The sequence below is a fragment of the Geotrypetes seraphini genome, chromosome 2 (genome assembly GCF_902459505.1).
Source record: "Geotrypetes seraphini chromosome 2, aGeoSer1.1, whole genome shotgun sequence".
Taxonomy (NCBI): Eukaryota; Metazoa; Chordata; class Amphibia; order Gymnophiona; family Dermophiidae; genus Geotrypetes; species Geotrypetes seraphini.
The window spans coordinates 21447934-21719903 of NC_047085.1; the positions used below are offsets into that span (position 1 = coordinate 21447934).

At 44.1% G+C, this 271970-nt stretch overlaps 1 protein-coding gene across 2 annotated transcripts; it reads right to left on the minus strand.

Annotated features, from left to right (window-relative positions):
* Positions 1–64684: 64684 nt before the first annotated feature.
* DENND3 (DENN domain containing 3) lies at positions 64685–243168 on the minus strand. Of its 2 annotated transcripts, XM_033934187.1 has the most exons (23): positions 242777–243168; positions 204150–204432; positions 201965–202080; positions 187145–187287; positions 174244–174355; positions 166726–166845; positions 163379–163597; positions 156044–156174; positions 147644–147799; positions 139218–139314; positions 132026–132129; positions 131556–131737; positions 127973–128494; positions 119649–119908; positions 113460–113630; positions 108137–108266; positions 94321–94428; positions 91673–91812; positions 90851–91011; positions 83840–83973; positions 81106–81224; positions 78688–78825; positions 64685–67898 (listed from the first exon to the last, which is right to left on the minus strand). In XM_033934187.1, exons 1-23 carry the CDS (start codon positions 242858–242860, stop codon positions 67701–67703), a joined length of 3828 nt encoding a protein of 1275 aa, XP_033790078.1. In that variant the 5' UTR covers positions 242861–243168; the 3' UTR covers positions 64685–67700. The 2 variants fall into 2 exon arrangements, with proteins under 2 accessions (XP_033790078.1, XP_033790079.1); XM_033934188.1 differs by lacking the exons at positions 64685–67898; positions 78688–78825 and having other exon boundaries at positions 83840–83968.
* Between the last annotated feature and the right edge of the window lie 28802 nt (positions 243169–271970).

Sequence of the window (271970 nt, forward strand, 5' to 3'; positions counted from 1 at the left end):
ATTTTGGATTTTATAAATGGTTATCTATATATACTGTCATTTTGGATTTTATAAATGGTTATCTATATATACTGCCTTTCCTCTGCAGATATCAAGATGGTTTACAATCAGTGTTCCCGCTAAGGTGCGTTGGCCTGCGCGCGCGCACAAAATATTACATCGCAGCGCAAAGTTTCTCTTCACAGCGCACACACGCGTCGCAAAGGTAAGGGGAGGTAAGGTAAGGGGACGCATTGGGGGGATTGCACTTCCCCACAATTGCCATGCTTCGGTTCCTCTTCTTCCTTCCTTCCTCCCCCCCCCCCCCCCGCGGGACCCTGCGGCACCATCAACTCTTACTCCCTCTAATGTCGGCCCTGCAGCTCCAGACTTCCTCGCACCTTCTCCCCTCCCCCTTTGGATCGCTATTATTTTAAATGTTATAGCCGCGGAGCTGTATCCATCAGTGGAGATGTCTAACCTCGGCCTGCCCCGGAACTCTTACTGCAACAGTGACTTCCTGTTCCTGCCTAGACGGGCGGCTGCTGCAGTAAGAGTTCCGGGGCAGGCCGAGGTTAGACATCTCCACTGATGGATACAGCTCCGCGGCTATAACATTTAAAATAATAGCGATCCAAAGGGGGAGGGGAGAAGGTGCGAGGAAGTCTGGAGCTGCAGGGCCGACATTAGAGGGAGTAAGAGGTGATGGTGCCGCAGGGTCCCGCGGGGGGGGGGGGGGGGGAGGAAGGAAGGAAGAAGAGGAACCGAAGCATGGCAATTGTGGGGAAGTGCAGAGCTGCAGGGAAGAGTGTTGCGGTACCCAGCTGGAGGGAGAAGGAAGATGAGGGAGGGAATTAAAGGAGATGCCAGGGCTTGGAGCGTAGGAGGAAGGTATGCCAGTCTAAGGGAAAAGGAAGGGGGAGATGTGAGAGCATGGAGGGGGAGCGAAAGATGGAAGAAAAGGAAAGGAGAGAGATGCCAGAGAATCAGGGAAGGGGAGATACCAGACTATGAGGAGAGGTGTGGGAGAGGGAAGGCGAGGAGAGAGATGCCAGACCAATGGGGTGAAAGGAGAGATGGAAGGGGGAGGCATACAGTTTCTGGAAGGGGCATAGAAGGAGAGAAGATGCCATATAGGGGAAGAGAGACGGCAGACAGTGAATGGAAGGAAGAGAGTTACAAGAAGATGAGGAAAGGAGAAACCACAGAAGACAAAGGTAGAAAAAAATTTCTATTTATTTATTGCTTTAGGAGACATGTGTCACTGTTTCTGTGAAGCATTGTATGCAGAGTCCAGCTTCTTGCTGGTTCAATTTAACCTTTGTCTATGTATTTTTATTTTATCCCCCCTTTTACAAAACTGTGAAGCGTTTTTAGCACCAGCCTTGGTGGTAGCAGCTCTGATGCTCAGAATTTTATGAGCATCAGAGCTGTTACCTCCGTAGCTAAAATCCACACTACAGTTTTGTAAAAGAGGGAGGGGTTAGTTTGTGATTACATATTCCTTACTAGGCGAAGGTGTTTTCTGTGTTCTGTGTGTTCGAAAGACATGGTTTTCTGTTAGGATTGACGGTGTAGGATTGATCTGTGCTGGTCTGGCTTGTTTAGTTTTACAATGGGTGTATTGATGTACTGCTCACTGCAATATGTAAGATGCTGCCTTTTCCTAGGTACTCATGTGTGACGTGTGGTTTGTTACTAAAAATCATGTTTTTCTTACAGATGGGGGGGGGTGCCAAAAAATGATGGGCCCCGGATGTTACATATGCTAGGTACGCCACTGTATGTAAAGATACCAGAAAGCTGGCGTAGCAAAAACTTCTAAGTTTTGAGTATTTAACCCTCCCACAATCTCACGGGCACTCGTTTCAAGTTTATTGAGATTTTGATTTAAACGCAATATCAAATATTTTCAATGCGTATAACAAAAATAAATTTGGGGAAATAAATAAAACCATTTGAACCAGTGTTCCCGCTAAGCTGCGCTGGCGTGCGCTGGCGCACAAAATATTACATCGCAGCGCACACGTTTCTCGTCACAGCGCACGATCGGAAGAGGCGTACGGCAGATGGCAGGGCGGCGAGAGGAGAATCGGGCGAGTTGGCTCATAACTTGCTGGCGCCCGATATTTTTGGCTCACGGTGAAAAAAGTTTGCTCACAACACCCGCCCGCTTAGAGGGAACACTGTTTACAATACATAGGGTTGCTGGATTTCCTCCCCCAACCCTGCCCCATTCCACCTCGGGCTCCGCCCCATTCTTCTTCTTCCTGCCTCGAGCTTGAAGGCCACATTTGGAAGCTTTCGCGCATGTTGACATAATGACATCACACCCATGCGCGCGTGCGTATGACATCATCATGGTGCCGGCTGCGCATTTGCAGAGGCTTCCAGATGCAGCCTCCGAGATCAGGATTTCCGAAACCCGGACAAACTGCCGGGTTTTGGAAATCCCTCTGGTAGCCCGGACAGTCCTCTAAAAAGAGGGCATGTCCGGGTTTTCCTGGATGTATGGTAACCCTAAGAATACATTGAAGAGTAAGCAGGTACTCTACGTAATTTCCCTCTCTGTCCTGGCAGGCTCACCATCTAACTTTGGTACCTGAGGCCCTGGAGGGTTAAGTGACTTGCTCAGGGTCACAGGGAGCAGTGCTGGGTCCTCAGGGTCCTAAGGCAGCAGCTCCAACCTCTAGGCCCTCTTAACTCCCACTCTCTGCTGTCAGATAATTTTTTAACTTATTTTGTATACCGCCATACCCAGGGAGTTCTAGGCGGTTCACAACAGTCAGATGAAAATACATACAATGCGGTTGGAATTGGAGAACATAGCAACGCAATCAAAGAGGCAAATTAGTCTTACGTTTGCAATTTAGGTGAGGGAAGGGCTATATACAGTGCATGCAGTAAGAGTATACATTGAATAAGAGAGGGGAATAAATGCATAAAAAGTTAAATGGAGGGAGCAACCATCTTAGAGGAGTGGGAAGGGAAGAGGGGAATACGTTACGGAAGAGGCGGGAACCGTTAAGGAGGGGTCTGGGCAGGGGTGGGTAACTCCGGTCCTCGAGGGCCAGAATCCAGTCGGGTTTTCAGGATTTCCCCAACGCATATGCCTGAGATCTATTTGCATGCACCGCTTTCAATGCGTATACACTGGGGAAATCCTGAAAACCCGACTGGATTCCGGCCCTTGAGGACCGGAATTGCCTACCCCTGCTCTAGGGTTACCAGATGTCTGGTTTTCCCCGGACATGTCCGGGGGTCCAGATGGCTTTACAAAACCCGGCACTTTGTCCGGGTTTTGAAAAGCCGTGTCGGGCAGGGAGGAAGTCGGCGCGTGTCATCATGTAGCATCCGCGCATGCGCGGACTTCCCTCCTGCCTGACAAGAGCAGGCAGCGGGGGAAGGGGGCGGGCCTGGGGTGAGGATGGGCGGAGCTAGGCAGGCCTGGAGGCGGGGATAGGGGGTACAGATTTTCCATAAGGAAAATCTGGCCACCCTGAGATGTCCTCTCTGTCAAATTAGATTGTTAGCTCTTCTGAGCAGGGACTCTCTATTGTATGTTAAATGTACAGTGCTGCGTACGCCTGTCAGTATGGTCTTTTTCTGGAGGTCATGTGGTCTGGGAGTCAGAGGGGGCCCTTCTCGCCTAGGGTTACCATTCTGCCCCCGGCCCCACGCCAACCTCGTCTCTTCGGGCCGAGTCTTGATGGCATCTGCGCATGCACAGACGTGACGTGGTGACGCCGCATGCACGCATGTATGCATGTGATGTCGCATCCTCGCACACGCAGATGCACTCCAGACTCGGCCCCGGTATCAACAGCGTTTCAAAACCCGGACAAAGTGCCGGGCTTTGAAAAGTTGTCCGTACACCTGGCAGTCCTCTAAAAAGAGGACATGCCCGGTTAAGTCTGGATCTGGATCTGGTAACCCTATTTTCACCGAAACGAAGAGCAGGTGTGACTCCCTGTCAAGTTCTTGACTCCACTGTCTTTGTGAAGGGGCTCTAGAGGCCTAGGATTCCGTGTAGAGAGTTGCACGGGGACAGAAATCCCACCAATCCCCGTCCGTCCCCGTCAGGATCCTCTCCATCCCCACCCGTCCCGTCAGGATCCTCTCCATCCCCATCAGGATCCTCTCCGTCCCCACCCATCCCCGTCAGGATCCTCTCCATCCCCATCCATCCCCGTCAGGATCCTCTCCGTCCCCACCCGTCCCCGCCAGGATCCTCTCCGTCCCCATCCATCCCTGTCAGGATCCTCTCCGTCCCCGCCAGGATCCTCTCCGTCCCCATCCATCCCCGTCAGGATCCTCTCCGTCCCCACCTGTCCCCGTCAGGATCCTCTCCGTCCCCGTCAGGATCCTCTCCGTCCCCATCCATCCCCGTCAGGATCCTCTCCGTCCCCGCCAGGATCCTCTCCGTCCCCATCCATCCCCGTCAGGATCCTCTCCGTCCCCACCTGTCCCCGTCAGGATCCTCTCCGTCCCCGTCAGGATCCTCTCCGTCCCCACACATCCCCGCAAGGAATACCTTCATCCCCGCCCATCCCCATAAAAAGCAGCAATTACTTCTGACAGGATCATCAATTCCACGGTTTCTTTTGCTGTTTTCCTTGTGGAATCTCTTTGGTGGAACCCTTTTTTTGTTTTCTGTTCAGGTAATTAACTTATAAACCCCCTTTTTTACTAAGGCTGACGTGTCCATTATATTATATGGACGAACCCTGCTTCCAAAGCCTTCCATCCCCGTGGGAGTCCCGTGGGTTAGCGGGGATTCCCGCGATCCCCGTTCCCATGCAGACCTCTAATTCCGTGCAGCATTGACTAACCACCCGACGGCAGCCTTCTTGGGCACCTAAAATTAGATAAACTGTTATAAATTGCCGTCGTGCTGCCTTGACAGCTACCAGATCCTTTCTTGTTCAGGAGTGAGGCCTAACCTCCTTGCCATCGCTGCTTTCTGTTCCTGCTCCCAGATGACTTCTGTCTCTCTATGCAAATGTTTTGTGAGCATGTACAAACAAACAGCAGGGCCAACTTAACCTATGAATCAGGTGAGGCTCTAGCCTAGGGCACTGTCACTAAAGGGTGCCAAACACCTGGGGCTGTGATGTAGGGTTACCAGAAGGGGGGTTCGGACGGCTTTTCAAAAACCGAGCACTTTGTCCGGGTTTTGAAAAGCCTCTAGCAATAGAAACATGATGGCAGATAAAAGCCAAATGGCCCATCTAGTTTATGAAAATCTGTGATGTCACCAGCCCATAATTTAAGCTACCCTAAGACTTCAACACTTCCCCCCGCACCCTCCCTCTTCTGAGGCTGCTGCCCTGTCCTGGCCAGCTGCTACAAAGAGGGAGAGCAAGCATCAGCCTCAGAGGAGGGAAGAACAGCCCTTCCCTCCGCCCATGCTACTGATTACACAGACGCTGGCCTATGAAGCCACATCCTGCAGGGGTTGGGCAGAATCCATCAGAGGAGGGAACTAGTCAGGGGCGGGGCATGAACTAGGAAAGAGCAGGGAATGGATTGAGGGGTGGGGCAAGTGTTGGGGCACTGTAATCTCCTAATGGATAGTCAGATAGACAGAGCGGGTGGTGCAGTGGTTAGAGCTACAGCCTTGGTACCCTGAGGTTGTGGGTTCAAATCCCACACTGCTCCTTGTGACACTGGGCAAGTCACTTAATCCCCATTGCCCCAGGTACATTAGATAGAGTTGGAGCCTGCCGGGACAGTTAGGGAATCATGCTTGATTACCTGAATAATTTGTAATCTGCATAGAATTGTAAGATATGCAAAAGAGGACTATCTGGCCAGGTCCAAAGCTGTCAAAACGGCAGTCAGAGAGGCCAAGCTTCGAATAGAAGAGAATCTTCTATTGCTAACCTCCAACACTGCCTCTCTGACATGAAAACCTGGATGACAAACAACAAACTACAAATGAACGCCTCTAAGACCGAACTCTTATGGATCAGGAACAAAAACACCAAATACACACGCTCAACACTATCATGGGACTTCACTTTACTAACGGTAACAGATCAAATACGCAGCCTAGGAGTAACCTTAGACGGACACCTATCCCTAGCCACCCACATATCCCAAGTAGTCTCTACCTCCTTCTACTACCTCCACCAACTGAGGAGGATCAAACCCTACATCTCCACACCTGACCTAGCCCAACTCCTCTACGCATATGTCCTCTCCAGAATGGATTACTGCAACTCCCTATTTAATGGAATAACCAAAAAAGATCTCAAGCGCCTCCAACGGGTCCAAAATGCAGCTATCCGCCTCCTACACAGCCTCAACTACCATGATCCCATCTCCCCAGCACTCCGCGCTGAACACTGGCTCCCAATTAGCCAACGCTGTGCATTCAAGGCCCTGGCAATAGCACACAAAATAATTTATGCCACCACCCCCTCCTACATAAAATCCAAGCTACCCATCTACATCCCCACCCGCACCCTCCGCTCAGAAACGGAGATACGCCTTTGCATTCCCCCCGGAAGGTCCCTCCTCTCAGAAACTGCCCGCAAACGCTCCTACAGCCACTTCATTCCCCAACTCTGGAACCAACTCCCCCCTCAACTCAGACTACAGAACTCACTAATGACATTCCAGAAAATGGTAAAGACCTTCCTCTTCAACTAAAGGTCACCCTCAGTCTACACCCAACCCCTTAAACCCCACCTCTACCCTTCTTTCTCCATTCTAATCTTCTGCCTAAATTTCTGTAAAGTCCACTCTCAGCCTATACTTAAATAACTTGTATCTAAACTAAACTACTTATATTTAAACTACTGTTCTTTTTTTTTTTTTTTAATAATTCTTTATTCATTTTTTCATCTTACAACAAAAAAACTACTGTTCTTAATTTGCTGTTTAGTCCCTATATTTACACTGCTGCACAGTCTCATATGTCCAAGTATTTAATCTACTGTATAATCTTGTATGTACAATTCACTCCATTGTGAATGTTTACTTGTAACCGTTCTGAGCTACCGGGAGGACGGGATAAAAATCTAAATAAAAATCTAGCAAAGGACATTAAGAAAGGGGATAAATCCTTCTTCAGGTACATCAGTGATAGGAAAAGAAACACAGATGGGATAGTACGCCTTAGGAAAGCAGACGGGACTTATGCAGAATCAGATTCCGATAAAGCCGAACTACTAAATGAATACTTCTGCTCAGTCTTTACCTGCGAGGCACCGGGGTCCGGTCCACAGTTGCAAGCAAGGCAAAGCTCAGAAGACCCGTTCTGGAATTTCGAGTTTACACCCAGCAGCGTCTACTGCGAACTATCAAGACTCAAAGTGAACAAAGCCATGGGACCGGACAATCTACACCCCAGGGTGTTTAGAGAGCTGTGTGATGTCCTGGCAGAGCCGTTATCCGTACTCTTCAATCTTTCCTTCAGTACAGGAAGAGTCCCCTTGGACTGGAAAACAGCTAATGTCATCCCACTCCACAAAAAGGGCTGCAGGACAGAGGCTGAGAATTACAGACCGGTGAGTCTCACATCCACTGTGAGTAAAATCATGGAAACACTAATTAAGCATAAATTAGATACAATCCTAGACGAGAAGAATCTACGGGATCCCTGCCAACATGGATATACCAAGGGAAGGTCCTGCCAATCCAATCTAATTAGCTTCTTTGACTGGATAACAAGGAAGCTGGATGTGGGGGAGTCCCTAGACGTCATGTACTTGGACTTCAGTAAAGCTTTTGATAGCGTCCCACACCGCAGACTATTGAGCAAGATGAAATCAATGGGACTGGGAGAAACATTAACTGCACAGGTCAATGATTGGCTAAACGGTAGACTTCAGAGAGTGGTGGTGAACGGTGCCCCTTCAAAAACGTCGGAGGTGACCAATGGAGTGCAGCAGGGATCGGTCTTGGGCCCGATCCTTTTCAACATATTCGTAGGAGATCTGACTCAGGGGCTTCAGAGTAAAATCGCATTATTCGCTGATGACGCTAAACTATGCATATAGTAAGTGAGAGCTCTTTGCCAGATAGTATGACGCAGGACCTACTTCTATTGGAACATTGGTCCTCGACTTGGCAGCTAAATTTCAATGCTAAAAAATGTAAGGTCATGTACCTTGGCAGCAGGAATCCATGCAGAACTTGCACACTAAATGGTGAGACCTTAGCTAGGACTAAGACAGAATGTGATTTGGGGGTGATCATTAGCGAAGACATGAAGACTGCCAATCAAGTGGAGAAGGCTTCATCGAAGGCAAGACAAATGATGGGTTGTATCTGTAGAAGTTTTGTCAGCCGGAAGCCCGAAGTCATCATGCCGTTGTACAGATAGCACAGTTACTTACCGTAACAGGTGTTATCCAGGGACAGCAGGCAGATATTCTTGACTGATGGGTGACGGCACCGACGGAGCCCCGGTACGGACAATTTTAGAGTGATTGCACTCTAAGAACTTTTTAGAAAGTTCTAGCTCGGCCGCACCGCGCACGCGCGAGTGCCTTCCCGCCCGACAGAGGCGCGCGGTCCCTCAGTTAGTATAAGCCAGCTAAGAAGCCAACCCGGGGAGGTGGGTGGGACGCAAGAATATCTGCCTGCTGTCCCTGGATAACACCTGTTACGGTAAGTAACTGTGCTTTATCCCAGGACAAGCAGGCAGCATATTCTTGACTGATGGGTGACCTCCAAGCTAACAAAAAGAGGGATGGAGGGAAGGTTGGCCATTAAGAAAACAAATTTTGTAAAACAGATTGGCCGAAGTGACCATCCCTTCTGGAGAATGTATCCAGACAATAATGAGATGTAAAAGTGTGAACTGAGGACCAAGTAGCAGCTTTGCAGATTTCCTCAATAGGAGTGGAACGGAGGAAAGCTACAGATGCTGCCATTGCTCTGACTCTATGGCCCGTGACAGAACCTTCCAGTGTCAGTCCGGTCTGAGCATAACAGAATGAAATGCACGCTGCTAGCCAATTAGACAATGTACGTTTCGAAACAGGACGTCCCAATTTATTCGGATCAAAGGACAGAAAAAGCTGGGGAACTGATCTGTGGGGTTTCGTACGCTCCAGATAGTAAGCAAGAGCCCTTTTACAATCCAAAGTATGCAAAGCTTGTTCCCCAGAATGAGAATGAGGTTTTGGAAAGAAAACAGGTAGAACAATGGATTGGTTGAGATGAAATTCAGAAACAACCTTGGGGAGAAACTTTGGATGTGTACGCAGAACCACCTTGTCATGGTGAAAAACCGTAAAAGGTGGATCTGCAACCAGTGCATGAAGCTCACTGACTCTCCTGGCAGAGGTAAGAGCAATAAGGAAAAGAACCTTCCAAGTGAGAAATTTGAAAGGAGACGTAGCTAAAGGCTCAAATGGAGGTTTCATTAAAGCTGAAAGAACCACATTGAGATCCCAGATAACCGGAGGAGCTTTAAGAGGTGGTTTCACATTGAAAAGCCCACGCATGAACCTGGACACCAGGGGATGAGCTGAAAGAAGTTTTCCATGGACTGGCTCATGAAAAGCTGAAATGGCACTGAGGTGGACCCTGATGGAAGAGGACTTCAGGCCGGAGTCAGACAAAGAAAGAAGATAATCCAACAACGTCTCCACTGCTAGGGAAGTGGGATTAAGATGATGAAGAAGACACCAGGAAGAAAATCTCGTCCACTTTTGATGGTAACATTGTAGAGTGGCTGGTTTCCTGGAGGCATCCAGAATGGAACGAACGGGTTGAGACAAAAGAGTATCAGTCGAGTTCAGCCCGAGAGATACCAAGCCATCAGGTGTAGAGACTGGAGGTTGGGATGCAGAAGGGTTCCCTGCTGTTGCGTAAGCAGAGAAGGAAACAGAGGAAGAAGAAAAGGTTCCCTGGAACTGAGTTGAAGTAGAAGGGAGAACCAATGTTGCCTGGGCCACCTCGGAGCAATCAGAATCATGGTGGCTCGTTCCCTCTTGAGCTTGAACAAGGTTCTCAACATGAGAGGCAGAGGAGGGAAGGCGTACAGGAACAGATTCGACCAGTCGAGGAGAAAAGCATCTGCTGTTAGACGGTGTGGAGAGTAAAGTCTGGAGCAGAAAAGGGGCAGCTGATGATTGTGAGGAGCTGCAAAGAGGTCTATCTGAGGAGTGCCCCATTGATTGAAGATAGACTGCAGAGTTACTGGATCGAGTGTCCACTCGTGAGGTTGGAGAATTCTGCTGAGTTTGTCCGCTAAGGAATTCTGTTTTCCCTGAATGTATATAGCTTTCAGGAAGAGATGGTGATCTATGGCCCAAGTCCAGATCTTCTGGGCTTCCTGGCATAAAAGGCGAGAGCCTGTCCCACCCTGTTTGTTGATGTAGTACATCGCAACCTGATTGTCTGTGCACAACAGAAGGACCTGAGGAAAAAGAAGGTGTTGGAAGGCCTTGAGGGCGTAAAACATCGCTCTGAGTTCCAGGAAATTGATTTGATGCTTCCTTTCCTGGGCTGACCAAAGACCTTGAGTCTGGAACTCGTTCAAGTGAGCTCCCCATGCGTACAGAGAGGCGTCGGTGGTGATGACTAGTTGATGAGGAGGCTGATGGAACAGAAGACCTCTGGATAGATTTGAGGATACCAACCACCATTGAAGAGACTGACGAAGAGATGATGTCACAGATATGTGTCGTGAGCAAGGATCCGACGCTTGGGACCACTGGGTAGCAAGGGTCCATTGAGGAGTGCGCAGGTGAAGACGGGCATGAGGTGTGACATGAACTGTGGATGCCATGTGCCCCAAGAGTACCATCATTTGTCTTGCTGAGATGGACGGCAGAGGAAGCACCTGGTGACATAGAGACTGAAGAGTCTGGAGACGATTGGATGGTAGGAAAGCTCTCATGAGGAGTGTATCCAGGATCGCTCCAATGAATTGAAGCCTCTGAGTGGGAATGATATGAGATTTGGGTAGATTGATCTCGAATCCCAGAAGTTGTAGAAACTGGATGGTTTGGTTGGTGGCCAGAAGGACTGCTTGAGCGGAAGTGTCTTTGATCAACCAATCGTCCAGGTAAGGAAATACATGCAGGTGGTGAGAGCGTAGAAATGCCGCTACCACAATGAGACATTTGGTGAATACCCTTGGAGAAGAGGCAAGACCGAAGGGCAGTACCTTGTACTGGTAATGACAATGATTGATCATGAATCGGAGATATGGTCTTGAGGTTACATTGATCGGTATGTGAGTGTAAGCCTCTTTGAGATCGAGGGAGCATAGCCAGTCGTTTTGATTTAGGAGGGGATAAAGGATGGCTAAAGAAAGCATCTTGAATTTTTCTTTTACTAGATGAATGTTGAGATCGCGAAGATCCAGGATGGGTCTGAGATCTCCTGTCTTTTTGGGAACTAGAAAGTAACGGGAGTAGAATCCCTGCCCCTTTTGATCTAGAGGAACTTCCTCTATAGCGTTCAGAAAGAGGAGGGATTGGACCTCCTGAATAAGGAGGGCCGATTGAGGACTGTTCAAAGCAGACTCTTTTGGCAGGCTTTGAGGTGGAAGAGTCTGAAAGTTGAGAGAGTAGCCGTGGCGGATGATGTTGAGGACCCATTGGTCCGATGTGATTACTTCCCACCGGCTGAGGAACAGAGAAAGTCGACCTCCTATAGGCTGAGGCAGGAGAGCAGGAATAGGGATACTGGCTATACTGTGGAGAATGAAGTCAAAAGGGCTGTGACTTCTGCTGAGGAGGTTGTTTTACAGCTTGTTGCTGCTGCTGTTGTCTGGGAGGCTGACGTTGTTGTTGCCTCTGACGCCTAGGTTGCTGAGCAGTGGTAGTCAATGGACGAGCTGTGAAGCGGCGTTGATAGGCCGATTGCTGCCTGTATGGTCTTGGCGGAGGAGGCTTCTTTTTATTCTTGAGCAGGGTATCCCAGCGCGTCTCATGAGCAGAGAGCTTTTGTGTGGTTGAGTCCATGGAATCCCCAAAGAGCTCATCCCCTAGGCATGGGGCATTGGCTAACCGATCTTGATGGTTAACATCAAGCTCGGATACCCGAAGCCAGGCCAAACGACGCATAGCTACTGACATTGCTGTCGCTCTGGATGTTAGTTCAAAGGTGTCATATATGGATCTCACCATAAACTTACGTAATTGTAGAAGAGACGACAAGCATGTGTGAAAAGCGGGATGCTTTCGTGAAGGAAGGTATTTTTCGAAAGAAGCCATGGTGGTAAGGAGATGCTTTAAATAAAAAGAAAAATGAAAAGCATAATTACTAGCCCTATTTGCTAACATAGCATTTTGGTAGAGCCTCTTACCAAATTTATCCATGGCCCTTCCTTCTCTGCCAGGAGGGACAGATGCATATACACTGGCTCCTGAAGTCTTTTTAAGGGTGGATTCGACAAATAAGGATTCATGTGGAAGTTGAGGTTTGTCGAACCCAGGAATGGGAATTACTTTATAAAGAGAATCCAGTTTACGTGGGGCCCCTGGGACAGTTAAAGGAGTCTCTAAATTCTTATAGAAAGTTTCCCTCAAGATGTCATGAAGGGGAAGTTTCAAAAATTCCTTTGGAGGCTGATCAAAATCAAGGGCATCCAAAAAAGCTTTAGACTTTTTGGATTCGGCCTCCAAAGGAATGGACAAGGACTCACACATCTCTTTCAAAAAACTAGAGAAAGATGAAGTGGTCTGTTTGGAGGATGGGTCAGGGACAGCCGAATCCTCCTCCTCTGAGGAACATTCGCCTTCAGAAAGAAAGGGTTCCTCTGAGTCTCCCCACAGATCAGGGTCCCTGACATGGGAAGAATGGTCCCGAGACTCAGGTGTCGACGTTTGCATGTGTCGGGTTTTGCGCACCGACTTACCCGACCTCATCGATACCGAGTCAGGAGAAGTCATCGGTCGCACCGGTGCCGAAGTCTGCACCGATTGATGGTGAGCTCTCGGCTCCGGTGCCAGGACTGGCATCGATACCGATGAGGTTAGGTGAAGCGGTACCGAGACAGTGGAAGCGGGTAACACGGGTTCCACAATCGGTATCGATATGGGTTGATCCACAACCGGTACCGGTGGCTCGGTGCGGACTGGCACCGGAAGGTTCGGTGTCATGATAGCAGGAAGGAGTCGTTCTAATTGCTCCTTAAGCTGCACCTGAAGGATGGCCGTAATGCGGTCATCGAGGGATGGCACCGGTACCGCTTTTTTCTTCTGCGGTACCTGCGGTGCCGCTCGACGCCCCGGAGATGAGGAGCCCGATGTCGAGGGACTCACCTCTATAGGGGCGGAGCGCTTCCGCTGGCGTCTTACAGGCGGCAGGATTGGACTCACTGCACTCGAGGCCGGAAGACGTTCCAGCGGGGAAGGCTTCTTAGCCGGCTTACCTGACTGTTGAGACGCCGGTGTGGAATCACGCGGCGTCGAAGACGAGGGTGCCGACTGAATCGGTGCCGAAGCCGGAGTCGAAGGAACGGGGTCGGACATCTCGGCACCGAATAACAATCGCTGCTGAATTTGGCGATTTTTCAATGTCCGTTTTTTTAAAGTAGCACAGCGGGTGCAAGAAGAGGCCTGATGCTCAGGACCCAAACACTGTAAACACCAGTTGTGTGGGTCCGTGAGAGATATAGGCCTAGCACACCGCTGGCACTTTTTAAAACCCGGTTGAGGGGGCATGAAAGTAAAAACGGCTTCCGCCAAATCGAAGGCCGAGGCTTCGATGGTGGCAGAAGGCCCCGCCGGGGAAAACCGAAAAATAAAGAATAAAAATGAAAGTTTGTTTTTTTTTTTTTTTTACAATTGAGATAGAAAGAAAAAAGGCAATTTAAGCCAAAACGTTTACGCGAGCGGGAAGGCAAGTTAGGAGAAAATTTCAACAGCCGTTGAAAACGCGTCTTCTTAGCTCCGCGGAAACTAAGAAACTGAGGGACCGCGCGCCTCTGTCGGGCGGGAAGGCACTCGCGCGTGCGCGGTGCGGCCGAGCTAGAACTTTCTAAAAAGTTCTTAGAGTGCAATCACTCTAAAATTGTCCGTACCGGGGCTCCGTCGGTGCCGTCACCCATCAGTCAAGAATATGCTGCCTGCTTGTCCTGGGATAACCATGGTTAGGCCTCATCTGGAATATTGTGTACAATTCTGGAGGCCACATTACCAAAAAGATGTGCTGAGAGTTGAGTCGGTTCAACGAATGACCACCAGGATGGTCTCAGGACTCAAAGATCTCCCGTATGAGGAAAGGCTGAATACATTGCAGCTATACTCACTCGAGGAACGTAGAGAGAGAGGAGACATGATAGAGACGTTTAAATATATCACGGGCCGTATTGAGGTGGAGGATGATATTTTCTTTCTTAAAGGTCCCTCGGCCACAAGAGGGCATCCGCTGAAAATCAGGGGTGGGAAATTTCATGGCGACACCAGGAAGTATTTCTTCACCGAACGGGTGGTTGATCGTTGGAATGATCTTCCGCGTCAGGTGGTTGAGGCCAGCAACGTGCCGGATTTTAAGAGGAAATGGGATACACATGTGGGATCTCTAGGGGGGTTAAAATCAAGGGGGGTAGGTCATTGGAGTGGGCAGACTTGGTGGGCTATGGCCCTTTTCTGCCGTCACCTTCTATGTTTCTAATATAAATTTTTTTTTTTTTTTTAAAGAACCCAAAAGTTCCACAGTAAAATGGTAAAAACAAAAAAGATCTGTGGAAAACTCGCCAGTACGGCTGAGGATCTTTTGCTGTGTTGCTATTGAATCAGTTGGTTTTATCTATTAAGGCAATATTCACATTTGTTCACCTCCTTGGACCCCTGAAGAAGGCGGCTTAGTTGAAACACGGACCGTGTTGGGTCCGCACCACCTTATACATATGTGGAATTCGCTCTGTGAATATATTATTACAACATTTGATAGACTCGATAAAGGACTGGCTCAGGAACATTTTTTTCCAGTTCTTTGTTGGGTTTTGGTTTTATTTTTTAGTCAGACAGACAGAAGGACCAACTCTCCACAACAAGCACTTTTTGCTTTTTGCGAAATGTGCCCCCCAAAATCCAATGCTGCATATCCTTGGGAAGAAAAGACTGTATTTTTGTTTTAAGAGCAATAGATTTTAAATTGTAGTTCTCCCCACTTTCCTAGTGTTTCACGTGTGTGATGTATTGTTTAGTTGGTTTTCATTTCTCCCCATCCTCTATAATAAAGCCCTAAGCGCGCATGCGCGCTTACAGCGGCGTAATCCCTGCCTCCGTGATCTGCAGCTCTGTGGCAGTGTTCGACGTGTTCAGCTGGAGCCTGCGGCGGTTTGTGTGCGGCGGACCCTTTTCCCTTTGCTTTAGTTGTGGTGAGCGGCAGTGGCGGCGGACCGGGGGAGTAGGGATGTTTGAAGCAGTGGTAGGCCAGACGGTAAGTTGCAGCAGCGGGGGCCATATGGGGGGGGCAGGCTTCGGCTTCGGTGCTGGAGGGAGGTAGGCTGGCAAGCTTCGGGGGAGGGGGACAAAGGCTGGAAGGCAGTGAGGGGGGACATAGGAAGGAGCACTGGGGGCACTAAGGACATGAGAAGGGGCACTAAGGACATGGGAAGGAGGCACTGGGGGGCACTAAGGACATAGGAAGGAAGGAAGGAGGGAATAGAAAGGGACAATTGTTGGGCCTGAATGTAGAAAGCGGCCAAGGAGAGAGAGACTGAAAGAAAGACAGACAGACAGTGGAAAAGGAGAGAGAGAGAAATAAAGACAGACAGACACAACTACTCAAGCACCCGTTAATGTAACAGGCTTAAACGCTTAGAAATCTTGTTTTGCGCTTCATCAAAAATGTTAATAAACTTGAATCTTTACGTCGCTCTGTGTAACTCTCTGCCATTTTATTTCTGTTACGAAGCTTCTGTTTTTCAGCACTGGGCAGGGGGTTGGAATACTGCAAGGAGGGAATAAATGTTCTCTGGGACATAAGTAAAGCCTTCAGATTAAAAAAAAAAAAAAAATACAGAGGGGTGGGGGGAGCATTAGGTTGATCACTTTTTTGCCCCCTCATTGGGCTTCCAGCTGATTTAAATGCAGTTGGCTGCCCTCACCCAAACAGAAAAGTGGCAACGCACCAGCCCGTTGTTTAAAAAAGGATGAAAAGAAGATACCAAGCCTTGGGGTAAAACTAGAAGAACCACAAAAGAGGTACAGGAGATGTCTGAACCAACTTGTACTTTTTATTAGCAGGTTTTCAAAAGTCCAACAGCAAGCCCTCGATATATAAAATGGATTTGGTCCCGACTAGGATCCAAGTTTCGGCGACGTCGTGGCCTTCCTCAGGGGACAATAAAGGACTTACACTTTCCTGCAAATAAAACGCTGTGGCGCATCGGCGTCTCTGCTCAAGGAAGAAGCGCCAAAAGCCACTTTTATGTCGAGGACTTGCTGTTGGACTTTTGAAAACCTGCTAATAAAAAGTACAAGTTGGTTCAGATATCTCCAGTGCCTCTTTTTTTGTTGTTGTTCCAGCCCATTGTTTGCCATCAAATGTGTGAAAACGTGACCATCTAGTCTAATCTTGTATAGATTAGTGTTGTTTCAAAGCTTATAATTAAGAATGAAGGCACAGTCAGGCATGTTTTGGCTGAAAGGCAATTACGATATCAAGGCAGAGTTGAAAAGACTTCTCTTTTTCTTACTACTGCTAAAAGAAACATGATCACGTTCACAGTTTTGTTCCTCCGTTCCCAAGGAACAGAACCATACTATGAACTACAGCAGAGCTTGGCAAATCCCAAGGTGCCTACGGTTACTTAGGGGCCCCTTTTACAGAGCCACGGTAAACGCGCCAAAGCCCGTTCAATTCCTGGGTTTCAGTACATTTATCACGGCAGTATCGCTACCACAGCTTCGTAACAGAGGCCCTAAACATATGCACAGGTGTCCAAAATTTTCATGCCCCATTTCTTTCTTTCTTTTTTTTTTTTTTTTTTTTAATCTACTCCCTGAACAGAAACTTCCCCCTCTCTCTCTGTTTCACAGAGCTCTATGAGCCCAAGTCGGCCCACGCTGGTTCCGAGAGAGCCACCTAGTATAGAAAAGAAGACATTTTTATTTTGGTGGCAGACACAGCTGGGTGATGAGGACTAACTAACTGTGGAAGATACAGCTGAGTCTGTGGAACGGGTTTTGGGCCAGAGGAGGAGGACTGACTTCCTTCTTGGACAGTGAACCAATTCAGATAGGAGGACTAATGGGAAAGAGAGGGATAAAGAGAAAAGAGCGTGTGATAAAAGGGTGGGTAATGAGAGATAGAGAGGGAGACTGAGTGGGGAATTGGATAGGGTTACCAGATGGCTGAGAAAACCCAGATATGTCCTCTTATTAGAGGACTGTCCAGGTTCCCAGACAGACGTTCCAAAACCCGGCAGTGTGTCCGGGTTTTGGAAAGCCCCGGTCACCAGCTGTGCATGCTGGAGGCCCTCCAAACCGAGCCTGGAGATCAGCAAAAAAAAAAAAAAGAGATGAGGCTTTTGGGGGCAGGGCTGGAGGCAGAAAGGGGTGGGTTGAAGGCGGAACAAGGCAGGACTAGGGCAGGCCCAGGGGTGGAACAGGGCGGGGTCATGCATCTGGATTTTTCCATAGTTAATTATGGTAACCCTAGAATTGGACCACTGGATGCATATTTTTGCCAGTGGCCTGCAGTGCTGCATTAAGGGCCTGGGTTACCAAGCTAGCTTTTCCCTCAAATAGAGAATAGAGAAACAGCCTTAGTAAATTAGGCACTGGGACGGGACGGAGATATTACAATCCTGCGGGGACGGGAACATTCGCTACAGTGTCTGGGATTGGCTTAGTGACTCTGAGTTTCTCTGTGAGGTCACAGGCTCCCCATGCTACTGAGGAGACATTTAAGTGAACAAATGGTCCTAGGCAGCATTGCCGCTGCGGCTGACTTTCCTCCGTCGACCTCCGCTTTCTTAGCCTGTGATGCCACCTTATGCCCCAAGAACATCCCTGCGTAGTTCCATCCAGTCTACAACAGGACATTCTGAGAAAAAAAACATCTCTAGCCTTGGAAGGTGCCAAGGAAAGGCAGGGTGAATTAATTAATTAGCATTTTTATTACAAGTTAACAAAAACTACCCCTTGTCCCAGCCCCCAGACCTCCAAAAATAATAAACAATTTAGACCTACCCCCCTCCCTTTTTTTACAATTAGTGTAGGGTTATCAGATGTTCCATCTGGTAAAAGAGGATGCGTGACCCCGCCCCACTCTTACCCCCCTGCACTGCCCCCCCCCAAACCCCACCCCACACAAACCACACAGATGCTACTCCAGCCCCAATCTCACCAGCTTTTCAAAACCCGGACAAAGTGTTGGATTTTGAAAAGCCGTCTAGACGCCCAGACACATCCTCTAAAAGAGGACCTGCCTGGGGAAATCCAGATGTCTGGTAACCCTAAATCAGCGTAAAAAAACCAAAATTAGCATCATAAGAACATAAGGGGGAGAGTGTGGTGCAGTGGTTAAAGCTACAGCCTCAGCACCCTGAGTTTGTGGGCTCAAACCCATGCTGCTCCCTGTGACCCTAGGCAAGACACTTAATCTTCCCACTGCCCCAGGTACACTAGATAGATGGTGAGCCCCCCAGGACAGACAGGGAGAAATGCTTGAGTACCTGAATAAGCTCTTCTGAGCTCCCCTGGGAGAACAGTATAGAAAATTGACTAAATAAGAATAGCCATAGTGGGTCAGACCAGTGGGCCAACTAGCCCGGTTCTTAGACAACGGCGCGAAAGACAAAAGCGTGCGCCAACAATTGAGCGCAGCGCGTGCCGCCGTACCACTCTAAATTACAGTTTTTAGGGGCTCCGACGGGGGGTTTTGTTGGGGAACCCCCCAGTTTACTTAATAGACATCGCGCCGGCGTTATGGGGGGTTTGGGGGGTTGTAACCCTCCACATTTTACTGTAAACTGAACTTTTTCCCTAAACACAGGGAAAAAGTGAAGTTTTCAGTAAAATGTGGGGGGTTACAACCCCCCACACCCCCCACAACGCCCCCACAACGCATCGCGATGTCTATTAAGTAAAGTGGGGGGGTTCCCCCCCATGCCCCCCCGTTGGAGCACTAAAAATAGTAATTTAGAGCGGCGCGGCGGCGCGCGCCTTTGTCCCGGCACGCTTTTTACCTGACACCGTTTCCATAGTGGCCAATCCAGGTCACAGGTGCATGGCAAAAACCCAAAGCCCTGGCACTAACAAAATTATCAATACCTGAACTATCCTCCAAAGGTAATAACGCATGGAACAGTTTACTATAAAGGTATATCCCCTGTGTTGAACGAGAAATAAAGAAACAGAGGTGTCTACAGAGACGTAAGAAAGATTTTGCTTGGCGCTGTGTGTTCTACTGGCAAGAATACCTGATAAAAGTTACGACGCAAGCACATTACAGCTAATACTTAACAGGGTTATTGAGGGAAGAAGCCGAGAACTGGGCAGCGAGCCCGAGGAGATTCTGCAAAGCTTCAGTGGTATTTACTATGGTGTGAAGCAGCCAAGACCTGGACAAAGGGCCTGAGAAGAATCCCGAGAGCTTCAGTAATTCTGTTATTGTTGAAGATAAAAGGCTGGGAAAGCATCTCAAGTTGCCTCCGATACTAGGAAGTCCGATACCGCCTGCAAGTGAGGAATGATAACCTACTATGATGAATCATGTACAGTATAAGGAGTTGTGAAAGTCTTGACCCCTGTTGACCTGCTCTGCCATGGATTTTGTTCCTAAATCAGTCATATTGGAAACGCAGCTGTTCGCTCTATATTTCTAGAAGGGAGTAAGAGGGTAGCATAGAGCAATGTCTCTCAAACTTGTTTTGCTCTGGCACACTAAACGGAGCAAATGTTTTTTGTGGCACATTATAATTGAAATCATAAAATTGCGAAACCAACAAAAAAAATTAAATTTGAGAGTTATTTATTTAAAGTTCTTTAAACTATGTATGAGTAATTGTAACAATGGTGAAACTAAAGTAGATAGAATAGAATTACTAATCAATGCGATGGATGGGCTTGTTGTTTGAGTGCAAATTAACTCAAAATGTGGCTCGATAGTCGACAAGCAAACATACATTTCATCCTTCTCCATCTGCAGTCATTCGCTTTTTTCAATTTAATTTCTGTCAGAGCTGAAAATCCAAGTTAGATAAGAAGATCCAGACGGTAACAAAGCCTTGATTGCTTTTTTGCCCAAGTTAGGATAACTACTGCATAAGAAATGAAAATAAAATTACTTGCCGTTAGTTTTCAAGGACCGATCACATCAAAGAATCATGCTTATCTGGGCGGTTGTATTCATACGCACACAAACATTCATAACATTGACAGACTTTTGCTTGCTTGATGTACATGTCTTCTATTCTAGTGTATACTTATGAAGGGAGTTTTTAAAAATAAAGAAAAATTCTGAAATCTCTCTCATGGCACACCCAGAATCTCTTCGGGGCACACCGCTGTGCTGGGGCACACAGTTGGTGAGAAACTGGCATGAAGCCTTTGCCTTGAGGATCTTGTAATATCTTCTTTGCCAACTCTGATCCACTGAAGCAGTTGCTTGACCAGATGGACTCTGAGGCAATGCAGCCATTTCAGGGACTCTGGAACACAAAGACAAGAGGGATTCCAGTCAAGGTCATATGTCCCAGAAAATGATGAATACACATTATTTAAAATAGTTTATTTAGTTATAAACTTCTATCTATGTGGGTGTAATCTACAGACCTCCGACTCAATCGCAGCAATTTGATAAGGATCTGTTTCCTCAGAGGTGGGTCCTCAGTAAAGAGGAGACACTGGTGCCGGTGGCAGGGCAGCGTATGCAATTGGCTGTCACCAGCGATGTCCTGTGGGCCACAAATGAAGATAGATCATGGAATAGGGGTAGAGATAAGCCAGGGCAGTGAGAGCATGCAAGGAGGGAGAGATGGACTGGGGTCTGGAAGGAGGGAGAAATATCATACTCGATGGATGGGGGCAAGGAGAGAGTAAGCATGCAGGAGGCAGAAAGTGTTGGACTCATGAAGATAGGGAGAGAGAGAGGAAGAGATGGATGGGGAGGGCAGAAAGGAGGGAAGCAGAAATGTCACACTCAGGGGAAGGAGGAGAGGGCAGAGAGTGAAAGGTTGTACTCAAGAAGGGAGAGGGAGAGATGTTGGTTGGAGAGGGAATGAGGACTGGAGGAGAGGAAGTAATGGATTGGTGGAGGGAAAGGAAGGATAATATCGGACTGGGAGGGGGCCAGAAAGGGAAGGGAGAAATGTTATGTTGGGGAGAGGAGAGTTGACTCAAGGAAAGGAGATATCTCAGATTTCAGAGAAGAGTGTTGAAAGGAGAGAGAGAGAGATATGGAGAGATGCCAGACCAAGGAATGGCAGGGAAAGAGGGGAGAGAGATATGATAGACTGGAGGAAGGAGGGAAGAAGAGAGATGCTGGACCATAGGGAGAGGGGAGGAAGGGAAGGAAAGAAGGAAGAGAGAGATGCAAGACTAAGGAAGGAAAAGAGACTGGGGAAGGGGTGGAAGGACAGAGAGATGCCAGACCAGAGTAGGAGGGGAAGAGGGAAGGAGAAGAGATAGAGGGAAAGAGATGTTGTACCAAACCATGGGAAAGGATACCAAACCATGGGAGAGGAGAGAGATGCCAGACTGTGGGAAGGAGAGAAGAGGGATACCAGAAATGGGAAAGGGGTAAGGGAAGAATAGAGATGTTGGACCATTGGGGAGGGAGGGAAGGAAAGAGGAAAGTGAGATGTGAGACCAAGGAAAGAGGAGAGTGAGATGTGAGACCAAGGAAGGAGGAGAGTGAGTTGCGAGACCAAGGAAGGAGGAGAAAGAGATGCAAGACCAGGGAAGGAGGAGAGAGAGATTCCAGACTAGTGGGAGGGGGGGCAGGAAGGACAGAAAGATGCAAGACTAAAGTAGAAAGAGATGCCAGACTATAGGAATTGTAGGAAGGGGAAAAGGGAAGGAGAGAGATGTTGGCCATGGGAAAGGAAGGAGGAGAGAGATACCAGATTATGGGGAGGGAGAAGGGAAGGAGAGAGATGCGAGACCAGGGAAGGAGGAAAGAGATTCCAGACTGGTGGAGGGGAGGATAGAGAGATGCTAGATAAAAGTAGGGGGACAGAGGAAAGGGAAGGAGAAAAGAGAGATGGCAGTAAATGGATAAGGCCCTGGAAACACAGTTAAGAGCACAGCTATTTGCTTATCCGAAGATTTTAGGCTGCAAACTTAGGTCTTATTTGGACAGGATGCTTGCTTTTCAAGCAAGCAAACAGTCCTGGTTGGGTAATTATATCAGCGGAGCCATGCTGTCCTATGGCACTTTTAGAAAAGAAATTAAGATAGTATTATTTGACAAATTTATCTCTTAATCTGTGCTTTTATCTTTAACATAATTAATTTTACTCCATTAATTTTAAATTTTTAATGTCTTTTTAATATAACATGCGGTATTCCTTTTCTTATTATTTTGTATTTCATTGATTGTCCAGTTTTTCTCTTTTGTGGAAACCGCCTAGAATTCTTTTGATTAAGGCGGTATAGAAAAATAAAGTTATGTTATATGTTATGACAGAAGGAAGTGCAACCAGAGACTGGGAAAAGATAATTAGAAAAATAAAATCACCAAACAAAGATAGGGAAAATGATTTTATTTTCAATTTAGTGATTGAAAGTCATCAGTTTTGAGAATTTATATCTGCTGCTGCACTATATTTGCCTATTTTTCTGTAGTTGTTACTGAGGTGACATTTCATATTTTAAAGTCATCTGCCTTGACCTTGAAAAAAACCCCCAGAATATAAATGATAATTAACATTTTCTCTGCATACGGAGTGCTTTGTGTAGTTTAATTTTGTGGTTACCATTATGCATTGTTAATAAGATTATATCCTGTGTATATGAAAAATGAATGGAAAAAATGGCATTTACAATTAGTACTATTATTATGGGGGTGGGGTCTAGGGCCCCACCAAACCAAAAAGCGTTCTGCTGCCTATGCCTGTAGGTACATCGATCCTGGCTTATGGTAGAACAGTATCAAGGCACCAAGATCCCATCACAGAATAGATTCTTACCACATGGCATTGGAGCACCTAAATAATAATAATAATAATTTTATTCTTGTATACCGCCATACCCAAAAAGTTCTAAGCGATTCACATCCGTTAATTAAGGTCCGCGATGACACACGGATTTACAAAATTTTGACAAAGTTACAGGCAAAGAAGAGGGGGGCGTGGGAACTCTAACTGAGATTTAGCAGAGGTAACGGTAATACAGAAGGTACGGTTGGAAGGTATGAGATAACGAGAGAGAGATCAAGTGGGGGGAGGGGGGAAGTGGGGGGAGCAGAAGATACGGGGTGAGTGTGGGAAAGGGGAGAAACAGGGGGCAAGGGGGATTAAAAGACCTGTTCGCGGAAGAGGTGCGTTTTGAGAAGTTTTCTAAAACTAAGGTAAGAGGGGGCCTCGAGTATCATTTGGGCAAGCCAAGAGTTCAGTTTAGCCGCCTGGTAAGCAAAGGTTTTGTCGAGAAATCTTTTGAAATGACATAATTTTAGGGATGGGAAGATGAACAGCTGGATTCTGCGGGATTTCTTGTTGGTGAGATTCAGAGTGAAATGGTGATTAAGGTATCTAGGTAATAGGCCAAAAACTGTTTTGTAGCAGAAGCAGACGAATTTGAATAGGACTCTGGATTCAAAAGGGAGCCAATGCAGTTGATGGTAGAAAGGCGTGATGTGGTCCCATTTGTTCAGGCCGAATATGAGGCGGACGGCAGTGTTCTGGATCAATTTTAGTCTCCTAATGGTTTTCTTCGTGGAGCTCAAATAAATGACATTGCAATAGTCTAGTACGCTGAGAACGGAGGACTGTACCAGAAGGCGGAAAGAGGAGTCGTCAAAGTATTTTTTTATGGTGCGCAGTTTCCAGAGCACCGAGAAGCATTTCTTGACAGTAAGATCGGAATGCCCAATTTTTAAGGGTTACCAGACTTTCCCAAAGGAAAATCCAGATCCATGGCTACGCCCCCAGGACCGTCCAGCTCCGTCCTACTCTGCCCCCAGCCCCGCTCCACCCCCAGACGGCATCTACACATGCACGGACATGATGCAATGACATCACACACATGCACGTGTGCACATGACATGCACGGATGCCCCTTTCCCATTGCAATTTTGTCGGTTTTTAAAAGCTGTCCGGACCCCCGGACATGTCCTCAAAAGGAGGACATGTCCCAGGAAATCCAGATGACTGGTAAACCCTACACCCGTAGAAATGCCCCTTTACTTAACCTTAACTGGCTTGTCCCCGATATATCTGTCTCACCACTTTGTGTTCCCTGGAACCACTCACACGCGTAACGCCTATCTGTTCACCTACCCTTCCCCAAAGGGATGCACCTACAAAAGATTCCTCAATAGAACTCTCTCGTACCAAGCTGGCAGATGGACAAACTGCCTGACCACCCTCATCTCATCTGCCCCATCTTACTCTTCCTTCAGGAAATCTCTCAAATCTTTCCTCTACGACAAATTTCTCAAACCCCCCCATCACCAAATAACCAAATTCTACCCCTCAATCAAATACTTCCATCCTGTAATTGATACTGGTTGCTTTTCTTGTCATTCACCACTCTGCATCCTCGCCATATATGTAACAATCATTGCATAGTAAACCGCTTCACCGCATTATTCTGTCCCTTGCATTGCATTTTGCTCTATAAGTCTCTCGCACTGCTTTTTTCCACTATATAAATATCTCTGCTGTATATGTACAGTCTCCTGCATGGTAAATCTGCGTTGTTCTTCGCTGTATAAACACCTTTACTGAATATGTACAGTCCTCATTGTATCTTCGCTGTAAATGTACAGTCTCTTACACTGTAAACCGCTCTGAACTGTTTGTGGTACTGCGGTATACAAAATAAAGTTATTATTATTATTAAAACCAAACAGAAAGCTACTGCAGTAACTCGAAAGCAGAAAATTTCAAGATTCGAAGCTGCGTGTTTTCACAGAAGGAGGATTCTGTCAGAGAAGCTTAAATTATGCTCTTTAAAGAAGTGTCATAAGATGCGGATCAGAAGGGTGTAGAGATGTTGTTTATCTGGATTTCTGCCAGGCTTTTGACAGCATTCCACATAAAAGACTTCTAAGAAGCTTAACCACATGGGTTGCATGAAAGTAGGACGTAGTTTTGCAAACTGATGGGCACATGCTCAAAAGATTCTTGGTAAAACATTGCTATGCCCCCAATATATCAGCATTCATCTTTTCGGTTCATAGACAACGGCGCGAAAGACAAAGACGCGCCCGGACAATTGAGCGCAGCGTGGAGGCGCACACCGCTCAAAATTACTGTTTTTAGAGGCTCTGACGGGGGGGTTTGTTGGGGAACCCCCCCCCACTTTACTTACTAGACATCACGCTGGCGTTATGGGGGGTTTGGGGGTTGTAACCCTCCACATTTTACTGTAAACTTAACTTTTTAGCTAAAAACAGGGAAAAAGTGAAGTTTTCAGTAAAATGTGGGGGGTTACAACCCCCCAAACCCCCCCACAATGCCCCCACAATGCGGCGCGATGTCTATTAAGTAAAGTGGGGGGGTTCCCCCCCCACGCCCCTCCCCATCAGAGCCCTAAAAACAGTAATTTTGAGTGGCGCGCACCTCCGCGCTGCGCTCAATTATATGGGCGCGCCTTTGTCCCGGCGCGCTTTTGACCTGACACCCATCTTTTCATATTTGCAACCTAAACATAAAGTAGCCCACCAAAAAGGAAAGTTAAGGCGGTCGCAACTTTTCCAATTGCGGGTCCCCATCATAATTAGGAAAAGCCTGCATTTGTAGCGATCCATGGGAGGCTTAATATACAGCAATGTTCCATATATAACTGTAAGCAATATAAGTACCACCAGTCAACCCAAAAAATGAGTCTACTATCAAAAAGGCCTCAGAGTTGGAGCCTACGCACAGTTGTACAGTCACAAACTGGGGAAATCAGCGTAGTACTGCTCCTATTTGCTCCAATCATTGGCCCCAAGACCTGGTGCTAACACTTATTTTATCCCTTACTAGCTGATGCCCCGGCGTTGCACGGGTATTTAATTATAGCAATAACACTGTAAATGGATTCAAATAAAGATACTTTATAGTGGTGAATGAAATTATTTTTTTACAGCTTAATAAAAAGTACAATATTCAAATTATAATGTGAAATATTTGACAAAATGAATACAATACAACTAACGGAAAACGTGATTATAAACAACAATTTTAGTTTCACCTCCAGGAGCAAGAACATATAAATTCTTGGGTGAACCCACCCTTGAGCAAGCAACATAGAGTTGTGGGCCGAGAGACCCCCAGAACATATCACCCCAGGTTGTGAGGGATCAGCATACCAAGTTTCATTCAAATCGTGCAAGCCGTTTTTGCGTTGGCAGCTTTTTACATTTTTTCCATTGACATGAATGGGTGAAATCTGATGTTCTGTTTGTAGCTCCACCCACGTGTGCAGGTGGGCCGCGAGACCCCCAGAACATATCACCCCAGGTAGTGAGGGATCAGCATACCAAGTTTCGTTCAAATCGGGCAAGCCGTTTTTGCGTTGGCAGCTTTTTACATTTTTTCCATTGACATGAATGGGTGAAATCTAATTTTCTGTTTGTAGCTCCGCCCACATGTGGAGGTGGGCCGCGAGACCCCCAGAACATATCACCCCAGGTAGTGAGGGATCTGCATACCAAGTTTCGTTCAAATCGGGCAAGCCGTTTTTGCGTTGGCAGCTTTTTACATTTTTTCCATTGACATGAATGGGTGAAATCTGATGTTCTGTTTGTAGCTCCGCCCACGTGTGCAGGTGGGCCGCGAGACCCCCAGAACATATCACCCCAGGTAGTGAGGGATCAGCATACCAAGTTTCGTTCAAATCGGGCAAGCCGTTTTTGCGTTGGCAGCTTTTTACATTTTTTCCATTGACATGAATGGGTGAAATCTGATTTTCTGTTTGTAGCTCCGCCCACGTGTGGAGGTAGGCCGCGAGACCCCCAGAACATATCACCCCAGGTAGTGAAGGATCTGCATACCAAGTTTCGTTCAAATCGGGCAAGCCGTTTTTGCGTTGGCAGCTTTTTACATTTTTTCCATTGACATGAATGGGTGAAATCTGATTTTCTGTTTGTAGCTCCGCCCACGTGTGCAGGTGGGCCGCGAGACCCCCAGAACATATCACCCCAGGTAGTGAGGGATCAGCATACCAAGTTTCGTTCAAATAGGGCAAGCCGTTTTTGCGTTGGCAGCTTTTTACATTTTTTCCATTGACATGAATGGGTGAAATCTGATTTTCTGTTTGTAGCTCCGCCCACGTGTGCAGGTGGGCCGCGAGACCCCCAGAACATATCACCCCAGGTAGTGAGGGATCAGCATACCAAGTTTCGTTCAAATCGGGCAAGCCGTTTTTGCGTTGGCAGCTTTTTACATTTTTTCCATTGACATGAATGGGTGAAATCTGATTATCTGTTTGTAGCTCCGCCCACGTGTGGAGGTGGGCCGCGAGACCCCCAGAACATATCACCCCAGGTAGTGAGGGATCTGCATACCAAGTTTCGTTCAAATCGGGCAAGCCGTTTTTGCGTTGGCAGCTTTTTACATTTTTTCCATTGACATGAATGGGTGAAATCTGATTTTCTGTTTGTAGCTCCGCCCACGTGTGGAGGTAGGCCGCGAGACCCCCAGAACATATCACCCCAGGTAGTGAGGGATCTGCATACCAAGTTTCGTTCAAATCGGGCAAGCCGTTTTTGCGTTGGCAGCTTTTTACATTTTTTCCATTGACATGAATGGGTGAAATCTGATGTTCTGTTTGTAGCTCCGCCCACGTGTGCAGTTGGGCAGCGAGACCCCCAGAACATATCACCCCAGGTAGTGAGGGATCTGCATAACAAGTTTCGTTCAAATCGGGCAAGCCGTTTTTGTGTTGGCAGCTTTTTACATTTTTTCCATTGACATGAATGGGTGAAATCTGATGTTCTGTTTGTAGCTCCGCCCACGTGTGCAGTTGGGCCGCGAGACCCCCAGAACATATCACCCCAGGTAGTGAGGGATCAGCATACCAAGTTTCGTTCAAATTGGGCAAGCCGTTTTTGCGTTGGCAGCTTTTTACATTTTTTCTATTGACATGAATGGGTGAAATCTGATTTTCTGTTTGTAGCTCCGCCCACGTGTGGAGGTGGGCCGCGAGACCCCCAGAACATATCACCCCAGGTAGTGAGGGATCTGCATACCAAGTTTCGTTCAAATCGGGCAAGCCGTTTTTGTGTTGGCAGCTTTTTACATTTTTTCCATTGACATGAATGGGTGAAATCTGATGTTCTGTTTGTAGCTCCGCCCACGTGTGCAGTTGGGCCGCGAGACCCCCAGAACATATCACCCCAGGTAGTTGGAATTACTGTGAGAATGGCAGTTTTTTACATTTTTTCCATTGACATGAATGGGTGAAATCTGATGTTCTGTTTGTAGCTCCGCCCACGTGTGCAGGTGGGCCGCGAGACCCCCAGAACATATCACCCCAGGTAGTGAGGGATCTGCATACCAAGTTTCGTTCAAATCGGGCAAGCCGTTTTTGTGTTGGCAGCTTTTTACATTTTTTCCATTGACATGAATGGGTGAAATCTGATGTTCTGTTTGTAGCTCCGCCCACGTGTGCAGTTGGGCCGCGAGACCCCCAGAACATATCACCCCAGGTAGTTGGAATTACAGTGAGAATGGCAGTTTTTTACATTTTTTCCATTGACATGATTGGGTGAAATCTGATTTTCTGTTTGTAGCTCCGCCCACGTGTGGAGGTGGGCCGCGAGACCCCCAGAACATATCACCCCAGGTAGTGAGGGATCTGCATACCAAGTTTCGTTCAAATCGGGCAAGCCGTTTTTGCGTTGGCAGCTTTTTACATTTTTTCCATTGACATGAATGGGTGAAATCTGATGTTCTGTTTGTAGCTCCGCCCACGTGTGCAGGTGGGCCGCGAGACCCCCAGAACATATCACCCCAGGTAGTGAGGGATCAGCATACCAAGTTTCGTTCAAATCGGGCAAGCCGTTTTTGCGTTGGCAGCTTTTTACATTTTTTCCATTGACATGAATGGGTGAAATCTGATTTTCTGTTTGTAGCTCCGCCCACATGTGGAGGTGGGCCGCGAGACCCCCAGAACATATCACCCCAGGTAGTGAGGGATCTGCATACCAAGTTTCGTTCAAATCGGGCAAGCCGTTTTTGCGTTGGCAGCTTTTTACATTTTTTCCATTGACATGAATGGGTGAAATCTGATGTTCTGTTTGTAGCTCCGCCCACGTGTGCAGGTGGGCCGCGAGACCCCCAGAACATATCACCCAGGTAGTGAGGGATCAGCATACCAAGTTTCGTTCAAATCGGGCAAGCCGTTTTTGCGTTGGCAGCTTTTTACATTTTTTCCATTGACATGAATGGGTGAAATCTGATTTTCTGTTTGTAGCTCCGCCCACATGTGCAGGTGGGCCGCGAGACCCCCAGAACATATCACCCCAGGTAGTGAGGGATCTGCATACCAAGTTTCGTTCAAATCGGGCAAGCCGTTTTTGTGTTGGCAGCTTTTTACATTTTTTCCATTGACATGAATGGGTGAAATCTGATGTTCTGTTTGTAGCTCCGCCCACGTGTGCAGTTGGGCCGCGAGACCACCAGAACATATCACCCCAGGTAGTTGGAATTACTGTGAGAATGGCAGTTTTTTACATTTTTTCCATTGACATGATTGGGTGAAATCTGATTTTCTGTTTGTAGCTCCGCCCATGTGTGCAGGTGGGCCGCGAGACCCCTAGAACATATCACCCCAGGTAGTGAGGGATCAGCATACCAAGTTTAGTTCAAATCGGGCAAGCCGTTTTTGCGTTGGCAGCTTTTTACATTTTTTCCATTGACATGAATGGGTGAAATCTGATGTTCTGTTTGTAGCTCCGCCCACGTGTGCAGGTGGGCCGCGAGACCCCCAGAATATATCACCCCAGGTAGTGAGGGATCAGCATACCAAGTTTCGTTCAAATTGGGCAAGCCGTTTTTGCGTTGGCAGCTTTTTACATTTTTTCTATTGACATGAATGGGTGAAATCTGATTTTCTGTTTGTAGCTCCGCCCACGTGTGGAGGTGGGCCGCGAGACCCCCAGAACATATCACCCCAGGTAGTGAGGGATCTGCATACCAAGTTTCGTTCAAATCGGGCAAGCCGTTTTTGCGTTGGCAGCTTTTTACATTTTTTCTATTGACATGAATGGGTGAAATCTGATTTTCTGTTTGTAGCTCCGCCCACGTGTGGAGGTGGGCCGCGAGACCCCCAGAACATATCACCCCAGGTAGTGAGGGATCTGCATACCAAGTTTCGTTCAAATCGGGCAAGCCGTTTTTGTGTTGGCAGCTTTTTACATTTTTTCCATTGACATGAATGGGTGAAATCTGATGTTCTGTTTGTAGCTCCGCCCACGTGTGCAGTTGGGCCGCGAGACCCCCAGAACATATCACCCCAGGTAGTTGGAATTACTGTGAGAATGGCAGTTTTTTACATTTTTTCCATTGACATGAATGGGTGAAATCTGATGTTCTGTTTGTAGCTCCGCCCACGTGTGCAGGTGGGCCGCGAGACCCCCAGAACATATCACCCCAGGTAGTGAGGGATCTGCATACCAAGTTTCGTTCAAATCGGGCAAGCCGTTTTTGTGTTGGCAGCTTTTTACATTTTTTCCATTGACATGAATGGGTGAAATCTGATGTTCTGTTTGTAGCTCCGCCCACGTGTGCAGTTGGGCCGCGAGACCCCCAGAACATATCACCCCAGGTAGTTGGAATTACTGTGAGAATGGCAGTTTTTTACATTTTTTCCATTGACATGATTGGGTGAAATCTGATTTTCTGTTTGTAGCTCCGCCCACGTGTGGAGGTGGGCCGCGAGACCCCCAGAACATATCACCCCAGGTAGTGAGGGATCTGCATACCAAGTTTCGTTCAAATCGGGCAAGCCGTTTTTTGCGTTGGCAGCTTTTTACATTTTTTCCATTGACATGAATGGGTGAAATCTGATGTTCTGTTTGTAGCTCCGCCCACGTGTGGAGGTGGGCCGCGAGACCCCCAGAACATATCACCCCAGGTAGTGAGGGATCAGCATACCAAGTTTCGTTCAAATCGGGCAAGCCTATTTTGCGTTGGCAGCTTTTTACATTTTTTCCATTGACATGAATGGGTGAAATCTGATTTTCTGTTTGTAGCTCCGCCCACATGTGGAGGTGGGCCGCGAGACCCCCAGAACATATCACCCCAGGTAGTGAGGGATCTGCATACCAAGTTTCGTTCAAATCGGGCAAGCCGTTTTTGCGTTGGCAGCTTTTTACATTTTTTCCATTGACATGAATGGGTGAAATCTGATGTTCTGTTTGTAGATCCGCCCACGTGTGCAGGTGGGCCGCGAGACCCCCAGAACATATCACCCAGGTAGTGAGGGATCAGCATACCAAGTTTCGTTCAAATCGGGCAAGCCGTTTTTGCGTTGGCAGCTTTTTACATTTTTTCCATTGACATGAATGGGTGAAATCTGATTTTCTGTTTGTAGCTCCGCCCACATGTGCAGGTGGGCCGCGAGACCCCCAGAACATATCACCCCAGGTAGTGAGGGATCTGCATACCAAGTTTCGTTCAAATCGGGCAAGCCGTTTTTGTGTTGGCAGCTTTTTACATTTTTTCCATTGACATGAATGGGTGAAATCTGATGTTCTGTTTGTAGCTCCGCCCACGTGTGCAGTTGGGCCACGAGACCCCCAGAACATATCACCCCAGGTAGTTGGAATTACTGTGAGAATGGCAGTTTTTTACATTTTTTCCATTGACATGATTGGGTGAAATCTGATTTTCTGTTTGTAGCTCCGCCCATGTGTGCAGGTGGGCCGCGAGACCCCTAGAACATATCACCCCAGGTAGTGAGGGATCAGCATACCAAGTTTAGTTCAAATCGGTCCCACAGCTTTTTACATTTTTCCCATTGACTTGAATGGGTGAAATCTGAAGTTCTGTTTGTAGCTCCGCCCACGTGTGCAGTTGGGCCGCGAGACCCCCAGAACATATCACCCCAGGTAGTGAGGGATCAGCATACCAAGTTTCGTTCAAATCGGGCAAGCCATTTTTGCGTTGGCAGCTTTTTACATTTTTTCCATTGACATGAATGGGTGAAATCTGATGTTCTGTTTGTAGATCCGCCCACGTGTGGAGGTGGGCCGCGAGACCCCCAGAACATATCACCCCAGGTAGTGAGGGATCTGCATACCAAGTTTCGTTCAAATCGGGCAAGCCGTTTTTGTGTTGGCAGCTTTTTACATTTTTTCCATTGACATGAATGGGTGAAATCTGATGTTCTGTTTGTAGCTCCGCCCACGTGTGCAGTTGGGCCGCGAGACCCCCAGAACATATCACCCCAGGTAGTTGGAATTACTGTGAGAATGGCAGTTTTTTACATTTTTTCCATTGACATGAATGGGTGAAATCTGATGTTCTGTTTGTAGCTCCGCCCACGTGTGCAGGTGGGCCGCGAGACCCCCAGAACATATCACCCCAGGTAGTGAGGGATCTGCATACCAAGTTTCGTTCAAATCGGGCAAGCCGTTTTTGTGTTGGCAGCTTTTTACATTTTTTCCATTGACATGAATGGGTGAAATATGATGTTCTGTTTGTAGCTCCGCCCACGTGTGCAGTTGGGCCGCGAGACCCCCAGAACATATCACCCCAGGTAGTTGGAATTACTGTGAGAATGGCAGTTTTTTACATTTTTTCCATTGACATGATTGGGTGAAATCTGATTTTCTGTTTGTAGCTCCGCCCACGTGTGGAGGTGGGCCGCGAGACCCCCAGAACATATCACCCCAGGTAGTGAGGGATCTGCATACCAAGTTTCGTTCAAATCGGGCAAGCCGTTTTTGCGTTGGCAGCTTTTTACATTTTTTCCATTGACATGAATGGGTGAAATCTGATGTTCTGTTTGTAGCTCCGCCCACGTGTGGAGGTGGGCCGCGAGACCCCCAGAACATATCACCCCAGGTAGTGAGGGATCAGCATACCAAGTTTCGTTCAAATCGGGGAAGCCTATTTTGCATTGGCAGGTTTTTACATTTTTTCCATTGACATGAATGGGTGAAATCTGATTTTCTGTTTGTAGCTCCGCCCACATGTGGAGGTGGGCCGCGAGACCCCCAGAACATATCACCCCAGGTAGTGAGGGATCTGCATACCAAGTTTCGTTCAAATCGGGCAAGCCGTTTTTGCGTTGGCAGCTTTTTACATTTTTTCCATTGACATGAATGGGTGAAATCTGATGTTCTGTTTGTAGATCCGCCCACGTGTGCAGGTGGGCCGCGAGACCCCCAGAACATATCACCCAGGTAGTGAGGGATCAGCATACCAAGTTTCGTTCAAATCGGGCAAGCCGTTTTTGCGTTGGCAGCTTTTTACATTTTTTCCATTGACATGAATGGGTGAAATCTGATTTTCTGTTTGTAGCTCCGCCCACATGTGCAGGTGGGCCGCGAGACCCCCAGAACATATCACCCCAGGTAGTGAGGGATCTGCATACCAAGTTTCGTTCAAATCGGGCAAGCCGTTTTTGTGTTGGCAGCTTTTTACATTTTTTCCATTGACATGAATGGGTGAAATCTGATGTTCTGTTTGTAGCTCCGCCCACGTGTGCAGTTGGGCCGCGAGACCCCCAGAACATATCACCCCAGGTAGTTGGAATTACTGTGAGAATGGCAGTTTTTTACATTTTTTCCATTGACATGATTGGGTGAAATCTGATTTTCTGTTTGTAGCTCCGCCCATGTGTGCAGGTGGGCCGCGAGACCCCTAGAACATATCACCCCAGGTAGTGAGGGATCAGCATACCAAGTTTAGTTCAAATCGGTCCCACAGCTTTTTACATTTTTCCCATTGACTTGAATGGGTGAAATCTGAAGTTCTGTTTGTAGCTCCGCCCACGTGTGCAGTTGGGCCGCGAGACCCCCAGAACATATCACCCCAGGTAGTGAGGGATCAGCATACCAAGTTTCGTTCAAATCGGGCAAGCCATTTTTGCGTTGGCAGCTTTTTACATTTTTTCCATTGACATGAATGGGTGAAATCTGATTTTCTGTTTGTAGCTCCGCCCACGTGTGGAGGTGGGCCGCGAGACCCCCAAAACATATCACCCCAGGTAGTGAGGGATCTGCATACCAAGTTTCGTTCAAATCGGGCAAGCCGTTTTTGTGTTGGCAGCTTTTTACATTTTTTCCATTGACATGAATGGGTGAAATCTGATGTTCTGTTTGTAGCTCCGCCCACGTGTGCAGTTGGGCCGCGAGACCCCCAGAACATATCACCCCAGGTAGTTGGAATTACTGTGAGAATGGCAGTTTTTTACATTTTTTCCATTGACATGATTGGGTGAAATCTGATTTTCTGTTTGTAGCTCCGCCCATGTGTGCAGGTGGGCCGCGAGACCCCCAGAACATATCACCCCAGGTAGTGAGGGATCTGCATACCAAGTTTCGTTCAAATCGGGCAAGCCGTTTTTGTGTTGGCAGCTTTTTACATTTTTTCCATTGACATGAATGGGTGAAATCTGATGTTCTGTTTATAGCTCCGCCAACGTGTGCAGTTGGGCCGCGAGACCCCCAGAACATATCACCCCAGGTAGTTGGAATTACTGTGAGAATGGCAGTTTTTTACATTTTTTCCATTGACATGATTGGGTGAAATCTGATTTTCTGTTTGTAGCTCCGCCCATGTGTGCAGGTGGGCCGCGAGACCCCCAGAACATATCACCCCAGGTAGTGAGGGATCTGCATACCAAGTTTCGTTCAAATCGGGCAAGCCGTTTTTGTGTTGGCAGCTTTTTACATTTTTTCCATTGACATGAATGGGTGAAATCTGATGTTCTGTTTGTAGCTCCGCCCACGTGTGCAGGTGGGCCGCGAGACCCCCAGAACATATCACCCCAGGTAGTGAGGGATCTGCATACCAAGTTTCGTTCAAATCGGGCAAGCCGTTTTTGTGTTGGCAGCTTTTTACATTTTTTCCATTGACATGAATGGGTGAAATCTGATGTTCTGTTTGTAGCTCCGCCCACGTGTGCAGTTGGGCCGCGAGACCCCCAGAACATATCACCCCAGGTAGTTGGAATTACTGTGAGAATGGCAGTTTTTTACATTTTTTCCATTGACATGAATGGGTGAAATCTGATATTCTGTTTGTAGCTCCGCCCACGTGTGCAGGTGGGCCGCGAGACCCCCAGAACATATCACCCCAGGTAGTGAGGGATCTGCATACCAAGTTTCGTTCAAATCGGGCAAGCCGTTTTTGTGTTGGCAGCTTTTTACATTTTTTCCATTGACATGAATGGGTGAAATCTGATGTTCTGTTTGTAGCTCCGCCCACGTGTGCAGTTGGGCCGCGAGACCCCCAGAACATATCACCCCAGGTAGTTGGAATTACTGTGAGAATGGCAGTTTTTTACATTTTTTCCATTGACATGAATGGGTGAAATCTGATGTTCTGTTTGTAGCTCCGCCCACGTGTGCAGGTGGGCCGCGAGACCCCCAGAACATATCACCCCAGGTAGTGAGGGATCTGCATACCAAGTTTCGTTCAAATCGGGCAAGCCGTTTTTGTGTTGGCAGCTTTTTACATTTTTTCCATTGACATGAATGGGTGAAATCTGATGTTCTGTTTGTAGCTCCGCCCACATGTGCAGGTGGGCCGCGAGACCCCCAGAACATATCACCCCAGGTAGTGAGGGATCTGCATACCAAGTTTCGTTCAAATCGGGCAAGCCGTTTTTGCGTGATCGCGGCACATACACACACACACACATACATACCTCCGATTTTATATATATATAGATTCCACTATCCTTTATCCCTTATCACTGTTTTTTGTCATTTTTTTAAATAATATTTTATAATAAATGTTTAAATACTAGCTTGTACAAATAACACCAGTGTCTTCAACTTTATCATTTCATTATCCCTCCATTTTCTTAAAAATAAATCCACTTATCCAGTATGTAGAAAAAAATGACAAAAAAAGCCACTTATCTTAGGCAATACTTGTCTCTAGAAATGCCTCTTTTAAACAGTGCTTGTCTCAAGATATGCCAAGCACTGTTTAAAAGAGGCATTTCGCTATCATCGCCAGGTGATTCTCCAAATGAACGCCGGGCTGTAACGACCTGAAATCACCGACTGGTCCAGGGGTGCCGGTACTGTGCAAAGGACATCTCAGGCGCGTGGCTCATGATAAAAATGAAAAGAAAACACACTATTAACATAAATCATAGTAAGGGGCATAAAATTTTAAAAGCAGGCATGAATTAGAGGCATGTGTTTGGTGCGGTGGTTCAAATCCCGCCCTTAACCCCCATTGCCTCAGGTACGTTAGATAGACCAGAACAGTTAAGGAAAAATGCTTAAGTGCCTGAATAATTTCTAATCCACACAGAATTGTAGGATATGCGGAAGATAAATTACTAATAAACAAATTATTAATAAACACACATCTTATGCATGTGTTTGGTGAAAGCTGACGACTGACCTTCCCTTCCATCCAATAGCACTGGAATATGACAGGGTAGCAAAGCATCCAGCTTTACATCCTTAACAGATGGAGTCTGCAAAAGATTCTCATGTGGCAATTGCAAGGCTCTAATAGGTAAATATGTAGACAGACATGTGAGCTCCTGTGATTCATGATCATTCAACATCTTAAAGGAAATAAGAAGCAGTTTTAACTGGGATCTATGATGAACATCAATCAAAATTAAGTCATGAGATCTCCGAAGTGGCAGTTAGCAACAAGGCAGATGTCCGAGCTCTGATTCTGTCTTGTCATCTGCTGTGTTACTCTAGAAGCCTGGATTGCCATCTAGTGGTGTACAGTGCAAACTACCCTATAAATTACATCGCAACGCTTAATTTTGACTGCCATCTAGTGGTGAATGGCAATACTGTTTGCACTGTAAAAAAGCAAATGTATTTATTTAATTCATTTTCTATCTCATTTTCCCCAAAGTGCTCAGAACAGGTTGCAGGTTAAACATAGATAATATGCAGTAAACAGGTTACGATTTGCACGGGATTTGCCATAATTTCATTTTTGCAATTTGCATTTTTGCTATTTCTCCACCAAACTTGGTGGAGAAAGGACCACAAACAAGTTAGCTATCCACTCAAAAAATGGCACCATCCAACCATCCCTATTTTTCTACTGTTAACTCAGGTGATCGTTAAAACTTTGTCTTACATCATGGCTCCAAAAATGGCTGCAGATTAAAAAAAAAAAAAAACCTGCCAGGCCCTTCCAAATTCCAAAGCAGCAGCTGTGAACCCCTGCAAGAGTCTCATGAGGTTGCTATGGGAAGTCGCGGTCGCCATTTTGAATATGGAGACACCGTGATCAGGAGCACTGACTTTACATTTAAGAGGAGAAAAAAATACTTGACCGATTTAAAGGCAAACTGAAATGTCACTTAGTTAAGGATGTTTATTCATCTTAACCTCTATTTAACTTTTAATTTTTTTTCCTTTTTTAAGACAACCTTTCTTTCTCTAACGTTTCCTAATTGTTTTATCCTTACTTGTCTCTCTGTCCTATAAGAACATAAGAATTGCTGCTGCTTGGTCAGACCAGTGGTCCATCGTGCCTAGTAGTCCGCTCCTGCGGCAGCCCTTAGGTCAAAGACCAGTGCCCTAACTGAGTCTAGCCTCACCTGCTGCATACATTCCAGTTTAGCAGGAACTTGTCCATCTTTGTCTTGAATCCCTGGAGGGTGTTTTCCCCTATAACAGCCTCAGGAAGAGCGTTCCAGCTTTCCACCACTCTCTGGGTGAAGAAGAACTTCCCTAGGTTTGTTCGGAATCTAACCCCTTTTAACTTTAGCGAGTGCCCTCTCGTTTTCTCTACCTTGGAGAGGGTGAACAACCTGTCTTTAATGTTTCGATCATGGCCCCTCTCAGTCTCCTCTTTTCAAGGAAGAAGAGGCCCAGTTTCTCTAATCTCTCACTGTACAGCAACTCCTCCAGCCCCTTAACTATTTTAGTCGCTCTTCTCTGGACCCTTTCAAGTAGTACTATGTCCTTATTCATGTACAGCGACCAGTGCTGGGTGCAGTATTCCATGTGGGGGCATACCATGGCCCGGTACAGCAGCATGATAACCTTCTCTGATTTGTGTGTGATCCCCTTCTTAATCATTCCTAGCATACCTTTCGCCCTTTTCACGGCCGCCACGCATTGCGCGGACAACTTTATTAACTTGTCTACCAGTACTCCCAAGTCTCTTTCCTGGGGGCACTCTCCGAGTACTGCACCGGACATCCTGTATATGTGTATAAGATTTTTGTTACCGACATGCATCACCTTACACTTATCTACGTTAAACCTCATTTGCCATGTCGTGGCCCATTTCTCGAACATGTTTTTGCAATTCTTCTGTGTCTTCAAATTTAATCACCTCGCTTGTCGTACCAATTTCCAGGTCATTTATAAATATGTTGAAGAGCACGGGTCCAAGCACTGAACCCTGCGGCACTCCACTCGTGACGCTTTTCCAGTCCAAGTGCTGTCCATTTACCTCCACTCTCTGTTTCCTATCTGCCAACCAGTTTTTAAAACACCTGAGTATTTCACCCTCGATTCTATGGCTCACAATTTTTCAAAGTAGTCGTTTATGCAGGAATTTGTCGAACGCCTTCTGAAAATCCAGATATATAATGTCGACCAGGTCTATCTGCCTGTTTACTCCCTCGAAGAAGTGAGGTAAGTTCATCAAGCAAGATCTTCCTTTGTTGAAGCCATGCTGGCTGGTCCTCATCAGATTGTGTCCGTCAAGGTGGTCAACGATACGGTCCTTTATCAGCGCCACTACCATCTTTCCCGGTACCGAGGTCAGACTCACCAGTCTGTAATTTCCCGGATTTCCCCTCAAACCTTTCTTGAAGACTGACGTAACATTTGCCACTTTCCAGTCTTCTGGAATCCTTCCTGATTTGATCGACAGATTGGTTATTAGTTGAAGCAGTTCAGTTATAACCCCTTTCAGTTCCTTGATTACCCTCAGATAGATGCTATCCGGTCCAGATTTATCGTTTTTAAACCTATCAATCTGCCTGCATACCTCTTCTAGACTGACCATTAACCCTGTCAGTTTCCCGTCTTCATTTCCTGCGTATAGCCTATCGGCTTCCGGTATATTGTGTATATCCTCTTTAGTAAATACAGATGCAAAAAATGTGTTCAGTTTGTCGGCGATGGCTTTGTCCTCCTTTAGTACTCTCTTTAGTCCATGGTCATTCAACGGCTCCACTGCTTCCTTCACAGGTTGTTTCCTCTTGATATATCAAAAGAACGGCTTGAAGTTTTTTGCGTCCTTGGCTATTTGTTCCTTGTAGTCTCTTCTGGCCCCTCTTACCGCCTTACGGCACCTGCTTTGACATTGTTTGTGCTTTTTCCAGTTTTCATCCGTTTTTGACCTTTTCCATTCCTTAAACAAAGTCTTCTTGTCTCTGCTCACTTCCTTCACCACTACAGTGAGCCACGCCTGTTCCTTGTTCTTTTCCTCATGGATCCCTTGTTGATATGCGGTAAATATAGATTTTGTGCCTCGGTGACTGTGTCTTTAAAAAGGGACCATGCTTGCTCTAGTGTTTTTACAGTGTTTATCTTCTTAATCTTCTTCCCCACCTCATCCCTTCGTAATTCCCTTTTTGGAAGTTCAGTATCGTGGCCGTCATTCTGGATCGATGTTTTGCCCCTGTGTCCGGGTTGAATGATTGTATTTTTTTCCCCATTTTCCCTTCTTGTTCCAGTATGCTTGCTATCCCGTATTCGAGGTTTATTTATTATGTTGTCTTAATCGATATTATTTTTTTTCTATATACCTGTACCTTGTCTAGAAATTTATTGATAGGCGATTATATCAAATTTTAATAAAACTTGAAACTCCAAAGAAGCCACTAGACCACCAAGGTCTTCAAAACGTGGGCCCGGGAAGGGAGAAGATGGCTCCAGTGATGAGTTTGTGCTGCAGTGATGAATGTGGGAAGGGGACAGGTACAAAAAAATAGTAAAAAGAGCTGAACCCCCTCCCCCCCTTTAACAAAACCGCGATAGCAGTTTTTAGCGCAGGTCGGCACGTGGAATGCTCTGCACTGCTCCCGACGCTCATAGAGTGTCTATGAGCATCGGGAGTAGCACAGAGCATTCAGCACGCCAGCCTGCGCTTAAAACCGCCATCGCGGTTTTGTAAAAGGGTCGGTGAAGTTTTGCTCTCTGCTATGCTTGCAGACGCGCCAGACGCTTCTTCTTCTTTTTTTTTTTTTCAATGCCAGATCTTTGCTCAAGCTGACCAAAGCCAAGTTTGCAATCAAGAGAGACGATGACCCAGTCACGAATTAGCAAAATGCTCCATAAAAGAGAACAGTTCACATGATAACTTGATCCAAATTTCAAGGACGGAGTTTAAAGTGTTTCCAGAAACTCAAAGCTGCGCTGTTCTTATTTTAATCTTGGCTTACTCTGCTGATTCTTGGGGACTCTCATGCTTCCAGCCTTTTGTCTGTGTCTCTGGTGTTGCCAGCCTTTGACAGACCCCAGCGTCCCGCCTCCCTCAGTCTCTGCCATGTTGGCTGTTATAGGAGAAAGGTTGGATAAGTTCCTGCTGGAACAGAACCTACGCAGGTAAGGCTGGACTCAAATAGAGCACTGGTCTTTGACCTAAGGGCAGCCGCATGAGCGGAATGCGGGGCACGATGGACCACTGGTCTGACCCAGCAGCGGAAATTCTTATGTTCAGTTTGCAGCACAGAGGGTGATACCCCTGGAAGGAGGTGTCCTGAGAACCCCTTGCTAAGAAAACAAGAGTGTTTTGGTGACATCAGACAGAGCTGATGAAAGCCCTATATTGTTTCAGAGATCTCAAACAAGCTCCGACAAAGGATGGTTGAGTGACTGCTGAAATCATTGGCACCTTTTCTGTTCTTTAAACTGTAGCCCAGGGTCAGAGCCGAAAAATGTACTGCCTGAAGATCCAAACTCCACCGGCTAACATAAACGATGGCAGATAAAGACCCATGAGCAGTGACGTTGTGCGGGAGGGGCGGTCCATCCCGGGCATGGCACCCCTCCTCCTCTCAACCCCTACCCCACTCCTCTCCTTGCCACACGCGGGCGCCCCCCTGCCTTCCCTGTACCTTTTTCACTTCCCCGGCGCGAGGCTGCTGCCCGCATCAGCATTGGCGCTCTGACGTCACTTCCGGGACCCGCGCATGCTGGGCATGCTGCTCGCGCTGAAGACGTTAAAAAGGTATAGGGAAGGGGCGGCCAGGCAGGGCCGCCACAGCCCCGGGCGCCTCTCTCCCTCACTATACGCCGCTGCCCACAAGGTCCATCCAGTCTGTCCAACACAGTAGTCAGAGTCACTCTTGTCACTTTGAATGAGCCCTGGCCACCCATGCTTAAACACTACTACTACTAATTATTTCTATAGAGCTACTGGCAGTGGCGTAGCGAGGGTGAGTGGTTCCCGGGGCAGCAGCACCCCTCTCCCGCCCTCTTCTCTCCCCCCTTCCCCCTGTACCTCTTTAATTTTCCCAGTGCAAGCAGAATTACAAACTTGCTGCCCGCATTGGAGCAGCTCTCCCTCTGACATCACTTCCTAGGTGCGGGACCTGGAAGTGATGTCAGAGAGGGCTGACGCCTACACAAGCAGCAAGTTCATGATAAAACTAAAGAGGTATGAGGGAAGGGATAAGAACATAAGAATTGCTGCTGCTTGGTCAGACTAGTGGTTCATCGCGCCCAGGAGTCCGCTCACACGGCAGCCCCCAGGTCAAAGACCAGTGCCCTAACTGAGACCAGCTTTACTTGCGTTCGTTCTGATTCAGCAGGAACTTATCTTTGTCTTGAATCCCTGGAGGGTGTTTTCCCCTATTTGAATACCTGGAGGGAGTTTTCCCCTATAACAGCCTCCGGAAGAGCGTTCCAGTTCTCCACCACTCTCTGGGTGAAGAAGAACTTCCTTATGTTCGTACAGAATCTATCCCCTTTTAACTTTAGAGAGTGCCCTCTCGTTCTCCCTACCTTGGAGAGTGTGAATAGTCTGTCTTTATCTACTTTGTCTTGAGTCCCTGGAGGGTGTTTTCCCCTTCGACAGACTCCGGAAGAGCGTTCCAGTTCTCCACCATTCTCTGGGTGAAGAAGAACTTCCTTACGTTTGTACGGAATCTATCCCCTTTCAACTTCAGAGAGTGCCCTCTCGTTCTCTCTACCTTGGAGAGGGTGAACAACCTGTCTTTATCTACTAAGTCTATTCCCTTCATTATCTTGAATGTTTCGATCATGTCCCCTCTCAGACTCCTGGCAGGGAGGGTCGGGAAGGAGCTGGGGGCGGAGAGGAGGATGGGTGCCTGTGCCCCCATCAAGACGGCACCCGGGGCGGACCGCCCTCCGCCCCTTACTACGCCACTGGCTACTAGACATACACAGCGCTGCTGTACATTAAAACATAGAAGACACAGTCCCTTCTCAAAAGAGCTTACGACCTAGTCAAGACAGACAAACTGGATATGAAGGTGCTCAGGTGGTGGTGGGGGGTAACCATATACAGCTGCATCATGATGTCATCGAGAATTCTGAGAATGGCCCAGATGCATTGTGATGTCACTGAGCGTTCAGACAGCTTCTGCTACTACTAATCATTTCTTTAGCGCTACTAGAGCTTACAATCTAGTCGAGAGCGACAAACTGCATCAATACACAGTGCTCAGTGGGGGAATTACAGAGGGAATGATAAGACAGATATTGGTGCTTAGCAAGTAGGTTGGAGTTTGGAATTGAAAGCATCTTCAAAGAAGTGGGCTTTGAGTTTGGATTTGCATACTACCAGACGTATTGAGTCAGGCAGTTTGTTCCAGGCATATGGTGCAGCAAGGCAGAAGGGATGGAGTCTGGAGCTGGCTGTAGAGGAAAGGGGTACAGATAAGAGAGACTTATCCGATGAGCGGAGTGTCCAATGGGAGTGTAAAGAGAGAGGAGAGATACTGAGGAGCTGCAGAGTGAATACGCTTGTATGTCAGTAAGAGGAGTTTGAACTGTATGTGGAAACGGATAGAAAGCCAATGAAGTGAGTTGAGGAGAGGGGTATTGTCGGCATAGTGACATTGGCGGAATTTGAGGCGTGCAGGAGAGCGCTGAACAGATTGAAGGGGGGAGAGATGGTTTAACACTGGTTGTGAAGTCTCCACCATGGCAACCATACAAACAGCCAAACAAGAAGTCTTGGTTACAGTCTAATCTCGTTATAACGGACTCGCTTATAATGGAATATCGTCTATAGCAAATGAGGTCCACTGATCCCGGCCGTGAGCCTTTACGAACATGCAGAAAAGCACTGCATATAGTGGACTCGCATATAATGGAATTTTGCATATAACGGACAAACAATTTGGTCCCCAGAGCTGCTTTTAGCTGTAGTTTTGTTCAGCTATAACGGACATACAGGCTCCGCCTACAAAGCGCATGGCGTGTCAGCGATACAGTATCAAAATGCAGCCCAGAAGAAAATGACAGATTATTTTTCTTCCCAGTACAGTACGACATAATGCTTTAGAATATCTTTTAGTGTTCTGGTTTTACAATCGTTTCGTGCCATACCAATGTTTTGTTGAGTTTTGTTATTGATGTTGCTGATATGCTTGTGCAGTGACTGTTGTTCATTGATTGTAGGTTGTTTCAAGTTGACCTAAATAAAGTTTTTAAAAAAATGCAACTCTGGATATAACGGACTGTTTTGCCAGGTCCCTTGAAGTCCGTTATAACGAGATTATACTGTATAACCATATACAGTACTCCCCTGATATTCGCGAGGGTTCTATTCCAGGAACCCCCGTGAATATCAAAAAACCGCAAATATGGGCAGCTGGAGCGCCAGCGAGTGAAAGCAATCACTCGCGGTATGCTCCAACCGCCTCTTCCTGTACTAAAGCCGAGCTTCACCAATCAGGAGCTGCTTTGACACGCAGCTCCTGATTGGTGAAGCCTGACTTTAGTACAGGAAGAAGTGGTCGGAGAATACCGCGAATGACCGGGTCCGCAAACCGTATTATCCTTAAGTATTGCTGACAGTATTCAATTTACCAGTCTAAATGTTTCCCCCCTCCCCCTTGGGTTGTATGGCACCCTCACTTGCAGCACATGGCAAAAGTGATCGACAACTGTAACAGTTCTTATTGCAACCCTGGTTGGCCATGTTCAATCCTCGAGGACCACAAACAGGCCAGATTTTCAGGGCATCCCTTGTACTGGAATACCACTAGAGCCGGGATGTCAAAGTCCCTTCTCGAGGGCCGCAATCCAGTCGGGTTTTCAGGATTTCCCCAATGAATATGCATGAGCTCTATTAGCATACAATGAAAGCAGTGCATGCAAACAGATCTCATGCATATTCATTGGGAAAATCATAAAAACCCGACTGGATTGCGGCCCTCAAGAAGGAACTTTCACACCCCTGTCTTAGAGGCTCCTCTATTTGAAGTGTCATATTAATAGTATATTTTATCTTTTTAGTTTTCTCTTAAGTTTATATTTTATTATATATCCTGATCTAAACTATATGTAAACCAAGTCGAGCTCCTCCGAGAGATGACCCGGTATATAAACCGAAGATTAGATTAGATTATGGAGTGGCCATCAGGGCCGGTTTTAGAAATGCTGGGGCCCAGGGCAGAAATTTAGATGGGGCCCCCAATCCCTTTCCTCCTTGCCCCTTCCCTTATTTCCTGACTTGCCACTACTACATAAGAACATAAGAAATGCCTCTGCTGGGTCAGACCTGAGGTCCATCGTGCCCAGCAGTCTGCTCACGCGGTGGCCCAACAGGTCCAGGACCTGTGCAGTAAACCTCTATCTATACCCCTCTATCCCCTTTTCCAGTAGGAATTTGTCTAATCCTTTCTTGAACCCCAGTACCGTACTCTGCCCAATTACGTCCTCTGGAAGCGCATTCCAGGTGTCCACCACACGTTGGGTAAAAAAGAACTTCCTAGTATTTGTTTTGAATCTGTCTCCTATCAACAAACAAAACAAACGGCTTCTTCACACTCAAAACACAGAGCGATCTTCACCAAATTCAGAACAAAGTATCACAAATTAGAAATATGGTCCCAACTAGGATCCCAGTTTCAGTAAGTGCCTTCCTCAGGGGACTAGTAAGGTGCTGATAGAGCGTGAACGCAGGTAAGAGTAGCCGTCTTGGCGCTGGAGCTGTTACCGCCACGGCTGGTGCTAAAAACCACGTTATGGTTTTATAAAAAGGGGCGGGAGGGATGTTAGGTGCCTAGGTTGGCAAGGTGCGCCAATCTAAGCACCGAATATTAGGCATCTTTTATAAAATCAGTTGAATAAGGTATATGGAATTTGTCTTAGATACAGGCCTCCCACAAGACAGTTCACATGCAGCGTGAGTGGATAGACAGTCGGCGCCATTATTAAAGGTTTGGGAAGAATCAATCTTTCATCTGCTTCCTGCAGTGCAGGCACTCTTTGAGTCAGGCGCAAGGTTACCAAATGGCTCCAGAGAAAAGAGGACAGGATTGAGACATCCGGGTTTTATTTACACTGAAAGAAATGGAAGTAAAACCCGGATGTCTCAATCCGTCCTCCTTTTTCTGGAGCCATATAGTAACCCTCTGGGGGTGATAGCAAGAGCATTGAGGCTACTCCTGAGAAGGGTCACCAGCGAGTGTCACATTTCATGGTTTTCTTTAATGAGGGTACAGCTAAGGATGCTCATTGAGAGGACCAGAGAGGTCTTAAAGGTGTGTGTGTGGGGGGGTGACTAACAATCTTTATGTACTCTGGCCCGTTTTGCCTGAGGATCTTGAGTTCACAGTCTTTAAAATGTTTGTTTACTTAACCCTGGCATGACATGCATTTGCAACAAATGTCGGGAAATCCTGAAAAGTGAAGTTCATATTATTCCAGCCCCATTCCCTTGATGGATCACTTCTTATTGAGACAGGAAGGAAATGTCTTATGAAGAAAAACATATCCACAATGGAGGAAAGCTTCAGCTGTCAGAATCAGGCTAAAGAGAATAGGATATGATTGATAGCTGCAGCCAGTATTGGCAAGAAATATAAAAATTATATAAATATCAACAATGTTTATTGTCATGAAACAATTTCCAGATTTCTGAAGACATTGTAGTCCCCTTTTTTCACTCTTTCCCTCTCTTAGTTGTGTATAGAAAGGGTCAATGTGGTGTTTAGGCTATTTAGATAATGTATTATATATTATCAGTGCTTTTTAATATAGAGAAAGGAATGGGGACTTGTATACCACCTTTTTGTGGCTTTGGCATTTCAAAGCTGATAATAGAGAATGACATGGTGACAGAATTCATCACCGTTCCCATGGATAACCTTTGGAAACCATCCCCATATCATTTTTTAAGGAGACCCTTAAGCCTTGCATTGAAGAATGCTGGTGTAGAAGGACTGAGGTTGAGATAGACAGCAAAGATTTACAGTCTCTGGTATCCAGAGCAGATATTGTGATGTCATAATGCCTCATTCCACCAATGCCTAAGAGCCAACCTCATCAGTGATGTCACAATGGGTTCATTATCCTATACTTGGCTCACATAAGAATCAGAGTAAGATTGGCCACAGCCACTGACCCTCAAGCCTTGCATTGAAGAATGCTGGTGTGGAAGGACTGAGGTTGAGCTAGACACATAAGAATGACAGTCTCTGGTATCCAGCTGGCTTATGGTGAGAATGGGAACAAGGCCTTCTGCCCTACAGGAGTGGTAAACAACCTTGTCCCCTTGGCAACATCCCTTCTTCCCACGGCTCAGCATCTACTCCCCAGCTCTCCTTGCGCCTACTTTACTCCAAAGTATCGAAAGTGATCAGTGGAGTTCCGCGGTCTTGGGTCCTATCCTATTTAATATCTTTGTACGGGACCTGCCTCAGGGACTTCGAGGTAAAATAGCATTATTTGCCGATGACGCTAAACTGTGCAACATAGTGGGCAAAAGCACAGTGCCCGACAGTATGACGCAGGACCTACTCTTACTGGAACAATGGTCCGCAACTTGGCAACTGAGTTTTAATGCCAAAAAATGTAAGGTTATGCACTTTGGCAGCAGAAATCCATGCAGTACTTACACTCTGAATGGTGAGATCTTAGCAAAAACTGCTGCAGAACAGGACCTAGGAGTAATCATTAGTGAAGATATGAAGACTGCCAATCAAGTAGAGAAAGCTTCATCCAAGGCTAGGCAAATGCTGGGTTGCATTCGAAGAAGTTTTGTCAGCCAAAAGTCCATAGTCTGTTATTAAGACATGGGGGAAGCCTCTGCTTGCCCTAGATCGATAGCATGGAATGTTGCTACTCTTTGGGATTCCGGATTCTTGCTACTCTTTGGGATTCTTTATGAAATGTTGCTGCTCTTTGGTTTTGGCAAGGTACTAGTGATCTGGATTGGCCACCGTGAGAATGGGCTACTGGGCTTGAAGGACCATTGGTCTGACCCAGTAAGGCTATTCTTATGTTCTTATATATTCTTATGTCAATTCTTTTTCCTGAGAATATCTACTTTTCTGTATAAGTTATATGCTTGGTTAAATATTAAAATGCAATACAGAAAAAGAAAAACCTGGCATAAATAGGGTGTGTCTAAGTCCTCTGTAGGCACCACTGGCCACGATTCTATTAACGGTGTCTAACCTGTGATTGACATGCGCTAAGTAATAGCTGAGAAGGTAAGGAATAAGAGGTTAGCTTTCATAAACTACAAAAGATCGCAGAAAGAGGAAGACAGGCAAAACTATCTTGAAAGTTAAGAGAGGCTGGTCGTGTAGTTAGGAAAGCAAAGATGCAAATAGAAGAAAAAATAGCCGACACGGTAAAACGAGGAGACAAGACATTTTTTAGATATATTAGTGATAGGAAGAAGTGCAAAAGTGGCATTGTGAGACTCAAAGGTGAAGGGGAGAAATATGTAGAAGCAGATAAAAAAAAAAAGGCGAATTGCTTAACAAATATTTCTGTTCTGTGTTCACGGCTGAAGCGCCGGGAGCGGGACAGCAGAAGATAAATGTGAATAAGGATGGAGGAGTGGTAGACTCTGATCGATTTTCACATGTTTGTGTTCGTGAGGAGCTAACTTACATAAAGGTAGACAAAGCGATGGGGCCGGAGGGTGCTGAAGCATCCGAGGGTGCTGAAGGAACTTAGGGAAGTTCCGGTGGCTCCACTGACTGACCTTTTCAATGAGTCTCTAGAGTCAGGAGTGGTACCGGAGGACTGGAGAATGGCGGATGTGGTCCCTCTCCACAAAAGTGGAAGTAAGGAAGAAGTTGGGAATTACAGGCTGGTAGGTCTGACTTCTGTGGTAAGTAAATCAATGGAAACGCTTTTAAAACAGAGAATGGTGAAGTTTCTGGAATCTGGTGGATTACAGGACAGGAGACAACATGGATTCACTAGAGGTAGGTCTTGTCAGACAAATATGATAAATTTCTTTGACTGGGTGACCAAATAATTGGATAAAGAGAGTGAGCTAGATATGGTGTTCCACACAGACATCTAATATATACACTGAGTGCCCTCGGGATAGGTCCCAAAGTGACAGGCTAGGTCAATAACTGGTTGAGTGGAAGGTGACAGAAGGTAGTGATCAATGGAGATCATGCTGAGGAAAGGGTGGTTACCAGTGGTGCGCCTCAAAGTTCTGTTTTTGGGCCTGTTCTTTTTAACATTTATATAAAAGATATTGCTGCAGGGCTGTCAGATAAGATATGCCTCTTTGCAGATGATACCAAAATCTGCAATAGACACCCAGGATTGTGTGAATAACATGCAGAAGGATCTGACGAAACTTGAAGAATGGTCTGAAATTTGGTAGCATGCATTTGGGCTGCAAAAACCCGAGGGAACGGTACAGTTTAGGGTGTGAAGAACTTATGTGCACAACAGAAGAGCGGAACTTGGATGTGATCTTAAGGTGGCCAAACAGGTTGAAATGGTGCCGAAGAAAGCTAGAAGGATGGTAGGGTGCTTAGGAAGAGGTATGGCCAGTAGGAAAAAGGCGGTATTGATGCCCCTGTATAAGACTCTGGTGAGACCTCATTTAGAATATTGTGTACAATTCTGGAGACAGCATCTACAAAAAGATATAAAGAGGATGGAGTTGATCTAGAGAAAGGCTACTAAAATGGTGCATGGTCTTCATCAATATGTATACTTTAGAGGAAAGGTGGAAGAAGGGAGATATGATAGAGATGCTTAAATACCCATGTGGCATAAATGTGAATGAGTTGTGTCTCTTTCAATTGAAAGGAAGCTCTGGAATGAGAGGGCATAGAATGAAGTTAAGAGATGATAGGCTCCAGAGTAATCTAAGGAAATACTTTTTGTACAGAAAGGGTGGTAGATGCGTGGAACAATCTCCCGGAAGAAGTGGTGGAGACAGAGATTGTATCTGAATTCAAGAATGTGTGGGATCCCTTAGAGAGAGAAAGCAATAATGGTTACTGCGGATGGGCAGACTAGATGGGCCATTTGGCCTTTATCTGCCATCTTGTTGCTATGAATATTCCATCATAAGCTTAAGGTCTCTTTTTTTTCTAGTAAAATAGGAATTATCTTACAAAATGTGTCTTTTAATTCTCAGAAGCTATTAGCATAATTATGAGAAATGTAGCAGCATGAAATCAGTTTATTCTTGCTATTGAGGGTCATGAAAGTTGCTCCTTTCCTTTGAAATTCAGGGTATTTATTCTGTAAATACTTAAAAAAAAAAAAAAAGTGTTAACTTGCCTGATGTTTTGTGACTCTGAACCTTAGATCACAAGAATATATGAATCACCATCTGTCAGGAATTCAGGATCCCCCCTAAAATCCAACCAGATTTCATCTTACTTGCCCACAGAAACTTAGACAAAGGAGGGTAAATAAAGACCATATGGAGGGGATGGCCTAGTGGTTAGAGCTGCTGCTGCAGCACCCTGAGGCTGTGGACTCAATCCCAGCCTGTCCTTGTGACTCTGGGCAAGTCACTTAATCCCTTTATTGCCCCAGATACCACAGTTAGATTTTGAGCTTGCAGGGGCAGATAGGGAAATGCTTGAGTTTTGTAAATAGCTTTGGGTGAATCTCTTCATGAAAAAGGCAGTTAATAAATCTAAAATAATATCCCGTATGCCCATCCATGCCCTCTACCATCCTCCCCCTACCCCAGGGATAAGCAGTGGCTTCTCCCTTTGCTCAGTTTAGGATGCTAGCATTTAATCATGAAGTGGAGCCTATGCAAAGCGCCAGATACAACTCTAGCCACCTTGTTGGGCAGACTGGATGGACCATGCAGGTCTCTTTATCTGCCAACATTTATTGTCACTTTAATAACAATATACAATACTGACTTTTTTCTTCTGGCATGCAGCAGGGCAGCTTCTTACCGCTCTCCTCTGGATGCCCTTACTCTTAATGCTTCCCCTGGTACATACTATACTTAAATCAGTTTCCTCTGCTATGTGAGACCAGTCTCCTGGCAAAAGTCATGGGGTTTTGGGTTTCCATACTGCGTATCATGAAATCGGCCACACAGAGTAGAAGAAACCGTGCTAGTGCTTCTACCTGTTGGCACTAGGGACCGAGCTGCTGGAAGGAATGCTAGAATAGAGCCTCTAGGGCAGGGGTGTCAAAGTCCCTCCTCGAGGGCCGCAATCCAGTCGGGTTTTCAGGATTTCCCCAATGAATATGCGTGAGATCTATTTACATGCACTGCTTTCATTGTATGCTAATAGATCTCATGCATATTCACTGGGGAAGTCCTGAAAACCCGACTGGATTGCATCCCTCGAGGAGGGACTTTGAAATCCCTGGGCTAGAGGTTTATCTAAATCTCATTGCTAATTTCTTTTCTTTTTCCTTTCAGATCCCGATTCTACTTTTCTTTCTGACTGCTCTTCTAGTTCAGCAATTTTGCCTTGTGCATTACTGAATTCATTTTTTCATCCCTATACCTAGTTTGGATTACACTTTTTAAAATATCTTTTTCTAACCATCATTTTTCTTTTTACAATGGGCTGCTATGATTGGATCTTTTCTCTACTAACTTATCCTTTGACAGCATCTATGCTCCTTATCGTTAGAGATGCTGTTCTTCTGTTAAGAGACCAAGCATTTTTTCCAGCACTTAAAACCTATAGGTGCTGCTGACTACACAATGGATACTCGAGACCATAAAATCTATGCACTGCTGCATGAACTGTAATTATTTAATGAATAGAATTGATTCTGGACTCTGAAAGCTTTTCCATTTTTGTTCAACTTGCTTGATACATAATTTTTTTTATAGTTCAAAGTCTTAATTTTTTTTAACTGAAAGTTGTCTGCATTTTCTTTGATAGTTGGGTGCTTCTACTCTCTATGGCATCCACAGGCAGCTCCAGAAGCCACACCTAAAAAGCATGAATGCTCCAGAACAAGGGTGCAGTATTCTGCTCAAGAGGACATCCATGGCCTCCAAGGAGGATGTTTTCTGTTGCAGAAGAGGTGGGCCCACATTCTAGGGCACATGTGCCTTTTTGGTTTGTCTGCTAGGGTGCTCTAACAAGGAAAATCTGAAAGCAATATGGTCCAGACATAAATACCCTGCTTGGGAGGGCTCATACGATGATTTGAAGGTAGCTTCCAGGGACAGTGTGATGTGGTCACATATTGCTTAGCGCTGTGGTGAAGCAAGAACACAGCAGACAACTTGGCCCAGCTTCATGGGCTGTTGGGGTACTATGAGCTACTTGACTTGTGGTATCACATACTTTCTATATGCTTCCTGCTAGTCATAAGCCTGCTAGGAACTGACATTCTTATGGCCTCTTATAACCTCTGCATTAAAATTTTTATTTCACCTCCAAGGGCAAAGTAAAAAGATTCAATGCTTACCTAAAACTAAAAACCTATGCTAAAATTTGCTACTAAAGAATTCTATTCTATTCTACAGCATTTATAGCCTGCTTTAATCTCAAATTAGATTCTAGATGGATAACAACACTTAAAAATACACATTACATTAAAATTTTCATCAATTCTTACATTAAATCAGTTAAAATGAATTTTTAAAACTGTTTGAAAAATATAATAAGAAGAGATTTTCCTTAAATCTGTTGGAAGACCATACCAAAGCTTAGCACCTATATACTCAAAGAATTTACTAATTTAAGACTTCAAGCAAATATGCTTCATTGTTGGATAACTAAGCTTCAAAGACTTGAAAAAGAGAAGCAATCCAATTTGCTGGAAATGATAGATACCTCTGTAAACCCACTGGTCCCATACCATGTAATAATTTGTATATGAATAAAACCATCTTAAAATTAGCTCTCTTCTCAATCATCCACCAGTGCAATTGACTTGATCATATTTTTTTGCTTTACAAATTGGGCGGGCCACTGTATTTTGAAGTAGTTGCAGCCAGTAACATCACAATATAATGAATTATAATAACTGAGGTAAAACAATTGTTCTCACAACTATTTGAAAACTATTTGTAGATAAAGCAGAACGAATTGCACGCACTTAACGTAATAAAAAAACCATCCTCTTGACCAATTTGTTAACTTGATTCTCAAGTCAGTCCATAGTCTAATATAATACCCCAAACCCTATCCCAAATCTTCTATTATAATACCCCAAACCCTACCCCAAATCTTCTATTATGAGTGACTCTCCTGTATGCAGTATGATTCTTTTATTTAATGAACCCTACTAGATTGCCAAAGCAGACCAATTTGGTTTTTTGCCTATTCAATTTCTAAAAAATTATTAGATGTCCAATAAACTAATTTTATTTTATTCTGAGAAAAATCATATGCTTCCTCAAAGTTCTCAAAAGAGAAGATTAGGTACTTACCTGAATAATCTTTCTGTTAACACAGCATATGAGTCCTGACAAGTGGGCTGAACCCCCAAATTGCAAGCTGTTGCAGAAGGAATCAATACTTTTTCATTGGCTCCACTTCCTTCTTTAGTGGTTATACTACCTCTCTTCAGTTTGTATCAAACCATTCAATAACTACAATAGGTAACATAAGAAGGAGTATGGAGAACTTCCCTAAGACAGTTCTGTTCTGCTCTGTAACAAACATAATGAACAATGTTAATCAAAATACAGAATATCATATAAAACAAAGTGGAACAAGCAAGCCAAGAAGTGCAGAGTGATGCATTTGGAAAGTGGTGGAGAGGAAAATAGTGATGGAATTTAAAAAAGCGTGGGATAAACATAAAAGATCTCTAATTAGAAAACGAAGGATGTAGTTGTAAATTAAAGAACTAAGGCCAGAACTGGACAGACTTGCACGTTCTTTGTTCCATATGTGGTGATTTGGTGTAGAATGGGTCTGGGACATCAATTATTTTCTAATGAGACTTGCCTCATACACATTTATGCTATGTAGGTATTTAAAGATCTCTATCGTATCTCCCCTCTCCCACCTTTCCTCCAACATACATATTGAGATCCTTAAGTCTGTCCCCATATGCCTTATGATGAAGATCACCAACCATTTTAGTAGCTTTCCTCTGAACTGACTCCATCCTGTTTATATCTTTTTGAAGGTGCGATCTCCAAAATTGAATACAATATTCTAAATGAGGTCTCACCAGAGTCTTATACAGGGGCATCAATACCTCCATTTTCCTACAAGCTATACCTCTCCCTACGCACCTTAGTATCCTTCTAACTTTCACCGTCGACTTTTCAACCTATTTGGTCACCTTAGCATCCTTCTAACGTTCGCTGTCAACTTTTCAACCTGTTTAAGATCATCATATACTATCACACACAAGTCCCACTTCTCTTTCATGCACAAAAATTCTTCATCCTCTAAACTGCACTGTTCCCTCAGTTTTTTGCAGCCTAAATGCATTTCTTGGCATTAAATCTTAGCTAATATAATCAAAATAAAGAATCCCCTATAGAAACGTTTGCATGGCGTTTGCAAGTCAAGCGTTGCTTCTGGTATATACGGCTTTGACTCTCTGCCTGCTTAGTTCTACCTCTTGACAAAGATATTATCGAAACACAGCCTGTGTCGAGGAAGGGTGAGAAGATTGGTTGCCTTTCTGGTTTTTATCCTGTGCTTGGAAGGTATTGTGGACTCTTTGTTGGGCCTGTTTTCGCACTTTATTGAGATACTGTTGTTTGTTCATCGCACTTGCACTTCAGCACTTTATCTTGTTTTGGACTTGGACTTGATTTGGATTTGCTTCACCTGATTCTTGGACGGCCTGGGTGTTCACCCGTTGCCCTGGCTCTACTGTTTTCAAGCTAAGTGACTTTTTGAATATCTATCTTATGAATAGTGTGAACACTTTTAGCTGTCTTGGGATTTGCACCTATTTATGTTTTTAGCTTATTGTTTGTCTAGTTTTCTATATGTATGTGCTTTGATGAAACTTTGATGATAAGAATGAAATCAATAAAATGTTTAAATTATTTATAAATTAGATTTTATTGCAGTATACCAATTTTGTATGTGATTATAATAAAAATGTTTTTTCTATAGGGGATTCTTTATTTTGATTATATTTGTTATTGTTGAATCCTTTTTTGTTTTTGAAATTTCTTTCTCTCAGTTTTGTTTGGATTAAATCTTAGTTGCCAAATTTCAGATCATTCTTCAAGTTTTACTAGGTCCTTTCTCATGTTATTTACACAATCAAGGGTGTCTACTCTATTGCAGATTTTGGTATCATCTGCAAAGTTGCAAATCTTATATGATAGCCCTTCAACAATATCGCTTACAAAAATGTTAAAAAGCTCAAGAACCGAATCTTGAGGCAAACCACTGGCAACATCTCTTTCCTCAGAGAGATCACCATTGATCATTACCCTGTCGACTTCCACTCAACCAGTTCCTGACCCAGTCCATCACTTTGGGGCCCATACCAAGGGCACACAGTTTATTTTATGCCTGTGTGGAACACCGTCAAAGGCTTTGCTAAATACACATCTAGCACACTCCAGCTATCTTATTCTCTGGTCACCCAGTCAAAGAAATTGATCTGATTTGTCTGACAAGACCTGCCTCTAGTGAATCCATGTTGCCTTTGGCTTTCTCTGTATTTGAAGCTGGAAGCTGTGGAGAATGTAAGTGTTAAACAATGAAGATTGCATATTATACATTTGAAAGACGCTCCAAAGACTGAGAAGCCTAAGAAAATAGGGGAATCTCAATTGGATTGTCTACTATCTGGGAAAATGAATTTGGTAGGAGAGATGGAGTCTATCATTTCAGTTGATTGGATTTGACAGACTTTTTAGATTTTTCTCATGATAGCAGGTACAACCACCCCTATTTGTTACCCTGAAATTAGAAGTGATGCCTATATTATTTAAAAGTTACTTTAAATTTAGAGAAATTTCTTTTTGTAATCAGAGGATGGTTATGTTCCCTGATGTAGCTAAGGACAAGGATGCACAACCACGGTCATCAAAGCTGCAATCAGTCAGGGTTTTCAGAATTTCCCCAATGAAAATGCACGAGATCTATTTGATGCACTGCCTCCTTTGTATGCAAATAGATGTCATGCATATTCATTGGGAGGATAGCCTTAAAACTTGACTGGATTGTGGTTAACTACCACTGGGCTAGGAGGAAGATGTTTCTTCAGCTTATGCTTATGATGATTGCTATAGGAGTAACCTTATATATGGGTCCCCTGCAAATGCTTGATCGTATATCAGGGTCATAGCTATGCCCTTTTTTGACCCCATGGAATTGGAATCTTTTTTTCAGGGTAAGAATACATATTAAAATTTATATCAATTATATTTGGCTTGTGGAGCAAGAGAGTGGTGACTTATGGAATAGCAGTGATTATATAATCATGTTAATTATAAATCCCTGGAGATGGGAATGGTTCTAAGGGATTGGAGAAGAGTGGATGTGGTTCCTATTCACAAAAGTAGTCACAAAGATAAAGTGGAAAACTAAAGGCCTGTAAGCCTCACTTCAGTTATTGGAAAAATAATGGAAGCGTTGCTGAAGATAGTGAAATTCCTAGAATCTAATGAGTTAAAAGATCCAAGACAACATGGCTGTACTAAAGGTAAATCTTGCCAAACGAATCTGATTGAATTCTTTGACTATGTGACTAGAGAATTAGAGCAAGGAAGTACGCTAGATATAACTTACTTAGGAGCTCTTGAACAAACATGATCGCCTGAAGTTAGGACCAAAAGTGGTGAACTAGATTAGAACCTGGTTGACAGCCAGATGTCAGAGGATAGTGGTTAATAGAACTTGCTCAGAGAAAGGAAAGGTGAGTAGTGGAGTGCCTCAAGGATTGGTGCTGGGACTGATTCTGTTCATTATGTTTGTGAGCGATATTGCCAAAGGGTTAGAAGGAAATGTTTGCCTTTTCGCAGATGATACCAAGGTTGGTAACAGAGTGGACACCCTAGAGGGGTGCAAAAGTTGGAAGAATGGAGCAAAGTCTGGCAACTAAAATTCATAGCAAAGTGCAGAGTGATGCATTTGGGAAGTAGAAATCCGAGGGAGATGTATGTGCTGGGAAAATAGAGGCTGATATGAACGGATGGGAAGAGGGACCTTGGAATGATAGTGTCTGAGGATCTGAAGGAGACAAAGCAATGTGACAAGGCCATGGCTGTAGCCAGGATGATGCTGGGCTGTATAGAGAGAAGTGTAACCAGCAGGAAAAAGGAGGCGTTGATGCCGCTATACAAGTCATTGGTGAGGCTTCCCTTGGAATATTGTGTTCCGTTATGAAGGCCATATCTGGTCAAGGGTATAAAAAGACTTGAAGTGGTCCAGAGGAAAGCTACAAAAAAGGTAGGGATTTGTGGCAAAAGAAGTACAAGAAGAGACTAGACATGTATACTCTGGAGGAGAGGAAGGAAAGGGATGATATGATATAGACATTTAAATATTTGAAAGGTATTAATATAGGGCCATATCTTTTCCAGAGAAGGGAAATTGGTAAAATTAGAGGGTATTAATTGAGGTTGAGGGGTGGTAGACTTAAGAGTAATGTTAGGAAATTCTTTTTCACAGAGAGGGTGTTGGGATGCCTGGAATGTCCTCCAAAGGGAGGTGGTGTAGAGGAAAACAGAGATGGAACTCAAAAAAAGTGGGATGAACAGAGGATCGCTAATTGAGGGGCGTGTATGGCACAGTAGTTAGAGCTACATCCTCAGCACCCTGAGGTTGTGGGTTCAAATCCCTTGCTGCTTGTTGTAAACCTGGGCAAGTCACTTAATCCCCTATTGCCCCAGGTACATTAGATAAGAGTGTGAGCCCACCGGGACAGACTGGGAAAAATGCTTGAGTACCTGAATGTAAACCATTTAGGCTATAAGTGAAATATACTGTACATACTAAAAATAAATAAATAATAAATAATTAGAACATGAATAGGCTTTCACAGTCTGAATCCACAAATGAGATGGTTTGGATAGGCTGGAGTGAGCTTCAATGGCAACTCCAGTAGCTGGAAACTAAGATCAGTACCGGGTAGACTTCTAAGGTCTATGGCCTAGAAATAACAAAGAAAAAAAGACATTTTCATTTAATCATGAAAATGTGATTACAGGGCAGGTCTTTATCTGCCATCATTTACTATGTTACTTTTTAATTTATATTTCCTTAGTTTGACTTATTTCCTTTTTTGGCTTCATACTCCTATTTGTAGACTAGTTCTTTATTTTCTCTTTTCCTTATGGACTGTATAATTGAAAATGGCAATACCTAAATAAAAATACCACAAACAAATAAGAAAACTCTAGACAAGCTATATGCAAATCATATAAAATTTTAATCACCACAGAATATTTTGTACATATTTTACAAAAGTGTTTTCAGTTCTCAAAAATACAATACCTATGTACAAAGTTTCTTTGATAGAAAATAAGCAATACATATAGCTGTATTAGTGCTATATCTTTTTACATTGTCTCGTTTCCATACTGTAACAATTCATTTTTTTGAATGTGAGAAAATTATAATAAATCCGTCCCATTTCAATTTGTCATCTGAAGAGAGGGAAAAGCAGGGACCGTCTATTGTATGTTAAATGTACAGCGATGTGTACACCTTTCAGTGCTATAGAAATTATAAATAGTAGCAGTAAAAGACAAGAAAAATATATAAAGGTATCCATACCAAGCATCTTTTAATTATGGCTTTTAAAGAATAGTGCATAACTTCTATAACATTAATATAAAATGGAATCATATCTACTGTTTTCAGGAAAGCTCATAAGAAAAAATAAAACCTATTTAAACAGGTTATCTAAATCAGTATTATGCAATCAGAGACCCCGAACTAACCCTTAGGTACCATCTTTAAGCAATGACGGCAACCTCCTACCCACCTCTGGAGACTGTGATTACGGGTAAGATCCTTTATCTGAAATCCTTGGGACCAGGCATATTTTGGTTTTTGGGATGGATCTTGTACCTGCACTGTATATAGTCCCTCACTTCCCCCCTGAAGAGTGACCTGCCTACTTCCCAGACCAAGCAGCAGGATCCTCAGGCCTACTATACTTCCATGGTGGTCTAGCAGGACGTTGGGGCAGTAGCGATTCTCATTCACTCCTACCTATACTCTCTTGGTGCTGAGACTGCTGCTGGGAGTCTTGGCAGCCATTTTCAGCACAAAGAGAGCATGGGCAGGAGCAAGTGAGAATTAGAGAGTTGCGCGGGGACAGAAATCCCACCCGTCCCCACCCGTCCCCGCCAAAATCCCACCCATCCCCACCCGTCCCCGTGAGGAATCCCTCCGTCCCCACCCGTCCCCGTGAGGAATCCCTCCGTCCCCACCCGTCCCCGCGAGGAATCCCCTCCGTCCCCACCCGTCCCCGCGAGGAATCCCCTCCGTCCCCACCCGTCCCCGCGAGGAATCCCCTCCGTCACCATCCTTCCCTATAAACTTCAGAAATAGTTATTTTATTTAATTATGCTACTGAATTAAAGGCTCTGGTAGAGACCCATTTACAAATAAGCAAAGAGACTATTAATTTGGAAATATTAATTGGGAAGAATACATACTTTGTAAATGGGTTTCTACCAGAACCTCTAATGTAAATATAAAATATAAATACTCAGCTGATGAGAACCCACAAACTGTCAGCTGAGGACTTCCTTTGCAGTTGGCCTGGGGTCCCTTTTGCCAAGCTTGGCAGGCAGCAGTAGCGTCCCTGAGTCACAGATGCTGGCACCTCAGTGGCTCATGGATGCTGCCAGCAACTGCTGCGCTTGGTGGAGGGGAGTTCTGACCATCTCTAGAGGAGGTCCTCTGCTGGCGGTGCTTGGGGATCCCCACCAGTCACAGCAAGGGCCAACAAGTACTTCAACACTGTAGAAATAAAACCAGAAATGCATTTCCTTTTCTTTTGAACACAAAACAAAGATATCTGCCATATACATTTCCCAAGGCAGATGACTCTATGCAATGTCACCTCGGTAACAAAATACAAAAATAGACAAATACACCCCCTCCCTTTTTACTAAACCACAATAGTAGGTTTTAGCACAGGGAGTTACGCTGAATGCCTCGCGCTGCTCTCAATGCTCATAGGCTCCCTGCGCTAAAAAACAATATTGCGGTTTAGTAAAAGGGAGCCATAGTGCAAAATATAGACAGCAGATATAAATTCTCAAAACAGACACATTTTGATCACTAAATTGAAAATAAAATCATTTTTCCTATCTTTGCTGTTTGGTGATTTCATGAGTCTCTGGTTGCACTTTCTTCTTCTGACTGTGCATCCAATCTTTCTTCCTTTCTTTCAGCCTCCTGTATGTTTCTTCTCCTCCAGACCTCATTCTCTCCCCCAACTTTTTCTTTCTGTCTCCCTGTTCCCCCTTCTTTCTGTCTCTCTGTCTGCCCCCTTTCTTTCTTTCTCCGTGCCCTCCCCCAAGCCACTCGGTTTGCTGCCACCGCCATCGGGGAATAGTCCCCAAGCCACCGCTGTCCCAAGCTTTCCCTGCAGAAGCGTCGCGCTGACCAGCATTCCGCTCCCTGACGTCAATTCTGACGTAGGAGAGGAAGTTCCGGGCCAACAAGGCATTTCTCCTCATTCCATCCAGCCTGAGCCCCATCTCTCCTTGATCCAGCATTTCCCTTCTGTGTCTGTCAGAATTACCATTCCACCTATTTTCCAGCATCACCCTTCTTTGTGTCCATCTCACCTATATCCGTATCTCACCACTTTTTCAGAATCTTCATTTGTCTCTGTCCTTGTCTTTACCCCATATTCACCATTTGCCCTTTCAATGTCTTTATCTCCCCCCCCCCCACACACACTTTTTCAGCATTACTTCTATGTCTCTATTTCACCTCCTCTTCATGTCCCCTCTGTATCTCTATCCTTATTCAGAAGGTCCTGCTTACCCTTTCTCTTCTTTGTGTCACTATCTCCATTTTCAGCTTTCCCCCCTTTTCCATTGTTAATGCACCCTGTAGCCAGAATCTTTCCACCCTCCCTCCACTCCGGCCCAGCCCAGTATGAAATATTTCCTTTTGTTTCTCTCCCCTCTCTCTTCTCCTCCCTCACCCACGAGTCCTGCATCTGGCCCTCTCCCTTCTACCTGCACCTGGCAACACCCCCCTGCTCCGCGGCTCTCTTAAGCAACTCGTCAGCAGCGGTGATCAAGACAAGCTGCCGACATCGAGGCCTTCCCTCTACGAGTCCCACCTTTGTGGAAAAAGGAAGTTGAAACAAGCGGGACTCGCAGAGGGTAGGCCCCGACGCCAGAAGCTTGTGTCGATCGTTGTTGCCGAAGAGAGCCGCAGGTAGAAGGGAGAGGGAGATAGGAAGGCTGTAGAAGCTCCGGAGCATGACACCGAACCCGGCCAGGATGATTTCTTTTTCAGGCTGCTGCTGCCGCTGCCGCTGCCATCCCCCACCCGAAATGACAAAAAACAGCCTAATGCCCGCGTCGGGAAATAGCCATGTTGAGCAGTGAGCTCAGCACGTACACAGATGAAAGCCTTGCTTGCTGATTGGTCCGGCGGCACGGTGGGGCGGGGCCGCCGGACCAATCAGCAAGCAAGGCTTTCATCTGTGTACGTGCTGAGCTCACTGCTCAACATGGCTATTTCCCGACCCGACGCCAGACTTGCATCGCCAGACTTGCATCGCCAGAATTTAGGTAGGTTGTTTTCATCCCCGTGGGAGTCCCGTGGGCAAGGGGGCGTCCCCGTGGGAGTCCCGTGGGTCAGGGGGGCATCCCCGTGGGAGTCCCGTGGGCCAGGGGGCGTCCCCGTGGGAGTCCCGTGGGCCAGGGGGGGAACCCGCGGGATCCCCGCGGGACCCGCGGGATCCCCGCGATCCCCGTTCCCGTGCAGACCTCTAGTGAGAATCGTTCCTACCATATACAAACAAGATACCTAGATACTGTTAATCACCACTATCTCAAAAATTATCTAGGAATAAAGAGCAAAAACTTCACACATATACACCTGCACTCCCCTGTTCCTTCTACTCCTCCCCACCTTCATGATCGGCAGGAGGGATGTTCACGCCCTCCTGCCTAACTCCTCTGACACATCCCCCCCATATCCAATGGAAAGGAGTGAGGTCCACTCCTTCCTGCTGCCGACCCCAACAATCCCCTGAACCCTGACACCCAGCATCAGCCCCCTTTCTTTCCCTCCAACCCAATTCCATCCAGTATCCTTCTCTTTCCCTGCACACAATTCCATCAGCATCTGCCCCCTTTCTCTCCCTCCACCACCCTTCCATACCATGCTGCCCCACCATCCTTCCCACCACCCTTCCTTACCACCCTGCCCCCTTTCTCTTCCTCCACCACTCTTCCATACCATCCTTCTCATAACCCTTCCATACCACCCTGCCCCCTTTCTCTTCCTCCACCATCCTTCCATACCACCCTGCCCCCTTTCTCTTCCTCCACCACCCTTCCATGCTCCTTTCTCCCCCTCCAAACATTGCTGCTGGCTCTGCCCTCTGAGCTTCTTTGCCCGAAAGCAGCTTTATAACAGCTGATGGCAACACCTCCCCCCCCTCCCCGCAAGAGCAACGGCAGCAACCGCAATGGGCCCCCCTCCCAGCAGCAACCGTAATGGGCCCCCCTCCTGGCAGCAACCGCAATACAGCCAGATCTGTTACTGGAAGGTCCCACGATGACTGCTTCTCACGGTCCATCCCCCTCTGATGTCACTTCTTCCGGAGCAAGTAAGTGACATCGTAGGGGGATGGACCGGCAGAAGCAGTTATTGCGGGACCTTCCAGTAACAGATCCGGCTGTATTGCGGTTGCTGCCGGGAGTAGGGCCCATTGCGGTTGCTGCTGGGAGGGGGGCCCATTGCGGTTGCTGCCGGGAGGGGGGCCAACTGCGGTTGCTGCCGGGAGGGGGGCCCGTTGCGGTTACTGCCGGGAGGGGCGGGCCGTTGCCAGCAAGGTGAGTCATCCTCTTTCAACGGGCCCCCCTCATCGTTTCGGGCCCTAGGCACGTGTCCAGTGTGCCTATTGATTAATCCGGCCCTGCATATTGCTTGGCATTGATGTCCAAAAGCTGAAACACTGTACTTATATCTGCTAAGACATTCGACTTCTTTGTGCCTATTTTGTGGCACCAATACTACACATCTGTGTCATAAGAACATAAGAAGTTGCCTCCGCTGGGTCAGACCAAAGGTCCATCGCGCCCAGCAGCCCGCTCAAGCGGCGGCCCATCAGGTCCATGACCTGTAAAGTGATCCTTTGTCTGAAACCCTTCATTCCCCTTTTTCCATGCTTTGCTGCTGATGCTCACTAATAGAAAATTCCTCCTAAATTGCTGAGTATACTGGGAGATCACAAAAGATATAATGATCCACCAAATAAATTTAAACATTAATATAAATTTAAATTTGTAATAGGTCCTCAGTTTACACAACTCAATTGTCAGGACAAGTCTGTAATGTCGAGTTGAGAGCTGTATAAACCCAAATGGGTTATTCAAGCGTGTAACATCCCGGACCCACAGTGAATAGTGCAAATAATGTGCAAAATCACACAATAAATAATAAATCAAATATAATCTCTCCAGTATACTATAGTGCAATATATTATTGCTACAATGTTCCAAATTCAATTTGAGGTTCAACTTTCTGAGAATGTCCTCCTCTGGCATCAAAAACATGCAAAATTATGAAAAACAGCCTCATCTTTTCACTGTCATTCTGCATCTAGATTCTTGTGTCAATACACTATTTCTTAGTCTTGGTGTTAATATTCTGCATTTGATTCTTAGTGCTGATGTTCTGTGCCTATTTATTAGCAAAATACGATCAAACCTTTTTCATGATGCTTTTAGTCAACACCATCATCTGCTGTATGGCACTACTGTATTTGTAGATCTGCAGTTTGAGGGTACAGGGCATTTTTTTAGTATTTTATTTAATGGCATTCCCTTGTACAGATAATTGAACTTTGGAAGCTACTGGGTCCAGGGGATCTGTCTCTCCCACTAGGGATAGATGTTTTAAGAACATAAGAATTGCCGCTGCTAGGTCAGACCAGTGGTCCATTGTGCCCAGCAGTCCACTCACACGGCGGCCCTTAGATCAAAGACCAGCGCCCTGAGACTAGCCCTACCTGCTTATGTTCCGGTTCTGCAGGAACTTGTCTAACTTAGTCTTGAATCCCTGGAGAGTGCATTCCCCTATGACAAACTCCGGAAGAGCGTTCCAGTTCTCTATCACTCTCTGGGTGAAGAAGAACTTCCTAATGTTGGTAAGGAATCTATCCCCTTTCAATTTTAAAGAGTGCCCTCTCGTTCTCCCTACCTAGGAGAGGGTGAACAACCGGTCCTTATCTACTAAGTCTATTCCCTTCAGTACTTTGAATGTTTCAATCATGTCTCCTCTCAATCTCCTCTGTTTGAGGGAGAAGAGACCCAGGTTTTCTAATCTTTCACTGTACGACAACTCCTCCAGCCCCTTAACCATCTTAGTCGCTCTTCTCTGGACCCTTTCGAGTAGTACCGTGTCTTTCTTCATGTATGGCGACCATTGCTGGACACAGTACTCCAGGTGGGGGCGCACCATGGCCCGGTACAACGGCATGATAACCTTCTCCGATCTGTTCGTGATACCCTTTATCATTCCTAGCATTCTGTTCACCCTTTTTGCCGCCACAGCACATTGCGCGGACAGCTTCATCGACTTGTCAATCAGAACTCCCGAGTCTCTTTCCTGGGAGGTCTCTCCAAGTACCGCCCCGGACATCCTGTATTCGTGCATGAGATTTTTGTTACCGACATGCATCACTTTACACTTATCCACATTGAACCTCATCTGCCATGTCGATGCCCATTCCTCGAGCCTGATTATGTCACGTTGCAGATCTTCGCAATCCCCCTGTGTCTTCACTACTCTGAATAACTTTGTATCGTCCACAAATTTAATCACTTGTCGTACCTATGTCCAGTTTGTTTATAAAGATGTTGAAGAGCACAGGTCCAAGCCCTGCGGTACCCCACTGGTGATGCTCTTCTAGTCCGAGTATTGTCCATTCACCCCACTTTCTGTTTCCTATGCTTCAGCCAGTTTTTAATCCACGTGAGTATTTCACCCTCGATTCCATGGCTCACAATTTTCCGAAGTAGTCGTTCATGTGGAACCTTGTCGAACATCTTCTGAAAATCCAGATATACAATATCAACCTAGTCACCCTTGTCTATCTGTCTATTTACTCCTTTCTTTTCAACTAGTGGCCCCTATGGAGTGGGGGGGGAGGGGTCATCATCCTTCCCTTCACAGTAGCTGTTACTAATAACTCTGCCAATATGTGTCTTTAGCTCCTTTAAGCCATTGGAGACGCCCTACTATAGTTGTAGCAGTTTCTTTCATCGTACATGTGGCCCTCACAGAGACGGCACATTTATGCCCACAGGAGAAACTCTTATCAATATTTTTCTGCACTCATTAGGTTATACATTGGAAAAATCTAAATTTATTTCTTTTACATATGAAGACAATATCATGGTTCTTATCCTCTTCTCTTGTTCCCTAGATCATATCAAATCTAAAGTAAGCAATTGTATGAATTTGATAAAGAACTGGATGACGGTCTATCAATTAAAATTAAATAAAGATAAAATGAATTTATGCTTAATAAATCATCCAACGATGGGAATTGAAGTCAAAGTGTTATCAATAAATAATATTATACTCTGGTCTCATTAATCAGAATTCTGGGATTACACTTTGATACCAATCTCTCTTTGTTACCACATGTCAACATATTAATCAAAAAATCTTTTGGTCTTTTTGAAAACTCAGAAGGTTAAGAAAGTAATTTGATCATCAGTTCCGTTTACTGGTGCAATTATTATTCATGTCCTTAGTGGACTATTGCAATGTTACATTTTTAGACTTTCCTAAATCAATAATTAAAAAAATTCAAACCCTTCAAAATACGGTTATAAAACTAATTTTCAATCCGAAAAAGAGTGATAGGATCACACCTTATCTACTAGAGCTGCACTGGCTACCAGTGGAAGCTAGGATCCATTATAAATTATTTTGTATATTATTCAATACTCGGTTTGGGGACACTCCAGATTACATACCTCAACTTTTTAATTCTCCAAAAAGTAAACTTTGAATTTAAGGCAAAACCATACCTTTCTTTTTCCTGATATTAAAAATATAAAATACACCAGGATTTGCAAGTAGCCAAACTGTGGAAAACTCTATCTAGTAGAATTAATCACCAAATTAACTTTAAGAGTTCCCAAAAAAATCTAAAGATCTATCTGTTTGAAGAATTTGTACTTAAAAAAGATATAACTTTAAGATAACCTGTTCATAATGTTGTATTAGATAATTAATTTTTTTGTAAACTGCTGTGAACTTCCATGAGGTATTGGCGGTATATAAATAAAGATTGTATTGTATAATATTATCACAGGCTAGGTAAATTCTGAATCCTGGCTTTGTCACAAACCTAATGAAGACAAAAGAAGCTAAATCAAATATTTTGTTTGTGAAAAGAAAAAATGTTATGACAAAGTTGTGAAAAAATTAGGTGAAATGTATAGTATGGAGGAGACAGAACTATTTTTACACTTGGTCAGCTGAGCAGAAAAAAAAACAGGTATATGTACAGCAGGGATCTCAAAGTCCCTCCTTGAGGGCGCAATCCAGTCAGGTTTTCAGGATTTCCCCAATGAATATGCACTGAAAGCAGTGCATGCACATAGATTTCATGCATATTCATTGGGGAAATCATGAAAACTCGACCGGATTGCGGCCCTCAAGGAGGGACTGAGACCCTTGATGTACAGGGATGGCACATGAGGGATTGTCTGCACATGCTCAAAAAATATAGGAGCTCTAAAAAGCTACTAAGGGGTCCTTTTACTAAGCTGCACTAGCGGTTTTACCGCGCGCTACACGCTAATGCCTCCAATGAGCTGGCGTTAGTTTTTCCGCGTAGTGTGGGGGTTAGTGCGTGCTAATCTGAAGCGCATGCTAAAAACACTACCACAACTTAGTAAAAGGAGCCCTAAGTAGCTGTTGGATGAGGTTACTACCTGTGTGGCTGATTCATTCTGCTTGTCAAGAGGAAAACTTGAATTTTTGTATGGGTATGAAATAATCAAAGCTCTGTCCATACAGAAACAGTTTGAACTGCAGAAATGGACTTTTGACTATTGTCCATCCTGTATATAGGTAAAAGAAGGTGCACCGTTTCACAACTGAGATGTAGGCGCTTACATTTATATGCATCAATCTTCAGAATACTGGCATATATGCCAATAGTATCTCTCCCAATATTCATAGGCTGTTACAAAATCAAAAAGAAAAATCTTATAAAATTATAACAAAAAAACTCCTTAGAAAAGTTTGTTAGAAATTTAACTAATAGACAATTGGACCGATGATAGTCTGTAATATGCTAATTCACTGAGATTAGTTTTGAAGGTGATACTAGCAGACACTTGAATTCCATAGTATATATTTTTCAATTTGGCAACAGCCTATGAATATTGGGAGAGATAGTGTGGTACACTGAATAATTGAAGGTATTTAATATATGCCAATAGGCTATTCTGGAACTATATACATATCTATGAAAGTGCATACTTTATAGGTGGGCATACACAAAGGCAGTGTCTGGGTCAAACTTATGTACACATAACTGTATTCTATATTATATCACCAGAACAGAAGTGTCTACACCTACCCCTCAGCTCTATGGCTGGTGTATGTGCTTGTAACTAAGCACCTATACTTGGTTACACTAGTAGGTATCTACTTTCCTTTATAGAATATTACTCCTAATATGTTCATTTTTACATGAGAAAATGAGACATTCCCACTTAGGCTGAGTCAGGGAAGGTAGTATGAATGTAGTTTTACCTTAAAAAGCTTGAGTACTTTTTTCTTAGGCAGTAATCAACGAAAACATACAAGCATACTTTTTACTTTATCATGGTAAACAAAGTAGTTTCATTACCTTTTCTTTAACCCATATAATTATTTTAATGATGGTGGCATATGTGAGCTTTTCAAAAACTCACAGGTCTCTTCTTCATACATAGAAACAATGGAAAATTAAAATGACAACAATTAGGCCTATTACACTTTCCAAATAGCAATCTTTCCATCTTCTCTTCCAGATCCACTAAGAACATATCTGTCCTCTGCAGAACACAATGACTTCACAATGTCTGCATGAGCTACCAACTCTTTTTCTACACTCTTTTTCTCAGCATGTACCACATAGATTTTCCCTTTCAATTTGCCTTGTGATATTCCTCTGCTGCCAATCCACACCTGAAAAAGAAGAATGACCAGATCATCTGCATATAAATGATATATCAAAATATAAGTAAACTGTAAATAACAGCTATTTTTTTTCCAAGTCATTTTGTTCTAGTCCTGGGGCTAAGGATCTATCCAGCATTTTATTAAAAAAATAAGTACATTATGTTTTTTTATCTGTGATCTGTTCTGGCTGAGAGAACAAGGCAAGAATAGATGTAAATCAATATAAAACTCATTTTTTTTTAGACTTAGCAAAACCAAGAGACAATTTTTCACTTAATCTTTCTCAAATACCACCCCTCCCCTTGAACTGTAAAGGGAAATCTGGCACCTGCTCTAGATTTTACTTTGAAAAGTGTGAGAGGGTGGTCTCTGGATGCAGTTACCAAGTTAGTGCTCCAGATTGCTCTAAATTTTATGTGGGGACCATAAGGCTCTGCTTTTTAAGGACCTGCACAGACCTCTAGTGGTTCTACCAGGATCAGAGTTGGTGCCACTTTCTCACCCTTTTTATCAGTAGAAAAAGAAAGACGTGCTGAAAGATCAAGCCTGAAGGAATATGAGTGGACCAGAAGTGAGTACATAGAAACATGCTGACAGATAAAGGCCAAATGGCCCATCCAGTCTGCCCATACACAGTAACCATCATCTCTACTTCTCTCTAAGACAGTGTTTCTAAACTTCTTCAAGCCAAATACCCCCTAAGCCTAACAAATACCAACGGAGTACCCCTGCCCAAGCTCCGCCTCAGACCCACACAAGTTCCACCCGGCCTCACCCCCATAATAATAGTACTAACTGTAACGCAATTTCTTCCATCCATTTTTCATATACACCCAATATAATCTTATTAATACATAATGGTAACTACAAAATTAAAAAAACCAAAAGCACTCTGCACCACAGAAAATGTTAATTATCATTTATAATCTGGTGGGTTTTCAAAGAGGTCAAGGCAGATGACTTTAAAATATGCAATCAGTAACAACTATAGAAAATAGACAAATATAGATCAAAATATAGACAGCAGATATTAATCCACAAAACTGACACATTTTGATCACTAAATTGAAAATAAAATTATTTTTCCTACCTTTGTTGTCTGGTGATTTCACGAGTCTCTGGTTGCATTTCCAATATTTCTTTCTTTCTGCTTTCTGCACGCTTCCTCTCCTCCAGACCCTATTCCCTTCCCAAACCAACATCTCTCTCTCTCTGTGTCCCTCCATGAGTCCAACTTTTCTTCCTCTCTCCTCCACTCCTATTGGCAATATGTCTCCCTCTCTCTCACTGTCCATCTGACTTGAGAGATCCAGGCATCTCTCCCACCCCCTCTACTGCCACATCCAACATTTCTTCTCTCTCATCTCCTGGATCATGTGCAGCATTTTTCACCACTGCCCACCAGCCTCATGCCCATTTCTCTTTCTCTCCAGCACAATGCCACATCTCTCCCTCCATCACTATTGAGGAAGGGATGAAAAGTCCTGTAAGATCAGGTGAAGACCCCTGGGAATTTCCCCAATATAGCAGAAACAGGCCAATATAGCTAAGACCTAAAATGGTTGCTAAAAGAGCAAAATGGACACTCTGACTAAAAACTGTCAGCTCTGAAAGACACTTGTGCCTTCTTGAAAGCAAGATCAAACAGAAGGCACAGCTGGAGAGAAAAACAATTCTAGTGAAAAAGAGATTTTAGCCCTATAGAGGCAGGAAAAGCTTATGGAAGTTTCACAAGAAGGACGAATGCTGTGCAGGAAACAAGGGATATGAGAATGCAAGAGAGTTGACCACAGAGCTGAAAATCCATTAGGCCCAGGTGCTCGAGGGAGGTTCTTGATATACTAATAGGACATTTACGAGGAAGTAAGGGAGAAGTAGATGAAAAAAGGCGTGACACAGTATCACTCAATTATGTTAACCAATCCATAGATTAATAAATGAGATATGGAATATGATTAACCAATGAAAGTGTGAAATGTAACATGCACCAACATGGGCCACAGCTGTCAGAATCATATAAAAGAAAGCTCCTTAAACCAAGGTGGCAGAACTCATCAGAAGTTCTCCATCAGTCTGGCCAGCCTGGTGTATGCTCTATTACTCTGTATGCTGTGAGATTTGTTCCTGTGAACTATTGCTATTTGATTATTAAACTCATATTATTTGTATCAGCATAAAGAGAGTTGAGTGGTCTGTCAGTGGAGGCCGTAATAGCCGGCTCTTCACTATGTCCAACATTCCTCCCCCTTGCATCCTCTTCAATCTGTCCCTCTATTCCTTCTCCACCACCATATCCAACATTTCTCCCTCTCATCCTTCTATTCCCCATGCATCTCTACCTCACTCCTAAGTTTACAAGTTTATTAAAATTTTGATATACAGTGGTACCTCGGTTTACGAGTGCACCGGTTTACGAGTGTTTTGCAAGACGAGCAAAACATTTGCAAAATCGGTGCCTCAGAAACCGAGCATGGCTCGATTTACGAGCATCCCCCCCCCCCCCCGCAATCCGGCACCCCCTCTGCGATCCGGCACCCCCTCCTGCCTCGAACCGGCACCCCCCCGCCACGATCCGACCCCCCCGCCACGATTGGGCACCCCCGCCACGATCCGACCCCCCCTGACAAATTGGGCACCCCCCGCTGCTTCTTACACTCATCTGGGCACTCTTGAAAATCGGCCTTCTCCTCTGCTGGGCCTTGAGCATCTGAGCATGCTCAAGGCCTGTGAGTTCACGTTCTGAATGTGAACTCGCAGGCCTTGAGCATGCTCAGATGCTCAAGGCCCAGCAGAGGAGGAAGCCGATTTTCAAGAGTGCCCAGATGAGGGTAAGAAGCGGCGGGGGGTGCCCAATTGTGTCGGGGGAATGTCGGATCGTGTCGGGGGTGCCCAATCGTGTCGGGGAGGGGTTCGGATCGTGTCGGGGGGTGCCCAATCGTGTCGGGGGGGTCGGATTGTGGCGGGGGGGGTGCCGGTTCGAGGCAGGGGGGGTGCCGGATTGCAGAGGGGGTGCCTGATCGTGGGGGGGGGGCCTTTGAGGGGAGCAATGCCGGTTCTCGGGGGGGGGAACGCATCAAAGTGAGTTTCCATTATTTCCTATGGGGAAACTCGCTTTGATAAACGAGCATTTTGGATTACGAGCATGCTCCTGGAACGGATTATGCTCGTAATCCAAGGTACTACTGTACTGCTTAAAAATTGTCAAAGCTGTGTACATTACATTTAAAAAATATAAAAGTAGGGAAAACAATTAATACTTAAGACAAAAACAAGACATCTGCCATCATGTTTCTAAGACGAACTGAAACGCATAGGAAAGGGTGGTAGAACTACAATCATGTATAGGAAAGAGAAAGGGATAAAAAAATAGGGAGGGAAGCTATATTCTTCCTTGTTTATTTATTGATTTATTGATTTATATGAGAGTAATCAATAGTCTAGGATGAGAAAGAGTTTTAAAGTTTGTTTTAAATTTCCCTCTATGCCCAATTTTCCTTTCTTCCTTTTTCCACGTGCACCATCTCTCACTCACATGCCCATCAATTCTCCTTTTCTATTCCCTCCCTCCTATGTCCCATGTTATTTATTTATTTAATTCGATTTCTAGCCCGTCCTCCCCGAAGCTCAGAACGGGTTACATAAGGACATTCACAGTGCAGACATTTTACAAAAGCGAAGGTCATGACTCAGGGTAGTGGGAACATAGGGTAGGGAAAAATGTTGAAATTTCACAGAGACTAAGGGGCTCAAAGGAGGGATACAGAAAGGGGGGGGCAGTCTGTCGGAGTCTGTTTAGCTGAAAAGGAGGGTCATGCCCCTTCCCTCCCTTCTGTGTTTAGTTCGTGCGCCCTCCCCCCCTGAAGCCGACCCGTCCACAGAAGCCGCAGGCACCGCCTATCTCTCGAAGGACTTCTGCTGAGGGTTGAAAGAAGATTCTCTTGGAGGATGATCTGGAGGGATAGTGATGAAGTGAAGAGAGAATCCCTCTTAAATGACTTTTAGAACCCCGAGATCTGTGGTTATTAATTTCCAACGTTGATAATACAATTGGAGCCGACCTCCGTTTGGTTGGGAAAGAGGACGGGGAAGAGGAACAACGGCTATGCTCTCTAGAAGCTCATCAAAACAACTGAGCAGGCTTTGAAGGAGCTGCTGATTGAGCTTATAAAATTCTACTGTACTGTTTACATTTAAAACTAAAATCACACCCCCCCCATCTTTCATTGATAGACTTCTCATCCCATACTGTTCACCCAGAATCCTTCACTCCAGTAAGCAACATCTTCTAAATATCCCTTCACTACGACATACATTCTATGACTCCATCAGGAAAAAAATATTCTGTTACAACACCAACTCTCTGGAACTCATTACCCTTGCATTTACGTGAAGAGACCCACACAGACAGATTTAAAACAAATTTTAAAACATTTTTATATAAAGACGCCTATAATATGTAACGCCCTCCCATGGAATAATACGAATGAAGGAAGAGCATCTTTCCCTCCCCCACGTGTACTAACCTTTTATGTACTTCTTTTCTAGTATATATTTCACTTCTCCCCCCCTTCCCTGTTCATTCCTATGAGTCCTGTTAGTGTTCAGTCTTAATTATATTCTCTATTTTGTAATATGATTGATGTTAATCACTTAAATAATAGTTTTAGGCAGTATATCAAATTTTAATAAAACTTGGAAACTTGGCAAAGTAAAACATCAGTAAAAATTCAAATTATCGAAGTTAATGAAAAAGAAAATAAAAGGAAATAATGAAAAAAACCTGAGATATCAAAATGAACAGGAAGGCACTACAAAAAGTAGTTTGATGCTAGAAAAAACAGTTTCACAGCTCCACGGAAAACTGAGATTGGATGATCCCATGAGCCAACTTCGAGCAGGAAGGCATCAGCGCATGCTCAGTATGGGAAGTCTAGAGACTCTTCAGTCTTTCAAAGTGACAGTACACTTTTACACTGTCCAAATTGGGTACCGCGGATGACATCACCCACATGTGAGAATATGCTGCCTGCTTATCCTAGAATAAAATCAGTCTTACTCTTTTAGGATCTTGCCAGGTAGTTGTGAACTGAATTGGCCACTTTTGGAAACAAGACACTGGGCTTGATGGATCTTCCGTCTTTCCCAGTATTGCAATTCTTATGAGTTCCCATCATGAAGGAACCAGAGAGAGAGAGAGAGAGGACACAAAGCAGACACAGAGGGCACTTACATACGTAACATAAACTGTTAACTGTTATCTTAAAGTAGGAACGACAATGGAAGCAGAGGGAAACCAGAAGATGAGCTTTCCAGTGTTCTGCACAGACTGTAATATGTATGACTACCTCCCCTCGGGGAGACAGTCATATGTATGCGGTCGGTGTCAGGAGCTGAAAAGCTTGAAGAAGGAAGTTAAGCGACTAGAGGACAAGATAAAGGAGCTAGAAGGACTTTACACTACAGAGGACCCAATCAGCACAGCTGGAGACTTCATGAATGAGAGACACATTGAGGAGGAGGTCAGGGAACTCGAGAAATTCATTGAGGAAGCCTACAGGAGGAGGGTAGAAGAGAACGAACTCCAGATGGAAGATGAAATTACACCAACACCAACATGGAAGGGAGAACAAGAAGCAGATGACCTCAAAGAAGACGCCCACAGAGGAACACCGCATGAGGGGGAGAAAATGGCAAGTCGATGCCAAGAAGAAGAAGCAGCAAAGCACCCCAAGGACATTGACCTGAGACCGAAGCGAAAATTAAAGAAAGGAAAGTCAGCGATCCTAGTGGGAGACTCAATCCTGAGGCATGTGGACAGCCACATAGCGGGAGGGAGAGAGGATCGACTAGTGACCTGCCTCCCATGAGCAAGAACCAAGGACATCGTGGACAAAATTGGAAAGATCCTGGAAGGAGCGGAGACGGAGGAGACCACAGTAATGATCCACATCGGGACGAATGATGTCAGCAGGAGAGACTACAGAAGAAGCACGCTGATAGAACAGTTCAAGATTCTGGGAAGGAAGCTGAAGATGAGGACTCAGAAGATAGCGTTCTCAGAGATCCTACCGGTACCGAGGGCAGATGTGAAAAGGCAGGAGGAACTACAATCAATAAATGCGTGGATGAGGAGATGGTGTGAGGAAAAAGGATTCCACTTCGTGAGGAACTGGACAACGTTCTGGGGCAAGAGCAAGCTCTACAGGAGAGATAGACTGCATCTGAGCGTGGTGGGAACTAGACTTCTAGCAAACAACATCAGGAGAGGAATAGAACAGGCTTTAAACTAAGAAGAAGGGGAAAGCCGACCAAGTGTCGACGATTCGGAAGAAGGTATCCCGTGAAGATACTAAGGGGAAAAAAGGCTGGGAAGAAACAATGGGCAAATTACAGGAGTTGACTAACCCAGAAGAGGAGGTTAGTAGGATTGTAGAACAAGAGAAGAAGCTAAAGACCGAAGCGCAGGGAAAGAAAATGAAAACAAGAAAACACCAGGATCTAAATTGCATATATACTAATGCAAGGAACCTAAGAAACAAAATGGGGGAATTAGAAGCCATGGCCAATGCAGAGGACATAGACATCATTGGAGTCTCTGAAACATGGTGGAATGAAGACAACAAATGGGATACAGCACTGCCGGGGTACAGGCTCTATCGCCAGGACAGAAAGGAGATGGAATAGCCCTATACATAAAAGAAAGCATACAATCGACAAGAATGGACACAGCAGAGATGACCAACAAGCTGGAATCGCTATGGGTTAAAATACCAGGAAGGAAAGGGCCTGAAATAAAGATGGGCCTATATTATTGTCCACCCGGGCAAACCGGAGATATCAATGAAGAAATGGAAGCCGAGATGAAGCGAGAATGTAAAAGCGGTAACACGGTTATTATGGGAGACTTCAATATTCCGGGATAGACTGGAGTCTTGGAAGCTCAAAATGTGCTAGGGAGATAGAATTCCTGGAGGCTACACAAGATTGCTTTATGGAACAGCTTGTTAGAGAACCAACGAGAGGAAAAGCCATTCTGAATCTAATCCTAAATGGATTAAGGGGACCTGCAAAGGAAGTGGAAGTAGTGGGACCGTTGGGAAACATCGATCATAATATGATCAAGTTCAAGGTTGAAGTAGGAATATCGAAAGGAAAGAGAACCATAGCGACAACTTTCAACTTCAGGAAAGGAAACTACGAAGCAATGAGGGAAATGGTAAGGAAGAAACTTAGGAACACTTCCAAGAAATGGCAAACAGTAGAACATGCCTGGTCTTTTTTCAAGGCGCAAAATCTGTATATCCCCAGATTCAGAAAGGGGTGCAAAAAGAGTCGAACAAAAGACCCGGCGTGGATAACTAAAATAGTGAAGGAAGCGATAGGAAATAAGAAAATTAATTCAAGAAATGGAAAAAGGATAAAACTGAGGGGAACTGGAAAGAGCACAGGAAGTATCAAAAAGAATGTCACCGTGTGGTTCAAAAAGCCAAAAGAGAGTATGAAGAGAGGCTAGCCAGGGAAGCATGAAATTTCATACCGTTCTTTAGATATGTTAAAGGGAAGCAGCCAGCTAGGGAGGAGGTGGGACCGCTGGACGACGGAGACAGGAAGGGAGTGGTGAAGGAGGAGAAAGAAGTAGCAGAAAGACTTAACGTGTTCTTTTCGTCTGTATTTACAAATGAAGACACATCCAACATACTGGAACCCGAGCAAATCTTCAATGGAGATCAAGCAGAAAAATTAACATCCATGGAAGTAAGTCTTGAAGACGTACGCAGGCAGCAAGAAAAATTAAAAACTGACGGAATCCATCCAAGGGTTCTGAAGGAACTAAAGGAGGAGATAGCGGAACTACTGCAGCAAATTTGCAATCTATCACTGAAAACAGGTGTGATCCCGGAGGATTGGAAGATAGCCAACGTTACGCCCATCTTTAAAAAGGGATCAAGAGGTGACCCGGGAAACTACAGACCAGTGAATCTGACCCTTTGTTCCAGGGAAAATGGTGGAAGCACTAATAAAAGACAACATTGATGAACATTTTGAAAGAAACAAACTTCTGATAACCAGCCAACATGGTTTCTGCAAGGAGAGATCGTGCCTAACGAACTTATTGCACTTCTTTGAAGGAATTAACAAATGGATGGACAGAGGAGACCCCATAGACATCAAATATCTAGATTTCCAAAAAGCCTTTGACAAGGTGCCCCATGAAAGCCTACTCCGGAAACTGATGAATCATGGGGTGGAAGGAGACGTACATAGATGGATCGGAAACTGGTTGGTGGGTAGGAAACAGAGGGTAGGAGTGAAGGGCCACTACTCGGTCTGGAGGAGGGTCACGAGTGGTGTCCCGCAGGGCTTGGTGCTTGGGCCACTGCTATTTAATATATTTATAAATGATCTAGAAACAGGGATGAAGTGTGAGATAATAAAATTTGCGGACGACACAAAACTATTTAGTGGAGCTCGGACTAAAGAGGACTGTGAAGAATTGCAAAGGGACTTGAATAAACTAGGGGAATGGGCGACGAGATGGCAGATGAAGTTCAACGTTGAGAAATGTAAAGTACTACATGTGGGAATCAGAAACCCGAGGTACAGCTATACGATGGGAGGGATGTTATTGAAGGAGAGTACCCAAGAAAGGGACTTGGGGGTAATGGTGGACATGACAATGAAGCCGACGGCACAGTGCGCAGCGGCCGCAAAGAGAGCGAATAGAATGCTAGGTATAATCAAGAAAGGTATTACTACCAGAAGGAAAGAAGTTATCCTGCCGTTGTATCGGGTGATGGTGCGTCCGCATCTGGAGTACTGCGTCTAATATTGGTCGCCGTACCTTAAAAAGGACATGGCATTACTCGAGAGGGTTCAGAAGAGAGCGACACGTCTGATAAATGGTATGGAAAACCTTTCATATGCTGAGAGACTGGAGAAACTGGGACTCTTTTCCCTGGAGAAGAGGAGACTTAGAGGGGATATGATAGAGACTTACAAGATCATGAAGGGCATAGAGAGAGTAGAGAGGGACAGATTCTTCAAACTTTTGAAAAATAAGAGAACAAGAGGGCATTCGGAAAAGTTGAAAGGGGACAGATTCAAAACGAATGCTAGGAAGTTTTTCTTTACCCAACGTGTGGTGGACACCTGGAATGGACTTCCAGAGGGCATAATAGGGCAGAGTACGGTACTGGGGTTCAAGAAAGGATTGGACAATTTCTTGCTGGAAAAAGGGATACAGGGGTATAGTTAGAGGATTACTGCACAGGTCCTGGACCTGTTGGGCCACCGCGTGAGCGGACTGCTGGGCACGATGGACCTCAGGTCTGACCCAGTGGAGGCATTGCTTATGTTCTTATGTCCATCTATGCATTAAGGAGTTTATACCACAAGGCTCAGAGATTCTACTTAAAACAAATAAAGAACTTATAAAAAGATTTCCATCTGGGGAGAGGAGCTTCTAGAGAATAATAGTGTAAAGGACTTTCACAAGCTACCTCTACCAGAAAGAGAGTCAAAACCTAATAGAGACTACAAATGACTGAAACTACTTTTCCTCTTCACCTCTGCCTGTATATAGTTTGTGCTGGAAGTTGTCCCATATTTCTGCCTGTAAATATCAAATTTGAAGTAAATCCTATAATTCAAACATAAATTCTGACCTAGATTGACTTATGGGATTCAAGGAACATGCTGAGCGAGTAAATTACTGTTCTATCGGCTTCTCAGCTCAACCTGGTTCAGGCCCTGACCTTCCTACAAACTATTAACAAATGTAACCCACCTGATGCTCACTGGTAAAAAGGGGTTATATTTAGATCATATGGTGCAAGGGAAAGGAACTCACCAGAAGTTACTCAAGGGTTATGGTGGCAGCTTTTGTTTTTGCCTTAATCTGGCTGCAAGAATTGCAACAATTTTTTTAAACTTCTGCTACTGCTTCCTGTGCACTGCTTTCAGATTTGCTCTAGTAGTGGCTTGTTTTTAGTCTCATTTCTATCTGTATGCCTCCTGGATCTCAGTGTGTTCCCCTGTTCCTCTTCCTAGTTGGCTGGGCTCTTCTTTGGAAGAAATTCTATAGGAAAAGCAACATGGAAGTTGTACACCACTGGAACAATGGAGACAGAGTTGATAGTGGCAGCAAGGGCATAGGATGAACTCAAGCACACTTCACCCCCCCCAATTAAAGGCATGCAAAGCAAAAACATATATGACAGTCTACTAGCCACCAGAGTAGCAAAAATAGACCACCATCTCTCAAATCTGCCTACCACGATGCCCAACTACAAAATATTCAGAAAAGAACTGAAAACCATATTATTCAAGAAATTTGTCAAATGATCTAACCAAACCGTATCGACCCTTCCCAGATCCCGATGCATACTATGGCTATCAACCTTGTAATCTCCCTGGGAATGCCCAGGCTAATTTCTTGTTGTAAACTGCCTAAAACTGAAAAGTATTGGCGGGATAGAAGACATCAATGTAATGTAATGTAATAATCTTAGGAGTAATCTAAAATTTACTTTTTTTTAAAGAAAGGGTGGTAGATGCATGGAATAGGCTCCCGGTAGAAGTGGTAGAGACAAAGACTGTGTCTGAATTCTAGAACAGGCACATGGGATCTCATAGGGAGAGGAGGAGATAGTTGATGCTGTGGATGGGCAGACTAGATGGGCCATTTGGCCTATTTCTATGTTTCTAAATTTAAACAAGAGATAAGATGGCTGCCCTGTAATATTCTAAGCTATATGTTACAATAAACACACATTTCTTTAAATATTTGTTTTACCTCATTTTTTACTTTCATCATACAGCTGATCTCAGTACAGTCCTGAAGCTGAATCTTTTGTGGACATTTTGCAAGATTTTTTGAATCCCAAATATATACAACACTGGTCCCTGTACATGTTGCCCATAGCTGATCCATCTGAAATATATGCACAAAACAATAGTCATTAGAGGTAGGTCAAACAATATGACAAAAACTGGATTAAGGAGACATATACAAAATGGAATATATGTATAAGTAGCAATTTTAGAAAAGGAGCTATTTCTATGTATAGGTGGCAGCACACAGGTTTCAAAATATACAGAAAGGGTATAGTTTCAGTAATTCTTCAAAATATAGATGGTTTCTATATGTTAGAATGAGATCACATTTGTACTTCAGATTCAGAACATATCTGTATTAGCATTCCCATCTGCTTAAAATTACAATATAACCCTAACTAACTAGAGTTGCTACTCAGATGGCAACACTCAGTGTTTTGCTGAGCACTGCCAGTGCTACACCTGGAAATTCAATGCCAGGCTATGTCCGGGCTCCAGGCACTGAATTTCCAGGTTTCTGGAGCTGGCTACACCACAGCTGGATAAGTGTGAAATTTGGCACTTAACATAAGAATGGCTATACCGGTACTGGGATAGACCGAAGGTCCATCATACCCAGTATCCTGTTTCCAACAGTGGCACTTAACTGGCTATGAGGTACTGTATAAAGAAACATAGAAACATAGAAATAGACGGCAGATAAGGGCCTTGGCCCATCTAGTCTGCCCACCCCAATGACCCCCCTTACCTATCTCTGTGAATAGATCCCACGTGTCTATCCCATTTGGCCTTAAAATCAGGCACGCTGCTGGCCTCAATAACCTGAAATGGAAGACTATTCCAGCGATCAACCACCCTTTCAGTGAAAAAGAATTTCCTGGTGTTGCCTCGCAGTTTCCCGCCCCTGATTTTCCACGGATGCCCTCTTGTTGCCGCTGGACCCTTGAAAAAGAAGATATCTTCTTCCACCTCGATGCGGCCCATGAGATACTTGAATGTCTCGATCATGTCTCCCCTCTCTCTGCGTTCCTCGAGTGAGTAGAGCTGTAACTTCCCTAGCCGCTCCTCGTATGGGAGTTCCTTGAGTCCTGAGACCATCCAGGTGGCCATTCTCTGGAAAGGCTGATTTTTATGTGGTCCCATTTATGGGGTGAATTTGGCCACCTAAATGCTGCATATTGGTTCTTAAGTGACCAAGTGTTGACTCTGCTCCCCAAATCCCCCCCCCCCAATAGCCAGTTTTGCTTTAGGTGCTAGTCAATCATTTTTCAGCTGCATTAAGTGCCACTGAAAACAAATAGCACTGAGCAGATCACTTTGAATATTGCTCCCCCCCCCCTTGTCTTTTGGATTCCAAGCTTATTGGAGAATTTGATGGTGGAGATCTGCACACTTCTCGGAATACCAAATCCAACTCCTCATGGCCAAAGTATGCCTTTCTGAGTAATGCTTCATAATCACCAGCCACTACAAGCGGAAGTTTAGACAAAGTGCCACACTGACATATGTTTCAAGAGATTCTTGACATACCACCTTTCTTTGATACGACCAAAGCAGTTTATATATTGCATACAGATACAGTAGATATTTTTTCTATCTCTAGTGGGCTTGCAACCTTTTCTTTTTTGTACATTGGGCAAAGGAGGGTTAAGTGGCTGCCCTCAAACCCGAAAGCTATCATAGTGATGATGGGCTGAAGGACTGTTTATAATACTGTGGCATATACTTATAGACTCCCCCCGTGACACTGCTCATTTTAGTACAATGGTACTTTGGAATCCGTTCCAGAACCCCGTTCGAGTTCCAAGTTCCAAGACAAGTTTTCCCATTGAAAACAATAGAAACTGGATTAATCCGTTCCTTGGTCCCACAAACTCTGCAAGATCGAGCCTACCTGACAGAAACAGCAAGATCGGGACCCCCAGCAGCAGAGGCAACAAGATTGTGATCCCCAGCAGCAGAGGCAGCATGATCGGGATCCCCAGCGGCAAGACAGCAAGATCGGCAACAGCAGCTGCAAGTGGTGTTCAGCCCAAAGCTTCTCTCCCAGGTGGAAACAGGAAGCTGTGTCAGAGGGGAAGCTTTGGGATGAGCACTGCTTGCAGTTCGGATTCCAAAGCAGTGTTCGGATTCCGGGGCAAAAATGAAGGAAAAAAAAAAGTTTGGATTCCAAATCGTTCGAGTTCTGGGGTGTTCAGATTCTAAGGTACCACTGTACACTTAAATTTAGCAGTGGTACACATATTCTATGCTCAATGCTCACTAAGCCATTTTGGAATATTAGACAGAATAAGACATCTGTTTCACCACATAAACTAAAATTCTCATCTATGCTATATCTATCAAGTAGTGCTATAGAAATGATAAACAGTAGTACCTCAAGAAGTAGCTGAAAGCAGTTAAAAGAGGAACCAACATCCTTTAAGTGTTTTGGAATTGTCACTTCTTGCACAGTTGATCCATTCTTTTTTACAACAAGTATTTTGTCACCTGTACCTGCAATATTTAAAATATTGAAACAATGACTACAATAAGGTATCTAATTCAGACTATAATATAATAAAAATAGGTACATAGAGGAAAACATCTGAACCAGCTATAAAAATGAAAACTATATGGCTACATTTCTTTAAGTAACTATTTGATATCCAATATTTTAGATTTCCAATACAAATAGAATTATTATTCAATATCATTTTAAAATTTTTTACAAATATAAAAGAGTACTTATATTTCGCCAATGCCTTACAAATTCTAGGCACATTAACTCCACGTAAAGTTATGTAAAGTTATGTACGAAAAGTTATGTAAAGTTAGGTATGCAAAGTTTGTAAAGTTATACAAATAATTGTATTGTCATCGCCTGGAAATGACCAGCCATCTTCTAATGTAATCCGCTTAGAACCGCAAGGCACAAGCGGAATAGAAATCACTAATGTAATGTAATGTAATGTAATATACATGTGGAGGGGCATTTTCGACAGGGCATCTAAACCCCTCTTCTATTAAACTGTGCTAGCAGATTTTAGTGCAGAGAGCAGCGCTGAATGGCTCGCACTGCTCCTGACGCTCATAGGATTTCCTTCGCCACAGGTCAGCCTCTTCACTCAGATCCTTTATTCCTTTCTCTAGCTCTAAATGTATTTTATTTTTCCCATTCTGCTTTAATCTGCTATAATAAAACCCTTAGCGCGCATGCGCACTTCAAACTCCATGGTGCCATGCCTCTGTGGTGCCGTGCTTCTACATGCGCAGTAGGACCCTGTGGCAGTTTCTCTATCAGCCTCGGCTCTCATGCGCATACGTGGCAATGGCTTCCCCCCTCCCCAGCCAGCCTGCACCTCGATGAACGGCAAATGTCCAGGCCTCTAGGGGTCAAAGCACCCTGCCAGGACAGGGGGAGCACGTAAGGGAGAAAGGGTATGCTGAACAGGGAAGGGGTGCTGCTGGACATGGGGGAGGTAAAAGTAAGGGAGAAGGGCTACTGCTGGACAGCGCATGCCCTTGATCCAGTTCTCTGCCACTTAGCCAAGAAAATAAATCAGAATTGTTTGGTAAAATCACATCATTCAGATATTGCAACCCATTTGTTCTAGAAAGTTCAGTATGCTTTCCTGTCTCTATGACTTTTTCCATCACTGAGGTCCAACAACTTCACTCTTGCAACAAGTTCGCTGTCCTTCTTCAATTTGACCTTTCTGCAGCTTTCGACATTGTCCATCATGACATACTAATCCTCCAACTTTCTGAAATTGGCATAAACTCCACAGTCTTAGATTGGTTCTCAAAATTCTTACGTTCCCGCTCCTACTTCGTTAACATGAATGGCACCTCATCCTCCCCTTGGAAACCGATTTGCGGAGTTCCTCAGGGTTCACCTCTATCCCCGATTCTTTTCAATGTTTATATGTCCTCCCTGAAACTCCTCCAACTATCCCCCTTGGAGACACTTTACACCTATGCTGACAACATCCTCGTCCTCCTCGAGACTGACTCTAACCTCACCAACCTCTCTGATAACATCTCTTCTTGTATAACAAATCTCCAATCCTGGGCTCTCATCGTTCAAATGAAACTAAATGAGACCAAAACAAAACTACTTTGGCTCGGCCCAAAATTAGATCAGCTGCCCACCCTCATCCCACTATCCTCTGGCACTAAACTGCAGCTTGAGCACTCAAGCAAAGTTCTGGGAATCATCATTGACTCTACACTGTCCTTCAACTATCACCTCAACTCCTTAGTAAAAAAATGCTTTTTCAGCCTTCACATGTTAAGGAAAGTTAGATCCTGCTTCCACCAACAACACTTTGCTGTCCTCGTCCAATCCATTATTCTATCCAGACTGGATTACTGCAACTCCATCTACTTAAGCCTAACAAAGAAAAGTCTTCTCAGACTGCAGCGGATTCAGAATACCGCGGCTAAACTAATCTTCGCAAAAAGCAAATTCGACCACATCTCCCTGCTTCTGTCTAAGCTTCACTGGCTCCCAGTTATCCTCAGGGTTAACTACAAATGCGCCTGTCTAGCCTTCAAGTCTCTTCACGGCATCCTTCCTCCCCTTTTTCCACTTTCTTGGCTCTCTTCGAATCCTAACTCCACCAGATCCACTCAAAAATTCAAACTATCCTTCCCCTCTTTAAAAGGCATATCCCATACAGGCAAACTTGGAACATCCCTCCTCTTCAGGATCACCGAGCTGTGGAACAGCTTTACTGCCCCTCTTCAGAGTTCGACCTCCCTCCAACGCTTCAGAAAACATTTGAAAACTTGGCTTTTCTCTAAAATGTAACTACTCCCTCCCTCTCCACTATACTAAGTCCCCTCTTTCTTTCCTTTTTACTAAGCCCTTCTTCTTTCCATTGGAGTTCCTTTCTTTATTAATTCCTGTAAACTGTGTCGAGCTCCACTTCTGTGGAGATGATGCGGTATACAAACTTAAGGTTTAGTTTAGTTTAGTTTAGGTATGGCTTACTAGCCTATAGTTTTTCACTTCTTCTCTGTTGTCAATTTTAATAAAAAAAACACAAAAAATAATTACAAAACTTATCTTTAATATTATTATAACATATAAAAGGCTTTTTATATCTTAAATTTGCACCACTTACAACACCAAAGCAGGCCATTATGGCATTTGATCGATGTTAGATAGTGACATTGTAGATGAAATCTTCTGTTTATTTTCAAAGTACTGACATCCCAGGAAATAATTGTTCCATCCACACTGCATGAATATGCTATACTTTGGAAGCAAAAACAATAAATATGAGAGTAGTACCCAAGAACAAAGTATGTTCAAAACTAGAATCTAATTTTTTGAATTTTAGGAGGTAAATTTTCAAAGACCTATGGGGCTCATAATCGAAAGAGAAAAACGTTCAAAAACCAGCCTAAGTCGGCACTTGGATGATCATAAACGAAAGACGTCCAAGTGCCGATAATCAAAATGGGTTTTGGACGTGTTTACATAGTGCCACTGAACAACCTTCATAGTGCCATTAACAACCATAGCTAAATGGAGGGTGTCAGGAGGAGTGTCGAGGGCGGGATTTGGGCGGGACGTGGGCAGGCTTAGACTTAGTTGTACTGCATGTATAACCGAAAGTTATACAGCACAGGATCGACGGAACTTGGATGTTGTGACTTAGACCATTTAAAACATGGTCTAAGTCACAAAAACCCACCTAAAGTCACCAGATAAGCACTGCAAACACATAATACAGACACTATCCCAGTGATCACCGACCCCATAAAAATATTAATCACACCTTTAAAATTCAGTCTCCAGACCATTATCACCTGGCAGCCTGGCATAGGAAAGCCTAGTCATCCTGCACAGAGGCAGCTTAAGCCGTCTTGGGGGTGGGTCAGGGACGTCTTGGGGGTGGGTCAGGGACCCATGCCCATAAGCTCCTGTAATCACTGCATTATTGAAACATGTACACTTCCCTATATACCCCCCAAACCCTTTTGTACTAGCATATAAGTGGCTCCTGCAGCCATAAGGGCTATTAGGGTGGTAGATAAGTGGGTCTAGGGGATTCTGGAGGTGGTTTGGGGGGCTAACCATGACCTATAAGGGAGCTGTAGTGAGATGATGACATGGCACCCTTTTTGTGAAGTTCACATCAGTGCCCTGTAAGGTACCCCACTATTTAGGTGCCATGTCTGGGTGTTCAGTCCATCACTTTGCAGACCCCTCCCACATCCAACAGGGCTTGTTCTAGGTGTTTTGGACTTGGACGTAAATTTGGTATAAAGATAGACGATTTAGCGACTTGGAAGATCAGAGCGGCAGGACGTATACTTAGACGATTTTCGAAACAAAAAAAAAATTTGGATGTATTTTTCAAAAGTGTGTCCTAGGCTGTTTTTTACTTTGGACGACTTGCGACTTAGACGAAAACGGACTTAGACGTTCCTTTTGATTATGCCCCTCCATGCCACTAAAGGTCTCTTTTGGGAGTGACTGGAAGCATCAAATATTTTTGAGCTAAATTCTTGGACTAGTTTTCATCCTGCTCCCTCAATGGAAAGAGAAAAAGTCTTTTCTTTTACCTTTTTTGGGGGGAAAAGAGCAGAATAAAAGAATAAAATGCAGTGTAATGCAAGTAATTTCCCTTTACTCCCTCAAAAGGAAGGAAAGATGTGATATGGAACAACTTAAAGAGCAGAAAGAGAGAAACCATGATCTAGCAATACTGCAATCCATGGGACACCCAAGTTGGAACCAGTAGGTTACAATTTCCCAGAAATCAATTGTGTTGATACTGGCAGGTTTTAGGCAATAGTCTCATTAGTTTTGGTGGTGGTTCAGATTGTTAGTAAGCTTGGTGTGAAGAAGGGAGAAGATTAACAGAAGATTTTAAATGTTTATATTATTGAAGCTTGATATACCTGCTTTAGCTAACCAGTAGGACAAAGTGGTTCACATATAAGTCATAAAAAAAGAAAAGGAACGCTATAAAATATAAGGAAATTACTACTAATTCATAAAAGAAACAGAAAGAAATGGGGGAAGACATAATAGAAAACCTAGATGAAATGCGGATACTCACAACTACATAAGTGCCATATGACTGGCATAGCTAGATGTGGGTCTGGGTGGGTACAGGCTCACCCATTCTTGACTCAGATCCATCCTGTCTGGCCCACCCAAAAAAGTTCAGTGGCAGCTACCTCATTTTCCTTCCCCCAGATCCTGCATTCTCCCCCCCCCCAAATGGCCAGGCAGCTCCCCCCACTCTCTGATTTACCCAACACCTCTGAGGCTTCTCTCTGTAGCATCTTGCCGTTGCTGATGTCACTTCTGTTTCCTCTCTGGCGAGATGTGGCAGAAGGATGCCTGTGAAATTGGTGCAAGAATTGAAGGGGCATTGCTGTTTGCTGGCAAAGATGCTGAGGTAGACTGGGGAAGGTTTATCAGGCTACAGATGGGCACATTCTGGATTCAGGGGTGAAGGAGAAGGTAAAAGATGCAGGACATAAAATGTGTGGGGGAGGGAAGGGGGGAAGAATTCTGAAAGGCCCACCCATCTTAACTGTGGGCCCTGCCAAACTATTAGGTCTGGCTATGCCACAACTCTCTGTTATGATACAAAGGGAAATTAGGAGGCTGGATAGTCATACAAAAAGTATGTTCTTGCATTTATTTATCCCCCCCCCCTTTACAAAGCCATGGTAGTGGCTGCTGCGTGGAAAACACTCCAATGCCCATTAAATCCCTATGGGCATCAGAGCGATTACCAGAGCAGCAACCGCTACTGCAGTTTTGTAAAAATAGCCCTTAATTTTTTTATATATTAGGATTTATTTAGCACTTACAAATTCACCCAAAGTGATGTACAGCAGGAAAAGGTTGAGCACAGGCAACAGATAATTATAGCAGTAAAAATATTCAAACAGTACACAGTATGGCATAGTATGCTACTATGGGTATTGATAAAAGGTGGATGAGGTGTGGCAATATGCCATAGGCAAATGGTCAAAGGTTAACGGAAGCATCAGGGGTTGTGCATGCCATGTGTATGTGGAAAAATGGCGTGGGTTCATAAGCATGCTGCAAAAATTACATATTTCAACTTTTTTTTTTCATATAAACGGATGGGGTGTGGACTGTTAGATTACAATTGCTTGCTTTAACATAATTCATTAAAACCTAATTTTTTTGTTTCTGTGACTTTAGTTACCTTTTCCCAGAGGTGATCACAAATGGCTGGAAAATAGTTTGCACATTGCAAAACATTTTTATAAGCTTGAGATAAATACGTTCATACATAAGAACAGCCATGATTGGTCAGACCAATAGAAACATGATGGCAGATAAAGGCCAAATGGCCCATCCAGTCTGCCCATCCGCAGTAATCATTATCTCTTTCTCTCTCCGAGAGATCCCACGTGCCTATCCCAGGCCCTTTTGAATTCAGACACAGTCTCTGTCTCCACCACCTCTTCCGGAGGACTGTTCCACGCATCTACCACCCTTTCTGTAAAAAAGTATTTCCTTAGATTACTCCGGAACCTCTTAACTTCATCCTATGCCCTTTCATTGCAGAGTTTCCTTTCAAATTAAAGAGACTCGACTCATGCGCATTTACATTACAAACATCTCTATCATATCTCCCCTCTCCCACCTTTCCTCCAAAGTATACAGATTGAGATCTTTAAGTCTGTCCCCATATGCCTTATGATGAAGACCACACACCATTTTAGTAGCCTTCCTCTGGACTGACTCCATCCTTTTTATATCTTTTTGAAGGTGTGGCCTCCAGAATTGTATACAATATTCCAAACGAGGGCTCACCAAAGTCTTATACAGGGGCATCAATACCTCCTTTTTCCCACTGGCCATACCTCTCCCTATACAACCTAGCATCCTTCCAGCTTTCGCCATCACCTTTTCAACTTGTTTAGCCGCCTTAAGAACATCACTTACAATCACACCCAAGTTCCGCTCTCGTGCACATAAGCTCTTCAGTCCCTAATCTGTACCATTCCCTTGGGTTTTTGCAACCCAAATGCATGACTTTGCATTTCTTAGCATTAAATTTTGGCTGCCAAATTTCAGACCATTCTTCAAGCTTCGCCAGGTCTTTCTTCATGTTATTCACACCATCCGGCATGTCTACTCTATTGCAGATTTTCGTATCATCTGCAAAGAGACAACCCTTCAGCAATATTGTTTATGAAAATGTTAAAAAGAACAAGAACAGAACCTTGAGGCACACCACTGGTAACATCCCTTTCCTCAGAGCGATCTCCATTGATCACTATCCTCTGTTGCCTTCCACCCAAACAGATCTTGACCCAGCCCGTCACTTTGGGATCCATCCCGAGGGCACTCAGTTTATTTATTAGACGTCTGTGTGGAACACTGTCAAAGGTTTTGCTAAAATCTAAATACACCACATCTAGCGTACATCCTCTTTCCAATTCTCTGGTTACCCAGTCAAAGAAATTAATCAGATTTGTCTGACAAGACCTACCTCCAGTGAATCCATGTTGCCTCTGGTCCTGTAATCCACAGGTTTCCAGAAACTTGACCATTCTCTGTTTTAAAAGTGTTTCCATTAATTTGCTTACCACAGAAGTCTAGCCCAGTATCCTGTTTCTAACTGTGGCCAATCCAGATCACAAGTACCTAGCAGAAACCCAAATACAAGCAACATTCCATGCTACTAATCCCAGGGCAAGCTCAATAACAGACTATAGACTTTTCCTTTACATTAACAGCTGTTACCACATCCTCTGGCAACGAGTTCCAGAGCTTAACTATTCTTTGAGTATTAATCATTAATGTACTCAGAATTAACATTCTATTTAATAGATTATCATCCTGGAATTTTCTGACTAGTTCTTAAATCAAGAACAATTTATTTTACCAGGGGGCAAAATGACAATATTAACAGAGTATTTTTGCTTCTCTCGTAATTAACCTAGTTAAATATGGGCAATTATACTGAATTTGATGAACTGTTTTCTTATTTTAAGCAAACAATATAACCATATTCTCATATGCTTTACGTTTATTTTTTATCAGCTACAAACAACTGATAAAAGATAAATGTAAAGCATTCTACTCCATCAAAATCAACTTATTTTGCAATGGTTCACAAGGAATCAATACAAAAGAGCTGTTCAACTTGACCACGAATTTATTTGACACCACTCGCTACACTCTACCCGTACACAACATTAAGTTACCCTCTGTGAATGATTTAGCACTACATTTCGATTCAAAAATTAAAAACCTAAGAAACAACTGTTCAACAAATGACCCCAGTGATCATCAAATAGCTAACATACAAGGAAATGAAATACCAGCAGATATGATCCGGAGTTCCTTTCTAGACTTAGAATGGAATGATTATACCAAACTATATAACAAATACTCTAAATCATATTGCGTTCTGGACTCATGTCTCCCGGAAATTATGAAAGCGGCGCCATTAGCATTTAAACTATCGTTGCTACACTACTTAGCCCATAACCTAAAAAACGGGAAATTCCTCACTAACAACGGTCACATAATAATAACCCCAATCCTAAAAAATAGTAAAGAATCATCAGCTCTAGTAACCAACTACAGACCAGTAGCATCCATTCCATTTTTTGTAAAAATCATGAAGGGATTGGTACACACCCAATTGATGGAATATCTCAATCTCTCCTACATGAAACTCAATCCGGGTTCAGACCTTTATTCAGTATGGAGACAGTAATTGTGGCTATCCTAGATAATCTGCGTCTATTGTTTAGCAAGAGCCTCAACACCCTGATCATGCAATTTGATATGAGCTCTGCCTTTGATCTAGTAGACCATGGGAAAATGCTACTATGCCTAGACGCTATTGGTATCAGGGTTGAGGTGTTGAACTGGTTTCATGGCTTCTTTATGTCCCGTACTTATCAGGTACGTTTCAATTATGATCTCTCCAATACCTGGAGCAATCCATCCGGTGTGCCACAAGGGTCACCGCTAGCCCCACTGCTTTTCATTGTCTACATGTCCTCACTGGATGCACAATTAACCCAGCTGGGGATAAAATTATTCAGTTACGCAGACGACTTTACGATTATCATCCCATTTGCTAACTCTATCTCGGAAACTATTCCCAAAGCATCAGAAGCTATAAATTTGATGGAGCAATGGATGACTGTCTTCAAGCTCAAACTTAATTCAGAAAACGAAATTTTTTGTTGCTTCACCACACCCGCTTGACACCAAAACACCACTACGCATCAATAAACTTAGTTACCCTATTCAGTCTACCATGAAGATACTGGGTATAACTCTGGATCAATGCCTAACCATGAAAGACCAGGTGGACTCCTTAATCAGAAAGGGTTTTTTCACTCTCTGGAAACTTAGATCCATCAAATCATATTTTGATACGCCAGCATTCAGAATCCTGGTACAATCCCTCGTACTAAGTCAACTTGATTACAGTAACATCGCCTATTTAGGAATTTCTCAAAAGAATATGCGACGTTTACAATTAATGTAAAATGCAGCGGTCAGACTAATCTTCGGACTAAAGAAATTTGATCACGTGACACCTTATTACCGGCAGTTGCACTGGCTGCCGATGGAGGCACGCGTAAAGTTTAAGTTCGTTTGCCTCTGCTTTAAAGTACTATATGGACTAGCCCCTAAATACATAACTGATCTTTTCTCCTTCTCAGCCAACAGACACAAGAGAAGCTCACACTCGAATTTCGTTTCCCCCCCTAGTTAGAGGATGTAAACTGAAAAAACACCATGAACACCTTCTCTCACATCAGGCAGCATTATGGGGTAAAGATCTAGAACAATTGCTATCGCCCACTACTTATGAGGAATTCAGGAAACACCTAAAAACATATCTGTTCCTGAAATATCTAGACAGCTGACCCGTACATCTCTTTCTCCTCAATACGGTTCTCCTGACCTATTAACCACTTTCCTTCACCTCTTAAGTTCATTCAATTTGTAACGTTTTTTAATCTTTTGTAAACCGCATAGAACTTCACGGTACTGCGGTATATAAACTGTTATTATTATTATTATTATTATATGACCAATAAAAAATACTTTTCAAATTCATAGAAAACATCATAATAGTAAAAATCCATTTTACCTGCATGCATTATTCTTTTCCTCCAAAATTATATCCATGACATCATGACGATGATCAGTTAGTTGCTTGTTACATGACATGCTGTGTGTATTTATGATATAGATGACAGAATCTTGAGAGCCAATCCATACTTGGTTGTGCTCTACACCTAGCATGCAGGTCTATCAAAACAACAAAATGCAAAGAAATTAATCAAACAGTTTATTTGTAACTAGGGCTACAGATCATCAAGCTAAACCAGTCTTTGGTTTTATCTCATTGTATACTGAAGAATTGACAGAATCTCGGAGAGAGCGAGACCAGAAGGTTTTGAGCATGCGCAAATGCTCAAAGCCCAGACCAGCCCAGCATAGGGAAGAGGGAGGATCTCCCTCGCACCGCCCAGCCCAGCCCAGGCGAGGGAGGATCTTCGGGCACTGGCACTGGCATGTCCTGTGCATTGGTGCTGGTGCCGGTGCCCAATCGGGTAAGCGATGTCTTTGCGATGCGGGGGGGATGTAGGATCGCGGGGGAGGGGGGTGACGCAAGCGGGGGGGAGAATGCCGGTTTGCAGGGAGGATGCCGGATCGCAATGAGAAAAAAAAAATTGTATAACGCGCATGGTTATACTCGGTTTGTAAAATCGTGTATAACGCGCGCGTTATATGCATGAAAATACGGTAATTTTACCATATACAATAGGCTGCTCTAAACCTAGAGCAGCTTATTAAATCAGCTTCTTAACTCCTGAGAAATGTTTTAAGGGTATGACACCTGGCTCTGCATAGCTTTAATATGACTTATTTTGCTCACAGGAAAGACTTCTAAAAAGAAAAAACCTACCAGTTTTGCACTGCCCACTTTAAAACAATGTTCTTGAATAGACCAAGTAGACGCATTAAACACAACCACCTTTCCTTCACTTAAAGCACACCACAGTTTTGGATAGGTCTCTCCACCTTTTCCTGTTGGATCAAGTTGTCCTAGAATGAAACAGAAATTTTATAGCAGCTTGAGGGGTTTTGTTTTTGTTAAAATGGGATTTAGAAGTCCTCTTTTACTAGTTACTAGTAATAGTAAATCACATCACACCCTTCCTGCAAAAACTACACTGGCTACCACCTTACAGGGCTAAATTAAAAACTCTATGTTTGATTTTCAAGGTCCTCAGATAAGATAGGCCAGAATGCTTTATTTTTTTTTTTTTAATTCTTTATTCATTTTTAAACTTTCATCAAGTGTACAAAAATTCATAATAAACACTATTAATTAGACCACTTGAACATCTTATCATTATATCCTATAAATATAAATGCAACTCTCCCCCCACCCTCCCTCAAAGCCCATTATTCATTATAAGATCATAAACCCTACACTTGAAACCCTCCCCCCTCCCAACATTAAGTGGTGTATAATTAATAGAAAAATGGCATTTAATCATGACAAAAAGATGTTAATGGCTCCTGTATTTTAATCTTATCATATGATCACAGCTATGCTCCAATTAAAAAGTTAACTGATTACGTTTATACAACATACATTGTTGAAAATATATCAGTGAAGTGCTCAGACCAAGAAACCCATATAATAGTGATGTCACTATTATATGGGTCACTGGGGGGACGGGAATTCACTCAGAAAAGAAAAAAAGAAAAAACTTTCAGGACTTTATTGAAGCACTTGCACTTTAATTTTAACAAGTCACCAATGAGAGTCAACAGCACTAATTGCTCCCCAATACAGATAAGTACCACAAGCTGAATAGACCTAACAGTTAGGTTATAGGTTTTATAATATATATAGGGAGGGCAGGGGACTCGTGAAGGCGATGATGGTCCCCATGCAAACCTCATTGTAGTGACATCACTATTATATGGGTTTCTTGGTCTGAGCACTTCACTGATATATTTTCAACAATGTATGTTGTATAAACGTAATCGGTTAACTTTTTAATTGGAGTATAGCTGTGATCATATGATAAGATAGTAATTATTGTCACAGAATACAAAGAAATTTATCTCTCTAATTTGTAGTCAATCCTGTATTTTAATAAAAGTTTTATACTTTCCATTCTGTACCGCCAATGATCTTTCCATTCTATATATGTGACATAACGAATTCCACCAGAAATTAAAATTAAGGCCAGAATACTTAAAAAATAAGTTAGCCCTTTATACACCTCTGAGACTTCTAAGGTCCCTCTCAAGGAGCATCTCAACAAAATAAATTGCATGCTCTGGTATTTACTCCCAGAGTGGCTAAATCTAACTCAAGACTACCTCTACTTCAGGAAGCAGGTGAAAGCCTGGTTTTTCTCCCAAGCCTTTAATACACAGGGTGACCGACTATATACTCATTTTGCACCTGGACTAGGTTGCCACACATTGTAACTTAAACAAGAAATAAGGAACTGATCTAACTGTACAAAGAACTTGCCATGAGTTTAACCATCCATCTTGTTCCTATATGCATTTGGCCCCTATTGCAGAAAAGCATTAACATCATATCAATGCTATTTGAATTCCAGTGCTGTTAAATGTGGATATTTCTGGATACTGTCTCATGATATTATTAAGTTTCAATTTGCTGATTTCACATTTACCTCATATATTATATTTATGTTTATATTTGGTTATTTTACTATTGCTATCCTGTTAACAAAATTGTAAGTTTTATGTTAAACTGTAACTGCTGTACACCACCTTGGGTGAATTTCTTTATGGTTAATAAATCCCAATAAATTAATAGCATGCAACAATTTATTTAAGAACATAAGAATAGTCTTCCTGGGTCAGATCAAGGGTCCATCTAGCCTAGTACCCTGTCTTCACAAAGGCCAATTCAAATCACAAGTACCTGGTAAAAGCCCAAATAGTAGCAGAAGTCCATGTCATCGATCCAGGGCAAGCAGTGGCCTCTCCCATGTCTGTCTCAACAGCATATGGACTTTTCCTCCAGGAACGTGTCCATACCTTTCTTAAAACCAGCTACATTAACTGTTCTTACCACATCCTTTACCAAAAATATTTCCTCCTATTGGTTTTAAAAGTATTACTCTGTAACTTCATCGTGTCCCCTAGTTTTTGTAAATCTTGATGCAGTAAAAAAAAAAAAAAGAATCGATCCACTTGTACCCATTCTACATCACTCAGGATTTTGTAGGCTTCAATCATGTTTCCCCTCAACTATCTCTTTTCCAAGCAGAAGAGCCCTAATCTCTAATCTTTCTTCATACGAGAGGAGTTCAATCTCTTTTATTATATTGGTCACTCTTCTTATAAAATCTTATTTGCCTCTAAACCACTTTAGATTATATTTGCATTTTAAGATAGATGTGGTAGACATATCTGCATAGCAGGAAATTGGCTATATCATTTTTATAAGCATCGACATAAAACATTTTATGTTTCTAATTTTTACATCTATTCAAAAATTCCCTTTGAACAATAAAAACATATTTCAGAATTTTAAGTGAGAAACCATTGCTTTACCTGGTGTATACAGTAAAACATCAACTGCCTGTGAAACAGTCTCTCCAGCTGAAGGATTAATCCTGTGCTTTAATGTTTCTGCTGTAGTTTTCGGAACCATCATGGGCACTACAATAAAATGCATTGTATTATAAAATGGTATAAATACAAAATAGCCACATTATAGGCAAATCTTAGCACTATAAAATATTCTGTTTTTACTAATTAACCATGTTAGTCATTTTCCTCTGACCAACTCCAGTCTTTTTGGGGCTGATTCTATAAACAGCGCCTAAATAAATGGTGCTAGCTCCTCACAAACACAGTCTTCTGAAATTTAATTCTGGCCTCTCCTACACTGCCCAGATAGGCATGGTCATCCAACACACTCTGTATAAACTATGACGCATTCGTTCCATTTGTAACTTTCTTGATCAGTCTGCATTAAATGTCTTAGTGCATTCCCTAGTAATTAGTTGTCTAGAGCACAGTTCTTCAACCGCCGGTCCGCGTACCAGTGCCGGTCTGCAGAAAATTCCTGCCGGTCCACGCAAGACCGGCGAGACCAACATCTTCAATTTCCTGCCGGTCCGCGCAGGACTGGCAAGATCGAGGAGCTGTAGTTCACGCAGGGCCGGAGAGATAATGGGGAGCCTCAGACTATGCTTTCTTCCCTCCCAGCGGCTCTCCTTACAAGCGCAGCAATTCAGGAAGGAAGCCTTGGAGCTTTTGCTGAGTCGGGCCGCCTCTGATGATACAACTTCCGCTTTCCTCAGAGGCGGTGCGACCCAACAAAGGACCCGAGGCTGCCTTACTGAATCGCAGCACTGGCAAGTAAGGAGAGTTGCTGGGAGGGGAGAAAGCTGCTGAGCATGGTGAAAAAAAAAAAAAAAAGAGAGACAGCTGTTACTGGACCTGGAGAGGGAGAAGGAGAGATGCTGCTGGGAGGGGATGAGGGAAAGGAGTCTGGGAAGCTGCTGGGCAAGGGGAAAAAAGGGACAGCTGCTACTGGACCTGGAGGGAGGGAGAAGGAGAGATGCTGCTGAGAGGGGAGGAGGGAAAGGAAAGGGAAGAGAGTTACTGCTGGACAGGGGGAGGAGGGAAGGGAGAAGAAAAAAGGAGGGAAACAGCTTGCAGGGAGATTAGAGGAGGGGAAGGGGAGAGAAAGGAATGAGATGGGAAGGGGGGTTAGCAGAGAAATTGAGAGGGACAAAGATGTTAGATCTGGTGTAGGAGAGATAAAAATGAAGAGAGCAGTGAAGCTGGAATGAATCGTGTAAAAAGGAGAGAGAGGCATAGGCTGGATGGAAAGGGGAGAGGGGCATAGAAAGAAGACAAATACGGAAGGGGGAGAGGTCAGACAGTAGATGGAAGGGGCAGATGCTGGATTGAAGAGACAGAGAGGGCAGACGCAGGAAGGAAGAGAGTGAAAAGAAGATAAAAGCAGAAACCAGAGACAACAAAAGGTAGAAACAAATAATTTTATTTCTATTTTGTGATTAGAATATATCAGATTTTAAATATATATCCTGCTAGAGCTGGTGTTAGACATAACTGGGGACTGCAAAGTCCAGGAAGTGGCTTAGGGCTCTCTCTGACCAGGGGGGCAGTTGCCCTAGTTGCACTCCGCTAACCCTATTCCTGCTATGTGTGACTGCGGTATTCTGTTAGCATGATATTTCTGTGTAGCATTCTGTAATAATTTGTCTTATTCAGTTTTCTTGATAGTAGAGGGGATATATGTGAAGGGGAGGGGAGACAGGGGTTTTGTTGATCCTTGCTCTGTATTATTTGTATTTATAAAATGACAATTGTACAGAATATTGTTTCTTTTTATACTTTAATAAAATAAAATACATTCAGTATACAATCATAACTGAGGCTTGTGCGGATGGGATCAGATGGTTTGCGAGGACGGAGACGGGGCGGAAACTGAGTTTTTAAATTTCAGTCCTAGTAGTTTGCTGGTCCACAAAATAATTTTTTTTTTTTCCCGCCGGTCCATAGGTGTAAAAAGGTTGAAGAACACTGGTCTAGAGCATTGTAATTCACTTTATAGAGGGATCAAAATGAAGGAAAGAAAATGACTCCAGCTTGTTCAAAACAATGCTATAAAACTGGGTTAACTGGGCATCCACTCCCTCAGACATCGGGAGCTTGGGAGAAGTTTCCACAATCACAAGCATCTGGCTGGGCATCCCACTCATCTGTGGCATTGGAGAAAGGTCTTTGGAGACCAGGTTAACTGAGTGTCCACTCCACGGAATGCGGCCATGGGACGTGACCAAAAGGGAGCACTCTTTTGGAGCCTCTTTGGAGCCACTTAGGAGCATGAAGTGTGGGACTCTGCTCCGCTCAGTGTAGATGGGGAAGAGAAAGGGAGGATCAAATGGAAAGATGACCCCGATGCTAATAAAGGACCAATAGATAAACATTTAATTTCTACTAATGTTCCATTGATGTCTGGGTCTCCCCCTCCTCCCGAAACCTCCTTATCATCAGGGAGACTGGATCTTTCTATTATGAGTGTCAAAATGTAATTTCTATACAGGAACAAATCAAAAGATCAAGATTCTTCTGGTTTACCTCAGTAGTTGGAGACTTCAATGGTCGGAATGGTTAAGGTACCAGCACCGGTTTCTTTATTTATTATCCTTTAAATGAATTTTCAGGTGAACAAGATGTATCTTTAAAAGACATAATGCTTGCTATAACTAACCACCCCTTTTTCAAGAACTAGCAAGAGGTTTTTAGCGCCAACCAGCATCCTGAATGCTCTGTGCTGCTCTGGTGGTCATAGAGTTCCTAATAGAATCAGAGCAGAGCATTCAGAACACTGGCTGGGGCTAAAAACCTCTCACACAGTTTTGTAAAAGGGGTGGTTAGTTAGATAAGACATTATAAGAGAATTTGTCTTGGTACAGTAAATTTAGAGGAAGCTTCAATTAAATTCACTGAACAGGACACAAGAATAACTAAGTTGGAGAAGAACCTTAGGAAAATAGAATCTCAAGTTAAATCTTGTCAATTGGCACAGGCATCTTCTATGAAGGGCAATTTAATGATTTATTTACAGATGGAGACACGAGAACACCTCTAGGGCAATTAATTTGAGATTATTAAATTTTCCTGTGATTTATTTTCTCTCTCCTAGGGAATTCTTCAAAATAAATGTAAAGGATGTGCTACAGTTGGTACCAGAAGTTAATACTTATTATATTCCACGTGACACTAGAGAAGTTAGCCCAGGAAGGTGGGATAGATAATATAAATTCTCCAGATAGTCTTGATCTTACAAAATTCTTAGAAACATCTCAAGACTCTGTAATTAGGAGATCAATTTTACTGGTCTCTATGGGCTCCTTTTACTAAGGTGTGCTAGCGTTTTTAGCACATACACAAGATTAGTGCGTGCTATAGCGTGCGCTAGCCGAAAATTGCCACCTGCTTAAAAGGAGGTGGTAGCGGCTAGCGCGTGCGGAATTTTAGCACATGCTAAAACTGCTAATGCGCCTTTGTAAAAGGAGCCCTATGTCTTCAGTGGATAAAAATGATAATTATGAAGTCTTATTTTCACAAAAAGTCTGTGCTATTTTATGGACAAGAATTTTCAATGTTCCCAGATGTATCCAGACAAACTCAAATTTGGCATAAAGCTTTTCTCCTACTTAGACATTGGGTTTTAGCAGGGGAAAGCACTTTTTTTCTTAAAATTTCCTTGTAACTGATTCTTATGTATTTTGGACCCAGTTCACTTCGAAATGTTTCTTTTAAATAAGACTGAGAATGTTGTAAAATAATTATTTTTCTTTTACAGGTTTATTGGAGTTACAGTATATTTTGCCTACTTAAGTAAATATTTAATTTTTCTTCTTTAATATTCTCCTTTGCTCCTCATGATGTGGGCTCGTAGGAAAATTGTATTTTTATTTCTATGGGTATTTTTTGTCATTTGCCTATTGCCTTTATGCGATTTGTAACATTTGCTAAAATTTAAAAAAAAAAAGAAAATGTGTGGACTTGAGAAGGGGAAAATCTCTTACTCAAGGCTTTTACATACACATTAAACAAGGAGAGAGATAGTGGAAAGTAGTGCTGCCCGATTCAGGAAAAAAAAATTGATTCAATTTAGCCTATTGAATCGATTTTTCAATTCGATTTTCCTGCCCAAGTGGATGTTTTTATCAAATATCCTGGTGGGTTTATTTTATAGCCTCTTCACCCATTTTATAGCCTCTTCACCCACTTTGCCCTCTCCTGGCGCTGTGGTGTAAACAAAATAAACAAACAAAAAAACACTTTTCCTCTCACTCTTAAATCCTAACTCACATTCTTGGTCTAACACCATAAAATAGAAAATAAAATTATTTTTTCTACTTTTTGTTGTCTGATCATTATTCAGATCTTATCGGTCCCAGGCTCCGGTTGTCTTCTGATAACTTGCTTGCCAGGGTCTCCTTCTTTCTTCTTTCTCTGTGCTAACCATCCATCTTCTATCTCTGTCCTCCCCTTCCGTTTCCCTTCCCTCCCCCGGAGGTCTGGTATCTTTCCTTTTTTCATCTCCATCCACAGATCCACCTTTTCTGAATTACCCTTTCATCCTTTATCTCTCTCTCCTTCCCCACCACCCCAGGGTCCACCATCTCTCCTTTTCTCTTCCCAACTACCCTCCTATCCAGTATCTCTATCCCCCCTCCCCACCATCCCTTGTGTCCAACTTCTCTCCCTTTCTGATCCTTCCCTCCCTAAATCCCATTGTCCACCATCTCTCTCCCTCTCCTGTTTTTAGATCCTTATTTCTTCTATCCTTCCCCCTATCTCCCCTCTCCATGATCTCTCCCAAGTCCATCTCCCCCCTCCACCAAGTTCATTTCTCCCATCTATCTTCTCCCTACCTCTCCTCCAGTCCACCAACTCCCCATCTCACCTCTCCCTCCATCTACCTTTTTTATTTTTTTAATGGCACTCCTAAGCCCCCACCACCACAACCACACCCCCGCACCTTTCCCAAAGAGAGTCCGGAAGAGGTCTGCCGGTGGTGGTAGCGATCCATTCCTGCCACTACTCCTAGCGTCTTCTCTCCACTGCGGCCTGCCCTCAGTGAAAACTTCCTGTTTCCGCTTGGGCGGCCGAATGGAGAGAAGACGCCCAGAGTAGCAGCAGGATAGTGAATTGAATCGCTACTGCCGCTTTTGCCTGGCCAGGGAGGAGAGAAGAAAGCCTTGCTTGCGTGAAGGAGAGAGCCTTGCTGCCCCGATCTGCACCATTGATCCGTTCGGGCTTCCCCTCTGCCACCAGAGTTCTTGCTTCGATGTAACTTCTGGTTTTGCAAAACCAGAAGTTACATCAGAAGCAAGGACTCCGGTGGAAGAGGGGAAGCCCGAACGAATCAATGGTGCAGATCGGGGCAGCAAGGCTCTCTCCTTCACGCAAGCAAGGCTCTCTCTTCTCCTCCCTGGCCAGGCAAAAACGGCGGTAGCAAGGGGGCCAACGAATCAGTAAGTCCGATTTTCTTTAATAGTAAACCGATTCGAATCAATTCACCAAAAGTGAATCGGAGAATCGATTCGAATCGCGAATCGGGCAGCACTAGTGGAAAGCTTTGTGGCATGCCACAGAAAGCATTACAATTTTGGGACCTCTTATTGCCCTTTCTTACTTCATATGTTCTGTTTCCTAAGAATTCTACAAACCAATTTAATACCATGCCATGTAGGCCTAAGTCACTCAACTTTAGAAGTAACAGGGAGTGGTCTACTGCATCAAATGTAGCTAAGATGTCAAAATACAACAAAACAGTCTGCTTATTTTTACTTAGGTAAGATTTTGCTTTTGATGTTAATTCTAACAATAAGGATTCTGTACTATGCATAGGTCTGAAACCGTGTTGTGAACTATGAAATCCATCTGCCAGATATAGGAAATATGATAGCAGTATATTCACACAGAATTCTAAGAGTTTTGCAGACCATGGTATTCTATCTACCAATCTAAAGTTTTTGATTTTAGTGAGATCTGATCCTTAGGCCTTAGGTATAGGAGTCAAAGCAATGGCTGATATCGTTTTTGGATATATACCCCTTTCTAAGCATACTTTAGCAAAATCTGTCAACTATAACAAAAAAACGGAAGGAATATTCTCCAGCATATTAGCTGAGCAAATATCTAGTTTTCTCAGCAATCCAGAGACTTCCTCTGACGTAACAGCAGATAATTCTTTCTAGCATCTGTCCGTTGGTATCCCCTTTTTTTTTTTTTTTTTGTTATTTGTTACAATTACATAACAAACAAGACAGGTATATCAAATTTCAAGCAATAGCATAAAAAGTTCAGCAAAACAAATCTCAAGAAAAACATATATCACGATCTAGCTCACATTTAATGGCCGAAAATGCGGCTAGTAAGAATCAAATCATAAGAAAAATATTAACTTCTTGGCAGGCAAAACATGTGGCACATCCTTTAAATGTCGTCAATTATCCTCCTTAGCTAAGCAAATGCAAAATTTAAGAAACTATCTGCAAAGAAGGTATCCCGAGAGGATACTGAGTGGGAAAAATGCTGGGAACACACAACGGGCAAAAAACAAGAGTTGACAGTTCAAGAAGAGGATGATAAGAAGAACGTAGCACAGGAAAAGAAAATTGAGAAAAAATACCAGGACTTAAATTGCATGTATACTAATGCAAGGAGCCTAAGGAACAAAATGGGAGAATTAGAAGTCATGGCCAAAAAAGAGAACCTAGACATCATTGGGGTCTCTGAAACATGGTGGAATGAAGAAAACAAATGGGACATAGCACTGCCGGGGTACAAACTCTATCGCGAAGACAGGTCAGGTCAGAAAGGAGGAGGAATAGCCCTATACATAAAGGATAACATACACTCGACCAGAGTGGACACAGCAGCGATGACCAACAAATTGGAATCACTATGGGTTAAAATACCAGGAAGTAATGGGCCCGAGATAAAAATGGGCTTATACTATCGTCCACCTGGGCAAACCGAAGCAAACGATGAAGAAATGAAAGCCGAGTTGAGGCGAAAATGCAAAAGCGGTAACACGATTGTTATGGGAGACTTCAACTATCCCAGGATAGACTGCAGTCTTGGAAACTCAAAATGCGCTAGGGAGACCGGATTCCTGGAGGCTATACAGGACTGCTTCATGGTGCAGCTTGTCAGGGAACCGACGAGAGGGAATGCCACTCTGGATCTAATCCTCAATGGGCTAAGAGGACCTGCAAAGGAAGTGGAAGTAGTAGGGCCGTTGGGAAACAGCGATCACAATATGATCAAGTTCAAAGTTGAAGTAGAAATATTGAAGAGGAAGAGAACCACAGCGACAACTTTTTACTTCAAGAAAGGAAACTACGAAGCGATGAGAGTAATGGTAAGAAAGAAACTTAAGAACAGCTCAAAGAAGTTGCAGACTGTAGAGCAAGCCTGGTCTTTATTCAAGGACACGGTGAACGAAGCACAAAATCTGTATATCCCCAGATTTAGGAAAGGATGCAAAAAGAGCCGAACAAAAGACCCGGTGTGGATAACTAAAGAAGTGAAGAAAGCGATAGAAGACAAGAAACATTCATTCCGGAAATGGAAAAAGGACAAAAATGGGGAGAACTGGAAAGAGCACAGGAAGAATCAAAAAGAATGTCACCTCGTGGTAAGAAGAGCAAAAAGAGAATATGAAGAGAAGCTAGCCAGGGAAGCACAAAATTTCAAACCGTTCTTCAGATATGTTAAAGGGAAGCAGCCAGCAAGGGAGGAAGTGGGACCGCTGGATGACGGAGATAGGAAAGGAGTGGTGAAGGAGGAAAAAGAAGTGGCGGATAGACTAAACATGTTCTTTTCGTCAGTATTTACAAAAGAGGAAACATCCAACGTGCCGGAAGCTGAAAAAATCTTCAAAGGAGATCAAGCAGAAAAATTAACATCCATGGAGGTAAGCCTTGAAGACGTACACAAGCAGATAGATTAAAAACTGACAAATGTCCGGGCCCGGACGGAATCCACCCTAGGGTATTGAAAGAACTAAAGGAGGAAATAGTGGAACTACTACAGCAGGTTTGTAATCTATCCATGAAAACAGGTGTGATCCCGGAGGATTGGAAGATAGCTAATGTTACGCCCATCTTTTAAAAAAGGATCGAGAGGTGACCCGGGGAACTACAGACCTGTAAGTTTGACTTCGGTTCCAGGGAAGAAGGCGGAAGCACTGATAAAAAACAGCATCGATGAGCATCTAGAAAGAAATAAACTGATAAAAACAAGCCAACATGGCTTCTGCAAGGGAAGATTGTGCCTAACGAACTTATTGCACTTCTTTGAAGGTATTAACAAACGGATGGACAAAGGAGACCCCATAGTCATCATATACTTAGATTTCCAAAAAGCTTTTGACAAGGTACCCCATGAATGTCTACTACAGAAACTGAAGAACCATGGGGTGGAAGGAGACGTACATAGATGGATCAAAAATTGGTTGGTGGGTAGAAAGCAAAGGGTAGGAGTGAATGGCCACTACTCGAACTGGAGGAGGGTCACGAATGGTGTTCCGCAGGGGTCGGTACTCGGACCGCTGCTGTTCAATGTATTTATAAATGATCTAGAAACAGGGACAAAGTGCGAAGTAATAAAATAAATAAATAAAATTTGCAGACGACACCAAACTATTTAGTGGAGTTAGGACTAAAGAAGACTGCGAAGATTTACAAAGGGACCTGAATAAACTAGGAGAGTGGGCGACGAGATGGCAGATGAAGTTTAATGTAGAGAAATGTATAGTCTTGCATGTAGAAAACAGAAACCCGAGGTACAGCTATATGATGGGAGGGCTGGTAATGGGTGAAAGTACCCAAGAAAATGACTTGGAGTTAATAGTGGACAAGACAATGAAGCCGTCGGCACAGTGTTCAGCAGCCTCTAAGAAGGCGAATAGAATGCTGGTACTATCAAGAAAGGTATTACAACCAGAACGAAAGAAGTTATCCTGCCGTTATATCGGGCGATGTTGCGCCTGCATCTGGAGTACTGTGTCCAATATTGGTCGCTGTACCTTAAGAAGGATATGGCGATACTCGAGAGGGTTCAGAAAAGAGCGACACGATTGATAAAAGGTATGGAAAACCTTTCATATGCTGAAAGATTGGAGAAATTGGGACTCTTTTCCCTAGAAAAACGGAGACTTAGAAGGGACATGATAGAGACCTACAAGATCATGAAGGGCATGGAGAAAGTGGAGAGGGACAGATTCTTCAAACATTCGAAAACTACATGAACGAGAGGGCATTCGGAAAAATTAAGAGGGGACAGATTCAGAACCAATGCTAGGAAGTTCTTCTTCACCCAAAGCATGGAAGACACCTGGAATACGCTTCCAGAGGGACAGAGTACGGTTTTGGGGTTCAAGAAGGGCTTAGATAATTTCCTGAAGGAAAAGGGGATAGAAGGTGATAGATAGAGGATTACTATACAAGTCCTGGACCTGATGGGCCGCCACGTGAGCGGACTGCTGGGCATGATGGACCTCTGGTCTGACCCAGCAGAGGCACTGCTTATGTTCTTATGTCTCTAAGAAAATCTTCTAACTTAACTGGTTCCAGAAACACATATTTATCACTTGCATATGAGATAAGGCACTTATAGGGGAATTTTAAAAAGAAGGTCGCTCCCACTGCTAAAGCCTTAGGGGCTCTTTTACAAAGCCGTGCGGCAACAGCCCCGAAACCCTTGAAATCTCTATGGGCTTCGGGGCTGTTACCGCAGCAGCCCATGCTAAATGGCTTTGTAAAAGAGGCCCTTGGGCTTAAGAAGCAGAAACTGCTTCCTTTTAAACTGTATCTGCTTTGACACATCCAGAAACATTAACACTCGGCCACAAAACAGAGCTTGTTTATTAGTGAAATATAACTTCAAAATAGCTTGTTTCTCTAGCACTGTTTTAAAAGTTACCAAGAGCGTAACTCATTTTGTAATTGTGTCCTTAGATGACTCAAGGAACCGAGACAGATCCAAATTATCTGGTGAGACTAGTTTATCAATTTCACCCTCATCTACCACCTCCTTAGAAGCCCTCGGAATGTAATATAGGTTATCAGGCTCAAAAGTATCCACATTAGCATATTGTAAAATTTCCCTCATATTCATTCTTACTAGCTCCAATGGAAATAGGTAGTGTGTAATGGGGAAATTTAGAAAACGTAGGTTCTTAACACTCATAGTTCTCCATTTTTTCCATCTTAGCATGAAACAGCATACTATCTTTAATGTTAGACGTAGCAGTATTCTGTAAATTACCCACAGTTTTATCCAATTTATTTCCTACCTCTGTTATTTTGTTTTCATGCTCATTCATTTTAACTGTAATATCAGAGAAGAACTGACACAATTTCAAAACTGTATTTTGCAATGAAGAGTCAATTCTATTGACAGTTAGCCATACATTCTTTAAATGATAACTTCATCTTTGGGGAGTACATTACGATTTCTCTCCACAACCATTTGTACGGAAGTCAAACTTTTTGTTTCCACCACACCAGTTTGATCTGAAATATTAAGTCCAGTTATATCAAAAGATTGTAAGGAAGATGTTACATCCTCAACCTTGAAGAGTGTCTTTACTCTTCCAACAAAAGTTGATGGCTGGGAAGGTGGTGACGGTTCACCAGAGGAGAGGGAAGCAGACTGTATACCTAGAGTTACCTGCTCTTCCATCTGTGGTAAAGAAGGAACCATAAGGTGCCGGTCCATTGGACCCATACCTGAAGCTGGTACATGAACTTTCGCCTTTCTGTTACCCATGGTGGTAGGAATAGATACTGGCCCACACCAGACTCCTCATGGACTCAAAATGGGCATGTACTGCCCCTTTGTCCATGCCCCTTCAGACTCACGACCATGGGCCGCGTACCGCGGCTCCCTTAAATCTTCTAGAGGCCCGGAAGGATCTCTCTCGTGAGCGCTGGACACCGGGATTGCTGCGGGGACTGCCTATCCTAAGATGAAATTGTTAGTGCTGCTGGCGGAACTGGCAGCTTGGTATCCCTTTTTTCATATTATCATTTGCTGAATCCATTTCAATACTGTTTTCTAAAATGTACATAGACCTAATCTTTTCCTGAAAATAACTTGCCAAGCTATTTTCACCTGGTTGCTGCGAAGTAGAATCGACAGTTATATTTCTGGTAGATATTAATGAATTAATAACCTTAAAAGACTCTTGGAAGAAGTTCTTGATTGATTAATCAAGTTATCATAATGTAATTTCTTAGCTTCGGTTACTGCTAACTTGTTTTATTTCTCTTCTCCAACTAACATAATGCTCTTGTTTCTGGTGTTTCCTGCAAATTCTCTCCAGCTTTCTTCTTTGTTCTTAAGGCTAATAGTGGTTTTGAAAACCATGGATTATTTTTCTGTTTCAATTTTATGATTCTGGTCAGGGCAATCCTGTCTAACACTGATATTGTGAGATCCTGCCAGGAATTTAAAGTCCTATCTATATCTTTACTCATTGATTGTAACTGGTCCATAATCCCATTCCAAAATTCTTCCATTGATATCTTCCTATGCCTTATCATAGACTTCTTTCGTTGCTGATATGTTTGTTTTAGGCCGTTTCAAGTAAAAGTTTAAAAGGTAATGATCAGACCAGATAACTGATTCCCATTTAACATGGTCAATCAATGGAAAGTTCAGATATACCAGAAATGAAGTCTAAACAGTGTCCGCCTTTATGATTTGGATCATATAGAAAGGTAAAAATGTTTGATTCAATAAATGTTTAAAGGTGCAGACTTTGGGATCTTTGTGCATTTCTAGATGTAAATTTAGGTCCCCAAGAATGATCAGAGTAGCAAAGATTGTAGTGTAGTGAGAAATCAGATTAAATAGTTTATCCTCAATCATGTTCCAACTACTGATGGTCTGTAAATCAAGAGCATACCTAAATCTTTCCCACCTTCTGGGTTCCTCATGCTGCAAATCATACTGTATATTCTAATCCTTGTCCAGTGCAACCTAAAGGAAATAAATCTATATATATATATAAAATCGGAGGTATGTATGTGTGTATGTATGTGTGTATGTGCCGCGATCACGCAAAAACGGCTTGACCGATTTGAACGAAACTTGGTATGCAGATCCCTCACTACCTGGGGTGATATGTTCTGGGGGTCTCGCGGCCCACCTGCACACATGGGCGGAGCTACAAACAGAAAATCAGATTTCACCCATTCATGTCAATGGAAAAAATGTAAAAAGCTGCCATTCTCACAGTAATTCCACCTACCTGGGGTGATATGTTCTGGGGGTCTCGCGGCCCACCTGCACACGTGGGCGGAGCTACAAACAGAAAATCAGATTTCACCCATTCATGTCAATGGAAAAAATGTAAAAAGCTGCCATTCTCACTGTAATTCAAAAACGGCTTGACCGATTTGAACGAAACTTGGTATGCAGATCCCTCACTACCTGGGGTGATATGTTCTGGGGGTCTTGCGGCCCACCTGCACACGTGGGCGGAGCTACAAACAGAAAATCAGATTTCACCCATTCATGTCAATGGAAAAAATGTAAAAAGCTGCCATTCTCACAGTAATTCAAAAACGGCTTGACCGATTTGAACGAAACTTGGTATGCAGATCCCTCACTACCTGGGGTGATATGTTCTGGGGGTCTCGTGGCGGAGCTACAAACAGAAAATCTTATTTCACCCATTCATGTCAATGGAACGGATGTAAAAAGCTGCCATTCTCACAGTAATTCCAACTATAAAACACTTTATATGACACTATAACCACTAGGGACATCTTTTCTATTCTACCACGGACACCATACATATAAAGTTTGTATGTTCTAACTGTGTTTGTAACTGTTTCCTTCATGCACCCCAGTTCATAATGTTATTACATTACATGAGTACTCCCATATGCTGAACTAGGCACACAGGTTCCATTCTGAACCGGGAAAAAACTGCATGGAGTTTCTTTTCAACTTGAGTTTCCACATACTGAGTTGTTTAAATCAATACTGAAACTTTTGGATGCCACTTATTCCAACAGATCTTCCTTTTCAGTTTAAGAGATTGCTAATTCCAGTGAGACTTGAATTCATTCACCACTATAAAGTATCTTTATTTGAATCCATTTACAGTGTTATTGCTATAATTAAATACCCGTGCAACGCCGGGGCATCAGCTAGTGATCTATATACCAAAAGCAGTCCCCTACCCTTTTTACTTTTTATTTTCTAGGACAATGAATCAGCTTGTATGCTAGTGGGCAGAGATCAACTAAAATTGGAGAGTTATTCATGATTCTGTTAAACATGCTATTCCTGCCAGGCAGTCACATCAGATCTTTTAAAAGCAAGGTCTTATTACAAACTGAGCATGTGTTCAGATACAGGCATTCCCTCATCTGCGGGTAGTTCTGCATTACACATGATCTGTTCTAAATTCTTACAGTCCCTTCTTCTGTATTGATAAAATGAAGAGGATTCTGTTCTTCTATTATCCATGACCACTTCTGGCATTTCTGATGGTATGACATTATGTTCAGACAAGATTTCCTGACTATACCTGAAACCAATTCAACTCTTAAGCCGAAGTACTCTTATCTTTAGGTCACTGAAAAACTTGTTCTACTGTGGAAAATGAAACAAAGAGGAGAAATGAGAAACCTCTTAATACTAAAGAATGCTATGAGATTCATTTCTTAGGTCCAGTATCTCTTACCTTTCCTTGGCAGAAACACATAGAACATGTAAACGGGATAAGCAATATGCCTGAGCAAAATCTTAGAAATAATGAAGAGGAAATAAATACACAACTTACCCTCACTCTTCATCTTGTCAAAATATGAAAGTTTGGAGGCAGCATAAATAGCTTTTGCAGACTGTAGGGAGCCAACAACAGCGTCCATTAAGAGGGCATTAATCAGGGCCTCCTGAATATATTGAGGGTCCTACAATGCAAAGGAACATTTATTTATATTCATAGAAGACTTTCTAACACCCATCTACTGCCTTAAAGTAAAGAAAGAGTCAATATGAATACTTTCCTGGATAACCTTTTTGCTTCCAGAATATAGGATTATAATAGAGATTGCTTTTGATGAAGTAAATTTTACTTAAAAACTAAAGCAATTCAACCTTTTGAATCTGAAGTATTGCTTGACAGTGCAATACAATGCATTTATTAACATTTAAAACAGAGAATAAAATATGTAACAGGTTACGAACCTAGGAATAGCCTTACAGGGTAAGACCAAAGGTCCATTTAGCCCAGTATCCCGTCTTCGGAGGTCAATCTAAGTCACAAATACCTGGCAAAAACCCAAACAATAGTAGCATTCCATGCTACTGTCCCATGTCTGTCTCAACAGCTTAAATTGATTTAATCCAGTTGCTTAAAATGATTTCACTCTTTAATTGGAAGATGGTGAAAACAGCTGCTTTATGTAACTTGACGTTGAATGAGAGCAACAGTGCCAAGTAACAGGCAGATCTCCCATAAGAGCCATAAAAACACATGTTGCTTCTGAGCAACAATGCCAAATAAAGGGTTAAAGTGAGTTCTATACCAAAAGCTTTAGAAACTTGAAATGAATCAAACAGATGCTATTAAAATCATAGGCTGGAAAGGAGTACCATCAGGCTCTCTGCTCTTGGAATATCTAGCATAAATGTCTGAAGGAAGGGGGAAGGGAAAGTGTTACAAAAAGAGGAAATAAATAGATTTACCAAAAACTACAACATAGTACAAGGAATTTTATACTGTTTAATTTGAACCACAAAAAATTGCCATTAATAATACTATGCTCTCTGGTGCTTACCAAATGATATAGACATTCTATTCCTATTTCATACTGAGTCACTGGAATCAACTGCCCCCACAGATCAGATCCCTTAGAGCAGTGTTCTTCAACCACCAATCCATGGACCAGTGCCGGTCCACAGAAATTTCCTGCCGGTCCACAGGGCCAGCACGTGCATCAGGCAAAACTGGCAAAACTGGGTCGCCCTCTCCGAGTCCACCTTCCATTCCCTCGCCCCTCTCTCCACTAAAATCATCTCCTATTCCCGCAAGGCCCCTTGGTACCTCCCATACCACAGAGAACTGAAACAGAAATGATGAGCTCTGGAACAAAAATGGAAAAAATCTAAATCCCCTACAGACAGACACTCCTGGAGGGTCAATATTAAATTCTACAATACTGTTCTAAAAAAAGCAAGGAAAAACTTCTACGGTGACAAAATCTCCAAATCCAACAACCAGAGTAGCACATTATTTAACATCTGGCGTTCCTTAACCTCCAAAAATGCCTCCATCTTCCCCTCCTCCCCCTCAGCCGAGTCTCTGGCAAAATTCTTCAGCGATAAGGTCTCCACCTTGAGGTGCTCCTTCCCTCCTGCAATCTCCTACAAATCTCTGATTCCAATCGACCCCAACCCTATCCTTACAGACTCCTACCCTATCCCAGCTGACAGATCCTGGTCTTCCTTCGAACTTGTCTCTGAATCCCTGGTCCATAATCTCTGCCTCAAACTGAAATCCTGCAATTGTACCTTAGATCCATTCCCCGCCTACCTTTATGAGAACACTTCCCCTCAGGCCATCTCATCTCTTACCATTCTCATAAACTCCGCCCTCCATTCGGGCCTATTCTCCCCAGAAATGGGCCATATCTCCTTAACCCCACTACTGAAAAAACCTGATCTAGACCACTCTACACCATCCAGCTACCGTCCAATAGCAAACATTCCTCTCCTTACCAAGATGCTAGAATCCATCATATCCACTCAACTATCTTCCTACCTTGAAAAATTCACCATTCTGCTACCCTACCAATACAGCTTCCGTCCTAACTTCAGCACCGAATCCCTTCTGACCTCCTTAATCTCAAAAGTTCAACATCTCCATTCTTGCAACAAGTTCGCCGTCCTTCTTCAATTCGACCTCTCTGCAACTTTTGATGTTGTCCATCATGATATCCTACTTTACCAACTCACCGAGATAGGCATTAACTCCACAGTCCTTGACTGGTTCTCGAAGTTCTTACGCTCCTTCTCCTACACATTCAACATGAAGGGCATTTCTTCCTCCCCCTGGAACCCGATCTGTGGAGTCCCACAAGGCTCACCTCTCTCTCCTATCCTTTTCAACATTTATATGTCCTCCCTCAAACTCCTCCATCTCTCCCCCCTTGAAACACTTTACACTTACGCAGTAACATCTTTGTCCTCCTTGAGACCGACCGGAACCTCACCAACCTCTCTGCAAACATATCCTCGTGTATTTCGAACCATCAATCCTGGGCCCACACTGTGCAGATGAAACTGAACGAATCCAAAACAAAACTTCTCTGGCTCGGCCCAAAACTGGACCAACTGCCTCCATCCCTCTGTCCTCTGGCCCCACTCTGCATCTTGAATACTCAAGTGAAATTCTGGAGTCATCATTGACTCTACACTTTCCTTCAATGATCACCTCAACTCCCTAATAAAAAAATGTTTCTTCAGCCTTCACATGCTGAGGAAATTGAGAACCTGTTTCCATCAAAAACACTTTGCCGTCCTTGTCCAATTCACCATCCTTTCCAGACTGACTATTCCAACTCTATCTACCTAAGCCTAACAAAGAAAAACCTTCAAAGACTCCAGCGGATTCAGAATGTCACTGCTAAGGTTATCTTCGCAAAAAGCAAATTTGACCACGTCTCACTGCTTTTGTCCAAGCTCCACTGGCTTCCGATAATCTCCAGAGTCCACTTCAAATGTGCCTGCCTTACTTTCAAGATCCTACATGGCATCCTCCCCCCCCCCCCTTTATTCCTCTTTCTTGGAACTCCTCTCACCCCAATTCCACCAGATCCACCCAAAAACTGAAACTTTCCTTTCCCTCTCTAAAAGGCGTCTCCCTTGTAGGAAAACTAGATTCCTCCCTCCCTTTTAGAATCACTGAGCTCTGGAATAACCTTACCTCCCCACTTAGGAATCTGAGCTCCCTCCAACTCTTCCGTAAACATCTGAAAACCTGGTTATTCTCAAAATGTAACTCTTCCTTCCTCTCTGTTTACTCTAGTCCTCTAAATTTTCTCTTCATCTTTCCCTCCACTGGAGTTCCTTTCCACCCTAATTCTTGTTAATGTAATGTAATGTAATGTAATGTAATTTATTTCTTATATACCGCTACATCCGTTAGGTTCTAAGCGGTTTGAAGAACCGTGTCAAGCTCTGCGAATGTTGAGATGATGCGGTATACAAACCTAAGGTTTAGTTTAGTTTAGTCCCAAAACAGTGTTCTTCCACCGCCGGTCCACGGTGCGATCGGTGTGGCGTTATCTTTCAGCTAGCTCTCTCTTCCTTACTGATTCAGTGCACAAAGCCACGGGCAGTGGCTCCTACGGGCATCCTGCACCTGAACCGGAAGCCTTCTCTCTGACATTGCAATGTCAGAGGGAAGGCTTTCAGATGAGGCACAGAACGTGCAAGGTGCAATAAGTACTATTAAGGGGGCGGGGTCTGGGGTGGAGATTGGGTAGAGATGGGCGGGGTCTGGCCCACAACTTAGCCCCATGTTCTTCAACTGCCGGATCACGGACCGATGCCGGTCCACAGAATAATTCTTTTATTTCTGCCGGTCCATAGGTGTAAAAAGATTGAAAAACACTGCCTTAGAGGACTCCTCAACTTTAGGAAAGCAATAAAAACATACCTTTTCACTTAATTCCCCCACCCATGACAGATGGATTACAAAGAAATGTATATTGGTACTAGATCCTCGGTATGTGTCATGTTAGGTTAAAAACATATTGTTACATATACCCTAGATTTGTTTTATTAATCTGGTTGTAAGTAAATGATTATAGATATGGACTTTTTCTATACCATTGTGTCTTATTCAGATTTTGTGTGTTTGAACTGCTTTCTGTAAATTTCTTATAATATTCAATAAAAACTATTGAACTAAAGAAAAATCTTGAAATATAACTGTGGCAAATTGTATCTGTAAACTGTATCTTAGTTAAAAAAGTGAGTGCTAAGAAATAAAGAAGGATGTTATATAATAGCACATATTATAGTAACAGCAGTCATTAATTGAAAAGGTAAATCTTGAAAAATATTGTTATTGATGGCTTCTTATAAGGAAAAAAGAAGGAAATATTTGCTTCAGTCCTACAAACATAAGAACAGCCTTACTGGGTCAGACCAATGGTCCATCTAGCCCAGTATCCTATCTTTACAGAGGCCAAATCTAGTCACAAATACCTGGCAAAAACCCAAATAGTAGCAGCATTCCATGCTACCGATCCAGGGCAAGCACTTCCCCTCTGTCTGTCTCAACAACAGACTATGGACTTTTCCACCAGGAACTTGTCCAAACCTTTTTAAAACCAGCTACATTAAGCGCCCTCGCCACATCCTTTGGCAATGTATTCCAGAGATTAACTATAAATTATTTGAAAGTAAGCAAGATGTTTAGGAAAATAGATGAGGTAGGGGAAATTAAAATGCTTCAATAAGGTTATATAGTAAAATTAAAATTAGCTAGGGAACTAGCTAGCTAATTATCAAAAGCGTCTCTAAAAAGAAAGCTCTTTAATTTACTCTTAAATTTCTCCAAGTTACGTTCTTCCCTCAAATAAATGGGAAGCAAATTCCATGTTTGGGGGGCTGTAATAGAAAAGATAAATTGCCGTCTTGTACTAATAATTTTAAGTGAAGGGATCGTCAGCAAGTGTTGTTCATTAGAAGTATATGGAATTAGTAATTTATAGATGAAAGCAAGAGTTTTATGAAGTAGGGATTTGAATGTAAGCAGACATAATTTATATGTTATCCGGTGAGCTACCGGAAGCCAGTGTGCTTTCTTAAGAGGTGTCACGTGATCAAATTTCTTGGCTTTTTATATAAGTTTAATAGAAGCAATCTGGATAATCTGCAGTTGTTTAATTTCGTTTTGGGCAATTCCTTTAAATGCCACTTATCTTAATTTTTAGCGGCTCAATCTGCAACTTCGGGACTGCCTGCATTAAATCATCATCAACGGGTCCCGTTTCGCCGCTTTATAATCGTCTTCTTTACAATCGTCAGGAACCCATTTATTACACTAATATTCTTAATTTATGAAAATATGTAAGTGTTTAAATGAATACCTTATGATCATCAGCTAACTTCCTTCCAGCCCACATCTCTTTCACCATCAAGTGCCAAAGATCACACTCAGTTTTAAGATTTGCTTCAAACATTTCCTTTCGTGATGAAGTTTTAATTCGCAGAGTTGGTATTCTCAGAACTAGGAAAGCAACAGTAGTAATTTTAATATCCTAAGAAAAGAAAGAGATAAAATATTTAAAAAAGATAATGCATTTCTTTCCAAATCTTAGAAAAAATATTATCTCTGGATCTCCACTATCTTATCTAACAAAAACATTCTGCCTACAGCTAAAGTACTGAACCAATGACGCCAATAAAAACACATCAATACCACCAGCTGCACATACTGTATGTAGCAGGACTTGCTTATCTACTCCTACCTTAGCTGGCTTCATGTACAACTTTAAATTAGTTCCCTTATTTTCTAACTTCTGTCACTTTGTTTTATCTGTTTATATGTTTCACCTCTATTTACACTCTATGTTGTCAGGGCAGGATTAACGGTTAGGCCAAGTAGGCATGTGCCTTGGGCCTGAAGAGTTCAGGGGGGCCCAGAATACTGCCTGCTTCGATGACATCAATGTACCTGTTTCCGGGCCCAGTTCCAGACATACGAACGTTGCCTTCTTCATTATTCAGTGCAGCTGAATTTGCAGTCTTCAAAAGGCCATGGGCAGCGGTTCCTAAACTGCTCATGGCTGTCTCTGAAGCCTTTCCTATGACACTGGGATTTTGTCCGAGGGAAGGCTTGTGAGTCAGCCATGGGCAGTGTGTAGCTACCTTTACCCACGATCTTTTGAAGACTGCAAGTTAAGCTGCACTGAATAATGAAGAAGAATGGAGACAGTGCTGCTTGGACTTCTGGAGCTGGGCCCATAGGTGCACTGTTACAGGAGGGGGGATATGGGCGGCCCAGTGTACTTGGATGCCTAGGGCCTACCAATGAATTAATCCTGCCCTGTATGCTGTCAACAAGGATGTTTTATTGTGCATAATGTTGATATTGTAAGTAACATATTTTGCCATAATGTATTATATGAATTTCTTAGGTTTAAGCGGGGTACAAGTTTTTAAATAAATAAAATATATACTGTTATTTGGACGTTTCTTCTGCTGAAATTGTATACTATGGGCTAGATTCACTAAGCAAACTGATCTTGTACCGATCGGTTTGTGACCCGATTGTTCCCTGATCCGATCAGCGCATGCAAATTAGGGAAATGGCATGCAAATTTTGGAAGGCAGCGATTCACTAAACAATTTATACAAAACCGATTGGCCTTGCCGATCAGAAAAGAAATGACTGTTGAAGACCAGTCACTTCTATCCTGGATGACTCTCCTGCCCTTTAAAAACATGGGCTCGCAATGCTTTTAGCAGAATATATAAAAAAGGAATTTTTCCTTTTTTATATATTCAGCAATGTGCATTGCACGCCCGTGGTTTTAACCCAACAGTGTCCCCCCTCCCTGAACCAAAAAAATCTACCCCGCCACACTGAAATGACACCCCCCCGCACTGATGCCTGTCGCCACTGCCGCTGCCCACCCACCCCCTCCCCTTGCATGAAGGAATTTGACAGGAGGGATGCCAACTCCCTCCTGCCATCACAAACTCGTATGGGTCCACCCCCCTCCCTGTACCTTTCTAAACATTGGGAGCAGGAGGGGTGCCCAGTTCCTCCTGCTCCTTAGGCCTCCCATTATCTTCAGGAGAAGGAGGAAGCGCAAAGTCCTCCTGCTCCTGCTGCTCTGCCAGCCGCAATGCAGGACCTGATTAAAGGATAGGCCCAGTAGGCACATGCCTAGGGCCCAAAATGGTCAGGAGAGCCCGATGAAGGAGGGTATCAACAATGGACAATTTTTTTTTTTTTTCCAAATGGCGATGGGCCCCCCCCATCGATGGACCGATCGGCAACGGACACCCCCCCCCCATCGACGGAAAGTAAGATAAGCAAGAAACGCGGGTAAGAAAGGCAACTGTAATTTTGCAAGTGGTGCTGCTTGCCCAAAGCTTCCCTCTGACAAAGCTTCCTGTTTCCGCTGGGCACATCAGAGGGGAATCTTTGGACAAGCAACACCGCTTACAAAATTACAGTTGCTGTTGCCTTTCTTACCCGTGTTCCTTGCTTATCTTACTTTCCGTCGATGGGGGGGGGGGGGAGTCCTGTTGCCGATCGGTCCGTTGATGGGAGGGGGGGGCGTCTCCGTTTAAAAAAAAAAAAATTGGAGTGAAAGGTGAGTGGTGAGATGGGCCTGGTGTGGAGGGAGAACTAGAAGGGGGCAGGGCAGATGATGGAAGTGGGGATAAGGGAGACAGAAGGGACCAGGGCAGGGCAGATGATGGAAGTGGGGAGTACCCAGTCCTCACATCCTCCCACTGCTGCTTTCCCACATGCTGGATGGGGGAGGAAGATAGTTAGTGAGATAGTGGAGGGGGGAAGGAAAAGGATGGCAAGCTGTGAGTGGACACAGTGAAAACAGGAAAACTGAGGGCTGAATAGTAAGAAAGAATTTAATTTAGACAGAGGCAGAAAATAGAGAAGGAAGACCAGAGAAGAAAAGGAAAGGGAAGAGAGAGGAGAGAGATTCCAAAGAACAGGGAAGGAGAGAGATATCAGATCTGAGTGGAGGAAATGAGAAGACAGAGAGATGCTAAAAACCACGGGGGGGGGGGGGGAGGGGAGGGAAGGCGATATGGAAGGAGAGAGATGCCAGACCATGAGGGGAACAGAGGGAAGATGATGGATGCCAGAGAAAGGGGGGGGGGGGGAAGCAGGAGCACCAGCTATAGCTACACTAAGGAACGCTATTTTAAATTGTTTTTATTGTTTTTAAAAAAGTCTTATTTACTTGCTGTTTTATTTTGTAGCTTCTTTGCTTTCCCTCCTCTGCCGCCGCGCGCGCCGGACTCCGCCCCCAACCAGCTTCTTTGCTTTCCCTCCTCCTCTGCCGCTATATGGCGGCGCGCCAGACTCCGCCCCCAACCAGGTCAGCCCATGCTCTACTTATTCGGGCTCTCTGCGGCACACGCCACGCCTCACAAGCACCCCTGCACCAGCTCTCTGTGAGAGCCACGCCCCAGCCTGTGAGGGAAGGGCTTTCTCCTGCTCTTCAATTAATCTCAGCAGGTGTGTGCCTAAAGGGCTTAGAGCCTGTTTTCTAAGCTGAGCCTTACCAGAGCCTGGTCTAGGTTTAAAGGAGTGTTTGTCCTCATTCTGTTCCAACTCCTCCCAGGGCTCCTGCTCTTGGGAAACCTCCCCATAATCAGAGTGCTGCTCCATGCTAGTTGGAGAGCTGCCACACTGATCAGCTCTCTTAAGCTTCAGGGCTAAGTTCCTCTGCTTTCTAACTGTTCCAAGGCTAGCTGTAGTGCTGGGCTTGTGACAGTATCGGCTGGGAAGCAGCTTACAAAATACATTTGTATGGAAAAGAAAGTACTCACATGACTGGAAATGACATGAGATTTTTAAAATTAATATAAAAAATCATCAAGTTAGCTTAGATAGTCCATCAAACGTGACATTGGGTCTCCAATTGTATAGTTAATTCAAAGCGCTTCAAAATATCTGGAAAATCGTTTTCCTGTTGCTTACTCCCATATCCTGTTACCTGCTTAACAAATGTTATATCCCACATTCAGATTGGTAACCAAACCTCAGGATTGTAACCACCACATTTAAAGTCACTCAGAGTTGTGAAAGTCTTCAAGGGGGGAGCCGCGCCCCCCTAGTGGTGAACCAAGGTTTACTTTCCAGTCATTGCAACTCTGTTGGTGCTGGTTACGCTCCAAGGTTGATTACAAAAAAATAAATAAATAAATATCGTTACAGTCTTTCAAACACTTTGTTTCTTTTATCTTTTCAAACGAACATCGCTCTGTAAATAAGAAAAGAGTAGCTTGATAACTTAGCTTGTGACAGGTTCGGGGTCTCTACGTGGCCCCGTTTCGGTTTCTTCTTCAGGAGACCCTATCATAAGTATGCTGAAAATCCTTTTCAATGCTGGTGGAATGTTTTAAGTTCGCGATGTAGCAACATCTAAAATACAAAGTGTATATAAACAGCCGGGTTTGAGAGGAGAGATTACACTATCCTCACTACGGCAAAATTTATAAATAAGTTATAAGGCTAATACAGAAAGAGAGGCACAGCAAAGTTACATCCCGTCAAAAGAACGCTGCCGGTGCAAGAGATTTCAACTGCCAGAGGAACCACAGCGGCAGTTCTCCGGTTTAAATGTATACAGGGGGAGGAGTTTGCTACACGTCAGAATTATGGCTGACGTCATTCCTAGATGTGATTCAATGTTGGTCTTCCAAAAGGTCCATGAAAAAAACTAGTTACTGTTTTACACCCAAAAGCTGAAAGGTAAAACTACAGTTGTCACTGTGAAAACAGCGAAATATGAGTGGGGATGGTGTCACCAAAGAATCATATTCATAAAAAAGCCATCCATTCCATTTCGCTATTTAGGCCGTGGGGCTGCAGCGTATTCAGAGTTAATGCTATTAACCTAACTAGAGGAGGAGATGTGGCCCATGCACTTTGGAGACAAGAACAGAAGTGGATTTTCACTCTGAATACGCTGCAGCCCCACGGCCTAAATAGCGAAATGGAATGGATGGCTTTTTTATGAATATGATTCTTTGGTGACACCATCCCCACTCATATTTCGCTGTTTTCACAGTGACAACTGTAGTTTTACCTTTCAGCTTTTGGGTGTAAAACAGTAACTAGTTTTTTTCATGGACCTTTTGGAAGACCAACATTGAATCACATCTAGGAATGACGTCAGCCATAATTCTGACGTGTAGCAAACTCCTCCCCCTGTATACATTTAAACCGGAGAACTGCCGCTGTGGTTCCTCTGGCAGTTGAAATCTCTTGCACCGGCAGCGTTCTTTTGACGGGATGTAACTTTGCTGTGCCTCTCTTTCTGTATTAGCCTTATAACTTATTTATAAATTTTGCCGTAGTGAGGATAGTGTAATCTCTCCTCTCAAACTCGTAGATGTTGCTACATCGCGAACTTAAAACATTCCACCAGCATTGAAAAGGATTTTCAGCATACTTATGATAGGGTCTCCTGAAGAAGAAACCGAAACGGGGCCACGTAGAAACCCCGAACCTGTCACAAGCTAAGTTATCAAGCTACTCTTTACTTATTTACAGAGCGATGTTCGTTTGAAAAGATAAAAGAAACAAAGAATCTTCATACGAGTGTTTGAAAGACTGTAACGATATTTATTTATTTATTTTTTTGTAATCAACCTTGGAGCGTAACCAGCACCAACAGAGTTGCAATGACTGGAAAGTAAACCTTGGTTCACCACTAGGGGGGCGCGGCTCCCCCCTTGAAGACTTTCACACCTCTGAGTGACTTTAAATGTGGTGGTTACAATCCTGAGGTTTGGTTACCAATCTGAACGTGAGGTCAGTTTATTCGTATGGACTTTAGATTTTTCTGACTTCCTCTAGTTTCTAACTAGTATTACCCCAGTGATATCATAAGGAAATTAATGTAATGTAATTAACAAATGCTATAGGCTTATTCTCAGTATTTAACCTCAGTATGCTATTAATTTTTGACTATATCCTCTGCTGTTTGTATGATGATGTATTTGCTATGGTCTTAGTCTGCTGGCTGGGTTGGAGGGCAGAGGGGAGTACAGGATAATCAAGCCATTGTGACATCACTGATGAGGTTGGCTCTAATTGGTACAGGGTAGGAAGGTGGGACATGGTGCAGAGTCTGGCAGGGAAGGGGACCGAGTGCAGAGCCTTGCAGGACAGGGAGGAAAGGGGGCTGAGTGCAGAACCTGGCAGGGGAGTGTGTGAGGGAGGGGTCACTAGGTGCAGATCCTGGCAGGGCATGGCAATTGAATATTAACTCCCATCTTAGATTCGAGTCAACCATTTTTCCTCCTTTTTGGGGGGGAAAATGGGGATCTCAAATTATATTCAGATCTACTTATATTCGAGTATATACGGTACATGTGTGCTATCACTTATGCCCCACAAGTGTTAATAGCTACTTCATACCCTGGCCCCTACCTTGGTATGATATTACATAATAATTCAACTTTTGTTATGTTAGATAACTTAATGAGAACAGAAAGACATCCATTAAAAATTATAAAACTTAACACAGTTGCTGAATTTAACCACAACCATGCATTCTTACTACCTCTATATCTCTGAATGTTGCAATTTCAACATAGCCTGGTCTTCCTTCCATCAAAAGAAACAGACGCTTCTGGGTCATTGCTATTTTTCCTACTCCATAGTTGGTTTTGACTGAGCTCGATAATTTGTACACACATTCGTTTTTATCCAGTTGCTCTATTACTGAAGGAGGTAGGTTGACATCTTCTGCCTCTGCTTCTGTTTCCATCCAATAGTTGTAGAACTCTTTGAACGTTTCAGGGTCTATTTGTTTCTGGTGTCCTTAAATAAAACAATTTTTTTTTTCTTAACACTGCAACCAATTAAACATTTTTACCAAAATTAATGACAGCTATTAAATGTGCAGGACTACGGTAACTCCCTCGTCTAAAGCTGCGGTAACGGCCCCAAAGCTCATAGATATTTAAAGGGCTTCGGGGCTGTTGTCGTGCGGCTTTGTAGAAGAGGGGGGGTAAGAGAAATTATGAATTAGCTAAGAAATAAACTTTAATTGTAGGGCATTAATTTAACTCAGTAGTTCAGTTCTGGGGTTGAATGACTGCCAGTCCAAATATTCACACATCCAGGGATAAAAAAAATCTTAATGATCAAAACAGAAATCAGAACTGCTGAAGATACTAATTCATAATACTATCTTATTTCAAATGCACATAAAACTAGAATAGACATGAAGGAATTTTTTCAGGTCACAGGAACTGTCTGCATGATCCATAGGATACGAGTTACTTCGAAGGAAGAAAAATAATCTATCACCATCGAGAGATGACAAAGCGCGACACAGGAAGTTAAATGTCTCAACTGGTCTATATGCCTTATTAACCATTCCTATTGTTAATTTCTTTTGTTATCTGCACTGAATCCTTGTCATAAATTGCGGGATATAAGACTAGTATAGTATAGTAATTTTATCAAACTATTTCAGTTAAAAGTAGGTAAAGCACATTCTAAAATTGAATCTATAGAGAACATGAATAGAGCGAAAAATCTCCACCTGGTCAATTTCCCAGTAACTCATTTATTGTCACCTGAGATTTTATTGAGGAAGTTTTTCAAAGAAGTACTGGGAATGGCCAATGCAGAGAACTTTCCAATAAATAATTATTACTATATTCCTCCTAAAAAAGCTGAATCTGCCCAGGATGTGGGCCATCTGATCACACCAGAGGTAAATTTGACTGAATTTTTGGAAGACACACAGGATGTGATTCAGAGTCGGTCCACCCTGGTAATAACATGCATGAGTGAGATGGACAAGATGCTGATTATGAAACTTTACTTTAAAAATAGGTTAATGAAATTTTGTGGGGATTTGGTTAGGATTTTTCCGGATTTATCTAGAACCACTCAGTTGAGGAGGAAAGAATTTTTGAAATTGAAAGATAGAGTGTTGGCACTGGATGCATCCTTTTACCTGAAATTTCCCTGTAAATGTTTGATTAAGTTACAAGATATTGAGTATTCATTTTGGGACCCCATACAATTACAACAATTCTTAGTTGCAAGAGAATAAAAATAAAAATATAAATGAGATTTGTTTCATCTAGCTGAGATTATGAGGAGAATTAATATAAAATATCCCTATTTTTAAGGAATGATTCAAGGTTCTTTAGTGTGAACCAATAATTTAATGTTCTTTATTTTCTTGAATTTCAGTTAATTAGAAATAGCAAGGTACTCCCCATTAATGTGGGCTTAAAAGGAATTATGTATGTATATTTGATTATATATTGATTTATGTGATTTTCCTTTTTTCTTTTGAAGTATTGGATATTGTAATGTATTCAAAATTATAAATAAATAAATAAAAAAGTAGGTAAAGCACAAGATTGCAGCTATTTTTATGTGATCTATGTGAAGGTGCTCTCAGGGTATAGTTTGGCAGAACTGAAACATACACCTGCATTTTATAAAACATATGTGTACACACAGGACCAGATTCTCAAAAAAGCCACAAAAAGTTAGGCGCAGACAGGTGCTTAACTTAAGTGTTTTACACTTCTTCCTCCGGACCGTGAATGGTGAAATACCGCGAATATCTTCTGGTCCAGTTCTCTCGAGACTACGGCGGGAGCTCACGGCAGCCATTTCCTACTGGCGATCTGCACAGGGCAGGAGCGTAGGAAGATCGCTCCTGCCCCGAAAGCCTGCTAGACCACCAGGTGAGCCCGGGATGCCAGGGGGAAGGCTAAACTATGGGAGTTTTTTCTTTTTTTCCCCCTCCCCAAACAATCGTGAATATGTGAAATCGCGATTGCCGAAACCGTGAATGGGGAGGGGGAAGTGTAATTGGTTTTACATGGCATGATAATTGATCACATCATTAAAAACCAATTAAAAATGGATTTTTAAAATACATTTGGCGCTGCTAGGAACCTCTGGGACTGGCGCCCGAGTCCATAGCACCTAGCGGTGCCTAGGAAGCCAAAAGCCTGGAAGTAGATGTGTTTAGGGGTGGCGCTGGACTTTGGCATCACTAGGTGCCACTGGCCGCAATTCTACAAGGACACTAGACACTGGAAAAGTAGGCCTGTAAAACCTTGGCCTACATTTCCAGTGCATAAAGTCCTTGCTAGCTATGATTCTGTAAGTGGAGCTTGTTCATGATTGACACATGACAGGTGACACTTTTCTAGGTGTGTCAGGCACTACTTACAGAATCAGCCCCACAGAGTACACACACATCTTTACACCTACAAAACTAGGGTTACCAGATGTCCGGGAAAACCCAGACATGTCCTCTTTTTAGGGGCTGTCCAGGTGCCAGGGGGGGTTTTCCAAAACCTGGCAGTTTGTTCGGGTTTTGGAAGACTCCGAGCTCAGAGCTGCGACTGGAGTGCCGATGAACATGCGCAGATGCAACATGATGACATCACACGCATGCACCATGCATATGTCATCATGTCGCATCCACACATGGCTCTGAGCTCGAGGAAGAAGAGATGAAGTTTGTGTGGGGGTGGAACGGGGCTGGGCCATGTGTCCTCTTTTTTTTTTTAACAGATGAAATATGGTAGCCCTGTTCACAAATTGGTCCACAAGAATGTGTGCAATACTGGGTGATCACTGAAAAAAACTATTTTATAAAGGCAAAATGATGCCTATGTTGCCTTTTAAACACTGCCCAGCCTAAAAATCCCTTATATACCAAGATAAGATATTGAACTTAGAACAAAAAATGTTTCAGTTTCTCTTATTAATGGTATTAATGGTTTATAAGGGGACATTGGAAAACCATCCACAGCAATGTTAGCATATTAAAAAGATGCTGTTTTTTAAGGCTTGCTTTTCTGAAATCACCAGTCCTTTAGAACACACAAGGAGACCTTGAAAAACAATAGCATTTTGATATGCTGTTTTAAGTTTTTTATTCATTTTTCATATAACAAGTGTATCACATAAATTTATACAATTTCATTGAGTACACACTTTATATTCCTTCATGTATCACTGTAAATACAACGTATCATTATATAATCCTTTACTATAATATTGAAAAAGTAACTGTGCTTTTTGGTCATGGGGAAGATGGAGCTCTCCACTCGTCACTCAAAAACTATGCGAATACAGCTGGGAGGTGTTACCTCATGCTCCCTACAGTCCAGACATGAGACCACCAGACTTTGACCTTTTTCCAAAGTTGAAATAACCTATGTGTGGACATCATTTTGCACCTCTGGAAGATCTTTCTTCCGCCGGTACCTGAGCCATTCGGCAACTGAACAAAAACGGTGTCTTGGATGGAATAATGAATCTTCCCGGATGTTGGGACTCGGTCATTGCAAAGCAGGGAGACTATATTGAAGGATTGTAAAGAAATACTTGAGCATTTTGATATGCTGATTTCATTATGGACAATTTTTATTATGAGAATGTGTCACGAATATGATGTCATATTTGGCTATAAGCTAATCAGTGTAGGTCAGTTCTGATATTCCTTAATATATCCACTGAATTGATACATAAATTTGAGCACCTATGTTACAGAACTGCCAATTACATGTCTCTGTACAATACTGAATACAGTGGTCTCTGTACAGTACTTTGTACACTTGATGGGCTCAATACAAGGAATAATGAAACTGAAACAGAATACAGTACTGTACTTTGAATTAAATATCGGGTCAAACTAACAGTGCCATCTAGTGGGCATCAAGTAAATAGCACACAAGTAGCATTCTGCTTTGAGCTACAGAAGGTAGATCTACTACTACTATTTATCATTTATATAGCGCTAAAAGACATATTCAGCACTGTACATTTAATAGAAGACCCCTGCTCACAAGATATTATAATCTAACTTGGACAGACAAACATGACATATAGGGTCAAGAATGCAGAACCCAAGATGAGAGGAGATAGGAGTTGAAAGTAGTCTCGAAGAGGTGGGCTTTTAACTGGGCCTTCAACACTGCCAGAGATGGAGCCCGCCATAGAGATTCGGGGAGCTTGTTCCAAGCATATGGCACAGCAAGGTAAAAGGTGGAGGAAGAGAAGGGCACAGAGACGAGGAACTTACCGGCTGAGCAGAGCTTGCGGGGGGAGGGTATGAACATAGGGGGAGATAAGTGAAGAGTGATAGTAAGATCTCTACTTTGGAGGCAACTTAAGAAAAAGATGAAGCACATGCATAAGTCTTTTATATGAGAAGAAAGGTCTGACAAGTAAAAGAAAGCATATAGTAGCAGAGGTTGATTCTTACAGTTATTCAAATTTAGAAATAATGCTATTATTCTTTCCATTTTATAAATATGACACAATGAATTCCACCAAAAACTATAATTGAGTCTGCTCCAATTTTTCCAATTACTTGTGATTTGTTGTATGGCGACCCCTGTCATAATCAATAGAAATCTGTTGTTTTTAGGTGAAATTTGGCTCTTTGCTCTCATTGACATTCCAAATAAAACCGTATCATGCGATAATGCCACAGGATTTTCCAATAAACAAAGAATAATAGTAATACAAAAGGGAAATTATAATAAATTCAAAGAGGTTTGGGGGCCATTAACTAGTTATTGTAATGAATAGATACCATTTCTCCTTTATTAATATAACTGAAAAAGAGGGGGAGGGGGTGGGCATGGGGGGAATTCTGATTTTTTATTAATGTTTAGATTAATCGAAAAGAATATTTTGTATGATATAATATGGCTGGATATGATATAGTGGGGGTGGGAGGGAGGGGGTTGAATTTGATAACTTTATGTGCATTATGATAGAAAAATCAAGTGATGTTTTCAAGTTCAAATGTTACTTTGTGCTACACTTGCTGTAAGTTGTAAAATAAATAAACTAATAAATAATCCGGTTGGCCCAGGAGCCTAAAGTCCCTCCAATGGGAGGAGCCTTAGGTATCTGGGCCAATCAAGGCCTTAGGCCCCTCCCTGACTGGGCATCCCTCCTGCTAGGAATGTTAGCGGGGAGTGGGGGAGGGGTGCTGGCAGGAAAGATTGGGCATTCTGCCTGCCAGAAATGTTGTGCAGGGTGATGGCAGGAGGGAGTGGGCATCCCTTCTGCCAGCCGACTTGCGGCAGGATTCGCAGGTTCTCTGCCGCAGCCACTCAGTTGATTACTGCAGGGGAATCCCCCCTAATTAGCTGAGTGGCAGTGACTCCCCAAAGCCGCAATTCTGTAACTGGCACCCTAGAATGATTGACAGGCAATCCAACTTGGGTGCCGGTTACAGAATCGCAGCTTTAGGGAGTCCCTGCTGCTTAGCTGATGGGGGAGGGGGGAATTCCCCTGCCACGATTGGCTGCTGCAATCTTGCAGCAAAGATAGGCAGCTGAAATGTAGGCCAGGGTTTTCAGCCATTTATCTTAGCATAAATCTCAGCTGGGTAGGCGCTTTAGCCCGCCTAACGCCACTTCTGGCGTTGACCATGCCTGCTTTGGCATTCTGCAGCCTAAAGCAGCTACCTAGCCGTGATTCCAGCAGCCATTATAGCCGCCTTTTATTTAGGCATCAGTAGGCGCTTCAACACTGCTGTTTCTGACTGCATTTTTCAATCACTTAGGCATCGACAGGGTGCCTACATTTAGGCTCTGGTTATAGAATTTCCCCCCTTAGTTTTTAACAAAAATCCAAATATAATGCAGGGAGACCTGTGTTAGACATCTTTTGAGGAAATTAAGTAGGATAATTAAACTATATGACAGATCTATAAACACTTTGTGTTATTTAGATGCTTGCCCAACTTATATTTTAAAGAAGGCATTACATTACAGTACATTTATAGACTGCAAAACCTACTAGATCGATGCGATTTACATAAGCAAGAGACTGTACAAATTATTGAATTATAAAATTTGAGACTTAATCATTAATTTCCCAAAAATCTTACAACCAAAAATGTTTTCAATAATTTTTGGAAGTGCAGATAGGAGCCCGAGGTAGCCTGAGGTAGCATTTAAAATAATCCTGTTTGACTGGGTTAATGACATGCTAAAGAGTGGTCTTTTCCCAAACTATCCAAAACACGTGGAGGGGCATAATAAAAAAAAACGTCTAAGTCCCCTTTTGGCCTAAGGCCTTGAACGTTGAAAGTAGAAGCAGGGAAGATGTCCATTATTAAAAAAAACATCCAAAAGGAGTTTTTTTTTTATAATGGCCTGCCTTTACGTTCAGCTGTTTAAACGCCCAGACCACCACTACATCTACACTAACACCATATAATCAACCTAAAAAAGCCTAACTCCCAAACACCCAAATCAAGAGCTTTTAGGCGAAGGAGACCATCGTTGAATGGTTGGCCTTAGGGCCTGATTGGCCCAGGCGGCTCAAATCCCGCCCACAGGTGGGACCTGAGATGCCTGGGCCAACCAGAATAGGCCCAGTAGGCTTAGGCCCCTCCTGTGGGCGGGGCCTTAGGCACATGGACCAGACATGGACATGTTAACATTTTTACTAAAAGACACCAATGGATATATCAGCCAGGTATCCAATTATAGACCTGTAACGTCAATACTATTTTTAGTTAAGACCCAGTTAAGGCCCAGTTAACACCCAACTAAATTCCTATTTAAAAAAATGTAACATTCTTCATTCTACTCAATCAGGTTTCTGTAAGGGTCACAGTATAGAAAATATTCTAGGAGCCATGTGACATCATTAGAACTAATCTCTCAAAGGGTTACAGAGTTTTGATACTACAATTTGACCTATCTAGTGCCTAAGATTTAGCAAATCATGTTCTGTTGCTAAGAATATTGTATGAAATTGGTATATCAGAGAACATTTTAAGTTGGTTTAAAACGTTTTTAAAGTGATTCTACAAAGCAAAAATGTCTTCTAAGATATCCAAAGAATGACAACTCCCTTACCGAGTGCCCCAAGGTTCTCCACTATCTCCAACCCTTTTCGATATTTTTTCTGCACTCATTAGGTTATACATTGGAAAAATCTAAACTTATTTATTTTATACATGCAGACGATATCACGGTTCTTATCCTCTTCTCTTGTTCCTAGATCACATCAAATCTAAAGTAAGCAATTATATGAATTTGATCAGAGAATTGGATGACGGTCTGTCAATTAAAATTAAATAAAGAAAACAAATCTATCTTAATAAATCATCCAACGATGGGAACTGAAGTCAAAGTGTTATCAATAAATAATATTATACTCTGGTCTCATTAATCAGAATTCTGAGATTACATTTTGATAACAATCTCTCTTTGTTACCACATGTCAACATATTAATCAAAAAGTCTTTTTGTCTTTTTTTGGAAACTCAGAAGGTTAAGAAAATAATTTGATCATCGGCAGTTTCTTTTACTGGTGCAATCATTATTCATGTCCTTAGTTGACTATTGCAATGCTACATTTTTAGACTGCCCTAAATCAATAATAAAAAAAAACCCCTTCAAAATACCCAAAATACTTCAAAAATAGTTATAAGACTAATTTTCAATCTGAAAAAGAGTGATAGGATCACACCTTATCTACTAGAGCTGCACTGGCTACCAGTGGAAGCTAGGATCCATTATAAATTATTTTGTATATTATTCAGTACTCGGTTTGGGGACACTCCAGATTACATACCTCAACTTTTTAATTCTCCAAAAAGTAAACTTTGAATTTAAGGCAAAACCATACCTTTCTTTTTCCTGATATTAAAAATATAAAATACACCAGGATTTTCAAGCAGCCAAACTGTGGAAAACTCTACCTAGTAGAATTAATCAACAAATTAACTTTAAGAGTTTAAAAAAAGATCTAAAGATCTATCTGTTTGAAGAATCTGCTGTATTAGATCATTTATTTTTTGTAAACTGCTGTGAACTTCCATGAGGTATTGGCGGTATGCCTACTATTTACACTTACCTACTGTCAGTGCATCAAAAAGTCGATGTATAATGTCAATATCTTTGATAATTCCAGATTCTTGGACTCGCTTCACAAAATCTTCAAGCTGCATATGCTTTTTGGGCAATTCAAACTTTTTCACATGGTCATCTGTTTTTGCCACATCTCCTGCTTTTTCCATTACTTGGTGAATAAGTCTTTTCAGTTCAGGCCTGCGATCTGCCTGAGAACGTTCATTAGAAGGCATGGCTTCTACCACTTTCCTTACCAGGTCACTGGGGAAAATTCGCACATCAGTTTTGTACAGATTCTGAAAGTCTGAAAGGGCAAGCAGCAGTTTTCCTTGCATCAAATAGGTAAGCCCACGAAGATAAAAGTATCGTGCCAACAGTGCTGAGTCTTCAGGTGACAGACTACTGATAGCTTTGCTGAGGTGGCTGCTGAAATCCATGTAATAAGACTGAACACAGCGATTTATTAGTGGAAAATGGACTTCAGGTAATTTGAAAGTATAAAGTGGTATTGATGGTATCTTTATTACTAAAATGAAACCAACACATACAGTTCCAATTAATAGTCTGTTTTAAAAACTTGTACAATATGATAGACTGCATCTTAAACAACATGAGTGTTCAGACTACAACCTAAAATTATTTCATTATTTACAGTTGCTAGTTCTTAAAACAGCAATCAATAACAGTTACTGCTATCATTAATTTGGGCTTGATTAAAAATAAGAATGTTTAGTGATCTAATTTTCAATTTGGATCTGAAATAAAAGTATCAGATATTGCTAGTATGGTCTGGGGAAGGAGAGAGAAAGACTAAATTGTCATTTTTTAGTGAATCTTGCTATGTATGGTCTGGGGAAGGAGAGAGAAAGACTAAATTGTCATTTTTTAGTGAATCTTGCTAGTATACTAGAGCAAAGTAGTGCTAGTAGCCAATCAGCTAGCAGCTCTGCATGGACAGGAACAACCTTCCATCACTCCTGCCTGAGCAGAGCCACTAGCTGATTGGCTGCCAAGAGTTCTAATGATTCTGAAAGAACTTATGGCAGCTAATCAGCTAGCAGCTCTGCGTGGGCAGGAGGTGAAGAAAGGACACTCCTGCTGCGATTCACCACTGGACCACCAGGGACACTAAGGGTATGCAGGGGAGGCGGGAGGGAGATAGAAATTCTTAGATCAGTTTCCCAATCGGGCAGGATAACAAAAATTAAATAAATTTGGAGTTTTAGATAAATAGTAAATGAAATGACGGTAGATAAAGACCTGAACGGTCCATCCAGTATGTACATTAGTTATATACATTATAAATTCATGATTAGTGTTCCTATACTCAATTTACAAGACCAACACAAATCATCAGGATGTTCTTTCTGTATTTTTGCTAATTTGTGAGGGGTCCAGTAAGCCCTGTACATCAAAAAGAAGAAGGACTTTCGATGTGGTTTATAATTGGTAGGGGGAGGGTTTAGGTGGTGTTGAAGAGGCGGGTCTTCAGAGATTTTCTGAAGTCCACGTATGATGTGGCTTCAAGTATTAGTTTTGCTAACCATGTGTTCAGTTGAGCTGCCTGGAAGGAAAGCATTCTGTAGTCCAAAGCACCTTAATACCAAACTTTGGCTACTGTAATGTCCTACTGATAAGTGTTCCAAAAAAATATCTAAAGGTAATAGTAATAGTGGACATGACAATGAAGCCGTCGGCACAGTGCGCAGCAGCTAAGAAAGCGAATAGAATGCTAGGAATAATCAAGAAGGGTATTACAAGCAGAACAAAAGAAGTTATCCTGCCGTTGTATCAGGCGATGGTGCGCCCGCATCTGGAGTACTGCGTCCAATATTGGTCGCCGTACCTAAAAATGGATATGGCGATACTCGAGAGGGTTTAGAAGAGAGCGACACATTTGGTAAAAGGTATGGAAAACCTTTCATACGCTGAAAGATTAGAGAGACTGGGGCTTTTTTCGCTGGAGAAGCGGAGACTTAGAGGGGATATGATCACGAAGATCACGAAGGGCATAAAGAAAGTGGAGAGGGACAGATTCTTCAAACTTTCAAAAACTACAAGAACGAGAGGGCATTCGGAAAATTAAAAGGGGACAGATTCAGAACCAATGCTAGGAAGTTCTTCTTCACCCAACGGGTGGTGGACACCTGGAATGCGCTTCCAGAGGGTACGGTATTGGAGTTCAAGAAGGAAAAGGGGATAGAAGGGTATAGATAGAGGACAATGGACAATACTCAGACTGGAATTGCGTCACCAGTGGGGTGCTGCAGGGCTTGGTGCTTGGACCGGTGCTCTTCAACATCTTTATAAACGATCTGGACATAGGAACGACGAGTGAGGTGATTAAATTTGCGGACGATATGAAGTTATTCAGAGTAGTGAAGATGCAGGAGGCCTGCGAAGATCTGCAACGTGACATAATCAGGCTCGAGGAATGGGCATCGACATGGCAAATGAGGTTTAACGTGGATAAGTGTAAGGTGATGCATGTCGGTAACAAAAATTTCATGCACGAATACAGGATGTCCGGGACAGTACTTGGAGAGACCTCCCAGGAAAGGGACTTGGGAGTTCTGATTGACAAATCGATGAAGCCATCCACACATTGTGCGGCAGTGGCGGCGAAAAGGGTGAACAGAATGCTAGGAATGATAAAGAAGAGAATCGCAAACAGATCGGAGAAGGTTATCATGCCGCTGTACTGGGCCATGGTGTGCCCTCACCTGGAGTACTGCGTCCAGCACTGGTCGCCGTACATGAAAAAGGACACGGTACTACTCGAAACGGTCCAGAGAACAGCGACTAGGATGGTTAAGGGGTTGGAGGAACTGCCGTACAGCGAAAGATTAGAGAAACTGGGCCTCTTCTCCCTCGAACAGAGGAGATTGAGAGGGGACATGATCGAAACATTCAAGGTACTGAAAGGAATAGACTTGGTAGATAAGGACAGGTTGTTCACCCTCTCCAAGGTAGGGAGAACGAGAAAACACTCTCTAAAGTTGAAAGGGGATAGATTCCGTACAAACGCAAGGAAGTTCTTCTTCACCCAGAGAGTGGTAGAAAACTGGAACAATCTTCCGAAGTCTGTCATAGGAGAAAACACCCTCCAGGGATTCAAGACAAAGTTAGACAAGTTCCTGCTGAACAAGGACATATGCTGATAAGGCTAGTTTCGGCTATGGAGCTGGTCTTAGACCAGAGGGACGCTGCGTGAGCGGACTGCTGGGCATAATGGACTACTGGTCTGACCCAACAGCGGCAATTCTTATGTTCTTATGTTCAACACTTTCAAAATCTCACTAAAAACACTTATTTAGAAATGCATACCCCTCAAACTGAACAAAAACTGGGGTAAATCACACAGGAAAATAAAAAGAAAATAACTACATTTTGAAGTACTGATTTATGGACATAAAACTGCTTTTTTATAATAGGAAAAGCGATATAGTAAACAAAATATACCATATACCAAAGCCCAGACAACCTGCCCACAGTGACATATAATCATTTTATTAATCAAATCTGTATGACTTGATGATCTCAGACTATGCTCTGAAAAACACATTGCAATCATTATTTTTCCATACCATGCTCTGGATCAATTTTCCTCAGCGAGAGCTGTCTAGCAGGAGGATCTGAAGGTCTGATGTCTTGAAGATTAGGCATGCTTATTACTAAACGTTTACTAAACATATGCTCCTGGCGAAATCGTTTCAAAAACATTTTCTCTGTGGTTCGCCTTCTGGGGCTGTCAAGCATCACATTTACTCTAAGAAAATTAAAGATGTAGAAAATAATGATTCTATTGTACTTTATAAATTAATTGTTTCCAAAAATAAAGATAATTAGAGTGCTGAGAGTACATTTCTAAGAAATTCTTTCCATTATTCAGAAATGCACATACAAAACTTTGCCATACTTTTTTGTAGCATTAATCTTATTTCTATAAGTTACTTGTGACCCAAGTTTTAAATCTTATCAGATAAAGATTTTAAGAGATATTTACTGTGGGATAATTATTCAGTTATAGAGAAAGGCATCAGTAAAAACACATTACCTATCTGCTTCAAACTGAGTGCTCAGATCCAGTCTTGTAAATGCATCCATCTTTTTGTTAAGACGAGCTTTGAGAAAAGAGTGAAACATATAGGTTTCCAACACCTGCAAGCCAATATATTATTGTGAATAATTTTCAGGTATGCATTCTTATTACTAAACCATTATTGCAACATTGTCTATTTGGGAGCTCCAAAGAAAGTATTGAGAAAATTGAGAATAATACAGACTAATATTTGGATTGAAGAAACATGACCATATCAGTCCTTACTATCGTTTGCTGCATTGGCTTCCGGTGGAGGCGCGAGTACTATTCAAATTTTCTTGTATCTGTTTTAAGCTGATTTGGGGATTGGCCCCAACTTATCTTTTATCTCATTTCATGTTGTATAGTCCTATAAGGAAAACTAGGAATTCACATTTATTTGCTTATCCAAAAATTACTGGTTGCAGAAACAAGACTTTTTTGGATAAGACTCTCGCATTCCAAGCAGGTAAACAGCAATTTTGACTGGGTAAATACACTGGTGAAGCTATGTTGTCTTATGGTGCACTTTGTAAAGAAATTAAGTTAGAGCTGTTTGACAAATTTATTTCTTAAACGTGGGTACTATTGTTAGCAAAACTCTACTTTGAGTATATCTAAGTAATTGTTGCATTTTTAACTATTTGTATTTTGCTGATTGTCCAGCCTTCTTCTGTGTAAACTGCCTAGAAATCATTTGGTATAGAAGTATAAAGTTATGTTATGTTATTACAATACTAGTTTTTTAGGTCGTTACATTAACGGGTGCTAGAATAAATGTGTATACTTAGGCATTTCTTTCTTTATGTCTGTCTTTCTTTCTTTCTGTCTTCCGCTCTGTCTCCCTCCCTGGCCCCCTGACTGTCTGTCTTTCTTTCTCTCTCCCTAGCCCCCTGTCTGTCCGTCTTTCTTTCTGTCTCTCCTCCCTGTCCAGATGCATCTCTTCCCTGCTCCCCCTGTCCAGCAGTAGCCCTTCTCCCTTCCTTTTACCACCCCTGTCCAGCAGCACCCCTTCCCTGCTCCCCCTGTCCAGTAGTAGCCCTTCTTCCTTACTTTTACCTCCCCCCTGTCCAGTAGTACCCCTTCTCCCTGTCCAGCATCCACTAGGCAGGGCAGCCTCAGGGCTTTTGCTAGGCCGGCCCGCCCGCCTCACATTATCGAAGTGGACCGACCTAGCAAATGCTTGATGAAACCGCGGCTGCTGCCACTGCTGGTCCAGGGGTGAGAAGAAGAGGCATCCCAGCAGTGGCAGCATAATCAGAAGGCAGGAAGTCAGCCAGCATAGGAAATCTGTGCAGGAAATCAGCTGAGGCAGACACCGCGCATGTGCAGCATGGAACCACGGATCACGGTCGCACGGAGTTTGAAGTGCACATGTGCGCTAAGGATTTTATTATAGCAGATTTAACTTCTTTTGTCTTGTTGATATCCATAATGCTCTCCTTGATAACTGGTATATCTTTAAATTTGTGTTTGACACTTACCCCTTTTCCTAGAAAGTAAATGCAGCTTTTTGTGGCCCAAATGTCACATGTAAGTGCCTAAATGCATGTTGCGCACTAAGCAGTATTCTATAAAGTCATACCATTCATGCACCAGAAAAGAAAGTTACATCACTGTGCTCTGCTTTAATTGCTAACATTGCCAGTGACTATGAAATATAGAAATGGAAGGAGGAGAGAGTCAACCATGGGGGGGGGGGGTAGAGAGTCCTGACACAACAGATCAGCACAGGACCATGAGGGACAGGAGGGAGGAAGGAAGGAGAGAAAAAAAATGCCCGACCACGTGGAAGGGAGAGAGATATCTGGACATGAAGGGGAAGGAGGGGTAAAGAAAGAGAGATCCAATCACGGGGGGGGAGAGAGAGAGAGATTAGACCACAGGGAAGGGGGAAGTAGGGAGAGGAGCACAGGAAGATTTGCTGGGAGAAAGATGCAGACGAGGGTAGTAAGATGATGTTTGAGGGGGTCAGATTCTGGAAATAAAGATGGAAAAAACAAGGGATATGGTGACAGAGGAGAGAAATGAGAGGCAAGAAATGGTGGGAAGAGGGAGGGGAGGGAAGAGAGGGTACCCATGGAAGGGAACAGAGAGCAAGAAGAGGGAGAAGATGGTGCCCATGAATGGCATTATTCTCTGAAACATGGACTAACATGTCCCTGGATTTCACTTCCACTCTTGCCAAGTTTAACAAGAAATGTAATGTGTGTTTGTTGCTCTAATTCAAGCTCTGACATTCTCATGATGGCACACAAAAACACACAACAGCAATAATGAACGCACTCAGCAAGAAACCGCCACACGTCAACACAAACACAGATGAGACACTGATATATCAAGTTGTTTATACAATGCTGCCAACATAAGTGCATGGAGGCAAGTTTGTAAACTTAATTGACAGACCTCGCATTTATTAAAGATGCTATGTTCTGAACCAGGCACTTTTGGAACAACTGTTGGCCTTCACCCAGTTTCTACTTTAACAGCTTCTCCATCTCCTTTTTAATGCTGATGCCAGCAGCCTGGTTCCACCCTGGTTAAGTTGTAGACTATATTTCCAGAATAGGTTCTTCCTTCTCCAAAGCATTGCCCAGTGCCTAACAAATCTAAAACCCACTTCCCTGCACCTCATCCACGCATTGAGATTCCGGAGCTCTGCTTGTCTCTTGGATCCTGTATGTGGAATAGGGAGCACTTCTGAAAATGCTACCCTGGAGGAACTGGGATTTCAGCTACTACTACTTATTTCTATAGCATTACTAGATACATACAGTGCTGTACGCTAACTTGGAAGAGCCTAAATTTGGTTTCCAGAGCCTCACTCCCATATTTTCCTAGGTCAATAGTACCTACCTGTACCATGACAACAGGCTCCTACCCAGCAATGTCTAAAACCTTATCAAGATAACATGTGAGGTTTGTCCCTTTTGTACCAGGTAGGCAAGTAACCAAGTGATTCTCACATCCACCAGCTACCCAGCTTGCCTAATGATTACATCTCCAACTACAATGGTCATCCTTCCACTTCCCTCCTGAGTAGAAGTTCCTGGAGGTAGAGAGATGTGACCCAAGGCTGCTGCTGAGGTGGCTGGGTAGCTGATGAGAAGCTTTACGCTGCGGCTGCTGGGAGCAGGTAGACGAGCAATGAGGAGAGGTTAAAATCTGTACTTCCTGGGGGCAGATGGGCAATGAAGAGAGGCTGCAGCTTCTGGCGATAAGTGAGTGGGCCTCTCTCGCATTGCCTCAGCAACTGCAGCCTAAAGCCTCTCTCCACTATTAGATACATTGGGGGGGGGGGGGGCAGTGGAGAAGATCAGTATCCACTACTTCCTTGCCACTGTAATTAGCGTTATCACATTGAAAGAATTATGAATGTATGATTTATAGGATATAAGTGGTATATAAATAATTAAAAAAATAGATGTGCATAAATATTTCCAGTTGTTCCAAGTCTAGCTCCAAGATCCTAAGAAAAATTGTGAAGGCCTGATCTATATATGCTGTCCACCACAACTGTCAAAGCAACTCCATCTCAGACCCTCTTTAAAATCTACCTGTCCTATATCACATTTAAAAAAAAATTTATTGGGATTTATTAATCACCTTTTTTCATGAAGAGACTCGCCCAAAGTGGTTTACAATATACTGAATAGTAATCAGTTACTTTTAAGTATTTCCCCTATCTGTCCCGGCAGGCTCACAATCTAATTGTAGTATCTGGGGCAATGGAGGGATTAAGGCCCAAATTCTCTATAGTGTGCTGTAAGTTAGGCGGCAGTAGGCACCCTGCCACAAACTAACTTAATTGTTTTAGTTGGTGATAAGCAGCACAGTAACTGACCATGCCATTTAAAACCAATTAAATTTTTTTAAAATGTAGGCACTTGCAAGCCTATATGGAGCACCATTGCCAAACAGAAGATTTATGCCGGAAGTCGACGTAGGCGCTAGCATGTGCCTCTCTCTCTCTCTCCTTGGCCGCTGTCTGTGTATGTTTCTGTCTCTTTCTCTCTCTTTCTCCTTGGCCACTGTTTATGTGCCTGTCTCTTTCTCTCTCTCTCATTGGCCACTGTGTGTCTGTCTGTCTTTCTGTCTCTTTCTCTCTCGTTGGCCGCTGTCTGTCTCTCTATCTCCTTGGCCGCTGTCTGTGTGTTTGTCTGTCTTTCTATCTCTTTCTCTCCTTGGCTACTGTCTGTGTATGTTTCTGTCTTTTTCTCTCTCTCATTTCTTGGCCGCTGTTTATGTGCCTTTTTGTCTCTTTCTCTCTCTCTCTTTCCTTGGCCGCTGCCTGTGTGTCTTTCTATCTCTCTCTCTCTTTGGCCGCTGTCTGTCTTTCTATCTCTTTCTCTCTCTCCTTGGCCGCTGTCTTGTCTGTCTCTTTCCTTCCCTCTCTCCCGTTCCCTGCCTGTGCCCCGCTCCCCTTCCTTTGACCGCCCCCTCAGCCCATCCCACCCCCTCTGCGGCAGCTTCACCAGCCTCCAACAAATCCTCATCCTCGACCCGGAAAGTCACCCAGAGGGGAGAGTGAAGGCAGAGGAGAAGGCTGTGCGACCACGGAGCGGCAGTAGTTGTGGCCTTCCCTCCCCTAGCTCCGTAGCTCGGTCGCCGCCGCCGCCTCCTTCTCTACCTGATGTTGGCTTCCAATGTGCGCACGTGTTGCGCACGTGCCGCATTCTGCCGACCACAGAGCGACGGACGCACGGAGCCACAAAAATTGAAGTGCGCATGTGTGCTAAGGGTATTATTATCTTAGATTTTAGTCTAAAGTGGACATACCCATTACAACTGAACACCCCTTTTCCAAACTGGAAACAGGAGACAAAACTGAAAATAGACAAGCCTTCACACATTCACCATTTCTTTTATCCAATGCAAAATCTCTTCCAAGAGAAACTAAAGTAGAGTATAAGACCAGATCTGCAGCGGTCAAAACAGCGGTTAGGGAGGCCAAACTTTGAGTGGAAGAAACTCTGGCAAAAAACATTAAAAAGGGGACAAATCCTTCTTTAGGTATATCAGTGATAGGAAAAGGAACACAGACGGTATAGTACGCCTTAGAAGATCGGACGGAAATTACGCGGTGGCGGATTCCGAAAAGCTGAACTACTAAATAAATATTTCTGCTCAGTCTTCACCTGCGAGGCACCGGTACACGGACCACAGTTGAAGGCAAAACAAAACGTGGAAGACCCGTTTCAGAATTTTGAGTTCACATCTGGGGACGTCTACAGTGAACTGACAAGGCTCAAGATAAACAAGGCCAAGGGACCGGACAATTTACACCCAAGAGTGCTCAGAGAATTGAGAGATGTTCTGGCAGAACCGTTGGCAGTGCTCTTCAATCTCTCACTAAGTACGGGGAAAGTTCCGTTGGACTGGAAAACAGCCAACATCGTTCCTCTGCATAAAAAAGGCTACAAGGCTGAGGCTGCGAACTATAGACCGGTAAGTCTCACCTCAATATACTCCATGAGTGTAAACTCATGGAAACACTAATTAAGCATAAATTAGATACGATCTTGAATGAGGGAAATCTCCGGGATCCCAATCAACATGGATTCACCAAGGGTAGGTCATGCCAGTCCAATCTTATCAGCTTTTTTGACTGGGTAACAAGAAGGCTGGACTCAGGAGAGTCCTTGGACGTTGTATACCTGGACTTCAGCAAGGCTTTTGACAGCGTCCCACACCGCTGGCTGCTGAACAAGATTAATTTGATGGGGTTAGGAAAAACTCTAACTGCATGGGCTAAAGATTGGCTTAGTGGTAGTACCCTCTCTAGAATGTCGGAGGTGACAAGCGGAGTGCCGCAGGGTTCAGTCCTGGGCCCACTCCTCTTCAACATATTCATTGGGGATCTGACTCAAGGGCTTCATGGTAAGGTAACCTTATTCGCTGACGACGCCAAACTATGCAATATAGTAAACGACTACAATCTACAGGACACTATGGAGCATGACCTGCGTACTTTTAGAAAGTTGGTCCTCGATCTGGCAGCTGGGCTTCAATGCCAAGAAATGTAAGGTCATGCATCTCGGTAACGGAAATCCGTGCAGAACTTACACCCTGAATGGAGAAACTTTAACCAGGACTAGGCAGAACGAGACTTAGGAGTAATCATCAGTGCTGACATGAAGGCTGCCACTCAAGTGGAGAAGGCTTCATCTAAAGCACGGCAGATGATAGGTTGTATCAAGAGAAGCTTCGTCAACAGGAAGCCTGAAGTCATGATGCCATTGTACAGAGCCATGGTGAGACCTCATCTGGAATACTGTGTGCAATTCTGGAAGCCACATTACCGTAAAGATGTGCTCAGAATTGAATCGGTTCAGCGTATGGCCACCAGGATGGTCTCCGGGATAAAGGGTCTCCCGTACGAAGAAAGACTGAGCAAATTGCAGCTCTACACTCTCGAAGAGCGTAGGGAGAGGGGAGACATGATTGAGACATTTAAGTACATCACAGGACGGGTCGAGGTGGAAGATGATATCTTTCTTCTCAAGGGACCCTCGACCACAAGAGGACATCCGCTCAAACTCAGGGGAGGGAAGTTTTGTGGAGACGCCAGGAAGTACTTCTTCACGGAGAGAGTGATTGAGCATTGGAACAAGCTTCCAGTGCAGGTGGTCGAGGCATGCAGCATCCCAGACTTCAAGAACAAATGGGATACCTATGTGGGATCCCTACGAGGGTCATGCCAAGGGATAGGGTCACTAGGGTATAGACTTGAATGAGCGGGTCAGTAGAGTGGCAGTATAATTACAATTATACTTAAGGGGGTCAGTAGACTTAAGAGGGGGTCAATAGTGTGGGCAGACTTGATGGGTATAGCCCTTATCTGCCGTCATCTTTCTATGTTTCTATGTTTCATTGCATGATGACACTAGATCCACAAGAGAACAAGAAAGATGAAAAGATATAATTCATTGCTGCCATATAAATGTGTAAACATTTTGATCTTAGTTATTAAGATGCCATATACTGTAAATCTAAATAAATGCAAATAAAAATATGGCAAATGTGTGCGATTATAAAGATATCTACATGAAGGAACTGCTATGAGCTGATCAAAAGTCAGTTTCACCCTTTTTAGATTTCAAGTAATCTCTTTACATTAAAAATAAATTTTACATTGCACATAAAGTCAAAATATCAAGATTGTTACCTTTCTATAAAATGCTTGATCCTCCAGTGGTCTTGTCTTAATAAATTCTTCACTATTAAAAACTCTGTGCTCATAATTAAGATGATCCTTTACGCCCCTGCATTATAAAGCATATACACATCTGAGAATGTAGAAACATTTTCACAATAATAGATAAAACTGCAAAAAAAAACTGCCATACAGGCAAAATCTAGACTAGCAGTGTCCTCCCCAGGACCTTCTGAGCAGGCAAACCGCCTGACAGATTTTATTGACTACCTGACTAACATAACTTAACTTTATAATACTGTACATTTACTTCCCCACTCTCACCCAGCTACTCTTTCATGCCACCCAACTGGCAAAAATTTTTTTGGGGGGTGAAATACCGACTAGTGTTTCACAAAATTTATAACCCAAAGCATATCTGCATTAACCAAAATGCTATATGGTACACCAGTTAACCTCAGTGGAGCAGGCACCGCAAACATGAAAAGAATTCTTATGGCCAAAAAGATATAGTTAAGCATTAAAACCTTATCAGTCAGTTTTCCAAAGTTTAAAATACAGGCATCAGAGGCACAAATTAATCTATCATATCGATCCAGCAACTTCTATATAAAAAAAGCAGAAGACAAGAGAAGTTAGTATAATCTGAACAGCTAATCTAGTTCCCCAGAAGTTTGTGCTGTAACTGCGGCTTTTTAACATATTTATAAATGATCTAGAGATGGGATTAACTAGTGAGATAATTAAATTTGCTGATGACAAATGGTTCAAAGTTGTACAATCACATATATATAAAATGGAAAGAATAATTGTTATACAAAAAGGGAATTATAATAACTTTAAGAAGATTTGGGGGCCATTGACTACTTATTGTAATGATTAGACACCTTTTTACATTGAAAGTATAATTATAAATATGGGAGGGGGGTTTATAGTTATAATATAGGTTTAATCAATAATTATGAAGATAGCATATATATGTTAACTTTTTATTATAATATTTGTGAATAGGGTGGGTGGAGGAGGGGGATAATTTATGTACTTCAGATGATAATAGAAAGAATTTCAAGTGATGTGTATGAATAATTGATGTAATATTGTACACTTGATGGAAGATAAAAAAAAAATTGAATAAAGAATTGGGGGGAAAAAAAAGAGGATTGTGATAAATTGCAAGAAGCCCTTGAGAGACTGGGCATCAAAATGGCAGATGACATTTAAATGTGAGTAAGTACAAAGGATGCATGTGGGAAAGAGGAACCCAAACTATGCAGGGTTCATATTAGGAGTCCAGATGTCATTGTTGAGGATACATTGAAACTCTCAGCTCAATGTGCAGCAGCAGCGGCTAAGAAAGTAAATAGAATTTTAGGAATTATCCGGAAAGGAATGGAAAACAAAGATGAAAATATTATAATGCCCTTGTATCACTCTATGGTATGGTTGCACCTCAAATACTGTGTGCAATTCTGGTCGCTGTATCTCAAAAAAGATATAGAGTAATTAGAAAAAGTACAGAGAAGAATGACAAAAATGTTAAAAGGGATGGGACAACTTCATTATGAGGAAAGGATAAAGAAGCTAGGGCTCTTCAGATTGGCTCAAGGGTGATATAATAAAGGTCTATAAAATACTAAGTGGAGTGGAAAGGGTAGATGTGGATCGCTTGTTTACTCTTTCCAAAAGTACTAGGACTAGGGGGTATGCGATGAAGCTACTAAGTAGTAGATTTTAAACAAACTGGAAAAATATTTCTTCACATAATGTGTAATTAAACTATGGAATTAATTGCCAGAGAATGGGTTAAAATCAGTTAGCTTAGCAGAGTTTAAAAAAGGTTTGGATAATTTCCTAAAAGAGATGCCCATAGGCCATTATTTAGATGGCTTTGGGAAATCAACTGCTTATTCCTAGGATAAGCAGCATAAAATCTGTTTTACTACTTGGGATCTAGGTTGGCCATTGTTGGAAACAGGACACTGGGCTTGCTGGACCTTTGATCTGTCTCAGTATGGCAATTCTTATTCTGAAAAAGTTGGATGTGTGAAGAGCGCTTCTCCGATATCTTGTCATGGTTTCACTTTCTACCTAATGATTGAAAAGCTTACTATTTTAAACTTGTGTTGCTGACAAAAATTGTTCAGACTAAAAACTACTTTGTCTTGTAGGAGATTCTGCACAGGAAAGGGGGAATTCTGCTAGGAGTAAGTTACATCCAATGCTCAATGAATGTTTTTACCACTTACCCAGCTTTGAGATAAGACAGAAGCTGGAAGGATTGAAAGGAGTCAGCTTAGGAGGAGAAACAAGAGGAGGTGCTGTATGCAATAAGTGTTCTTCATAAAATAGATCCCAACTATCCATGTCCTCCATACTGCCAATTAATTCCTATACTCTAGTGCTCATGTCAGATAAGAAAGATGTACAACTACACGTAGTTAGTTAGTTATTTATTCAATTTTCTATACCGTACTCCCAAGGGAGCTCCGAAGGGTTTATATGAATTTTGTTCAGGTACTCAAGCAATTTTCCCATCTGTCTCAGCAGGCTCACAATCTATCTAATGTACCTGGGGCAATGGAGGAATTAAGGGCTAGAATCACTAACTCACCTTTCCGATCCAATCCGTGGGTGATCTGTAGCCCAGTCTTGTCGGGCGACTGATTCACTAAACAGTCCTCATGCAAATTATTTGATCGGAGGCACACCCCACACCGACCGCCCGGATCGCTGCAGAATGATCCAGACGCATGCGCAGACCATCTTGCACAAGCTAATGCTGGAGGCTTTTTGGCTTCAGAAGACACATCCCAAGCAGGCTGCAGGATCAGGCACACCAGGGGTTTGTCTTTAAACTTCATAAAATCAGGCACTCCTCTGCACACAACCCACCAGCCCCTATACAGCATATCAATATCACAGCCGAGGCAAGAAGCAGCAGTCATCACAAGTTTCCTGCCCGCTCTCCCCCTCCAGATTCACATCTCTGCTACAGAAGCTCATTTTAATTACTGATGCTTCACTTTTTTAAACACGCTTTTTAGCCAGATATGACAGAACACATAGGAACATAACATAAGAATAGCCTTACTAGGTCAGACCAATGGTCCATCAAGCCCAGTAGCCCATTCTCACGGTGGCCAATCCAGGTCACCAGTACCTGGCTAAAACCCAAGGTGTAGCAATATTCCATGCTACCAATACAGGGCAAGCACTGTCTTCCCCCATGTCTTTCTCAATAACAGACTACGGACTTTTCTTCCAGGAACTTGTTCAAACCTTTCTTAAAACCAGCTACACTATCCGCTCTTACCACATCTTCTGGCAACACGTTCCAGAGCTTAACTATTCTCTGAGTGAAAAAAAATTTCCTCCTATTGGTTTTAAGAGTATTTCCCTGTAACTTCATCAAGTGTCCCCTAGTCTTTGAAATTTTTGACGGAGTGAAAAATCAATACACTTGTACCCGTTCTACTCCACTCAGGATTTTGTAGACTTCAATCGTATCTCCCCTCAACCATCTCTTTTCCAAGATGAAGAGCCCAAACCGTTTTAGTCTTTCCTCATACGAGAGGAGTTCCATCCCCTTTACCATCTTGGTCGCTCTTCTTTGAACCTTTTCTAGCGCCACTATATCTTTCTTGAGATAAAGAGACCAGAATTGAACGCAACACTCCAAATGAAGTCACACCATGGAGCGATACAGGGGCATTATGACATTTTTAGTTTTGTTAACCATCCCTTTTTTAACAATTCCCAGCATCCTGTTTGCTTTTTTGGCTACCGCTGCACATTGGGCAGAAGGTTTCATCGTATTGTCTGCAATGACACCCAAATCCTTTTCTTGGGCATTAACCAGCGGATTAAAATTGCAGGTTAAAATCACGAGCTCGCACTGCAGGGACAGGGCGGCAAAGAGCAGGAGAGTCAGCAGGAAAGAAGAGACTGGTCCTCAGCAGTCGATTCTTTTTGAATCGGCCAGCCCAATCGGTGTTCTTTCATTGGTTTAGTGACTCACTGCCTTCCTACTTTGCATGCCATTTCCCCTCATTTGCATGCGCAGATCGGATCGGGTGGGAGGTTACTGAATCGGGACAGGGTTGGAGAAGGCCCGCAAAGCTTAGTGAATCTAGCCTTAAGTGACTTGCCCAAAGTCACAAGGAGCAGCATGGGTTTGAAAACACAACCTCAGGGTACTGAGGCTGTAGCTTTAACCACTGCGCCACACTCTCCATAAAGGTGCTCCTGCACATTTATATTTAAATGTGTTTATTAGAACAAAGTGGTTCGAAAACTAAACAAATATGAGGAACAACACTGCAATTACTTGTGTTAAAATGCGCAATTCCAAAAAATCTCTCCACAAGTGTAATTCTTCATATGTATATCAAAAAAGGGTCTAAAACATCAAAGGACTGAAGAAAACATTCAATACGAATGTCACTACTGAAATGTGCTGAAAAAGTGCTAAATCATATATAGTGCTCAGTCACCAACCAAATAGTGTCATAAAAATGCCAGCAATGGTTGTAACGAGGGACCATCATAGCACGTATAAAGTCCCTCTTACTGCCCTCCAAATAACATAGAATTAAATTCTTAGATGTTTCATAGAATAAATGTTATATATAGAACAAAGTGCACAAAAGAACAGCAACAGCAAAATACAACCATTTTCTTAGTATAAAGCACCAGAAACAAACCCCCTACCTCACCTTGTGCTCCTACACATTTAAGACGCACTGCTTTTGTTTCTTGTTACAATGTGCTGAGAGCAGAGCCTAGGTGATGGTCTGGATATGAGCATCAAGTAGCGGTGATATTTCTGTGGCACAACTGATCATGTCTGAAGGCACACTAATTGAGAAACATGAATCTAAATTCTTATCTTTCTGGAATTATTAGAGCATAGCAGAGCTGTGCTGATCTGACTCCCATCTCAAAGCATCTAAAATTTTTTCACATTAGTTTCTATTATACAGCTAGCTAACAGGATATAGTGTAAAATGATCTGATCAGTACTTCTAGCTCCTCAGTCATACGCAAAATGGGGAACATTAGATTATATATTTTGAATCTTCTTACCACCACAAATTAACCCATAGCACAAGATTTTCTTGAAACTCATGCACATACAGATGACATTTGTAAGAGTCTATAATAAGCAGATCAAGATAGATCTAGCAGGTTTGGTAAACTGCCTTGTTTGCTGAGCCATGATATCAAGTCAGTAAACATATAAGCATGGTAACACAGGTATTATGTGTGCAAATAAGTAGAATTCAGTATGAACATAGTACATAATACTAGTATTATATGTGTATATATGTAAGATGATTGATTGGTATAAATGTGTACATATACGTAGGATGATTAATTATAAATGTGTCTGTATTGAAAACCATCTCAAACAACGCTAATTCTGTATTGTAACACCTTTACAGAAGTCATGTAAACCGTTCTGAATTGACTCCCCGGTCATTAGTAGTGGTATCTCCACCCATGTTCCCCAAAAGGCAATAACCTCCCACCAATATGTGGAAGTTTGGCTGATGGCTTGGCCTCATAACTGCTTCTTGTGAGTTGTGGCAGAGCAGGATTCTAAAGATTTGGGGTGCCATATCACGGCTGCGCTTCGCTGGGGATGAACTTGCACTGATCCCTGGTTCAAATCTAGACTTTTTCCTGACCCCCAGACCAACAGGGCACCAACACCCCCGAGGGAACAGAGGAGGCTAAGCCAGTGGTTCCCGCCCCACCCCCTCACATGCCACGAGGCATGTGGAACACAGACAATTCTCAGATGGCCATCCATTGCAAACTTAGGATGAATCCAAGGAATGCTAGCCTGAGAAGTCCATCACAACTGTTTTTAAGCAAAATTGAGGTGTTTTGAGGCAGAGAGAGGCTTTTTATTTTCAAATTGAGAAATTCAAGATGGCTACTGTAGCAGCAATTTTAGCACCAAAAATGGCCCAGGGGAGCTACACTGGGGTGCAAAAACTAGTAATTTGGGGATTTTAGAGGTTGGGGAACCTGAATCTAACCCCAGAACTCCCCCCAAAACACTTTTTAAGACAACCCCCCCCCCCCTCGATTTTGTTGTTCAGACTGTCAGTCTGTTACTCACTGTGCCATGATGTGTGCTGGAAGCTGCAAGTGCTGAAGCTGCAAACAGCAGCAGCTTATAGGGAGAACCTCTGCCTCAACAAGCTTGGAATCCAGACTGCTTTTGTCTTCAGACTGCCTCAGACAAACTGGCCACTGACCTCAATTCTCACCTCAAATGGGATAGGGTGGAGGAAACAGTTAGCCCCGATCCTGGAAAAATCGCAACAAAGCCACTCAGCCTGCGTTCAAGCCCACTGCGGATGAACCTGGAGCCTCCAAACTTGTAGTGCAGGCTGTTCAAGTGGGTGCACTGCAAAGCAGTCTTCCCCTTGGAATCAGACCTTCAACCTCAGAGTCTGTGCTCTCCTGTAGCCAGAGATGTCCCAAAATTGGAATCCTCAGCAGCACCGAAAAGTCTCGCAAATGGTCCAAAAACCCCAAATATAATTGAAAATCAAACATGAGCAGAAAAGGCCGGCTCCTGCCATCTCACTTGCAGAGAAAGAATTGGGGAATTGGAGGACAGCCCAGAGGGATGGGAGGCAGAGCAAAAGAACACTAATGAGGCTCTCTACAAGAGTTCTTGCAAGAAAGGATGGCCTACCCACAGGTCCAGGAATAGAGTATCTGTCGCACTAGAAGCTTATCTTACGAGGGTGTACTTAATAGTGAATAGCAGATGGAGAGATGGCCTTTTTAGATAGATCTCTCTACAGTGGAGATCTTATAGGTCTTCCAGTCTATGCGACCAGGAAAGTCCCCAGGATTGGATGGCTTTACTGTCACTTTTTATAAAACATTTCAGCATCTCCTGATTGCACTTGCTTAATTCACTGGAGGGGGACACTAAGCCACCATATTTCATGAGACTTGCTCGGATCACCATTATACCTAAGGAGGGTAAGAACCCAGACCAATATAGCCACACAAGCAACAAAACTAGACTACCAACCTTCCAATTTACTGATAACGACTCCAGACTACAAATTGTTTAGAAAATAAATAAAAACCATCCTATTCAAGACTTCCTTGAAGACAAACTAACACCGCAAGACTCATCCCAATTCTCTACTCTTCAATTCCTCTGGAAATGGCCTGATAACTTCTTTTGTAATCCGCCTTGAACCGCAAGGTATTGGCGGAATAGAAATCACTAATGTAATGTAATGTGTCTTTCCACCCTATATCCTTGATATACACAGTATGAGATGTTAGTTGTTGAAAACCTGAGTTGTATTAGGTTGCTTGAGATTGATTTTTGGTATAGGAGAAGTGATTGGTGCTGCTATTTTTGTCAGGCTGGTATTTTATCTTGATTTTATGTTGAATATAATGTACAGTATATTTTTTTTTTTTTGTAAGATGTCTGAAATGTTTCTAAAGTACTATTATGTGTGTGTTGTACTTCGCTTTGTAAAAGGCGGATTATAAATAAACAAACCATAAACCATATGGATTGACACCAAGATCCTAAGATACTGGTAGATAGACTTATGAGTTGGATATCTCAACTAGTCCATCCTGACCAGTCTGGGATTTTGGTGGGGAAGCAGATTAGAAGGGTCTTAAATCTGAAGGACAGGGTAAAAAGGACAGAGTAGTCTTCATTAGCACTTAATATACCACCCATCAAAAATATATCTAAGTGGTATATAATAATAAAATTAATAGAGGAGATGCAGAAAAGATCTTTGACCAGGTTTTCTGGGCCTTTCTTTATGTTTGCAACCCATGTAAACTCTCCATTGGTGCATATTCAGGTTAATTGGGGGTATTTGGATGTGTTTGAATTGTTTTGGAATTCCAGGCAGAGATGCCTTCTTCTCTCATCCTATTTGCACTAGTTATTAAGCCTCTGGCACAGCAGGTGTGGGATCAGGGGCAGATCACTGGAGTGTGGGCTCACAGCACAGATCATAACATTAGTTTGCTTGCTGATGACCTGTTTATGCTGACTATTCCTCAGGACTCACTGGCAAGAGTAATAGGGGAGCTAGATTCTTACAGAAAGGTTTCTGGGTTCCAGGTTAATATGGCTACATCTGACGTTCTGAATGTGACAAGTTTCACCTGACCAGGAAAGGGATATAAAGCCTACTTTCCTCTTAGATGAGTTAAGAGAGTGATCTGTTATTTGGGAATACATATTTTAAGAAAATATAACATATGAGTTCCTAAAACCACAAAGTTTCTAATTTTTCAAATGTCAACAATAAGAATAAATAACTACAGGAAAAAAACTGGTAGAAACAAAAAAACAACAAACAAACCCAACAATGGCAAAAGGTCTACAAATCTTTAGATAGATCTTGTTTGCTGTTGCCTACCTGAAGATGGCAACAATTAAATGCAGAGCAATCTGCTGCAATTCAGAGTTCAGGTTTTGCTGCCAAATCTTCTTTCGCATTCGTAATTCAGCAAGATCTGTACACGAGCTCAGATGGCAGAGTTCTAAGTCATAATGCAACTGCAAGGTTTTCACACTAAGGAAGTAAAACAATAAAAAGAGTATTACAGCAGGATGAAAATCTTTACAAAAATATTTTTTTATAGACTTCTCAATAATGTAGCAAGAAATCTAACATATTGTTGAGAGATTCAAGTCAAAGAAATTTATCACTATTGAAGTCCTATGAACTAACAGACAGTAAGGTTGACAGACAAGATTGATTGTATCTATATGAAATAATACTACAGAAGGAGTACAATTTAAAAAGAAACACCAATATAATTGTTTACCCATAGACAACAGTTACAAGCACCTAGGAATTTTAGCACAAGTTAAAGATAAAACAAAATCAGACTACCTAAAGATGGTCTGGAAATTTATAAACTAAATGGTAGAAAGGCCATAAATACCTGGGCCATTCCAGTAACAGATACACAGCTGGAATTGTAAACTGGACCAACTAGAATTAAATAATCTGGACCAGAAAACTTGAAAGCTGAAGACAATACACCATGGTTTGCACCCCATGACACTGACCAACTATATTTATCATGAAACACTGGTAGTTAAAGTCTATTTCAAGTTAAGACTGTCAAGGAGGAAAAACAGAAAACGAATGATTACATCAAGACCAGCTTCAGGAAGATCACTGAGGATAACAGAAGAAAAATAAATACAGATCTGAACTGAAAATCTATTTGGCTAACTGGAAAACAAGGCCTTACATGAACAGCTTATGGCAGAACTTCTCAAACTGTAGGTTGGGACCTCAAATGGACTTGCAACCTGAGTGGACTCTACATAGGTAGGTATATCATTATTTTACATCTTCAGAGATCAAACAATTTTATTTCCTTGTAATCATGGTGCCATGGCCACAAAAAATGGTAAACACTATTACAGTCTTTTCTGAATACTGCAGCTGGATGTGAAGGAACAGATGCTTTGTGGCAGAGCTGAGAAAATATACAGTGAAGTATTCCAAGTTACAGAGATGAAATGTTGAATTGTTCATGCATGTGATCAGATAGCTTCAGGTGAAAAGATTGCTACTTTGTTCAGAAACTAAAGCCACATGAATTTCAGATGGAAGCAGAAGCGTGACTGACTCTTGAGACAAAGGGTATTTAGGGAAAACCCATAAGGCTAGGGGAGAGAACAGAAGAGACCACTAGGCACAGAGCTTGGCAACAGGTAGCAGAGAGAGATCATACCACTGCAGACCTATCAGAGCAAAGGTTGTAGAGATGACCAGGAAGTACAGCAGTGAGACAAAGGATCCAAGTTCAGCTGAGAGAAAGGGAGGGGGTCTTAGAAGAAAAGACCACTGGCAGCGAAGCTTATACTGTACAAGTAAGCAAGAATGGCTGCAGCATGCACAAGACTACATTGCACACAATGCTTTGCTCACACACCATAGCAGGAAATGACTGCAGTATTAAAGTTTTATGAGGTTTTCCATAGGAAGTCAGACAGTATTTTATCAATTCGAGCATAGGTCTGGGACTTCAAATATATGGGTAGCATGCTCAAAATATAGTTCACCACAGGAGAGATCATCATCTTGATGGTTTCCAGACGTCCCCACCATGTGAGCTTAAGGGGGGACCATTTGATAGTTAGAGATTTAATAGTATCAAGAAGGTATGTGGTGTTGTAATCCAAGGTATCATCAATGGAGGGCCCAAAGTATAATCCCAAATATTTCAGTTTGTCCTACTGTTAACCATTTGTGGACACAAATATGGAAAACGATCAGTGACATTCTACACATCTCTGAGCCCCTTACTCTAGCCACGGTGGTTTATGGTGGCTATGGCCTAAATACCACCATGACAGAAGCTTTGGCTCATCTGCTTAAAGCACTGATCTCCATTGTCATCAAATTAATACTGACACATTGGAAAAACTCATCTGCTCTGTCACACAGCTTGGTGGAATATGGTCTGTCTGACAGCTAAATACGAACTCTATGCTGCAGATAAGAAAGGTATACTTTCAAAAACCCAGTCCATCTGGCAATCCCTAACTGATTTCTGTGCTGATATATAATTTCATGATGTATCTATGATATTGCCCTATTTCTGAACTACTGTGATAAGAATTCTGATTGATGTCTCTGGTTTTTGTAGCTGAACGGTCATTTATTATTTATTATTATTTTTGTTTACGGTATGATTTCTCATCTTTTTCTTTTTGTATATTTTCTTGAGTTTTCAGTAATGCGCTGGCTGTATTTGGCTATCCTGATAGATAATAATTTATTATTCCATTACTATTGTTCTGCTTGAACTTACCTTGTTGGTTGCGTTCCTTGTTTATTGTACTACTTAAATGCCAAAAAGTTCTATGAGGTTTTAACATCAATACTCAGTGTTCGCGCAGGCCTGGGAGAAGTGGCAGTAAGTCTTTCCTTTGACATGGGCTGAGGATACATTGAAGTATTTGGGTATTTGGGAGTAAGGATCCCTGCAAGATCACTCAGGGTAATAGAAGAAAAATGAATACAGATCTGAACTGAAAACCCATTTGGCTAACTGGAAAACAAGGCCTTACATCAGGGGTAGGGAACTCCGGTCCTCGAGAGCCGTATTCCAGTCGGGTTTTCAGGATTTACCCAATGAATATGCATGAGATCTATTTGCATGCACTGCTTTCAATCCATATTAATTGGGGAAATCCTGAAAACCCAACTGGAATACGGCTCTCGAGGATCGGAGTTCCTTATCCCTGCCTTACATGAACATCTTATGGGAGCTTTACATGTTGAATGTGGTCCCTCTGTTATAGGATGCTCAGCATAAACTAGAGTTGTGGCAATCCTCCCATTGTCTCTGTTGGGGTGGGTTTATTTATATAATATGATGATAATACCTGGATGGTTGTACAAATTTCTAATGTTGCCTTTGTATCTCACGCATAAAGAAGAGAAACATTTGCCCAGGTTAATCCAGAAATGTTTGTGGCATGGGAAAAAATCCTAGGTTAACAATTATTAAAATGATGCAACCTAGAAATAAAGGGGGACTTGGATTGTGAATGTAAAATATATGCTGGTAGCTAACAATATGAGACATCTGAATGACTGATGTGGAAACTCAACTTTATCCATTGGTTCATTTCAGTGCACTCTTGCATATTTCCCCAGATAAGTTACTAGCGTTTCTGAAGGACTTTGTATTACTACGGCCCTTGCAAACCACCTGTAAATTGACTTGTAACAACTTGAAGGTATCGTCCTCTATATCCCCTTATCTCTCCATTCGGAATAATCCCAGTTCCTGCCTGGAGTGGACAATAAGGTTTTTGTGGAACAGGAGAAAAAAGGCATTTGTTATTTGTGTCATGTTTTGACTGCAAATGGCATTATGAAGTCTTTTGCGGACCTAATGTGGGAATTTCGAATCTAGCAAAGGAACCTCTTTGCATATCTGCAGTTGTGCCATTACTTGAAGTCCCTGTCTAGGAAGTACTTGTCGGAAGAGGTTCAGAATGCCTCTCTACCTTATATTCTCTTGGATCCCTACATAACGTATCACTTAGTTGCCATCATGCAGTAATCTAGAAGCCCCTCTGACATCTTATAAGATGTTGGCAGGAAGCTGGTCTGAGGATAAGCGGACTATTATATCTGAGGACTTACAACACACTTGTGTGAAATGTTATTTCTAGATTCCAGATGGGGTGACCTTGTGGGACATCCAATATAAATTCTTACTGAGACTTTATATATCATCACGTCGGGCATATCTTACCTCCTATCGGTCTCAACATGTATGCCCAAAATGTTAGGCTTCCTGGGCAACGTTGGGACATATATTTTGACATTACCCCAAAGTAAAAGGTTTTTGGACTGAACTGATTACTTTTGTTTGATGCCAATGGAACCGTTGGCTACCGATTTCTCCTACTTTTTTATTTGGGGATTATGGTACCTCGAAGCCCATGTCTAAAGGACTGCAATGTTTTCTTCACAAAGAGACAACTATTGGCAAGATAGTAATCCTTTTAACTTGGGTAACACCTGACGTTCCTTCATGGGATATCTGGCGTACCAATATAATAGCAAACCTGGGAGCCATTTTGGCTCACACTCATGCATGCTGCACATAATAGGATACTGAATTATCCTTGACCAGTTTGGAGTGTCATATGTGTTTATCCTGTGGAGTGTACAGAGGAGGGATGGGGTTGTGGAGAGGTGGGTTCTTGGGGTTGTGAAGGGTTTATGAAACAGCCGAGAGTGATGATATTGTTCTAGGGGTTTCTTTTTTGGCAGCAGCAGTTATTTTACATTTCTGTATGCTATGAGTTTGTCGTGGTTAACTGTATATGTTGCTCCAGCTGTTTATATTCATTAAAAATGATTACAACATAAAGTTCTTTGAGATGAGAATAACATTAAACATCATCTTAGAATCGTTTCTATCTATGCTGGAAAATTAGGGAAATCTCTTTTCTTCAAAATCACTGAGCTTTGGAATAACCTTCCTGCCCTGCTGCAGAATCTGGGCTCCTTCCAGTTATTCCGAAAGCATCTGAAAACTTGGCTATTCTCAAAAATGTAAATCTCGCTACCCTCTTTATAATCACTAATTCTTATTATGTTTTTCCTTCCTTACATTAATCCTGTAAACTGTGCCGAGCTAATGTAATGCCCCTGGACTGAGCTATATGGGAGAGCGAGCCGGGGCTGAGAGAAAGTCCAAGACACCAAGTTTGTTTGTTTTTCCTCCTTTTTATTTGGGGCACTAGATTTTCAGTTCAGATCTGTTGCTGTTTTCCTTCACCTCACCACATAAAAGGCGCTACAAAATTCTTACTTGTGGTCCAAGCCGGGGTTTCCCACATACTTGGAAACTGGCCCGGCCACAATATATATATATATTTTTTTTTTTTTTTTTAATTATGTGAAAGTGCTGTCTCTGTACCTAGTGGACCCACAATCTAATTTTTTTTGTTCTCTTATTTTATCGCAGCTGGCGTCATGATTGTTGCAGTTGTCTGGGTCTCACCGCATCTGGGTAGGTAGAACAGATATTTCAGCTATCATGCTGTGGCTTTCTTCAGGGTACGCTGTGAGGTCTACAGTGAAGACAGGATACTGGGCTAGATGGACCATTGGTCTGACCCAGTAAGGCTATTCTATGTTCTTATGTAAAGTTTTAAAAAGCAAAGATACCTATAACAAGTGTTCTCTGAGGATAGCAGGTATATATTCTCACATGTGCGTGATGTCATCCATGGAACCCGGTATGGACACTGCCAAGTGCACAGTCACTTTAAATCTTTAGGCACATTCCTGCCCAATGTCAGCTCGCAGGACCATCAGTTCGGTAACAAAGCTAAGAAGTCAACTAGGGGAAGTGGGCGGGTTGTGAGAATATATGCCTGCTGTCCTCGGATAACACCTGCTACAGGTATATTTGCTTTCTCTGAGGACAAACAGGCATAACATTCTTACATGCAAGACTCCCAAATTGTCAAGATCATGACCCTGCAGAAAGAAAATGTTTATATAAACATGATAGTGGGGAAAACAAAGAGGGTTGGAGAAAAGTTTGCAAAACTGCTTGTCCAAACTTGACTGTCTCTTCTAGAATTTTGTTCCAAACAATAGTGAGAAGTAAAGGTACGGATCGAGGATCAAGTAGCCACTTTGCAGACATCCTCAACAGATGCAGAGCAAACATGGGCCACTGAAGTAGCCATAGCTCAGACACTATGGGCTGTTAAACAGCCACGAACTTGCTGCCCACGTCGGCTTCAGCACTCTCTCTGACATAGGCAGGGAGGAGGAGGGGTGCCAGCGCCCCAAGGAAGACCGCACCAGGGTGGACCACACCCCCGTTACTTCGCCACTGTATGGATGGCAGTGGACAGGTGATGGGTTCTAGAGAATGCAAAGTAGAGCTCTGAATGAAAGATTGTCTGGATGTTTCAATGACCACAGATACTCCAGCTGAAAGGGAGGAAGTATTTACTTGCTTGGTGAAAGAAACCACGCTGTTAGTGATAAGGAGTGAGGGTTGGGCTGAAGGAGGGATCCTTTGTTCTGCATTAGTAGTGCTGGAACAACTGCAACTTGCATAATTTCTTAATTGAGAGCTCTGAGAGAAGCAGGAACCAAACCTAGAGTTATCAGTACAGTGCTATGAGTATTACAGTCCCTCAATCTTTACAAAAATTGGAGGAGATTTTTCCCAATAAGAGGTATAGGAGGAAATACATAGAAGAATCTGTCCCCCCAATGAATGAGGAAGGCATCCAACATGTGACTGGGGGTGTAGAGTTTGGAGCAAAAATCTTTGAATTTGTTGTTGGGAGGGAAAGTGAAGAGATCTATATCCAGTGTTGCCCATTTGGAGAAAATCTGACATAAAAGACAGATATCTGTCCTGAGAGACCATTCATGAGGCTGAAGGAGTCTGTTGAATTTGTTTACCAAGACATTCTGCTTCCCTGCTAAGTAAACTGATCTGAGAAGTATTCCGTGAACAGTTGCTCAGTTCCAGATCTCTATTGCTTTCATGCAGTGGGGGTGAGATCCTGTACCCCCTTGTTTGTTCAGATATAGAACATGGCAACTTGATTGTCCATTCGGACAAGCACTACCTGTTAGAGGAGATGATCCAAGAATGTTTTGAAAGTACTGCCTATTGCCCACAGTTCAAGAAGATTGATATGGAGAGTTTATTTATGGTAAGACCATCCTCCTTAAGTGTGGAGGCAGTCCAGATGAGCACTTCCATCCTATTATTGATGCATCTGTGATTAGAAATCTGCGATGGTGAGAGGCTGGAAGGAATCCACCACCATTGGAGAGAGTGATAGAGGACCAAGGTAACTTGGATTGGAGCAGACATATGTCCCATGGCTTGAGACCATTGGGTCAACAAGGTCCATTATGGAACTCGGAGGTGAAAACATGCCATGTGACCAAGAAGGCATAACATCTGACATGTGGAAGTGTGAAGGGAGGAGACTGACACAGGTGAATTAGATTGTCTGCTCTCTGCTTAGGTAGAAAAGCTCAACCCTGAGTAATATCCAGGACAGCCCCTATGAACTGTAGCACCTGACAAGGGTTCAGATGCAACTTTTGGTAGTTGACAGCAAACCTAAGCAGCCCCTGGAGACAAATTGTTGAATTGAATTATCTGCTTGCGATGATGAAGTAGGAAAATACATGAAACCCCCATGTGTAAAGGGCTGCCACCACTACCACTACGCATTTCATAAAGACATGAGGGGCCAAAGACAGTCTGAAGGGCAAGACTTTGCACTGGAACTGTTAAGCTCCAAAGTGAATGCAAATATACTTTCTATGAGCAGAAAGAATGGATATGTGAATGTAGGCTTCTTTGAGATCTAGAGAACAAAGCCAATCACCTTTTTAAACAATTTCAGATTGGTTCTGCTGTCCCCTACTCAGGCACAATGGGAAAGTACAAGGTCTTCTGTCTTTTATTTCCTAGCCCCCTGGCTTTGAATATAAGAATAGCCTTAGTGGGTCAGACCAATGGTCCATCTAGCCCAGTATCCTGCCTTTATGGTGGCCAATCCAGGTCACAAGTACCTGGCAAAAACCCAAATAGTAGCAACATTCCATGCTACTGATCCAGGGCAAGCAGTGGCTTCCTCCATGTCCGTCTCAATAACAGACTATGGACTTTTCCTCCAGGAACTTGTCCAAACCTTTCTTAAAACCAGCTACATTAACTGCTGCTACTACTACAATTTTTTCTAGTGCGCTACTAGCATTTGGGTTGTTGAATTATATTTTAAATTTTGGTAACTTTATTCTGTGTAGGTTAGAATCCAGTAGAGGTAAAAGGGTTCCCAGAGAAACCATGTGAAACTTCTCCTTCAACAAGTATTTGTTGAGGCCCCAGAGGTCTATAACTCTCCGGTCTTTTTGGTATCAGGAAATACATCAAGTAGAACCCTTAGCCCCTCGTCTGCAGAGGAACAGGTTCCATTGCGTTTAGCTGGACAAGGGCTGAGAGTTCTTGGTGAAAGAGGGTCTTCTGCAAGATTTGGAAGGTTTTTGATGTGCTGAAGAGAAAACTGAAGATACAGCTTCACAGGACTGCAGAAAACAAAGAAATGATGGTTCTACAAAGCACTAACACACATGCAGTGCAGTTGGTAGTGTCTGTAATGGATTTGGTAGATGACATCACCCATATATGAGAATATTATGTCTGTTCTCAGAGAATATACATTATAAACAGATTGAGTCAAATGGATTTTATAATATATCAAATTTTTTTACCTTTTTATGAACATTTCAGCTGCTTCTGAAGGGATATCTGGGATGTCAATGTCAAGATTATCTTCCGCACTTGATTTTGAGTGTGTAATATTTCCATGATCAATATCTATTAAAATTAAGTCTTCACCTTCCTTGGAAAACATTTTAAAGGAAAATATTTATGCAAATATATACCCAAGAACTAATTTTATATTTCACTACAATATTGTTACAGAATGAAAAAGTTGTTTAATTACTGAAAACAAATGACAGATTAAAGAACAAAGATATATTGGTCCAAGGTCAGTAGAAGGCCACATTTATGCTATAGAATCAAACACTTGTACATCATGAAACTTCAGATTATTTTAATGACTGCCCTCTCTCTCTCAAACCTTTCAAAGCTATGGGTATAATCTTAATAGCTTAAATTTGATGGAGGCTTTTAAAGTTACTGTATACCTGTTACAAAACACAACATCTACACATTTCACCCCCCCCCCCAATTTTTTTCTTTTATCACTCATTTTCCCTCTTTTGACAGCTCCCAACTTAGATGTCCAGCCGAAACAACTCTGTCAGGAAGAGCTGGATTAAGTTCTTTTGACAACCACTCTCAGTTCTACTTTATTGGTCAAGAAGGGTAGTCACAGTAGTAGCCATATGTAGGAACTAAGATGCATAGCCATCCACTGCTGACTCCATCTGCAGAGCCTGAGCCACAGAGTCCATGTCTTGATTAATTGTGCTGAAGTTCTTTCATTTGTTTAGCTCTTTAGACAATCTTATACTCCTACCACGAAGGAGTTACATTCTGGAAAATACCAAGCCTATCAATGTAAATGCTGCCTTGTTTAAACCATTTCAAGCAGGGCATACTTTAAAAGAATTAAGTTGATATTCAAAAGGACTTATACAAACTAAATTAAGCCTTTTTCCCACAACTTTTGCCCTGACAAAACAGCTAACTTTTGGCTATTTCATTATATGGCCAAAGTTGGCTGTTTTCAAACTGAGCAAAATCTGGGCAAGACAGGTGCTGAGGAGAAACCTTTTTGGATTTCAGCAATATTCAGCCACTATCCAAATAAATTATCTGTTTATCAACATGTATACAGCAGGTATATAATCCCATTTTAGATGAAATAAAGAAATCAGAACCGAGACAACCAGATTAGAAAATGAGAAATTCCAGCAGTATTTTAGAAAAGGGTCTGCAATGAAGAGCTTCTTCTAAAATATATGCAGGAAATAAGGAAAAATCAGGAGTAAGACCTTCATGAAAATGTAGGTGAAGACCTCTATGAGACCCCAAAAGTTATATTTTGAAGAGAGACATTGTGCTATTGAATTCTAGTTTCTGGACAATCATATTTCTCTGTCAGCAAGAAAAAACAATATGCTCTATATGAGATTCATCTTTGCCCCCAAAAGCTGGCAAGCATCTCCTGACTATTACAACATTGGTTATCTGCTGATGGTTCAGCCTTGGCTACTTTAGGACTTTCCAGAAGATGACGAACCCAAAACAAGAATAAGAAGATAAGTCCAGGCACCATTACCTACCAAAAGTTATCTAAACTACTAATGAAGGACAATGAAGCTCAGGAGAGGAGGGGGCCTACTCACAGAAATTATTGAACTTAGTATTAAGAATGTATTGTCAGGGAAATAGAAAGGTCAGTTTTGGCACTAGGTTACATCATGCTTCAATATGGCTCTGAGATAAAAATTCAGACTATTCAGACATTACATTACATTAGAGATTTCTACTCCGCCATTGCCTTGCGGTTCAAGGCAGATTACAAAAGAATTACAAAAACGTATTACAAGAAGAAGATACAGTGGAACCTCGGTTTGCGAGTAACCCGGTTTGCGAGTGTTTTTTGCAAGACGAGCAAAACAATTAGCAAACTTTTGTCTCGTAAACCGAGCATGTTCCGATACATGAGCACCTCCCCCCGCTCTAACCGGCATCGCACCCCACGAACCAGCATTGCAAACCCCTCCTCCCCCCCCCCCCGCGAGAAACGCATCACACCCCCGTGCTGAAAGCGGCATCTGCCCGCCCTCCCTCCCAAACCTGCTCCTTACCCATCTGCTGCTTGTGTGAGTGAAAGAAAGCTCCCACCTCTTCCCTGGGCTGGGCCTTGAGCATGCGCAGAAGCTTTCTTTCACTCGCACAAGCAGCAGATGGGGGTAAGGATAATGTTTAGGAGGGAGGGCGGTCGGGCGGGAAGATGCCACTTCCAGTATGGGGGTACGATGCGGTTCTCGCAGGGGGGGGTGTTCGCGGGGAGGGGGTTGCAATGCCGGTTAGAGCAGGGGGAGGGGGTGATGGAGCTGCGCCGGTAGCCGAGGGGGAGGAGGAGGTAGAACGAATCAAAGTGAGTTTCCATTCATTCCTATGGGGAAACTCGCTTTGATATACGAGTAACTTGGTTTACGAGCATGCTTCTGGAACGAATTATGCTCGTAAACCAAGGTTCCACTGTATCTGGTAATTTCTAGAGGAGATAAAGAGTGGATGAGGTTGCTTTGGGGAACTGGGAAGGTATTAGGAAGTGGTACTGGGAGTGGGAAGGAGCTAGCAGTATTAAGTCGTTTGTAGGGTCTTTATTTCTTTTCTGAATGTTTTGTAGTCTGGGGTCATAATCAGTAGATTGGAGATTTGGTTGTCGAGTTTTGTTGTTTTTTTTTTTTTTTATATAATTCTTTATTCATTTTAAAACTTTCATCAAGTGTACAAAAATTGCAACACAATAACATAGATTTAACCACTTGTACATCTTATCATTATAACTTATAGTTGTAAATATAACCCTTCCTCTCCCATCCTGAAATCCCTCTAGTAATTTTTATTTTTCATATAATAGAAACCCTCCCCCCACCCCACCCTTATCTTACATATTAAATATAGAAATATTAGGAAAATGGCATCAATCATGACAAAAGGACGTTAATGGTTCCCAAATTTTAATGAAGTTTTTATAATTTCCATTTTGCACCGCTATTGATCTTTCCATTCTGTATATGTGGCAAACTGAATTCCACCAAAATTTAAAATTGAGCCTACTATGGTTTTTCCAGTTATTAGTAATATGTTGAATGGCTACTCCGGTCAAAATCAATAAAAGTTTGTTATTACACATTGATATCTGACTCTTTTTTCTCATAGACATACCAAAAAGTACAGTATCATAAGTTAATGCTACGTGATTTTCCAATAAACAATTTACTTGATCCCAGATTGAGTTCCAAAAGGCTAAGATATGGGGACAATAGAACAAAAGATGATTTAAAGTCCCTATATCCAGATTACAATGCCAGCATCTATTAGACAAAGAACTATTTAACTTTTGCAATCTAACTGGGGTCCAAAAAGCTCTATGTAACAAAAAAAAACCAAGTTTGTTTCATAGACGCTGACATTGTACATCTCATTCTCCAAGACCAAATTTGTGGCCATTGAGATGCTGAAATATCATGCTTAATCTCAATGCTCCAAATATCCCTAAGAGTATTTTTAGGCTTTTTTTTAACCAATTCACTAATAGTTTTATACCAGTATGCGGCCTGATGTCCCAGAAAGTCCACCTGAAAACATAAAAATTCTATGCTAGGTTGATTATTCAAATTTTTTCCATTCAGGGAACCCTGCCTGAATGGCCTGCTTCAATTGCAACCAACGAAAAAATTGCGATTTGTGAAGCCCAAATTTATGTTGCAATTGTGTAAAATCCAGCAGCTTACCATTAGTAATTACATCATTTAAAGTTCTGATACCTGCAATTATCCAATGTTTCCAGACGATCTTAAAACCGCCAATTTGAATCTTGGAGTTTAGCCATATGGATTGATTCGTTGAATTATTAATAGTAATTGCTGTTAAATTACTGACAAACCGTAATGTTTTCCAAGTATCCATTAGAATTCTATTTTCTTTGTACAATCTGGGCATCTTGATACTGAGCACATGAGAAAGATGTAAAGGAAACATGAGTTGCCATTCCAAATATAACCAATCAGGAGTATACTCAATGAGATCCGGGAGGACCCAATACATACCTTGACGTAAAATATAGGCTTGATGGTACCTATAAAAGTTTGGAAAATTTACCCCGCCCTCCTTAATTGGTCTTTGCAAAGATGCTATAGCAATTCTAGGAGTTTTACCAAGCCAAATAAATTTTATAATAATCGAGTTCAATTTTTTATAAAAAGATCCATGAAAAAATACTGGTGGTATACCCATTTGATAGCAAACTACAGGTAGAATCATCATTTTTTTGTTTGTTGTTTTGTTGTTTGTGTGGCTTGGAGGCCATCATATAGGGCTCCTTTTAAAAAGGCGCGCTAGGGCCTTAATACGCGGAATAGCGCGCGCTAAAATGCCACATGCGCTGGCCGCTACTGCCTCCTTTTGAGCAGGCGGTAGATTTTTGGCTAGCGCGCGCTATAGCATGCGCTAATCCGGTACATGCGGTAAAACCCGTAGTGCACCTTCGTAAAAGGAGCCTATAGTTTTTTCCCGTTTGACTTCTTTGATAGAAGGGTGCGTGAATGGCGTGTGGGTTTTCCCATGTCTAATTGATGTAGTTTGGACGAGGCGGTTATTCAGTTAGGTTGGGCTGTCACCATTTATGGTTTTAAATAGTAGGCACTATACAACCAAAAACGTCAAACGAAAAAAAACTGTATGACAACTTCCTAGCCCAGGGGTGTCAAAGTCCCTCCTCGAGGGCTGCAATCCAGTCGGGTTTTCAGGATTTCCCCAATGAATTTACATGAGATCTATTTGCATGCACTGCTTTCATTGTATGCTAATAAATATCATGCAGATTCATTGGGAAAATCCTAAAAACCCGAATGGACTGTGGCCCTCAAGGAGGGCCTTTGACATCCCTGTCCTAGCCACTCAAGCAGCAAAACTAGACCACCAACTCTCCAATTTACTGACCTCAACCACAGACTACAAAACCTTCAACAAAGAAACAAAAACCCTACTATTCAAAAAAATACATAAAACCAAACTAAGACAGCCAGATCCATCCCAAGCATCTCCTGCAACACTCTCTAATCCTTAGCAACTTAGAAAATGTCCAGACTACTCCTTATGTACTTCTAAATGTCCTGACATTGGTTGCCTTTTGAGGCCAGAGTGTTTTTTTAAGTTTGGGTGTATTTGTTATAAGGCTCTCTTTGGTTTATTACCCTCTTATTTGGTATTTTACCTGAAATTGTTTAATTAAAAAAAAAAAAAATGCACCAGAAATTCGGGTATGTTCCTCTTCCCTACCCCAAGGGCCTGTCGTTACAAAACTTTTTTGGACAGGACATTAGAATATTAGGCGAGGAAGATGAATTCCTGGATGAGTCGCCCAAGCTTATACTTATCTTACATTTAGGAAATTACTGAAAACTTACCTATTTGATAAACAAGAATGTTGATTCTTTATTGCATATTTACGATGGTTTTTATTAGGATATGTTTTTTTATTGTACCTTTTAAGTGATGTTGTATTTATAGTAGCACTGTGTTTTTGAAATTGTATTGTTACTGAAATGTTTCAGTTCCTTTGTTGTGAACCGCCTAGAACTGTTGGTGGGGCGGTATACAAAAAAATAAATTATTATTATTATTATGTAATCCGCCTTGAACCGCAAGGTAATGGCGGAATAGAAATCACTAATGTAATGTAATGTAATAAATGTATCAACCTAATAGAAAGTGAGTATGTAATCTGTAACTAGGCTAGGCTGCTGAACTAAAAGTATATAAGTAGAATACCGGTTGCCTTAGACTTTAGGATGGATACATATCAGAGCAGGCCACTCTGTATTTTATCCATTGGCTCAATGTGCTGTATTATTGTTCCATGTAAGCTGACTTTTGTCTATTGCCAATAAACATATATATTTACAGCAATTGGGTTGTTGCGAGGTCAGTATTATGAGAAGGTTAGCAGCCCCCTTCCCATCTTACTGACCTCGCAACAACCCAATTGCTGTAAATATATATGTTTATGGGCAATAGGCAAAAGTCAGCTTACATGGAACAATAAATAGTACAGCACATTGAGCCAATGGATGTATGTATAGTGCTTCCTTTCCCTCCTTCACTGTAGAGATGCCCAATAGGGGAGATGAGGACCAACCTACCCTCTTGTTGGCAGTAGCCCTATGCCAGCCATATCACCAAGCTAAGGCCCTTTGGCTATAACATGGGGTTGCCCAGGACAAAATTCCTCCTCACTCAACTGGGATAAAGGCTGCAATTCTAACCCCAGGAGTTGCACAATCTCAAAGACATAGGCCATGTATTGAGTTCTTTAACAGGTAAGACCTATACCGTCTCCTGAAGGGAACGAAATACTGGAGAATTCCAGGCTGCACCAACTCTCATCATTCTGGTAATTCAGTATCTCCATCTCCACCTGCTGGCAGGACTTAATCCACAGGTATGGACTAGACCAGTGGTCTAAAACACGTGGCCCGGGGGCCACATGCGGCCCACCAGGTACTATTTTGAGGCCCTCGGTATGTTTATCATAATCACAAAAGTAAAATAAAACAGTTTCTTAATCATATGTCTTTTTAACCATAAATGACAATATTATTATTAAGACTTAGCCAAAAGGAAAGATTTATAAACTATAAAGAGTTTTACCTCATGCAAAATTGTCATTTCTGTAACAAGACATTAACTATTTTTTTCTGAGGCCTTCCAAGTACCTACAAATCCAAAATGTGGCCCTGCAAAGGGTTTGAGTTTGAGACCACTGGATTAGACTAACTAGAGATAATAAATTAACTATTCATATAGTTATGTGGTACCCATTCTAATGAATATTAAATGAGGCGCACTGTTTTTGTACATTTGTTATTTTACTCCTCTATACCATTTTGGAAAGATTATTTTTCAGTTTGGGAGGACATTATATATTTAAAATGCATACGTAGTTATTTCTGTGATCCAACACTAAGGGCCTCTTTCACAAAGCCTTGCTAGCGGCTGCCGCGCGGCAACAGCCCCGAAGCCCTTTAAATCTCTATGGGCTTCGGGGCCATTACCACAGCGGCCCGCACTAAATGGCTTCGTAAAAGAGGCCCTAACTTTCCCAGGCCCACTATTTTTCATGTCACTGTAATATCTATTAAAACCAAACAGATATGACAAAGGCTTCTACAAAATGATCATTAATATAAAAATGGGCAAAAGAAAAATTATACTAAGTTTAAATAATGTCCATTTAAAATCTTCCTGTCAATCATGAAAAAGGCACAATGCAAGCAATGACAACAGCAGTGCAAGCAATTTCTCGCAAACTACATACAAAAATATTTACAACTGACCTTACTAACTTCTTCAAAATGATCCAGGTGACACCCCATAAGAAATGATGTTGGGGCCATTATAAAGTCCAGCATCTGACTAGACAAAATAGGCACAAAGGTATGCTGCCACTGAATAGGATGAAGATACAACATAAAGCATTCCGCAATGAGCGTCAATAAGGCCCAATCAGAAGAGAAGAACACAATCCGTTGCTCAGTTAAAATGAAAGATAAAATCTGTTAAAAAAAACACACAAAACAAAAATGATCTTTCTTCAATATTTACATTTAATATAGCTACCGAAAAGAAAAATGAATATGTCAAATAGCAACTTAGAAGTTATCAATGTGGGCTACTACAAATCATGCAGTTTTAGCACAGGTCCTATTTTATGCATGGAGACCTAGTTACAATAATCTGGGTTAACAGTAAAATAGCATGGATAACTTTTCTTAATATATCATTAAAGAGTCAAGCAGTTGCTGGCAAGAAGTCAAATGTCCAGCCAAACAAGGAGAGACGGAAGAACATCCCATGTAAAAAGTCAAACAGAATCAAATAGTAGGGACAGATGAGAGGCCTTTCCAGCACAAATGAAGACAACTCCAGAGGTGAAAACCAAGGATCCAAAAGATTTTTTAGAGCATAAAAAAGATCAGAGAAACTGAAACACTTGATATAGAGCTCTGCAAAAAGTGGTCTAGAAGAGAACTTTACAGCAGAAAGTTTCCCTGACTTATATTTTAAAAAATGAAGTTATAACTTAGAGGAAAAGTCATCAATGTGTGCTACAGTTAAGTTACTTTACCACAAGTTGTGCTATTTTAGCACAAGGTGTCATTAGATAAAATGGAACCCTGTGCTAAATTACCGTGTTTCCCCGAAAATAAGACCTACCCTGAAAATAAGCCCTAGCATAATTTTCGGGGTAGGTCCTAATATAAGCCCTACCCCCAAAATAATCCCTAGTTAAGATCTCTCCCTCCCATCCCTTTGTGCATCAAAACACCACTGACCGCCTTACATACCTCTGAAGCCTCAAAACCAGTGGCAGCTCTCTGAACGGGCTTCATCGCGGCTTTCCCCACTGGGGCCTTCCCTCTGCCACATCACTAATGTCATCAGTGATGCGGCAGAGGAAAGGCCCTGGCGGGGAAGGCCACAAAGCAGTCCGTTCAGAGTGCTGCCACCGGTTTTGAGGCTTCAGAGGTATGTAAGGCGGTCGGTGGTGTTTTGATGCACAAAGGGATGGGAGGGAGGGATCTTAACTAGGGCTTATTTTCAGGGTAGGTCTTATTTTCAGGGAAACATGGTAATTTAGCACAGGGTTCCATTTTATCTAATGACACCTTGTGCTAAAATAGCACAACTTGTGGTAAAGTAACTTAACTGTAGCACACATTGATGACTTTTCCTCTAAGTTATAATTTCATTTTTTCAAATATAAGTCAGGGAAACTTTCTGCTGTAAAGTTCTCTTCTAGACCACTTTTTGCAGAGCTCTATATCAAGTGTTTCAGTTTCTCTAATCTTTTTTATGCTCTAAAAAATCTTTTGGATCGGTGGTATTCCGGTGCACAAAGGGATGGGGAGGGAGGGATAGGTATAGCATGGCAAGTGTCAAGGGTAGATACCGTGTTTCCCCAAAAATAAGACATTCCCTGAAAATAATCCCTAGTGCGATTTTTGGGGCTGGGCTTTTTCAGGAGCTCAACATGCTACAGCCATCTTAATGCAGCAGGAAGACATGGGGCCATGAAAATTCTTCTGAAGGTTAACATTGGGTATGAATTTTTTGATACAGGCACTTCTACATACGTTTTTCTTTCATAAAGGGATGATTGCAAACTGATGTAGCTATTATGGGAAAACACTGATCAAAGTCGGTGCTTCATGATCCACAGATATGAGTATTCTATGTCTATATCCCTGTAGTGCTTGATAAACACACGATATTAAGTTTTCCAGATGCATTTCTTGCATTGCACAAGGCTAAAAAATATATATTTCATTATCATAAGACAGGAGGTTTTTTATGCCAATGATGTTTTACTGACCCTAAATGCACACTATTTAATCTCTAGAGGGAAATGGTGGGGCTCCGAGGCTTTTTCCTCCTGCTCTTATATGGACTATATGAGCCATGCAATTGTTTAGAAATGTTTATTCATTTGTCAACATCATAAGACTATGGGCTCCTTTTACAAAGCTGCGATAGCATTTTTAGCACAAGCAGAATTTTAGCGCAAGCTACACGGATAGAACTAACGCCAACTCAATGCTGGCGTTAGCGTCTAGCGTGCGTGGCAATTTAGCGCGCAGCTTTGTAAAAGGAGCCCTATGTTTGTCTGAACATTCTTTAGGTGAGATTCAAGGAGTGTTACAGGGCTCCACATTCAGTGCTCTATAGCAATGTTTTTTGATGGTACTTTTGCCTTACCTATAGACCAAAATTGGTAGCCAAAAATCATCTGAAAATTATTATTTTTTTTTAAATTCTTTATTCATTTTTAAACTTTCAACAAGTGTACAATATAAGTAATACATAGATTTACTAACATCACTTGATAAATCTATCAAGATAATAACAAATGTATATATATCTAAACCCCTTCTCCCCTCCCTCCCTTTCCATACAATTATTTAATTAAATCAATCTTTGTCATATTTCTTTTTACATTTTCCTTCATTTATAAAACAACATTTAGAAAGTGTGGATTTTTCCTGATGTTTCAAACTAAAAAAGAAGAAAAAAAACCCAGTTCTTGTTGCAACATCTGGGGTTTTATAACTAATATGCTTCTCTTTTCTTGTGAATGTATTGTTAGATTAAATTCTCAAAAGTATGTAATTTTTGCACTCTCAAATGTCTGCTTTTTAGGCTACCAAGAGATTGGCTATTGGAGATTCTAAGGGTAGCTTAGTTAATGCTACTGTTTAATTATGCTCTCTTTTGTATTTGCTATAAGCTCAGATGGAAGTCATAAATCTTATTTTTCTTTTGTAAAGTTTTTCTTCAGTCTCCTTTAGATTTTTTGGAATTCTTATTTGTGAATTTATGAACTTTAGGAAGTCATGAGGATTTGTTTTGGTTTGTTTGTTTTTCACTTTTCATTGCATTTTGATAATCATGATTTTTTTCCACAACTTTATTTCTTTATGTGTTTGTATTTGCATGATTTGTTAAATTTCAAAATGCGCAAAGATAAAAATTTAAAATAATTATCCATTTCAAGAACACCTTTGATCAATGTACTGTACTAAAATATGATTATTTTGAAGATCTGAAATGTTATATTTCAACACATACACAAAGAATTAAAATGCATCTGTAGAAGAAAAATTCAACAGAGATTCTTCTTTACCTGTAGCACCTGTTTAGGTGTAAAGCATAATAATGGAAGGTGAAGATCCAAGTCAATGACTGGACTATCAGCATCCTCTCCTGATGGAAATACTATCTGAAGTGGTTTCATATTAAATACCTAGGATGACAGATTGTAAAGTTACTTTAATTACACCCAAAAGTAGTCTGTATGCAAACTCAATGACACTACAAATCTATTAAAGAAAAAAAATAAGCTCATTTTTAAAATCACAAAATGCAACATAAAGACTTTTGTATTGTTCTGTTATTTAAAAAAGAAAGTACGCATATCTCAAATCTTTAATCCCATGGAGTATAGGATGCCTATGGGACAAACAGTAAGGGAGCTTTTGGAAGTAAACACAATAGGTTTAGCGATGATCGCTGCTAACCACCCCACAAAACGGCCCACCGCGTGTTTTCACCCTTGACCATCCTATCCAGCCATGCAAATTAGTAAAACCCCATGCAAAATAGCCAAGCGATTCATTCACTTGCATTGCTTGACCTATTTTCCATCGGGTTTTACGATCCTAAAAACCCAACTGCTTAGGGGTTTTTTTTTTCATTTTTTTAAAAATATGGCATTGATATTTTGCGTGTATTACACACGCAAAATATCTGCCCAATAAAAAAAAAAAAAAAGAAAAGCCCTCCCCAAATACCCACGACAAAGCCCCCTCCCTCCCTCCTGAACACAAAATAAAGGCAGGAAGGATGTCCACTCCCTCCTGCCACCAGACACCCACCGCCAATGCCAACAAATGGCAAGAGGGATGCCCACACCTTCCTGACACCAGATGCCCCCTCCTGCCACCAGACGCTAAGGCTCCTCCCCTTTGTATCTAGGATACAGAGGGAACCTAAGGAGTCCCCGATTGGCTCAGATACCTAAGACCCCACCCAAGGGGAGGGTCTTGAGGCATCTGACCTAATTAGGGCCTTAAGCCCCTCCACATGCATCAGATAATGCATGGGGAGGTGCCTAAGGCCCGCACTGCAGACAGCGGCGACTGGCAGAGGAGCAGGAGGAACTCCTCCTGCTCCCAACGAAAGGTAACAGGGCCAAGGGGGGAGGGGAGGCACTCTGCTGACAGGAGGGAGTAGGCATCCCTCCTGCCATTCATTGGCATTGGGTGTCTGGTGGCAGGAGGGAGTGGGCATCCTTCCTGCCATATTTAATACCGATAGTTTGACAGCAGCAGGCAGATGGAGCATCTGGTGGCAGGAGGGTGTGGGCATCCCTCCTACCATATTTAATAGTTTGACGGCAACAGCGAGCGGGGGGGCATCTAGTGGCAGGAGGTTGTGGGCATCTCTCCTTCCATTCATTTACAGCGGCAGTGGCAAGCGTCTGGTGGCAGGAGGTAGTGGGCATCCCTCCTGCCTTTTTGGGGGGGGTTCAGGAGGAAGGGAGGGAGGGGGGCTTTGTCATGGGTAGTTGGGGAGGGCTTTCATTTTTTTTTTTATTGGGCAGATATTTTGTGTGTGTTATACATGCAAAGTATCTGTGCCATTATAAAAGAAAAAAAAAGCCTCTGGACAAAAGCCCTGACAGCAGTGATAGGAGGCTGCTTCTCCTGTCACTACTGACAGGGCTCTGCACCGACTCAATCGCTCACTGAGCGATTGAGTCAGTGAGTTTGCATGCAAATGATTTGTACCTCCATGCAAATCATTTGCATGCAAACTTGATAGTGAATCAATCGCTGTTTAAAAATCAGCCATAGTCGCTATCTTTAGTGAATCTGGACCTTGATAATATCTTTTCCAGTAGATTGGTGAGACATTCTAGACAAGTGGGTTATCTCCCAATGGCCGCAGACATATGCAGAAAGAATCCACTCCGGATTTTTTTCTGTGACTCTCCTCTACTTCACTTGGAGCTCTAGCACCACCAGCACTTAGCACCCAAGCACAAAGAGCTCCAAGGAAAGTCTAGGAAATAGGGACTCCAATGAGAACATTCCCAAGAATTAACTGTTCTGCTCAATAAAGGAACATGAGAACATCAACTCCAAAACAGCTAACAAAGGTATCATAGGAGCTCAGGAAAGACCCCTGTATGCTCATGAACACATATACAGAATTCTTCAAAACCCCGAAGGGCTGACTGGCATCCAAGAAACAACTTGGAGAAGCATAAACAAAATGAGACAGTAGGCAGGCCCAGGAAGGTCAGGGTGGAACTACAGAATGTCTTGCCTATTTACCAGAAAATATATTATCAAAGTAAGAACAATCTCTTTTTCCAGTGCAGTTAAGTCAGACATTCTAGACATGTGGGATCTACAAAAGCAATCCCAAAGAGCTAAGGCGAACTGATGCACCGGTTCTCAAGATCGAGGACATGAAGGCAGAGTCCTATCTTGCCCCACATCCACTCGGTAAAATTTAGTAAACATGTGCAAAGTGGACTACATCACTGCCTGCAAATCTCCTCTGGGGAAACAACTCTAGCTTTAGCCCTTAAAGAAGCCACACTTCTGTAGAATGCGTCTTTACAGAAATAGGAGGGACTGTTTCCCAGAAAGAATGTAGGCTGATGAAATGGCCTTACGAATCCATCTGGAAATAGTGGCCTTGGAAGTGGGAGCACTCCACTTGGAAGAATGAGTCAGCACAAACAGACGGTCAGAGAGATGAAACTCAATAGTGACCTCCAGATAGCGCATACGAATTCTGCGCATGTCTAATTTTCTCGGATAACCAAACAATACAAGCCAGGGCTGTAACCTACTAAAATGGCTTCTGCTTATGTTACAATAGAATATCAATAAGAAGCCTTTTGGGCAATTTCTAATAAATTTATTGTCAAACAATACATTTTTAAAACTTTTTAAATTACATACATTTATAAATAACATTTATATAACCACACCATGCACATAAATAAATTCACCTATTCCCTATAAAACTCAAAGGAGAAATTCAAAAAAATCCCCAATGAGATATAAAACCCAGAGTGGATTTAAGTTCGTTCAACCACTGCTCTTTTCACTTTACCACTACCAGTTCCCTAATGTCTCAACATTGTATGCTATATGCTGCCTCAATGATAAAATTTCCAATGATCTTAGCTGCAACTGATGTCCTGGTTCTCCACCACTCCAATCCTTAATGAAAATTTTTCTTCAGCCAGCACAACACCGCACTATGGTGACACCACACTGTGTTTCACTGAATCAGCGTCTTCAGGAGCTGCAACTGCTTCGGGTTTTCATTGCACTATTCCATCTACATAATAAATATCAATTTACAAGTGTGGACTCATCATATTTAATACTTCCTTAAATCATATAAATCAACTGGGGAGGGCTTCGATGGCTTGGATGGTTAAGATGGGGTGGAGCGAGTCTTGACGGAGACTCCAGTAGATGGAACCTAAGCACACTATCAGGCAGGGCTCTGGGTTTCTGGCCCAGAAATATCTAAGAAAAAGGGCCATTTAAATTAAATGATTAATTTATGGAGTACGTATTGTTAGGCAGACTGGATGGACCATTCAGGTCAGATTAAAGAATTTTCTTATGGATCTAAGTTTCCTAAGAGTGCTGATGCTTTGTGTATGACTTGGTCCACTTGGGTCGTTATGGATAGCTGTTTTTCCAAGATGGACTCCCAAGATTCTAATCAATGGGGTGATGGGAAAGACAGTTCCTTTCAGAGTTATGGAGTTCAGGGAGATTACATTGAGAACGTTTCTTAAAGCCACTTAGTACTCTCTTTGACATGGAAGGGAAAACAGCCGAAGCTAAGTCAAATAGCTCAATGGCCCGGGGAGCTCGAGTAACTAGGATGCCAAAAATGGTTGACGCTCCCAGGAGGAAAAAAGGGCTTAGAGTAGCTCAAAGGCCAAAAAACAAAAAGCTGATAAAAATTAACCAAACTCAGGTACAGAAATAGGATTAAAAAAATGAATTATGAGGAAAACAATGAAAAATAGGTATAGCAAGGCACAAAAAAAAGTTTGATGTGCTGAAAAAACTGAAGACACAACTTCTCAGCTTCACGGAAACCAAAGAACTGATGGTCCCATGAGCCGATGTTGGGCAGGAAGGCACCAGCACATGCACAGTATGGGCACCGCCTAAAGATTTAAAGTGACACAGCACTTGGTAGTGTCCATATCAGGTTCCATGGATGACATCACACACATGTGAGAATATTATACCTGCTTGTACTTGGAGAAATATAGTACCGTATTTTCACGCATATAACGCGCGCGTTATACGCGTTTTTACCTACCGCGCATACCCCTCGCGCGTTATATGCGTGAGCGCGGTATACAAAAGTTTTAAAACATAGTTCCCACCCCGCCCGACGCCCGATTCACCCTCCCAGCAGGACCACTCGCACCCCCACCCCGAACGACCACTCGCACGCGCTCCCACCCGCACCCGCATCCACGATCGGAGCAAGAGGGAGCCCAAGCCCTCTTGCCCGGCCGACTCCCCGACGTCCGATACATCCCCCCCCCCGGCAGGACCACTCGCACCCCCACCCCGAACGACCGCTCGCACGCGCTCCCACCCGCACCCGCATCCACGATCGGAGCAAGAGGGAGCCCAAGCCCTCTTGCCCGGCCGACTCCCCGACGTCCGATACATCCCCCCCCCCGGCAGGACCACTCGCACCCCCACCCCGAAGGACCGCCGACTTCCCGACAATATCGGGCCAGAAGGGAGCCCAAACCCTCCTGGCCACGGCGACCCCCTAACCCCACCCCGCACTACATTACGGGCAGGAGGGATCCCAGGCCCTCCTGCCCTCGACGCAAACCCCCCTCCCCCCCAACGACCGTCCCCCCCCAAGAACCTCCGACCGCCCCCCAGCCGACCCGCGATCCCCCTGGCGACCCCCACGACCCCCCCACCCCCCTTCCCCGTACCTTTGGTAGTTGGCCGGACAGACGGGAGCCAAACCCGCCTGTCCGGCAGGCAGCCAACGAAGGAATGAGGCCGGATTGGCCCATCCATCCTAAAGCTCCGCCTACTGGTGGGGCCTAAGGCGCGTGGGCCAATCAGAATAGGCCCTGGAGCCTTAGGTCCCACCTGGGGGCGCGGCCTGAGGCACATGGGCCCAACCCGACCATGTGCCTCAGGCCGCGCCCCCAGGTGGGACCTAAGGCTCCAGGGCCTATTCTGATTGGCCCACGCGCCTTAGGCCCCACCAGTAGGCGGAGCTTTAGGATGGATGGGCTAATCCGGCCTCATTCCTTCGTTGGCTGCCTGCCGGACAGGCGGGTTTGGCTCCCGTCTGTCCGGCCAACTACCAAAGGTACGGGGCAGGGGGGTGGGGGGGTCGGGGGGGTCGCCAGGGGGGTCGCGGGTCGGCTGGGGGGGCGGTCGGAGGTTCTTGGGGGGGGGCGGTCGTTGGGGGGGAGGGGGGGGTGCGTCGAGGGCAGGAGGGCCTGGGATCCCTCCTGCCCGTAATGTAGTGCGGGGTGGGGTTAGGGGGTCGCCGTGGCCAGGAGGGTTTGGGCTCCCTTCTGGCCCAACTACCAAAGGTACGGGGAAGGGGGGTGGGGGGGTCGTGGGGGTCGCCAGGGGGGTCGCGGGTCGGCTGGGGGGGCGGTCGTTGGGGGGAGGGGGGTTTGCGTCGAGGGCAGGAGGGCCTGGGATCCCTCCTGCCCGTAATGTAGTGCGGGGTGGGGTTAGGGGGTCGCCGTGGCCAGGAGGATTTGGGCTCCCTCCTGGCCCGATATTGTTGGGGAATCGGCGGTCCTTCGGGGGGAGGGATGTATCGGACGTCGGGGGGGGGGGCATCAGGCTTTCAGGATGGGGACAGACCTTCAAGGGGGGACAGTGCACGGAAGTCAGGGGGGGTGAACGGAGAGTCGGGACAGCGCACGGAAAGTCGGGGCAGTGCACGGAAGTCAGGGGGGGGTGAACGGAGAGTCGGGACAGCGCACGGAGAGGCGGGGCAGTGCACGGAAGTCAGGGGGGTGAACGGAGAGTCGGGCAGCATGCGCGGTATAATCGTGAGCGCGTTATACCAAAGTTTTTGTGCTTATCATAGTGATTTCTGCGCGCTATACACGTGTGCGCGTTTTATACGGGTGCGTGTTATTTGCGTGAAAATACGGTAATCCACACAGGTCTATCTTTTATAATGCAAACAGATATGAACTAATGTGCACACAGGTGATTATAACACACACTTTCTAACACTTCTCAATGCTCAGAGAACCGATTTTAGCTTATGAGACCGCTGGGTAAGCAAAATTTTTTAGCCCACTACTGATACGGCTCAATTCTCAATCATAGCACTGGTCCCTGTAGTATCTATAAGTATAATACTCTCTCACTTTTTTGATCTTTTTAAATTACTTTTTGTCTTTTTAAATGCTTAACTTCAAAACAGACTTAGCTTTTAATGCAGGGGTTCAACGGGTTCTGAAGCGTTTCGCCATGCTGCCTCAGAGAACCCGCATCAACACGAACTTAATTCTGCCCCCACCATGTCGGTTTTTACTTCAACCGCTCTTGCTAAGACGGTTGAAGTAAAAACACACATTAGTTCATATCTGTTTGCAGTTTAGTACACATGGGGCAATTAATTATTCCTGAATATATATTTGGCTATCTTTTATAATGACAGGTAGACTTAGTAAAATGGTATACACCTCCTAATATGCTGTGATAATGAAGGTGCTGAAAGGTCCTCACAAAATGGAAAAAAAGGATGGATGGATGGATTCTATCAAAGCCTTAACAATGATTATGATGGAGATCTTTGCTTCTTTTTGAAAGCCTAACAGAAATAATACTATTCTGTAGTCTCTTCCATTTCTTTGATCTACAACTCCCCTACAAAGAATCACTTTAAGTTGTAAATATCTTTGTTATCCTGAAAACCAAAATAGTTTTCAGCTTTCAGATCAGATTTTCAGATGCATACCTAGGTTATCAGACCAATTTGTCATCCCCACATATCATGAAGTAGCTCACAAACATGTTCATCATTCTCTTCTCTGTATGAGGCCCCAAACTTTGGAATTTCCTCCCGGCATTATTAAGGCTTCAAACCGCTGGAATGGTTTAAATCGGATTTTAAAACTTTTCTGTTTACAGGTGATTAGTCATAACTCTCCCATATTCCTCTCTTAGGGCCTTTTATTTAATTTTTTGGAGAAGTGTGATGGACATGATGGCTCTCCCAAATGTGTTTCCTCCCCACACTATACTATCAGATTTATTGAGTTCTACCCCTTCCCCTCACTATTATGTCTTTGTCAAATTTTTACTCACTCAGGTTTCACACTGCCTCTCACTTTTTTTTAAATTGTAAGCTGCCCAGAAGATATTGTCCAATGGGTGGATTAGCAAATTCTAATAAAAGTTGAAAATTTGAGATGAAAAATAACATTCAACTTATATATATCTTGAAAAACACATTTGTCAGGATTCCCCAAGAACAAGGTTTGAGAACCGACTGTATAGCAAATGATCTGCAATACTGTAGCTTCCAGGTACATTATGTAAAGTCAATTTGAGAAAGTCAGAGTAGTTACCAAATGTAGTGGTCCTGGTGGAGGACTAGGTATCAAAGATAATTTTGCTGCAAATTCTTTTATACGGTCATCCACATCAAGGTCTTTACACGATTTCAAATTCACCAACAAGCTGAAAAATTACAAAAAAAAAAAAAGAATCAACCCCAATATTGATTATTTTGTATGTTGTTTCAACCAGAACATAAAAATGTGTATACCCTGCAACTTAAACCACAATTCTTCAGTGTGAATGGTTTAGGATTATGAAAAGAAAAAAAAAATTCTGATAATAGTTAAAAACAATACTACTACTACTACTACTACTTAACATTTCTAAAATGCTACTAGACATACAAAGCGCTGTACATTAAACATAGAAGAGACAGTCCCTTCTCAAAAGAGCTTACAATCTAGTCAAGACAGACAAACTGGACAAGGAGGTGCATCAGGTGCACTGTGCTCAGGTGGGAAAGATAGATATTGGTGCTTAGAAGATAAGCTGGAGTTTGGAATTGAAAGCATCATCAAAACGTGGGCTTTGAGCCTGGATTGGAATACTGCCAGAGACGGAGCCTGATGTATCGAGTCAGGCAGTTGATTCCAGGCATACGGTGCAGCAAGGTAGAATCATTAATAAGGCACCCTTTTTTGTTTCAGACCTAAAGAAACATTTTTCAAAATGCCTCTTTACATCACAATTTCCATCTTAAAGGAAGTAAATCAGTAAAATATGAGAAGTATTTAAGGAAGGAGATTTTTTAAACCAGTATGTGGTCATTAAAACAGTATTGATTTTGTCCATTTTCAAAAAATACATATAGAATTTTTTTATTTTTTTTTTAAATCATCTTATCTGGATGCCATGGCCAACGAGTCGCCCAGACTACCACTATGTCTATCTTTATACCACATTTTCGACCAAAATTTTGGCCAAGTCCCAAACGTCCAGAAGAAGACCATTTAAATGTGGGAGGGGCCAATTTTGTAATGGACTGGCCATCCAGACATGGCAACAGTGCAGTGGGGCACCTTACAGGTGAACTTCACATAAAGGGTGTCACAAACATCTCACCAGAACTCCCTTACAGGTTATGGTGAGCCCCCCTTAAAACCCACCTGTCTATAACCACAATAACCCTTATAGCTGCAGGTGGCACTTATATGGCAGTAGAGTAGGGTTTTGGTGGGCTCACATTTTCTGTCATAAATGTAGTGATTAGAGTGGCTTAAGGGACTTGCTACTCCTCTTTATGGTTCATTAGACCGCCCCCCCCCCCCCCCCCGGCAATTTAAGACACCTGTGTGCAGCTCTACTAGGCTTTCCTATACTAGGTGCTGATGTTCTGGAGACAGGTATGTACTTTTTTATTCTGATCTTTGTGGATGTGTGAGGGGGGGGTCAATTTAGGCATATGACTTTGTAATCTTAACACTAGAATTTTTGTGAAAATTTTATAAGCAGTGTTGTGCAGGGAGATAGGGCAATAGGCAGTACAGCTCTCCCTTATTTATGAATTAAAGTCACTGCTGCTAGTTTCCAAGTTTGTGGAAGTGGATTATTCTTATCAAACCTATTATAAACTGGTACTAGTAAAGGAATCAATATCTGTTGGAATACTTTATAAAATTTATTGGTAAACCCACCTAGAGCTGGTGAAGTGTGCAATGGCAAGGAATGAATAACCTCTGCTACTTCAGTAGCCGTGATCAGCCTGGAGAGATGAGTCACCTCCCCCACAGAGATGGCCTCCAATGGAACTGTTGTTAAATATGTATCTATCTCCGTGTCCCTCACTGTCTTATCTGCCAGGTAAAGCTCCTCATAATAGGACTTAAAAAACTACCCTATAGTCAGTGTAGTGCATCACGCTCCCTGCGTGTCCAGTATACTTACAATATTGTTTCTTGTGGTCTGTATTTTTAATTTTTGGGCCAAGAGCCTACTTGTCCTATTATTAAACTCAAAGTATTCCTGACATGTTTTACACAGAGCCTTTTCTATATTAGCCAATTCCAGGTCTTTTAATTCTGCTCTAAGTTTAGTAATATGTGCTTTCTCTTGCCCAGATCTAGTTCACCCTCTTACCTTGCCCTATAGGCCGATCAGTTCCCTCCACAGGGCGCTCAGGGAGAATAAGGCCATAGCAGAAAAACTTCTTTGCTTCGGTCTTTACGGAAGAAAATGTAAGAGATCTACCTGAACTGGAAACGGTTTTCAAGAGTGTTAATGTAGAGCAGGGATGTCAAAGTCCCTCCTCAAGGGCCACAATCCAGTCGGGTTTTCAGGATTTCCCCAATGAATATGCATGATATCTATTAGCATATAAAAGCATATGAAAGCATATAAAAGCATATTAGCATCTATTAGCATATGAAAGCAGTGCATGCAAATAGATCTCATGTATATTCATTGGAAACATCCTGAAAACCCGACTGGAATGCGGCCCTCGAGGAGGGACTTTGACGCCCCTGATGTAGAGGAACAGAAAGAAATCTCGGTGAATCTGGAAGATGTACTAAGTCAAATTGACAAGTTAAAAAGTGATAAATCACCAGGACCGGGTGGTATACATCCCAGGATACTAAAAGAACTCGAACATGAAATTGCTGACCTGCTGTTAGTGATCTGTAACCTGTCGCTAAAATCGTCTGTAGTATCTGAAGATTGGAGGGTGGCCAATGTTACATCAATTTTTTTAAATGGCTCCAGGGGAGATCTGGGAAATTACAGACCAGTAAGCCTCACTTCAGTGCCAGCCAAAATAGTAGAAACAACTATAAAAAATAAAATTGTAGAACATGTAGACAAACATAATTTAATGAGACAGAGTCAGCATGGGTCAGCCGAGGGAGATCTTGCCTCACAAATTTGCTTGACTTCTTTGAAGGTGTGAATAAACATGTGGATAAAGATGAGCCGGTTGATATAGTGTATCTAGACTTTAAGAAAGCTTTTGATAGAGTTCCTCACAAGAGGTTCCTGAGAAAATTAAAGTGTCATGGGATAGGTGGCAAAGTTCAGTTGTGGATTAGGAATTGGTTATCGGATAGAAAACAGAGGGTAGGGTTAAATGGTCATTTTTCTCAATGGAGGCGAGTAAACAGTGGAGTGCCGCAGGGGTCTATACTAGAGAATGACACGGGTAAAAATTTGTCCCCATCACCATCCCGTCCCCGCGAGCTTAGTCCCCATCACCGACCCGTCCCCACAAGCTCGGTGCCTGCCCCGTGCCCACAAACCATCTAATCCCATCCACACAAGCCTCGAATAGTTTTATACTGAACTTATTTTATTAAAGTATAAAAAGAAACAATATTCTGTATAATTGTCATTTTATAAATCAAAGTTCTGGCTGCTGAACTAGAGAAAGAGATGTTGAGCTGGCAGGGCTTTGTTTCTAAATGTTTATCAACATAACTAATATACTACTTTATCCTAAAGCAAAAAAAATAAAATAAAATATATAGAATTTTTTTTCTGCCTTTGTTGTCTGATTTCTGCTTTCCTCATCTCCTCATTCAATTCATACCATCCATTGTATGCCTTCTCTCTCCCTTCCATCTCTCCCTCCACCACCCATTGTTCTGGCACCCATATTCATCCCTCCGCTCCCCCCATAGTCTGGCATCTCTCTATTCCCCATTTCCCTTCAGCGCCTTCCCTTCTCTCTCTCTTGCCCATTTCCCTTCAGTGTCTTCTCCCCACTCTCCACTTCTCTTCCCAATTTCCCTTCAGCATCTTTAGCCAACTCTTTTACCCATTTCCCTTCAGTGTCGTCTCCCCACTCTCTCTTGCCCATTTCCCTTCAGTGTCTTCTTCCCACTCTCTTTTGCCCATTTCCCTTCAATGTCTTTAGCCCACTCTCTCTTCCCAATTTCCCTTCAGCGTATGTTCCTCTCCCCCCTCCACTTCCCTTCCGCGCACGTTGTCCAGCAGGGCCCCTCCCTCCCCGATCACCAGAGATCCTCCCTCCAAATCACCAGAGATCCTCCCTCCCAATCGCCGAAGTCATCTCCGAGTCATCCTAGGGAATCTCCCTCCCTTCCTTCCCCTCGCTTTACCAATTTTCTGGGCTTTTTTCATTTCCCAGCTGCCTGAGCCAGCTTTCATCAAGTCACGTGTGGCTGCCAAAACTTCTCCTCTGATGGAACTTCCTGTTTCTAGTTGCGTCAGAGGAGAAGTTTCGGCAGCCACATATGATTTGATGAAAGGCGACTTGGGCAGCTGGGAAATGAAAAAAGCCCCCTGATGCAAAACACACCAGTTTGCTTGTAAGAAGGAATGCTTCCGCGGCCTGAAGAGAGCGAGTGCAGCTGAACCCAGAGGAAGCCTCAAACTAACTACTCACATCCCTCCGGAATCCACATGGGCTCCACAAGATTCCTGTTGCCCCCGCTCCCATAGAACATAGAAACATAGAAGATGACGGCAGAAAAGGGCTACAGCCCATCAAGTCTGCCCACTCTGCTTACCCACCCCCTGTCTATGCCCTAATGACCCAATTTCCTTATCTTGACCCTCGTAGGGATCCCACATGGGTATCCCATTTATTCTTAAAGTCTGGCATGCTGTCTGCCTCGATCACCTGCACTGGAAGCTTGTTCCAATGATCAACCACTCTCTCTGTGAAGAAATACTTTCTGGTGTCGCCATGAAATTTTCCGCCCCTGAGTTTGAGCGGGTGCCCTCTTGTGGCCGAGGGTCCCTTGAGAAAGAAAATATCATCTTCCACTTCGACACGTCCCGTGAGGTACTTAAATGTTTCGATCATGTCTCCCCTCTTCCTACGTTCCTCAAGAGTGTAGAGCTGCAATTTGTTCAGTCTCTCTTCGTACGAGACCCTTGAGCCCCGAGATCATCCTGGTGGCCGTCCGTTGAACCGATTCAATTCTGCGCACATCTTTACTGTAATGTGGCCTCCAGAATTGCACACAGTACTCCAGATGAGGTCTCACCATGGCCCTGTACAACGGCATTATGACTTCAGGCTTTCGGCTGACGAAACTTCTATTGATACAACCCAATATCTGCCTTGCCTTAGATGAAGCCTTCTCCACTTGATTGGCAGTTTTCATGTCTGCACTGATGATTACTCCTAAATCTCGTTCTGCTGAAGTCCTAGTTAAAGTTTCTCCGTTCAAGAAGTACGTCCTGCATGGATTTCCGCTTCCGAGGTGCATGACCTTACATTTCTTAGCATTGAAGCCTAGCTGCCAGGTTGAGGACCAACTTTCCAATGTAAGCAGGTCCTGCGCCATATAATTCTGTAAACTGCATTCACTTACTATATTACATAGTTTGGCGTCATCGGCGAATAGTGTTATTTTACCTTGAAGCCCTTGAGTCAGATCCCCTATGAATATGTTGAAAAGGAGTGGACCCAGGACCGAGCCCTGCGGCACTCCACTGGTCACCTCCGATGTTTTAGAGAGGGTACCATTAACCACCATCCTCTGAAGTCTGCCACTCAGCCAATCATTGACCCATGCAGTTAGTGTCTCTCCTAACCCCATCGATTCCATCTTGCTTAGCAGCCTGCGGTGTGGGACACTGTCAAAAGCTTTCCTGAAGTCCAGGTAAACGACATCCAAATCCTCTCCCAAGTCCAACTTTCTTGTCACCCAGTCAAAGAAGCTGATGAGATTGGATTGGCAGGACCTACCCTTGGTGAATCCATGCTGACTGGGATCCCGAAGATTCCCTTCATTCAAGATCGTGTCCAATTTGCTTTTAATTAGTGTTTCCATGAGTTTGCACACTATTGATGTGAGACTCACCGGTCTATAATTCGCAGCCTCTGCCCTGCAACCCTTTTTATGCAGAGGAACGACATTAGCTAATTTCCAGTCCAGGGGAACTTTCCCCTTACTTAGGGAGAGATTGAATAGCTCAGCCAACGGTTTCGCCAGGACATCGCTCAATTCTCTGAGCATTCTTGGGTGCAAATTGTCTGGTCCCATGGCTTTGTTCACCTTGAGTCTTGCCAGTTCACTGTAAACTTCACCTGGTGTGAACTCAAAATTCTGAAACGGGTCTTCTGTGCTTTGTGTTGCCTTCAACTGGGGACCGTGTCCCGGTGCCTCACAGGTGAAGACTGAGCAGAAGTATTCATTCAGTAGTTCGGCTTTATCGGAATCTGCTTCCACGTAACTTCCGTCCGGTCTTCTAAGGCGTACTATCCCGCCTGTGTTCCTTTTTCTGTCACTAATATACCTGAAGAAGGATTTGTCCCCCTTTTTAATGTTTTTTGCCAGAATTTCTTCCACTCGAAGTTTTGCCTCCCTAACTGCCATTTTGACCGCTGTAGACCTGGTCCTATATTCTACTTTTGCCTCTCTTTTCTCCGTGCGCTTGTAGGAGAGAAACGCTTTTTTCTTCTCCTTAATGAGGTGCGAGATCTCCGCGGTGAACCATTGGGGTTTATTGTTTCTTTGTCGTTTATTTACTGATTTTATGAAGCGGCTAGTTGCTTCATGTATGGTTGATTTCAGTGTTAACCACTTAGCTTCTACATCATCGGTCTCCGCTTGGTCCTGCAGCGTCTGATGGACGAAATCTCCCATGCATGCGAAGTCTGTGCCCCGGAAATTGAGTACCTTTGTTTTCGTGTTTGATCTAGGGAAGCCTTTCCTAAGGTTGAACCATACTATATTGTGGTCGCTGGAGGCTAGCGTATCTCCTACTGAGACCTCTGAAACGCTTTCCCCGTTGGTGAGTACCAGGTCGAGGATCGCCTGGGCCCTAGTGGGCTCCGTTACCATTTGTTTGAGACGTGCTCCCTTTATGGAGGTTAAGAGCCTCCTGCTACCGCTGGTTGACGCTGAAAATGAGTTCCAGTCTGCATCAGGCATATTGAAGTCCCCTAGCAGTACAGCTTCTCCTCGTAGAGTGATATTCTCTATGTCTTCAATTAATTCTGCGTCCATGTCTTCCAGTTGTCTTGGGGGTCTGTAAACCACACCTAGATACAGGCATTTTTCTCTGCCTCTTGCCAGGTTTACCCAGAGGGACTCCCCGGTGTATTTGACATCTGTGATCCTGGTGGTTTTGATGTCCTCTTTAATGTACAGAGCTACCCCCCCTCCTAACCTGCCCTCTCTGTCCTGATGAAGTAGATTGTAGCCCGGTATAGCCATATCCCACCCATGTGAGTCCGTGAACCAAGTTTCAGATATTGCCACCACATCTAGGTCGGCATTCCTTATTTCAGCCTCCAATTCTAGAATTTTGTTACCTAAACTGTGTGCATTGACATACATGGCCCTCCATATCTTGTGTTTGCTAAGTCCCTGTGAGGCGTATCCTACCCGAGTCGGTATGACTCCCAAAGAACTGTTTGCAATGTGGGTACTTACCTTGGACATGGAAGCGGAGTTTCGACTCACCTCATCAGGATAATTCCTTTCTGCACTAATATGTGAATGGGTACCCTCCCCCGACTTACCTAGTTTAAAGCCCTGTGAAGCAGGCGGGCTAGTCGGTGTCCGAAGACGTTCTTACCCCTACTGGTCAGATGGAGTCCGTCTGGTCCCTGAAGTCCTTGTAGCGCTTCCCCATGGTTTAGGAATCCGAAGTTCATATCCCGGCACCATCCCTGTAGCCACTCGTTCGTCCTCAGGATACGTTCATCTCTGGCTCTTCCCTTGCCTCTAACTGGGAGGATCGATGAGAAAACCACCTGCGCTCCTGTCTGCTTCAGCCTCTCACCCAGTGCTCCAAAGTCTCTGGTGATGGTCTCCGGTGTGTTCCTGGCAGTGTCGTTGGTTCCTATGTGGACAAGAAGCATAGGAAAGTGGTCTCGGGGCGTGAGTAGTCTATCCAGACTGGCGGTGACATCTCGTATCCTGGCTCCAGGCAGACAGCAGACCTCCCTGGATTGCATATCCAGTCTGCAAATTGGTCCCTCGGTGCCCCTCAGCATGGAATCCCCGATGACTATTACTCTGTGCTTCTTTGGGGGGAGCCGGTCAGTTGTCCCTGGAGATGGAGCTGGGTGTTGGGCCTGCTCCTGTTCCTGCTCCTGTTCCTCATCGGCAGTTCCTTCCTGAAGAATCTGGAATCTGTGCCGCAGGACGAGTTGAGGGGTTGATGTATAGCTGCCCTGTTTGTAAGAAGAAGAAGATGAAGAGATTGAAAAAGGGGGGGGGGGGTCTCCTATGTTTGCCCGTGGAGGAGGTCACCAGCTGCCAGGAGTCAGTGCCGCTAGCCATTTCCTGTATCCCAATTGTTGGTTTCAAAGCTGATGATTTGGGTGTCTCGAGGACAGCTCTCTATTTCACATCCTTATATTTTGAATGGGAGGAAAAAACTGTAGTGGACAAAAAACAGAAACTAAGTTTATATTCTGGGAGCCACTGAGTTTTCGATTCCTCCAACTCCTTTACAGGTTAGTAAGAACCATCTGCCCTTAAACGAGTGCTTAACTATAATTTAGATGCAACATCTGCAGACCAGCACTGAAACCACAGCTAACAATGCACAGTTACCAAGAGAGCCATACATCAACAGTGACCTAGAGACCTCTAGGTATGACCCTGACTCAGGTAAAGACCCCTTTAACCCAACTGGGAATCAGGTGACCAATTGGACCAGAAGAACCTCAGACAATACCAGGAGCCAAATACCATGTCCACCTGCTGCAGATGGAAAAATACTGAATTATAAGAGCTACATACATCTAACGGAACATGGTCCAGATCATCTGGTCAGACCACTACACCTACACTTTCAACATCAACTGGACCAAAAACAACAAAAACTATACCAAAACTCAATAAAGTAACATACACCTCACGCAAACACATCGAACCCTCCATATTCTAGTCTAAAATAGATGAAACTATTCTAGAAAACAACCCCGAGGACTTCATCTTACATTGGGAAAGACTTTGCTCCAACACCCTTGATGATTTAGCCCAGGGATCTCAAAGTCCCTCCTCGAGGGCCGCAATCCAGTCGGGTTTTCAGGATTTCCCCAATGAATATGCATTGAAAGCAGTGCATGCACATAGATCTCGTGCATATTCATTGGGGAAATCCTGAAAACCCGACTGGATTGCGGCCCTCGAGGAGGGACTTTGAGATCCCTGGGCTAAATCATCAAGGGTGTTGGAGCAAAGTCTTTCCCAATGTAAGATGAAGTCCTCGGGGTTGTTTTCTAGAATAGTTTCATCTATTTTAGACTAGAATATGGAGGGTTCGATGTGTTTGCGTGAGGTGTATGTTACTTTATTGAGTTTTGGTATAGTTTTTGTTGTTTTTGGTCCAGTTGATGTTGAAAGTGTAGGTGTAGTGGTCTGACCAGATGATCTGGACCATGTTCCGTTAGATGTATGTAGCTCTTATAATTCAGTATTTTTCCATCTGCAGCAGGTGGACATGGTATTTGGCTCCTGGTATTGTCTGAGGTTCTTCTGGTCCAATTGGTCACCTGATTCCCAGTTGGGTTAAAGGGGTCTTTACCTGAGTCAGGGTCATACCTAGAGGTCTCTAGGTCACTGTTGATGTATGGCTCTCTTGGTAACTGTGCATTGTTAGCTGTGGTTTCAGTGCTGGTCTGCAGATGTTGCATCTAAATTATAGTTAAGCACTCGTTTAAGGGCAGATGGTTCTTACTAACCTGTAAAGGAGTTGGAGGAATCGAAAACTCAGTGGCTCCCAGAATATAAACTTAGTTTCTGTTTTTTGTCCACTACAGTTTTTTCCTCCCATTCAAAATATAAGGATGTGAAATAGAGAGCTGTCCTCGAGACACCCAAATCATCAGCTTTGAAACCAACAATTGGGATACAGGAAATGGCTAGCGGCACTGACTCCTGGCAGCTGGTGACCTCCTCCACGGGCAAACATAGGAGCCCCCCCCCCCCCTTTTTCAATCTCTTCATCTTCTTCTTCTTACAAACAGGGCAGCTATACATCAACCCCTCAACTCGTCCTGCGGCACAGATTCCAGATTCTTCAGGAAGGAACTGCCGATGAGGAACAGGAGCAGGAACAGGAGCAGGCCCAACACCCAGCTCCATCTCCAGGGACAACTGACCGGCTCCCCCCAAAGAAGCACAGAGTAATAGTCATCGGGGATTCCATGCTGAGGGGCACCGAGGGACCAATTTGCAGACCGGATATGCAATCCAGGGAGGTCTGCTGTCTGCCTGGAGCCAGGATACGAGATGTCACCGCCAGTCTGGATAGACTACTCACGCCCCGAGACCACTTTCCTATGCTTCTTGTCCACATAGGAACCAACGACACTGCCAGGAACACACCGGAGACCATCACCAGAGACTTTGGAGCACTGGGTGAGAGGCTGAAGCAGACAGGAGCGCAGGTGGTTTTCTCATCGATCCTCCCAGTTAGAGGCAAGGGAAGAGCCAGAGATGAACGTATCCTGAGGAGGGACTTTGAGACCCCTGATTTAGCCCCACTGCAAACCAAATCCAGACCCAGCAGGAGATCAGATAAATGGTTCAACTCCGAACTGCTACAACTCAACAGACAATGTAGACGACTAGAGAGAAAATCAAACTCGGATCATACAAAATCCGCCTGGAAAAAAATCAACAAAAACATTACAAATCACAATTAAAGGACAAGAGAAAAGCACACTACACCAACCTAATAGGCACTGAAACCCAAGACACAAAAAACTATTCCAAATTCTAAAAACCCTAACCGACACCAAACCCTACCTGACCACTAACAATACTACCCCCCCTCAGCCACTCTATTAGCAGAACACTTCCAAAATAAAATTATCAATGCAAGAGCTACCCTCAATGACATCTCTACCCATCCTGACAAATTCACAATTCTCCCCATAGATAGAGATTCTACTGCAGCAGATAGAATATGGTCTCAATTCCCCAACATACAATGGCCCGAATTCAACAAATACTACAAAAAAATACAGCCATGCATCCTGTGACCTCAACAACTGTCCACCATATCACCTAGAAACATCCAGCACAAAATTCCGCGCTCTTCTTCTAAACTGGATACAAATCTCGCTAATAAACGGCCACTACCCTACCAACCTCAGCGAAATCATCATCACCCCGATTCTCAAAGACCCCAAAGGACCGATAGACCAAACAGCCAACTACAGACCCATTGCCTCTATTCCACTCTACGTCAAAATAATAGAAGGTCTAGTTGCCAAATTCCTCTCCAATTACCTAGAAAACCATAACATACTCCATCCCACACAATCTGGCTTCAGAAACAACTTCAGCACGGAAACACTACTAGGATCTCAGCACAAGAAAAAAAAATGATGCTCATACAACTAGACCTTACCGCTGCATTCGACTTGGTGGACCATAACATTCTACTACAAATCCTGGATACAATAGGTATCACAGATAAAGTATACACATGGTTTGAAGGATTCCTTAAATCAAGAACCTATAGAGTAAAATCAGACAAACAAAAATCTGAACCTTGGTCAAACCCCTGTTGAGTTCCCCAAGGATACCCCCAATCCCCGACTCTCTTCAATCTCTATACAGCCTCCCTCAGCTCTCACCTGGACAAACAAGGCATAACCTCCTACAGCTATGCCGATGACATTACCATTCTCATACCCTTCGATCAACCTGAACTCTCCATGACGAACACAATATACCAAACACTAAAATCAATAGCACCCTGGATGAAAGATCACCAACTGAAATTGAACCCAGATAAAATGAAATTCATCCTCCTAGAAAACAACAAAATACCAACCATAACCAACATTGAAATCAACGCAATCAACTACCCCATACAAACCACCCTAAAACTGCTAGGAATAACTATCGACAGATGCTGCACCATGCAACCGCAAATCAATAAAACAATACAAAAGTCATTCTTAGTCATGAGAAACTTAAGATAAGTTCGGAAATTCTTCGATAAAACTCAATTCCAGCTCATAGTTCAGTCCTTAATACTAGGCCTACTTGACTACTGTAATATCCTCTACCTCCATGCCCTACAACCATAACAAAACAACTACAAACTATCCAAAGCACAGCACTAAGACTCATCTACTCATTAAAGAAACATGATCAGATTACAGAAGCATATCTCCAATCGCACTGGCTTCCGATCCCAGCAAGAATACAATTTAAATTCTACTGCCTACTATTTAAGACTTTATACGGAGACAGTCCAAACTACCTGAATAACCGCCTCATCCACAACACCGCAACCAGACATAGGAAAACTCACACCCCATTCTCATACCCCCCAATTAAGGAGGTCAAACAGAAAAAACTATATGATGGCCTCCTGGCCACTCAAGCAGCCAAACTAGACAACCAAATCGCCATTCTACTGACGGCATCCCTCGACTGAAAGACTTTTAGAAAAGAAATAAAGACCATACTCTTCAAGAAAACTCTGAAAAAAGAAATAATACCGCAAGTCTCAAACTCCACCTCTCACTAAAGCCAACTACCCCAAACAAATAACCTTACCCATTTCTCACTCTTTTTGAAAATGACCGATTTTTTTTTTTTTTAAGTTCTTGTTGTAATACGTCTTGGATAATTCTTTTGTAATCCACCTTGAACTGCAAGGTAATGGCGGAATAGAAATCCCTAATGTAATGTAATATGATAGTTATACAGCAATTCTGCATTTTAAGAACATAAGCAATGCCTCTGCTGGGTCAGACCTGCGGTCCATCATGCCCAGCAGTCCGCTCACGCAGCGGCCCAACAGGTCCAGGACCTGTGCAGTAATTCTCTATTCATACCCTTCAATACCCTTTTCCAGCAGGAAATTGTCCAATCCTTTCTTAAACCTTTTTATTCTCCACTTGTTAGCCAATGGTTATAACACCTGCTTTTCTAGAATAGACTAAGGATGCTATGAAAAGTTACTTGTTATAGAAATAGTGGAAACAGTCAAAACAATACTATGAGTACTTCTTACCAAGAGAGACAATCCTTGAGAGCATTATAGTAGGGATATCTGGATATGACACATACAGCAAAGGGAATAAAGGAGCCAAAAGTCTTTGAAGGTTGTATAGAAGATTCCCAATGAACTTGTCCATTTGATAAACTACATCCATCCTGAAAGTTAATCAGAATCACATTAGTAGTACAAACCATGAATTTATATTTTTACAAAAAATAACACAAATATAATGTGATAAAACCATCAGAGGTCAGTACTACAAAACACTCAAACTGCATTTCAAAATCCTCCTATATATTTCTGTATTTCAAAGGTTAAACAAACAAAACCATATCAGATTAAACAAACATTTATTTTACTACTTGTTTGTGTGATTTATTAACTACGAAGCTTTTGAAGGAAGCGATATTACAGGATAAATAAAGATGATGACATCTTAAAGAAAAGGAAAAGTAATCTGTAAAGAGGAAACGTATAATTTATTTATTTAAATATTTATATCCCATATCCAAAAATTCTAAGCAGGTAACAACATCTAATATAATAAAGCCCTACACGCACATGCGCACTCCCACCTGCGTGCTCCCGTTTTTCGTGCGCTGTAGGGCACCGCAGGTAGGAGTGCACATGCGTGTGAATCCCCCAATGCAGATGTCGGCCGCCGCCACGGCTGTTGGCGGCTGCAGGCTGGGCGGCAGGTTGGAGAGAGCGCCGATCCTCAGGTCCCCCTCCCCCCCAGCCGACATTCGTACCCGGAGCCAGAAACGAAACGCCGAGGTCATATCGCTGTGGGAGGGGTGGATGGGAGGGTCAAGGGGGTCAGCAGCACGGTGGGGGGGGAGGGGAAGATGGAAACAGGCTGATCACCGGTTCTACTGCACAGGGGGGATGGGAGGGAGGGAGGGAAATAAAAATGCCGGGTTCTACTGTACAGGGGGAATGGAAGGGGGGTAGAAATTTAAAGATGCTGCTCATTGGGTCTACTACACAGGGAGATGGGAGGGAGGCAGGCTGGCTTCGGGGGTGGGGTTGGGTCAAAGTCTGGAAGGCAGTGAGGGGGACATAGGAAGGAGGCACTGGGGGGCACTAAGGACATAGGAAGGGGCACTGAGGGCACTAAGGACACAGGACAGAGGCACTGGGGGCACTAAGGACACGGGAAGGAGGCACTGGGGGCACTAAGGACACGGGAAGGAGGCACTGGGGGCACTAAGGACACGGGAAGGAGGCACTGGGTGCACTAAGGACGTAGGAAGGGGTACTAAGGACATGGGAAGGAAGAACTTGGGTATTAAGGACATAGAATGGAACATAGGAAGGGGGCCACTGAGAGACAGGCAGGCATGGCACAACAGAGAAATACAGGGGGCCAGGGAAACAAAGACAGAAAGAAAGATAGACAGGGGGCCAGGGAGAGACACAGACAGAAAGAATGACAGCAGACAGACAGCGTCCAAGGAGAAAGAGACAACAGAAAAATAGACATCTACTCTAACACCCGTTAATGTAACAGGCTAAAATACTAGTTACATACATAATAAAATAGAAATAAAACATTACAAAAGCATACAAACATACTACCAAGCACATAAAACAAACAGCACACCATCAGCTTAGAACCAGAACTAAACCCACAACCCTATAACATTAAAAACATACATAACAACCTCACATAAATCTCCATTAAAAAGTTATCATAAACCTCTGCTCAGCAGCTTGCCTTACTTGACAAAATAAGGTTCAAATAAGGCTGTTTTCAAACTTTTTCTAAACTGCAACAAAGTAGCCACTTGTCTTAGTTGTCTTGTCTTAGTTCCAAAGGAAGAAAACTTTTGCCTGCTAATTTAACAGAGACATCGAAACATGATGGCAGACAAAGGCCAAATGGCCCATCTAGTCTGCCCATCCGCAGTAACCATTATCTCTTCCAATTTCTTCCTTGAGTTCTACTAGACCAGTCACAATGAGTGGGTTATGTTCTCCAAACAGCTGATGGAAGCAGAGAACACTGAGAGGGGCATAATCGAAAGGGACGTCTAAGTCCGTTTACGTCCAACTCACAAGTCATCCAAAGTAAAAAAACAGCGTAAGACACATTTTCGAAAAATACGTCCAAATTTTTTTCATTTCAAAAATCATCTAATTTATACGTCCTGCCGATCTGCGTCCAAGTCGCTAAATCGTCCATCTTTATACCACATTTTCGTCCAACTTTTTGTCCAAGTCCAAAACACCTAGAACAAGCCCTGTCGGACATGGGAGAGGTCTGCAAAGTGATGCACTGCATACCCAGACATGCCACCTAAATAGAGGGGTACCTTACAGGGCACTGCTGTGAACTTCACAAAAAGGGTGCTATGTCTTCTCCTCACTACAGATCCCTTATAGGTCACGGTGAGCCCCCCAAATCACCTCCAGAATCCCCTAGACCCACTTATCTACCACCCCAATAGCCCTTATGGCTGCAGGAGCCACTTATATGCCAGTAAAAAAGGGTTTTGGGGTGTATAGGGGAGTGCACATGTTTAAGTATCAATGCAGTGATTACAGGAGCTTATGGGCATGTGTCCTCCTCTCTATGGGTCCCTAACTAGAGAATGACACGGGGAAAAAATCTGTCCCCACCACCGCCCCGCCCTCGGCCCACCATCCTCTGCACCGCCCCGTCACCACCGTTCCCTTCACTGCCCCGTCACCGCCACTGCCATCCCATACACCGCCCCGTCACCGTCCCCGCTACATCCATATAAGCCTTAGTACTGTAATATTTAGCTTATTCCTTTCTTATAAATCAAAGTTCCTGCTGCTGAACTAGAGAAAGAGATGTTCAGCTGGCAGGGCTTTGTTTATAAATTTTTATCAACACAACTAATATACTACTTTATCCTAAAGCAAAAAATAAATAAATAGAATTTTTTTTCTACCTTTGTTGTCTGGTTTCTGCTTTCCACATCTTCTCATTCAATTCTTTCCATCCACTGTGTGTCTTCTCTCTGCATCTTCCATTTGCTGTTACTGTGCCTCTCCCTTCACCCCCCCCCCCCCCAATTGGTCTAGCACCCATCTTCTTCCCTCTGCTCCCCCATAGTCTGGCATCTGTCTTCTTCCCATTTTGTCTTCCACATTTCCCTTCAGGGTCTGTTCCTCTCCACCCTCCTTCAATGTCTGTCTTATTCCTTTCCACCACCACCCTTCCCTCCCTCCTTTACCATCTGTTCCTTTCTACCACCCTTCAGCTCCTCTCGCGTGGCCTATCTATCTACCTTCCTCCGTCTTATTTTCATGGCACGTTACAATGTAATTTGTGCAAGCCACTGGAGCCTGCGAGCTCGGTCCCTGTCCCATCCCCACAAACCATCTCGCTTCTGTGCTCCTATTTTCCCCATTTCTAATATCTCCCCTATGTAACTGCCATTGCCCCCCCCCCCGTGTCCATATACCATCCCCATGGCATGTCCCCTTTATGTCTCTGTCCCTATGCCCCATGCACATAATTTCCCCTCTTTCTGTTACCTTCCTGTGTCCAGATTTCCCCTATCTTCCTCTTCCATACCAGTGTGTCTCTTCTTTTCAACCCCATCTAGCTTTTTTCCCTCTTTCTTCCCCCCCCCCCTGCTTCTAGCATCTGGCTCACCTGCCTGTCCTTCCCTTTCTTTCCTGCTGTGGGTTTTTCTTTCCCTTTTTATCCCCTTGGCCCAGAATCCTTTTCCCTTTCACTCCCTCCTTCCAGTTTGAGCCGGGAACACGGGCGATCGCACGGTCCTCGCAGCCCCCACCCGCCTGCCCAGCTCTCTCCCTTCTCCTCACCTTAGTTTGCAGACTTTCTTTTTCGGCGACCTGCGCACGCGCGGCTGCTCAGTGTTCAATCTTCTGCTTTGCTGCAACTTCCTGCTTCCGGTTACATAGAAGATGACGGCAGAAAAGGGCTACAACCCATCAAGTCTGCCCACTCTGCTTACCCACCCCCTGTCTATGCCCTAATGACCCAATTTCCTTATCTTGACCCTCGTAGGGATCCCACATGGGTATCCCATTTATTCTTAAAGTCTGGCACGCTGTCTGCCTCGATCACCTGCACTGGAAGCTTGTTCCAATGATCAACCACTCTCTCTGTGAAGAAATACTTTCTGGTGTCGCCATGAAATTTTCCGTCCCTGAGTTTGAGCGGGTGCCCTCTTGTGGCCGAGGGTCCCTTGAGAAAGAAAATATCATCTTCCACTTCGACACGTCCCGTGAGGTACTTAAATGTTTCGATCATGTCTCCCCTCTTCCTACGTTCCTCAAGAGTGTAGAGCTGCAATTTGTTCAGTCTCTCTTCGTACGAGAGACCCTTGAGCCCCGAGATCATCCTGGTGGCCGTCCGTTGAACCGATTCAATTCTGCGCACATCTTTACTGTAATGTGGCCTCCAGAATTGCACACAGTACTCCAGATGAGGTCTCACCATGGCCCTGTACAACGGCATTATGACTTCAGGCTTTCGGCTGACGAAACTTCTATTGATACAACCCAATATCTGCCTTGCCTTAGATGAAGCCTTCTCCACTTGATTGGCAGTTTTCATGTCTGCACTGATGATTACTCCTAAATCTCGTTCTGCTGAAGTCCTAGTTAAAGTTTCTCCGTTCAAGAAGTACGTCCTGCATGGATTTCCGCTTCCGAGGTGCATGACCTTACATTTCTTAGCATTGAAGCCTAGCTGCCAGGTTGAGGACCAACTTTCCAATGTAAGCAGGTCCTGCGCCATATAATTCTGTAAACTGCATTCACTTACTATATTACATAGTTTGGCGTCATCGGCGAATAGTGTTATTTTACCTTGAAGCCCTTGAGTCAGATCCCCTATGAATGGAGTGGACCCAGGACCGAGCCCTGCGGCACTCCACTGGTCACCTCCGATGTTTTAGAGAGGGTACCATTAACCACCACCCTCTGAAGTCTGCCACTCAGAGCAGTTGTGTCAGAGCAGAAGATCGAAACTGAGCAGCAGCGGGTGCGCGGCTCTTTGATAGCATGCGGGTCGCCGAAAAAGAAAACCTACAAACTAGGGTGAGGAGAAGGGAGAGAGCTGGCTAATCACTAGGATCGATTGGGCAGGCGGGTGTGGGCTGTGGGGACCGCGCGATCCTTCATGCCTCACTGCGGGGACAAGACCATTCACTGCTCCACGGGGCGGTGAATGGCCTTGTCCCCGTCCCAGCAGCGACTGCTAGTTTTCGTTCCCCGTTTTGGCGGGTTACCTGCGGCTAAATGCGGTGGCCGCGGGTAAACCGCCACCGTGTCATTCTCTATCCCTAACCCACCCCCAAGATGACTTAAGCTGCCTCTGTGCTGGTCGACTACGCTTTCCTATGCCAGGCGGCCAGGTGATGATGGTCCAGAGGCTGAATGTTAAAGTTGTGATTAATATTTTTATGGGGGTGGGGGAGGGGTTGGTGATCACTGGGGTAGTGTGTGGGAGTCTGTTTTATGTGTTTGCAGTGCTTATCTGGTGAGTTTAGGTGGGTTTTTTCTTTTTAAAAAAACCCTTTTGGATTACTGTAAAACTGTAACTTCATTTCCTTGAGTCTTGCTGGACCAGTCCAGTTACAGTTTCGCAGTAATCCAAAAGGGTTTTTTCTTTAATCAAGGCATGTAATGAAGTCATCTAAAAGTGTGTATCCAGATAGCAACATACTGTGCTGAATTTCAAAGTATTTCTTTTTTAATTAGGGCAGATATCTGTGCTACTAATGACAGAATACCTACATATTTTAATAATGTAACTAAGGTGACAGGGAATCACCTAATATAGCGGCTGTCAGAGAACAAATCAGTCTGTCCAAAACCAGGTGATAACCGATTTGGAAGGGTTTAATATCAATCTATTTTACATCAGTCAAGTATCCATAGCATCAAGACAATTCAAAAGTTGGTTAAAATCAACCCGAGACAATTCATAATGGGTAAACAGTAGCTAACCATTAGTGTAATAGAAAGCACCAATATTGTGATACTGTCTTAGTTGAAAATGGATTAAGAAAATTATTAAATAGCAAGAGTACAAGGACAGAATCCTATAAAACCCTTGAGCCTGTATAAGTATGTGCGATTCACAAATGGAAGATTAGATTAGATAGATCAAAGGGGCCATCATGAACAAGAAAAAATATTTGTGAAACTATAAATGATCTTTTTTGTCAAAAATGATTGGATCCATCATTAAAAAGTTATTTACCCAAAGTGGCTAAAGAATTACTATACCAAATTAATATATCAATACCACTTTTCATAGAGAGTGCATCCAGAATGTTCTATGATGTAACTCTATTCACAATTCAGAATTAGAGCCTACGCACAGTCCTATCACAGACTGAACCATCAGCGTAGTGTTTTCTGCTCCTTGATCCAGTCATCGGCCAGAAAAACCTGAGACTATATTTTAATAATTTTTTAAATAATTTTTAGTATTATTTTAAATAGTTTTAAATAGTTTAAATAGTTTTAAATAGTAAACTTTTTAAGACTTAAACTCATATCTATGGATGCATCTCTCACTTGGTTTAGAAAAATAATTGACAGCTATGCACTTATCTCAATATTGTCATTGCCATTGTTAGATTCTAACTTACCATATTCTAAGATTAAATATACTAAGCGACCTGGTGACGATTGGGTGCATAAAGCCAAGTGTCATGAAAGTGTATTGAACACTTGGTGGCATCTCTGAGGGCCGTAAGGAAAAGAAGGAAAAATTATGTTCTTACCTGTTAATTTTCTTTCCCTTAGACGCAGCAGATGAATCCAGAGACCAATGGGATAGCTGACATCTACCAGCAGGCGGAGATAGAGAAACTGATTAACAGGTGATCCTATTGGCTGGCACTCCTCCTGTTTATCCAGTATAGCTCCTTGCCAAAGCATCCGTAACCATCAATAGGCATAGTATGGAAAAAACTTATTTCCCATAACAAATCTCAAAATGCAATAATACAGAAAACAACCTGCCATAATAACAAACTGCAAAAGTTGCAAAAGAAAAAAACCGAGAGACAATATCCAGGAAAGGTGGGGCTCTGGATTCATCTGCTACATCTAAGGGAAAGAAAATTAACAGGAAAGAACATAATTTTCCTTCCCTAGCAACAGCAGCAGATGAATCCAGAGACCAATGGGATGTAGCAAAGCAATCCTCAATCTGGGTGGGAAGCAAACGCCGCCTCCGCAACAACCGAAGCACAAAACGCCCCTACCGCTTGCGCCCCCACATCCAAGCAGAAATGCGGAGAGAAAGCACTCTCGGAAGACCAATTAGCCGCGAGACAAATCGCCTCCAAGGAAAAAAACCTCTGGGCCGAGCCCAAGAAGTAGCCATCGCTCCAGCAGAATGGTCATGAAGTTCTTTCGCCAACTGCTTCCCTGCCAGCAAGCAAGCATAAAGAATGTCCTCCTGGACCCATTGAGCGATTGAGGCTTCGGAAGCCGCCAAACGTTTGAGGTGTCCCTTGAAGAATACAAAAAGGAGATATAAACAACTAAAAGTCGTTAGAAACCGAGCTCACGGAGAACGCTACGTACGTATCAAAAAATGAAGTGAATAAAAGCACTGCTCTCAATTTCTCCTCCCAGGAAGAAGGAAAAGCGAGCATGATATAAAAGAAAGGATGACACCCCCCTAGAAAGAAATAATGGTACCATCCGAACTGATACAATACCCCATATTTCGGAAATCAGAAATAGGAATCCCCGTTGAACAAGGCCTGCAACATAGAAAACTGCAGAGCTGAAGCCATGGCCACAAGAAACCCCATGTTCAACGGCACAGCCCTTTAGAGTCCCAAAAGACAAGGATGAAATGAAGCCTTCAGTAAACTGAGAAGAAGTACGTGAAGATTGTACTCCAAACCGGGCTTTCTAAGAGGCACATGAATATACCGCACTCTGTTTAGGACCTGAACTACATGAAGCTGAGAAGTAAGCGACGAGCAATATACCTAGCCCTTGTAACAAGCCAAGAATGGCACTAGAAGCTGAAGGGAATTGAACGCTAAGCCCTCGGCAATACACCTGTGCCAAAAAGGAACTCTGGAGTGGTTCAAACGTTAAGAAGCACCCAAGAAAGGAAAAACCTCCAAAAGGTAGCAGAAGCCACAGGAGAAGACGTCCGTAGCACCTGGATAAGAGAAGAAACAACCTGCTTCGCATAACTTTTACACGTCAGCCAAGATTTTTCAAAAAACTAGGTCGTAATACTAAAGTAGTACAAATATCCATGTTGAACGGACCCTAGGCGAGCAAAGCCGGAGATACCAGGAAACTTCTTAGACCGGCTGTCGAAAGACTCATCAAATCCGCAAAGTAAGGATGGCGCCGCCAATCCAGAGATTCTACAAATACTGTGCCCGGAAAGCGAGCTCGAGGTGGCAAATCCAAGCCATCATCAGCCAGCGGAAAACACTGAAAAAGAGAAGGCAGAAGCGAGAAAGGAGCCATGCAGCTACCCCCTCTAACTCCCACTCCCTGGGCCCGCCGAAGAAGCTAGGAAGCTTAGAATTGAGAGACGAGGCCATGAGGTCTAGGTCAAGCAGATCTCACGTCCATAAAAAGTGCTAGAACGCTTTGAGCCACAAATCTCAATATCCAGGATGCAGAAGATTACACTATTACTAACATGCACACTTTCCAGAGCGTACACATCGCTGTACACTGTAACATATATGAAATGGGCCATGCTCAGATTCCGCGGAGAGAAAGTCTATCCAAACTCTTATCCTGATCCATAAAAGGATCTGCCAACAGAAGACGAAGATGAGAGTCCACCCATTGAAGCAGACCAATTTCACTTGCCAACTGAGTACAACACCTACTGCCCAAGCTGTAGAGAAATACCTCCATCATAATACTGACCAAAAGGACCCTCAGCGGCAATCCGGAAGAATAATCTGAAGCTCCAGAAAGGTAGCCTGACCCTGCTCAAGAGCAGAAGAATGAACAAGTACTGAGTCGCCTCTGAAGACCAGACTCCAGGAGCTGAGGATGGAAGCCACGGAGCCCCCCAACCCGACAGCCCGGGATGGTCAGTGGTCATGAGATAGTCCAGCAAAGACCGAGGCATTCCTTGAAAAGAGAAATCGCGCTGAGCCATCAAATCATACAGAGTGATGCAGGAGGAGCATACCAAATAATTGGTGCCCTGAGATACCGGGAACCACCGGAACAAAAGTGACTGCTGTAGCGTAAGAAGGGGAAAGTAAGCTGAAGTCCCCAGTGGAGTCAACAATATGGATCCCAGAAACTGTACAGAATCCCATACTCTTGGTCATGGTAAGCGAAGAAGAATACCAATCTGAGACCGAGACCCCATGTCCAAGTCTCCGGAAAGAAACACATGTCTCTCCTATATGAATAAAAACATCACCCCGATATACCTATAAATAGTACAGGAGAAAAGAGCGCTGTGCAAATTCAAAGATGCACGTGTAAAGAACTGAGGAAAAGATATCACCCTTTTCGTGTCAGTCAAATGGCCCGACTGGAAGTCGTCCGAATCAAGCAGGCAATCAAGAAGAAATTAGATGAATCGCCTGGTAGCGCCAAAACGGTACCACCGCCTACATCAACTAAAACGTTCGTGAAGCCTTGGGTAGGCGAAATGGCATGTGCCAAAACTGAAAGCGCCGCTCCAAGAGAGGCAGGCAAACCAAGTGCCGATTCGGAGTCCATAGAGAAAATGTAAATATACTCCCAGGTTGTCTGCAGAAATGTGTAACCCCGAGAAACTAATTCAGCAGAATGGGATCCAGCCTGCCCAATGGCCCCATCTCGGGCACCATGCAGTAAGTGGAACAACATCCCTTAGTTCCTGAAGAACTACAAGAACTGTCCTGAGGACTAGCAACACTGAAAAGGGAAACGCAAAACATAGAGACTCCAAGAACGAACTGGAAACCTGAGGAGGATGCAAAGATGCAAGCATCCTGAAAAATCTTCACAGCCCCCTGACCTGACATTATAGCGTCTTCTCCCTCATGAGAAAGCCTGAAGAGTCATTGGAAGAAGTCAAGATCCCCTCAGAATGAAGTGCAGAAGGTCAGGGAATGGCAGGATGAGACTGTAGGATCTGCAAGAAGAGTCTCCTAGGAAAAATCAAGTTTCACAATGTAAAGAGGAATATACTGGAACCATGAAAACAGTACTAACCCCATGCAACATGAGGGAAATACGTATGTCCTTTAAGTGAATACGTACTAGACTCAATCAAGGTGTTGTATCTACCGCCCTGTGGAAAACAACAGCATCCTTACAGGTAGCAGACAAAGCTCACATCGCTAATGAGAGCTTCAGGGATGAGGCTAACAGCCACATAGCGCGTGATCCTCCGCGGGTTTGATAGAATAGGTAACTGGCTCCTGGTTAAAAGGAGCTGTACAGCCCTTCCTGTCTGGTCGGGGGGCCCATCTAGCATGTGCCATGAGAAAATGGTGACAGGAGAAACCAGCGTGATAAGCATGGAAATCTGAAGTCCAGGCCCCCTCAGAAATAGAGAAAGAGAATCCTGGCCGCAGGAAGATGCGCAGTGTCATTATGCCCACAGAGACAACCCGAACTTGGAAACTGTTTGTACTACCTTTAGGCATATATATCCTGTGCCACTACTAGACACATGCAGCTCAGCACAGAGGCCCAAATAAGGACAGTTACCAACAGACAAAGGCTCAATCTGCAGGGACCCCAGGTGGATAAAGGGGAATCCATAGATATCATTTACCTTGACTTCCAAAAAGCCTTCGACAAGGTGCCACACGAAAGACTACTAAGGAAGCTATGGAACCATGGGGTGCAAGGGGAGGTCCACCGATGGATCAAAAACTGGCTGGCGGACAGGAAACAGAGGGTTGGAGTAAAGGGACATTACTCAGACTGGCAATGGGTCACGAGCGGAGTTCCACAGGGGTCGGTGCTGGGACCGCTCCTATTCAATATATTCATTAACGACCTGGAAGCAGGAACAAAATGTGAGGTTATTAAATTTGCAAATGACACCAAACTATATCGCAAGGTCAATAACATGGAGGACTGCGAAGATCTCCAAAAAGATCTGACAACACTGGAAAAATGGCCCAAAAAGTGGCAAATGAGTTTCAACATAGGGAAATGCAAGGCCATGCATATAGGGAAAAAAAACCCAATGTTCACTTACAAAATGGGGGGATCAGCGCTAGGGGTGAGCGACCTTGAAAGAGACCTGGGAGTGATGGTAGACACAACATTGAAGGCGTCGGCGCAGTGTGCCACGGCCTCAAGGAAAGCAAACAGAATGTTGGGTATCATTAAGAAGGGTATCACGACCAGGACAAAGGAAGTCATCCTGCCACTGTATCGTGCTATGGTGCGCCTGCACCTGGAGTATTGTGTTCAGTTCAGCACACAGTTCTTTTTACTTAACTCTTAAGGCTGGTAAGTATTTCTTCATACCTTGTAACACTAGTCAGGATTTCTCACAGCCTTAAGGAAAAAAAAAAAAACTTGGCAAAATAAACAGGCAGGAAAATCAAACAGTCCACAGTAAAGTCCAAACTTCCTTTTACTGCTCCTTCAGTCCTAATTACTCTTGAGTCCACAACTCAAAATAAAGTTCAGCATTTTTGTTTCCTTTAATTCCCAGCCATTAGAGAAAAATAAAGGAAAGCCTCTGGCAACTGTATATGTCTGCCAGGAACAGGAGAGTGCAACAGGTTTTGCCAAAATAAAGGCCTAGAGTTAGGCTTTCCAAAAATCCCTCCCAAGGTGGAAGCAAAACCTCTCCCCACACTCTCTCACAGCTTCCTCAAAATCAACATTCCAGAAAACAGCACACAAACAGTCCAAAACACATCACACTCACTGTTTGTGGCTTGAAGCCAGGTCCACCTGCATTAATTCAGGATAATTAGATTCACAGCCAGTACAAGCTTCTTGGAAGTCCATAAGCTCCTCGCTCAGGAATGGTAAGTCTTCTGCTTGTTCAGCCTCAGTCCATTCCATCGGTATAGGCCTGTTGTCCCTGTTAGGCCCAGGTGAATCCTTAGGGAGGCAAGACCTAAACTTCCTCCCTAACTGGCTTGCTGGCTTGAATGCCACTGCTGGCTTATGTACTCTAGGGGCGTGCCTTATTCTGAGAGTGTCAGCAGAAGTCCAGGGGCCTCTAGAGCTCCCCTGGTGGTGGCTAGGATAAAACTCACTCCCTTCTTCCTCAGATAAATCTGACTCCTCCTGGTGGTCACTGGCATTATCTCTCCCAATATACTTCTGGGAAATCCTGGGTTTTTCCTTCCGGGATTTTGCTTTTACTTTTTCCCCCAGCTTATCTGGGACCAGGGCAGGCCTTGTGTCTGCTTGGTCACAATAGGTACTTGGAAGACAAAGAGATTGAGGGGTACAGATAAGAGTAAAGGTAGATTATAGGGATGGGATTAGAGGTAAGTTACAAAATTAATCAGGGACCACTGTTCAGGCACTAGACCTGATGGGCCGCCACGGGAGCAGACCGCTGAGCAAGATGGACCTCCGGTCTGACTCAGCGAGGGCAACTTCTTATGAGAGACAATGAGATACCTGTGTGAAATACAGGGCACTATCTTACTGCTGATCTCACCGTGCCGTGAGTTGCTGTATGTCGCCCCAGTCCGGAGACAAACCGAGACTGGGTGACCTAGCACAGGTCTCTCTGGTAAACCCCTTGAGTGCTAACCCCAGAGTCCGATTAAACAAGCAGCTTCCTTCAAGGGAGTACAGCAGGAACACAGACATAGACATATAAAGCTACCCAAGCTTGTCCCAAAGCTGGTGAAACACATACAACTTGTCTGAACCGGAAAGGAGAGAAGCCTCGGCATACCCTGACCAAAGTCAGCTGGAAATAAACTACTGGAACGCTGCAGCTCTCCCGCCATCGCCGAAAACCCAAGCGCACGCCTGATTCTGACACGTGGCCGCTGCATCAACGCTCCTAGAAACATAGTCGGATTCAAGCCCCGCAAAATTTACCCTGCCGCGGCTTGCATAGAAATAAAATCAGACTCAGGGAATAACCAGAAGAACGGCCCACAGCGCCGGAAAAAACATGTCCCATCTTATGCTGCTATAAACTGGCACCTGCACAATCAGCTGCACATGGCCGTGACAAACACCGATGAAAGAGAGCCTCAGAATAAAGAGGACTACTATTGCTGCACTGAAACTCAACAATGAGAACAAGTGTGAGCATGAAATTGCACCACTACTGCCGCGCTGTAACCAACAAGGAAACCAAGCGCGTGCATGCAAAGGGCGGAAAGTCCTGGCTCCCTCCACGGATTTCTAGTCATAAAACTTAGCCTCAATAAAATATCCATGCCTTAAACGTACGTTGACGAACCCACATTACTAAGACTCCCAAACAGAACTTGAAGTTCAACAGACATACTCACAAACTTGTTGTTAGGGCAGGTTGAAGCCAGTTAAATCTGGTTGATCAGCAGTAACCAGGCAGAATTGAGGAACTGTGGTCTCTTTTTTTTTTTTTTTTTACAGAGAAGGGAAAGAAGAAAAATATTGAGACCCAGTCAGACCCTCTATCACTGGAGGGAGGGTGAGGCAGGGACCTGGAGGGGCCCAGATGTAACCCCTAAAGCCGGCACCATTCAGCCAGACACCCCTGTCTCACTGAAGAGAAAATCTCAACAGGAGAAATAGCATTGCCAGCTCACTGAAGAGAAACCTCAACAGGAGAAACAGAATGGCAGTCTCACTGAAGAGAAACCTCAACAGGAGAAACAGAATGGCAGTCTCACTGAAGAGAAACCTCAACAGGAGAAAATAAAGTTCCAGCCACAGCCAGAATTCAGGAGCTAGTTGAATAGCGACCTTTTCCTGCTGGGAGATAGAGATTACTGATGAGACAGGAGGAGTGCCAGCCAATAGGACCACCTGTTAATCAGTTTCTCTATCTCCACCTGCTGGTAGATGTGGGCTATCCCATTGGTCTCTGGATTCATCTGCTGCTGTTGCTAGGGAAATAGAAGGTATTTAAGGGAGGTTTAGTGCACCGACCCCTTCTTTGTGGTTCTAGCCAATCCTTCTATTATAAAAGCATAGAAACATAGGAACATGAAGGCAGATAAAGGCCAAATGGCCCATCCACAGTAACCATTATCTCTTCCTCTTTCTAAGAGATCCCACATGCCTATCCCAGGTACCTGCATTGCACTTATGGAGGCGCTTTATAACACCTAACGCCACTGTAGGCATGGCTAACACCTGAAGTGGCATTAGGGGTCATAAAGCACCTTTGTAAGCACAATTCACATGAAAGATAGGTACTGAAACTATAGACCTTGAAAACCCTGACCTACATTTCCAGCGACTACCTTTCCCAAAGCCATAATTCTATAAATAGTGCAGTCACACGATAGACACATGATTAGCGGCCATTTTTACGGCGGAAGACAACAACAACAGTGTTGTTTACAGAATCCAAGCCCTAGTCACCACGTTGACATTTTTGTAGGTATATATACACACACATACAGAAGTGCTAGTATTTTATACATTTACGCATGCAAGGAGCACATAAACGCAGGCACCTAGATTATAGACTTGCCCCCATTGGGTCCAGGGAATCCTTACCTACTAATCATTGTTTTATTTCAGAAAACATTTTATAAGCTTTTGTCACTAAGTAGGTAGTGACAATGCAAATTTGATGACATATCACAAATGCAGATAAACAAATTACAAAAAGTTTCAAGCTAGAAAAAGATATTAGGCATGTTAACGAACACCTTACAAATAAATACAAAATTGATTAACATCAGGCCACATAAAGTAAATTACCTGAATGGATTTGTAATATTGTGCTACAACCCCGTATGTTCTGTTGCCACAGACATCTGTGAAGACTAGGAAATGAAAGTGAGCTTCTCTTGGTCGTGATGACAAGTCAAGTCCTCCTAGAAATTAGAAAAACCTATATTATTTTATCTCTCTCTCTTTTATAACAGAGGATGCAAATAAGTGAAAACATAACTACCTTGGTTTTCGGTCCATAAGACGCACTTTTTCCACCCCCAACAAGGGGGTGTGTCTTATGAAGTGAAGATGATACCTCTCCAGTATGTTTTTAAAACACCGCCTGCCCTTCCTTTTAAAACACCCCTGCCCGCCCTTTTAAAACACTCCCCGCAGTACCTTTTTAAGTGCCCCTTAAGTCTGGTGGTCCAGCGGTGTATGGGCTGGCAGGAGTGTGCTGTCTACGCTGTTGCCTGGGCCCGTCCCGCTTTCAGAATGACTGCGTCAGTTCTCGCAGGACTCACGAGAACTGACTGCAGCAATGGTCAGGCCCTAGACACTGAAGACACCAGCGGTGTGGGTCAGTGAGGGAGATCGCACGCTGACAGTGGCTACACTTCTTGAAGCCCGTGACCGGCCGGGACGTAGAAGGAAAGATAGCCACCGCAAAGTCGAAGCCCGCAGGCTGAGGACGCGCGACAGGCCCCACCAGTCATTCGACGAAAAATTAACCTTTTTTTTTTTTTAAACAAAGGAAAACAAAAGCACAGTGACACGGTAAGAAGTAAAATAAAACACGAGCCGCGGTGAGAGAAGGTACGAAGCGAACTAAGTTCAGCGCAGAGCATCAAAGATGGACTTCGCGGCTCCGCAGAAAACTGAGAACTGAGGAGACGCACCCTGTGCTGGGCGGGAAGGCACTTGTACATGCGCGGTGCAGCAGACTCAAAACTGAGTTTTCTACAGCAAGTCTGCTTGCGAGGCTGTCCGCATCTGGGCTCCGTGGATGACGTCACCCACATGTGAGAATAGGCTGCTTGCTTGTCCTGGGATAAAAGTAGATATGAATTGCTTGTTTATTCTTTCCAAAAATACTAGGACTAGGGGGCATGCAATGAATCTACTAAGTAGTAGATTTAAAACAAACTGGAAAATATATTTCTTCATTCAATATTTCTTTATGTATGTCTAAAATTTCTTAACCGCCTATAACTTCCCTTCTGCCCACCCCTTTCCAAAATCCACCGTCACCTTTTAAAATGCAAAGGGGTCACCAGTGCGGAAGCAATTTTCTAGCGCTACTCGTGGCTTCCCCAGCACTGTTCTTCTGCCATGGTCTGCCCCTCTCTGACGCAACTTCCTGTTTCTGATTTGCCTAATAGCTGTGTTGCTGTGGCAGAACTCCATAAACTGTAACCCCCCACCCTCCCAGGAGATGCAAGAATGATGGAAAGCTAGAAAAAAAAGGAGTTAATAGGGTGAGAATGTTTGTGCAAGATGCAAGTTAGAAGTTGTAAGTGGGGCAGGACTGGGGAGTAATTGAAGGGTGACTGGACAGGGTTGCATAGTGAAGATGAGAGGATTGGCTTAAATGCAATGTAAGTGAAAGGAATAGTTTTTACAAAATAAGTCAAAACAAGAATGGGATAAAAAGCTGGAAACTTGGAAAGAATTACTACTGTAAAAGAGACTTAGCTAATTGTTAAAACCTTGTAACTGTTACTTTCTAAAAGCATATTGGCCCGGATTCTCTATAGTACACCAATATTGGTGATTGACTAAAGAGCGTCCACCGATCGTATGTCAATCACGTGATGGTGCCCTATAGAGAATTGCACCTCAATGAAAGATAGGCACTGGATATGTAGGCCACAGTTTTCTGGGCCTACATTTCTGGCACCTATCTTTGTCATGAATTGCACCTACGTAGGCGCTTTAGGCAGCATAATGCTAATTCCAGCATTAGCCATGAACAATAGTGGCGTTCAGCAGCCTAAAGCACCTATGTAGGTGCAATTCCAGCACGTATTATTTAGGTACCAGTAGGCACTTTAATGGTGCTGTTTTTTGCCATTTTAAATGGCGTTTGTTACTTAATTTAGGCACCCCTCTGTGTGTCACACATATTTGAATGTTAATTGCCTTTACTCGTTTCTTGTTAAAAATTAAAATTTTAAAAATGAGGACGCATAAAAAAAAATATTGAGAAGTACTGTACTCGATATAATACCTGGAAAGCAAAGCTGTGGTAAGCCACGAAGATCCACATCCTTTGGAATACTAACATCTTCAATAACCAGTTCTTTTTGGGTCCCATTCAGACTGTCCACATTTTCAGATTTAGGTTTCTCTTTCTTTTTTCGAAAAGAACGCCTTTTTACTGTCCTGTTAAAGCTGTTATGATTTGTTTGAGATGTCTGTGTTTCATCTTTTACAACAAACGGAGGCACAAACACGGAGAGAACTTCTGGATCAAAAGAGTAGACTTTCATGCTCCCTCCTTTCTGAACAATCTAGAAAGTAAAACAAATTTTGTTGGTATTAAAAGTGACCTATTATAACAAAGGGTCAGGTGATAAAAGAACAATAAATATTTATAATATAAACAAAACAGCAAATAAGCATCTGCACATAAAAAATTAAAAAAAGCCCTGATATTCAAAAATAAATATCCAGATAACAGCAGATGGGTTCATAGACAACGGCGCGAAAGACAAAAGCGTGCGCTGACAATTGAGCACAGCGCGCACCGCTCTAAATTATAGTTTTTAGGGGCTCCGACGGGGGGTTTTGTTGGGGAACCCCCCAGTTTACTTAATAGACATCGCGCCGGCGTTATGGGGGGTTTGGGGGGTTGTAACCCTCCACATTTTACTGTAAACTGAACTTTTTCCCTAAAAACAGGGAAAAAGTGAAGTTTTCAGTAAAATGTGGAGGGTTAAAACCCCCCACACCCCCCACAACGCCCCCACAACGCAGCGCAATGTCTATTAAGTAAAGTGGGGGGTTCCCTCCCACGCCCCCCCGTCGGAGCACTAAAAACAGTAATTTAGAGCAGAGCAGCGGCGCACGCTGCGCTCAATTGTCTGGGCACGCCTTTGTCCCGGCGCGTTCCCCCCCCACGCCCCCCCGTCGGAGCACTAAAAACAGTAATTTAGAGCAGCGCGGAGGCGCGCGCTGCGCTTAATTGTCTGGGCGCGCCTTTGTCCCGGCGCGCTTTTGACCTGACACCCAGCAGATGTTATCCTGATACTGATGTCAGCTGGTATTACAGTACAGTCTCAATTATCCAACCTTCAGTAATCCAACCATCCAGCATATCTGACAGACTCCCAATGATGTCATAGTGTTGCCATTAGGTTCTCTTCCTGTTTTCTGGTTTCACATGCACAAGAAAGCCATGTTTTCGAGCCAAAACCATGCTTTTCCAAAATGTGCAGCAACTTCTAGACTTGGGTCTCTGCCTCTGAAAATGCCTAACGTATGTTTTCCATGCATTTTTTAAGAAATTAGCATTCATTTTCCATATTATCTGACTTTTCTCTTATCCAAGAATGGGTTTGCCCCATTTACATTAGATAATTGAGACTGTACTGTATAAGGCTAGTGCTGCAGAAAAGTCTTCAAGACTGTCTCTGAACTATCCATATAATGCCAAGGAAGCGTGCAGAGAGAGAACAGATGTTCCTAGAAATTAAATGCACTATATTTAAGCACTGGATATCCACAATTAGTTTAAATGGAGTGTTTACATAATGGAGTAAGAAAACAAGAAGGCAGCCAGTCTACTGGATCCACAATGAGAAATAACAGAGAAGCTGACCAAACAAAATAAGAAAACACACTCTTTATTAGACATACTCTTTATTAGACAGGGAAAAAGGGAAGTTTTCAGTAAAATGTGGGGGGTTACAACCCCCCACACCCCCCACAACGCCCCCACAACGCGGCGCGATGTCTATTAAGTAAAGTGGGGGGGTTCCCCCCACGCCCCCCCGTCGGAGCCCTAAAAACATTAATTTTGAGCGGTGCGCACCTCCGCGCTGTGCTCAATTGTCTGGGCGCGCCTTTGTCCCGGCGCGCTTTTGACCTGACACCATCAGACACAGTTCGGATTCAGACAACACAGCACTGAACTCCTCGTCTTAATATTGCTAACCAGAATTAAACAACTACCGTATTTTTCGCTCCATAAGATGCACTTTTTTCCACCCCAAAGTGGGTGAAAATGTGAGTGTGCCTTATGCAGCGAAGATACAAATTTTTACCCCCCCCCATACCTTTTAAAAACAACCCCCCCCCCCCCCCCCCGCTTCTTTGAAAACCCAGGGCTCCCAAAAACTAATTGGTGGGCAAAGCATTACTCCATGCAAATTTATTTTATGCAGCCGGCGCTCAGTGGTGAGCTGTAGGTGATTGACAGTGGCCTAGCGTGGAAGTGGCGGCCAGTTGGAGGTGGGAGGTGACTGGCGCTTTGAGGGACACTTGCACCATCCATTCCTAGTGCCAGGAGAGAACGCGCGCGAGTGAGGACCGGCTTCCGCTGTGGCTAATGAGTGAGTGGCTGTGGCAGCAGGCATCAGGCATCCAGGTCCTGAAAATGGCAGAGAGAAGCTGTTTCGCTTGAGTTCCCGCCTAGACCGCATTCTCATAGGAATGGAGCAAAGGACAGCAGGCAAAAGCCTGCAAGGTCCACCCGCTCATCCTCAAGGCAAGTCGGACCAACCAGCCAGCTGCTCCTGCACGTTCTTCCATTGTACTTGCTGAGCCCCACCAGCAGAGGGCTGCCCCCACCCTGGGCTAGGCCTGAGAGCAACATGCTAGAAGGTCCGCATATTTGCTCCTGTTCCATCCTGCCACGGACGGAAGCAACCAGAGCAGGAAGTAAGGAGGGGCCTCTCACCTCCCCCAGCGCTGATGACCTCTTCACCCACAAAACACAGGCAGGCCTTAAGGGACCCCCAAATACTCACGGTAGATAAAACCTCTAAAATTCTAGGCTGCATCCTGGACTCCATATTAACCGTGGAACCTCAAGTATCCGATCTTCGAAAGAAAACCCACTTCACCATGAAACAATTAAGACTCATTAGGCCATACTTCCATCAGCATCATTTTGTCCTCATTGTCCAGATAATTATCATGTACCAACTGTATTATTGTAACGCCGCCTACTTGGCAATCAACACCACCCTTACCCACAAAATGCAGCTTATTCAAAACACAGCAGTAAGACTTATTTTCGATCTGAAAAAAATATGACTTATCTCAACATATCTCAAACAACTCCACTGGCTACCCATCTGTAATGCCAAGTTTGTTATTTATTTATTTATTTCAATTTCTATCCCATTCTCCCAGAAGCTCAGGTAGTCAGCACTTCATGGCATACAAAGAGACATAAACAAGGTAATTCTTATTATACTAATTTAATCGTTACATAAATTGCATAGGAGTAATATACAAAACATAAATGATTTAGAACAATTTCACCATGATCGTAGCAACTCCGTTTCTCACAGCCAGGAAATCCCCCTTTTCAGGCTGCCGATGGACCGGGTCAATCATGGGACTTTCCCTTTACAACGCACCGATGGATTCCAAGTAAAGTCCCTCGCTTGCTCCTTTTATAATCTTTTGCTACGTGACTAACTATCATGCCTCACTCTGTGCTTCTGCAGCAAACAGCAGGCTTGGACATTCATCAAGCCAAGATAAGATTCCAGCCTACACTCTAAACCAAGATAAGATTCCAGCCTCCACTAACCTCCCCCTAATTAAGTATCCTGAGATTCACTGTTCATTCTGTTCCTCAAGTACACCAAATTCCATAAGCCAGCTTCTGGAAAATGGCTGCACACCATCTCATCCCGAATAAAAGTCAAAACATCCTGCATCATACATCATATAATCTACGGAAACTCAGCTGCCCCTCTCATCAAACTCCTATCTGATGCATGGTCCGCCTCTCACAGACTACTTAATAGGATTCAACTGAACCTCCCCTCAACAAAAATTCTCAAGTACAGAAGAATTTTCTAATTCATGTTCACCTTCCTAGGAGTCAAAATCTGGAATGATCTCGCAGAGACAATAAGAACAGAAGTATTTGCGGTTCTGTTAATCCCCTATCACAGCGAATACTGAGGGAGAAGTGTACATTACATTAGAGATTTCTATTCTGCCATTACCTTGCGGTTCAAGGCGGATTACAAATGGATTGTCCGGAGATTAGAAGTATTTAGGGAGTAGTTTGTACATTTCTTTGAGTTGCTAAGGATTACATTTGAGTTGTCATGATACTGAAAGTACATATGTTGTCATGGTATTGGAAGTACATATGTAATAGTTGCAGGTGATGCTTGGGACATTTCTGATTGTGTTAGTTCAGTTTTATGTGTTTTTTGAATAGAAGGGTTTTTATTTCTTTTTTGAAGGTTTTGTAGTCTGTGGTCGTGGTCAATAGGATGTAGAGTTGTGGGTCGGGTGTTGCAGCTCGAGTGGTTAGGAGGTTGTCGTAGTTTTTTCTTTTGACGTTTTTGATTGGAGGGTGTGTGAAAGGTGTGTGGGTTCTCCTATGTTTGGTGAGGTGGATTGAACTAGTCAATTGTTCCAATAGGCTGGGATGTCTCCGCTTATTGCTTTAAATAGTAGGCAGTAAAATTTGAAGTGTATTCTCACTTGTATTGGGAACCAATGTGAGTCGTGGTATGCCTCTGTGTTGTGGTCGAATTTCTTCAGTGAGTAGATCAGTCTTAGGGCTGTGTTTTGTATTGTTTGTAGTTGTTCTATCATGGGTGCTGTGCATAGCAGATATAGTATGTTGCAGTAGTCTATTAGACCTAGTACTGTATTAGGGATTGTACCAAGAGTTGAAATTGTTTTCTGTTGCAGAATTTTCTGACTTGCCTCAGGTTTCTCATGACTGCGAATGATTTTTTTATTGTTTTGTTAATTTGTGGCTGCATTGTACAGCCTCTGTCTATTAGCACTCCCAGGAGTTTTAAAGTGGGTTGGAAGTCGTATGTTGTAGAGTTTATGACAAGGTTTGTTACGGTTGGGGTTTTGTTATTTTCGAGTAGGATGAAGTTTGTTTTGTCCGGATTTAGTTTTAATTTGTGGTCTTTCATCTATGTTGTTATTATTTCAAGTGTTCTGTGTATTGTGTGCTGGTTGATCGAACGGAAGGAGAATGGTGATGTCATCTGCATAACTGTAGGAGGTTAGACCTTGTTTGTCTAGGTAGGAGCCAAGGGAGGCAATGTATAGGTTGAAGAGTGTGGGGGGGAAGAGGTGATCCTTGGGGTACTCCGCAGGAGTTAGACCATGGCTCGGATTTTTCTTTGTTTTAACTCTGTATGTTCTGGATTGTAGGAATCCTTTAAACCATGATAGTACCATACCACTGATTCCTATTGAGTCCAGTATTTGTAGAAGGATGTTATGGTCTACCACGTCAAAGGCTGCGGAGAGATCTAGTTGGATAATTAGCATTTTTTTTGCCTGTGCTGAGGTATTGTCTGGTGGTGTCCATGAGTGAGCCTAGTAGGGTCTTGGTGCTGTGGTTGGTACTGAAGCCTGATTGTGCTGAGTGGAGTAGTTTGTGATTTTCTAGGTATGAGTTTAGGACTTTGGCTACCAGGCCTTCCATTAGCTTGACATAAAGTGGTATTGAGGCTATGTGGCTGTAGTTGGATGGTTGGTTTATTTCTCCTTTGGGGTCTTTCAGGATTGGAGTGATGATTTCGCTGAGGTTTTGTGGGAAAAGGCCATCAGTTAGTAGGGACTGTATCCATTGCAAGAGTAGGGTGCGAAATAGTGTACTGGAGGCTTTTAATAGATATGGGGGGCAGTGGTTAAGGTCGCAAGTTGAGTGGCTATATTTGTTGTAGAGTTTGTTGAAGACTGACCATAGTATTGGTGAGAATTGGGACCATGTTCTGTCTGCCGCAGGTGCTTCTTCTTCTGTGATCTCTTCTAAGTGCATAGGTGTTCAATTGAAGGTGGATCTTATGGTTGCGATTTTGTCTTTGAAGAATGTTGCTAAGAGGGTGGCTGTGGGTGTGGGGGCATTGTTGCTTGTCAGGTAGGGTTTGGTGTCTGTGAGTTCTTTTAGTAGTTGGAATAGTTTTTTGTGTCTTGGGATTCTTCTCCTATTTGCTTTGTGTAGTATGTTTTTCTTTTAATTTTTGTTTGTATTTTTGGTTCAGTTTTCTCCATGTTGTTTTTGTGGAGTCTTGATAGTTTTTCCTCCATTGTCTTTCTAGTTGTCTGCATTGTCTTTTTAGTAGGAGTAGTTCATTGTCGAACCATTTGTCAGATTTTCTATGGATTTTGGTTTTGGTCTGTTCTGGAGCTAGCTCATCTAGGGTTGCTGACCTTAGCTTGCTCCATTGTATGATGAAGTTTTGGGGGTTATAGTTTTGGATTATGGCGTCTGTTTTTATCCAGAATTTGGTGGGGGTCGATGTGCTTACGTGAGATGTAGGTTATTTTTTGTGAGTTTGGTTTGTTTTTGTTGTTGGTCCAGTTGATATTGAAGGAGTATTTATAGTGGTCTGACCAGAGGGAGAGATGCCATTTCCATTTGATGTGTGAATTTCTGGTTGTGAGGGTTGTTGAGTCATGTAGGCTGCAATGTTGAGTTGGTGGCCTTTTTCATGAGTTATTTGAGGGTCTAATAACTTGTATGTTAAGGCCTCAAGGTAAGACAGTTTGGAGGCTTGGTTTTCGAGATGGAGGTTTAGGTCTCCTAGGATTAAATTGTAAGTTGTCGTTAATGAGTTTCGGTAGATAAAGTCTTCAAATTTTGGTTTTGCTGTGTTCCAGTTTTCTGGTGTTATGTAGCAAAGCATGCAGTTTAGGGTGCCTTTGAGTGAGGAGCCTGAGAGTTGACAGGCTAGTAAGTCCATGTATGGGGTAGTAATTTTGTCTTATATTTTTAGGACTATGGTGTTTTTGGCTATGGTGGCAATTCCTCCTCCTCTTTTGTTTTCTCTGCAGACCACAACCATTTTGTATCCTTTAGGGCAAACCTCTATTATTCTGGGGTCTGTTTCAGAGGTAAGCCAGGTTTCAGTGAGAAAGAGGCAGTCCAGTTTTTCTCTTTCTATCCAGTTTTTTATGTGTTCTGTTTTTGGGCCTATGGCTCTTATGTTTAAGTATGCACATGTGAGATTGGTGTAGTTTGTTGGTTCGCTGTGAGTTGTTTTCGGGTAGATGAGCGATCTTTGGAGAGAGTGTTTTGGTCTTGTAGGGGTTAGTCGGTCTTCTTCTTGTTATTTGTGTGTTGCGGTGGTAGGTGTAGGTCTGGTAGTTTGTGTATCTGTCTGTTGTGATTCATCTGGATGGATGGAGAATTCCACTGGAATTTGATATAGTTAGTATTGGGAAGATGTTGTTTGCTGTTGTCTTCCGGTTGGCTAGGATCAGGGCAATCAGTAAGATAGCTTATGTGTGTTTTTGTAGTGTAGTTAACATTTTGAGAGTAAGCGTGTCTGGTAGAGTGATTGTATGAAACTAAATTGTAGGTTGTAGATTGGTTAGTTAGGGTTGAGGTTGTGGTAGCTCGGTCGTTTCTCGGTTGCTTCGCTAAGGTGCTCGTTAGTGTGTCTTTGATGTGTGTATTAGTCGGGGCATCAGACAGATGTGCTCCGTTAGGGTTGTGTCTTTTAAGTGGTTTGGAGGGTTGTAGCATCAGGGAGGGGCAGAGTGTGCTCCCACGCTCGATGAAGACTTCCCGACTGCTACCGGAGAAAGGCAGGCAGAAGTTCAATCTGTCCCGCTGAGCCTTCCAACTGGTTCAGCGGGTTGTAGTGTTGGGGAAGTGCAGAGTGTGCTCCCATGTCCAGTTAGGTCCTCCTGACTCTACCGGAGGAAGGCAGGCTGAAATTCTAACTGTCCCGTTGAGCCTTTCAACTGGCTCAGCGGGTTGTAGCATCGGGAGGGGGGGGGGGCACGGAGTGTGCTCCCACGCCCGGTGAAGTCCTCCTGACTGCTACCAGAGAAAAGGCAGGTAGAAATTCAAACTGTCCCGCTGAGCCTTCCAACTGACTCAGCAGGTTGTAGCGTCAGTGAGTGGCAGAGTGCTTTCCCACACCCGAGGGTTCCTCAGACTCACCGGTGGCAGGCAGAAAAGAATGGTGTTACTGTATCCCAAGGAGAGTGGAAGATTTTTTAAAGATTGGAAGATTTTTTAAGAGTTGAAGATTTTTTAAAGATTGGAGAGTTTTCTGTTGTGCTATCCAGATTTGTTAAATCCCAAGCAGGTAGACCGTCTGGCATTTGTGTGGTGTTTCTGCCATCGGACCGTGAGGGGATGTACGATGCTGAAAATTTGCTTAAATCCCGAGTAGATGAGCTATCTGGCCTATCTTCCCAGTGGTTTGCGCTCCCAAATCGCCTTCCTTTCCTCCGAGGCCCGGTCACGGGTTAGTAGCGCGGTTCCTCCAAAGCAAACATCGGTTCCCATGGAGCTCCCTAGGCGGCCATTCCCAGTTCCATATGTGCGTCTCGTGGTCCTAGTACTTGTGGCTCCTCAGGCAGCGGTGAAGTTTCACTTTTAGATTCGGGACGTGTGCCTCGCAGTCCCGGCATGCGCGGTTCCTTAGGTTGTTTGTCTTGGCGTACACACGGGCCCCACTTTTGGTGGCCGGGCCGGGAACGTCGGGAGGCTGGAGCAGTAGACAGACAGTGGCAGCGCGGGGAGTCCTTCACGCTTCAATTCAGGGAAAAGATAAAAGAAAAAATAGAAATTGCGCCCATGGAAGGTGAGTACTTAAGATTCGTCGGCGTAGCAAGAGCCTTTCTCTATGCGACTTGTGCCACCACCCCCTGAAATAGCAACAAATTTAGGTCTTTGGGGGGTAATTCTAGACTCAGACTATGCAAGATCAGATCTCACAAGTTATTTGTTGCTCCTTTTTTCAATCTAGACCAAGTTAATTAAGGTCTATGTTATCTGTCGCTGATTTTACAACTAATTCAAGCACTGGTGGTCATATCAAGATTACTGCAATACCCTGCACCTGGATTGCTGTAGCCAGGTGCAGGGCACTGCAAATTGTACAGAATGCAGCAGCTAGAATGACTGCAGTGATAGCCAAAAGAGACCATATCACACAGTGTTAGAATCTGCATTGGCTTCCTGTGAACTCTCAGATACAATTTAAGATCCTGTATCAACCTAGATGTACTTTAGAAAAGGAATCAGCTAGGCACCTGTCCGTTAACAGTTAATGTGAAGCACACGACTTAAGCATAAGAGTGCCTGCATTTTCTATTGACGCACCAATGTGGAATGAACTCCCAGGGGTTCTGAGCTACTGGGAGGACGGGATAAAAATCTAAACAAATAAATAAATAATAAATTACAAGACTGAGCTTTAAAGAACAGATAAAGACGTATCTATTTGTACAGCCTTTTTTTTGTAACGTGATAGTAGATAAGCAGAACAGGGAAAGAAGGGCTATTAAGCTGTATTTTGGTTAATAAGTATTAATTGTATATTGCATTGAGAGTTTAATATGTAACGTCAGAGTGGATAAAAAATCAATGATTTTTAAAAAACTTTTAAAAATCCGATTTTTCTTTTATTTAAATTGGATTTTCTTATTTTAATTAGATTGTTTAAAACAGGGGTGTCCAACCTGCGGCCCGAGGGCCACATGCGGCCCCGTGAAGTATTTTGTGCGCCCCGGTCAAGGGCGATGCAGTGTTTTCCTCTGCTGTAGAGAATGACACGGTGAAAAAATTGGTCCCCGTCACCGCCCCGTCCCCGTCTCACCATCCTCTGCACCGCCCCGTCACCGCCATTCCCTTCACCGCCCCGTCACCGCCACCCCATTCACCGCCCCGTCACCGCCACTGCGACCCCATTCACCGCCCCGTCACCGTCACCGCTGCATACATAAAAGCCTCAAACGGGTACGATTTTATATACTTTTCTTTATTTACGTATAAAGGAAACATTCTTTAAAACTTTAAAACTGTAAAACTGTAAAACTTAGTTAAATATTCTTATTCAAGTTTCAAGTTTTTCTTAAAATTTGATAAGTCGCAATCGATGTACAAAAGATAAAATAGGAATATACAATATTAAATAAACTTGCAGACAACAACATCATAAAAATGTAAAATAATCAACAAGAACCAAAAGGAAGGAAAGAAAAACACTTAAAGTAAAAACAACATGGTAGGGGAAAAGGAAAGAGTTAGAAAAAGAAAGGATGTAGCATCCTTAAATAAATAGCATTTCAATTTGCTTTTGAATCGTTCTAGCATAGCCGGGGTCCTGTGTTTGTAAGTTTCATGTTGAATTGTACTTGTGTAAATTACTTAAAACAACTTTGGGGTCCTTTTATTAACCAATTTAATGCAAGCACTATCGGTTAGGACCCCTTTCACAGCATGGACAACTGGTTTATTAGTCTGCTGTAATTAGATAACTTTTTTTTTAGTTATTTGCTTTGGAATTGTTCTATTGCTGATTTGTAAAGTTAATCCAAAATAATAAATCCAATCCAATCCAATCCAATCTCTTCATAAAGGTTAATAAATCCTAATAAATCAATAACATTTTTTATTTTTGGTTGCTTGGTTATGCATTCATTTTGTCACTCTTTCCTTGCTCAGATTTCTTGGTGCAACAGTATCTACAGGTTCTCTAACTAATACTACTTGCTTTGGTGTGCAAAAGACCAGCCCTCTGCTTTAAACTTGTAAATATCCCATTGTTCTGAGAAGACAGACTAGGCTTCTGCACTTCATTAAGGTAATGGGGGCTGAGCTGTGTGTCTCTAATGTGGCTTAGTAAAAGAGACCCTAAAAGCAAATAATCTCACCTGCATCAGAGCAAATGAAAATTTCAGCATGAGAATGTGTATGCTATTGGAAAGAGTAGCTCAGCCAGACCTCAGCACGGAGCTGGTTTTTTTTTTTTACACAAACATTCCTTTCCTTACCTCAGCTTGTAACCGACGAAGTTTTCAGGTTTTCAAGAAGCTGCAAAATCCAAATCCTCTGCTCGGCTCCGAAATCACAATCGCTACTGCTGCACTACAAGCCATTAAATATCATGTGCGGCAGTAGCGATTGGTCCCCTACTTTGATCTGACAAATGAGGAGCCAGTATATTGGGGGGCGGAGTCAATGCGGCAACGTGCAAGTTGGATCGAGAGTTGGAGGAGACAGACAACATGGCGGAGACATCAAACACCCGGTCACGAACACGGTGAAACACAGGTAAATAGCGGTTCCTAGAAGGGGGTACATTGGCCTGCGGGGACAAATCTTTTCACCGTTTTTGCGGGCGGTGAAAACTTTTGTCCCCGTGTCTGCGGCGATTTGGCTTTGGAGTCTCCATAACCCGCAGCCAAACCGCAGGCACGCCGCGGCTCCCTGCGGGGATCGCTCCCCGTGTCATTCTCTACTCTGCTGCCCCCGGGTGTTTACCATCTTGCTGGCTCCCTCCTGTGTCTTGCTGCAGCGTTTGAAAGTTTGTGCAGCCCCAGAAACATTTTTTTCGGCCAATGCGGCCCAGTGAAGCCAAAAGGTTAGACACCCCTGGTTTAAAATAAAATGCTTTTTTTGAAGAAAAAAATCTATCTAAAGATAGAATTATTTAAGATACATTATAGTCCAAAAGTATTTATCATAAAGGTAAAATTTTGTTTCATACCTGATAATGTTCTTTCCTTTAGTCACAGCAGATGAATCCAGAGACAAGTGGATATAGGATGGTATGCTCACTAATAAGTCAGTGTTCCTTGTAACAATGCAGTAGGATCAGCAAAACAGGCCAATCGGTCATGAAATCCCTCCTCACACTGTCACGCGAAGTAGACCATATTGGCAAATCTTACAGAGTAATGTATCGACATAAAAGAAACAGCAAGTAGCATAACGGGAGGGCCCTGGATTCATCTGCTGTGACTAAAGGAAAGAAAATTATTGGGTACAAAACATAAATTTTACCTTGTCAGCAGCAGATGAATCCAGAGACAAGTGGGATGCAGCAAAGCTGTCCTCAGTAGGCGGTACCAAAAACAGAACACTAAGGGCTCCTTTTACGAAGGAGCACCAGCGGTTTTAGCTTGCGCTACAATGCCGCACACGCTAGACGCTAACGCCTCCAAAGAACTGGCGTATTTTCCGTGTAGCGCGGGGTTAGCGCACGCAGCATTGTAGCGCACGCTAAAAATGCTAGCGCACCTTGGTAAAAGGAGCCCTAAAAGCCGTAGATAGCAAGTTACTGTGTCTCTAACAATGGAAGAATGGCCGTTATCCACAAGATGCAATACGAAAATTGTCTGTCCTCTACCTCGGGCAGAACCTGGTGCCAGGCTTCCAAAGAGCAAGACCAGTGCCATTCAGAGCCAATAACTAGACCAGTAAAATACACCTACCCCTGTTTGGTGTCGAAGAGACCGAACCTAGGTCACTAGTCACCCAGTCTTTTCTCTGCTGACCCTAAACTAGAAAAATGGAATGCTTGAGGACAGCTTTGGCAACATAAGAACATAAGAATTGCCACTGCTGAGTCAGACCAGTGGTCCATCATGCCCAGCAGTCCACTCACGCGGCGGCCCTCTGGTCTAAAACCAGCACCCTAATTGAGACTAGCCCTACCAGCGCACGTTCTTGTTCAACAGAAACTTGTCTAACTTTGTCTTGAATCCTTGGAGAGTGTTTTCCCCTATAACAGCCTCTGGAAGGGCGTTCCAGCTTTCTACCACTCTCTGGGTGAAGAAGAACTTCCTTACGTTTGTACAGAATCTATCCCCTTTCAACTTTAGAGAATGCCCTTTCGTTCTCCCTACCTTTCAGAGAGTGAACAACTTGTCCTTATCTACTAAATCTATCCCCTTCAGTACCTTGAATGTTTTGATCATGTCCCCTCTCAATCTCCTCTGTTCGAGAGAGAAGAGGCCCAGTTTCTCTAATCTTTCACTGTACGGCAGCTCCTCCAGCCCCTTAACCATCTTAGTCGCTCTTCTCTGGACCCTTTCGAGTAGTACCGTGTCCTTCTTCAGGTACGGCGACCAGTGCTGGACGCAGTACTCCAGGTGAGGGCGTACCATGGCCCAGTACAGCGGCATGATAACCTTCTCTGATCTGTTCATGATCCCCTTCTTTAGCATTCCTAGCATTCTGTTTGCCCTGTTTGCCATTTTTGCTGCCACCGCAACTTGAGAACAGTTCAGAATCATAAAGTCACCTACAATATAGCATAATATTAGTTTGGCCCAAACCATTAGGCAAGTCTAGGCAGAAGCACACAGCTGCCATCAAAACAAATTAGTACATCCTGATAGCCATACACTCAAAGAACCATCAGCACCTGCTTTTACCTGCAAAATGAAGTGTAATATTTAAATCCATGATGTCCAATTATCTGTTTTATAGAATGGTTGTATGGTGATCTTAACTGTAGAGATCAATTACTAAAGTCTTGTGGAGGAAAGCTCACAGGCCAGGACTCTGAATATTAATTGAAGTGGGGGAGGGGTTTCTAAGGCTGAAGATTCACTAGGTATCCAGTAATCTTGTACTGGCCCTGAATAATATACCGTAGTTCAGCATTCCAAGGCTCCTGGAACAGCAACAAGTTTAGATGTTTTCTCTAATAAGGGAAGGCGCTTTCTACATACAAAGCAAGGAACTCCCAGGTGAGTCACCCGAGAGTCTTCAGCTCTGTAGAAAGGTACAATAAGGTAAAGTAGCAGCGCTCATTCTCCGGATACTCTGTAAACATTGTAACACCACAGTTTCAAAGGAAAGCACCGGGATCACAACCCTGACTGAACTGTAGAAGGTGAAGAGGTAATAGTTATCTGGAACATATGTAATTCAATCAATAAAAACTTCACACAAGAAAATTGGACACTGTGAAAACACAAGACACTGTTGTAACTATCAGTACCAACCAACTCTTTTGTATGGGGAAAGGCAAAAGGGAAAATCCTCAAATATCAAGACAAGCAATACGAGACTAGGAAAATGTGACAAATGTATATGAATGATGCAGAATTTCTTCCAACTATACTGTGAATCACAGGCTTGAATGAAGAGCTTCAAATCACCGTATGAATACCAGAAGGTAGCTGCTTTTGACACAACCGAAGTGCTATATTAAGGGCATTTGCAGTAAACCTGAATGGCTTGCTATCCAATATAACAAGTTCAATTCCTGTTAGCTATATACAAAAAGCAAACCCATTTTGAGAAAATTACACTTGCTGAAACTCATTGAGCTAATTTTAGTTATTAACATCACAACTTCCTGCAAAATCAACTGACCTGCAATTAAAATACCTGAAAATCTTCAGTACTAGTCTAGAAAGATATAGGAACAGTATTTTACTTGCAGGGCAGCTTGTATGACAGCTTGATCTGTAGTAGTACTAAGAAATTACCCTTAGAAATTGCTAGTGCCATTTTGAACCTGGTATGGCAGGGGCAAAAATTACTAGGGCAGAGCTTCCCAGACTGTGGGCAGGGATCCCAAATAGGGTCGACAAAATCTGCCTTTGGGATCAGAACCTAGGTGGGCTCTCCATAGGTGCATCATCATTTTGCAGGGGGGGGTCACACTATTTAATTTGGCTACAATAATGGGAGCTATAGCTACCAAAATAATAATAATAATAAAAAGTTCAAAAAGATGGACTAGGGGACTAGACCAGTGGTTCTCAACCCACTCCTTGGAACACATCCAGCCAATCAGTTTTCAGGATACCACAATGAAAATGAATAAACAGATTTGCATACAATGGAGGCAGTGCATGCAAATTTCTCTCATGCATATTCATTGTGGATATCCTGAAAACTTGAACAGCTGGGAGCAACCCGAGGATTGGGATTGGATTGGCCTCCCTAGTCCGACCAAAGAATGAGATAGGCCAGTTGAATAATACAACATGAAAAGATTGATCACCAAGCTACATTATTCATTCTCCACAACAGTTACTAAGCTGTTGTACTGAAAAGCTGATGCAGAAAGCTATCACCAGCAGAAAAGAAGTTAGCACAAGATATACAAATACTTCATAAGATCATAAGAAATGCCATACTGGAACAGACCAAAGTCCATCAAGCCCAGCATCTGTTCAGAAGTCAACTCATGCAATGCCATTAGGTTATTCCTCTGTAATGCACAGAGTAAACTGGGATATTTAATGCATGCACTGCATTAGAAAAGTTTTGCTGGGTCCAGGGAAGTGTAAAAGGATTGGATAAGTGTAAGGTGATGCATGTCGGTAACAAAAATCTTATACACGAATGCAGGATGTCTGGTGCAGTACTCGGAGAGACCCCCCAGGAAAGAGACTTGGAGTACTGGTAAACAAGTCAATGAAGCCATCCGTGCAATGCGTGGTGGCGGCAAAAAGGGCGAACAGAATGCTAGGAATGATTAATAAGGGGATCACAAATAGATCGGAGAAGGTTATCATGCCACTGTATCGGGCCATGGTACATCCCCACCTGGAATGGCCATGGTACGTCCCCACCAGTGCTGTGAATAAGTCTGCCCTGTGAACTTCTAAAAGCTAAGTTACTCAGCATTTCATATTCTGCTCTTTTCACTGTTTTCTAACATTATATCTGCTTAAATTAGCTTCTCCTCCTCCCTGTTTCTTACTTAAAAAATAAAAAAAACACAAAAAAATAAACCCTTCTGTTTCCTTTGTTAAATCTTATTTCCTCTTTCCCTTCATAGGAATAAGGGTAAGATTTATAGTCCCACCAACCCCAGGGACCACTTTTCATATATAGAGACCCAAATAATCAGGACTACTCAAAACAAGTCACTTCACAACCAATCAAGATGGCCTTTATTCTATGCAATCACTGTGGTGCTTTAATTCCAAGACACACTATTTGGAGGCTTAAGGCTTGTCCCATCTGTCTTCAACTTGCTAGTATTAAGGAGGAGCTCTGCAAACTTAAACAGGAATTGAATACAATTAAAGCAGCTTCTATCGCTCCACAAAATCATACCAACTTACCACCTCTACCTCAAAGAATAAAACAGCCCAGGAATAAATAGGTCACAGTAGGCTCAGGAAGACTGCGACATGTAACACAGAAACATCCTCCTTCACTAATATCACAGAATTCCTTCGCTCCACTAATGCACTGCGATACTCAAGAAAACAGAAGGGAGGTGGGACTGGAACCAATGAAGGTAACTCAAGAGAACAAGCGCACCCTAAGCGCAAATAAAAAAGCCAAAAACAGAAAACTATTATTGTTGGGGGATTCCATCATCAGAGGCATTAACCTTGGAACACAAGGCGAGGAGACCAAAATAGTGAAATGTCTTCCAGGATCCTCAGCTACCAGGAGTTCCAGGCAAATACTGACTATAATTAAGGAAGAAACTAAGGATTTTAACACTGATGTTGTTATCCATTTGGGAACAAATGACCTGGCCAACAACTCCATACTTGAAGCACAGAAAGCTTTTCGGAAGCTTGGTGAGGGCGTGAAACCTTTTGTAAAGACTTTAGCTTTTTCTGAAATACTGCCTGCATATGGAAAGGGAGAGCAAAGAGTAAAAAACACAGAGGACATTAATAGGTGGTTCAAAGCCTGGTGTCATCAAGAAGGCTTCAGGTACATAGGAGGATGGGGAAATACATGGAAGGACAAGAAGCTATATTGCACTGATGGGCTACATATTACTACAGCAGGAAAAAGAAACCTTGCAGAGAAATTTAGACAATATGGGGTTCATAATAAAAAAAATAAAAAAAACGTCTAAAAAGTGTCCTAAATGGCTACTTGGACGATCAAAAAGCCTGATCGTCCAAGTACCCATAACCAAAGCTGGTTTTTAGACGTATCTAAAAACAGCTTAGGCCTCTCTCGTGCCTCTAAACGCACAGAGAGAAAAGAGGTGTATTTAGAGGAGGGGAAAGGGCGGGAGGTGGGCCGACCTACACCTAGGCGTACAACAGGTATAACCAAAACCGTAGGCAGGTTGCCTAGTCGGCACTTAGACCTTTTTGACTTAGACGAAGTCAAACCAGGTCTAAGTGCCGAAAAAGGGGCCGCTGAGCTGATTGTGGCTGCTGCGATCAGCTCAGCAGCCCCATCAGCCTTCCTACCCCTCCACCGCAAGCATCGCAGCAGGAGAGATGCCTCATCTCCCCTACCGCAATGCGATCACCCCTCTACCCGAACTGCCACGACCCGCAGCAGGAGAGATGCCCAATCTCTCCTGCCGTGGGTTGTGGCAGTTCGGGTACAGGAGTGATCGCATCGCGTCAGAGGAGATGGCCAATTTCTCCTGCCGCGATACATCAACCCCCATCCCCACCCCCCGACGATATCGGGGCAAGAGGGAGCCCAAGCCCTCTTGCCCCGTCGAACCGCAACCCCCCCCCCGACAACATCGGGGCAAGAGGGAGCTCAAGCCCTCCTGCCCGGCGGCAGCCGCAGCACCCCCAACGATATCGGGGCAAGAGGGAGCTCAAGCCCTCTTGCCCCGGCGATCAAGCCCTCCTGGCCCCAGCGACCCCTCCCCCCCGACTGGATTGGGCCAGGAGGGAACCCAAGCCCTCCTGGCCCCGGTGACCCCCTACCCCCACCCCCCACTAAAATACGGGCAGGAGGGATCCCAGGCCCTCCTGCCCTCGACACAACCCCCCTCCCCCCAACGACCGCCCCCCCCCCCGAATCCACGATCGCCCCCCCCCGCCGACCTGCAACCCCCCTGGCCGACCCCACGACCCCCCACCCCCTTCCCCGTACCTGTTAAGTTGGCAGGCCAGCTGGGTCCGAATGGGGCCCGATTGACCCAGGCCAGGTTGGGCCCATGTGCCTAAGGTCCTGCCCACAGGAGGGGCCTAAGGCTCCCGGGCCTATTCTGATTGGCCCAGGCACCTCAGGCCCCACCTATGGGTGGGGTTTCTGCCGCCTGGGCCAATCCGGCCCCTTTCTGGCCCCGCTGGCCTGCCGGACGGTCGGGCTTGGCACCCGTCCATCTGGCCAACTTAACAGGTACGGGGAAGGGGGGTGGGGGGGTTGTGGGGTTGGCCAAGGGGGCCACGGGTCGGCGGTGGGGCGATCGGGGGTTCTGGGGGGGTGGTCGTTGGGGGGAGGAGGGTTGTGTTGAGGGTAGGAGGGCCTGGGATCCCTCCTGCCCATATTTTAGGGAGGGTGGGGGGTAAAGGGTCGCTGGGGCCAGGAGGGCTTGGGCTCCCTCCTGGCTCCTTCGTGTCGGAGGGGGGGTCGCCGGGGCCAGGAGGGCTTGGGCTCCCTCCTGACCTGCTCGTACTCGGCGGGGGGAGGGGGGGCATGATCGCCGGGGCAAGAGGGCTTGAGTTCCCTCTTACCCCGATATCGTCAGGGGTGCCACGGCTGCTGCGGGGCAGGAGGGCTTGAGCTCCCTCTTGCCCCAATGTTGTTGGGGGGGTCGCAGTTCAACGGGGCAAGAGGGCTTGGGCTCCCTCTTGCCCCGATGTTGTCGGGGGGGGGGGGGTTTCGCGGTTCGACATGGCAGGAGGGCTTGGGCACCCTCCTGCCTGGATCGTTGTGGGGGGGAGGATTCTGTAACCGGTGTTGTTTTTGACAGACACCGGTTACAGAATCCAGCTTTTAGGCGAAGGACTGGCTCCTCCTTTGCCTAAAAGCTCTTCTGTTGGACGTTTGGGGTTTAGGCGTTTTTTGATTCATTATGGCCAAAAAGTGTAGACGTCGTGGGGGTGTACTTGTAGACATAGTGATGATCTGGGCGTTTAGTAGAGGCAGGCCATATTCAAAACAAGGTCGTTTGTTTTGATTATGGACACTTTCCCTGCTTCTGCTTTGAACGTTTAAGGACTTAGGCCAAAAGGGGACTTAGACTTTATTTTGATTATGCCCCTCCATGTTTCTAGGCATTTAAACTAGAAGGTGGGGGTGGTGTATGTATGAAGGACAATTATAGAGACCACCCCCGGCAAAAGAAAAGATGTGATGGTAGTAAAGATTGCAACGTAAACAATATCAGAAACTCACTTCTTAGCATTGCAACGGAAAGTGAAACGAAACAAAAATCTATACGAAAAAGGAGATTACCACTGAAAAATAGCTGGAAAGCGATGACCACAAGTGCTCGCAGTCTAAGCAACAAAGTTCATGATCTGCAAGCCCTAATGTTAGAGGCAGATCTAGATATTGTCGCTATCACAGAGACATGATTCAGTGAATCACATGGATGGGATGCAAACATACCAGGATATAATCTTTTTAGGAAGGACAGAGAAGGTCAAAAAGGTGGAGGAGTAGCTCTCTATGTAAAGATCAATATCCAAGCGACCAAAATGCAAGGGACCTGGGGAGAGGAAGAAGCGATATGGATCGCTCTGAAAAGAGAAGATGGAACTTCTATCTACATGGGTGTAGTCTACAGACCTCCGACTCAATCGCAGCAAATTGATAAGGATCTGATTGTGGATATCCAAAAGTTTGGAAGGATAGAGGAGGTTCTGTTGTTGGGAGATTTCAACCTGCAGGATGCAGACTGGAATGTTCCGTCTGCGGAATCGGAAAGAAGTAGGGAGATTGTGGATGCCTTTCAAGAGGCTCTGCTCAGACAAATGGTGACAGAACCCACAAGGGAAAAAGCGATATTGGACCTGGTCCTCACAAATGTAGAGAGTATCTCTAAAGTTCGAGTGGGTGCTCACCTGGGAAGTAGCGATCATCAAACGGTTTGGTTTGATATAACGGCTAAAGTGGAGAGCGGCCGCATGATACTTAAAGTCCTAGATTTCAAATGTACAGACTTTAATGCAATGGGAGAGTACCTGAAGAAAGAGCTGTTAGGATGGGAGGACATAAGAGAAGTGGAAAGACAGTGGTCTAAGCTGAAAGGAGCGATAAAGCACAGTTACTTACCGTAACAGGTGTTATCCAGGGACAGCAGGCATATATTCTCACATGTGGGTGACGTCATCTACGGAGCCCCAGCGCGGACAGCTTTTCAAGCAAACTTGATTAAAGTTTCAAGTTTGCTACACTGAACCACGCATGTGCATGCCTTCTTGCCCACTAGAGGGCGCATCCCCACCTCGTGGTCCTCAGTTCCATAACCAGCAAAGAAGCCATCCCCGGGGAGGAGGGCGGGTTGTGAGAATATATGCCTGCTGTCCCTGGATAACACCTGTTACGGTAAGTAACTGTGCTTTATCCCAGGACAAGCAGGCATGATATTCTCACATGTGGGTGACCTCCAAGCCAACCAAAAAAGGGCAGGTGGGAGGATGGCAATTTAGGAAAATAGGTTACGTAACACCGACTGGCCAAACCGGCCGTCGCTTCTGGACAAAGTGTCCAGACAGTAGTGGGAGGTGAACGTATGAACCGAAGACCAAGTGGCAGCTTTACATATGTCCTCCACAGGAGTAGACCGGAGGAAAGCAACAGAAGCTGCCATAGCCCTGACCTTATGCCCTGTGACTGGACCATGGAGCGTGAGACCAGCCTGAGCGTAGCAAAAAGAAATACAAGCAGCTAGCCAATTGGACAAGGTGCGCTTGGAAATAGGATGTCCCAGCCTATTAGGATCAAAGGACAAAAATAATTGAGGAACCTTCCGATAAGACTTGGTACGTTGGAGATAAAAAGCCAACGCCCTCTTACAGTCCAGCGTGTGAAGTGCTGCATCACCAGGATGGAAGTGGGGCTTCGGGAAGAACACCGGAAGGACAATAGACTGATTGAGGTGGAAATCAGACACAACCTTAGGTAGAAATTTGGGATGGGTGCGAAGAACCACCTTGTCATGATGGAACACAGTAAAGGGCGGGTCCGCAACCAAAGCCTGAAGCTCACTAAATTCGACGAGCAGACGTGAGCGCAAGTAAAAAGATCACTTTCCAAGTGAGAAACTTAGGAAGAGACTTATCCATTGGCTCAAAGGGAGGTTTCATCAACTGAGCCAAGACCACATTCAGATCCCAAACTACAGGAGGAGGTTTCAGAGGAGGATTAACATTAACTAAACCCTTCATGAAACGAACCACCAGAGGATGAAGAGAGAGAGAACGACCCTCTAGATGCCGATGGAAAGCAGCAATAGCACTAAGATGCACCCGGATGGAAGTTGTCTTCAGCCCAGACTTGGACAAATGCAGCAAATATTCCAGAACCGAGGACACCGGAACCAAACTCGGGTCCAGATGGTGCGAGGCACACCAGGATGAAAATCTGGTCCACTTCTGGGAATAACAAAGCCGAGTCGAGGCCTTGCGCGAGGCTTCCAACACCTCCCTGACCGCCGAAGTCAGGGGGAAAGGAACCAAGCCGTCAGATGTAATGACTGAAGATTGGGATGTAACAGCGAACCCTGACTCTGAGACAGCAGAGAGGGAAAAACTGGCAGAAGTAGAGGCTGCCTGGCACTGAGTTGAAGGAGCAGGGAAAACCAGTGCTGACGAGGCCAACGTGGCGCTATGAGAATCATAGTGGCTCTGGAGGACTTGAGATGAACCAACGTCCTCATTATCAGAGGAAAAGGAGGAAACGCATAAAGGAATCTCTCTCCCCAGTCGAGAAGGAAGGCATCTGCCTCGAGACGGTCCTGGGCGTACATCCGGGAACAATAGAGGGGCAGTTTGCGAATCTCCGGGGAAGCAAAGAGATCCACCTGAGGGGTCCCCCAGCAGTCGAAGACCTCGCGTAGGACTCGGGAGTTTAGCGACCACTCGTGCGGCTGGAGAAGACGACTGAGTTTGTCTGCGAGACAATTCTTTTCTCCTTGGATGTAAACCGCACGTAGGAAGATGTTCTGGGAGACCGCCCATTCCCAAAGGCGCAGGGCTTCCTGGCACAGGGCCCAAGAACCCGTACCCCCTTGTTCGTTTACATAATACATCGCCACCTGGTTGTCCGTGCGTACGAGGACTACCTGGTCGTGGAGCAGGTGGCCGAACGCTCGAGCTGCCAGAAAAATGGCACGAAGCTCCAACACATTGATGTGACAAAGACGGTCCTCCTCCGACCATAGACCCTGGGTCCACAGACCGTCGAGATGAGCCCCCCCACGCGTACTCCGAGGAGTCCGTGGTCAGGACCTTGCGATGCGGCGGAACGAGAAAGAGCAAACCCCCTGAAAGATTGGAAGAGTTTGTCCACCAACGGAGCGAGCGTCTCAAAGAGGGAGTTACCCTTATCTGGCAAGAGAGTGGATCGCACTCCTGACGCCATTGGGAGGCCAAGGTCCACTGAGGAAGCCTCATGTGCAATCGGGCGAACGGAGTGACATGGACCGTCGACGCCATGTGGCCCAGGAGCACCAACATGCGATGAGCCGAAACTGCGGGCATCAGCGAAACCTGGCGACTCAATCGAAGCAGTGCCTGCAACCGAGGAGGAGGAAGGAAGGAACGGAGGCGAACCGTGTCCAGCACGGCTCCGATGAACTGAATGGATTGAGTCGGGTTCAACTGAGACTTGGGGAAGTTCACCTCGAACCCCAGACGTTGAAGGAAGATGATAGTCTGTCGGGTCGCTGAGATAACCCCCTCTCTGGTGAAGGCCTTGATGAGCCAATCGTCCAGGTAGGGAAAGACCTGAAGCCCCTGGGATCTCAGAGCTGCCGCAACCACCACCATACACTTCGTGAAGACTCGAGGGGACGAAGCCAGACCAAATGGGAGGACCCGATATTGAAGGTGCCAATCTTCCACCCTGAACCGTAAATACTTGCGGAAAGCGGGATGCACCGGAACATGAGTGTAAGCTTCCTTCAAGTCTAGGGAGCACATCCAGTCCCCCTCCTCCAACAGAGGGTATAAAACCGGAAGTGACAACATCCGGAACTTCTCCCGGACCAGGAATTTGTTGAGCTTTCGGAGGTCCAAAATGGGGCGTAAGTCCCCTGTCTTCTTTGGGACCAAAAAGTAACGGGAGTAAAACCCCGTTCCCCGTTGTTCTGGGGGCACTGGTTCCACCGCCCATAGGCTCAACAAGGCCCTGGCCTCTAGAAGGAGAAGGGGAAGTTGGCTGCGGTTGGATGGACACGTTCCGGGTGGATGGTCCGGTGGCGTGGCTGAGAAATTCAGCGAGTAGCCCTCGGAGATGATCCGGAGCACCCATGCGTCGGATGTAATCTCGGTCCAAGCCACAGAAAAGGACCTGAGACGGCCCCCGATTGGGAGGGGGTCTGGTGATATTGCGGAGGGGGCCTGCCCCCATCCGCACAGCCCGTCAAAAGGACGGGGCCGGCTTGGACGCTCCCTGCGCCGGAGGTTTCGGCTGTCCCCCCTCTACCCTGCTGGGGAGGGCGCCGTGCCAGAGGTCTAGAAAATGCAGGGGTAAACTTCTGCGGGTATCTCCTCGGGGGCGGCCGGAAAGATTTTTGCGGCGGGGCACGAGGTTTAGCACGGACCAAGGAGGCTAAGGAGCGCTCCTGTTCCGACAAACGTTTGGTCGCCGCCTCCAATGATTCATCAAACAATTCAGAACCCACGCATGGTAAATTGGCCAGGCGTTCTTGTAGGTTAGGATCCAAATTTTACTGCATATTATTTAAAACCCTACACGGAGACAGCCCATCATACCTGAACAATCGCCTCATCCAAGCACCCAGTACCAGACACAGAAAAACGCACTCACCATTCATACCCCCCCCAATCAAAGAAGTAAAAAGAACAAAACTACACGACGGCCTCCTAGCCACTCAAGCCGCAAGACTGGACAACCAGATCTCCAACCTTCTGATGACCACCCCAGACTATAGGACATTCAGAAAAGAAATAAAAACCACACTTTTCAAGAAATTCCTGAAACAGCAATAACAACACGACCTCTAAATGCTCTTAAGATCTACAACTTACCTCTCTAGCTAATCATTGTAATTCTGTCTTTTTTAAATTAACCTTTTGTAATCCGCCTTGAACCGCAAGGTAATGGCGGAATAGAAATCCCTAATGTAATGTAATGTAATATCGAGGGTACGGAGCCAGGCCAGCCGGCGCATAGCCACCGCAAAGGCCGAGACCCTCGAAGCAAGCTCAAACGCGTCGTACACAGCGTGGAACAGGTACAGCCGCAATTGAGACAAATTGGACATGAATGTGGCAAACCCCTCTCGATGGGAAGGAGGCATAACCTCCCGATACTGAGGTAGGTCCTTCACCATGCTACGCAAATAGGATGAAAACGTAAATACGTAGTTGAGGACCCTGATGGCCATGAGGGAATTAGAATAGAGGCGACGACCAAACTTGTCCAGGGTCCTCCCCTCCCTTCCGGGCGGGACCGCCGCCGAGACTCTGGAGGGTTGAGTCTTTTTAAGCGCCGACTCCACAATCAACGACTGGTGGGAGAGTTGAGGCTTATCGAACCCTTTAGATGGAATGGTCCGGTATTTGGACTCCATCTTCGACGGCACCGCAGTGATTGTAAGAGGGGAGTCCAAGTTCTTAAGGAAGGTTTGATGTAGAACCTTATTCAGGGGAAGGCGAGGAGTTTCCCTCGGGGGAGTAGGAAGATCCTGCTCCTCTAGGAACTCTTTAGTATATTGAGAACCCGCCATTAAGTCAAGTCCCAAGGCTTGTGCCATATCCTGCACGAACCTGGAGAAGGAGGATGTTCTGGCGGCCGGTGAGGGGGTCCGAGATCTCCCCGCCGAACAGAAGGGGGAAGCCTCTCGGGAATACCGCGGTTCCCTGCCAGACCCCGATCCCCAGGAGGCCACATCAAGCGACCTCGAAGGGGTCGGGGAACGCCTGTGCCCCGAAGAGCCCTTGGGAGAAACCCCGGGGGTCCGAGGTACCGAGGCGCGCCCCCTCCGTCTCGGGGAAGAGTCTCTCGAACCCCTCTCGCGGGGGAACGAATCAGGCTTGGGTTGTCGAGGCGGAGCTCTGAGACATGCAAGGTCTCGCCCTCGAGCGGCGAAGAGCGGCCACGCCTCCGAGAAGAACCCCGAAAACGTTTGGGTTTCCTCGGACGACGCCTCGCCCGAGGCCAGCCCGAGGGCGAGGAGCCCCGGGAAGACCTCGAAGAAGAGGACGAGGATATCCTCCTGACCCGACGCACCTTGTCCCTAGGCCTAACGGTTCTCTCAGGCTGGGCCTCTGAGGTCAAAGTCGAGGGCAAGGTCGGGGCCGAAGTCGGGGCCGGACCGGCACCCGAAGTCGAGGGCACCGAGGCCGAGGTCGCCGAGGCCTGGGCCGTCAAGACCGGCGCAGTCGAGGCCGAAGCCTGCTGCAGCTGCTCGATGGCTCTGGACAGCTCCGAGGTAATCAACGCTCGGAGCAAGTCTTGAAAGGCCGGGATCCCCATCATGGTCGGTAGGTCCGAGGCCGGGGGGTGCTCCCTAGAGGGCGACCTCGGTCTCGAGTATTCCCTCGGGGCACTAGATTTGCCAACCTTGGGCTGAGCCGAGGCCGACCCACCCGCTGTCGAAGAGCCCGAGGATGGCTTCTTCGCCGAACCCGGAGCTGAGGAGGGAAGCGGGGACTTACCCGAGGAAGGCTTTGTCGGAGCAGCAGGCTTCGATGAAGTCGAGGGACGCGGCGAGGATCCCGAGGCCGAGGTCGAGGCCGGGGCCGAAGCCGAGGCCGACGTCTAGGCCTTCCCCGCCGCGGGGTCTGCAGAGAAGAGCTCCGCCATCCGGGCACGGCGTCGGCGGAGCGCTCTGGACTGAAAAGTGGAGCACCTCTCACAGGAGTCAGTAGGGTGCTCCGGACTCAAGCAAATCAAGCACCACCGGTGCGGATCGGTAATTGACAGCAACCGATCACACCGGGTGCATTTCTTAAAGCCCGTCAAGGGACGGGACATGAAAAAGAAAAGGGGCCGGGAACGAACGACGTCCCGCGGCCGCGGCTCCCGGGAGCCCCCGGAGCCGAACGGAAGAAATAAAACTTTTTTTTTTTTTTTTTTCGACGATAAACGACGTGACTAAGAAGGAAAACAACAAATAAAGCACAGCGACCGAGCAAAACAACCCAGACGCGGTGTCAGAAGGCAGAAAAACAGGAGCTCAATTTCCACAGGGCTTCTGGCTCCGCGGAAAAAACTGAACTGAGGACCACGAGGTGGGGATGCGCCCTCTAGTGGGCAAGAAGGCATGCACATGCGTGGTGCAGTGTAGCAAACTTGAAACTTTAATCAAGTTTGCTTGAAAAGCTGTCCGCGCTGGGGCTCCGTAGATGACGTCACCCACATGTGAGAATATCATGCCTGCTTGTCCTGGGATAAAAATGGCTACGGACCTTTATGTGAAAAAAGTCAATAAAAACAAGAGAAAAAGGAAGCCGATATGGTTCTCCAAACTAGTGGCGGAGAAAATAAAGGCGAAAGAGTTGGCGTTCGTGAAATATAAAAAAAACCAAAAAGAGGAGTGCAAGAAACTGAAAGAAGCCAAGAGAGAGATATGTCTGGCGAAAGCACAGGCAGAAGAACAAATGGCTAAAAATGTAAAAAAGGGAGACAAAAATTTTTTCTGATATATTAGTGAAAGGAGGAAGATGAAAAATGGAATTGCTAAACTAAAAGATGCTGGGAACCGATATGTGGAGAGTGATGAGGAAAAAGCAAATGTGCTAAACAAATACTTCTGTTCTGTGTTAACAGAAGAAAATCCTGGAGAAGGACTGAGATTGTCTGGCAAAGTTGCACGAGAAAATGGAGTAGATTCTGCGCCGTTCACGGAGGAGAGTGTTTATGAGCAACTTGAAAAACTGAAGGCGGAGGAGAGGAAGTGACGTCATCGCCACGGATTGGAGCTTGAACTGAGAGCTCCGTTCGGGCCGGCGAAATAACTATCATTTCGGTGTGTAAACGGCGCAAATTTTTTGTCCCCAGGGGCTGGTGAGGTGTGCGAAGTCACAGTGACCACTATGGCAACGCGAAAAAAGTTGCCCGGCGACAAACCCGGCCAGCGCACGATGGAACAAGCGCTGAGCCGGGCTGCACGTGGCAGCATGGGCCCTGAGATGTGCAGCGGGGAGGCGGCGAAATTGAGCGGGACCCTGGCGGCTGTGGCTGACATGGTTGTGGACCCGGTACCAGAGAGTACACCGATGGACCCGCTTACTAAAGCGGATATGCAGCGATGGATTGCAGAGGTAAAATCTGAAATCTCTGCGGTGGCGGTGCAGGTTCGGGAGGCGGTGCAGGAGTTGCGCACTGACCTGGTGGAGGTGGGCACGAGGGTCGAGGTGGTGGAGATGCGCATGGATAGCTGTGAGGACAGTGTAACCGGAATGCAGAGATCACTGGAGACGGTGTCTGCGGATTACCAACTTCTTCTGGATAAGGTCGAGGACCTGGAGAACCGCACCCGGCGTAATAATTTGAGGGTGCGGGGCCTACCAGACCTGCCTGAGTTTAAGGATGTTCGTGCTACTACAATCAAGCTGATCAGGTGGCTCCTGCAAGATGACACATTGGAGCCGGGACTGGAGCGGGCTCATCGCGCGCTGGGACCCCGGACACTGGATCAACCAAAAGATATAGTGTTGTGTCTTCAGAGCTTTGTCCTTAAAGAGCGGATCTTCCGCAGAGCCCGGGAAATGGGCACGGTCACCTGGGAGGGTCACCGGCTGGAGTTTTATCAGGACCTAGCTGCTGGCACGCTCCAGAAACGGCGGGCGTTCAGGGAAATGACCAAGGCTTTGCAGCGCAGCAATTTGCGCTATCGTTGGACTTACCCTTTTGGAGTTGTTATTACCATCAACGGAGTCCACACCAGAGTTACCACAGTTCGAGAGGCTCGTGGGCTGTTGCAACAAGCGGGTATTGAGATCCCTGAGGAGGCTGTTCCGGCGGGAGGTGTGGTGCCTGGCCAGGGTGGGCGTCCTGCCTCCGCCCGCTGGCAACGAGTGGAAAATGGATCCCGGAGTGGGAGGGGTGGCCGAGGGGGTGGACCCCCTCTTCGGGCCTCCGCTTCTTCCTCAAGTGCTCCCCCCTGAGAGCTGACTGACTGTACTTGTTCTTTTCCTGTTTCTACTGCCAGTTTCATGTCTCGGCGGGGGGTCTTTGGACTCCCCCCGAGGGAATGGACTGTTGAGTCTTGCCCCTTGGGAGAGTGTTTTGTGGGGGTTATACACTACCTGGTTTGGGATGAGGGAGGGAGGGGGAAGTTGAAGGTTTTGGGTTTGTGTTATATGGGGGGTAGTGCAGTGTGGGGGAGGGGAGAGTGTACATTAGGACATGGGAGGTTGAGGGATTGGTGGGTTGGGTGTGGGGGATCCTTGTACACACCGTTTTTGATAGTTGATGTTTGAGTGTGGGATGTGTGTAAGGGGCCATGGAGATGGTTCACTTCTTTGTATGTTGGTGGGAGATCTGAGGACTCTCACTGTGGGGGAGGGGGGGTGGGGAGGGATGGGGGGGAGAGGGGGGGAAGTGGGGACATATCTGTTGGGGTTGGGTTTGCATTGTCATTATTTTATTTGGAATATGGGGGCGTTTAAATTGGTCTCTTATAATATTAGGGGTCTCAATTCCCCCAACAAGAGAAGGGCCTTCTATAGGGAATTGCTCCGTTTGAGGGCTGATGTCTGCTTTGTCCAGGAAACACATTTACTGCAGTCCCATGAATCCTTGGTTGGGGATCACAGGTTCCCGCAGGCCTTCTGGGCTTCCCGGGTGGGCACTTCTAAGAGGGGTGGGGTGGGAATTCTTATTCGTAAGGGGATCCGTTGTGAGGTACGTAGGGTGGTGCGGAATCCTCAGGGCAGATACATTATGTTGGAGGCTCTGATTGAGGGGGTCTTGTACTCCCTGGTAAATGTATATGCCCCTAATGAGGGTCAGGGGACCTTCTTTCGTGAGTTGGTCCCTCGGATCCTCAAGTTTAAGGGTGGAGCCCTGGTTTTTGGTGGGGATTTCAATCTTACAGTGACCCCTCATTTGGATAACTCAGGGAGGGCGGATCATTATGGGAGAAGGGATCGTAAACTGTTGCGGGAGGCATTGGCCAATCTGAATGTGGTGGACTGCTGGAGGTGGCTACATCCTTCGGTTAAGGACTATACTTACTTTTCGGGAATACACTCCTCATATTCTAGAATTGATTATGTTTTTGTGGAGCAGGGACTACTCCGGAGGGTGGAGTCCGCGGGGATTGAGTCCCTCACGTGGTCGGACCATGCCCCAGTGTGGTTGCGATTCCAGGGGGTGGGTGGAGTCTCGGGACGGAAATTTTGGCGTTTTAATGATAGTCTTTTAGATGACCCAGAGGTGGGAACACAGATCGAAGGGTGGATACAAGAATATCTAGATGTAAATGTGGAGTGTGGAGCTTCGTTGGAAGCGGTTTGGGACGGGTTAAAGGCTACCCTTAGGGGCAGATTAATAGCCCTGTCGTCGGCCCGACAGCGTAAGCGGCGGGAGGATGCAGCGGGCCTGTTGACTGTGATTGGTAGGTTGGAGAGTTTGCATAAGCGTTCTCCTTGGGATGTGAAACTGCGGGAGCGCTTGTTTCAGGCCCGTTGGGATCTCCAGGCTTTAGACTTGGACAGATTGCACCATAACTTACAGCTCCTCCAACAGAGATATTTTGAGTTTTCTAATAAAGCTAGTCGACTGGTTGCACATCGTCTTAAGGTGCGTCAGACGCGCAACCAGATCTTTTCACTCCGGGCGGCTTCTGGGGAAGTGTTATAGACTGAGGATGCTATCTGTGCCCGTTTTGTGGAATATTATTCCCAACTCTATACTCCGGAAGATCCAGGGCCCTCGCGGGACCAGGATGCTTATTTAACTTCAGCAGAGTTGCCCCGGATTGCACAGGCTGATGTGGCGCGGTTGGACCGCCCTCTTACATTGATTGAGGCTCGTAGCGCGCTGCGCTCTATGAAGCTTGGTAAATTGCCTGGGTTGGACGGTTTTACCGTTCGGTACTACAAACGTTTTCAAGATCTGCTACTGCCTTCTTTGTTGCGTTTTCTTAACTCTTTACAAGGGAATAGTACCCTCCCCTACTTCATGCGCTTGGCGGGAGTGACGGTGTTGGCTAAGGAGGGGAAGGATCCCCTCCAATGTGCTTCCTACAGGCCGATATCCTTGCTGGGGGTTGATACTAAGATCTTCACGCAAATTTTGGCGGACCGATTGATGAGTTGGATCCCTCGGCTGATCCATCTAGGTCAGTCGGGCTTTGTGGTAGGCAGACAGGTGGGTGATAATACTCGTAGGGTCTATAACTTGTATGATTGGGCCAGGGGGGGGTGACAAACGGTGTTTTTGTCTATCAATGCTGAGAAGGCATTTGATAGGGTAGCTTGGCCTTTTTTATTTCAGGTCCTGGAGTCTGTGGGTTTGGGTCCACGAATGCGGGACTGGATTCGGGTCCTATATAGTGGACCTTTGAGTTGCATCAAGGTGAATGGTGGTTATTCGGAGACTTTCTCTCTGGCAAGGGGAACACGTCAGGGGTGTCCGCTTTCCCCGCTCCTTTTCGCTTTGACGGTGGAACCCCTGGCGCAGCGAGTGCGGATGAATCAGGATATTAAGGGGGTTACGGTGCCGGGAGGGGATTTTAAGTTGGCCTTGTTTGCGGATGATATTTTGTTCACGGTGGAAGAACCTGCGACCTCCTTGCCGGCTATATTGCGGGAGTTGGATATTTATGGTGAAGTGTCGGGATTTCGGGTCAATGTTGGCAAATCGGAGCTCCTCAACATTAATTTGCCTGCTGACCGGGTATCCTATCTCCGAGACCGGTATCCGTTTGGTGGGTTCAGCGTTCTTTGCGATATCTCGGAGTTTATTTTGGACCGCCGGGAGTGGATTTATATGACTTTAACTTTCCTCCGCTCTTTCGTCGTATTCGCCAAGATTTGCTTAATTGGAAAGATCTGTATTTCTCTTAGTTGGGCCGGGTGGCCATCGTGAAGATGATGATTCTGCCTCGTTTGTTGTTCTTATTCCAAGTATTGCCTCTTTGGGTGGGAAGAAAAACGTTAGAGGGGGTTCAAAGGCATATCTTTAATTTTATTTGGGCTGGTCGGCGGCCAAGGGTGAGTAGGAAGGTCTTATGTATGGGGAGAGGGGATGGGGGGTTGGGGGTCCCAGATGTGGTGAAATATTATCAGGCTGCTCAGCTGCGCGCCCTTTTAGAATGGCAGACGCAGACGCCGAAACCGTGGGTGGAAATTGAGCAAAATTTAAGTGATGGGGTGCCTTTGTTACATAGGCCGTGGGTGCCTGGTAGGGCGCGACTGGTAGGGGGGGTATCCTCAGTAGTGACTTCCTTGAGGGTATGGAATCAGACCCGAGCTTGTTTATTGGGGAGTAGGCGACATTCCTGGTATACTCCGTTGAGACACAACCCTGACTTTCCACCGGGAAGGGATGGGGGAGTGTTTGCAGACTGGGAGTCACGGGGTTTAGTTTGTGTGGGACAGTTGTGGGACCCGGTCCAGGGCGGTGTTAGACCCTTTACAGAACTCAGGGGTAAGTTTGGGTTTGGAATAAGGGATTTGTTCCCCTACCTACAGGTTTTCCATTATATTAGGACCTCGGGTCTTCTGGGAGACTTGAGGGGTGGTAAGATGCCCTTTGAGCTGCTATTGGGTCCAGTGCTTCGGAAGGGAGCTCTCTCTGCGGTATATAGGTGCCTTAATTGTCGGGGGGCTCCCCTTCCCTACATGAGGGCCTGGGAAGATGATTGTGGTTCGGCTATTTCCTGGGACACTTGGGGTGACATATGGTCGGAGATCTCCTCGGCGGGTATTGCTGCTTTGCTGATCGAGAATGGTTACAAGGTCCTCTTTCGGTGGTACTATACCCCTCAGGTTGTGGCTCGTTGGCGGGGAGGTGCGAGTGTTCTATGTTGGAGGGGCTGTGGGGAAGTGGCTACCTACCTTCATATGTGGTGGCAGTGTGGGCAGGTGTGTGGATTCTGGACTGAGGTCTTTGTTCGGGTGTCCCGGATCCTAGATGTCCAGATACCGGCCGATTGGCGACACGCCTTGTTGTTTTGGCATCAATTGGATCTGGCTGGGGGTGACTCTTTGTTTTGTAAGTTGGCATTCACTGCTGCTCGATTGGCCATTGCCTCTTTGTGGAATCAGGCTCTCCCTCCCACGTGGGCCCTGGTGGAGCAACGTTTGCTTAATTGGCAGAACCTTTATCACTTAACGGCCTTGCGGCATGGTAAACTACATGGCTATGCTCATGTGTGGCGCAATTTTCGGGCTTCTGTGGGGGTTTGTGGTAGGGGTGGTCAGGGGCTTTGAGTTGGCCTTGGAGTTGGACTGGATGGGCGATGCTTGGGGGGATCCCATAACCATATTCCTTTCCAATATTTGGTATCTGTTTGGAATTGACTATCTCTCAACCATATTGAGAGCTGTAGGTATTGTGTTTTGTCCCTGGGGGGTGGGAGGGGGGTATTTGCTGTGTTTTGGTGGGCATTCTAGATTGTTTTTATTAGTTTGTCGGACTTGCACATGTCTATGTTGTTGATTTTAATTATGTGTGCTATTTTAGAGTGTGGTACTCGGCTCCATGTATTTTTGTTCTTGCATTTCATGTGCAATTGTTATGTACTGTTTGGAGTGTTTTTCAATAAAAGCTTTTCAATTAAAAAAAAAAGAAAAACTGAAGGCGGACAAAGCGATGGGACCAGACGGGATCCATCCCAGGATACTAAGGGAGCTCAGAGAGGTTCTGGCGAGTCCTATTAAAGACTTGTCAACAAATCTCTAGAGACGGGAGTGATTCCTGGGGATTGGAGGAAAGCGGATGTGGTCCCTATTCATAAAAGTGGTCATAGGGATGAAGCAGGAAACTACAGGCCGGTGAGCCTCACTTCAGTTGTTGGAAAAATAATGGAAGTGTTGCTGAAAGAAAGGATAGTGTACTTCCTTGAATCTAATGGGTTACAGGATCCGAGGCAACATGGCTTTACAAAAGATAAATCGTGCCAAACGAACCTGATTGAATTTTTTGATTGGGTGATCAGAGAGCTGGATCGAGGACATATGCTAGATGTAATTTACTTAGATTTCAGCAAAGCATTTGATACAGTTCCTCATAGGAGGCTGTTGAACAAACTTGAAGGGCTGAAGTTAGGACCCAAAGTGGTGAACTGGGTCAGAAACTGGCTGTTGGACAGACGCCAGAGGGTGGTGGTTAATGGATGTCGCTCAGAGGAAGGAAAGGTGAGTAGTGGAGTCCCTCAGGGTTTGGTGCTGGGGCCAATCCTGTTCAATATGTTTGTGAGTGACATTGCTGAAGGGTTAGAAGGAAAAGTGTGCCTTTTTGCAGATGATATCAAGATTTGTAACAGAGTAGACACCGAAGAGGGAGTGGAAAATATGAAAAAGGATCTGCAAAAGTTAGAGGAATGGTCTAATGCCTGGCAACTAAAATTCAATGCAAAGAAATACAGAGTAATGCATTTGGGGATTAATAATCAGCAGGAACCGTATATGCTGGGAGGAGAGAAGCTGATATGCACGGACGGGGAGAGGGACCTTGGGGTGATAGTGTCCGAAGATCTAAAGGTGAAAAACCAGTGTGACAAGGCAGTGGCTGCTGCCAGAAGGATGCTGGGCTGTATAAAGAGAGGCATAGCCAGTAGAAGGAAGAAGGTGTTGATGCCCCTGTACAGGTCATTGGTAAGGCCCCACTTGGGAGTATTGTGTTCAGTTTCGGAGACCGTATCTGGCGAAGGACGTAAGAAGACTTGAGGCGGTCCAGAGGAAGGCGACAAAAATGATAGGAGGTTTGCGCCAGAAGACGTATGAGGAGAGAATGGAAGCCCTGAATATGTATACCCTAGAGCAGGGGTAGGGAACTCCGGTCCTCCAGTCGGGTTTTCAGGATTTCCCCAATGAATATGCATGAGATCTATTTGCATGCACTGTTTTCAATGCATATTCATTGGGGAAATCCTGAAAACCCAACTGGAATACGGCTCTCGAGGAATGGAGTTCCCTACCCCTGCCCTAGAGGAAAGGAGAGACAGGGGAGATATGATTCAGACGTTCAAATACTTGAAGGGTATCAACGTAGAACAAAATCTTTTCCAGAGAAAGGAAAATGGTAAAACCAGGGACATAATTTGAGGTTGAGGGGTGGTAGATTCAGCGGCAATGTTAGGAAATTCTACTTTACGGAGAGGGTGGTGGATGCCTGGAATGTGCTCCCGAGAGAGGTGGTGGAGAGTAAAACTGTAACTGAGTTCAAAGAAGCGTGGGATGAACACAGAGGATCTAGAATCAGAAAATAATATAAAAATTGAACTAAGGCCAGTATTGGGCAGACTTGCACGGTCTGTGTCTGTATATGGCCATTTGATGAAGGATGGGCTGGGAAGGGCTTCAATGGCTGGGAGGGTGTAGATGGGCTGGAGTAGGTTTTAATGGAGATTTCGGCAGTTGGAACCCAAGCACAGTACCGGGTAAAGCTTTGGATTCTTGCCCAGAAATAGCTAAGAAGAAAAAAATTAAAAAATTTAAATTGAATCAGGTTGGGCAGACTGGTTGGACCATTCGGGTCTTTATCTGCCATCATCTACTGTGTTACTGTGTGTTCTACTGTGGAATACTGCATCTAGCACTGGTCGCCCTACATGAAGAAGGACACAGTACTACTCGAAAGGATCCAGAGAAGAGTGACTAAAATGGTTAAGGGGCTGGAGGAGTTGCCGTACAGTGAGAGATTAGAGAAACTGGGCCTCTTCTCCCTTGAAAAGAGGAGACTGAGAGGGGACATGATCGAAACATTCAAGATAATGAAGGGAATAGACTTAGTAGATAAAGACAGGTTGTTCACCCTCTGCAAGGTAGAGAGAATGAACGAGAGGGCACTCTCTAAAGTTAAAAGGGGATAGGAAGTTCTTCTTCAACCAAAGAGTGGTAGAAATCTAGAACGCTTTTTCAGAGGCTGTTATAGGGGAAAACACCCTTCAGGGATTCAAGACAAAGTTAGACAAGTTCCTGCTGAACCAGAGCGCACGCAGGTAAGGCTAGGCTCAGTTAGGGCACAGGTCTTTGACCTAAGGGCCACCGCAGGAGCGGACTGCTGGGCATGATGGACCACTGGTCTGACCCAGCAGTGGCAATTCTTATGTTCTTATGCCAGTCTTTGGAATTAAATGTCCTCTAACCTCTAGAATTTTAAAAGAATAGGAAACAGACAAAACTCCACTGCCAAGCAAAGCATACTAAATGCCAAGCTGCCCATTCTATTCCTATTGATGGTTTGACATTTGGCATGCGCTGCTTGGCAGAATGCCTACGCACATGTCAAAACAAAAATACAAAAGTGGCAACACATATCTGCGAATAAATCAGAATGTTATTCCGAGTACAAATAATAGCCTCAGAAACAGGCCGATGTTCAAAGCTCTGGTGCTAAAGTCAACAACGCAAACCCTTAGAACAACAATTGCAGAGAAACTTAGCTAACCAAAGCTCAAAACAAGTTACCGTAAAAATTTTATGCACATTATTAAACCAAAAGCAAGGGGGAGGAACGTGTTGGTTCATGCACACAAAGGTTTGTAGGTAAATGTAGCTCCTACCCAAGCAAAAACAGAAGTGCAAGCATACATCGGTGCCATTCCTCTGCACCTTTTCAAAAATTGTTTGCACTTGCATTTTTAAAAGGTATGGTAGGGTATATTTAAGCATAGAAACCCCCCCCCCCAAAAAAAAAAAAAAAAAAAAACCCACTTTTGCTCAGACTCACACACATTTGTTTTTCACTAGCAGCACTCTGAGACTGCACAGGCTTCCTTCTGCTTCCAAAAGCAACAGTTTAATGTCAGAAATTCAGAATAAATTGTTTCCTCAAAACTTTCAATGCCATCCAAGCTGGCGGTATGTGTTCAGCATTAAGGCCAGCATTTTTTTCCTGTACTGTTGTCTGAGCACTAGGAAGGTATACTGAGTAACCTCATTAATATCCCTTTCAATATATTTAAATACAATTTGCAGCCATCCGGCACACAAGTTAATACCTGCACTAGAGCCCTCTGAAAATTTTGTGCATACATTAAAGTGCACGCAAGTCTGGCAATAATCACCTTTAACACTGGGGTTAGGTTTTGAGCATCAGCTCCCAAAAAATACAAAGCTAAGTCACATTATTATGACCACCTGTAAATATCCAGAATAACCGCTTCTGGCAGCACAGAGAGCCGCCGGACACTGTGGGAATAACTCAATAAGCTGCTGAATGGTTGCTAGAGGTATCTGGAGCTATGTAGACTGCAGTGTGTCCAACAGTTGCTGAGGGGTGCATGGTAGTGGATCCAGTTATTGAACATGTCAATCGAGGTAGCCCCAAATGTGCTTGATTGGGTTAAGGTCTGGGGAATCTTAAGGCCAGTGAAGTAGCTGGAAGTCTTGGTCACACTCTGGAAACCACTCATGAACAATTCTGGTGGTATGACATGTCGCATTGCCCTGTTCAAAGATCCCATCAGCCATAGGGAAGACCGGTAACATGTATGGATGTACAGTAAAACCTTGGATTGCAAGACAAGCAAAACATTTTATTAAATTTTAACTTGATATACAAGCAAAGTCTTGCAATACAAATACATACAATATACACACATCACAACTGAACCGATGGTTCTTCTCTCTCTGACGCTGCAAGAGTGTAATGACTGTTCTAAATGAGTGAGGTCTTGAAAAATGAGTCCATACAGTATACGCGCATCACATCATCACAACTGAGCCGATGGTTCTTCTCTCTCCGACGCTGCGAGAGTGTAGTGACTGCTCTAAACAAGCAAAGTCTTGCAATACGAATACATACAGCATACACGCATCACATCATCACAACTAGGCTGATGGTTCTTCTCTCTCTGATGCTGCGGGAGTGTAGTGACTGTTCTAAATGAGCGAGATCTTGCAATACAAGTACGAATAGTATTTTGTATTAAAGTTTTTGGGTTGTGGAACGAATTGTCTGAGTTTCCATTATTTCCTATGGGGAAATTCGCTTTGATATACGAGTGCTTTGGATTACAAGCGTGCTTCTATAACTAATTATGCTCGCAAACCAAGGTTTTACTGTACTTGATTGGCAAGGATGGAGAGAAACCCATATCGGTTGAGAATGCCTTCCAAGAGGTATCAAGTTCCCCAGACCATAATGCTGCCACCACCAGTTTGCATACATCCAACAATGGTTGCTGGGTGTTTTCAGCAGTTTCACGCCTGACACACAAACATCCATCCATTCGATAGATCTCAAAACGTGACTCATCGGAGAAGGCAACCCTCTGCCAGTCGGTGCAAGTCCAATGTTGGAATGCTGGTATTCCTGTGCAAATTGCAGCCATTTTTTGTGATGAACCCTCATGAGAATGGGTATAGTCACCAGCTGTCTGCTCTGGAGCCCTATTCACAGCAGGGTTCGCTGCACAGCTGGTTTGGACACACATCTGGAAGCCTTCTGGTTAATTTGGATGGTGAGTTGCTCCACAGTAACGTGCTTATCAGACCACACCAGCCTGCACAGTCAACATTCACCCACAGTTACCATGCCGGGTCATCAAAAAAGTTCCATTCATCCACTTATCCATGGGCTGCTGTAACCATAGCAGCCCATGAACAGTTCATAAACTCTGCCATTTCTGAAATGCTTCCACCCTTGGCCTGGTAGCCAATGATCATGCCTTTTCATTAGCTGATAAATTGTGCTTTTTTCCCCAAATCAGCCACGGTTGCTATAAGAACAAAAGAATAGCCTTACTGGGTCAGATCAATGGTCCATCAAACCCAGTAGACCGTTCTCACAGTTTCATGCACAGATGTATGCTGGCACATCTGCTTTTGTTCTGACAAGCGCACAAAAGGGGCTATTACTGCAGAACCATTGTGCCCATCTGTGAGGCAAGTTTTTCACTATAAACACACAAGTTCTACACATTGCTAGAGGAGTGGCCTAATGGATAGAGCTGCTGCCATTGGAACCTGAGGTTTTAAGTTGGATCCCAGCACTGCTCCTTGTGACCTTGGGCAAGTCACCTAATCCTCCATTGCCCTAGATACTATGGTAAGATTGTGAGCCCTCTAAGACAGATAAGGAAAAATACTTAAAGAGTAGGGTTATCAGACGTCTGGATTTACCCAGACATTTCCTCTTTTTAGAGGGCATGTCCGGGCGGCTTTTCAAAACCCGGCACTTTGTCTGAGTTTTGACAAACAAACTGCATGGATGCCCTCCCGACCAAGATGAGCAGGCTGAAGGGGTGGGGCTAGGGGGTGAGGCTGTGATGTGGGTGTAATGGGTTGGGAGTGAGCAGAACTGGGTGGGCCTGGGGGGCGGGTCTAGGGGGGGTTCCTACTTAAGAGTATCTGATAGAAAAAAAATGTACATTGCATTCTCCAAGATAGGGCAGTATATCAAATGTCATTAAAACATGTATAATTTGCACCTCATTAGTTTACAGTAGTAATCTTTCCCAAGTGAGTCCTAGAGTGCCCCCACACCAATCAGGCTTTCAGAATATCCACAATGAATATGCATGAGAGAGATTGGCTTATTAAAATAAATTTCATGCATACTCGTTGTGGATATCCTGAAAGCCTGGCTGGCAAAAGAGCAGTCCAGGAATGACTTGGGAAACCCCGGTTTGCATACAGCATCGCTACTAAATTGTTTTCCCCCCCGCACGCGCAGCCATCAACACAAAGCTTTCTGCATCCGTCTCCGAGGTGCTGGAAATGAGCGAGTCCGGTGTAAATGCAATATCGCAGGTTTTAGTAACTGAGCCCTTAAGTAGAAAAGCGGCAGCACAGCACCCTAAAAAGCACTGCAGCAGCGAATTCGATCTTCCAGCGCGTAAAACCCCCCGAGGTGCGATATCAGCCCCGCGAGGTGATTCCCCTCACACAGTGACGTCACCGTTCTCAGGACTAACTCAAACAAGTTACCTCAGACATGGCTTTGATCTTGTTGCTAGGCGCTCCGACCAACACACAGATCTCCAGCAAGCCCGAGGGCAGGATCTCCTCCATGGCTCTGCTCGCGGAATGGAGACGGCCAGCGCCCGGCGCTCTCAACGGGCGAGAGAGGAGGGTGGCTAAAAGGTGCACAGCCGCCCCGAATCAACACAACACGGAAGATGGGAGAGACATTTTTTTTTTTTTTTTTTTTTTAGGGGGTGGGGTTAAGGCAGGAGCTACTGACAGGTTGACCCTGGGCAGGTTCCTCACACACGGCAACCGTCAGAGCCCGTTGAGAAATCCCGGCTGAAAGTTGATCTGATGCTGACGTCAGCGCCACTCTTCTACCTTCTCTGGCTGCGAAGGTCTCGGCTTCGGTCCACGTGTGCGCGCGCGAGACGGCCCTCCCCCCCCTCCCTCTTCTCGCTCGAGACTCGTTTCCTTTTGCGCAGGGCCGCCCTGCCTGGAAGCGCTCGTGGGGCGGTTGGTTTTCTCTCTCTCTCTACGTTCTGAAGCGCGCGCTGCTCCTCCTCCTCCAGCAACCGCCTCTGTGCTCGAGGCTTTTCGTCTCTATCTCCCCCTCCTGTGGTTCGTGTGTACAGTACTTTGGGAAAGGAACGTGCGAGCCGGGAACATTTCAGAGGTGAAGGTTTGCGTCAGAGGATACGAGTCGAAGCCAAGCCCAGGTGCCTTTATATATGAGCGATGCACAAATAGAAGATTAGAGGGTTTTTTTTTTTTTTTTTTACTTTATAACATTTTATTGAAGAAATGCAATAGATACATAATAATATAACACAGTAAAATAGTCATTATATTTAAATTGACCACATTAACTTCTAATAAATGTTTATCATTCCTTCAAAATAAATTTTTTAAACAGGACTTAGTCATATATTTTGTTTAGAATTATAGGAGTTTGTTTGAGCACAATTAATTTAAAACATTTTTGAACTCAATTAAACAATGTTTTATCATGAATTCAACTGCAAAGAACATCCTCCTACATCACATTTTTCATTTGCATAAACATTTTATCATTCCTTCAACATATATTTTAATATATCTAAACTATTTTTCCCTATATCCCCTCTTATTACTTCATATATATATATATCAAAATCATTCAAATTTCCCTCCCTACCCTAGAATGAAAGGTGACATAAAACATCAAATAATTAATATAAAAAAAAATTAAAATTAAAATTAATTTTTATATCTAATATAAAGTATTAAGAATCAAACTTCTTGCTTTCGAGGATAATTTTTGTATATAAGGATCCCAGATTTTTAAAAATAAGTAAAAGATTAGAGTTTAAGTGGCCCTTTGACTGCTGTGAATTTACTACATTTATTTTGACCCGTCGCTTTCCTGTTGAAGTTGTGCCGTTTTTCCCGTCTTGAGGAGCTAAATCGTCACTATTTCAGTCGAGCAATATAAAAAAGTGTGCACAGGTGGGGTTGGGTGAACATGTGACAGATATTGTCCCGGAAAAGTCGCAGCCTCCTGGAGGCAATGGCGTACCTAGCATATGTGACACCCGGGGTCCATCATTTTTTGACACCCTCCCCCAATCTATATGAAAAGTATGATTTTTAGTAACATTCCACATATCGCACAACAAGAGTGTACCTAGGAAAAGGCAGCATCTTAAACACTGCAGTGAGCACTAGAACACATACATTGTAAAACTAAACAAGCCAGATCCCGCACAGTCAATTGATCCTGCACAGTAGAGAATGACACGGTGACAAAATTCATTACCGTCCCCGTCACCGCGGGAAACCATCTTCATGTCATTCTTTACAGAGAGAGGGAAGAATCAGGGTATGAATGGCCACAACCACTGACCCGCAAGCTTTGCTTTGAAGAATGCTGGTGTAGAAGGCTTGAGATTGAAATAGACACTAGAAAATGACATGGGATTATTTCCCGCGGTTATCCGCGGGGACGGGAACGGTGCTGAATTTTGTCACCGTGTCATTCTCTACTGCACAGTCAATGCCAACAGAAAACCATGTCCTTTTCATACACACAGAATGGAGATACATCCTTGCCCAATATGGAATAATCACAAACTAAAAATAGAAATATGTAGACAAAACTTAAACTGAGTTCAAAGAAGCGTGGGATGAACACAGGATCTAGAATCAGAAAATAATATTAAATATTAAACTAAGGCCAGTACTGGGCAGACTTGCACGGTCTGTGTCTGTGTGTATGGCCATTTGGTGGGGGATGGGCTGGGAAGGGCTTCAGTGGTTGGGAGGGTGTAGATGGGCTGGAGTAGGTTTTAACAGAGATTTTGGCAGTTGGAACCCAAGCACAGTACCGGGTAGAGCTTTGGATTCTTGCCCAGAAATAGCTAAGAAAAAAAATTTAAATTGAATCAGGTTGGGCAGACTGGATGGACCATTTGGGGTTTTATCTGCTGTCATCTACTATGTTACTATGAAACCAGACTCTGCATACAATGCAACACCACAAAAACAGTAACACATGTCCTCTAATACTGTGCAAAATATAAAGACAGTAGATGTAAATTTGAAAAAACTGATACATAACAATCACCACTTTACAAATTAACAAATAATGAGAAATAAGAAAATACCATTTTATTGGACTAATCCCCGCAAACCACCTGATTCCATCCACACAAGCCTTGAATTGTTTTATATTGAACTTATTATATTAAAGTATAAAAAGAAACAATATTCTGTACAATTGTCAATTTATAAATCAGCGTCTTCTCCCCACTCTTTCTTTCCCATTTCCCTTCAGCGTCCTCAGCCCACTCTCTCTCCACTTTCCTTCAGCGCACGCACATAAAAACAAGCAAGTAATTTTATATCATTTTCATTCTATTCATTCAAAGAAATTAAAGTCTAAATAATGCCAGTCACATAACAAAACATGATTTTACAAAAATAATTCCCTGCACAGTCAAGCCTGCAAGGATTACTACGGTAGATGTCTTTCAGCAGCTTCCCTCCCTCCCTGCCCCTTACCTTTGTGGCCAAGTCAAAATGATCTCCCAACAATAAAATTTAAAAAACACAAAGCACACTGTACACAGAGAAAATGTTAATTATCATTTATATTCCGCGGGTTTTCAAAGAGGTCAAGGCAGATGATTTTATGCAATGAACCTCAGTAACAACTATACAAAAATAGACAAATATACCCCTTCCCTTTTTACTAAACCATGATAGTGGTTTTTAGCGCAGGGAGCTGCGCTGAATGCCCTTCGCTGCTCTCGACGCTCATAGGCTCCCTGCGCTAAAATCCGCTATTGCGGTTTAGTAAAAGGGGGCCATAGTGCCAAATATAGACAGCATATATAAATTCTCAAAACGGACACATTTTGATCACTAAATTGAAAATAAAATCATTTTTCCTACCTTTGTTTGGTAATTTCATCAGTCTCTGGTTGCACTTTATTCTTCTGACTGTGCATCCAATATTTTTTCCCTTCTTTCAGCCTCCTGTATGTTTCCTCTCCTCCAGACCTCATTCCCTCCCCAAACTTTTTCTTCCTCTCTCCCTGCCTCCTTCTTTCTTTCTGACCGTCTTTCTTTCTCGCTCCATGCCCCCTTTCTTTCTGTCTGTCTTTCTCTCTCCATACCCCCTTTCTTTCTGTCTGTTTCTCTTCTTCCTTTCTGTCTCCCTGCCCCCCCCCCCCCCTTGACACTGCCATCGGGGAACAGGCTGCCACCAAGTTCTGAGCTATCATTGCTTCCCGACCCTGTAAAGAGGATGCTGTCAATTCTAATGTCGGAGAGGAAGTTCCGGGCCAGCCAGGCAGCGATTGGCTGGCCCAGAACGTCCTCTCCGACGTCAGAATTGACATCGGGTGGCATCCTCTTTATGGGGTTGGGAAGGAGGTAAAATGTAAAGGCAACACGAGTCTATCATGCAGCCCGGGATGGGCTCCGCGATCGACTTGCATTGCCTTCACGATCGACCTTTTGAGCACCCCTGATGTAAACCATTCTGAGCTTCCTTGGGAGAACGGTATAGAAAATTGAATAAATACAATAAAATGACCCATTTTTATTCTAATTGGCACAGCTGCAGATTACATGTACTAGTCTTTAGTAAAAGACCCCCTTAATCAGCTATCTTACCAGTTTTGGAAGCAATATTAAAACTTATCTTCTTGAAGCAAAAGAATCTATTATTCATAAATGTTATCTTGTAGGGAGCCATATAACTAAGGCTACAAACCAGTCTATATAAGATACTTGATATTGGAAAACTCTTAAGAACATAAGAATAACCTTACTGGGTCAGATCAATGGTCCATCTAGTCCACGGAGGCCAATCCAAGTCACAAGTACCTGGCAAAAACCCAAATAGTTGCAGCATTCCATGCTACTGATCCAGGGCAAGCAGTGGCTTCCCCCATGTCTGTCTTAACAACAGACTATGGACCTTTCCTCTAGGAACGTGTCCAAACCTTTTTTTTTTTAAACTAGCTACATTAACCTCTCTTACCATATCCTCTGGCAATGCATTCCAGAGCTTAACTATTCTCTGCGTGAAAAAATATTTCCTCCTATTGGTTTTAAAGGTATTACCCTGTAACTTCGAGCACCCCCTAGTCTTTATAAATTTTGATGCAGTAAAAAATCTATCCACTTGTACACCTCTCAGCATTTTGTAGACTTCAATCATATTTCCCCTCAGCCATCTCTTTCCAAACTGAAGAGCCCTAACCTCTTTAGTCTTTCCTCATGTGAGAGGAGTTCCATCCTCTTTATTATCTCTTTTTTTAGATAAAGAGACCAGAACTGAGTGTAATACTCAAGGTTAGGTCACATTATTGAGAGGTACAGAGGCATTATAATATTCATAGGGGTCCTTTTATCAAGCCGCGCTACCCGGGTTAGCATGTCGGACATTTCATCACGCGCTAACCCCCGCAGCCGGCTAAAACACTAACGCCTGCTCAGCGTAGGTGTTAGCAGCTAGCGCGTAAGGCGGTTTAACGCGCGGTATTCCGCACATTAAACCCCTACCGCAGCTTGATAAAAGGACCCCTTAGTCTTGTTTACCATCCCTTTTTTAAAAATAATGCCTAGTATCTTGTTTGATTATTTTGGCTGCCACCACACATTGGGCGGAAGGATTCAGAGTATCGTCCACGATGACACCCAGATCTTTTTCTTAAGTGCTGATCCCCAAGATGGACCCTAGCTTATCCCAGGACAAGCAGGCAGCCTATTCTCACATATGGGTGACGTCATCGACGGAGCCCGGATGCGGAAGCCTCGAAAGCAGACTTACTTGTAGAAACTAGAAGCTTCAAGTCGACCGCACCGCGCAAGCGCCTTTTCGCATAGGGCAGTTCTCAGTTTTCCGCGGAGCCGAGAAATCCGTTTTTAACTCTCTGTGTTTAACTTTACTCACTTCGTGCCTTCTCTCACTACGGTTTGTGTTAGTTTCTTCACGAATCACTGTATTTACTTTATTCTTTTATTTCTAGTTTAAAAAAAAAAAATTATTTCTTCCGTGCGGCTGCCGGGGCAGGTCGCTCGGCTGCAGTCCAAGGGCTTCAACCTTGCAGCGGCTGTGTTTCCTTCTATGTCCCAGCCAGTGACAGGCTTCAAGAAGTGTAGCCAGTGTCAACATGCGATTTCTCTCACAGACCCACACACCAGGTGCCTCAAGTGCCTTGGGCCACATCATCCAAAGTCGTGCAAACGATGTGCCAATCTTGAACCTCGAACCCTTAAACATCGTCTACTTTCAATGGAGAAGCTCTTCCAGATGGATTCGACCACTTCTTTGACTCCGAAGTCGACCTCGGTCTCGCCTTCGAACAAGGGCCCTCCTGCCTCCACTGCTTCGACCTCGAGCCTCATCAGACTTTCTTCGTTTGCAGCGGCTCTTTCCTCGACGACGTCTGCCGTATCTCCTTCTGTTTCCTCAGGTCAGATAGCTCAGCAGACAGTTCCACCGGTGGTGCTTAAGGTGCCTAAGACTTCTAAGTCGAAGCACATTTCCACTGCCTCGGTGGAACCTCCAGCCAAGGCAGGTGGCCCGGTTTCAGACACGGATCCATCCTTGTCGGCTTCTTTCCAGACCATGTTAGAGCAGCAATTTGTTCAGTTCCTCACCAAAATGGGACCGAAGCTAGCTACTGTAATCCAGCCTGGGCATTCTGCAGACTCCCGTGCGTTCGAGCCTCTTCCTATGCCTCAGTCTGAGTCTTCACACTCTATGCAGGGAGCAGAGTCTCTGCGAGTGTCTGGTCTGGCATCTAAGCACGTGAAGCAAGGAACAGATTCTTTGCAAGTTCCTCGGCAGGAATCCTCACACGCCATACAAGGAGTAGAGTCTTTGGGAGTGCATCAAGGTTCCTCCATCAAGCCTCTGGAGCTTCGATCCACAGCCTCCAGTCCTATCCATTCTTTGGTCGCATCAGCTGCTTCCCTCTCCGGGGCGAAGTCTCCTTGATCTTTGAGATCTGCTTCCAAGCACCGTTCTCACCGACAATCGAGACCTTCATCGAGGAATCCTTCCAGGCATAGTTCTTCTTCTAAGGAGCGTCCTTCTTCAACTAAGCCTCGATCTACACCTACTTCTACTAGACCGCAGACTCCTCGTTCAATGTCTCCACTTCCACACCTCGAAAACTCAGCGATTTCGCTTGCCTCGTCCAAGTCTCCCTATTCTTTTGATGTCTTTTTTCCAGCCGAAGCTTCATCTTCGACCCAGGCTGCCTCGACGACCTTGAGTCCTTCTCAAGGCAAGGCATTACCGGATCACCTATCTTTCTCCTCTTTTCTTCATCAGATGACTATGGACTTGGACCTTCAATTGGATGCTGGTTCCAAATACTCTAAGGAGTATCTCAAAGTCATGCATCTTCCTCATCCTCCAGCAGAGTCACTTAATCTTCCTATTCACAAGTTTTTGTCTCAAACTTTTACCAGATGCCTGGAGACTCCTTATGCAATTCCAGCTGTTCCAGGAAAATTAGACTCCAGATATAAAACTCTCCATTGTAAAGGATTTGAGAATTCACAGTTATCTCACCAACCCTACTTGTGGAGTCTTCCTTAAAAAGATCCCATCCTTCCAAGGTTTATGCTACCGTTCCTCCTTGGAGAAAAGGGAAAACTATGGACAAATTTGGACGTTGCATGTATCAAAATGCCATGATGTCCTCTAAAGTCCTTAATTATAATTTCCATTTTGTCACTTATTTTGAGCTCCTTATTGCTCTTTTGCCTAAATTTCTTACTTATTTAGACACTCAAAAGCACTTTAAATTTCAGGAAGTCATTGCTTCGCTATCACAACTCAGATTACATCTACTTCAGTCTTCTTATGATGCCTTTGAGTTGTCTGCCCGGGCAGCTGCTTGTTCTGTAGCAAAGCGTCGCCTTGCCTGGCTTTGTACCATTGACATGGATCCTAATCTTCAGGACCGCTTGGCTAATATTCCTTGTGCAGGCAATGACCTCTTCGATGAATCTATCGAGGCAGCCACCAAGAAATTGTCTGAGAATGAAAAATCCTTTGCTTCTATTGTCAGACCTAAGCCAAAGCCAGCTCCTGCCAAGCCTACACGCCCTCCTCCCATTTACCAGAGGCATTTTGCTCCGAGGACGGCTCCTTACACTCGCCCTCCTCCTAAGAAACAGCAGCCTCAGAAGCAACAAAAATCTCAACCTTCTGCTGCACCTAAGGCTACCCAACCTTTTTGACTGTTTAAAACAGAGCATAAACTCCACCGTTCTGTCTCTGACTTCTCTTCCCCCTATAGGAGGTCGTCTCCATCATTTTTACTACTGATGGATGACAATTACATCCGTTCTCTAGGTGCTGTCCATCATCAGGGAAAGATACTCTCTTCATTTCACTCAGATTCCACCAGAACTTCCTCCAAGAGAGTATCCTTTCAGTCCATCCCAGACCGCCCTTCTTCAGGAAGCTTAAGCTCTGCTTCGTCTCCATGCCATTGAACCAGTTCCTTTGGAACAGCAGAACAGGGGATTTTACTCCCTTTATTTCCTTGTTCTGAAGAAGACGGGCGATATGTGGCCAATTTTGGATCTCAGGGCTCTCAACAAATTTTTAGTCAAAGAAAAATTTTGAATGTTGTCTCTGGCATCCCTTTTTCCCCTTCTAGATCAGAACGACTGGTTATGCTCTCTCAATCCCAAGGAGGCCTACACTCATATTCCCATTCATCCGGCCTCCCGTCAATATCTCAGATTTTGTTGGGGAATCTGCATTATCAACATAGAGTGCTGCCTTTTGGCCTCGCTTCTTCCCCCAGAGTGTTCACCAAGTGCCTGGTAGTGGTAGCAGCAGCTCTAAGGAACCATGGTGTTCAGGTATTTCCCTACCTAGACGACTGGCTCATCAAAGATTTAGCATCTCAGGGGGTTATTGTAGCAACTCAACGGACTACACTTTCCCAAATCCCAACTTCAACCTTCACCGAATCTACAATTCATCGGAGCTGTTCTGGATACTATCCAACTCAGAGCATTCCTTCCGCAACAACGTCTGGAAGCTCTCCTTCAACTCTGTCATACAGTATCTTCCTGCTCCTCCATCTCAGCGAGACACATGATGGTACTCCAAGGTCACATGGCCTCCACAGTACACGTGACTCCTTTTGCCAGACTTCACCTCAGAATTCCTCAGTGGACCCTGGCATCTCAGTGGACGCAGGTTTGCGACCCACTTTCTCGAATCATAACAGTCACTCCTTCATTGAAACAGTCTCTCCGTTGGAGGATGCTCTCTTCCAATCTCTCCAGAGGCTTGCTTTTTCAAACGCACCCCCATCAGAAGGTCCTCACGACAGATTCTTCAACCTACGCTTGGGGCGCTCATCTCGATGGTCTCTGTACACAAGGCCACTGGACCAGTACGGATCGTCAATGTCACATCAATCTGTTGGAACTCAGAGTGATATTCAAGGCTCTCAACACTTTTCAACATCTTCTTCACAACCAGGTAGTCCTCATTCAGACGGACAACCAAGTCGCCATGTATTATGTCAACAAACAGGGAGGGACGGGATCTTCCTCCCTTTGTCAAGAAGCTCTGAAGGTTTGGGACTGGGCAATCTGCCACAACACCTTCCTCAAAGCTGTCTATATCCAAGGGGCGAAAAATTGCTTGGCAGACAACTTGAGTCGTCTTCTTCAACCTCATGAATGGACACTCCATTCCTCGCCTCTTCATCACATTTTTTCACAGTGGGGAATGCCTCAGATAGATCTCTTTGCAGCTCCCCACAACCACAAACTGCCTCAGTTCTGCTCCAGGATATATTCTCCTCTTCACCTCAAGGCGGATGCTTTTCTTCTGGAATTGACGAATCTCTTCCTGTATGCATTCCCTCCATTCCTTCTCATTCTCAAGACTGGTCAAGTTGAAAAACGATCATGCCACCATGATTCTGATTGCTCCTCGGTGGCCGATACAACCTTGGTACTCCCTTCTTCTTCAACTCAGCAGCAGGGAGCCATACCTTCTACCAGTTTTTCCATCTCTGCTTACACAGAGTCAGGGATCTCTGCTTCATCCCAACCTGCAGTCTCTACACCTGACAGCTTGGTGCCTTTCAACATGACTCCTCTTCAGTTTTCTCAACCTGTCAGAGACATTTTAGAAGCTTCTAGGAAACCTATCACCAAAAATGGACTAGATTTTCTACATGGTGTTTTTTCTCATGATAAGGAGCCTCAACATTCCTCCTTATCTTCTGTTTTGGATTACCTTTTGCACTTATTTGCAGCTCCCCACAACCACAAACTGCCTCAGTTCTGCTCCAGGATATATTCTCCTCTTCACCTCAAGGCGGATGCTTTTCTTCTGGAATTGACGAATCTCTTCCTGTATGCATTCCCTCCATTCCTTCTCATTCTCAAGACTGGTCAAGTTGAAAAACGATCATGCCACCATGATTCTGATTGCTCCTCGGTGGCCGAGACAACCTTGGTACTCCCTTCTTCTTCAACTCAGCAGCAGGGAGCCATACCTTCTACCAGTTTTTCCATCTCTGCTTACACAGAGTCAGGGATCTCTGCTTCATCCCAACCTGCAGTCTCTACACCTGACAGCTTGGTGCCTTTCAACATGACTCCTCTTCAGTTTTCTCATTCTGTCAGAGACATTTTAGAGGCTTCTAGGAAACCTATCACCAAAAATGGACTAGATTTTCTACATGGTGTTTTTTCTCATGATAAGGATCCTCAACATTCCTCCTTATCTTCTGTTTTGGATTACCTTTTGCACTTATCCACTACTGGCCTCAAGTCTACATCAATCCGAGTCCATCTCAGTGCAATTGCGGCTTTCCATCAGCCTATTGAAGGGAAACCTCTCTCTGCTCATCCAGTGGTTTCCAGATTCATGAAAGGATTTTTCAATGTCAAACCTCCTCTCAAACCATCTCCTATGGTTTGGGACCTCAATGTTGTTCTTGCTCAATTGATAAAGTCTCCATTTGAACCAATGTCTACGGCTCATCTGAAGTATCTCACTTGGAAAGTGGTGTTTCTCATTGCCCTCACTTCTGCTCAAAGAGTCAGTGAGCTACAAGCTTTAGTTGCTGATCCACCTTTCACTGTCTTCCATCATGACAAGGTGGTCCTCCGTACTCATCCTTAATGCCTCCCTAAAGTGGTTTCAGAATTTCATCTCAACCAATCCATTGTTCTTCCAGTGTTCTTTCCAAAGCCTCATTCTCATCCTGGAGAATCAGCTCTTCATACTCTGGACTGTAAACGTGCTTTGGCCTTCTATTTGGAACACACCAAACCACACAGAACTGCTCCTCAACTTTTTCTCTCCTTCGATCCAAACAAGTCGGGACTTCCGATCTCTAAGCATACCATCTCCAACTGGATGGCTGTATCTCATTCTGCTATGCCCAGGCTGGATTACCCCTACACAGTAGTCACAGCCCATAAAGTCAGAGCCATGGCAGCTTCAGTAGCTTTCCTCAGATCTACACCTATTGAGGAAATTTGTAAGGCTGCTACTTGGTCCTCGGTTCATACTTTCACTTCTCACTATTGTCTGGATGTTTTCTCCAGACGGGATGGACATTTTGGCCAAACAGTATTAAAAAATTTATTCTCCTAAATTGCCAACACTCCCACCATCCCATTCTGGTTAGCTTGGAGGTCACCCATATGTTAGAATAGGCTGCCTGCTTGTCCTGGGATAAAGCACAGTTACTTACTGTAACAGGTGTTATCCAGGGACAGCAGGCAGCTATTCTCACAACCCACCCACCTCCCCTGGTTGGCTTCTCTGCTAGCTATCTGAACTGAGGAGACGCGCCCTACGCTGGGCGGGAAGGCACTTGCGCATGCACGGTGCGGTCGACTCGAAACTTCTAGTTTCTACAAGCAAGTCTGCTTGCGAGGCTTCCGCATCCGGGCTCCGTCGATGACATCACCCATATGTGAGAATAGCTGCCTGCTGTCCTGGATAACACCTGTTACGGTAAGTAACTGTGCAACTGGTAACTATGATCTGGAATATGTACATCACTTTTTATTTGTCCAAATTTCATCTGCCATTTGGATGCCCAGTCTTCCAATTTCCTAAGATATTCCTGCAATTTTCACAATCCACATGCGTTTTAACAACCGTGAACTGTTTAGTGTCATCTGCAAATGTAATCATCTCACTCGTACTTCCAATTTCCAGATCATTTATAAATAAATAACACCAGTCCCAGTACAGATTCCTTCGGCATACCACTTTACCCTCCTCCATTAAGAAAAATGGCCATTTAACCCTACTCTTTGTTTTCTGTTCGATAACCAGTTCTTAATCCACAATTGAACATTGCCTCCTAACCCATGACTCTGATTTTCTCAGGAGCCTCTCATGAGGAACTTTGTCAAAATCTTGAGATGATATGAGGACATAAAAAGGGAATAGCAATCTAATATGCTACAATTATTATAATTATTTTCTTAGAACAGCAAGCCAGTTTCCATTTTTGAGTCTACTTTCTACATACAGTATCATATATGTCCTGTGCAATAATTAACTAATCGTCCCTACTTAATCTTTCTGTGATATATTTGCAAATTAGAAAAGATTGGTTTCTGTTCCTTCATGTCTTCACCCTAGAAATAAACTAGGATATGGGACTTTTTCATGAGAACTGATGTTATAAAGACTTTTTTCCCTTCTGCTTTTACTTTATTGAGGAAGTGATACAAAGATCAGCAGAATCATGAGAATAAATATCATTATTAAGCTCTGTCTTTTCTTTAGTCACTGTGCTCTCAAGGTCACATCTTCCCTCATCAAGCTGAACAGATCTGTTACTTATTCTAGGGAATAACATTCTTTGCCAGCAAAAATGGAGGAGAATCCCTTGGACTGAAGGAAGTAGAGAGATGCTAGACATTTAATTTCAGTGTGGAATTAAATAAGAATCTGATATTACAAGGAAAGCTTTTATTCCATCAAAAGTAAATAAGCAACCAAACTATAAGGAAGGTAGCTACTTTTTGTGTGAGCTTTTTTTTTCTTGGTATTATCTCAAAATAGAATTCTATTGAGTAATTACATTTTAAACTAATACAAAATAAAAAAATTTACTCCCCTCCCTTACAAAGCTGCGCTAGCTTTTTTAGCACCTGCCGCCTCAGTAGCAGCACAGATACTCAGAATTCCTATGAGCATCCAAGCTTATGGATGGCGCCAAAAACGTTAGCGCTGCTTTGTAAAGGAGGAGGTTAAAGAGGGAACTTATTTATTTGTAAAGTATTCTAAATGATCTAGATCTATGTGACAGTCTCCCATAACAGATGTCCATTATAAATGGGGCATCAAGGGTTAGGGGAAGGAGGAGAGGGGCTTGGGTGATGGGGGGATTTGGTCTTCCATTACTCCATCCTCATCAACATCTCTCACTCCCTTTCTAGCCCCCCACAGACTTCAGCATCTCTCCCTTCTGCTTCCTGTAATACTCACCCACACTCTCCCCCCTCACTTATCTATCATCAACTGTGGTCTGGCATCTCCTCCCCCCTTCTGTCCTTAACCCCCTTCCCTGAGCATAACCCACCTGTTGGCTTTCCACACGTTATTATCGGAAATACTGCCCTGCCGCTGGCCCTAGCTTCTTCTCTCTACCATGGCCCACCTCTGAGGAAACAGGAAGTATGCCATAGAAGTAGGCCATGGTAGAGAGAAGAGGCTGAGCCTGTGGCAGGGCAGCATTTGGGAATGATAGCTGCTGCTGTGGAAAGCCAAAAGAAAGGCTAGGCTCTGGGAAATGGATTGAGGATGGAAGGTAGGAGATGCCAGACTGTGGCTTCTGGGGGTAGGAGGAAGCAAGTAAAAAAGATGCCATTACATCACCGCTTATCAAGATTATCTAAGCGGTTTTACAAGCACACAAAAAAGTCTTGTACTTAATACTACTTGTTATACCCTTAATGGGGAAAAGCTAAGCAGAGAAAACAGAATTATAACAACAAGAAAAAGAGTTTGAAAAAGAGATACTGTAAATACTATTTAAATACTGATGGCCATAATTACTGTTTCAGCTATTGTTATTGTCCCAGTTAACTATTTTAAGAGATTTATAAATGAATTCAGAACACCAAACGTAGACAGATCTGAGACAAGAACACTGTCTTGTCTAAAATCAAACTGTGTCTAAAACTTTTTTCTTTAAAGACATTTTCAATATTTAAAGTATGTTTTCAGCCCATGATTAACTGTCAGCAGGTCTCTTGCTGCACCCTCTACCCCTTCCCGTTCCCTTCCTACCCTTTTGGATTGTCTTTCCCCCTAGCAACATTTAAATGATGTTCCCTTTTACCGTTCTTCCTTATGTATCCACCTTTACCCTTGAGTATATCCTTTTTATTTGTCTCCTTTTGATTTTTGATTGTTATTAGCTTTGAAGCATTTGTACAAATGTTTCCATTTTATGTAAACCGCCTAGGTACTTAGGCGGTATATCAAGTACAATAAACTTGGATTATTTGAAGAGTGTATGTATATATATAGTATGTATACTATAGGATACAATTTAAAACGCTATCCCTGGTTCATCAGGTTCTATATCATCATAACCTGAATATTTACACTCTTTAATAAGACCTTATTATCCCAGGAGAACATTAAAATCAATGCAAGATGGCAGACTAGTACTCCTGTCAGCAAAGAGTGCCAAACGGGAATTTACTAGAAAGAAAGCTTTTTATTTCATTGGCCCCCAATTATGGAATCATCTACCACCGGACATTAGATTAGAAGTAACCACACAGTCATTCAAGACAAGACTGAAGACCTATTTTGAGGGATCATTTGGGAAGGACAGTTTGCCATCAGAAACCACTCATATCTATTGAAGAAAATTGGTTCAGTGCAATTATTTTATTTATTTTTTCTCTATCAAGTGCTTTCCTATTGCTAATGGAGTTCCTTTCATATATGATTTGTATTATAATGTAAACCACTAAGGTCTGTAATATGCTGATATGGTATAACAAATGCTAATAAAACATAAACATATTTCTGCTGGTGTCAGCCCTGAATAAATGGTATAAATGTAAATTTTACTTTGGCCTAATGGTGTAGCCAGATGGCCTCTATCCCTTAAAATATATATACCTGAGCTGGCGGGCATCCCTCCTGCTGAAGACCTTCTTCCAAGTGGCAGTCAGTGGCAATATCCTTAGGCCATCACCAGCAGGCTGTACATACTCAGTTTTATCCCAGGACAAGCAGGCATGATATTCTCACATGTGGGTGACGTCATCCACGGAGCCCCGATGCGGACAGCTTTTTCAAGCAAACTTGATTGAAGATTTTTAAGTTTGCTCTGCTGCTCCACGCATGCGTGCCTTCCTGCTCCACTAGAGGGCGTGTCTCCTCCTCGTGGTCTCCAGTTCAAATTTTTCTGCTGAGCCTAGAAGTCGTGTATTTTTAGGCTCTGCCCCAACTGCCTTCTAGCACCGCGATTTGTTTTTTCTTTTTATCGATTAAGTCGCTGTGTGCGTTTTTTCTTGTTTTATTATTTGTTCCTGCTTCGTTGTACCGACCCGGAGGCTTCCGGGTCGCCGTGGCCACGTGGCTACTCCGGCCGCGGCCAGTTTCGTTTTCTATGTCCCGGCCTCTGACTGGTTTTAAAAAGTGCACCCGGTGCGAGCGGCTTCTTTCCATCACAGACCCGCATCGCCGGTGCATCCTCTGCCTTGGGGCCGCCCATCCAACCGATTCTTGCCCCCAGTGCGCTACTTTTCAGAACCGGGCTCTCCGTTGAAGGAAAGCCCGCATGACGGATCTTTTTACCGCCGACCAGACCACCTCGGCCTCGAGGTCGGCCCCGGCCTTGACCTCAGCCCCGAATACCTCGGCACCGCTTCGAGACTCGACCCCGAAGTCCTCGGGTACGCAGAAAGCCTCGGCTCCGGGTAAGTCTCCTCTTCCTTCTTCAGGATCCGCGCCGGCAAAGAAGCCAGTCTCGGGGACACCGGCGGCACAGGGTGGAAGTTCCATACCTTCGGCCCCGGCGAAGTCCTCCAAGCCCTCGGGACGTGCCTCCACCACCCGGGAATACTCAAAATCGAGGTCGCCCTCGGTGGAGTGCACCGCAGCATCGGACATGCCCTCGATGCTGTCCGTACCTGTTTTCCAGGACTTGCTCCGGGCGATGATCTCATCGGAGCTGTCCGCTGCGCTGGCCCAGCTACAACCAACCTCGACCTCGCGTGCGCCGGACCAGCCTGAGCCTCACGTCCTTCTCGAGGCATAGCATTAGCAGATCAGCTATCTTTCTCATCTTTTCTTCGTCAGATGGCTGTGGATTTGGACCTTCAATTAGATACTGGCTCCAAATACTCAAAGGAGTATCTTGAAGTCATGCATCTTCCTCAACCTTCGGCAGAGTCTCTTAAGCTTCCACTTCATAAGCTTTTGAATCAGACTTTTGGTCGATGCATGGAAACACCTTTTTCCATACCAGCTGTTCCAGGAAAATTGGACTCTAGGTATAAAACAGCATCGCAAAGGGTTTGACAACTCACAGTTATCTCATCAATCCCTGCTTGTCGAGTCCTCATTGAAGAGGTCCCATCCTTCCAAGGTTTATGCCACCGTTCCTCCTGGAAGGGAAGGGAAAACTATGGACAAATTCGGATGTCACATCTATCAAAATGCCATGATGTCTTCTAAAGTCCTCAATTATAATTTTAAATTCATTACTTATTTTGAATTCCTTATTTCTCTATTGCCAAAGTTTTTGACTTATCTGGATACTCAAAAGCATTTTGAATTTCAAGAAGTCCTGGCTTCTTTATCCCAACTCAGATTACATCTCCTGCAGTCATCTTACGATACCTTCGAGTTGTCTACCCGGGCAGCTGATTGTTTTGTGGCATTGCGTCGTCTTGTTTAGGTTCGTACCATTGACATGGACCCTAATCTTCAAGACCGCTTGGCTAATATCCCTTGTGACGGCAATGACCTCTTCGATGAATCCATCGAGGCAGCCACCAAGAAATTGTCTGACCATGAGAAATCCTTTGCTTCTATTGTCAAACCCAAGCCAAAGCCAGTTCCTGCAAAACCTGCACGCCCTGCTCCTATCTATCAGCGGCGTTTTACTCCAAGGACGGCTCCTTATAATTGCCCTCCTCTAAAGAAACAGCAGCCTCAAAAACAACAGAAACCTCAACCTTCTGCTGCACCTAAGGCTACTCAGCCTTTTTGACTGTTTACAACAGAGCATAACCTCCACCGTTCTGACTCTGTCTCTTTTTCCCCCTATAGGAGGTCATCTCCATCATTTTTACCACCGATGGACGATAATTACATCCGACCTCTGGGTACTTTCCATCATCAGGGAAGGATACTCTCTTCATTTTTCTCAGATTCCACCAGAGCTTCCTCCAAGAGAGTATCCTTCCAATCCATCGCAGACCGCCTTTCTTCTTCAGGAAGCTCAAGCTCTGCTTCGTCTCCATGCCATCGAACCAGTTCCCTTGGAGCAGCAGCACAGGGGATTTTACTCCCGTTACTTCCTTGTTCCGAAGAAGACGGGCGATCTGCGACCCATTTTGGATCTCAGGGCTCTCAACAAATTTCTAGTCAAAGAAAAGTTTCGAATGTTGTCCCTGGAATCCCTTTATCTCCTTCTCAAGCAGAACGACTGGTTATGCTCTCTGGATCTCAAGGAGGCCTATACTCGTATCCCCATTCATCCAGCCTCCCGTCAGTACCTCAGATTTTAGGTGGGGAATCTGCATTTTCAATACAGAGTACTATCCTTCGGCCTGGCCTCGTCTCCCAGAGTGTTCACCAAGTGCCTGGTAGTAGTAGCAGCAGCTCTAAGGAATCATGGTCTTCAGATATTTCCCTACCTCGACAACTGGCTCATCAAAGATTCCACATCTCAAGGGGTTATTGTTGCGACCCAACGGACTACCTGGTTCCTACAAAGTCTGGGATTCAAAATCAACTTTCCCAAATCTCAACTTCAGCCCTCACAGAATCTACAGTTCATTGGAGCTGTTCTGGACACTGTACAACTCAGGGCATTCCTTCCACAACATCTGGAAGCTCTTCTTTAACTCTGTCATACAGTGTCTTCCCGCTCTTCCATCTCAGCGAGACACATGATGGTATTTCTGGGTCACATGGCCTCCACAGTACACGTGACTCCTTTTGCCAGTCTTCACCTCAGAATTCCTCAGTGGACCCTGGCATCTCAATGGATGCAAGTTTACGACCCTCCTTCTCAACACATCTCAGTCAATACTTCATTGAAGAAGTCTCTCCGTTGGTGGATGCTCTCTTCCAATTTTTCCAGAGGCTTGCTTTTTCAAACACCCCCCCCCCCATCAGAAGGTCCTCACGACAGACTCTACGACCTATGCTTGGGGCGCTTATCTCGATGGTCTCCGTACTCAAGGTCTCTGGACCAGTACGGATCGTCAGTGTCATATCAATCTGTTGGAACTCAGAGCGATCCTCAAAGCTCTCAATGCTTTTCAACATCTGCTTCATGACCAAGTAGTCCTCATACGGAAGGACAACCAAGTCGCCATGTATTATGTCAACAAACAAGCAGGGACGGGGTCAGCCTCCCTTTGTCAAGAAGCTCTAAAGGTTTGGGACTGGGCAATTCGCCACAACACCTTCCTCAAAGCTGTCTACATTCAAGGGGCAAATAATTGCTTGGCGGACAACTTGAGTCGTTTCCTGCAGTCTCACAAATGGACACTCCATTCTGCCCCTCTTCATCACATTTTTTCACTGTGGGGAACGCCTCAGATAGACCTCTTTGCAGCTCTCCACAACTACAATCTGCCTCAATTCTGCTCCAGGATATGCTCTCCTCATCGCCTTGAGGCAGATGCTTTTCTTCTGGAATGGTCGAATCTCTTCCTCTATGTATTCCCTCCATTCCCTCTCATTCTCAAGACTCTGGTCAAGTTGAAGAACGAACATGCCACCATGATTCTAATTGCTCCTCGGTGGCCGAGACAACCTTGGTATTCCCTTCTACTTCAACTCAGCATCAGGGAGCCATACCTTCTACCAGTTTTTCCTTCTCTGCTTACACAGAGTCAAGGATCTCTGCTTCATCCCAACCTGCAGTCTCTACACCTGAGAGCTTGATACCTCTCAACATAACGCCTCTTCAGTTTTCTCAATCTGTAAGAGATGTTTTAGAAGCTTCTAGGAAGCCTACCACTAGACAATGCTATCACCAAAAGTGGACTAGATTTTCTAAGTGGTGTTTTTCTCATCATAAGGAGCCTCAGCATTCCTCCTTATCTTCTGTTTTGGACTACCTTTTGCACTTATCCAATTCTGGCCTCAAATCTACATCTATCTGAGTCCATCTCAGTGCAATTGCGGCTTTCCATCAGCCTATTGAAGGGAAACCTCTCTCTGCTCATCCAGTGGTTTCCAGATTCATGAAAGGATTTTTCAATGTCAAACCTCCTCTCAAACCATCTCCTATGGTTTGGGACCTCAATGTTGTTCTTGCTCAATTGATAAAGTCTCCATTTGAACCAATGTCTACGGCTCATCTGAAGTATCTCACTTGGAAAGTGGTGTTTCTCATTGCCCTCACTTCTGCTCAAAGAGTCAGTGAGCTACAAGCTTTAGTTGCTGATCCACCTTTCACTGTCTTCCATCATGACAAGGTGGTCCTCCGTACTCATCCTTAATGCCTCCCTAAAGTGGTTTCAGAATTTCATCTCAACCAATCCATTGTTCTTCCAGTGTTCTTTCCAAAGCCTCATTCTCATCCTGGAGAATCAGCTCTTCATACTCTGGACTGTAAACGTGCTTTGGCCTTCTATTTGGAACACACCAAACCACACAGAACTGCTCCTCAACTTTTTCTCTCCTTCGATCCAAACAAGTCGGGACTTCCGATCTCTAAGCATACCATCTCCAACTGGATGGCTGTATCTCATTCTGCTATGCCCAGGCTGGATTACCCCTACACAGTAGTCACAGCCCATAAAGTCAGAGCCATGGCAGCTTCAGTAGCTTTCCTCAGATCTACACCTATTGAGGAAATTTGTAAGGCTGCTACTTGGTCCTCGGTTCATACTTTCACTTCTCACTATTGTCTGGATGTTTTCTCCAGACGGGATGGACATTTTGGCCAAACAGTATTAAAAAATTTATTCTCCTAAATTGCCAACACTCCCACCATCCCATTCTGGTTAGCTTGGAGGTCACCCATATGTTAGAATAGGCTGCCTGCTTGTCCTGGGATAAAGCACAGTTACTTACTGTAACAGGTGTTATCCAGGGACAGCAGGCAGCTATTCTCACAACCCACCCACCTCCCCTGGTTGGCTTCTCTGCTAGCTATCTGAACTGAGGAGACGCGCCCTACGCTGGGCGGGAAGGCACTTGCGCATGCACGGTGCGGTCGACTCGAAACTTCTAGTTTCTACAAGCAAGTCTGCTTGCGAGGCATTCTACTATGCCCAGGCTGGATTACCCCTTCACAGTAGTAGCTTTCTTCAGATCTATACCTATTGAGAAAATTTGTAGAGCTGCTACTTGGTCCTCGGTTCATACCTTCACTTCTCATTATTGTCTGGATACATTCTCCAGACGGGATGGATAGTTTGGCCAAACAGTATTACAAAATTTATTCTCCTAAATTGCCAACACTCCCACCATCCCATTCTGGTTAGCTTGGAGGTCACCCATATGTGAGAATACCTGCTTGCTTGTCCTGGCTTGTCCTGTTACTTACCGTAACAGTCCTGTTACTTACCGTAACAGAAACACTTACAAGTTATTCCACCGTAACAATCCAGGGACAGCAGGCAGCTATTCTCACAACCCACCCACCTCCCCTGGTTGGCTTCTCTGCTAGCTATCTGAACTGAGGAGACGCGCCCTACGCTGGGTGGAAAGGCACTCGCGCATGCGCGGTTCGGGTGACTCGAAACTTCGAGTTTCTTCAAGCAAGTCTGCTTGTGAGGCATCCGCATCCGGGCTCCGTCGGTTCATACCTTCACTTCTCATTATTGTCTGGATACTTTCTCCAGACGGGATGGATAGTTTGGCCAAACAGTATTACAAAATTTATTCTCCTAAATTGCCAACACTCCCACCATCCCATTCTGGTTAGCTTGGAGGTCACCCATATGTGAGAATAGCTGCCTGCTGTCCCTGGATAACACCTGTTACGATAAGTAACTGTGCTATCCAGTTCATCCAGTCCTCCATTCCAAATCATGAATATATCATTAATATATCTCATCCAGAATTTTATATGCTCAAAATAACTAAAAGGTATATCCAGTCACATTCAAACTTATCCATAAAAAGATTTGCGACTGAAGGGGCCATCGTTATGCCCATTGCCATACATAGAAACATTAGAGTATGACGGCAGAAAAGGGCCGATGGCCCAACAAGTCTGCCCACTCGAATAACCCTCCTAAGCACTTCCTCGAAGTGAACCCACATGTTTATCCCATTTATTCTTAAAATCAAGCACGTTGCTGGCCTCTATTACCTGGAGTGGAAGATTATTCCATTGATCAACCACCCTTTCAGTGAAGAAATACTTCCTAATGTCCCCATGAAATCCCCCACCTCTGATTTTTAACGGATGCCCTCTTGTCGCCGTAGGTCCTGTAAAGAAAAAGATGTCTTCTTCCATCTCCATATGGCCAGTAACATATTTAAACGTTTCTATCATGTCTCCCCTCTCTCTGCGTTCCTCAAGAGAGTATAGCTGCAACCTACCTAGCTGTTCTTCATATGGGAGATCCTTGAGTCCCGAGACCATCCTAGTGGCCAATCTCTGAACCGACTCCATTCTCAACACATCCTTTTGATAATGTGACCTCCAAAATTGAACACAGTATTCCAGATGTGGTCTCACCGTTGACCTGTAAAGCGGCATCACCACTTCGGACTTACAGCTGACGAAACTTCTTCGGATGCAACCCAGCATCTGTCTAGCCTTGGATGAAGCTTTCTCCACTTGATTGGCAGCCTTCATATCTTCACTAATGATTACTCCCAGGTCCTCAAACATAAAGAAACTTTCCTGAAGGACTGTAGTCGCCAACTTTACGATTAACTCAGTGGGAACTAAAGGACTAGTTCTTTTTTCTAGAGTTTCTTGGATAATGGAGATGGCTTTATTTTGTGGATTATGGTGTACAATGAACAAACATCAATCGTTACCATAAGATAATTCTTTCCAGGAGATATTTCATCCAGTTTTCTAAGGAACTCTGTGGTGTCTTGGGTATAGGAAGATGTTTGTTTAACAAAACTCTGGAGGAATTTATCCACATATCGAGGAGGCTTCAAGTAGCGGTCCTCGATTTGAGACAATCAGTCTCCCCAGCAGGCAGGTCTTGGATTTGTGTATTTTTGGAAGAAGATAGAAAATTGGGATTTTAGGATGTAAAACATTTAGGAACTGAAATTCCCTCTTAGTTACAAAACTACTATCCAGCACATTCTTTGTTAATTTATTGATCTTAAACTGTAAATTTTCAGTTGGGTCTATTTCCAGAATCTCATAATCTTCACTGAAAAGTTGTTTATATGCTTCTTCTAAATACATCTCTTTACTCAATAACAGAATTATTCCTCCCTTATCTGCCCGATGTATTTATAGCCTCTTCACCCCCTTTGCAATCTTCTACCCACACTGGCGCTGTGGTGTAAACAAAATAAACAAAAAAAATACTTTTCCTTTCTCTGTTAAATCCTAGCTCACGTTTACGGTCTAACACCACCTCTTGCAGGATACACATTTCAAATCTGACATATTGTAATCACAAAATAGAAAAAATTATTATTTTCTACCTTTTGTCTGGTCATTATTCAAATCATTTTGGTCCCAGGCTCTGGTTGTCTTCTGGTAACTCACGTGCCAGGGTCTCCTGCCCATATGTCATTTTCTTCTATCTCAGTGCTAACCATCCATCTTCTAACTCTGTCCTCCCCTTCTGTTTCCCTTCCCTCGCCCGGAGGTCTGGCATCTTTCCTTTTTTCGTCTCCATCCACAAATCCGCCTTTTCTCAACTACCCTTTCATCCAGCATCTCTCCTTCCTACCCCACCAGCCCAAGGTCCACAATCTCTCCCTTTTCTTCCCAACTACTCTTCTATCCAATATCTATCCTCCCTCCACACCATCCCTTGTGTCCAACTTCTTTCCCTTTTTGTTCCCTCCCTCCCTAAATCCCATTGTCCACCATCTCTCTCCCTCACCTCTGTTTTTAGACCCATTATTTCTTCCTCCCAAAGTCCGGCATATGCATGTCTCTTTGAACCCCCCTTCCCTCCCTCCGTGTACTTCTACCTCAGGGCCCTCCTCCCCTGATGACCTGTACCCCACCCCTGAAGGCCTGTCCCCCCTTGAAGGCCTAGTGCCCCCCTCCCCGAATGACTGCACCCCCCTGGAAGGCCTGCGTGTTTCCCCCTGACCTCTTGCGCATCCATTTTACCTAATTCCAGCAGCGGAGCAACCTGCAGAAAGCATCACCAGTGCTAGCGGTCTTTGCAGGCTGCCATAGGCCTCCGGAGCTGTCTTCCCTCTGCCACAGTCCCGCCTCTCCTCTGATGTCAGAGGAAACAACAACTCTGGAGGCCAATGGCAACCTGCAAGGATCGATAAAGTACCCGCGATCCTCTCTGCAGGCTGCTCTGCTGCTGGAATTAGGTAAATGGATGCACGGGAGGCCAGGGGGGAAGCCGGACACTAGTACTTCCTGACTGACCCTCCCCCCTCGCCCTCTAAAGCAGGAGTGGCAGCAGCTGACCAGCAAGAGGCAGAGCTGCCGCTTCAGCTTTAAGGGGCGAGGGGGGAAGGTTAGTCACCAAATCAGGCTGATTTTTTTTGTTTGTTTTTAAATCGATTCAAATCTATTCACCTGAAGTGAATCGGTGAATCGATTCGAATCGGGTAGCACTAGTTCAGAGGTGAGGAGTGGCCTAGTTGTAGAGCTGTTGCCTCAGCATCCTGAGGTTATGAGAACAAATTCCAGCACTGCTCCTTGTGACACTAGGCAAGTTACTTAATCCTCCATTGCCCCAGGTATATATAAACCACTTTGAATGTATAACCACAAAAAAGCAGTATACGAGCCCTATTCCCTTCAATCTGTTCAGCCATCAAATGCATAACAATTTATAACAAAAATGTGTTTAAGGGATTTTCTAAGATAATGTTGATCATATAAATCTATTTGTGCATATTCAGGGTGTGGTTTGAAACAGGAAACTACTACTTTTCCTATGAACATGCTCTTTTACTGCCAAATAATTGTTCTACAGCCAAAATGTTTCTAAAATAAACGTAGTGAAACTTTGCTAATTACGGGTCACTGAGAACAAAAATGATACAAAAGACTGTTCCAAGTGGTACTAGGTCAGAGAATTTTGCCTAGAGAATTTTGGAGGATAAGTGAGTTAGAGAAGGAACTCAGTTTAATCTGGAAATGACTAAAACACATCTTTGATTGCATCTATATATAAATCTGTAAATGGATTTGGACAGTACAGGCAGTCCCCGAGTTACATATGCCTGATTTAAGTATGACATGACTCGTACTTAAGAACACAGTTGCAGTTTCATTTGATTTCACTGAGCAGATCCAGGAATGATGCATAGCCACATTAAGAACAGTGTGTGGTTGTGTGTTCTGTACCTTAGAGGGAACACTGATAGGGCCAGTGCTGGGAGCAGAGGTAACCAGCAAGAATCTTAAAATCTACAAGCTCTGAGTTACATACAAATCCGATTTAAGAATAGCTTTAAAAATGTAACTTGTTCTTAACCCGAGGACTACCTATACTTGCTTTTTTAAGCAAAACAATGAATGATACATTTGCAATTTGATATTGCATTATATGTGAGATGAACTGCATTGTGTTACTCATAGAAATAATGGGTGATACAACCATAACTCATCTTATGTCACTCCCCTGAACAAACTGCCTTCTACCAGCTCCAGAGATCATACATAAGAACATAAGCAATGCCTCTGCTGGGTCAGACCTGAGGTCCATCGTGCCCAGCAGTCCGCTCACGCGGCAGCCCAACAGGTCCAGGACCTGTGCAGTAATCCTCTATCTATACCCCTCTATCCCCTTTTCCAGCAAGAAATTGTCCAATCCTTTCTTAAACCCCAGTACTGTACTCTGCCCTATTACATCCTCTGGAAGCGCATTCCAGGTGTCCACCACACGTTGGGTAAAGAAGAACTTCCTAGCATTTGTTTTGAACCTGTCCCCTTTCAACTTTTCCGAATGCCCTCTTGTTCTTTTATTTTTTGAAAGTTTGAAGAATTTGTCCCTCTCTACTCTCTCTATGCCCTTCATGATCTTGTAAGTCTCTTATCATATCCCTTCTAAGTCTCCTCTTCTCAAGGGAAAAGAGACTCTGTTTCTCCAATCTCTCAGCATATGAAAGGTTTTCCATCCCTTTTATCAGATGTGGAGCTCTCCTTTGAACCCTCTCGAGTAACGCCATACCTTTCTTAAGGTACGATGACCAATATTGGATACAGTATTCCAGATGCGGGCGCACCATCGCCCGATACAACGGCAGGATAACTTCTTTCATTCTGGTTGTAATACCCTTCTTGATTATACTTAGCATTCTATTCGCGCTCTTAGCGGCCGCTGCGCACTGTGCCATCGGCTTCATTGTCATGTTCACCATTACCCCCAAGTCCCTTTCTTGGGTACTCTCATTCAATAACATCCCTCCCATCGTATAGTTGTACCTCGGGTTTCTGCTTCCCACATGCAATACTTTACATTTCTCAACGTCGAACTTCATCTGCCATCTCGTCGCCCATTCCCCTAGTTTGTTCTTCGCAGTCCTCTTTAGTCCGAGCTCCACTAAATAGTTTGGTGTCATCTGCAAATTTTATTATCTCACACTTTGTCCCTGTTTCTAGATCATTTATGAATATATTAAATAGCGGCCCAAGCACCGAGCCCTGTGGAACACCACTCGTGATCCTCCTCCCCTACCCTCTGTTTCCTACCCGCCATCCAGTTTCTGATCCATCTATGTACGTCTCTGTCCACCCCATGGTTCTTCAGTTTCCGAAGTAGACGATCATGAGGCACCTTGTCAAAGGCTTTTTGGAAATCTAGGTATATGATGTCTATGGGGGTCTCCTCTATCCATCCATTTGTTAATTCTTTCGAAGAAGTGCAATAAGTTAGTTAGGCACGATCTCCCCCTGCAGAAACCATGTTGGCTGGTTATCAGAAGTTCGTTTCTTTCAAAATGTTCATCGATTTTTTTTTTTATCAGTGCTTCCGCCATTTTCCCCGGAACCGAGGTCAGACTCACCGGTCTGTAGTTTCCCAGGTCACCTCTTGATCCCTTTTTAAACATGGGCGTGACGTTGGCTATCTTCCAATCTTCCGGGATCATGCCTGTTTTCAGAGATAGGTTGCAAATTTGCTGCAGTAGTTCCGCTGTCTCCTTCTTTAATTCCTTCAGAACCCTTGGATGGATTCCGTCCGGACCCAGGGATTTGTCAGTTTTTAGTTTTTCTATCTGCCTGCGCACACTTCCATGGATGTTAGTCTTTCTACTTGATTTCCATTGAAGAATTGCTCAGGTTCCGGTATGTTGGTTGTGTCTTCGTTTGTAAATACAGACGAAAAGAACATGTTAAGCCTTTCCGCGACTTCTTTCTCCTCCTTCACCACTCCCTTCCTGTCTCCGTCGTCCAGTGGTCCCACCTCCTCCCTAGCCAGCTGCTTCCCTTTAACATATCTAAAGAGCGGTTTGAAATTTCGTGCTTCCCTGGCTAGCCTCTCTTCATACTCTTTTTTGGCTTTTTGAACCACACAGTGACATTCTTTTTGATACTTCCTGTGCTCTTTCCAGTTCCCCTCAGTTTTGTTCTTTTTCCATTTCCTGAATGAATTTTTCTTATTGCCTATCGCTTCCTTCACTATTTTAGTTATCCACGCCGGGTCTTTTGTTCGACTCCTTTTGCACCCCTTTCTAAATCTGGGGATATACTGATTTTGCGCCTTGCTCACCGTGTCCTTGAAAAAAGACCAGGTATGTTCTACCGTTTGCCATTTTTTGGAAGTGTTCCTAAGTTTCTTCCTTAACATTTCCCTCATTGCTTCGTAGTTGCCTTTCCTGAAGTTAAAAGTTGTCGCTATGGTTCTCTTTCCTTTTGGTTTTCCTACCTCAACCTTGAACTTGATCATATTATGATCGCTGTTTCCCAATGGTCCCACTACTTCCACTTCCTTTGCAGGTCCCCTTAACCCATTTAGAATTAGAGCCAGAGTGGCATTTCCTCTCGTCGGTTCTCTAACAAGCTATTCCATGAAGCAATCTTGTGTAGCCTCCAGGAATTCTGTCTCCCTAGCGCATCTTGAGCTTCCAAGACTCCAGTCTATCCCGGAGTAATTGAAGTCGGTGTTTTGATTTTGGAAAGGAACACATTTCTGTTATGCTAACGAGATGCTGTGCACTTTTCTGAACAATGCAGATAATTTCTGCTATGTTGGTGGTGAAATAACTTTTGCATCACAGAGTATAACTGTTGTAATTAAGGAAACCTAATACCTTTATTTTGGCTGCAACCTCGGAGACCAGGATAGGAGCTGGACCCTGCACATATGCTGCGACACTTGTACAACAAATCTTCACCAGTGGTATAGTAAGGGTGGGGGGTGGTCCACCCTGGATGCCGTCATTAGGGTGGTGCTGGTACCCCTCCTCCCCTTCCTACTTCTCCCCCTGCCCCCTTCCCCACACTTTTAATTCACCGTGAGTAACAACGTCAACATGCTCCTCATGACCACATCAGCTCCCGCTGACATCACTTCCGGGTGCCACGCATAGGAAGTGATGTCAGAGGAAGAGCCAACACGTTCACCAGGAGCACGTTGAAGTTGGTCACGGTAGTGAACAATTAAAGGTACGGGGGAAGGGAAGGTGGGGGCACACACATGACAGGGGGGTCAGGAAGGAAACGGGGAGGGTGGAAACAAGGGTAGTTGAGGGGGGGGCTACCGCCCCAGGTGTCTCACCGTTGAGGGGGGGGCTACCGCCCCAGGTGTCTCACCCTCACTACGCCACTGAGGAAATCTATGGCTTTTGTAGTGGCAATGATCTGAAGAGAGGCAACGGATGACTCAGCGATTGTTACTTCTGATGGTGCCTCTACTTGGAAAAATATTTGTCAAAGAACAAAAAGTGGAATGTGCAGTATCCAAACATTCCATCAAGTTATGTAATCAGTACCCCACAGAGGAGGACTGCTGTTTTTTTAAAGCACCAGAATCATTCTCACTTAAGTCTGACGAGTAAGAGGAAGAAGATGAAATGTCTGGACCTGAATCATTAATGCCGCATGATCCAGACTTCCTCCCATCCTCTTCATTTGAACCACACTTCATGACACAAGCTGAACTGGATGAGCTTGTCTGGGATTTAGAACTACCTAAGAATAAGGCAGAAATGTGTAGGATCCAGACTTCAGCAGTGGAATCTCCTAGCCCAGTGTTTTTCAACCTTTTTACACCTATGGACCGGTGGAAATAAAAGAATTATTTTGTGGACCGGTGGTTGAAGAACACTGGGCTAAGTTGTGGGCCAGACCCCGCCCCCATAATAGCACTAATTATAACACACTTTTTTCCATTCATTTTTCATATATACACACAATATAATCTTATTAACAACAATGATTAACCACAAAATTAAACTACACACAGCACACTGTATGCTTCTCAACATTCATTCCTACCAGAACACAGATAACCCCTATGCAAATATGGGACCAAAAACTAAAAGTATTAATATATACAAACAAACCCTAAGATGCAAGACTCTGCATGCAGTACAACCCCAGAGAAAAAGAAAAAAATGCATTTCTTCCTGAACAGTGCAAAATACAGACAGAAGATGTAAATTCTCAAAATTGACACAATTCAATCACTAAATTCAAAAATGAAATCATTTCCCCTACCTTTGTTGTTTCCCTACCTCCATGCTGTGCCTTACCTTCTGGCCTGCTCCCGCTGGCTGTTTTATGCCGCCCCCCAGTGTTATCTTCATGCCTGTTCCCTCTTCTTCACTGATAACAGTGCACAAAGCCATGGGCAGCAGCTCCTCACACGTCCTGCACCTCATCAGGAAGCCTTCCCTCTGACGTTGTGACATCAGAGAGAAGGCTTCTGGTTCAGGTGCAGGACACGCATAGGAGCTGCTGCCCGCAGCTTTGTGCACTGCGGCAGTGAGGAAGAGGGGCTGGCCCAAAGATAACACCGCATCAATCGCACTGCGGACCAGCGGTTGAAAAACACTGTTTTATGCACGAATACAGGATGTCCAGGGTGTTACTTGGAGAGACCTCCCAGGAAAGAGACATGGGAGTTCTGCTCGACAAGTCAATGAAGCCGTCCGTGCAATGCGCGGCGATGGCAAGGGCGAACAGAATGCTAGGAATGATTAAGAATGGGATCACGAACAGATCGGAGAAGATTATCATGCCGCTGTACCAAGCCATGGTACGCCCTCACCTGGAGTACTGCGTCCAGCACTGGTCGCCATACATGAAGAAGGACACGGTACTACTCGAAAGGGTCCAGAGAAGAGTGACTAAAATGGTTAAGGGGCTGGAGGAGTTGTCATACAGTGAGAGATTGGAGA

Bases quoted from the DNA above. Each gene is read 5' to 3' on its own strand.
- DENND3 (XM_033934187.1), bottom strand. From the start codon at position 242,860: ATGGAGGAGATCCTGCCCTCGGGCTTGCTGGAGATCTGTGTGTTGGTC. The intron at 166,846-174,243 runs GTAACTACTCTG...CTGTCATCCTAG, and splicing joins CACCAGGACCACTACATTTG to GTATTTAATATGAAACCACT. The intron at 119,909-127,972 runs GTAAGTGTAAAT...GTTTTATTTAAG, and splicing joins TTTTGATGCACTGACAGTAG to GACACCAGAAACAAATAGAC.